Genomic DNA, 242,731 nt, shown 5'->3' with positions numbered 1-242,731 from the left:
AGTGCCTGACAGACTGATTGAAGTGGCATAGAAAACATGTTTTGTTTCAATTAATGTGCACAAGGGTGTAACCTAAAAAGGAACAGGAGCAAAAAGAAGAAAAAAGAAAAAGAGAGAGAGAAAGACTTCTGGTTCTCTGCCACCTAAATATAGTATTCACTCATTAACATCCAACTATTCTATTTTCTATAAGCCACTATTTTTTCAGTCTTCAAATCCAAGTTCAAAATCATTGACATTTATTAAGAATTGGAAATGTTTTTGCGTGAAAGAGAAAATATTTCCCTCTTCTGAAGAAGTGAGTGCCAATCCTTAAGTAGCCACAGTCCACACAGAAGATGGAGGTGTCTTTTGGCCTGGGGGGTGGGGGTGGCGGCGATGCCCAAGTTTTGCAAAAGTACAAAAAACCTAAGAAAAAAACCTACATGGAAGCCACCACAATACAACCCAAGCACTCTTTGGTGAGAGAACGGCAGCTGAGATTTAACACTGCAAAGCAGGCAGCAAAGAAAAGCATGGAAATATAGGCTGTAAAACCTTTAAAAAGTGCCCACCTGGCGAGTCCATGAAATGTCTCCTTTTAGAAGTTCTTTCCAAGCTATCTGAGAAGCGCGCTAGCCTTAGCCTTATGAAAACCCATGCCACAAAATAGTTTGGTCTCTTATAGTACCGCACAACTGCTTCTTGGAAAATCTGCATGTCCTTCACCATTGCAAGAAATAAGCACCTTGCAGCACATTTAGTGAAATGTTTGCTACATTTGGCATCACTGGGCAAATTCCATAGGTTCTACACACGTTGCGGTTGAACCTTGGATCAGAAAACAACAGTTTCAATGCCTGGAGAAAGGATACTGAAATCAATACCAGGGTATTAAGTAGTTTGTTGAGGATTTGATTTAGGTCCAGCTAAAGCAGGTCATTTTCTCCCACTTATCTCAGATCCCACTTCGAGTGTAGATTATTAACCAGAGTGTCCCCAGGCCTTCATTTGAGAAAATATAAATCGATCATTGTCATCTATCCAAGCAATCAGCTTAGCAAAGGGCACCTCTCCACACCCAGAGAGCAAAGGGCAAAGTGGAAGGTGAACGACTATAGACCCACCATCTTGCTGCTTCTTTTTACAAATCTTTTATCTCCATTGTGCATTGTTGGGGAGTACAATGTGCCTTGCCTCCAAATAAGTCTTGTCTCCAAATAAGTACTGTACAGTATTCAACTGAGCACCAGTGTTTGGGTTAAAGGAGCCATTTATTCTTTGTTGTTACCCCTAATGTGTTTTTATGTGGCACCAAACATTTTATCAGTTGGTAGAGCATGAGACTCTTAACTTCAGGGTCGTGGGTTCAATCCCCACATTGGGCAAGAGATTCCTTGCATTGCCAGGAGTTGACCCTCAGGGTCCCTTGCAACTCTACAATCCTATGGTTCTAGGATTACAGTTCTTTTAAATGTTATTTTGCTGTAAGTAATGGGCCCGCCTGCTAGCCTGCTCCCTAAAATATCACTGGTTTGCTCATTTCTATATATAGGTTGCCTACATTCTGCATGGACTGGTATATACTTCTTAATTGTATTTCACTATTAATATACTTCTTAATTGTATTTCAGTTCAACAATTACTTTGATAAAATATTTTGTTACGTGCAAATGGCTTTAGATACCTATTAGGTCCATAAATTACCATATAGCATATATTCAACACAAAAGACAGCCACAATTTGTTGACAAAGGACAGCTCAGCTGGACGTATAAAGGGTTCCATTACCTTCAGTAACTTAGGGCCTCATCAAACCTAAATCCGGCTCTGTATCAGACATAAAACACGGGCACATCTGAGTTCAAACACTGGCAAATCTGAATTAAAGCACGTGCATATAAAGGCGTGCACATCTGAATTAAAGCGTGTGCATATAAACGCGTGCATATCCGAGTTCAAACGCGTGCATATTATAGCACGTGCATATAAACGCGTACATATCTGAACTGAAACGCGTGCATATCTGAATTAAAGCGTGTGCATATAAACGCATACATCAGAATTCAAACGCGTGCACATCTGACTTTAAACACGGGCATATCTGAATCGAAACGCGCGTGCGCATCTGGAGTAAAGCGCGTGCACATAAACGCGTGCATGTCTGAACTGAAACGTGTGCAGCTCCGAGTTGAAGCGCGAGCGTATCTAACTTAAATCCCGCGCCTCTTTGCCACATTCTAAACCCGGAAATCCAGCGCCGCCTCCCACGCCTCCCCTCCCCCTTCCTCCGGGTTCTGACGCGACCTCGCCCCGCCCCTGCCCGCCCCTTCTGGGCTCCTGACCGGATGTTGGGATCCTCTTGTTGTTACTTTCCGAGCCGGCCGCGAAGGAGGTAAGGGAGTCCCGCCGTCGTCCCCCCAACCCCGAAAAAACGAGGCTTTCATGTTTAACGTGTGCATGCACGCGCGCGTGTAGTTATGCGGGTCCGGCGTTGGGATTCCGGGATCGAGTGCGGGCGACCCACGGAAAGCCAAAGGGCGCCTGGCTGGCTGTCACCCGAAGTGGTGAAACCAGACGTGACGTGTAGGAGGGACGCGTGTCCGGGGGATCCCGACGACCTTTATTTTCACTGCGGGAAAGCTGGGTGCTGGGGAGGCGGGTTGGATCGGGGCTGCGGATTGGAGGGAGGGAGGTGCGACCGTTTGCCCCCAGCGCCCCTTGGTGCAGCCTCGCCTGGGGTGGTTGTGGGGAAGGAAGGAGACGGATCCTGCGAACGGGGAGGGAAGGAGAACACGGGCAAAAAGTTGCCACACAATTGAAGAGCAATTGAGAGGAGGTGTTATTGCCCCAGGACAGTTCAGAGAACAATAGCACACAGGATCTAATCAAATGAATGAGATCCTATCAGAGCGGGGAGCAGGGTAGTCTACTGCTGACTGGCTATTATTATTATTATTACTCCACCTTTTCCACTGACAGGGACTCAATGCACTTTATGTATAACAATAAGAACAGCTAAAAACATAGTTTTGGAGAGCACCAATCATTTAATTAAAAACAAACCATTGATTGATTGACTGCATTTCTGCCCCACCTTTTCTCCCAAGGAGCCCAAAGTTGTGTACATAGTTCTCCCCCTCTTCATTTAATCCACACGACAACCCTTTGAGGTAGGTCAGTGACTGGCCAAGGTCACCTAGTGAGTTTCATGGCTCAAGCAGGGATTTGAACCCTGGTCTGCCAGGCCCTAATCGGTCACTCCAACCATGACATCACACTGGCTCTTAAAACTATGTACGTGGGTGTAAGATCTATTAAGAACCTACTGATAATTGCAATAAAAACAGCACGGCACCGACACTTTCATTAAAAGCAGTCGGTTCCCGTAAGCCTGTTGGAACAAGAAGGTCGTCTTCGTCTGGGAGCTGGTCTGACTTCTCTGGGGAGGGAGTTCCAAAGACTGGGAGCAGAAACCGACAGTAGCAGGATCAATAGTGTCAAGGATGAAATAGCTGAATAAAGAGGGACAGTTTCTGTGATGAGCTAGAAGGTCCCTGGATCTGCTGGGACCAAACTCGGCAGCATCACATTCCAATTATTTTCTGCTTCCCCTTTACTAATCGAAAGTGTGTCCAGTCTTACCAATTCCTCTCTTTTCTTCTCTCTCCTCTTTCCCCTGACTTTCTCTATATATAATTTTTCTTAGATTTTCTGTTTTAAAATACTTATTTTGCATCCTTAAGATATCAATGACTTCCCTTCTTCTCTTTCCACGGTTCATTTTACATATCCTAAATCCCTGCATATTTTACAAAAACTATACCATTCAGCATTCCATTATTGCAGCCATCAAAACTTATTTACACAGTTGAATTTATCTTGATGCTTCCAGCGTTTTCAGCTGTACACAATTATTTCCCATATATTCAATAAACGTTTTCCAATCTTCTCTAAATGTATGTTCTTCTTACTCTCTTATTCTGTATGTTAAGTCTGCAAGTTGTGCATATTCTGTCAATTTAAGTGGCCACTCTTCTTTGGTTGGGACATCGCTCGTTTTCCCTTTTTGGGGGGCTAACAAAACACGGACTGCAGTAGTAGCATACATAAATAACCATTTTTGACACCTGGGAATTTCAGTCTTAATTATTCCCAACAGGAAGGACTCTGGGTTTTTTTGGCAAAGTACTTTTAAACATTTTTTTTCCAATTCATTATGGATCATTTCCCAATACTCTTTTACCCTTTTACAAGTCCACCATGTATGAAAGAACGTTTCCTCCACCTCTTTGCATCTCCAGCACTTACTTGATTCAGTCTTATACCTCTTAGCAAGCCTACTCGGAGTTAAATACCATCCGTGAATCATTTTCCCCAGACTTTCTCATGCCGCTTTTTAATGTTTGGACCCAGATGGAGTTCCAAGTGTCCTTACCCAACCCTTCAGGTTTTCCGATTGCGTCTGGTGGAAACCTGAGGTTGCTCAACAGCCTTACAAACTGCTCTTGGAGAGAGCTTGCCTTGCCAGTTCTCTGTCTCTGCTCTGCAAGCGGGTGCTTGGGGAAAAAAACATGTTCCGTGGGGCTACAAGTCCTGTATCCCTTCATATGCGCTCCCTAGTCTCCACCATGTAAGCCTGGCACTGCCCAGCTAATCTTTAACAGATTAGGTGGGAAAGAGTTGAGCTTCTCCGAAGGCAGAAATAGAAGAATGGGGCAGAAATAGGTCCCAAAGTGCTTCTCATTCCTTAGCTGACAAATTCTAAATTATTATTATTATTATTATTATTATTATTATTATTATTATTATTACTATTATTTTATTTATATCCCGCCCTCCCCAGCCAGAGCCGGGCTCAAAGCGGCTAACAACAATAAGGCATTCTCTAAATATTTAACCTGGCTTGCCCTGTTAAACTTAAAAGTGTTCACAAGGACAGTAGCCTACTGTATGATTAGTTTTCAAACATGTACAACTTGCCGTTCTCGCCTTATGTGGCCCCAGTAAAACTGCTTTCAGTGGAAATCCACTATAGCAGATAACTACGTTCTTAGTTTCAAAACAATAATACGGGTATTGTCACGGCTGCCGATGCAGAAATGTGCAAAAATTCCTTCTTCAAGGAGTTGGTTGTCCTTTGTCATGATTGGTTGGGCGTGTGCTAAAATTGCATTTTGTTGTGTTCCTCCTAAATCCCGTGAGCTTGACTGAATGAAAAGTCGCGAGGGCAAATGAAGAAGTGAAAGACTACAAAATCTCAGCAGCCGAGCCTTTTGAGGAGACAGAGGTGGGGTTACCAGAGAGCAAGTGTGCAGCGGTTAGCGGTGCAGCAGTTAGCGAAATGAGCTAGGATAATAGAATCATAGAATGGTAAAGTTCGAAGGGACCCCAGTGGTCATTTGTCTGTCAGCTAAAGCATGGGCGAGAGCTGTCTTCAAATCCTCACTTGAGCCATCAAGCTAACTGGGTGACCTTGTTAGCAAACTTTTTTTGCACACTTTTTCAGCAGGGGGCCAGTTCACTGTCCCTCAGACCTTTTGGAGGACCGGACTATTTTTTTGGGGGGGGGGGTGAACGAATTCCTATGCCCCACAAATAACCCAGAGATGCATTTTAAATAAAAGCACACTTTCTACTCATGTAAAAACACACTGATTCCTGGACCGTCTGCGGGCTGGATTGAGAAGGCAATTGGGCCAGATCCGGCCCTCGGGCCTTAGTTTGCCCACCCGTGGGCTAGCTGCTCGATTTCATCCTAACCAACCTCACAGGATTGATTGAGGAAAAAATGGTGGCGGATGAACAGTGGGATATAAATGCAATATTTATATTTGGTTTAGGGAACTCTCCTGCCTTCAAAGGCTCTCAGGGGGCATGTATTGGATTTTAGGGTGTGTGTGTGTGTGCGCGCGCGCTGAAGCATACAACACTGTGGTTTCTTTTGTTCAGTGTGCTGAACTTTGTGTCTGTGCCAATCAGCAGTTTAGATCCCGTGTGGAATTTCCTCTTTGGACTAGTAACCAGAAACACAGGGTTGTCTCACTGAGAACGGTTCCTCCTTTTTGCAGTTCTGCCGGAGCGCTAGGTGCACCTCCCTCCTTACCTGCCTCAAAGGAGCTGGGAGCAGCTGTTTTGTGCTCGCTTTGCACAACAGCATCAAACACAACAAAACGAGCTGTTTTGTGGCAAGGCCTGTCTCGCCTGCTGACATTTCCTAGAGCTGCTGGGGCTGATGTTGCGCGTAGGCATAATTTGCCATGGCTGCGTCTTCAAAGACATGCGCTCGTGTTGTTCTTAGGTCCTCGCTGACAAGCAGAACGCCTCGAAGGGGATCGAAAAGCAGCAAAAAGTCACAAAGCCGGTCTTGTGAGAGACTCTTCTGATAACAGCTGACTCGGAAACTGCGGAATGGGTAAGGGCAGAGGAAATTTCTGTGAACGCTGCAAAGCTGTGAAGTTTATTTCCTGTTGATTGCTCAGATTCCTGGGTATCAGGGGACGTAAAATTGGGCTATGCTTTGATGGGGTTAATTGCTGTAACGCTGTATGTTGCAGCGCTTGAGTAGCCTAATCTGGCTAAACCACAGGAATCTCTGGATCACGCTGATGTGAACAGAAAAGATTTCAGTCCCCTTCCTTATGGCATGAAATCGGGACTGTAGAAACCTGCGCGCTTTTCCCCCTCTTTGCAGAGAGACAGAAGCTGCTCACCCCAGTGAATAGCTACGGGTCCCAGGATGGGGATACGAGGCCAAACCTGGGCTTTACTTCCATTCAACCAGAAGAAGAGGAGCTCCGCAGGCGTCTGAAGTATTTCTTCATGAGCCCCTGTGACAAGTTTCGTGCCAAAGGCCGCAAGCCATTCAAACTGGTGCTCCAGCTGATCAAGATCCTAATAGTCACCATTCAGGTATGTGAGATGCAGGTGGCGCTGTGGTCTAAACCACCGAGCCTCTTGGGCTTGCCGATCGGAATGTCGACAGTTCGAATCCCCGCGATGGGATGAGCTCCCATTGTTCAGTCCCAGCTCCTGCCAACCTAGCAGTTCGAAAGCACACCAGTGCAAGTAGATAAATAGGTACCACTGTGGAGGGGAGGTAAACGGCGTTTCCATGCGCTCTGGTTTCCGTCACGGTGTCCCATTGTGCCAGAAGCGGTTTAGTCATGCTGGCCACATGGACAAACTGGACAAGCTGTCTGTGGACAAACGCCTGCTCCTTCAGCCTGAAAGCAAGATGAGCGCCGCAACCCCATTGTGACCTTTGACTGGACTTAACCGCTACTGGAAGGAATTGTTTTGTTTTGTTTCGACTATGGCAGACCAACATGGCTACCTACCTGTAACCTGCTCTAGTCAGTTGCCACAGATAGAAAAGGCTTCACAGTTGTACTGGGACTACCATATATTTTTAGGCACCAGGCAATAAGGTTTCTTCTATAACCAGGCCTTTGGCCTTTAACTCTCTCTGCCCCCTGCCTGCCCCTCAACACACAGAGAGAGATTCAGAGCAGAAGACATTGCCTCTCTCCCTCTTTCTCGCAGTGCCCTGCCTGCATTTCCAAGAAAAGGGCTGAAGGAAGAGGTGCCATGTTTGTGGGTCCACCAGCAGGCACCAAGAACAGGAGGAAGTTTTATAAAAGGGGTTTTATTTTCTCAAGTGAGGCTCACCTGGTGCCTTCATTATACACCTTTAGGTGCCAAGCAAATGAGAGTAAGCTCTCCAGATGCAGGTGAGGGCCGCCTCCTCCTCCTTGCAGATGGTGCCCATCAGCCACACATTTTGAGGTGATTTTGGCATTTCTCAGTCGGAAAGCCTCTCTTACCTATGTGTCAGGTCACCACTTGACTTTTTTAAACAAAGGTCACAGCCGGTTACTTCTCTTTGCACACAGTGACACAATTTTTCATTCTGAGTGCAGAACTGATCCCAGGATCTACTCTCCTAAAACGTCCTTTGCTCCACTTTCCACACTAGACAGTGAGTGGCTAGTTCTGGCCATTCACAGTCAGGGTCAGGACAAACTCCTGACTAGTTACCCAGTGTTATGATGATAAATGACCTTGTTTTATGTGTCCAAACCCTCCAGATGTTGCTGCTAGATTCCAGCTGCCCTCCTCCCCCCACTCCATGACATCTGACACCCTGGATCTGCTGTCTAGGGCTGATAGGAGTTGGGAGTTGAGAAACTAATTCAATTTGCTGGAAATGCACCCGATGGAGGGAGAACTTAAGGGTGCGGGTGTGAGCCCTGCAGAGGTGGGGTGTGTACTTTAGGGTTGAGTGAAAAATGAGCTCCTAGAAATTTGTGGGTGGTAAAATTGAGGGAGGGGGAGGATTTTACTCGTTTTTTTGGGGGGGGAGGTGGCAATTATCCCGAAATTTGGATGGAGACAAATGAAAAACTCAGAAAATTAACCAGAACACTCCCTGGGAGCATGGGATTTATGAAGGTCAAATAACCAAGGAGCATCTTTAAAAACTGCCCATGGGGTGGGGGTGGGGAGAACAAAGCTTCAGAATGTCTCCCCTCTTTGCCTTTTACCTTACCTTCTGTGGCAGCAGGGGAGGCAGAAGACCATTCTCTGGGCTTTCAACTGAGCCAAAGAAGTTGTCCGAAAGAAGCAGATGTTTCCGATGCCAACTGATCCAAAAAAGACAGTTCTCTAAAGCAGCAAGACATCTCTGGTGTCAACTGATCTGAAGGAGACAGTTGAATGAGCTTTTAACTGATCTCCTTTCAAACAACTCACCTGGTTTCCTGGGAAACAAACCATTCTGCAGCCCATTGTGAAGTCAGATTTGGCCAAGGCCTCACCCAATGGACTGTGGGCTCTCTCTCTCTGTCTCCATCTCAGTCCCATGTCAACACTTGGTATCCTCATCCAACTTCCAAGCACCTGCCCTGCCCCTTAATTTACCCCTCACCAAGAGGGCCAGGGCAGCTGGATCTGGGCTTCCGTTATAGTTTCCCCCAAACACCCCCTGCCTCACATCCCTATGGGAATCGAAGGGAATAAAATGGGCCCTGATTGTGATCCAGTTTCCAACACCTCATGATAACTCGCCTGCCTGCCCAAGGTGTTGGCTGGCTGGCTGTTCCTCGTTTAGTCATTGTGCATTATTGGTTCCAGTGGTTTGAAAGTGGGGGCTTCTCTCTCCACCTGGCTACTCACCACATCTAGGTGCTTTCAAAAACACACTCCCAGGGGGTCTTCCTTGGTGCTTTACATTCACTTGAACACCCCACCTTTCCTCCAAGGAACTCAAGGCGGTATACATGGTGTGCTATCCCTGTCCAACTTATCCTGGCAATAACCCTCTGAGGTAAGCTAGGCTGCCTCCAATACTGGAAGGAGTATGAGGCTATGGTGGCTTTGAAGGATGCCCCCCACACCCTGGGGTTGGGGGTGAAAGCTGGAAGGTGGGGGATTCACCCTGAGGGAGCCCCAGCCCCATTATTCAAAAATGTTATCCCAGAGCTTTTAATGTGTAGTGCAGATACAGCCAAAGTTTAACAATATGAAAGTAAGACAAGCAGAAACAGAAGTTACCTCAGACCCAGATAAACTGCAACACAGACTTACGATGCTGAAACCCCCTTGAAAAGGACATATAGCCGCTCGTTTACCAAATATTAAACTGAAACGTTAAAAAAGAAATGAATCTGGAAAATTAAAATCTATATTATGTCCTATATCCATTGCGCAGTGTGTCATAGATTCTTAACTGCTCCTCTGCTTGGTCCCTGCTCTCTCCCTCCCCTCCGCACAGCTCGTCCTCTTTGGGCTCAGCAATCAGATGGTGGTCACCTTCAAAGAGGAGAACACGATGACGTTCAAGCACCTCTTCCTGAAGAACTATGTGGATGGGGCAGAGGAGACCTATGCAGTTTATACACAGGCAGATGTCTATGAGCACATGGTCTACGCGGTGGATAAGGTGAGAAGCGAGTAGAAAGCTGGTGGGGAAGGGGAAGGCAGCTGGACTTGACCAGGATGACCATTGCAACTTCCCCCTGTAGTACCTGGCCGTTGCGAACGAGACAGTCGGACGCTATGCCTACGTGCATGCGGGGAGCGCAAACCAGTCGGCGCTCATGCTTTGCCAGCATTACTATCGGAAAGGAAGGATTGACCCGGCCAATGACACCTTCAACATCGACCCCAAAGTCATCACAGGTGAGCAAGTGCCTTTCCTAGGGCCTCCAGCATCCTCTATGCTCTGCGGGGGATACGGGTGGCGCTGTGGTCTAAACCACTGAGCCTCTTGGGCTTGCCGAATGGAAGGTTGGCGGTTCGAATCCACACGACAGGGTGAGCTTCCATTGCTCTGTCCTAGCTCCTGCCAACCTAGCAGTTTGAAAGCACGCCAGTGCAAGTAGATAAAAAGGTACCGCTGTGGCGGGAAGGTAAACGGCGTTTCCATGTGCTCTGGTTTCCGTCACGGTGTTCCGTTGTGCCAGAAGCAGTTTAGTCATGCCGGCCACATGACCCGGAAAGCTGTCTGTGGACAAATGCAGGCTCCCTCGGCCTGAAAGCGAGATGAGCGCCGCAACCCCACAGTCGCCTTTGACTGGATTTAACCGTCCAGGGGTTCTTTACGTTACCTGTGGAGATGACCCATCTTGCTGTTTGAGTTCCACAGTGGGGTTTAGAGTAGGGTTGCCATATTTCAAAAAGTAAAATTCCTGACACCCACAAAGTTGTTGAGGGTTTTTTGGGGGTTTTTGAAACACACCAAAATTGTTGAGCTTTGTTTTCGGAACAAACCAGCTGCTTTTTCCATCACATTGCCCTACATCCAAATATTCCCTGACATTTTGCCAATTTGACAAATTTTCCCCCGATGCCATTTTTACACCTGAAAACCAGGACATGGTCAGGAATTTTCCTGATACAAGGCAAACCTAGTTTAGAGGAAAGGCGTGCGTTTAGAGTTAAGGCACAGTTCCTTGTACAGTGGTACCTCGGCTTAAAAACTTAATTCATTCTGGAGGTCCGTTCTTAACCTGAAACTGTTCTGAACCAGAGGTACCACTTTAGCTAATGGGGCCTCCTGCTGCCACCGCTCTGCATTTTACCTTTTACAAATAAAAAATGAGTAGCTGGTGTAACTTTAGTTTGAGAAGATACCACAAAACTGCTGGCGTTTTTACCTTTTCTCCCCAATGCTGCCCCTAAATATCTGAATGTGTCAAGGCCTGGAATCTGTTCCTCTTTTCTGTGTAGAGTGCCTTGGTGTGGATCCCCCACAGAATATACCTTCTGCTCAGGACTCTGAGGAGACGTCTGGAGCCCTCCTGGAGCCAGACCGCAGCTACAGGAACTTCACTCTCAAGTTTTACAAGTAAGTAGACACACTTTCTTAGTGTTTGCGACAGCCGGAAGGGTAAGACACACACTCCAAGTGGAGGAATTCACAGGGGGAATTGATGTTTTCCCTTGCAACTAGGTTTCTGCCTACTAATCTTACATTTATCAATTGACATGTTGCAGCTGTTGATTTTTGTACCCAACATGGTGTCAGGGACCGTGCTGAGGAGGGCTGCACTGAAGAGGAATGGCAGGAGCCTCCCCCTGCTCCTGATCAGGATCCTGAATCTTCCCAGGAGCAGGGAAGTAGTATAGATTTGGAACAGCGGTTTCAAGAGGGACATAGTTCAGAAGGCAGAAGCTGGGAAGTACTAGGTGCGGAACAGCTATAATAATAATAATTTATTATTTGTACCCTGCCCATCTGGCTGGGTTTCCCCAGCCACTCTGGGCGGCTTCCAACAAAGACCAAAAATGCACTAAAATATCACACATTAAAAACTTCCCTGAACAGGGCTGCCTTCAGATGTCTTCTGAATGACAGGTAGTTGTTTATCTCTTTGACATCTGACGGGAGGGCGTTCCACAGGGCAGGCGCCACTGCCGAGAAGGCCCTCTGCCTGGTTCCCTGTAACCTCACTTCTCGCAGGGAGGGAACCGCCAGAAGGCCCTCGGCGCTGGACCTCAGCGTCCAGGCAGAATGGTGGGGGTGGAGATGCTCCTTCAGGTATACTGGGCTGAGGCCGTTTAGGGCTTTAAAGGTCAGACCAACACTTTGAATTGTGCTTGGAAACGTACTGGGAGCCAATGTAGGTCTTTCAAGACTGGTGTTATATGGTGTTATGTGGTCTCGGTGGCCGCCCCCAGTCACCAGTCTTGCTGCCGCATTCTGGATTTATTGTAGTTTCCGGGTTACCTTCAAAGGTAGCCCCATGTAGAGTTCATTGCAGTAGTCCAGCTAGAAGGAGAAGAACTGAGAGAGAGAGTTAACAGACCCACTTTCTCTGGAAAGCGTCCATCCGCTCAGCCCAAGGTCAAGGAGAGCAGATAAAGTGGCAGCACAGAAAGCACAATGGTTGCGAGATCAGGTTGCAAGATGCGGGAGTGACGGGGGGGGGGACTAGGGAGGAAGTGGGTGGAACCCTTAATTGGGAGCACCTTCATTCCAAGGGATGGGTTCTTTCTTCTCTGTGATCATTAAAATTTGTAAGTGGTAAGAGACTCCTTTCGCTTTGTTCTGCTTATCTACGGCCAAAAGTCGGGGAGGAAGTCGAGTCCCTGAAGCACATGGTTTTCAAAATGTGCAGGTTTTGCCTCCTTTTTTCTGAGCTTATAAGGCTCAGCTTCCTTCAGTTTTTCCGACAAGAGAGGCTCTCCTTTCTGTTTGCAGTCATTCAGTGGGAAACTGTGACGTTCGGTGGTAGATTGTGACAGAGCTGACCCTCCACGTCTTGTCTCTGCCAGGCTCATCAATGTCACCATCCGGTTTAAGCTGAAAGCCATCAACATCCAAACCATCATCAACAACGAAATCCCGGACTGCTACACCTTTTCCATCACAGTGAGTCAGGATACTTGAGGAGCTGTTGCTTTTGCCTCCTTTCCGCCTGTGTTTGAGGAGCCCTCATTCACACGTTGGACTGAGAGGGCCGGAGATGCTGCTCTGGGGCTTCTTCTGCTGTGCTGCCCAGTGGAATTTCCCCCAGGATGTACATTGTCATTCTTTTCTTCTTCTACTCCTCCTCCACCCTCAGATCACATTTGACAATAAAGCACACAGTGGCCGAGTGAAGATTCACTTGGACAACAAAGTGGATATCCAGGAATGCAAAGACCCCAGTGTCTCTGGCAAAGGTATCGGGGTTTCAGGGGGAGCAATATAAACCTTTTCGAAGGCAGCACCTCACCTGTATAAGAGCAGCGCTTAAAGCACTGCTCAGGGACCGTTTGCAGATTGATTTTTTTAAGGGTTTGGTCTTTAGTTCCTGGCTAATGAGAATCAATATCCTAATTGACTTAAAGGATATTTGGCTTTTTCATGGCACTGTAAATCTGAATGTGTCCATAAGGCTAGCCTCATCCTACCAAAATACGGACTTCAGAAAAAGAGATTTGAGTGTTATGTGGAACTCTTTCTTAGCCTCCACGTTGCTGACTTATCCCATTCATGAACCCATTGAATTGCATCTTTGATTATGGAAACCTCTCAGTTCCTTCTTAGCCGTCTAGTTTAATGACTTGCCAAAGCCTGAGACGATCATTTCATAAGCTTATGCTGCAGAAAGGAACATATTTCTTTAGTATCCAGTTTCACAAACTGATGTCCACAACGATGATGATGTTTAAACTCTTTGTCATATTCGTCTCATTAGCTGGTGATTTTCGTTTTCTAAATTCAAAAGTCTCAACCTCTTTAAGATTTTCCTCATAGGGAAGGGTGTCTGCATCATTAAGGTTTATTTGTCCTTTTTCTGGACCTTCTCAAGCATATAAACTTTTCTTTGAAGGGCTGGGATGACCAGACTATACCTTATATTCCAGGCATGCTACAGATTAGTATAATGGCATTGTGACACCTGCTGTTTTACCGTATTTTTCGCTCCATAAGACGCACCCGACCATAAGACGCACCTAGCTTTTAGAGGAGGAAAACAAGAAAAAAAATATTCTGAATCAAATGTTGTTGAAGAGGCTTTGCGTGGCTATCCCTGAAGCCAGAACGGCAAGAGGGATTGCTGCGCAGCAATCCCTCTTGCTGTTCTGGCTTCAGCAATAACTGCGCAGCCTGCATTTGCTCTATAAGACACACACACATTTCCCCTTACTTTTTAGGAGGGAAAAAGTGTGGCTTATAGAGCGAAAAATATGGTACGTTCAGTTCCATTTTTAATGATTTCTAGCATTGAATTGGCCTTTTTTACAATGGTCGCAGCCAAATGGCTTATATTCTCAGTGATCCCAAGGTCCTTGTCCTGTGTGTTTTTTATCCCAATTAGGCTCGATCAGTCCTAAGTCCCTACAGTTCAGACTGTTCTCTCTTCCTCTCCCATATTTGCTTTTGGCAAACCCCCTTTGCCCCCTTTCCCCACAATTCTCTCTGTCCCTGCTCCAGCTGGCCTACTTTCCCCTCCAGAAACTCTAGGACTTCTTCCATGTGTCTCATAGCATCATTTTTGCTGCTTGCGCAAACATCCGTCCCCCAACAACCTCTGGGCTCTCCAACCAAGCCTATTTGGGCTGAAAATTCTGTGGGTGGGGAGTGTGACCATTTCCTTGTTCTCTAGCTCCCCGCATTTTCTAGAAACCCAACACTGCCTTCCTCCTTTCTTGCAGGAGACAACAGCTTCCGGATGTTCTTTGACGTGGTGGTGCTCCTCATCTGCGTACTATCTTTCATCCTGTGCGGCCGCTCCATCATCAGGGGGCTTCTCCTGCAGCATGTGAGCATTGCTGGGTCATCCTTATTTACAGACGTACCACCCAGGACTTTCTGCGTGAAAAGTCTATGCTCTTGTCACTGAGCCAGCCACACACAAATTTCAGGATGCTGCTGTCTGCAGGCGAAAGCTTTGTTGCGCTAATCCGCTCCAGTAAAGAGCAGTAGCCGAAAGCAATTGTAGCGTTGGTGGGGCAAGAAGACAAATATTCCAAAGTATGTTTGCATTCATAAACCTGGATCCCGTGCAACTCAAGGTCTGGCCAGGCCATGGCACGAGGACCTGCCACAGCAATAGTTGTGTGGAGTGCAGAAATAGGGAGGGGAAGGGCTTGAAAGGCACCAGGTGACTACAACCCCTCCAGAACACACACAGACACATAAAATTGCAGGGAGTTCTGGTGGTTGTAGCAGGGTGGGGTGGGGAATAATGTGCCAAAACAACTTTTAAAAGAAGAACATGAAAAATGTTGTTAGGATGGGGCAGAACGTAGATGAGACATTTGCCCAGGGATGTTAGCAAAGGACATTGGTGAAAACTTCATTGTCTGCTTAAGGCAATGCTTAATGTAGCAATCAAAAATTGCTTTCAAAATTAAAAATCCTGCGTTTATGTGATCCAGCAGCTTTTATTCTGCAGAGACTCCAGTGCCGTATTCTTCTAGCAGTGGGGACTATGTCGGCCAGGTTTTTTATCAGGCTGGGTGATATAGCAATATATCATCCGAACCCGATTTGAATTCCATATCTTGTATTGGTTTCATAGTTTTTGACCTGGTAATATATTGTGACTCCTGGTGTGTATGTGTGGGTGTGCGCGTGCGCTATGCAAAAATCACAATGTGGGGGGAAAACCGTGAAGCCAGTCAATGCCTCTACGTGGCTCCATCCTTATTTCAGACATTGTGATATATCAGTATATCGCAATGTTTAGCTGTTATCGCGATGTTGGAAACCAGATATCGCCCAGCCTTAGTTTTCCCCCTCCATTGCGGAATAGCTAGCGGTTGCCTCGTAAGAACTGTGTTGCTGTCTAGGCTTGTGCATCGTGGTTGGGGTCTTCCAAGCTTAATGGTAGAAGTCCTTATCTCCCCCTTCTGGAGCAAGGGAAGCAGGAAGGGAGAGCAATCGAGAGCGGCGGGGACTTTGACAGGAGGGAACAAGAGGCCGTGTGTTTTTCACGAGGTGGGAAGCTCACCAGCAGCTCCTTTTCCTTGCACAGGAGTTCAGCCATTTTTTCCAGCGCCGCTACAATCAAGACATCTGCTTGTCCGACCGCCTGGAATTTGTGAATGGTTGGTACATCCTGCTGGTGGTGAGCGACATCCTTACTGTGTCCGGAACTATCATGAAGATTGGGATTGAGTCCAAGGTAAGAAACAGTCCAGGTGTCAGGGGCTGGACTGAGGAGAAAGGGAGGGGGAGAAGAGGAGGGCAGTATAGATTTAGAACAGTGGTTTGCAGAAGGGCATGGTTCAGAGGCTGCAGAGGGGGAAAGCTGGGAAATATTGGGGGAGCAGCAGGAAGAAGAAATATCAGGGGAGAGACAGCTAACAAACTCAGTGTCTCTTGAAAGCATTCCTGATCCCCCCTCTTCCAGAAGCAGGTGTGCAATGAGAGTAGCAGAACAGAAATCTCAGAGGCAGAAAGATTAGCCAGCGCAAGGGTGGCGTAGAATAGGAGGGACTGAGGGGGTGGGACTTTCCCCAGAGCAACGCCATTATCCAAGAGAGACCGCTTCCTTTGTCTCTCTGTGAATACAGTGGTACCTCTAGTTGCGGACACGATCCGTTCCGGGGTGCCATTCGCACCCCGAAAAGTCCGCAACTGGAGCGGCGCAAGCGCAGAGCGCAATAGACTGCTTCTGCACGTGTGCGCCCGGCAAAACGTTTGCCGCATTCACAAGCTGAAAAGACACACCATGAACCTAGCGCAACACGAGGTATGACTGTATGACTACCAGTACGTTTCCTAGCACAATTCAAAGTGTTGGTGCTGACCTTTAAAGCCCTAAACGGCCTCGGTCCTGTATACCTGAAGAAGCGTCTCCACCCCCATCATTCAGCCCGGACACTGAGGTCCAGCTCCGAGGGCCTTCTGGCGGTTCCCTCGCTGCAAGAAGTGAGGTTACAGGGAACCAGGCAGAGGGCCTTCTCGGTAGTGGCACCCGCCCTGTGGAACGCCCTCCCATCAGATGTCAAAGAGATAAACAACTATTTTACTTTTAAAAGACAACTGTTTAGGGAAGTTTTTAATGTCTGATGCTGTATTGTTTTTAATATTCAGTTGGAAGCCGCCCAGAGTGGCTGGGGAAACCCAGCCAGATGGGTGGGGTATAAATAATAAATTATGATTATGATGATTATTATACTTGGTAAGAACTCTCTTTGTTTTTCTGCTTTTCGGCATCCCACCGGGGGAGGGATAGGATTTCCTGAAGCCTTGACACCAGGCAGCCTGAGGGCTAGAGCCCAGGGAAGAAGGTCTCAGATCCTGGGCTACAGTCTGAGCAGAAGAGACCCTGCTCCCAGCACACCTAAAGAGCAACCCTGCATGATGTGTTGTTTATTTGCAGAACTTTGCCAACTATGACGTATGTGGAATTCTCCTGGGCACCTCTACACTCCTGGTTTGGGTCGGCGTCATGCGTTATCTCAGCTTCTTCCAGAAGTACAATGTAAGCTGAGTCCCTTTGCTTGCTTTCTCATGCCCTATATATACAGGCAGGAGCAAGATCCCGAAATTAATCCTTCATTTTATCTTTTTAAAAATGAAACCTGACATTTCCTTTTAAAAAATAAAATAAAAAATTATTTGTTTTTGAGATTCAGGTGTTCTGAGTTTCTCTCCACCCAGTGGAAATTTCCTTACAAATCCACATTAGGGATCCATATTTTTTTCCATCATACAACTCCCGTGCCTTTAATAACTGCATGAAATGCAAAATTTTAGCAGATGGTGCTTCCTGGCATCTCCTTATCAGGAAGAGTTTCATCTGCTAAATGTTGACAAACAAAGCTGCCCTTGTTTTTGTTTTAAAAAATTATTTAATTTTTCAAATTTTGAAATTTACAAGCAATTATCAAACAACCAACATAGAAACAGAATTCCAAAAACTCCTGAACTTCCTTTCTTCCCTTTTGGGTCCTTATATCAACCTTTTCCTCCTGCATTAATCCTCCATTAATCCAAAACTTTTAAATCTCCATTATACCCAAAATTCATCATTAAACTACAAGTGTTACTCCAACCCTACTAATAATTGTTTACAATGGCTTTTAAGGTAAATTATATATTTCCCCCAATCCTTATTAAAATTTTGGTCTTCCTGGTTTCTAATTCTTCCGGTCATTTTTGCCAATTCAGCATAGTCCATCAACTTAATCTGCCATTCTTTTCTGATAGGGACTCTTTCTTCTTTCTGTCTCTGAGCTAATAACATCCAAACAGCAGTGGTCACATACACAAATAGTCTTTTTTGATCCATTGGGAGTTCGGCACCTGAAATTCCTAAAAGAAAAGCTTCGAGTTTTTAAGAATAGGTTGTTTTGAACATTTTTTTCAGTTCATTATATATCATCTCCCAGAATTCTTTTACTACCTTACATGTCCACCACATATGAGAAACCTGAGATTTCCAGGGTGATGGATTCTGTACCCCGAAACAAATGTTGTACTTGCGCTTTGCATCTCCTGCCTGTTGCCCGATGCTAGCTGGTCTCCCTGATCCGAATTGTGGACGGCATTTTCCCACTCAAGTTTTCTCGCTTGCTGTCTCCCTAGATCCTCATTGTCACCATGCGGGTTGCCCTCCCCAACGTCATCCGTTTCTGCTGCTGTGTGGCCGTCATCTACCTGGGCTACTGCTTCTGTGGTTGGATTGTGCTGGGACCCTACCATGTCAAGGTATGTGGAAGGGGAGCAGGGGACAGAAGTGTCATGGGGCCACCAGCTTCAGTGCAAACAAAGCAATGAACTTTTCAGATCATTGTCACTGTTAATATGGATCTTCCTTGGGGAAAGGGATGGTTGCCTAAATCTTGGAAGAGTTAACACTACAACAGAGCCAAGTGCTTGTAGCTACTACTACTACTACTACTACTACTACTACTATTATTATTATTATTATTATTATTATTATTACTTTCAATTACAATCCAATAATAGCCTCATCATAACAATACCAAATTATAATACAGTGGTACCTCAGGTTAAGTACTTAATTCGTTCTGGATGTCCGTTCTTAACCTGAAACTGTTCTTAACCTGAAGCACCACTTTAGCTAATGGGGCCTCCCGCTGCTGCCATGCCACCGGAGCACAATTTCTGTTCTCATCCTGAAGCAAAGTTCTTAACCCAAGGTACTATTTCTGGGTTAGAGGAGTCTGTAACCTGAAGTGTATGTAACCTGAAGCGTACGTAACCCGAGGTACCACTGTACAATTGATAATACCAATCATTCAAATACCGAATTACTGTATTTTTCGCTCCGTAAGACGCACCTGACCATAAGTTTTTAGAGGGGACTAAGATAAAAACAAAGAGGGAAAGGATTTGCTGAATTATCTATGTGAACTGGAATACAAAAAAGGGAGGTGTGAGGAGGTCAAGAAACGAGTAATTGAAATATAAGAAACGAAAAGAATGATTTATTTTTAATTGTGTTTTTTATTTTCCACATATTCTGTATCTTTTTCTCTTTTTTATTTGTATTTTTGTATCTTTTTTCTTTTTCTTTTTCTTTTCTTACATTGTAATTTTCTTTGTTTGTAAAATCTCAATAAATATCTTTTTTAAAAAAACACATAAGTTTTTAGAGGGGAAAAGCAAGACAAAAACCAATTCTGCGCAGAGCATGTAAGCGACTCTCGCTTTTCTTGCTTTAAAGCAAGCAAAGCGAGAGCCGCTTACATGGCTTCTCTCCCGCTTTGCGCAGCTCTCACTTTGCTTTCCCATCCCTCCTCCCGCCTCGCTGTAAAGCGCTGCGACGCCGGAGCAAGAAGAGAAGGAGGAGACACCGGGCAGGTTCTTTGCTTGCTTTACAGCAAGGTGGGAGGCCAGCAGGAGCAAGAGGTGCTGCGCAGCTCTCACTGAAGCCAGCAGAGTAAGAGTGATAGCTGTGCAGTGGCTCTTGCTCTTCTGGCTTCAGAGTGAAGCGGTAGGAGGGACGGAAGGGAGCCCTTACACAGAGCCCCTTCCATCCCTCATCCCGCTTTGCTGTGAAGCCAGCAGAGCTGTAAAATTATTGAAATGTATAAACCTGAAGGGTTTATACCATAAGGGACGCTGGTGTCGCTGTGGGTTAAACCACTGAGCCTAGGACTTGCCGATCAGAAGGTTCGGATCGCCGTGACAGGGTGAGCTCCCGTTGCTCGGTCCCTGCTCCTGCCAACCTAACAGTTCGAAAGCACGTCAAAGTGCAAGTAGATAAATAGGTACCGCTCCAGCGGGAAGGTAAACGGCGTTTCTGTGCGCTGCTCTGGTTCGCCAGAAGCGGCTTAGTCATGCTGGCCACATGACCTGGAAGCTGTACGCCAGCTCCCTCAGCCAATAAAGCGAGATGAGCGCCGCAACCCCAGAGTTGTCAGGGGTCAGGGGTCCCTTTACCTTTACCTATAAACCTGAAAACCATCATCATTGTCGTCATAAATGGCTGTTTCTCCCACCCACCTATTGTCTCCAGATTTGGGGCCTCTCTTGTCCTCAGCTCTTGTCTGCTGTTTTGGTTTCAGTTCCGCACCCTCTCAATGGTGTCAGAATGCCTTTTCTCACTCATCAACGGGGACGACATGTTTGTGACCTTTGCCGCGATGCAGCAGAACAGCTACTTGGTGTGGCTTTTTAGCCAGGTCTACCTGTACACTTTCATTAGCCTGTTTATCTACATGGTGCTCAGCCTCTTCATTGCTCTCATCACTGGCTCCTACGAGACCATCAAGGTTTGTTGTTGTTTAGTCATTTAGTCGTGTCCGACTCTTCGTGACCCCATGAGCACGCCAGGCCCTCCTGTCTTCCACTGCCTCCCACAGTTTGGTCAAACTCATGCTGGTAACTTCAAGAACACTGGCCAACCATCTCGTCCTCTGTCGTCTCCTTCTCCTTGTGCCCTCACAATTTAAATCACTAGTCAGTAGGACTTGATTTAAATCACTAGTCAGTAAGACTTGATTTAAATCATTTTTTTTACAGAAAGACTCATTCTTGCTGGTATAATCTTAATATTTACAAGCAGATGAAGGTTTCATTTTTTGAATAATAAATTTTCAGAGTAGTTTTTACAGTTATATCAAAAACGACTGATTTGCTTATACTATTAGAAATACATTGACAGATAATTATGAAATTATTGTGAGGTTTGATAAGCTAACTGTTTATATTTGGACAACTTTTCTGCTGTACTTCATTGGAAGGAGAAAAATAATCAATTCCTTAATAACCATTTAAACCATTTATTTAACTAAAACGATAACATTATAGGATATGTATCCATGTTTGTTAACTGATGTGGTTAAATGACTTTTTTAAAAAAAAACTTAGCTTGAGTTTTAGCACACATGAAAAACTTAAATCCTTATTTCCTGATGAATAGCCTTTGGACTATATGTAATGTAACTTAAATAGAAAGCTATCTTTAGAAAGATACTTTCCTCCAAAAGCATTTTATTTTAAAAATCCGATTTTAAAAATCTGATTTAAATAAAAAAAATCAATTTTTAATTTTTTTTAAAAAATAATAATTGATTTTTATCCACCCTGGCGAGACCTATTAAGAGCGTTGCTCAGTGTGTATTTGTTGCCTTGAATAAAGAAGGTAACTTCACTAACAGCTGGCTCTGCTTCTTCTGCTGAGCTGCATCTGACTCCAGCCCTGAGGCCTAGCGCCAGTCCAGAGACACCGTCTGAATTTTTGCGTCTGGTAGGAGTCCTCTCCTTCCTGCAGTCCCAGAACTGCTCTGACCCCTAGATAGTGCTATGCAAACCCTGTCTCTTGTCTCTTGCTCTTGCAGCATCAGTCTGAGGGGGAAGCGGCCATCACCCAGCTCCACGCTTACATAGCCGAGTGCAAAGACAGCCCCAAATCGGGCAAGTTCCGCCGGGACAGTGCTTCCTCGTGTTCGGTCTTCTGCTGCTGCGAGAGGTGAGTCTGCAGGGGATGGGTCTCGAGTGACTTCCACGCTATTCTGAACGCCTGTTCTTGGACTCCACCCATTTGAGAGAGCCAGTGTGGTGTAGTGGTTAAGAGCAGTAGACTCGTAATCTGGTGAACCGGGTTCGCTTCCCCGCTCCTCCACGTGCAGCTGCTGGGTGACCTTGGGCTTGTCACACTTCTCTGAAGTCTCTCAGTCTCACTCACCTCACAGAGTGTTTGTTGTGGGGGAGCAAGGGAAAGGAGATTGTTAGCCGCTTTGAGACTCCTTCGGGTAGTGATAAAGCAGGATATCAAATCCAAACTCCTCTTTGGGTGACCAGGCCCCGTTTGTACTCCAAGAACAGACCCTACCTTTAAAAAAAAAAAAAGGTAAAGGACCCCTGATGGTTAAGTCCAGTCGCGAACAACTCTGGGGTTGTGGCACTCATCTCGCTTTACTGGCCGAGGGAGCCGGTGTTTGTCCGCAGACAGTTTTTACGGGTCATGTGGCCAGCATGACTAAGCCACTTCTGGCGAACCAGAGCAGCGCACGGAAATGCCGTTTACCTTCCCGCCAGTGCGGTACCTATTTATTTGCTTGCACTGGTGTGCTTTCGAACTGCTAGGTTGTCAGGAGCTGGGACCGAGCAACGGGAGCTCACTCCGTAGTGGGGATTTGAACCGCCGGCCTTCCGATAGGCAAGCCCTAGGCTCAGTGGTTTAGACCACAGCGCCACCCGTGTCCCATGACCCCACCTTGCCCCTTCCCAAATCCCTCTTCTGTGCAGGGGGTCAGGGCTGTTCCTCCAGAACAGGTATTAAAGGACTCATTGGGGACAGAGAAGCCAGTGCTTGGAGCCCAGGATACATCTTTGGGGGAGGGGGCACTTGGGGCGCAAAGCTTGGTGGTTCTCGCTTCTCCCTCCTTTTTCTTTCCCACATAATATTTATTAGTTTTCCAAATTTTTAACGCATCAATACCAAATTACATCAAATTGGATACAATTTTTCCAAAAAGTTGTCTTCCCACTCTTCATCCTAAATGCGTCCCTACTTTCCCCCATTGCTTGCTATTACATATTTATTTCTAATTCACATTTCATTCCTTATATTCAATTTACAGTTATTATTTCTTTTAAATTCCCTTACCCCTTTTCCATCAGCTATCTATCAATTCCTGCTTGTATATGCAATATATTCCCTTAAAAAACTAAAGTTATACATCCCCCTGCCTGTCCACTTTAAATCATTACTATTTCTATATTAATTTTACTTTCTTTTGCGTTTGCCGCCATTTTTATCTTCTCCACCGTATTTAGCATCTTGATAATAATTTTTATTAGTTTTCAATTACAGTCCAATAATAACCTCATTAAAACAACGCCGAATAATAATACAATTACTGATACCAATCATTCAGATACCAAATTATATAATTTAGGTGGTCCCCCCACATGCTAGAACTGATGGTTGTTTTTTTTTATTTCTGCATTTCATATTTCACTTTCCAGTAGTTTGTCACCAGTCAGCGCCCATTTTGTGTCTGGACCTATATTGTTTTGCGATTCACGTTCTCTCCACAGCGTTTGCGATCCATTGTAAGATTATTTCTCAAGGACCTTCTTTTCTCCCTCCTTGAACCCTCCCCTCCCACAAGAACCCCACTGCAGGAGAACGTCCTGGTGGTGAACTGAGCGCTGTGACAGAGAGCGAGAAGGACTGCCTTGACTGATCATTGCTGGGCACGGACCTGCAGGTGGACCTCTGAGACTGACGATGCCTCCTGTCTCCTGTCTTCCGGCAGGAACTAGGATGGGAGGGAGCAGCCGATATCCTTGCCTCCTGCGGGCTGCGACTTTATGTGCCGGTTCCACAGAGAGCCGTTGAGACAGTCCTTGGTGTCTGAGCAACAGACACTTGGGGGACCAGGGGGAGGGGGCGGGGACTAGCGTTTTAACCAGTATCTCCCCCAGTCTTGAACTGGCGCTGCAATAGTCCCGGCTGATTTATTGCTGGCCTGTGTGTACCGGCTTTTCCCAGGCTCCCTGTGGGATTAGCAGGTTTGCCAGGCAGTTGCAGCGAGGGAATGCAGTTTTGCTTTAGTTTTTTTTTATAAAAAAAAGGTTTTATTTTGGAAGAAAAAAGACTTACAAAAGGTCACACCAGGAGTGAGTCAAGGTGAAGCCCTTTACATCGCTTTTGAGGACCTTGGAGGTTTCCACACTGCCTGCGCATCAACTTTTTCAAGTGCCACATTTGCCTCCGAAAGACTGGCGCAAAGGTTTTGCTTTGTTTCCCGCAAGCACCTGACATCTGGCTGGCACCTGGCAGGTTCAGGATGCTATAGGATGGATTTTAACAAAGCCTCTATGTCGTAAGGGGTGGGGAAGCCGTTTCAAAACACTGGGGTGGAGGGCAAGGCTTTTCCTGCCTCGTCCTGTGCAGGATTTGCTCTGGGGTTTGGCTAAAGTGTCCTTCCCATCCTCTTCTAGTCCGTGGCCTTCTAGCTGTTTTGGTTTGGAACAGATTCTGTTCTCGATCGGGCAGGTAGGCCTCTGTTAAGGATGCCACATCTAATCCCATTCTGCAGCCTCTGTAGAGACAACTGTGCTGGGCATGGCTTGTGTTTCAATCAGGTATCAGTAAATCAATTTATTTCCCCTGGATTGTTGCACAGGAAGATTGCAGCATGCTCACTGGTCAAGTTTAGGATTAAGAGAATATGGGATTTTAAATGAACTGTGAGTAGGCTAAGACTGGAATCTACTTTGGAGACCATGTTTTTCTGCTTCAGAAGAGGCACTTGCCTACAGCTAAGGCATGGGACTGCTTTCTGCGGGTAGTTTGATCTTCAAGGCAGTCTCTTGCACACAATTCCATGTTGTTTGGGATTTTGCATTGAGGCTAAGGAAGATATTGGTATTTATGCCAACGAGGGATCACCACATCCACTGATTCCCCAGAGTGCTCTGGCTCTACTCCGAAACAGTTGCTTTTATGAGTAAGGACACCATTTTCTCCTGCTTTCTCTGGGCCTTCTTTAGAAAAATGAGCTCTGTTCCAGGAGACGAGGGGGATTATTGCAACTCTTCACTTCAGGCACAGAAATGTCTACGACCAGGTTTAAAATTTGCCTCTCTCATGAGGAAGAGGAGCTAACTGTGTCTTCCCTTCCCTCCCACTGTCTATAAATGAACTGGTGAAAAAAAAGAGAGAGGGAGGTCAGTTGACCTCTTAAGTATTGTCAAATAATGGTCAATTGTTTTAAAGCATTAATTTTATAGAACTGCTACAACAAAGGAGATGTAACCAATTTTGAGTGTTAATATAATTTATGAAACAATGAAGTTCAGTTCTGAATGACTGAAGTAAATAATTTGCAGCTAAACAGAATACAGCTATGAGAAAAGTGTTGTTTCAGCGTTTGGGCTGTTTTTTGTTTGGCTTTTGTCTCCTGGAGGGTTTGTGAAAACAATTATGGATCTTGTATTTGTAATTTCAAATATCAACTGCAAAAGCTTTGTTGGTTCTTAAGAATGAATATTCCAGTCCCTAACATGGGAAAAGGCAGAGGGACCTCCTTCAACATTAATTCCACAGCTCAGAGGCTTCTGAGCTCCCTGATGAGCTCATTGGACCTTTCTGAACAGGATGTTATTCAGAGTCTTCTTCCAGCTTTATCATGGCTGTCCCTATCCTCATTGCAGGCCAGCTAGGGAGCTGGGGGTGAGGAGTGTCTTGAAGTTGAGGTTCCTTTTTTTCAATTTTTTTTATTGATTTTCACATTTATCACATAAAAAGGAAAAACATTACAAAACACACAACAAAAAACACACAAAAATAAACTATTACTTCAAATTACTAATTTCATTACATTAATAACTGACTTCCTCAAATCCCCTCTAACTGAATTTCATTATATCACCTATTTAACAGTTCTCCAAATTTATATTTCTAATACTATTAATTTCTTTCATTTACTAACTACTTCTCCTTTACCAATATTGAAATCCATAATAATTACTAAGACATATTCTTATTCTACCCCTAGGCCTATTTGTTACTTCCAAGAATTTTTCTATTTATCTTATATTACAATATTTAGCTAAATATTCTTTAAATTTCATCCAGTCCTCTTGTGTCTCCTCTTCTTTCTGGTCACGGATTCTTCCAGTCAGGTCGGCCAACTGGGGTTTCTGGAGGCTTAGCCTTGACCCCCTTTTCTCTCTTGAATAGGAAAAGTGAATGCAGAGCTGGCTTGAGTAGGAAGAGAGAGCCCAGATCTGCAAGAAGATGATGCTTAAGCCGGAATCTCCCTGGTTGGAAAGGTCCAGCAAAACGGGAGAGATTGCAGGGAGGAGAAGTTATCTGGGCTATCTGCATTTGTTGTGCCTGTAAGTGAGTGTTTAGGCCCAATTTGGGCACATCCATTTTTGCTTTGGCCATGCCTGGCACTGGCATGCAGCCCTCAGAGGATTGATGCTGCCCTCCAGCCGAGAAAGGTTAGCCGCCCCTGTTCTAAGTGGTGGGTGTGTAGTAAAGTTCCCTTCCTTCTGCATCCCTTTGCCCGGTCTGCAACAGCAACCTTATGAGGTCCTCTGAGGATCTTCTGCTGGTTCCCTCACTGAGAGAAGCGAAGTTAGAGTGAACCAGGAGGAGGGCCTTCTCGGTAGTGGCACCCTCCCTGTGGAAAGCCCTCCCTTCAGATGTCGAGGAGATAACCAATTGCACAACTTTTAGAAGACATTTGAAGAAAGCCCTGTATCGGCAGGTTCTTAATGCTTGATGTTTTTACAGTGGTACCTCAGGTTACATACGCTTCAGGTTACATACGCTTCAGGTTACAGACTCCGCTAACCCAGAAATAGTACCTCGGGTTAAGAACTTTGCTTCAGGATGAGAACAGAAATTGTGCAGTGGTGGCGCAGCGGCAGCAGGAGGCCCCATTAGCTAAAGTGGTGCTTCAGGTTAAGAACAGTTTCAGATTAAGAACAGACCTCCAGAACGAATTAAATACTTAACCCGAGGTACCACTGTTATATTTTTAGATATGCTATGAGCTGCCCAGAGTGGCTGGGGAAACCCAGCCAGATGGGTGGGTGATAATAATAATAATAATACTGCTTATTTTTCACCTGATGGCACAATCATCTACAATTAAAATAGTAGATTGCCATCTATGTAAAGAATTCCTCAGCTTTAAGAAATTGTTAGTGAACTAATTGACAAGTGTCCCTGCCCATGTGAACATGAGCTGATCAGCTTTCTTCTTTTTCAGCAGATCTTCTTCTTCTGGGACTGTCCAGTCTGTTGTGTCAAGGGCGAGGCTGTTAATTGATGCTACAATCGCATGATTTGGGAGCTTAGATTTTTCTTGCGTGATTTCTCGGGTAGCTGGCAGCGGTTTCTCCCATCTACTGGGTTCTTCCACGGGAGTAGGGCAGATATCGGCTTCTGTTGGGATGGCCTTGTTCAACTTGTTCTGTCTTTTAGATGCAATCAATGGTCTGAGCGATATATCTTCAAAGTGTCGACGTGGAATAATTCCTTTCTGGGCTAAATGAGCCTTTTCCCTTAAGATTTTGGTTGGGATTCTATGACTACCAAATCTTAGTAGTACTTTTTTGGAATATCCATCGTTAGTGAGCCTCTTGACTGCTTTTAAGTCAATCCTTCCCCCCTCAAGGCCTAGGAGCAGATTTAGATGATGTCTGGCCCAGGAGGATGACTCCCAGTAAGGTAGGGGCCCTCTGTATGGAAAAATGTGGAGAACAATCTCACATGGCCTCAGTATCAAGTTGACTGAGTGAGGGGGGCTTCCTCTGATTTTTGGTTGGTTTAGAGGTATAAATTTGTATTTGTTCTGTTTATCTCCAGGGCTTGTTAAGGATGGCAAAAAGGGAGTGAGTTGCCTCCTTTCATCTGGGTTATCCAGCTTCTTGAAGATGTTTTGTAATTGTTCAAAGATTTTTTGAACTGTTTGAGCAGTCAGTAGGCAGCATTCCTCCAGCAGCTCCACCTTTCTATCAATTAGTACTTGTGCCTCGGTTATGGGAGTAGTAGCCTTGTCCTCGTTTATTCCTAGGGATATCTCTTCAACTGTCTTTCCATGTAAAGAGTTGAGAGAGTTTTTGGGAGGAGATATGTGCTGTTTTTGAAGTAGCAGATACTTATCTAGATTACTCTGTTTGAAACCAGAGGGCTCTGCGTCAGTTTCTGTGTCAAGACACCTGAGTCTTTTGGCTCTTCTCATTGCAGATTCTTCTTAAATCAATGAGATCAGACTTCTAAATAGAGTGATAAAGTATTAAAGTTCTCAGGTCGCAATCTCGTTCAATTTTCATTCCCATGTAAATATCATAAATATCATAAATAACATAAGGGGAACATGGGAGGAAAGAGAGAGAGTGGGAGGAGAAAAGAAGCCAGAGGTTTATGAGCAGGACATAAATCCTCCGTAGTAAATTCCAGAGTTCAAGGGGTCCTAGTGTTCTTCAGATTAAAGTTCAAATAAACAGTCGTAAAATAAGTCCCAGAAACGTCAATAAGTTCCCAAAGTTAGGGAAAGTTAGAAAAAGTTCTTTTTCCGAATATTTCTTTAATTTCTTTGGGTCGTATTTCCAACTTGTATTCACTCAGTCAGGCAAAGAGATACATTCCTTCCTCCACCTTGCGACTTTGTAGCCTGCGCCATTTTTAGTCCTCTACCGAGGTGAACTCCTAAATTAAATCGTCTAACATCCGACGTTCTCTTAGTGTATTTTTAAATTTTGTAGCATTAAATGAGTCTACTCACACTAAGGGTTCCGTTCTTATAGTTTTGGAGGTCCGTCGCATTCTTCAGTGGGAGTCAGAGGCATCGTAATACAGGGTCTTTACTTTCCCTTTTGTGCTGCGGTTTCCAGCTGCTACTCCCCAGACTTAACTTCCAAAACAATAAAACAATAAAAGAATAAACTAATTAAAACGAGGCGACAAGGCAGACAGCCAATAGTCTTTAAGGTCCTTAAGGTGCAGTTTTGAGGTCTTGAGGAGGCTAAAACTAATAAAAAACTGGTAAAAAACGCTTAGTTGAAGTCGGAGGCTCTGATTAGGCTGCTACCTCCGTCGCCATCTTGGCCATCAAAATCCCAGCTTTCTTCTTATTGAAGGTCTTAAAAATTCATGCTATGTTTTTCCCTGGTCTGTTGCGGTGACGGGAACAGTGTGTTCATCAAACATGTGCTTCTGCATTTAGATGTTTTCCCTTCCCCTGCCGGTTCTCCCTTGGGGTGATTTGGCACCACATTAAAAAGCGAGGTAGGTTTTGCAGATTCTTTCTTGGCTTTTGTGAATTCTGGAGCCGCTGCAGCTTCTCAAGAACAGCAGAGGAAACCTCCTGATATGTTGGCCGGGGGGCTGAAATATAAAGCATGTCCTCATCTTGAAGAGGGAGGGATAGAAGCACAAACATGGGTGTACTGTGGTGTCAAGGTTGGAACACCCATGCTGCCGGAAACCTCATAGCCAAAACCTGAATGCTGGTGGAAAGGTTGCTTTGATTAAAGAAGTTCGTTGGCACCATAATAAGGTCATGTGCCGGCTCCTGCCATCAAATACTAGGCAAGGGAGATAGGAGGAGCACATGGTGCAAGAGAAAGCAGACAAGAAGTCTGCCGTGTGAAATTGTCTAATCCCAGTTAGCTTAGACTCTGGCTCCTATGAGGAGGAGATTGCCCTTTCTACTGCTGATAGCTTCAGGAGCAAAGAATCTCCACTCCTCTTTCTCTGAATTGCTTTCTGTGAGCTTGTCCCTGCGTGAATGTGCTCGAGACAAAAGCAATATATTATAATAATAATAATAATTAATAATAATTTATTTATACCCCGCCCACCTGGCTGAGTTTCCCCAGCCACTCTGGGCGGCTTCCAATCAAGTGTTAAAAACAATACAGCATTAAATATTAAAAACTTCCCTAAACAGGGCTGCCTTCAGATGTCTTTTAAAGAGAAGATAGCTGCTTATTTCCTTCACATCTGAAGGGAGGGCGTTCCACAGGGCGGGCGCCACTACCGAGAAGGCCCTCTGCCTGGTTCCCTGTAACCTCACTTCTCGCAATGAGGGAACCGCCAGAAGGCCCTCGGCGCTGGATCTCAGTGTCTCGGCTGAACGATGGGGGTGGAGGTTCCACCACAGTGTTTGGCACAATTTACTACTTGCTTTCTCTTCGCCAAAGGAGGTTTTGCAGCCTCTGGGAGAATTCAGGGTGAGAGCAGTATGCAGAAACTGGCATAAGAGCAAACAGGAATTATTAAATGTGTTCCTCTACCTGTCGCTGTTTGTGCTGAAGTTCAGTCAGTCTGTTCAAACACGTTGCATTGAACCATAGCCTATCACAGTCTAAACTAAAACAGGAATGAATGCAACCAAAGTCATTATAAAATAAAATGGGTGGGTTGATATGGTGAGAGAAATGTAATGAAATCAATAAAAAGCGACTTAGTAAAATCTGGGAGTTGACCCAAAATGACCAAACCCAGCTCAGCCAGTAATTTGCCTAGGCTTGAGTTTCCATCATACCAGTTCTTAATCTTAAGATTATTGGTAGCCATTAGCCATAATGAAACAAAAATAAAAATGAAACCATGTAAACACTCCGGCTTCTTCAGTGCTATCTTGTGTGTCTACCTTGTGAAATTTGACTAGTTCTTTTGAAATGTGACTGTTCTTCTTGGTATCTTAATATCCTTAAAAGGCAGAATGTTCTGCTTGCGACACATATTTGCGAGATTAACGTATCGGCAAGATGCATCTCTGTAACGACTTGTGTCAGTGATTAATTGAATAGATAATGGGGGAGATTCTTAGCCACATCTCAACCTCAGTGGCAAGGGGGCATCCTGGCTGCAGTGCTTTTGAGAGCTGTAAGAATGCATCAACTGGAACATAGCAAGAAAGTTCCTTTCTCCAACAGAACTTGCCAGTTCTCAGTAAGTAACCCTCTGGGCCTGTTCCATATTCTTAAAAATAATAATAAGGGGAATGTCCTTCATGGTTGTAATAGATGCATAGTCATTCTGCATAAACATTTGTACATCATTTGAACTTCTCAGCTAAGACAAGACCTCTCTGAGGGGAAAGTTCTCAGCAGCCAATTGTTTCAATGCCAGGAACAGCTGAGAAACTATTATTCTTGATGCCATAATTTAGCCAGACAATGCTGTCTCATCCCCCTACCTTTTGTCCAGTAATTACCAATTTGGCCAGTGTGGCGTTTGCCCATTCCTTGTGATTATGTTTGTACAGGGGGATGGGGATGTTTAATGTAGATTGACCAGTGAGAAAGCTCAGAGGCTGAACCTACCTGGCTTTAAGGCTCAGCCCAGCCCAGGGATTTTGCCATGGGGAGATAGGAGAGTCAGAGTTAGACAGAGTGAGGAAAAGATGAATACAGTGGTACCTTGGGTTACATACGCTTCAGGTTACATATGCTTCGGGTTACAGACTCCGCTAACCCAGAATTAGTACCTCGGGTTAAGAACTTTGCTTCAGGATGAGAACAGAAATCATGCTCCGGCAGCACAGCAGCAGCAGGAGGCCCCATTAGCTAAAGTGGTTAAGAACAGTTTCAGGTTAAGAACGGACCTCCAGAACGAATTAAGTACTTAACCCGAGGTACCACTGTGCAGTCATACCTCGGGTTACGGCTGCTTCAGGTTGCAATTTTTCCAGTTACGCACCGGCCGAAACCCAGAAGTACCAGAACGGGTTACTTCTGGGTTCCGGAGGTCGTGCATGCGCAGAAGTGCTAAATCGTGCTTTGCGCATGAATAGAAGCACCGAATCGCAACCCACGCGTGTGCAGACATTGCGAACGCTGCGGGTTGTGAACGTGCATCCCACACGGATCACGTTCGCAACCCGAGCATTCACTGTATAGCGGTTGTGACAAGAGTGAGAGACAGGGATGGAACTGAGAGAGAACAATGTGACAATGTGAGATAGTGCCACATCTAGTTAAGGGCGCACATTTGAGAAACCGTTCTAAACATATTTAAAACTTGTTTGTTCTTCAATAAACTTTAATCTTCGTTATTGACTTTACAACCTGACAGAGACTCAGTATTTCACCAGAAGAAACCTGGTTGGTGGCAGCGGAAGAATAAAGCAGTGGTGTATAGATCAATAGTCCGTGAAACGACCGGGGGCTCTGTATGAACGCCACAGCCAGTGGCGGCAGCTAGACTGGTGACTGGGAGCGGCCGCTGAGACCATATAACACCAGTCTTGAAAGACCTACACTGGTTCCCAGTACGTTTCCGAGCACAATTCAAAGTGTTGGTGCTGACGTTTAAAACCCTAAACAGCCTCAGTCCAGTATACCTCAAGAAGTGTCTCCACCCCTGTTGTTCTGCCCGGACACTGAGGTCCAGCTCCGAGGGCCTTCTGGCGGTTCCCTCACTGCGAGAGGCCAAGTTACAGTGAACCAGGCAGAGGGCCTTTTCGGTAGTGGCACCCACCCTGTGGAACGCCCTCCCACCAGATGTCTAAGAGAAAAAAAACTACCAGACTTTTAGAAGACATCTGAAGGCAGCCTTGTTTAGGGAAGCTTTTAATGTTTAATAGATGATTGTATTTTAATATTCTGTTGGAAGCCGCCCAGAGTGGCTGGGGAAACCCAGCCAGATGGGCGGGGTATAAATAATAGTAATAATAATTATTATTATTACCAGTGAGGCAAGGTGAGGCGACCGCGTCAGGCGGCAGGATCCACAGGGCCAGCAGATCTGTCCTGCAAGGAATGCATCGCCCGCTGCCACAGTGGCAACGGTTTGGACTTCTTCCTTGGAGGCCTCCTTGGCTTCAGCCCTCCAATGCCACCTCTACAGTGGTCCCTCAAGAGGAGGAAATTGCAGGAGCTGCTCTCCTGCACCCACCCAGCATGATTCAGAGTGAGCCCCTTGCTCCCTGCACCATGGCAGCTTCTGAACCCCACGTCAACTGTCGGGTGAGGTCGATTTGATTCCTCCTCTTGTTGCCGACGCAGATCTTCACCCTTCTTCCCTGGCAGGGGGGCGGGGAGTTATTTTGTGGTTTGCCTCAGGTGGTCAGATATCCTGGGTCAGCATGGATCAAAGGCATAGCAACATAAGAACATTTCGCACACTAACTTAACTGCAACCAGCTGCTGTCGTGCTCCTGTATGTCTCACATGGTGTGGTGTGGAGCCAGGGGTCAGCAAAGTTTTTCAGCAGGGGGCCGGTCCACTGTCCTTCAGACCTTGTGGGGGGCCGGACTATATTTTGAAAAATAATATGAACGAATTCCTATGCCCCACAAATAACCCAGAGATGCATTTTAAATAAAAGCACACATTCTACTCATGTAAAAATACGCTGATTCCCAGACCATCTATGGGCCGGACTGAGAAGGCGATTGGGCTGGATCCGGCCCCCGAGCCTTAGTTTGCCTACCCATGGTGTAGACCAGTGGTTCTCCACCTGTGGGTCCCCAGATGTTGTTGGACTACAACTTCCATCATCTCTGAGCTCTGGCCTTGCTAGCTAGGGGTGATGGGAGTTGTAGTTCAACAACATCTGGGGACCCACAGGTTGAGAAAGGCTGGTGTAGACAGAACGGACTAACTCAAAAAAATGTGATATCCAGTCATGACTGTAGGTGGGGGGGGACACCCCCATCAAGAAAATAAAAATATTTAACTAAATGACCAACTGCATTGCAGACAACAGTTTTGCCCCCTTCAACATAATGCTTGTTTCACCCCCCGCCCCCCAAAAATCCCATATGTCCAATATGGAGATGTTCCAGAAGTACCTTCCTTTTGGTGAATTGCACAGCAGCAGAAGGGGTCACTTCCCTGTCCCAGCTACAGAACGATTGTTTAATTGATATCATATAACAGTGATCCTCCCCTGAGAACCATTTGACACCCACCTCAGAAACTTCACAATGCTGGATCTAGACACATCGAAGAAGTGTTTCCGGAAAATGCGTTGTAAAATGGAAAGAAGCAGAAGTCCCAGCAAAGGAAGATTGGATACAAAAACTTATGGAATATGCAGAAATGGTGAAACTTGCCGGGGGGAAAAGGTCAAGACAACAAACTTTATAAAGGAAAGGAAATGGTTTATTGAATATTTCTGAATAAATTGCAAACAGATAAGAACATTGGCAGGATTATTGTAATAACCTGCAGTTTCATATGAGTGTATATTTAAAGTACAGTCATACCTTGGTTCTTGAACACAGCAAACCTGGAAGTGAGTGTTCTGGTTTGTGAACGTTCTTTGAAACCCGAACATCTGATGTGGCTTCTGTGGATTCCGATTGAGTGCAGGAAGCTCCTGCAGCCAATCAGAAGTCACGCTTATGTTTTCAAACGTTTTCGGAAGTCGAACAGGCTTCTGGAACGGATTCCGTTCAAGAACCAAGGTACGACTGTAGATGAACAAATGAGCAAATTTAAGTTAATCTGGATATGCAGAAGATGTTAACAATAAATTTAAGGAACCGCAGAAAGAGGAGGAAGTCAAGCTTTGAAATGTTAAAATGATTGTAAAATTAGTGACATATATAAATCTTAAAAGCATAAATAAAAAAGGGAATCACTTTGTAAACTTTGTATGAGAAAACGCGCTGGCAAAAATGGAACTCCGCAGCGCCATCTGGTGTCACAGTGTTGTAATGCACATATTGTTGTTTAGTCGTTTAGTCGGGTACAACTCTTCGTGACCCCATGGACCAGAGCATGCCAGGCACTCCTGTCTTCCACTGCCTCCCGCAGTTTGGTCAAACTCATGCTGGTAGCTTCGAGAACACTGTCCAACCATCTCGTCCTCTGTCGTCCCCTTCTCCTTGTGCCCTCCATCTTTCCCAACATCAGGGTCTTTTCCAGGGAGTCTTCTCTTCTCATGAGGTAGCCAAAGTATTGGAGCCTCAGCTTCAGGATCTGTCCTTCCAGTGAGCACTCAGGGCTGATTTCCTTAAGAATGGAGAGGTTTGATCTTCTTGCAGTCCATGGGACTCTCAAGAGTCTGCTCCAGCACCATATTTCAAAAGCATCAATTCTTCGACGATCAGCATTCTTTATGGTCCAGCTCTCGTGCCTTTTCTTTACCCATCTAGCTGACTCCTTTCTAGAGAGCTCAGCTGGTTAGAGCATGGGGCTGATAATGCCAAGGTTCCAGGTTTGTTCGACTGCATCTTCCTGCATTGCAGGTGAAATAAAAAATTGAAGGTCTTATATATATAATAAATGTTCATAAATGTACCAACCAAGCACGTACATAAATATATAAACAACATGTCTGAAGCAGCACAGGAAAAGAGTCCTGAAACCATTTTGACTCCCAAACTGACCAAATGTTTTCTCTGCAAGGAGGGGGGGGGGTGAGGGAACCTTCCCATTGTCTCAGGAATTGGGAAATCACCATCTCAAAGGAATGACCAGACTACCAGGAAAGGCAATCAGATAAGGCATTCTCAGATAACCTGACAGACAGGAAAAACAACAACATTCAAATTTCTGTTGTAGACCGCCTTTTCTGTGATGTAGGTATGATGTATGGAGGGGTAATCTTGAGCTCCAGGGAAGGGAATTTAAAATGTCTATATAAGGGTGGGCACACCTTGACTCTGGGTTTTCCTCTTTTCCTGCATGTGATGGGAGCACCCTGTTGCAACAGATCAATAAAGATCAGGCTTAGGAGCTGCTTTGCTTCTCAATATTCTCTGGTTTGCCTCTGTTCTTTTCTCCTAGTGATGGAAACCTACAAAGGACTCTATAAGGGTTCTTGTGTCCCCCATAAAGGAATAAGGGCAGACTTTTGTTTATTACACAGGGGGTTGGACTAGATGAGCCTTCCAACTTTACAATTATCTTATTCTCAACTTTAGGCCAGAGGAAAAAGTAGATGGGCGGGGTATAAATGAATTATTATTATTATTAATAATTGATAATGCCAATTTGATTCCCTCCCCCCTTTTCTTTTTCCTCTCTCCTCCTGTGATGAGGCTGCATCTTAACATTTTAATATTTTACTGTTTCAATATTTTAATGTTGTATTTTAATCTTGTTTTTAAGTTGTATTCATTCAACTTTTTATTATTGCTTGTTAGCCGCCCTGAGCCGGGTCTTGGCTGGGGAGGGCGGCCAAATAAAAATTATTATTATTATTATATAGACAACAAGCCCTAAGCACTGCAACCTTCCTTCCTAGGGGTGTGGCTCCACACACACCCTTTCTAGATCCTTTTCTGACCCTTTCCCACAACCCTACAAAACCCGCTTCCTAGCCACCCACGGCGTCTTTCCCGCAATGGCGCTGCCTCTCTGCCCCTCGCAACATGGCGGCCGACTGCCAGCTCGGCGGCGCGGCGCGATGATGTCATTGGCCAGGGCGCCGCTAGGAGCCGGAGGCAGAGAGAGAGAGAGAGCGGCATGGGCTTCAAAGGGCCGCCCTACAGATCGGAGCCGGCGGCGGCGGCGGCGGGTGAGTCTTGAGCGGATAACAGCAATGCGAGAGGGCGGGGGAAGGAAAAGAAAGGCTGGAGCCCAGCGCTGGGGTCCCGCTCGGTAACGTGCGAAGAAATGAAGAGGCGGCAATGGAGCCTCTGAGCATGCACAGAGTGCGCGCGCGTATTCCCCACCACCCGCTCTTCCTTCAGCCAGAAACACCACGTCAAATGTTTATTCGCGTGTTTATTGCACTTGTAGCCCAGCTTTTTCTCGGTGTACATACCCCCCCCCGCCCACAAACGTTCTTAGAAGTTGAAGGGACTACTAGGGTCATCTAGTCCAACCCCCTTTCGCCGCATCGCTCGAACCCATGACTCAGATCCATAGTCTCGTGCTCTACGCACTGAGATAGCCGTCCCCTCCAGATTGAACCCCCACTACAGCCCTGTGAGGTAGGTTAGGCCGAGAGACGAGGCAGTCAGTGGCTGGGCCAAGGTCACCTCAGGGAACTTCCTGGCCCAGTAGTGGGGATTTGAACCCGGGTCTCTCCCAGCCCGAAACTGTAACCCTGAGGCCACGCTGGCCCTTATATCTTGCGCCGAAAGGGGGAGAGGCTTTGAGCCTTGGTCCCTCTCCATTTGGGAATTTTTAAAACCCCAGCCAGGCAGCAGCAGGGGTTTGAGGGAAGGCATGGACGAGCCGTCGCTTGGGCAGAAATGGGTGAGTGGACGGGCGGGCAGGGGCATTGCCTGGCATGAAGCCGCAGAGAGAAAGGCTGGGAGCAGGAGTTGTGCTGCAGACATTCAGGCACTGGGATGGAGACTGCAGTGTACCTGGAATCCTGGTTCATTTTGCTGCCCTCGTTTGTGGTAATAGAGCATAGCCTCCCTAAGAGAAACTTTGGCTCTGGGGTCAAAACCTTCCCCAGGCCTGGGTCATGCCAATGGAGCGTTGCTAAGAGATTGAGATCTGGGTGAGGCTAAGGCCAGCCGGCCCCCTCCACGGCCTGGCTTGGCTGCTGCCCGGGTGGACCAGGTGCTGCCTGGAGCACAAAGGTGGCACATGCCCTTCTGGAGCTATCAGGTGGGCGCAGCTGAAGGCAAAGAAGGCGTGCCAGGAAAGACTGTGCCAAAGAGTCAATAAGACTCCTGCTGGGCTGGGGGGGTCTGATGGCAGAGAGCAGGGCTGGCTGACTGTCCAGATGAGGGCCAGGACAGCTGCTGCCTTCACCCCCCCCCATTAAGTGGCCCGGGGAGGGGTCCAGCTGACCAATCCCAGCCTGCTGGTGGTCCTGCCCAGTTGGGTTGGAGCCATCCAATGAGGGCAGGGGGTGTTCAGTGGGGCCCTGCACAGGAGCCAATATTTCAAGCAGGCCGCATTGCCTGGACCCCTTCCAGCCTAGGCTCAAGGTCATCTGTTTATCATCAGATGGGCACGAATGGGCTTTTGTTGGGGGCACAAAAGGGGCAGAGCGTGATGAAATCAGACTGTCCAAACAGGCCATGAGAGGGTGGTATGTGTGCAGTAAGTCAGTAATTTTTAAAACCCCAGCAAAACAGAAGCAGAGGAAGGAGGGAAGGTATGGAAGAGCCATTGCCTAGGCAGAAATGAGGGTGGGTGGGCAGGGGGATTGACTGGCATGAAGCCGCAGAGAGAAAGGCTGGACCCCCCAGCCAGGGAGTAGGAGTGATATAAATGCAGTAAGTAAATAAATACCCAGTGTCTTGTTTTCATTGGTAGGAAAATTAACGTGCACTTGCAGGGGAGGCTGGTTCAGATTGACAACTCAAGGTGCTGGCAATTAAACTTTACCCTGAGGACACTGTGGATCCTCCCAGGGCCATCCTGCTGTCAGTCTTGGAGGACTTGCCAATAAAAAAAAAGCTATCTCTTTAATCATGCCTTGGGCTCATTAACATTCTATGGCTTTTTAAATGTGTTTGCGGGATGGGGGAGGGGCTTACCGGTTGGTCTTTGTTTTGGTTCTTTTTTATCAGGTATTTTGTGTTCTTGCTTTGTATTTTCATGTTGTGAACTGCCCTGTGATCTTCAGATAAAAGGTGATATTATAATAATAATAATAATAATAATAATAATAATAATAATAATAATACAGTGGTACCTTGGGTTACATACGCTTCAAGTTACATACGCTTCAGGTTTACACACTCCGCTAACCCAGAAATAGTGCTTCAGGTTAAGAACTTTGCTTCAGGATGAGAACAGAAATCGTGCTCTGGCGGCGCGGCGGCAGCAGGAGGCCCCATTAGCTAAAGTGGTGCTTCAGGTTAAGAACAGTTTCAGGTTAAGAACGGACCTCCGGAACGAATTAAGTACTTAACCTGAGGTACCACTGTATTATAATTTGGTATTCTTATGATGAGGCTATTATTGGAATGTAATTGAAAATAATAATAATAATAATAATAATAATAATAATAATAATAATAGCTACAAGCACTTGGCTCTGTTGTAGCGTTAACTCTTCCAAGATTTAGGCAACCATCCCTTTCCCCAAGGAAGACGCATATCAACAGTGACAATGATCTGAAAAGTTCATTGCTTTGTTTGCACTGAAGCTGGTGGCTCCATGAGAGTTCTGTCCCCTGCTCCCCTTCCACATACCTTGACATGGTAGGGTCCCAGCACAATCCAACCACAGAAGCAGTAGCCCAAGTAGATGACGGCCACACAGCAGCAGAAAAGGATGACGTTGGGGAGGGCAACCTGCATGGTGACAATGAGGTACCACTGTAGTTATTTGTTGATGATCACGGGGTATATTATTTATTAATTAAATTTCTATAACACCTTTCACCCAAGGAACACGGGGCAGGGTGTGTGTGTGTGGGTATTTATATTTATATTTATTTATACAACTTTATTACAAGACAGAAAGGCAGTAACTGGGTACCTGTGCTGAATGAGGAGAACGTCCTTGCCCTAATAGTACCCAGGGGCTATGTGCACAAACTGTCCCCACACTTATCAAGGTTTCCTTCTGCGTGAATGAGATCTAGAAGGCTGCCTTGGGGAATCTTTTTCAGGGATTCCATGCCGCCTCCTGCATACTGTGGTGAAATTGTTGCGGCGCTAGTTTTTTGGTTACCTGTTTAAGATGTGTTAAACAGGTGCGTGATCATTATCTGACAGTTGTTTATTTCTAGGGTTGATCCGAAACATTTGTACAAATTGCGCTGGCATGCATTTGCTCGTTTGCCACAATTTGTTCCTCTTCCACAAGTCCCAGTGAGGGGCAGTGGCAATAAAGCCTTCTGGTGTTCAAGAGTTTACCAAGCATGGACTGTACACTTTGAAATGGGCTCTGCCATTATAAGGACAAAAGGGTGTTTTTTTCTTTTTTTAAAGAAAGCTGAGATTTCCAGAATCCTTATTTCCATGCCTGACACTACATTATATGATAGATGTTTATGCTCCTGATTATAGAATTGTAGAGCTGGAAGGGACCCTAAGGAAATATGATAGAAATAAGATAGATGTTTACACTCCTGATTATAGAATTGTAGAACTGGAACGGACCCTAAGGGTCATCTAATCCAAATTCAGGACAGGGACCTGGGCAACTTTCCAGTTTAATGCAGCCCACAGATTAAGGTCAAAAGCGCCTTGTGCACAATCAATTCCTGAGCATTATGTCTCTTCCCTTGCAGTCTTGCCAACTTTTGGACCTTTCCTCATTCACTGCCAGTTTGGGGTCCACCTACTAGTGCAGGCACCCCCAACCTGCGGCCCTCCAGATGTTTTGGCCTACAACTCCCATGATCCCTAGCTAACAGGAAGAGCGGTCAGGGATGATGGGAACTGTAGTCCAAAACATCTGGAGGGCCAAAGGTTGGGCATGCCTGTACTAGTGGTATGTACAGCCTCTGCAGGGAGTTGCCCAGTAGGGAATGCAGAAAATGTTGCCTGCACCTCAATGAGGGGCAAATGGGGTTCTTCTGCTTGAGAAGGGTAGCCCATCTAGGAGAAGGACAACTCTGACCCTAAACTTCTGCTGCTTTGTGGGGTGGGATATCTTCAGGAAAAGAAAAGGAGTAAATCCCTAAACGGCCTCGGTCCAGTATACCTGAAGAAGTGTCTCCACCTCCATCATTCTGCCCGGACACAGAGGTCCAGCACCGAGGGCCTTCTGGTGGTTCCCTCGCTGTGAGAAGCCAAGTTCAAGGGGACCAGGCAGAGGGCCTTCTCAGTAGTGACACCTGCCCTGTGGAACGCCCTCCCACCAGATGTTAAAGAGAAAAATAACTACCAAACTTTTAGAAGACATCTGAAGGCAGCCCTGTTTAGGGAAGCTTTTAATGTTCAATAGGTTATTGTATTTTAGTGCTTTGTTGGAAGCTGTCCAGAGTGGCTGGGGAAACCCAGCCAGTTGGGCAGAGTATAAATGATAAATAATAATAATTATTATTATTATTATTACTACTACTACAAAAAATCTGGAGTGGAGTCCCTAAGACGGTTGGGTGGCACCTTGTACGCCTCCTCCTGGCAACTCCTGCAGCCAGACTGGTGCCAAATGTATTGCTCTGCTTTCCTTTGGACCGGGGGCGGCAGTCTTGTCTGGGCAGCCCAAGACCTCCAGACACACTGCCCAGGCTTGCACCCCTTGGAGGTCACTTCAGTGCTTTTAACACAGCGGTTTGGCTTCACCCCCAGAGGCACACTCCATTGTCTCTCGAGACAGACGGCTGCCACCTTCTACAAAAGTGGCCTCCCTCCTCCCCCATGTGAACTTTTTGCACGAAGTAACCTGGGGTGGAGATGATGCTTGTTGACAGGGATCTCCTGGGGCCTTCCTATCCCAGGAGCTTTTAAGATGTGGTGGCAACCTCCTAGCTCAGGCTTCCTCAAGCTCGTCCCTCCAGCTGTTTTTGGCCTACAACTCCCATGATCCTTAGCTAGCAGGACCAGTGGTCAGGGATGATGGGAACTGTAGTCCCCAAACATCTAGAGGGCCGAGTTTGAGGAAGCCTGTCCTAGCTGACCTGCATTGTTGCCCAGCAGCTTTGACACTCAAAGGAGTGTGAGGGGGGGGGTCATTGCGGACTGTGCATCCTCTGGTACCAATTCTCCCCTTGCCAGTGGGCCCCTTTGCAGGCTCAGAATTTCCAGGCCCCTTCATACATTACAAGAGCCAAGAGACAGACCCGAAAGAATAAACCAAAATCCATAAAGCTGGGGCCCTGAATCCTCTCTGTGCTTTGGGATTTTAAAAGCTGGCAAGCTGGCGTTGATTCCAGCTCACTGGCTTTACCCGAAGGTTGGTGTTCTCAAGTTCCTCTGATCAGCAAGTGCCGTCTGATAAGCAGGAATTGGCGTCCACAGTGATTGGATTTCTTTGCCAGAGGGTATTTCGGATTCCTTCTGCTTTTGCACAAAAAGAAGAGAAAAAGAGCTTTATGACTTCATCCTGGTGTCATTGTACGGCTGTGCAAGGGAAATTCCTTTCTCTAGCCCAGGGGCCAAGACCCTCAGGCTTTGTGTCCAGTCCTGCGTTAGGGCTTTTCAGGCCAGTCATCACCAGCCTTGCTAGGATGCTTTTGCCTGGCTGGAGTGTGTTCTTGTAACTGTGATTGTGCTTTTAGTTTCCTGTATGGAGAAGGGCAGGGTAGAGGCCAGTGTGATGTGCAGAGAAACCTCTGACTTTCGTATGGCTGGAATGCAGCTCTTGCTTCACTGGTGAGCGTTCCATCCAGAGTATTGCCTCAGGAGGGAAGGCAGCCCTTGGGCCGGAAGAAGTTTCCCCAATCCTCCTCACATTCAAAGTGCTGGTTTTGGCCTATAAAACCCTAAATGGCTCAGGACTGGAATACCTCAAGGACCACCTCTTTCCATAGGAACCTACCCGGACCCTGAGATCATCTTCTGAGGCCCTCCTTTCTGTGCCTCCTCCACGAGAGGTCCGGAGGGTGGCAACATGAGAACAGGGCCTTCTCTGCAGTGGCTCCCTGCCTGTGGAATGCTCTCCCCAGGGAAGTTTCCCTGGCGCCTTCATTATACACCTTTAGGCGCCAGGCAAAAATGTTCCAGGTATAGGGCGTGGTGACCCACAGAAGCCGAGTGAAAGGCTCTGGCAGGTGCGCATGAGGATGTTAGGACATGAGAGCTGCTGTTCCGGGCAAGAACTTACAGAACAAGTAACCCCGAGCTAAGCACTTGTGAACTCATTTCGCCTCTGCTTTGTTTTGCATGTTCAGCAGGCTGTGTGGGAGAGTCAACAAACTAGGTTCTTTGTCTTCCAACCATCTTTCATCTTCCAACACACAACCCAGCAGGGTTTGCTTGTTCCTGCTGGAGAGAGAGAGGTGTGTGTGTTGGCTGCACTCCCAAACTTACTAGAGAGTAAGCGCCTGAACAGAGTAGGACTGACTTCTGAGTAAGCATGCACTGTTGGCGATGTCCCTGAAGAGGCCAGGTTGACGCAGCCAGGAGTTCTCTGGAAGGATAACTTCCTGAATTGTGTCAACAGCCCCTGAGGCTCCTATTTCCTCATCTTCCTTCTTGCTCCCTGCCCTGCTTCAGCCACTGGATGTTTGAGAAAACAAAGCCATGGTCATAGGGGTCCCTGTACATCTTTTGGCTTTTTGCTGTCTGGGTATGGGATTCCTGTATGTATGTGTGTGTGTGTGTGTGTGTCTCGCGGATGACTCTGGGGTTGCGGCGCTCATCTTGCTTTACTGGCCAAGGGAGCCGATATTTGTCCGCAGACAGTTTTTCCGGGTCATTTGGCCAGCATGACTAAGCCACTTCTTGCAAAACCAGATCAGCGCACGGAAACGCCGTTTACCTTCCCGCCAGAGCAGTACCTATTTATCTACTTGCACTTTGACATGCTTTTGAACTGCTAGTTTGGCAGAAACTGGGACCGAACAACGGGAGCTCACCCCGTCGTGGGGATTCGAACCGCCGACCTTCTGATTGGCAAGCCCTAGGCTCAGTGGTTTATTGAAACATCCTTAAAATAGCAATGACTTCTCTTTTTTGCTTTCCATTTTGCATACCATAAAACCCTGCGTATTGTACATAAACCAAACCGTTCAGTACTCCATTTTGACATCCATCCAAACTTGTTTACACTGTTGAGTTTATCTTTATGCTGCCAACATTTTCAAGTGTGCACAATTTCCCTCCATATATATATTCAATAAACATTTTCCAGTCTTGGGCTATGGGGTTCTAATCTGCAGCCAATCGCCGGGCAAAGAAAACAAAACAGCAGAGCTCGATTGTTCCTGGATCTCCCTCTCAGTGGACTTTTGCCTTTAGCAGAACTGATTGGACGAGCTCCTCCCTCGCCCATCCCAGATGAAAAGAGGATGACTGGATAAATGGTTGTGTTTGGCTTCCTCCCAGGACCTCTTAGCTGCCTCTCTGCCTGGCCCTCTGCCAAGTCAGACATTAACACGCTTGCTGCAATCCATCAGTCCTTGCCGGTTCCAGGCTTCCTATTGTTTGTGCCTACAGGGCAGCTGGTGTGTTTGCTCCATTGTTTTCCAAAATGGGTTTCCAGCGACTTGCCAGATGTGGGTCCTTCTGCCAGGGGTGTGTCCTGTGCCTGCCCCATTGAAGTGAGCAGGATTTGTAACGTTCTAAGCCACAGGCTCCGCAGCCTTTTAGTATCCCCCCCAACTATTCCTTGAAGCAGTTTGCCTGAGTCTTTGGTTTATTCTTTATCTCTTAGCATGACTGTCCCCTGAACTGGAAGGAGAGGTAAGCGCTGCCAGTGGAGCTGCCTGTTTCCCCCCCGCCGGCTTTGTTTAATTTAATCCTGGTTATTTCTCACCAGGTTCCCCCATGCCCCATTTGGGCTTATTTTGCCTCCTGGCTAACTGTCAGACATGGGTGCTGCTGGAGAAGCAAGTTGCTTCTCCCAGCCTTCTCCACATCTTCACTTTCCCCTAGGGAGATGGTGTAGGTGGGAATGGGTATATCTTTGTGTTGTCCCACCCAAATCTGAGTCTCTGATCGGGAGAAAAAGGAGGGAGGGGTGTACTCTGCTGCCTCCTGGCCAGAACAAATAGATTTCAAAGGACAGGGTGAATGCCTTCTTATTTCACTTCAAATTGAGTTCATTCACTTCATCTCTATACTAACCACAAGCCATGTGTGGAAGTCTGCCACGATCTTGAGGAGGCAACTTCTCTTTTATTAATATATTTTTAAAATTAAATTTAGAATATTAATTTAAGCAACCTTAAAATATCAATGATTGCCCTTCGTCTCTTTCCAGGGTTCATTTTGCATATCATAAATCCCTGCATATTTTACTTAAACTATACCGTTCAGTATTCCATTATTCACGTATTTTTCCATGTATAAGACGCCCCCTTTTGGGGGGGACTCCAAATAAAGAAATTGCACTATCCGTGTATAAGACGACCCCTAATTTTAAACTTCAAAAAATTTAGGAACAAATATAGTCTTATACATGGAAAAATATGGTACAGCCATCCAAACTTGTTTACACTGTTGAATTTATCTTAATGCTGCCAACGTTTTCAAGTGTACACAATTCGCCCCCCCCCCATATATTCAATAAACATTTTCCAGTCTTCTTTAAATGTATGTTCTTCTTGTTCTCTTATTCTATATGTTTAGGTCTGCAAGCTGCACATATTCCATCAGTTTAAGTTGCCATTTTTCTTTAGTTGGGACCTTGCTCGTTTTCCATTTTTGGGCTAACGAAACACAGGCCACAGTAATGGCATACATAAACAACCTTTTTTGACACATGGGAATAGGGAGACAACCTCTCTGCACTCATTAGCATAGGTGTGTGTCCGCTGTCCAAAAAGAACTTAGAATCATAGAATCATAGAGTTGGAAGAGACCACAAGGGCCATCGAGTCCAACCCCCTGCCAAGCAGGAAACACCATCAGAGCACTCCTGACATATGGTTGTCAAGCCTTTGCTTAAAGACCTCCAAAGAAGGAGACTCCACCACACTCCTTGGCAGCAAATTCCACTGTCGAACAGCTCTTACTGTCAGGAAGTTCTTCCTAATGTTTAGGTGGAATCTTCTTTCTTGTAGTTTGGATCCATTGCTCCGTGTCCGCTTCTCTGGAGCAGCAGAAAACAACCTTTCTCCCTCCTCTATGTGACATCCTTTTATATATTTGAACATGGCTATCATATCACCCCTTAACCTCCTCTTCTCCAGGCTAAACATGCCCAGCTCCCTTAGCCGTTCCTCATAAGGCATCGTTTCCAGGCCTTTGACCATTTTGGTTGCCCTCCTCTGGACACGTTCCAGTTTGTCAATGTCCTTCTTGAACTGTGGTGCCCAGAACTGGACACAGTACTCCAGGTGAGGTCTGACCAGAGCAGAATACAGTGGCACTATTACTTCCCTTGATCTAGATGCTATACTCCTATCGATGCAGCCCAGAATTGCATTGGCTTTCTTAGCTGCCGCGTCACACTGTTGGCTCATGTCTAGTTTGTGGTCAACCAAGACTCCTAGATCCTTTTCACATGTACTGCTCTCAAGCCAAGTGTCACCCATCTTGTATTTGTGCCTCTCATTTTTTTTTGCATCCTGTTTTACACCACTTGTGTTTTTTGCCCATTGTCTGCTTAATCCTGCAATATTACTTTATACTACCAGTCAGCAGTAGCTGGGTGGTGCCTCAGTCCTCTGCATTGTATGAGCCCCCACTGTTTTCAGTATGGCTTCCCCCTAGCCAAGCGTTCATAGGTTTGCAGTCTAAATAGCAGTGGCCACATCCATGCTGAGTTAGATTTGTGTTGCTTTTACTATGTGGGTGGGGCGTCATCGAGAATTCTGAAAAAATGAGCCGCTGCTTCTTGTCTGGCCCTCTGTGCCTGCGCTGAGCAAGTCCCAACAAACACGTGAAGGGAAGTTTGAGGAGTCCGTATTCCTTAATGGTTCTGCTTCCTAGAATATGAATGTGGGTGGTTCCTGCACTACAGTAGTAATTGTCTTCCACTTGGTGACGTGGTCTATGGAAGCTGCATATTCATGCTTTGACCTTCCGGCAGAAGCTGGGCTCTGTATGAAACCCCTGTTTAGCACTGCCAGCTGTTGTTTTCCTGTTGCCTCATCTGAGCAATGTGGTTTAACCCTTGGCTATTCCCGTGTCGTTCTACTGCCTGAGGCTAGCACAGCAACACTCCTTAGAGCTTCTGTCCACCTCCTCTGTCTCTTTCTGAGGCTGGCTCCAGAGGAGAAAAGAGGTTTCTGTGTGTCTTGGAGCAGGACCAGTCTGCCGATGCTGCAATCCCTGGGCATGAAGCAACTGTGCCTCAGGCTCTCGCTATTGTGAAACATGCCAGAAGGAGAACATGACCCTGCTCTTGCACCGGGAAGCCGGCTAAAGACACAGTGCGCGACTTCTGTTGGCTGGCCTGTTGATCAGGGAAGAGGAGCAAGAATGGACCATTCCTGAAAGTTCAGCTTTAATGCAAAATCTGCTGGGGGGTGGGCAAGTTCCCCACAAGTTGTGGTCAGGGGAGCTGCCTGAGGAGGTTCTCTTGTAGGCTGGCTGCCTTGTCGAATACCAGCATTTGTTGTTTGTTTGCCTCCACGTCACAGGACAGGTAAGTGCTTTGTGTGTGTGTGCGCGCATGTGCACATCATGTTCCCCCAGAGTGGGAGGGCAGGGTTCTTGTGTGACTGCTGAGGAAGGCACACTCGGTGACTATTGATCTCCAGATTCTTGTGGGTCAGTAGGCACATGGTGTTGGCTCCCACTGTGCAGCCCTCGCCACCTTGTCTTTGTGGCTCTGTGCATTGTCTGTGCAGAATCTTCTTCTTTGGCGATCGCTTGTAGCCTAGTAAGAGTGTCTTCCATAAACACGGTTTTAACAGTGAGTCTATAAGTGACTGTGGAGGCCAGTTCTGGATCCACACGTCCTTCCACAGGGGGGACATAGGTTCCCGGGCAGGAGTTGATCACAGTGAGGGTTTGCCAAGCATGCCTTCATCTTAGCACGTTTCTCCCTTGCGTCCTGAGTTCGAGCGTCTTCAAAGGCCATGACACCTTTGGTAAAGGCTGTTCTCCAATTGGAGCGCTCACAGGCCAGTGTTTCCCAGTTGTCGGGGTTTATACTACACTTTTTTAGATTTGCCTCGAGAGAGTCTTTAAACCTCTTTTGTTGACCACCAGCATTACGATTTCCATTTTTAAGTTCGGAATAGAGTAGTTGCTTTGGAAGACGATATACGTATATAGGTGGCCGCTGGTGTTACCTGAGCATTCAGGTGCAAATGGCAAATCCGACCTTCATTGAGAAGGGCTTTAATACATTTGGAAAGGGATTGGGTTTCATCTTGTTCATCTTCGTCTGGTCCAAACCTACCGCCAACTAGTTCAAAATTTCTCCTGCCTCTTGGAGGTCAGAAGTTGGAAGCAAGAGAGTGGGTGCCCAGTGTCAATCGTACGCATCATTTTTGGGGGGATGGGAGTTGCCTTTCCAGCCACATCTGGAGGTCTGTAGGGTCCCAGAATTGAAAGTAGACCAGGGCGGGAACACTGGCATTCCTGATGCCGTGAGTTGCCACCCGACATCAGCCCCAGCCAGCATGGCCAATGGCTAAGGATGATGGAGGTTCAAGCCCGCAGCTCCTTCATCCCAACGTAGGGATTGAAAAGCACAGGAGCCGAGATGAAATCTTGTCACTCCCTCTAGCCCAGCAGCTATGGAGCAGAGCAGCAGCCTTTCGGCATCAACTTCTGGAATCTACACTCTGGGTACCTTCGGAGCCACTTCAAAATGGTAGACCCCAGCACCATATCTGAGGTCATTGGGATCAAAAGCCACCAAGAGGTCCAGGAGTATCCTGCTTTTCACGTATTATCGGCCTGTTTTGTCATTGCATGTACCGGTTGTTGTTGTTAGACCTAATACAGGCATTTACATTAAGCATTTTGAGTGGCAAGTTTTTATTTATACTTTTCAATTTTATACAATTTCATTAGTTTTACAATCAGTTTAACATTTCAGAGTTTGACTTCCTTCCCCCTTTTTCTGCAGTTCCTTAAATTGGTTTTTTAAAATATCTTCTGCATATCCAAATTCATTTAATTTGCTCATGTATTCATCCACTTTAAAAATATACTCTTATAAAACTGCAGGTTGTTACAATAATCCTGCCAGTGTTCTTATCTGTTTCAATTTATCTGTAAATATTCAACAAACCATTTCCATTCTTTAATAAAAAGCTTGTTACCTTGATTTCTTATTGTTCCAGTAAGTTTCATCATTTCCAGGTACAGTGGTACCTCGCAAGACGAATGCCTCGCAAGACGGAAAACTCGCAAGAAGAAAGAGTTTTCCGTTTTTCGAGGTGCTTCGCCAGACGAATTTCCCTATGGGCTTCCTTCGCAAGACGAAAGCCCATAGGGAAATCTCCGGGGACAGCGGGGAAGCGCAGCGTGTCTTCCCCACTGTCCTCGGACCTCCTCCGAAGGCTGGCGGTGGGGCGGAGAGACCTTCTCCCCCCGCCAGCCTTCGGAAGGCTGCTCCGAAGGCTGGCGGTGGGGCGGAGAGACCTCCTCCCCCCGCCAGGCTTCGGAAGGCTCCTCCGAAGGCTGGCGGTGGGGCGGAGAGACCTCCTCCCGCCGCCAGCCTTTGGAAGGCTCCCCCGAAGGCTGGCGGTGGGGTGGAGAGACCTCCTCCCCCCGCCAGGCTTCGGACGGCTGTTCTGAAGGCTGGCGGTGGACCGCCAGCCTTCAGAACAGGTCCAGGGACAGAGGAGAAGCGCAACGCCCCTTCCCCTCTGTTCCCGGACCTGTCCTGAAGACTTGCGGTGGGAGGAGGGTTTTCCTTCCCACCACCAACATTCAGAATGCTGTTCTGAATGTTGGCGGTGGGGAGGAAAGCCCTTCTCACCGCAAGCCCCGCAAGCTCCGGGAACAGAGGAGAAGCGCAGCGCGCCTTCCCCTCTGTTCCCGGACCTGTCCTGAAGGCTTGCGGTGGGGAGAAAAGCCCTTCTCCGCACCGCCAGCCCGGCAAGCGGTTTCCATAGGAACGCATTAATTGATTTTCAATGCATTCCTATGGGAAACCGTGCTTCGCAAGACAAAAAACTCGCAAGAAGAAAAAACTCGCAGAACGAATTAATTTCGTCTTGCGAGGCACCACTGTATTGCCTAAGTTTCTGTATCCATTCTTCCTTTACTGGGACTTCTGCTTCTTTCCACTTTGGGGCAAGTAGCATTCTTGCTGCTGTAGTAGCATATGTAAATAAATTTCTGTACAATTTAGGTAGTTTTGTCCACAAAAATACCAAAAGAAAGACTTCTGGGTGGTTGTTTTTTTAAATAAAACTTATCCTTTTCAATTCATTGTATATCATTTCCCAGGAAATGGGAAATTGAGTGGCAAGGACTCTGTTTGGTCATGTTGCTAGTGTGAAAGGAATGAGATGCTGGTGACAATAGAAATTTTAAAAATGTGAAATGGAGTTTCAGTTTTGAGAGGCCTCTCTTCCCAGTTCTTCCTCCTCAGTAGCCTCAGAATGGGAAGGAAGGGATCTGTCTTTCATAATAACATAATAATAATTTATTATTTATACCCCGCCCATCTGGCTGGGCTTCCCCAGCCACTCTGGGCAGCTTCCAACAAAATATTAAAGTACAGTAATGCATCAAACATTAAAAGCTTCCCTAAACAGGACTGCCTTCAGATGTCTTTTTAAAGTCTGGTAGTTGTTGTTCTCTTTGACATCTGGTGGGAGGGCATTCCACAGGGCAGGTGCCACTACTGAGAAGGCCCTCTGTCTGGTTCCCTGTAACTTTTCTTCTTGCAGTGAGGGAACCGCCAGGAGGCCCTCGCCAGAAGGCGTTTACGGCTTTAAAGGTCAGCACCAACACTTTGAATTGTGCTCGGAAATGTACTGGGAACCAGTGTAGGTCTTTCAAGACTGGTGTTATATGGTCTCAGCGGCCGCTCCCAGTCACCAGTCAAGCTGCCGCATTCTGGATTAGTTGTAGTTTCTGGGTCACCTTCAAAGGTAGCCCCACGTAGAGTGCATTGCAGTAGTCCAAGCGAGAGATAACTAGAGCATGCACAACTCTGGCGAGACAGTCTGCGGGCAGGTAGGGTCTCAGCCTGCGTACCAGGTGGAGCTGATAAACAGCTGCCCTGGACAAAGAATTGACCTGCGCCTCCATGGACAGCTGTGAGTCCAAAATGACTCCCAGGCTGCGCACCTGATCCTTCAATGGCACACTTACCCCATTCAGGACCAGGGAGTCCTCCACACCCGCCCACCTCCAGTCTCCCAAAAACAGTACTTCTGTCTTGTCAGGATTCAACCTCAATCTGTTAGCAGCCATTCATCCTCCAACCGCCTCCAGACACTCTGATTCCTTCACCTGCTACCCACACTCCTCTCCTCTCCTGAGCGATGGACCTGATTCTCCTCAGGCCGGACCTTCCCTGCCTAAATATTGCCTGACAGGCAGTTCTCCCTCCTCCTCTCCTGCTTTGTTATTAATTTTGAGGCATCTGGAGCTCCCCTTTCCAGCTGCTGCATACTTGTCATTTGGAGAGCTCTTCCTGCTCCCTCTAGCACTGGTCCAGATAGCACTGCAAATGGTCCTGTGGCAAAGTTTGTCTGTTCTTTACTCACACACCTGCTGGCTGGTTTGAGGGCGGAGGATCCCAGGCAGTGGGTGATAATTAAATAAATGTGCCCAAACGTATTTGGGAATTGTGGAGACAGAACTACCTAAATTGTACAGTAATACCTCTGCGAACATCTGGCTTGTCTAGCGTCCATTCCGGCGAATGTGCGCAGCAAACCCAGAAGTACTAGAATGGGTTACTTCCAGGTTTGCCGCTTGCACATGCACAGAAGTGCTAAACTGTGCTCCATGCGCAGACGCTGCGCTTTGCCCTGCGTCCTTTTCGGCTAGCGGCCGGGGCTCCAGAATGGATCCCAGTCGCAAAACAAGGTACGACTGTATAGAAATTTATTTATGTATGCTACTGCAGTGACAGGAATGCTACTTGCCCAAAAGTGGAAAGAAGCAGAAGTCCCAGGAAAGGAAGAATGGATATGAAAACTTGTGGAATATGCAGAAATGGCGAAACTTACCGGAAGAATAAGAAATCAATATAACAAACTTTTTGTAAAAGAATGGAAATGGTTTATTGAATATCTACAGATCAATTGTAAACAGATAAGAACATTGGCAGGATTAATGTAATAACCTGCAGTTTTATATGAGTACAGAGGTACCTCGGGTTAAGAACTTAATTTGTTCTGGAGGTCTGTTCTTAACCTGAAACTGTTCTTAACCTGAAGCACCACTTTAGCTAATGGGGCCGCCTGCTGCTGCTGCTGCTGCTGTTGCGCCGCCGGAGCACGATTTCTGTTCTCATCCTGAAGCAAAGTTCTTAACCTGAAGCACTATTTCTGGGTTAGTGGAGTCTGTAACCTGAAGCACCACTGTATATATTTGCAATAGATAAATAAGCAGAAGATATTTTAAAAATAATTTTAAGGAACTGCAGAAAAGAGGGGGAAGGAAGTCAAATTTTGAAATGTTAAATTGATTGTAAAACATAAAACATAAAAAAAGAAATAAATGTGTGCCACAGGACTCTCACTCCAAACCCTGCCCCTCTGTTACGTGCTGAACCCAAATCTTCTCCAGAGAGATTTGGGGGAGCACAGGGGAGGGGAGAATCAGGGGAAAGTCACGTAGTACAAGCAGAAGTTTTTCCACTTGTGCAAATGCTTCTTGGTGCTATGCTGAACACAGCCCAATGTTCCATAAAGAACAAATATTTTTGTAAATGATATTTCAATACTTCTTTGGCAAGGTGTGCTAGCAGATCACTCAGAGGTTCATCATGCTCCCTATGAAATCATTCTTCTCTTAAGGTAGAAAAACGACTCATCTTTCTCTGGTCTAATGTTGGAGGTTGTGAAACCAATTTGCTTACATATGTGTCGCCCATCATGGCCCGCAGGCTAGACAGAATATTGGCAACCTAAAATCAAGCCTCATCCTTCTCTTGAAAGATCCCAGCCTACAAGTTTGTAAAATAATGTCTTGGATGAATGAGGGTGTCACCTGTCCCTTTGGGGCCCTGAGTTCAAGTGAAGCCAGCAGTAGCAATGTGTTGACCACCTGTGCTGATCATCAGGACCCTGATCCGACCTGCTCTGGCAGGCTCTTACTCCCTGGAAAACCATAGCGGTGTCTGCTGTGGAACCACCACTATTGACCGGCCCACCTTGATTCCTCTCCCACTAAATGTACAAGACTTCAAGCCCAGTTACATGAAAAACACACGTTTTATATTGTCCTGGGTGCTATATAAAATGTTTCTCTTGTATGCAGGGTCCTTAATGCACTGGGCCTGGAAGCGACATCGATAGCTGTCATGGGGCAGAGTGAATCAGAGCCACAGGAGGAACAAGAGGTAACATCAAAAAACAAGAGAGAGACATTGCACACACTTTTGTAAATCAAGAAAATCTTTAATAATAATAATAATAATAATAATAATAATAATAATAATAATAATAAAAGAATGGGCTAGAGCTGTTCTGCTTTCCCACCTGCAATTTGCCCATCCATTCTTTTTGCAGCTTTCCTTTATCCCTGTTAAGTTTCTGTTGCCATACAGAGAAACAGCTTTGCTTCTAGACGGAGATGTTCTTTTTGCTTGTTGGTTGGCTCTGTTCTTTTGAAGACCTTGGGAATTAATGGTACCCTAGTTAATGACTGAATGAATGAATGGGACGCGGGTGGCGCTGTGGGTTAAACCACAGAGCCTAGGACTTGCCGATCAGAAGGTAGGCGGTTCGAATCCCCGCGATGGAGTGAGCTCCCATTGCTCGGTCCCTGCTCCTGCCAACCTAGCAGTTCGAAAGCATGAAGTGCAAGTAGATAAATAGGTACCACTCTGGCAGGAAGGTAAACAGCGTTTCTGTGTGCTGCTCTGGTTCGCCAGAAACAGCTTAGTCATGCTGGCCACATGACCCAGAAGCTGTACACCGGCTCCCTCGGCCAATAAAGCGAGATGAGCGCCGCAACCCCAGAGTCGTCTGCAACTGGACCTAACGGTCAGGGGTCCCTTTACCTTTTAGTTGCTGTCAAAGGAACGTTTCTTGTGTGAGCTGAATGGAAACTTAGGCGTGACTGCTTGAAACATAATCATTTTTATATAATAATTTTTATTAGTTTTCAATTGCAGTCCAATAATAGCCTCCTTATAACAATGTCAAATTATAATACAATTACTAATACCAATCATTCAAATACCAAATTATATAATTTAGATGGCCCCCCCACCTGCTAGAACTGATGGTGTGATGATTTTCTTTATTTCTGCGTTCCAAAATCTTATTAATTTCGGTTACATTCCAGTCAAAATAATATTTCCATATACAGCAGCTGCAATATTAATAACATATTTGTGTTCACACATTAAATGATTTATGAAGCTACAAGTGAGGCACTCTAACTATATCCTTGAAACACCCGCCACAACCTGGCCTATACCCGCTGCCCCAGGAAGCCCTCTAATCTCTTTCCCCCTCCTCTGCGTTGGAGCCCTCCATCCTTGATCCTGCCCTTCGGTGTCTGCTGTGTTCTCTCCCACTGCAGGATGCAACCCTGACCGCTGTACTTTCCAACGTCAAGCTCTTTGTGGCAGATCAGCTGCAGGCCAGCATGGTGAGTAGAAAGGGGACAGAGAACACTTTTGGGGGTCTGCCTCGGGGAGGTATGCGATGGGTGCTGCCACCTGTGGCACACCTGTACAAAACCGCCTCCTAGCACAGACACCAGGAAAGCTTGGTCTGTGCTTTCCTGCTGCCAAGGACAGACACCTCTTTGCATGGGTGTCAAACTAAGTGGGGAGGGACACACACTGCTAGAGGATGGGTTGTGTAATTCTGAGGAAAGGGATCTGTTTCTTCAGTCCTTCGGAAAGGCTTCACCTCCTCACCTTATAAGGTAGATGTGGGAACTGTCACCATATTTGCTCTTGCATGATAAAAGCAAAGTGCCACTCCTTTGTTTGCTTGTTTTATCTTGCTTCTCTGAGCAAGTTGGTGACCCAACCATTAACGCCTAATCGAAGTCCAATATAAAAGCAACCAATAAAAATAATCTCAGAGTAAGCCACTTGAAGCACCTCAGAAAACAGCCCTGGAATAAGCCAGATTTATTTATTTATTGAAATATTTTTTTATTTGATTTTACATATATAAAATTATAGCAATACAACCATACACATCAACGGTTGAGAGATTTCTCTGAATGTCTGGACTTCCCACCTTCCCCCTCCATGGGTCCCATTATCAAACCTTCTCTACTGCATCTTTTTCAATAGTTCATCTTTGCTAAAACGCCATTGTCTCCATAGTTCTTACTACATTACAAGTGTTATTGCAACCCTGCTAGTGTTTTCATCTGCTTACAATGGTCTCCAAGATAAGGAATAAGCCAGATTTAAACACACTTCAATCAGCAACATCTGTTGCTGAGAATTCAAAGCCTGTCAAAGCAGTATAATCTCAGATACCTTCCTATAAGCAGGAAGAGAAGAAGATCTCTGAATTGGGGGGGGGGGCGTCCCACAGTGTTGGCTTGCTAAACACACAGCAGCTAGATTCTGGGTGCCGAGACGGGCGCCAGAGGCTTGTTTCGTTGCATTTAGCAGCAGCGTCAAAAAAACAGACTCGCCTCGTTGGAGGCTAAAATTATGCCCGTTTAGTCACAAAATTATTATCCTGCTATTGCATTTTAAAGGCAGTGAAGAGGTTTGGACTGGTGAGCTTCGCGGTCCATGTGGCTTCCTAAGTCCAATCGCATTCTGGCTCTCCAGGGCAGGTGGATGTTAAAAGCAATTATCTCACACACCCAAACCCACTTTACCTGTAAATTCCAGTGATGGGCAAACCCCTGGGGCCACACCCACGACAGATAATTGACAGCTGCCTGTTCAAGGTTGGAATCTTCTATGCATCGGCCCAGAACAGTAGAGCCTCTTGGGCTGTGTCTCTGCACAAAGGAACGGGGCTGCCCTGAGTGACTCCCACAGTAAAGTGATTCAATGGCCGGGCACAGAGTGCCAGCCTGCCACCTTTCCAAGCAGACCATAACCCACACGCCAATTTGGTGCTAACCCTTCCCCACAGGTGCTGGGTGTCATGATAGGAGTCGGGCTCTCCGTGCTGCTTGTTGCCGCCTTGATCCTGGTGCTGATCCGCCGGTTCCGCCTTCAGAGTAAGTTCCTATGGGGCTGTGGGAAGTGGGCGCGCCATGCCAGTGGGCAGCTTTTTTGCCAAGGTGGGGCTGGGCCGGGCCTGCTGACCTGACCTGATCTTTGGTCTCCTCCTTCCTCCCTTCCCTGCAGAGGTCCAGGCCCAGGAACAACCCAAATATCGCTTTCGCAAGCGGGACAAAGTGTTGTTCTACGGGAGGAAGATAATGCGCAAGGTAATTGGAGGAAAGGGACAGGACCCACAGAGTGTGTGTGTGTGTGTGTGTGTGTGTGTGTGTTTGGCATGGAATTGTTGTGCTGGAGTGGTAGAATGACTTCTTTGAGATGAATTGGTTGACTTGGGAATGGAGAATTATGTGGCGTCTCAGCGAATGGCTTCTATGCATCCCGAAGCTCACTTGGGGTCGGTCTGTCTGGGCCGGTCACTGACTCTGGCCCTTCTGCTATTGCTTATAATTTTTATTAAATTTTCTGTTTTCCAATTTAAAGTATAGTCCCACCTTGGATCCTGAACGCCTTGCGAGTCAAACGTTTTGGCTCTCAAACGCCGCAAACCTGGAAGAGAGTGTTCCGGTTTGCAAACATTCTTTGGAACCCAAACGTCCGACAGGGCTTCCGATTGGCTGCAGGAGCTTCCTGTGGCCAATCGAAAGCCGTGCTTTGGTTTCTGAATGTTTTGGAAGTCGAATGGACTTCAGGAACGGATTCCGTTTGACTTCCGAGCTACGACTGTACTCATTTTTACATCCTTAAAATATCAGTGACTTCCCTTCTTCTCCTTCCATGGTTCATATTACATATCATAAATTCCTGCATATTTTACAAAAACGATACAATTCATTATTCCATTATTACATCCATCATAACTTATTTACACTGCTGAATTTATCTTAACGCTGTCAGTTTTTTTCAACTGTACACAGTTATTTCCCATCTATTTAATAAACGTTTCCCAATCTTCTCTAAACGTCTGTTCTTCTTGTTCTCTTATTCTATATGTTAAGTCTGCAAGCTGCGCGTACTCTGTCATCTTAAGCTGCCACTCTTCTTTGGTTGGGACCTTGTTCATTTTCCATTTTGGGGCTAACAAAACTCATGCCGTAGTAGTGGCTTATATAAATAACCCTTTTTGACACCTGGGAATTTCAGTCTGCTTATTCAGGAAAATATCTTGGACAGTGAAGGCTTTGGCAGGTGTGGGAGCAGGGACTGTTGAGGGTGTTTGTGTGGCTGGGCCAGGATCAGTCCCTTCCTGTTGATATTCATCCTGTGGTTCCCAAGATACCTGCCCAAGGGGAGAAGCTGATATGCAAAGTATGGCTCTTGGGAGGGTAACCTGCAGCCTTTGTTGAGGTGCCTTGATCCTGGCTAGTAAATGTGTGTAACAAAAGACCGACAGCAGGTATATAGGCCTGGGTGGCTGCAGGGTTCCTTCTTCCACTTACCACATTTCCTTTCTTGCTAGGTTTCTCAATCCACTTCCTCTCTGGTCGACACCACCATGTCTGCTTCCCGTCCGCGCATGAAGAAGAAGCTCAAGATGTTGAACATTGCCAAAAAGTGAGTCGGTCAGCTAGAGCAGAAAGCATGCACATGTCAGGGAAACAAAGGGCCATATTTGGGCAAAGTCTAGCTCAAGCATAGGAAAACACGGCCCTCCAGATGTTTTGGGACTACAATTCCCATCATCCCTGACCACTGCTCCTGCTTGCTAGGGATCATGGGAGTTGTAGGCCTAAAACATCTGGAGGGCCGAGTTTGCCTATTCCTGGTTAGCTGCTGCATTCTGGATTGCTTGTAGTTTCCGGGATACCTTCAAAGGTAGCCCCACGTAGAGCGCATTGCAGTAGTCCAAGTGGGAGATAACTAGAGCATGCACCATTCTGGTGAGGCAGTCTGCAGGCAAGTAGTTAACCTGCACAAACACACAAATTGGGTCCTTCTTCGGACATGCCTCTGTATCCCTTCAAGTTCTGCCTCTTTGCTTCCTTCACCTGTGAGGACTAGAAACTTGAAGAGAGAGGGAGAGAGAGCATGCATCATGAGCCTTGAAACTTGCAATGTTGTTTATTCCTAAGTGGGCACAGTGAACTCGGGGCAGGATAGCAATATAGAAATGAAACAGAGGACCTGGTGTGAGGGAGGGAGTGAATCCAGTGCCTCTTTTAGGCCTTTAAAACTGTGGAACGCCCCCCCCCATCAGATGTCAAGCAAATAAGCAGCTCTCCTGTTTTTAAAAGACATCTGAAGGCAGCCCTGTTTAGGGAAGTTTTTAATATTTAATTCTGTATTGTTTTTAACACTCAATTGGGAGCCGCCCAGAGTGTCTGGGGAAACAGCCAGATGGGCGGGGTATAAATAAATTATTATTTATTATTATTATTATTAACTGGCACATTCCCCCGAAAGCCAAAATGAGCATGGAAGGAAGAGGGGTGTATTAGTTGCTTATTTGCTTGGGGAATACAGTCATACCTCGGGTTACAGATGCTTCAGGTTGCACGTTTTCGGGTTGCGCACCGCGTCGAACCCAGAAGTACCAGAATGGGTTACTTCCGGGTTTCGGCGCATGCACAGAAGCACTAAATTGTGCTTTGCGCGTGCGCAGAAGCGCCGAATCGCAACCCACCTGTGCACAGACGTGGCACTGCGGGTTTCAAACACTGCGGGTTGCAAACGTGCCTCCTGCATGGATCACGTTCGCAACCCGAGCGCCCACTGTAGAGGGAAGGAGGGAGTCTCTGTCTTTATTTGCAAGAACAAGAAGCTGGTTGGTTGGTTGGTTGGTTGGTTGGTTGGCTTCCTTCCATCCCTCTGAGGAACCTCTGCCTTTTCCTCCCTCCGCTCAGGATCCTGCGTATCAAGAAGGAGCTGCCCACCCTTCAGCTGAAGGAGCCGCCCCCCTCCGTCCTGGAGGCCGATCTCACAGAGTTTGACGTGGCCAACTCTCACCTGCCCTCCGAAGTGCTCTACATGCTGAAGAATGTGCGGTACGTGGCGGGGGGTTCAGGTTGTGACCTGGATAGGAGGTCAAGGGGGAAGCCACAGGAAGTTCAGTGGTACCTCGGGTTACAGACGCTTCAGGTTACAGACTCCGCTAACCCAGAAATAGTACCTTGAGTTAAGAACTTTGCTTCAGGATGAGAACAGAAATCGCGCAGCAGCGTGGCAGCAGTGGCAGGCACAGCCATTGAACAGAGCGTGCCTCTGCTTTGCCACAGAGTCAGGATCCTGTTGCCAGGCCACAACCCTTCACCAGAATGTGGGAAGCCAGATGATGATACAGTTAACAAAATTAATAAGAATATGATGGCGGTGGGGAAGGTGATGCTTTTGCATGCATGCTTCAAGCTGGAGAGAGGCCGTTTTTCAGCTTTTGCCAAAACGCTTCCCAATTTGAGGTTGCTGAACAGGCAACTTGGTGCCCTCCTCATATTGTGGACAACTCCCATCAGCCGCAGCCAGCAAGGGATTATGGGAGTTGTAGTCCAAAACATCTGGAGGCCACCATCTTGGCTACCCCTGAAGTAACAGCTACATCTCCAGCTTTCAAGTTTCCCTGCATTGTTTTCCTTGGCGTAGATCTGAGCAGTGTCGGTTCCACGCAACATTTGGGGCGGCCATTTACTAGCTTCTGCCATTCTTCTTCTTGCTGCTTCTGCTACTCTCAAGAGACTCCAATGACCTGGTTTTTAGAACAGTACACAGAAATGCCTGTCAGGGAAGGGAGGGAATTCAAGCAAATTGGATTGCTGTGCGTGGGGAATAACAAGAATTAATGTTCCTAACAAGTGGCCTTTGTGCACATTCACCACACCTCATAGAGGATGTGCATATAGCCTCACCGTGAAGAGGAAATTGTGCCTGGGGAACAGGTTGCTAAATCCTCTCCCCAGCTCCTTGGCTTTGCTGCTGCTGCTGCTGCTACTGCTATCCTTTTTTTAAAAAAAAATTAATTATTATTTTTTCAATGCAAAATGACAACAAAAATTACAAACATCGAATCCAAAATAAAGCAGTACAAGCAAGCAAAACAAAAAAACAAAACAAAAAATCCCCACATCTACAAATAAAACCATATCATCATTCTAATCGTTACGTACGTATACACATATTGACTTATTTCCTTTGTTCTAAGACCTCAAAATTTTTACTCTTTCTAAATTGTGTCTAATGTAGATTACCTCTATCTTTATACTTTTTGCACCATTTATCTCTTTCTTTAACCCTGCAAAGCTTCATTCGTTACATACCGATATACTTACTCCAGAACAATGTTTTTTCATATACTCTTTAGCACATCCCCATTCTTTTAATAATTTTTGGTCCAATTGTCCGCTTATGAATGCTGTGAGTCTTGCCAGATGTATATATTCACAAAATTTAATTTGCTGTTCTTTCATTGATGGAATTTTTCTCCCTTTCCAATTTTTTGCTATGAGCATCCTGGCAGCTGTTGTCACATAGAGGAATACTTTCCTTTGATTGTCAGGAATATCGTTTGTGATTATACCTAAAAGGAATGCCTTGCTGCTGCTATCCTTATGGGTTTTGCAGCCAGCCCAGAGCAAATAGCCAACATCGTTATTATTATTATTAGTAGTAGTATATTACCCTATATCTGCAGATCTCAAGGTGGTTCTTAACGCAAAATCACAGTATAAAAACACAGACCATGTAATAAAAACAAAAACAACCCAATAATTCCCCATGTCCACAATAAATTTTAAAAGGGCATTGGGTGTGAATCAGCCAGAAGCCTAGTTGGAGAGTAATGTTTTCGCCTGGTGTCTAAAGGTGTATAATGAAGGCGCCAGGTGAACTTGCCTGGGGAGAGCATTCCACAGACAGGGAGCCACTATAGAAAAGGCCCGTTCTCGTGTTGCCACCCTCTGGACCTCTCAAGGAGGAGGCACACGATGAAGGGCCTCAGAAGTTGATCTCAGGGTCCTAGTAGGTTCATATGGAAAGAGGTGGTCCTTGAGGTATTGTGACCCTGGGCCATTTAAGGCTTTATAGGTCAAAACCAGCACTTTGAACTGGGCCCGGAAACTAATCGGTGGCCAGGGCAGTCAGACCGGGATCGATATAATATGCTCAAACTGTCTTGCTCCAATGAGCAACTGAATTCTGATGTTTCTGAACTAGCTGATGTTTCTGAACCCTCTTCAGGGGCATGGCGTGGTGCAAGGAGAGTGTTGTGGTGATGGTGCCCTCTTCCTTCCTCGCAGGGTGCTAGGCCACTTTGAGAAGCCTTTGTTCCTGGAGCTGTGCAAGCACATGACCTTCCAGCAGTGCCAGCAAGGCGAGTATGTTTTTCGCCCGGGTCAGCCTGACACCAGCATCTACGTGGTCCAAGACGGAAAGCTGGAGCTCTTCCTGTCTGAGCAGGTAAGGGCAGTGGGGAGCTCAGTCGGGCAACATCAGGAAACTCCATGGGGACGATTCCATAGCTGTGCATGGCTATGCGGCTCAGAGTGCAAGAGTTGGGCATGGCCTGGCGATCGTCACGGCAAGGAACGAACAGAGCTGCACAAGACCCATTGGCACAGTTGCATGCAGCTCTTGTTCGTTCCAGTGGGGCTTATGCGGGAGACCTTGATTGCGGTTCCTGCAAAGGATGACGTGGGGAGGGGTGCTCTGTTTGGGTCTGGGCGCGGCTAGCCAATTGCAAATGTCTTTGTTTGGTTGAAGAAGACAGAGTCGCTACCAGAAAAGAATGGCAGATTAAGTTGATGGAAAATGCCGAATGGGCAAAATGCCGAATGACTGGAAGAATCAGAAATCGGGAAGACCAACATTTCAATAAGGAATGGGGAACATTTATAATTTATCTTAAAAACCATTGTAAACAGTTAAAATTGTTAGCATGACTGGAATAACACTTGTACAGCCGTACCTCGGAAGTCGAACGGAATCCATTCTGGAAGTCCATTCGACTTCTGAAATATTCAGAAAGCAAGGTGTGGCTTCAGTTTGGTTTCCAATTGCGCAGGCGCACTAGAAACAATAGCGGAAGCCGCACTGGGCATTCAGCTTCCGAAAAAACATCCAAAAACCAGAACACTCACTTTTGGTTTTTGATCATTTGGGAGCCGGCATGTTCGACTCCCAAGGCTTTCGGGAGCCGAGGTACGACTGTAGTTTAATGTTGAATTTTGGACAGAATGGAGATGTAAAAGATTTGGATTATTATAAAAGATGCAGGAGGAAATGATTAACAATAGGACCCACAGAGGGGAGGAGGGAAGTCCAGGAGATTCCTTGGAGTCTTGTTATAAATTGGATATGTGATTGTAAAACTTGGATTTGAAAACCAAATAAAGAATTGTTTTTTAAAAAATTAAATCTCTTTGTTTGATTCAGGATGGGAAAGAGACCCTTGTGAAGGAGGTCTTTCCGGGTGACAGCGTACACAGCCTCCTCAGCATCCTGGATGTCATCACGGTAGGATCCTTGTCCTCCTCAGCCTGTTAGAATCCTAGATAGGGAAGGGGCCTGCAAAGCCATCTAGTCTGGCCCCTTCCTCCACGCAGGGTCTGCAATGCAGGATGCAACCACAGCATCCCAAGCAAGAGACCCCATCCCTTGCTGAGGCAAGTCTGTTCCCCTGTCAGACAACTCTTGCGGTTACGAAGTTCCGCCTCGTCGTCAGCCTAAATCTGCTTCCTTGCCATTTCCACCATGTGGCTCCAGGCTCCACATTCTTCTAGTTGTGGGCTCCAGCCTCATTGCTCCTTCTCCCACCTGTGCCACTCCCTCCCCTGGCTTGCCCCACGGGATGAGCTAAAGGTAGGGACCGATTCCTAGGCTAGCAGCAGCCGAGGCACCATGATCTCTTCTGTGTCATGGAACTGGTGGAGCAGAAGGATCCAGGTCTGTTTAAGCCCAGGGGTGCTGAGCCATGGTGCTGCAGCTGTTGCTAGGCTCCACTTCCCATCATCCATGACCATTGGCCGTGCTGGCTAGGGTTGGAGTTGGAGTCCAACGACACTTGGTGGGGCCCCACAGGTTCCTCTCTCCCCCACCACTTCCCCGTTTTAAGCATCTGGCTATTGATATTTTCACCCCCTCCCATTGCAAGAATCTCCTGATCTGATGTTTTGAGAAAGGAGGGGGTGGAAACTACTCTTCTCTTCTTCCTCTCCTGCCTGACTGCGTGTGTGGAGAGAGTCTTATCTATGTAGTGACTAGATGGCTGAGTGGGAGCTGTAACACTCATGCAAGCCAGTAGTTCTTTAATTTGTAGTAGCTATTAGAAATAAAAGCAGTTGTTCTTCACAGCTAGCTTCCATGTTATTTATACTCTGCTGAGTCTGGTGCTCGCAATTCACAGTTGTGAGTCCAGTGCACTGAGACCTGCTTTCCAGGATTGGAGGGTCTCTGAAAGTGCTCCAGTTGCCTAGCCCAGTCACTGACATCGGTTGAAAGGCGTACTGACACTGCCTTCTGACAAAAAATGCATGGTTGTCTAGGAAGATGGGCTCTTTGGAGCGGCGGGTGTGGGTCGAATCAGGGGCCAGCCCCCTTTTGTTCTAAGATTGGTTTCCCAACAGGGTCACCAACGCCCGTACCGGACAGTTTCTGCACGGGTAGCTGAGGACTCCACAGTCCTGCGTCTGCCAGTGGAGGCCTTCTCGGCTGTCTTTGAGAAGTACCCTGAGAGCCTGGTCCGGGTGGTGCAGGTGAGTGCCCTGCCCATTGCTTCACTGTCTCCAGAGTGGTCTCTCCTTCTCTGCCCCCCGTCCTTCTCTCTGTGTGTGTCTCCTCCCCTTACTTCTGCACCTCCACCATCTCTGTTCTCTAGTCTGTGGTTGTCAGGGACTGGGCAGAGGAGGAATGGTGGAGACCACCTCCCCAGCTTGAGCAGGGAGGAGGAAAAGGAAGACTGTTTAGATATACAACTGGGGTTTGCGGGAGGTCGCAGCTCAGAGGCAGATGAGGGGGAAAGCTGGGGAATAATGGAGGAGGAAGAGGAAGATGCACCAAGAAGGTTACAGCCAACGGACACAGTGTCTTTAGAAAGCATTCCAGGCCCTCCATCTCCCAGAACCCGGCGAGCCTTGAAAGTAGGAGAGCAAAGAGCTCAAAGACAGAGGGCACGTAGCAGCACCCGTAGAGGAGATGATGAGAATGATGAATGAGGAAGTGGGAGAGACGGGGTGGAGATTCACTCGGGACAACGCCATTATCCCAGAGGTTCTATAGCCTCTCTCTGTAAATACTGAATAAAAAGCGGACGGTAAGAAACATTTCCTTGTCTTTATACGTTCCTGGGCAACCAGCCGGGAGTTGCTGGCAGCAGACTGACACTGGTTCATGCATTTGGCCTGGCCTATATGTACAACAGTTGACCTCCAGATCGTGTTGTTGAGTATATTCCACATACTTGCCATGGGTGGGGGTTGAATAGGGGTTTCTGGGATGTTTGTGTGTCTTTGTGTAAGTCATTGACTCTTCCCATGATTGGCAGAAGCAGGCCACGAGATGATGATGATGGTGATGATGATGATGATAAAAATGGATGGGAAAAGAGGGTTCATCCCCCACTTGTCACAATCTTCAGAACACCGCATCTCTGAAAGTGTTCAGCCAAGGCATGCCCAGGAACTTAACAGCTGCTGGAGGCTTTTATCCTTTGGGGGGGGGGGTTGTCTTCTAGGCATACAAATGCCATTTGGATTTATCCAATCCAAGGCAGAATTGTGGGGCTCAGTCTTTTTGATAACCCGAGCAGCTTCCAATTCCTCGAAAGATGCGGTGGTGGAGAAGAGAGGTTTCTGAAACCTCCTCGCCAGTCCCTGCTACAGAGAACGCCACAAGCTATGATCGGACTGAAGCGACCCTCGGACAGAGAGAATTGAAAAGGGAATTGAAAAGCTCCCCTTGCAAGGAAATTGTGCAACTGACCTGCCCTTCTGCCTCTTTCCCTTTCAGATCATCATGGTGCGCCTTCAGAGAGTCACCTTCTTGGCTTTGCACAACTACCTTGGCCTGACCAATGAGCTTTTCAGCCACGTGAGTTCCTGTCCTAACCCATTCCACCTTCTCTCCCCAACCCTTGTCCGGCTGGAATCTGCTTTCAGAGTGGGAAGCAACCGTACCTGTTCCCTGAGCATGTGCAGAACGCATCCCACTTTCCCTCTGCTGTGTTAGGGGTTAGGGCCTCTAAGCTAAGCAAAAGGCTTTGGCGGGCAGCATCTCTCCTCCACTACCACCCCCTTCAGCCTTGCTTATGTGACGACGACAACAACAACAACAACAACAATAATAATAATAATAATTTATTATTTGTACCCCACCCATCTGGCTGGGTTTCCCCAGCCACTCTGGGCGGCTTCCAACAAAGATTAAAAATACATTAAAATGTCACACATTTAAAAATTCCTAGAACAGGGCTGCCTTCAGATGTCTTCTAAATGTCAGGTAGTTGTTTATCTCTTTGAAATCTGATGGGAGGGCGTTCCACAGGGCGGGCGCCACTACCGAGAAGGCCCTCTGCCTGGTTCCCTGTAGCTTTGCTTCTCGCAGTGAGGGAACCGCCAGAAGGCCCTCGGCACTGGACCTCAGCGTCCGGGCAGAACGATGGGGGTGGAGACGCTCCTTCAGATATACTGGACCGAGGTCGTTTAGGGCTTCAAAGGTCAACACCAACACTTTGAATTGTGCTCAGAAATGTATTCAGACAAACATGACTGTGTTCTCCATCCCCAGGAGATGCAACCGCTGCGGCTATTCCCCCAGTCGGGCCACACCTCTCGTACCAGCCCCGTCCGACACAGCAAGCGTGTCATTAGCGCCTCCTCCATTGAGGATGCCAAGGATAGCTCTGGAAGGCAGGGGGAAGCTTCCTCAAGGGACCAAGGTAAGGGAATTTGACGCGTGTGCATCTGACTTGTCCATGGGGAGGCTGTGGGTGGGTCCTCTGTTTCCAGAGAGCCTGGTGCTCTGCAGGCCCCAACCGCTAAACATTTAGCTCATCCCCAGCTTGACTTTCAACTTCCCCAACGCAGATGAGGCGAGGGAGGTAAAAACAAAGGATGCCGCCTCCGACGTGGATTTAGCTGTCCATTCCAGGGGAAGGAAATAAGGGCTGTTCTTGGAATCAAAAGTGGAGCTCAGGGGAGACAAGTTTGGGTTGTCAATTTTCTGAGCAGCGTGAGCCTGCCCTCTTGTCTACTGTGCCCCAGACAGCTGTATTTTACTCCTTCCGAGCAGGCAGAAATTTAAGCAGTTTCTCTTTGGTGCACCAATGTTTGGGGCAGCAAAGAAGCTTGGCTTCTGCCTCCAGTGGTTTCCCCTCACTATGGCACCACAGGAGCTGGCAGGGAGGCTGTGATGCCACTGACGGCCTCTGCAGGTCTCTGTCCAAGTTACATAGCAGCTGGGAGAGCAGCACCCCACATTGTCTCTGCTGATTCTCCCCTCTTCGCTGTCCTTCCTCCTTTCCCTGCATACTCTTGGCCTTGGCAGGTGGATGTATCTGTCAAGGCTGGAGCCAGATACAGGTCAGCGCTAAAAGAAGCAGATCTCCGTTTTCCGTGAACTCTTTTCTCAAGGAACGAACATACACTTGGCCTAGTGGTCTCAGCAACACTTCCCAGTAGGTCTTGCCCCTATGGAGCAGTTGCCAGGACTGAAGGTCCCCATATTCTGCCAGCATTAAGGCTCCTCCTCTTCTGAGTGCTTCCCAAGCAGTCTCAAAATGCTTCTGCGCACCTCTGGCCTCTGCTCCATTGCCATCCTTATCCTGCGCATTCTTGGAGACCAGTGGGGAAGGGAACGTGTCGCAGCAGGAGAGGGGAGACTCCCTGGAGTCTTCAGCAGTCTCTTGACTGCCCTCCTCTGCTTCAGCCTCAAAGTCTGAACTGCTCTCTGTCACAGGTTCTTCCTGCTCACTAAAGCCTATTGCCCCTTTGGCTTCTAACACCACCTCCCACAATCTTCTCCCTCTGACTGCTTCTCAGTGTCCTGACACCAATCCCCCGGCTCTGAGCCTTCCTCCTCTGGGTGTTCCCTTCATCCAGCCAGTCACTGACAGTATCTGAGATGGTTATCCCTGGGCAGAAATGTCCCCGGGAATGATTTTGTGGCACATGTGAGTTTGGGGGGTCTGGGTGTCCCTCTCATGGATGTGAACATCCCGCTTGGACTACTGCCGTGCGCTCTATCTGGGGCTACCTTTGAAGGTGACCCGGAAACTGCAATTAATCCAGAATGCGGTAGCTAGACTGGAGACTGGGAGTGGCCGCCAAGACCATACAAAACCGGTCCTGAAAGACCTACATTGGCTTCCAGTATGTTTCCGAACACAAATCAAAGTATTGGTGCTGACCTTTCAAGCCCTAAATGGCCTCGGCCCAATATACCTGAAGGATATCCCCATCATTCAGCCTGGATACTGACGTCCAGCTCCAAGGGCCTTCTGGCGGTTCCCCCACTGCGAGAAATGTACAGTGAACCAGGCAGAGGGCCATCTCAGTAGTGGTGCTCACCCTCCTATCAGATGTCAAGGAAATAAACAACTATCTGACTTTTAGAAGACATCTGAAGGCAGCCCTGTTTAGGGGAGTTTTTAATGTTTGAAGTTTTATTCTGTTTTTAATGTTCTGTTGGGAGCCGCCCAGAGTGGCTGGGGAAACGCAGCCAGATGGGCGGGGTATAAATAAAGAAATTATTATTATTATTATTATTATTATTATTATTATTATTATTAACATGAGGTGCCCACGTGTCTCCTGGGCCTGGTGAGTGACAGCCTTTTATACTGCCAGGTGACCCGTTGAAAGCAGGTCTGCTGGAACCTCCCGCAGCCCCGCTGCTGAGTCGTTGCATCTCCATGCCAGTTGATATCTCAGGTATGTCTCTCTCTCTGCCTTGACCACCTTCTGCCTTCCTGTGGAGATGCAGCATCCACGGGCCTTGGGCTCAGTCTGCTCCATTTCTCTGGTGTTCTTTCCTCACCCAGGGATCCAGAGGGGGCCCCGCTCAGATTTTGACATGGCCTACGAACGAGGCCGCATCTCAGTGTCCCTTCAGGAAGACAGCTCCGTCTCGCTGGCCGGCTTCGCCCGGGTGAGTCTCTGGCGATTGGAATGCTCTGCTGGTGCCTTTGGGATCCTGCCTCTGCCCTAGATAGATACACAGCAAGGGAGGGAGTTGTTATTATTATTATTATTATTATTATTATTATTATTATTATTATTATTTATTTATACCCCACCTTTCTGGCTGGGTTTCCCCAAGATGGAGCCTGTCAGGTGGTGATGTGTGGTTGTAGTCTCTCAGTCAGATAACTTCAGGTGAGAGGGAATTAGAGCTACCCTGCTTTTGTAGAAACTCTTGCATTGTTTTGTTTTTCTTATTGAGTCAATAGCAACAACCAAAGTGCAAGCATATGACAAAAAGAAGCAGAAATTTCAACCAGAAAGTATCAGAGCCTAGAAGGGCAAAAGGAGAAATTGGGAAGACCAATTTTTTAACTAGGAATGGGGGAAAATTATCTTAAAAGCCATTGTAAACAGCTAAAATCATTAGTAGGATTGGAATAACATTGTAGTTTATTTCTGGATATAATGGAGATGTAAAAGATTTGGATTATTCTAAAAGATGCAGGCGGAAATGGTTAATGAAAGGACCCACAGAGGGGAGGAGGGAAGTTCAGGAGGTTCTTTGTAATCTTGTTTTTATGTTGGTTGTTGGATAATTGATTGTAAAACTTTAAATTGGAAAAGTAAAAAACAAACAAACCCAAGGTTCCAGTGTATTTATACAGTATATAAAAAGACGGGTTGTGCCTGGTGGAGATGGTGGGTTTCTTTCCTTTCCCTCTCGCGGGAGCCTTCCTCTCCGGTAGCTTCTTTCCCCCTCTGTCCCCTACCTGACCTTACCTTGTCACCATCCTTGGCAGTCGACATCCCATGAGCCCCGGGAGCGGAAGTCTGTGACGGTGGAGGAACAGCCGTCTGGGATCTACCACTACAACTACTGCGAGGACGACTCTGCAACGGGCGACTGCCCATTCGGCCCCTACCAAGGATGCCAGACAAGCGCCATCTTTGAGGCTGCCAAGCGGGAGCTGGTCAAGCTCATGAAGATTGAGGTAGATGCTGTCTGGGGTCCCTTACGTCTCATTCTGCATGGGAATTGGTTATTTTCCAAGTTCACATAATTTTTTATTAGTTTACAATTACAGTACAATACATACCTCTGGTTATGAACTTAATTCGTTCCGGAGGTCCATTCTTAACCTGAAACCGTTCTTAACCTGAGGTACAACTTTAGCTAATGGGGCCTGTCGCGCCGCCGTCACACAATTTCTGTTCTCATCCTGAGGTAAAGTTCTTAACCTGAGGTACTACTTCTGGGTTAGCAGAGTCTGTAACCCTAAGTGTAACCCGAGGTGTTTGTAACCCGAGGTACCTCTGTAAACCAATAATAGCCTCATTTTAACAATGCCAAATTATAATACAGTTCCTAATAACAATCATTCAGATGCCAAATTATATCATTCAGCCCCACCCCACCCTGGCATGCTAGAATTGATGGTTGGATGATTTACTTTATTTCTGCGTTCCAAAATCTTATTAATTTCAATTACACTCTGGTCAAAATGACAATCCCTTATACGACAACTGCAATATTAACGACTTCCATTCGTACTGACACATTAAAACAGGGGTCAGCAAATTTTTCAGCAGGGGGCCGGTCCACTGTCCCTCAGACCTTGTGGGGGGCTGGACTATATTTTGGGGGGGAAATAATGAATGAATTCCTATGCCCCACAAATAACCCAGAGATGCATTTTAAATAAAAGCACACATTCTACTCATGTAAAAACATCAGGCAGGCCCCACAAATAACCCAGAGATGCGTTTTAAATAAAAGCACACATTCTACTCATGTAAAAACACTCTGATTCCTGGACCGTCCAGGGGCCGGACCTGGCTCCCGGGCCTTAGTTTGCCTACCCATGCATTAAATGATTTATAAAACTACAGGTGAGGCACTCAAACTGTATCCTTGTTCTTCCTGTGTGTGGCAATTATTCTGTCCTTGATGTTTCTTCCTGTCCTTGTAAAATACAGTGGTACCTCGCAAGACGAACGCCTCGCAAGACGGAAAACTCGCAAGAAGAAAGAGTTTTCCGTTTTTCGAGGTGCTTCGCCAGACGAATTTCCCTATGGGCTTGCTTCGCAAGAAGAAAGCCCATAGGGAAATCTCCGGGGGCCCCCTTTTAAAGGCGGGCGGCAGTGAGGGAATCCCTTGGACCCCCGCCGGACTTCCCGAAGCTCTTTTGAAGTCCGGTGGGGGGAGAAGGGCTTTTCTTCCCACCGCCAGCCTTCAGAACAGCCTTCTGAAGGCTGGCGGTGGGAAGAAAAGCCCTTCTCCCCCCGCCTGCCTACAGAAGAGGTTCGAGGAAAGAGGCGAAGGAGCGCTGCCCCTTCACCTCTGTCCCCGGAGCTTGCCGTTCTCCCCCGGCCTGCCTTCAGAAGAGGTCCGGGGACAGACTGTCCCCGGACCTGGTCAGAAGGCGGTCTCCATAGGAACGCATTAATTGATTTTCAATGCATTCCTATGGGAAACCGTGCTTCGCAAGACAAAAAACTCGCAAGAAGAAAAAACTTGCGGAACGAATTAATTTCGTCTTGCGGGGCACCACTGTACTATGTCTATCTTTTCCCGGTTGTTGCTGTTCTCCATCACGCCTTGGGCAGAGCTATATCCCACTGTTGTTTCAGAAATTCTTGATTGCTCTGTTTTCAAGGCCACATAAGAGGCTTCTCATCATCAGTGGCTAGTTTTGTCCCGTTACGTCCCTGATTTCCAGTTGCTGGGGATCACAAGTAGTGAGCTCTCTCTACTTGTTTGTGCAGAGGCTTTTAAATATATATTTCATATATATTTTAATGTTCATAGACTGAGCTTTTTGGGGGGGATGCAGCAAGGCGTTATACAACGTACAAAATTACAGTACAGTGGTGCCTCGCAAGACAAAATTAATTCGTTCCGCAAGTTTTTTCTTCTTGCGAGTTTTTCGTCTTGCGAAGCACGGTTTCCCATAGGAATGCATTGAAAATCAATTAATGCGTTCCTATGGAGACCGTCTTCAGACCAGGTCGGGGGACAGTCTGTCCCCGGACCTCTTCTGAAGGCTGGCGGGGGGAGAAGGACTTTTCTCCCCACCGCCAGCCTTCAGAACAGCCTTCTGAAGGCTGGCGGGGGGGAAGAAAAGCCCTTCTCCTGCAGCCAGCCTTCAGAAGAGTTCCCCAGGGCTGCCTAGGCTGAGGATAGCAGCCTGCTGCCCGGCGTGAGGGGCGCTCTGCTTCAGAGCGCCCCTCGCGCGGGGCAGACATTCGCAGCTTGGGGAGCCCTGCAGGACTTCCCCGCAGGGCTCTCCAAGCTGCGGATAACAGCCTGCTGCCCCGCGCGAGGGGCGCTCTTAAGCAGAGCGCCCCTCGCGCGGGGCGGACACTCGCAGCTTGGGGAGCCCTGCAGGACTTCCCCGCGGGGCTCTCCAAGCTGCGGGTAGCAGCCTGCTGCCCCGCGCGAGGGGCGCTCTTAAGCAGAGCGCCCCTCGCGCGGGGCAGACATTCGCAGCTTGGGGAGCCCTGCAGGACATCCCCGCAGGGCTCTCCAAGCTGCGGATAGCAGCCTGCTGCCCCGCGCGAGGGGCGCTCTTAAGCAGAGCGCCCCTCGCGCGGGGCAGACATTCGCAGCTTGGGGAGCCTGCAGGACTTCCCCGCGGGGCTCTCCAAGCTGCGGATAGCAGCCTGCTGCCCCGCGCGAGGGGCGCTCTGCTTCAGAGCGCCCCTCGCGCGGGGCAGACATTCGCAGCTTGGGGAGCCCTGCAGGACATCCCCGCAGGGCTCTCCAAGCTGCGGATAGCAGCCTGCTGCCCCGCACGAGGGGCGCTCTTAAGCAGAGCGCCCCTTGCGCGGGGCAGACATTCGCAGCTTGTCCCCGGAGATTTCCCTATGGGCTTTCGTCTTGTGAAGCAAGCCCATAGGGAAATTCGTCTTGCGAAGCCGCTAAAAATCGGAAAACCCTTTCGTCTTGCGGGTTTTTCGTTTAGCGAGGCATTCGTCTTGCGGGGCACCACTGTAAAAGGAATTTTAAAATCAATTTTAAAAACTGGTTAGGAAAAGGAACTTAAGGTTTCAAAGGCTATGCATCTTTCCATCAGTCAGTTGTTAATCCCACACTGTCTTCCTCCTACCTGTAAGAAGTTGGTTGTGGATTTGTTGGCGGCAGGGCCCATTATTTAATCCTCCTTAATGCAGAAACCTAAATTTCTGACATGCGGTTGAATCACTCCCACAAAATACCGACAGTCTGGAGTCACTCAAGAACCGCAGTTGCAAAACTCGTAAAAGCTTGATTGTGAAACTCGTAAAAGAATAATTACGTTCTGATCTACACATTAGTCTGGGAGGTGCCGATCAGGTCAATTTGCATTGAAATTAACAGAAATTACATGCGCTGTAAATTACATGAACAATTGGGGTCAGGGCTTACATCCAACTGCTTTAAGGTTCAGAGCCTCTTGAGGCCTGGAAAGGAGCCTTGAAACAACTGCAGTCCCCAGGGTCTCAGAGGTGAGCCATGATAGCTAGACCGGTTCCGTATTAGTTTCATTTCTTTTCTTTTTTTAAAAAAAATGTTTATTACTTTTAAAAGAAAATAAAGGGCAGAAAAAAAGAAAACAAAAAAGAACGAATGAAACAATACAATATATAAACAATACAATACATAAAAACAATACAATAAAAACAATACAATACAAAAACAATACAATATATATAACGAACCTTCCCCTAACTTATCTTTCATTTACTTGTTTCCTTGACCTCCTCGCACCTCCCCTTTTTGTATACTAGTTCAATTATCTATCTCAGCAAATCCTTTCCATCTTTCCCAATTTTTTATCCTCTAATTTATCTTAATATAATATGACTTTACCTTTCCTCTTTTCCTCCATTAACAATCTTTTTTTCTTACCTATTCCTTTATGACATTTCTGCTAAAGCCACATAACTTCATTCCATCCTCCTTCTAACATTCCTTAATTTTACAATATTTCTGTAAGTAGTCCTTGAATTTCTTCCAATCTTCTTCCACCGACTCTTCTCCCTGGTCTCGGATTCTGCCGGTCATTTCCGCCAGTATTAGTTTCATTTCTTGGGTTGATGTTTCTTCTCCTGTGCTTGGGTTGAGAGCCAGTGCAATGTTCACCTGTCACGATCAGGCCTGGGAATTTTCAAGAGTGCTGATTTCCTCACCTGGCCCAGCAAGTTGTTTCCCTTCTGGGAGCTCAGCTACCCCACATCTGCCACCGCAGGAGCTGGGCTCTCCATGGGCCTGGACACGCTGAGGACCTGGCTTCTTTGCTGGCCTTGTTCCTTTTGCTCCACCGGGTGTTGGAGACCCTGGCTCCTCTTCTTGGACTTCCTCCATATTTGCCACTGGGTCCCCGGAGCACAGATTCACACAAAGTGGCAATCAACCTTGCAGGATTCAAAAGGATTTATTTGAAATGCATATGCAGGACTAAGGCACAGCGCGATAAGCTCGCAATCTGCACACCCAATTCTGAGCTTGTCAGCTTTTTATACCCCTTAGAATGCATAGACAGGTGTTCACATGTAAAACATGTGATTTACAGTGGTGCCCCGCAAGACGAATGCCTCGCAAGACGGAAAGCCCGCTAGACGAAAGGGTTTTCCGTTTCTGAGTTGCTTCGCAAAATGAATTTCCCTATGGGCTTGCTTCGCAAGACGGAAACGTCTTGCGAGTCTTGCCATTTCCCCCCCCCCCGCTTTCCCCCCCTTTTTCTAAGCCGCTAAGCCGCTAATAGCCTTTTAGCAGCTCAGCCGCTAAGCCTTTAATAGCCGCTAAACCGCTAATAGCACTAATCCGCTTAGCCGCTAATAGGGTTGCTTCGCAAGACGAAAAAACCGCTAGACGAAGTGAATCGCGGAACGGATTAATTTCGTCTTGCGAGGCACCACTGTACACTAATAGCAATAAGATATAGCTTTGTTTCTTGTGTTACCCTCCTCCTTTTCAGCCTCCCCCTGTCTGGGGTTCCAGTAACACCCATTCAACCTTGCTCTTATCTCTACCCGCCTAAGCCTGACATTCCAGAGAGAGAGACCCATTTTCCCTGTAACATCTAAGCAAGAAGAAAAAGCCTTGTTCTTCTGGCTCGTGTAAAAACCTCCCTCCCCCCTTTAAGGGAGGGGTTTTTGGGATAACATATGAGAGAGGAGAAAATGCCTCAAACAGTTTTTGGGATTATATAATATTCTAATATTCTAATAATAATATTCTAATGCCTGCCAACCTAGCAGTTCGAAAGCACCCCCAGGTGCAAGTAGATAAATAGGGACCTCTTACTGGCGGGAAGGTAAACGACATTTCCGTGTGCTGCGCTGGCTCGCCAGATGCAGCTTTGTCACGCTGGCCACGTAACCCGGAAGTGTCTCTGGACAGCGCTGGCCCTCGGCCTCTTGAGTGAGATGGGCGCACAACCCCAGAGTCTGTCAAGACTGGCCCGTACGGGCAGGGGTACCTTTACCTTTACCTTTAATATTCTAATGGCCCTTCACTCCTGCAGGGCTTGGACTACAGCCCTGATAGCACACCCTTGTCCCAGATTGCCCTCACCCTTCTTCTCTTTCCACAGGATTCCTCCTTGCTCAATAACCGGGTGTTGCTGCACCATGCCAAGGCTGGGACCGTCATTGCCCGCCAAGGAGATCAAGTAAGTTTTATGGGTGGCACTAGCAAAGTCGTCTGGCCCAGAGGAGGGAGGGTGGGGTGCAGTGTTAAACACACACACACACTGTGATGGCCTGGGATTCGGACTCAGATGCTGAACCTGAGGGATCCCAGCCTGCACAGGATTCCCTTCCTCCAGAACCAGCTGAGCCGGGGCTGGGGCATGAGCCTGAAGGGTCCTCACCTGTGCTGGATCCTCAGGTGCAGGCACCAGCTGAGTCTGCTCTGGCTCCGGAGGTGATGGAGGACCCATTGTCTGCAGGTGCTCCACTCTCTCTTTTTTTTTTTTTTTAATATATATAAATTTTTATTAATTTTTCAACACATATTAAAAGACAATACAAAACAATACATAAACAAACAAACATATAAACACGTATAATTTCTTAACCTTCCTTTCCTTAAACCTTCTTTCAGCGACTTCCCCATACCTCCTTTTTCTGCATCCCTGTTTTAAATCTTTCCAGCAACCCCTAATTTCAATTACTTATAACACTTCCTTTAAATCCTTTTTCTCATATCCAGTTGTTTATCGCTGCAATTCTATTTTGCATTACCCAAGACATTTTAACACTCATTAATTTTACAACAGTTCTTAAGATAAACTTTAAATTTCTTCCAATCTTCTTCCATCGTCTCTTTCCCTTGGTCGCGGATTCTGCCGGTCATCTCAGCCAGTCCCATGTAGTCAATCACCTTCGTCTGCCATTCTTCCAGTGTGGGTAGTTCTTGTGTCTTCCAATACTTTGCTAAAAGTACTCTTGCTGCTGTTGTCGCATACATAAAAAACGTCCTGTCTTTCTTTGACACCAATTGGCCTACCATGCCCAGGAGGAAGGCCTCTGGTTTCTTCACGAAAGTGCATTTAAGCACCTTTTTCATTTCATTATAAATCATTTCCCAGAAAGCCTTAATCTTTGGGCACGTCCACCAAAGGTGATAGAAAGTACCTTCAGTTTCATTACATTTCCAGCATTTATTATTGGGCAAATGATAGATTTTTGCAAGCTTGACTGGGGTCATGTACCACCTATAAATCATTTTCATAATATTCTCTCTTTAAGGCATTACATGCCGTGAACTTTATACTGGTGGTCCATAACTGTTCCCAGTCAGCAAACATAATGTCATGTCCAATGTCTTGTGCCCATTTAATCATAACTGATTTAACCATCTCATCCTGTGTGTTCCATTTCAACAGCAAGTTATACATTCTTGACAAATTCTTAGTACTGGGTTCCAAAAGCTCTGTTTCTAATTTCGACCTCTCCATCTGAAAGCCAATTTTCCTGTCCTGTTTAAAAACTTCATTTATCTGGTAGTAATGAAGCCAGACTCTTACTTTAGACTTCAATTTCTCATAACTCTGCAGTTTAACTTTTCCCTCCTCATACTCTATAATTTCCCAATATTTCGGCCATTTGGATTCCATATTTAATTTTTTCACTTCCTTAGCTTCCATCGGTGACAACCACCTGGGGGTTTTATTTTCCAACAAATCTTTGTACCGAATCCAGACATTGTATAGGGCTTTTCTAACAATATGGTTTTTGAAACCTTGGTGGATTTTAACCTTGTCATACCATATATATGCATGCCAGCCAAATCTGTTATTAAACCCTTCCAAATCCAAAATATCTGTATTTTCAAGAAGCAGCCAATTTTTCAGCCAGCACAGGTGCTCCACTCTCAGCCCCGTCAGAGGAAGCTGAGGTTGCCTCTGGGTCCGGTAACCCTCCAGCCTCTCCTGAGCTGCAGAGGCTTGGGGCAGAGAGGTGGAGGGAACTAAGTTCCCGCAGGAGGAGTGCTCACCTCCAGGCCAGGTGAGGCGAGTCACCAGAGGATCAGGGCCACCCTATGCCTAGGGGCAGATAAAAGCCAGCCAGCCCCAGTCCCAAGTTGCGGGAGCAACCTTGTTAGAATCATAGAGTTGGAAGAGACCACAAGGGCCATCGAGTCCAACCCCCTGCCAAGCAGGAAACACCATCAGAGCACTCCTGACATATGGTTGTCAAGCCTCTGCTTAAAGACCTCCAAAGAAGGAGACTCCACCACACTCCTTGGCAGCAAATTCCACTGTCGAACAGCTCTTACTGTCAGGAAGTTCTTCCTAATGTTTAGGTGGAATCTTCTTTCTTGTAGTTTGGATCCATTGCTCCGTGTCCGCTTCTCTGGAGCAGCAGAAAACAACCTTTCTCCCTCCTCTATGTGACATCCTTTTATATATTTGAACATGGCTATCATATCACCCCTTAACCTCCTCTTCTCCAGGCTAAACATGCCCAGCTCCCTTAGCCGTTCCTCATAAGGCATCGTTTCCAGGCCTTTGACCATTTTGGTTGCCCTCCTCTGGACACGTTCCAGTTTGTCAGTGTCCTTCTTGAACTGTGGTGCCCAGAACTGGACACAGTACTCCAGGTGAGGTCTGACCAGAGCAGAATACAGTGGCACTATTACTTCCCTTGATCTAGATGCTATACTCCTATTGATGCAGCCCAGAATTGCATTGGCTTTTTTAGCTGCCGCGTCACACTGTTGGCTCATGTCAAGTTTGTGGTCGACCAAGACTCCTAGATCCTTTTCACATGTAGTGCTCTCAAGCCAAGTGTCACCCATCTTGTATTTGTGCCTCTCATTTTTTTTGCCCAAGTGCAATACTTTACAATTCTCCCTGTTAAAATTCATCTTGTTTGTTTTGGCCCAGTTCTTGTTGGTTGCTAGTTCCTGCCTGAACCCTGTCCTGCTTTCCTGGCTGAGCTCCTGACCCGCCCTGGCTCCCTGCTTGCAAGCCTGTTCCTGTCTTCACCCGACTCCCTGCCCTGCACCCAGATTACAGCTCCTACGGTCTGCCTCCACGTTGCACCTTTGACCACAGACCACCTTGGACCTTGCCTCTCGGGTAACCCACGGGACCAGCACACACACACACACACACACACACACACACACACACACACTATAGTGAGAGGATGCAATGATGCAGCACAGGAAAGAATTGGAAAGTGCACATTCCCCTCTCTTTGTCACCCTCTCTCTCATAAAATAGTTGCCTTTACCAGTAGACTGCATCTAGTGCTGCCCCCCCCACCCATGTTTGATGGACATGTTTCTTAGCAAATCCTGCCTCCCCAAGCCTTTCTCCACACCCTCTGCTTCCTTTTATTATTGTTTAATTTTTTATTTATACTTTTCAAGTTTATACGTTTCACTTAATTTACAATCATTTTGACATTTCAAAACTTGACTTCCTTCCCCCTCTTTCTGGAGTTCCTTAAATTTATTTTTAATATCTTCTGCATAGCCAAATTAACCTAATTTGCTCATTTATTCATCTTCTTTAAATATATACTCTTACAAAACTGCAGGTTATTACAGTAATCCTGCCATTGTTCTTATCTGTTTACAATTTATCTGTAAATATTCAATAGACCATTTCCATTCTTTTATTTAAAAAATTGTTATCTTGATTTCTTATTTTTCCGGTAAGTTTCACCATTTATGCACATTCCATAAGTTTTTGTATCCATTCTTCCTTTGCTGGGACTTCTGCTCTCTGCTTCCTTCAGCCTCATTTTATATTATTGTAGGCCCTTGATTGTCTCTTGGATCTTTTTCAAGTTTTGGGCACCCATGGACAGGACAAGAAGCGATGCTATGAAACTGTAGGCAGGCAAATTTAAGTTCAGCGTAGGGAAGGGTTTCCAAGCTAAGCAGGGGCAGGTTGCGTTGGAGCTGGTCAGGTTACCAAGAGGAGGCTGGAAAGGCATTGGAAGATGTGGTTCTTAAGCACTCCTAGGACTTGTGGTTGGATGACCTTAAAAGACCTTTCTTCCCCATGGGGAGCCAGAAGGACCAAATCTTGGATTGGGGAAACTAGCTAACATGTTTTAAAAGGTTTTAAATGGTTTTAATTTTGGTTCCTCTGTTTTGTTTTTGTTGGGTTGAGGCTGGTTAAATGTTTAGTTGGGTTGGCGGTTATTTTAATTTGGGTATAACTGTAAACATTATTATCATTAATAGTATTTATAGTCTGTATAAGATATTCTGTTTTTTAACGTTTAATGTTTTATTATGTTTTTATGTATGCTGTAAGCCACCCAGATGGGTGGGATATAAATATTATTATCATTATCATCATTATTTTTCTAATGCTGGGATGGACTCGTTTGCAACCCATTGAACTAAATTGACTCACAGTTAGCAATTAACACGATGAGATGGGCATTTGTGTACAAATTAACAGATCCTTGCACATCATAGTGGTCTAAGTTTGTTGGGAGGTGAAAGGATTGAACCCAAAGCCTCAGGGTCCATGATTAGCACTTAGCAAGCAAACCAGCTATGGGGGATATTAGGGAGATGTAATATCATAATTCCCTGTAACTGACAGACAGACTACTAATGCTTAGTTACCAGGAACTTGGCTTTCTAACTTTGCCACCTGCCTGATGGCCTCCGAGTTTCAGCTCCAGTTATATTTCTTGCTTCAGCTCGTGCAGAGACCAGGAACTGAAGACCCAAATGCACTCTAGATCTGGTTCCTGGTATACCTCCCCATGGCCTCTTCAGGCTCTTATCACCAGCAAACCCAAACACAGCAACTAGCAAATAGAACAAATGTTTACAGATAGTCAGTTGCATGAGTTCCTTGTTTTTCATTTTGCTGGAGGTTCCTCTCTGCCGTCCATTTCTAATTCTGTGTTTTGCTGTTGCTCTGTGGAATTTAAAGCACAGCTGCTTTTTTTTTTTTTACATTTTTTGTCATGGACTAGAAAAGGAGGGGAATAAATCTATCAGGAGAGGGCATGAGAACTGGAGTAAGAGAAAAGGAGCGGAGTGCCGGCTGGCTCCATTTGTTGCCACTGTCAGAATGCCCGTTCTTGAATTTTGAAATGTTTAGCAGAAACTGCAAACGTGAATTTGGATTGTATGGGGCAGAATGCGGCTTTAAAAAATGTATACAGTGGTGCCTCGCAAGACGAAAAGAATCCGTTCCGCGATTCTCTTCGTCTAGCGGTTTTTTCGTCTTGCGAGGCATTCGTCTTGCGGGGCACCACTGTAATATATTGTGCTTTTAACCACACCCTAGGCCAGCCACAATTTCTCTCACCACCAAAGGAACACAAGCGAATAGCAAAGAGAACGTACACAAACGACGCTGACACAAAAACCCACACATACATTAAGCAAAATAGAAATATCGCCTCCTGAACCCGCCCCCCCCATCATGGGCCCCTCCACCTCTTCTCCCCTTTTTTCTTCCTAATGTAACCCTAATGTCTCAACAAATGAAACTGACCTATGGAAAATGTAACTTGAAAAAAAGAGACATTGCGCATACCTTTGTAAACCAAGAAAACTTTAATAAAATATTTTTTTAAAAAAAATAACACTGTGCTTTTTCTAGAGTTCTGCTGTTGGGTTTCATGCTCTAAAGTGAGCCTGTTCCCTGGGGAGACACTGCTCACGCTTCTCTCTCTTGCCAGGATGTCAGTCTGCACTTTGTGCTTTGGGGCTGCCTGCACGTTTACCAGAGGATGATTGACAAGGCCGAAGACGTGTGCCTCTTCCTGACGCAGCCCGGAGAGATGGTGGGCCAGCTGGCCGTGCTTACTGGGGAGCCGCTCATCTTCACCATCAAGGCCAACCGCGACTGCACTTTCCTCAAGATCTCCAAGTCCGACTTTTACGAGTGAGTGGCACGGGAATGTGGTCATGGAATTCCAGCGCACACCATATTTTTTGCTCTATAAGACGCACCAGACCGTAAGACGCACCTAGTTTTTGGAGGAGGAAAACAAGAAAAAAAATATTCTGAATCCCAGAAGCCTAGACAGCAAGGCTTATGGGATTCAGAATATTTTTTTTTCTTGTTTTCCTGAAGGCTCCTGTTGCCCGGGAGAGTTTCCCCCAAAAGCCACGCTCCCTTTAAAGAGCATGCAGAGTGTGTGTGCGGCTCTTGGGGGCTTTTCCCCGAGGAGGGAGAAAGGCAGCCCCTCTCCCTCCTCGGGGAAAAGCCCCCAAGAGCCGCACACACTCTCCACGCGTCTCTTTAAAGGGAGCACTTACAGAGCCTCCCACCTGCATTCGCTCCATAAGACGCACACGCATTTCGCCTTCCTTTTTAGGAGGGGAAAGGTGCATCTTACAGAGCAAAAAATACAGTAGTTAGCAGAGTACATACATAAACACATTGCAAGATTCCCCCCAAAATAGACCAGAGGCAATTGCATGTCATCCAGCAGAGCTTTACTGCTACTGAAGGCAAGTGAGCATAATGGTCACAAATCCAATACATCCAGGATTGGTGCTGTCCATAAGAAGTCCAGTTGCAGCAGACTTAACTTAAGCTTACAGTAACTTATAATAAGACTAAACCTTAACACTATGTGCAGAACACCACACCAGAAGGAAAAGAGATAGAAAGAGAAAGTGAAACCTAGACTCCTTCTGGCCTCTTATTATAGTTTGAACAACCACAAGCAACACACAGCTAATAATGTATTAACAATAAATATATAACATTATATTGTTTCTCAATTCATAAACAACAAACATGTAAACGTGCATAAAGTCACAAATGATAGGAGTCCAATAAATGTTCCATGAACAGAAATATTAGGCGTAGTCAGTGACTATCAAAGAATACTGAGATGGAGGCAAAAAGCCTTTCAACAGTCAATATCCTGCAAATATGCGGTGGTAAGTGCTCCAAATGTAGAAATACGGTATACCGAGCGCAGCAAAAGACAGCAGCAAACAGAACAGTTTTTCCTGGATACAGGAACTGTTTCAAAGATGATTCTTCATCAGCAAATAGATTGTCCATACAGTTACATCTAATAGCAATGGATCAGCAATCACTTAAAAGTGTAGTAAGCTGATGGAACATTTATTGGACTCCTATCGTTTGTGACCTTATGCACGTTTACATGTTTGTTGTTTATAAATTGAGAAACAATATAATGTTATAAATTTATTGTTAATACATTATTAGCCGCGTGTTGCTTGTGGTTGTTCAGAGTTTTCTGCTTTGCAACACAGGGGATTTTCTTTGTTGTATACTCTTATTACAGTCAGCATGACCTTGACAGAAACAGATAACAGGACAAGTTTAAGCCAGCTGTACTCAGCTTCTCTGATAGAATAACCCAAACATCAGGAACCTTCTGCTTGTTTCTTTCACACAGAGAAGCTTCCAGAACCCTCTTGAATTAAGTAGAATAGGAAATCACACACATCAGATCAATACTTTCTGTACTAAGAAATGCAAACTGACAAACACACCTCCACCCACGCCTTGCCGTGCGGTACCTGTTTTTTCCTACCTGCCCACCTGTCATTGCTCACTCCTGGACTCTTGATATTGTTCCTCAAGTCTTACCTAGTTACTTCCACTCTCTTCGCCTTTGCCATTCTTTCTCCTCTGCTATGTGATCCAGGGAGGGTCAGGTGGGCAGAATGAAAAGCCTAGATTCCATTCATTTCTTCATTCTGGTAATGTGGCTACAGTCCGGGGACAGGGGGAGGAGTGGGGCTTTCCTATCCTCCACCGCTAAGGACTATTCATTCTTTTCTTGAGTAGCAAAGCAGCCGCTGAAATCACTTTTTCAGCATGCTGGCTAATTTATTTGAAAACAAAAGGATTGGCTGGGATGGTTGAAACTGGTACTATGACAGTCCCCATCTTTTTATTTTGATATTTATTATTCATTTACTTTATTTAGGGCAATGAATTAAATTGGTTACTATTTTAAAAAAATAATAATATCCAAATGGTGAACTGCAAAACTCCAGTAAAACTCCGGTAAAACCATCCGCATAAGCCAGTAAAAGCCACACCAGTTAATTAAAAATAAATAAATAGCCCAGATGATAATGAAGTACGAAAGGTAAAGATGAGCACAATGTCATGAAGTTCAAAAGGGAAAATTTATAACTTACCTTAGAGACCACTGCAAAGAGTTTAAATTGTTAGCGGGATTGGAATAACACTTGTAATGTAACGAGAATTATGGAAACAATGGAGATATAAAAATTTGGATTATTGTAAAGGATTAATCATGAGACCTGCAGAGGGGGAAGAGGGAATTCCAGAGATTCGTGGGAATCTTCTATTTTTGGAAAGTGTGGTATGACTGGAATTTTGCACGTGTAAAATCAAATTAAAAAAATGAGGAAAAAAATAAAGTTCAAAAGGGCAGATCAAAGTGTGCGATCATAAAATCATGATCTTTAAGGTGATAAAAATTCAAAAGGACAGATCTTAAAGCATGATCATAAAATTATTATCCTTACAATCGTAATTAAGATCTTTGCGTTCAAAAGGGCAGGGCCCTCAGTAGAAGCCTGAGAAAAGAGTCCACATCTTCAGAAGAGTCCTGCTCCCTGTGTTTGGGGAGGGCTGTTCTGCCGTTAGTAGTGACTCGGTGCTGGTGTGTGAATTGGCCCGTGCACTGAGCCCAGGCACTTTTCCAGCTAGCCTTGTGCAGTGAGTCCTGGTTGGCCTTTCCTGGGTCTCAGTCAGAGGTGCTTCCTGGGGTTGGCCCTGGAAATGCTGGGCTGGGCTGCGGGGGGAACCACACTGGGGCAACTGCCTCTACCACTAACCTGCGATTCTTCCCCCCCTTCCAGGATTATGCGGGAACAGCCCAGTGTGGTCCTGAGTGTTGCTCACACAGTAGCAGCTCGAATGTCTCCCTTTGTCCGCCAGATGGACTTTGCTATTGACTGGATGGCTGTGGAGGCTGGCCGGGCGCTTTACAGGTAAGGGGCAAGCACTGTTACCACCCATGCCCACCTTGTGCCCAGAACCCTCCATTTCTCCTTGGCGTGGGGCTATGAACTTAACCTCCCCACGGGGCAGTTTCTGGTCCTTTCCTGCTTCTTCAGTGCGGGGAGTGGATCAGGAGCTTCCAGGACGTCGCTGAAGGAGGACCCTCTTGCTAGGAAGCCCCAGTGGGCCCTTCTTCCCCCCCACCAATGTGCCCCATGTCACCATGCTCCCATCCAAACCTCTCTCCAAACTACTCTCCAAACGGCCTTGGCCCAGTATACCTGAAGGAGTGCCTTCACCCCCATTGCTCAGCCCAGACACTGAGGTCCAACTCCAAGGGCCTTCAGGAGTTCTCTCCCTGCAAGAAATGAAGCTACGGGGAACCAGGCAGAGGGCCTTCTCGGTAGTGGCAACCGCCCTGTGGAACGCCCTCCCATCAGATGTCAAGGAAGTAAACAACTTTCTGACTTTTAGAAGACATCTGAAGGCAGCCCTGTTTAGGGAATTATGTTTGATGTTTTATCGCATTAAAGGTAAAGGGACCCCTAACCATTAGGTCCAATCGTGACCGACTCTGGGGTTAGAGCGCTCATCTCGCTTTATTGGCTGAGGGAGCTGGCGTACAGCTTCTGGGTCATGTGGCCAGCATGACTAAGCCGCTTCTGGCAAACCAGAGCAGCACATGGGAACACCGTTTACCTTCCTGCCAGAGCGGTCCCTATTTATCTACTTGCACTTTGACCTGCTTTCGAACTGCTAGGTTGGCAGGAGCAGGGACCGAGCAACGGGAGCTCACCCAGTCGCGGGGATTCGAACCGCCAACCTTCTGATCGGCAAGTGCTAGGCTCTGTGGTTTATCCCATAGCGCCACCTGCATCCCTTTTTATCGCATTATTATTATTATTCTGTTGGGAGCTGCCCAGAGTGGCTGAGGAAAACAAGTCAGATGGGCAGGGTACAAATAATAAATTATTATTATTATATCTCTCTTTGGTAATGGCCTCTGCTGTCCCCTAAAGCCAGCTGTCGAAAGAGATGCCCTGCAGAGAGGGGGAGGGCAATTTGACCATGGTTTCCTCCTCTTTCCATTTTTCCTAGGCAAGGCGACAGGTCCGACTGCACCTACATTGTGCTGAATGGCCGGCTGCGCTCCGTCATCCAGAAGGGCAACGGCAAGAAGGAGCTGGTTGGGGAATATGGCCGTGGAGACCTCATTGGAGTGGTGAGTTGCTATTAAGAGGAGGGTTGCAGAAGGGGGTCTTGGAGAGGAATGCTGGGCAGCTTGCCTGCTCTGTGTGTCTGGCTAAGTCCCCTCCAACTCTGCAATTCTAAGTCATTGAATAGATGCTCCCAGGTACAGTCTCTTTCTCCCTCTCCTCCAACTTCCTTCACCAAAGACACTGGTAACTTCTAGGGTTTTCAAGCCATAACTGAGACCAAACTGTGCCCACTTGCTCCTCCCTCCTTGCAAAGTGTTGTGGTTTGGTTGGGCAGATAGTGAGCAGAAAATACAAGTTCAAGGTGGGAGGTTGTCCCAGGGTGAAAGGCTCAGGGAGACAGACTGGAAAACAGAGTGATTTGACAAGTGATTCTACAAGTAGGGTTGGAGAGACCCCATTAATTGCCGACGGAGAATTTCACAGCACCACCAAACTCCGCTCTCTTCCAGCGTGATCAGTGTGACCTCTGTTGCAGCAGAACATTGGGACTTGCAGCAAATGTTAGATTCCTTGCAGATACATATCCTCCTTTGAGCAGACCCCTGTAGTTGGTGAACTATCTGCAGCAACCTTGGGACCTGCTCAGGGGAGGTCTTGCTGGAACAGAGGCCTATTTCCTGGTAATCGTGACAAAGAGACCTACCCACACAATTTGGTCCCAAGGGTTGTTCTTGGGAGAGAGGGTACAGTGGCCCCTTTCTTCCCTTAACCTGGACTTAGAAGCCACAGTATCAGACTCTCGCTCTAGCCTAGTCTTGGACACACACAGTGAGCATCTCTGCTTTTGCCCAATCATGGCTCTTCCTAGATAATCTGTCCTTCTGTGCCTGGAACGTAAATCATTAATGCCAACATATTATTTGTCAGGCACAGCTCTGACATCTGAGGAGCTCATCCATTTCATGCTAGGAATCCTGCTTAGTGTAACCCCGATGTTAGAATTCCTGCTCCATGATTGCAGTCATGGGATTTTTGTCTTTCACATGACGGTATATGTTTTGACTCCACAGAGTGGGAAGTGATGGAGACAGGATGTTTGTGTTACTGTGTTCTGTGAAGTGGGACTATTGTCCTTTGTTCTTTTTCTCTTTGCTGTCTGATGCTAGAGAGGGAGCCATGTTGCAGTGCTCCACGTGTATTTATATGTAAATAAAGTAGATTAGCCAAAATGCTGAGTTGCTGAGGTTTGTCACGCATGATGCGCAAACTCTGCGGATCCCTAAGTGTGCCAGTGTCGGTTGGCAGCGGTCACTGTGATGTTCAGGCTGAAGAAAGCTTATGAAGCTCCCAAATGATCGACCAGGAGGGAGGGAACATGTCAGTCGGGCATGTGTCTCAGCTAGGGTCCTACTCGAGTGTAGGCTGAACTCCTGACACCCCTCCCCCTCTTGCCCCTTCAGGTGGAAGCCCTGACTCGCCAAGTCCGAGCCACCACTGTCCACGCTGTAAGAGACACAGAGCTGGCCAAGCTCCCAGAAGGGACCCTCAACAACATCAAGCGACGGTACCCTCAGGTGAGTGGCGAGGAATTCTGTGCTTAAGAAGTACCAGATTCTGCCTTCAAAGTAAGTTCTGCAAGCCAGTTCACAAACAGGTCCTGAACTCGCATACTTTAATTTGTGCAACTGGTTTGAGGGTTTATTTCAGCATCATTTTTAATATGAAACTCCTGGCATAATAAACATATGGGATAAGTGTTTGGGACAGATGTACCCAGGCAGAGTGGCTTTATAAACACTCGAAGTAAAGAGAGCAGTGGTAAAAGCACAAGAGAGCAAAGCTTGGAGCCATAACAAAGCACTTTTCTAACATCTGCCACACCACTGTAAGCAGTTACTGCACAAATTATGTATTGAAATTCCATGAGAATAAATTCACAATGCACAGAAGAAAGAGAGTCTTGGCTTTCCTGGTGATTATAAAACAAATTAGCAATTTCTTTTTCTGCCTGCAAACTCTCTGGACAGTTTTTAATTGGGTGCTGGGCCCTCTGCTTGATTCAAAATGAACTTAATCCCAAGTTTGTTGAATATGCCCAGAGATGTTGCTGAGACCCAGACATCTGAATGATGAAGGCAGGCAAACCCTCATATTGCAGTTTATCCTGGACTGCCGTGAGCTTGCTGTGCCGTGTAGCAGAAAGACCCTCTGAAACACACACATATTGCATCGCCTTGGTGAGTGAGAGCAGCAACAAGAAGTTGCTACTTCACACTTAACATGATGCCTCCTACAAATACTATTCTGTTATCAAGCTACAGTCCATTGCCTCATAAATGGTAGCTGGAGAGAATCCTACCAAGGGGTACACTTTAGAATTGCTCTTTGGTGCCTGAGTGAAGCTGTAGCCAGGAATGATGCCATTCAGGGAGCAATTTTTCAAAACGTGTGCAGGAAGATGTTGTTTTGTTTAGGACCGGGATGTGGGTGGCGCTGTGGTCTAAACCACTGAGCCTCTTGGGCTTGCCAATCAGAAGGTTGGCAGTTCAAATCCCTGCGACGGGGTGACCTCACATTGCTCTATCCTAGTTCCTGCCAACCTAGCAGTTTGAAAGCGTACCAGTGCAAGTAGATAAATAGGTGGTGCTGCCGCAGCAGGAAGGTAAATGGCGTTTCCATGCGCTCTGGCTTCTGTCACAGTATTCCGTTGCACCAGAAGCGGTTTTGTCATGCTGGCCACATGACCCAGAAAGCTTTCTGTGGACAAACACTGGCTCCCTTGGCCTGAAGGTGAAATGAGCACCGCAACCGCATAGTCGCCCTTGACTGGACTTAACCATTCAGGGGTCATTTACCTTTACCTTTTTTGTTTAGGGAAGACTAGAGTAAGGGCTGCCCTGTGCACTTCAAGCAAGGAAGTGGCTCAGCCAGCCCCTTGCTCATAGTAAATCCAATACCTGGCTCAGAGCCCCACATGAGATGAATGTGTGTGTTGCTCAGGAGCTGGCAACAACAGCTCATCCGGCGTTCTGCTTAACCAGGCTAAGCATGCCAGAGATACTCGTTGGTTTCTGTGTTTGCTTGACTTCCTCTGCCTTAAACAGGTTGTCACTCGCCTTATACACCTACTGAGCCAGAAGATCTTGGGGAACTTGCAGCAGCTGCGTGGCCCTTTCCCAGGTAGGAGTGTGTAGAGAGTCCCGTTTCCATTCATAGAATGCCTGTGCCAGCCATGTGCTCACTGGGTCTCGCCCTCTAGGTTCTGGACTGGGCATGACCTCCAGCTCAGAGTTGACCAATCCAGCCAGCAACCTCTCCACGGTGGCAGTCCTCCCGGTGTGTGACGACGTTCCCATGGCAGCTTTCACCCTGGAACTCAAGCATGCCCTGAACGCCATTGGTGAGCCCAACTACAGCACTCTCTCACTCTCACTCTCACTCTCTCTGTCTCCCGCTCCTTGGCCCTGGCTCCACCAGTCATGACCACTTTTCTTCTGGCTTTTTCAGGCCCAACCTTGCTTCTCACCAGTGACATCATCCGGGCTCGTCTTGGGGCCTCCGCCCTGGACAGGTAAGTTCTTTGTGTGTTCATGTGTGCCCCTGCACAGGGTCTGAAGGCAGAAATGTTGTGACTGCCAGATTCTTCCAGGGGTTTAGAGGTTTTATTAAATTTCCTGTTTTACAATTTCAAATACTTATTTTACTTCCTTAAGATATCAATGACTTCCCTTCTTCTCTTTCCACGGTTCATTTTGCATATCACAAATCCCTGCGTATTTTACAAAAACTATGCCATTCAGTATTCCATTATTGCATCCATCAAAACTTGTTTACACTGTTGAATTTATCTTAATGCTGCCAGCGTTTTCAGCTGTACACAGTTATTTCCCATATATTAGGTTTTCTAGAGGCTCAGCAGTGGCGGTGTAGTGGTTAAGAGCCATAGTCTCGTAATCTGGTGAACCGGGTTCGCTTCCCCACTCCTCCACATGCAGCTGCTGGGTGACCTTGGGCTAGTCACACTCACCTCACAGAGTGTTTGTTGTGGGGAAGGAAGGGAAAGGAGATTGTTAGCCGCTTTGAGACTCCTTAGGGTAGTGATAAAGTGGAATATCAAATCCAAACTCTTCTTCAGCAGGGTGGGCACTTTGCGGGGTCAAGAGGGGATAGGAAGGAGAGAGGCGAAAGGTTGACTTCCCTAAATTTACTCTCCCACCTCCGTTCCCAACCTTGAGTACCACCTAGTGAGGAGGATACAGCAAGAACATGAACGGCTGTCCTTTTCTCCCCAATTATAATTAAACATTTTTCTTTTGGTTGAAATAGAATTCAAGCTTTTGAGGTTAGAGAAGTCTTGTTTGTACAAGTCTGAAAGTTTGCCTTTTATTTTTAATAGTGTTGTTGTAGCTTTTAAAACACATAGTTGAATACTGCTTGTAAACCACCTTGGTAGGATTCACATCTTGAAAGGTGGGCTATAAAAATGGCAGTAAATAAAAATAAATTTCTCATGTCCCCAAACACCCTCCAGCATCCATGAATACCGCCTGTCTGGCTGGCTGGCCCAGCAAGAGGACATCCATCGCATTGTGCTGTACCAGACCGACTGCACCCTGACCCCCTGGACTGTGCGCTGCATCCGACAAGCCGACTGCATCCTCATTGTGGGCCTGGGGGACCAGGAGCCCACCCTGGGCGAGGTGAGGAGGGTCTGGGAAGTGAGGCGTGCTCTGCTGGGATCGGAGGCCCAGAGGGAGGGATCAGGGAGCCCTTGGCAGAGGCAAGAGGACCTGGCCTGGGGAACATATGGGAGAAATGTACGTTGAAAATGTCTATAAGAATCAAAGAAAATTACTATAAATTAGTTTGGGGATGGTATTTAACACCAGTCAGATTAAATCAAATAAACAAGGAATATTCAGTGTTATGTTGGAGGGGAGGCCAGGAAACAGGGAATTACGTTCACATGTGGTGGGGGTGTAAATCTCTACAAATTTTTTGGCAAAGGCTGTTCAAGGAGATAACAGAAATCACTGGGTTAAAGCTGAGCGAAAGTTCAGAGGTAGCATTATTATCAATTTATGATGGGGTGGAAGGTTCGTGGCTATGAAGGACTTGCTCACAAATTTATTGACAGATGCACGAATTATGATAGCTAGGAAGTGGAAGGGGCAAGCAGAATATAAAATGGAAGAATTGTATAAAAAGGTGTGGGACATAGCTGTTAATGATAAAGGTGAGGAATATGCAGGAGAAATGATTTTGAGGAGATATGGAGGGAGTTTGTAGAATTTGTACCGTTAAAACAGACGGTGGTCAAACCATCGCAAGAGGTGTTGAAATATTGGGAGATTGGATAGTTACAATGGAATGGCCTCGGGGGTGGGGTGCACGTTTTTATTCTTATTTATTCATAATTATCCTGCCAACCTAGCAGTTCAAAAGCACGTCAAAGTGCAAGTAGATAAATAGGTACCGCTCTGGCGGGAAAGTAAACGGCGTTTCCATGCTCTGCTCTGGTTCGTCAGAAGCGGCTTAGTCATGCTGGCCACATGACCCAGAAGCTGTACACCGGCTCCCTCAGCCAATAAAGCGAGATGAGCGCTGCAACCCCAGAGTCGGCCACGACTGGACCTAATGGTCAGGGGTCCCCTTTACCTTTATTCATGATTATTACTTGATGATAAAAAGAGGACCTGCCCGCCATGTCCTTCCTCTCTCTGCTTTTCCCCAGCTGGAGCAGATGTTGGAGAGCACGGCTGTCCGAGCCTTGAAGCAGCTCATCCTGTTGCACCGGGAGGACGGCCCCAGCCCTGCCCGCACCGTGGAGTGGCTCAACATGCGCAGCTGGTGCTCGGGGCACCTGCACATCAAATGCCCACGCCGGGTATTCTCCAGACGCAGCCCGAACAAGCTGGTACCAGCCAATTCCACTTTCCCATGTGTGTTCCCCACCCAAAAGCCTGTCCCTTCATCCCACTGCTCTCCCTGGCAAGGCTGAGTTGCCCATTCCTAGGAAGATGTTACTGCCCGCCCCAAACCCATTTTGTTTGAGATTAGCACCCTAGATCTCCACGTTTCCTTCCTCGCTAGAACCCCACTCGCCTTTGCACAGTGTTTCCCTTCGCTCCAAGCCTCCTCCCCTCCCACACCTACCCCCTCCCCTGCTTATTTACCGTATTTCTCGCTCTATAAGACACACTTTTCCCCTCCTAAAAAGTAAGGGGAAGTGTGTGTGCGTCTTATGGAGCGAATGCAGGTGGGAGGCTCTGCTCAGCACTCCCTTTAAAGAGCCGCGTGGAGCCCATCAGTCCCTTCTCCCTCCTTGGGGAAAAGCCCCCAAGAGCCGCACACACACTCTGCATGCTCTTTAAAGGGAGCACGGCTCTTGGGGGAGCCTTAGCCGCGCACAGCCTCTCCTGGGCAAGGGGAACCTTCATCCCCTGCCTGGGAGAGGCTGCATGCGGCTATCCCATAAGATTCAGGATTCAGAATCCACCCCCACCCCCCGTTTTCCTCTTCCAAAAACTAAGTGCATCTTATGGTCTGGTGCGTCTTATAGAGCGAAAAATACGGTATTTGTTTGTTGTCACATTTGTACCCTCTCTTCTTCCCTCTGAGGAGCTCAAGGTGGCCTATGTGGTTCTCCCATTTAATCCCCGCGACAACCCTGTTGTTGGGTTGCGAAAGGAGGTGACCGTCCCAAGGCTGCCCGGTGCCGACATCGGATTTAGGATGCTGCGGGAGGTTCCACTGCACTAAAAAAGAGCTAAAGGGGCACAAAACTGAGAGGAGCCGTAATTGAAATTTATTTTATTTTATTTATTTATTTGTTGAATTTATATACTGCCCTATATCCAAAGGTCTCAGGGCAGTTCACAGAAAAGATCACACTATATAAAATAACAACAATAACTCAATAACACCCCCCTAAAAAAGAGCCGCATTTTAAAAGAGTGTAGAATGTCGATCAGGTCAACCAAAGGCCAGGTTAAAAAGGAACATTCTTGCCCGACGCCCAAAGGTGTATAATGAAGGCGCCAGGCAAACTTCCCTGGGGAGAGCATTCCACAGACAGGGAGCCACTGCAGAGAAGGCCCGTTCTCGTGTTGCCACCCTCCACACCTTTCAAGGAGGAGGCACAGAAAGGAGGGCCTCAGAAGATGATCTCAGGGTCTGGGTAGGTTCATATGGAAAGAGGCGGTCCTTGAGGTATTGCCGTCCTGAGCTGTTTTTTTTATATATATATATATTACAGTGTTTATTTCCTTCTTCCATCTTTCTTTTTTTTATGATTAATTTTTTTATTGAAGGATTTTTTTTTAAAACAACAAAAACATAACAATACAATACATTAAACACAACAAACAAACAAAAAAAAAACAGGTACAATTTCCGATCTTATTTTCTTATACCTTACTTCTCCGACTTCCTCATGCCTCCCTTTTCTGTATTCCAATTTCTAATCATTTATTCAGCAAATCTTCCCTTGTTTTAATTTAGTTTGATCTTCCTTATTCTCCTTATCTTATCCGCCGTCCTGAGCTGTTTAAGGCTTTATAGGTCAAAACCGGCACTTTGAATTGGGCCCAGATACTAATCGGTGGCCAGGGCAGTCAGACCAGGATCGGTGTAATATGCTCAAACTGTCTTGCTCCGATGAGCAACTGAATTCTGCACTAGCTGAAGTTTCTGAACTGTCTTCAGAGGCAGCCCTACATACAACGCATTTGGGAGGGGGGTGCCATATTTTGGGCTTGCTCGAAGCTTACCAGAGTCCACCCCTGCCATCGAGCTTCATGGCCAACTGCGGATTTGAACCCTAGTCTCCTAGGCTGACGCTCTAACCATTGCACTACCCTGCCTCTCAGCTCCTTAAATGGGAAAGTGTGCTTTGTTGTTTGGGCTCTGCTGATAGGTGAGTGGACCTCCCTCCCCACCGGGTGCCTATTTTGAGTGCGTTTCCCTGGATGGGAAAAGTTGATGCCTTGAAGCAGGCAAACTCTTGAGGACCCCCCTTCACGGTCTCCTGCTTCTTGGGGGGCTGGTGGAAGTAGCCCCCTTCCCCTCTTTTTCTGCTTCCCCCGCTGCAGAGGGAGATGTACGAGAAGGTCTTTGAGAAGAACGCCGATCGCCACAGCGACTTCTCCCGCCTGGCGAGAGTCCTCACGGGCAACACCATCGCTTTAGTGCTGGGGGGCGGCGGAGCCAGGTAATTTCCCCTCAAGCACTTGGGGAAGGTCCTGGGGTAAAAGGCGAAAGATTTATATGATTATATGATCTGAGGAGTAGCAAGGGTATTTTGGGAAATGATACGTGATGGGATTTTTTTTAATTGTTTAAAATGAGTGTGTGTGTGTGTGTGTGTGTGTGTGTGTGTGTATGTGTGTGTGTATATATATATATATATATATATATATATATATATAAAGCCTGAAGCGTTTTTGTTAGGTATTATAGGGGCAGAAATCCCCCCAAAAATGTTGAAGTTGTTTATGTATGTAACAGCAGCAGCTAGGATTCTTTATGCACAGAAAAGAAAGGAAGGAAGGAAGTTCCTTTGTACAATCTTTTTTATTCAGTTTTACATTAAACGTTTAAATTCAAACACTAGACACCATCAGCAGCATTTAGGATTCCCTAATCCTTTGACTCCCCTCCACCCTTCTTCCATGGTTTCCATTTTCAATCTTTTTCAACTGCCTCACATATTTTCTCTATTTTTCTTAAATAATCCATTTTTACCTTAGTTTTTAGTACGTTACAAGCGTTACTCAAATCCTGCCCAAGTTTTTAGATGTTTACAATGTTCTCTTAAGTACATTGTAAAATTTTCCCATTCCTTATTAAAGTTCCTCTCTTTCTAGTTTCTGATTTTCCCGGTCATTTTTGCCGTTTCGGCATAGTCCATCATCTTCATCAGCCATTTGTCTCTGGTTAGCAGAAAAATTTCCCACCAAAGAAGAATGGATAAGTAAGATAGTGGGCTGTGCAGAACTGGCAAAATTAACAGCAAAATTAAGAGAACCTAATTTTGAATGTTTTATGGAAGAATGGATATCTTTTTTTGGACTACAGTGGTACCTCAGGTTAAGTACTTAAGTCGTTCCGGAGGTCTGTTCTTAACCTGAAACTGTTCTTAACCTGAGGTACCACTTTAGCTAATGGGGCCTCCCACTGCTGCCGTACAATTTCTGTTCTCATCCTGAAGCAACGTTCTCAACCCAAGGTACTATTTCTGGGTTAGTGGAGTCTGTAACCTGAAGCGTCTGTAACCTGAGGTACCACTGTACTTGAAGAAATATTATCACAGGATTTGAACTATGAGCAACTGAAGCAATTAGATTATAATTGCATGGTTATGATTAATAGCAGATAGGGTACAGCAGAAGGGGAGAAACAACAACTCCACGGAAAATGGGGGTGGGAAGTCGACAAATATAAGAGAAAAGGGGAAATTGTGTTTTGATTGAATAAGTTTAAAATATTGAAACTTAATAAAATATAATTGGGGCGGGGCGAAAGGGGCGGTCCGGAGGGTGCCCGAATGCAGCTTGCCTGGGTCCTGGGAAGGCAGCTATTCGCCCAGCACCCCTGCCCTGAAGCGGAGCCTAGCTCTTTCCCCCCAAGCCTCTGGAGCCCACCCTTCTTCCACTCATGAAATGGGAGGTGGGATGCCTTTGAGCAGCATGGTGGACGTTCCTTTGGCTGTTCCCCGCCTCTGGAAGAAGAGGAGAGCCGTCCCGGTTCCCTTGGCCTAGGGAGGAGCGAAGGAGGGGCCCAGACACTCTTGGAGCAGCCCAGGACGGTAGGGCTGGGACATCGCGGCTGCCCTCGGTCTTTGCACTCTGGCCTGCTTCAGGTGTGGCTCTTCCCTTCACCGCAGGGGCTGTTCTCACATCGGTGTGATCAAGGCTATGGAGGAAGCCGGTCTCCCCATCGACCTGATTGGCGGCACCTCGATTGGCTCCTTCATCGGCGCCTTGTATGCGGAGGAGAGGAGCGCTGTGCGCACGAAGCAGCGAGCCAGGGAGTGGGCCAAAGTGAGCAAGTATTGGAAGCGGCAGGGTTTGGAATGGGAGGGGAAACTCCAGCTGATTTGAGCCTGCCGAATTTCAGGAAACATAAGGACCTAGGAGGCTGCCCCAACCAGTATTGCCTACACTGCCTGGCCGTGGCTCGCCAAGGTTTCAGGCGGGTGCCATTCCCAGTCCAAACCAAAGATCCCAAAGATTGGACCTGGGGCCTTTTGCATGCAGTAAGTATCCAAACAAACCCCTGTGTTGCAAAGAGAATGTCAGCAGTGTCTAGGCAACACGATGACCATATACATACATAATAGACAATCTCTATAGAATTCCTTCAAACCATAAAAAGTTCAAAATGAAATCTTTAGTCTCAAAGAATGAATGTATGTCAATGAAAATATCAAATGCTGTGGAACAGTGCTCATGTAATAATGTATTCACTGCATTCATTCGAAATAAAATGGGTTTGTGAAGCATTCTATATCCACCCACCACGCTGACGAAGAATTCTACAAAACAGTAGTCAATATCCGGAATCACTGTTCAGTGTTGGACATCATATTTGTTGAATACACAAAGCTTCACAGCTTGTCTTTCATCGAACAAAGTTTGGTACCTCGCTTCATTTAAAGATTTTCAGAGGCTTTGAGACTAAAGATTTCATTTTGAACTTTTTATGGTTTGAAGGAATTCTATAAAGATTGTCTATTACCTATGTATATGGTCATCGTGTTGCCTAGACATTGTTGATGCTGGCCTTCTGCATGCAAGCAGGTGCCCTTCCGCGGCGCTACGGCGCTCCCCCAAGCCAAGAGAGGCGTTCCAGTGTGCCTTGCGGGAGTTTCCACTTGGAGTCCTGCACACCAGGTCCATCCGTTTCACTCTTGCATCCCTGGTTCTTGACTGAGGGCTCCTAGGTGGAGCTGGGACCGAGCAACTGGAGCTCACCCCGTTGCAGGGATTCGAACAGCTGACCTTTTGATCAGCAAGCCCAAGAGCCTCAGTGGTTTAGACCCCACGCCACTGACATCTCCCAGTTCAAAAGCACACCAGTGCAAGTAGATAAATAGGTACCACTGCAGCAGGAAGGTGAATGACATTTCTGTGCACGCTGGCACTCATCAGAGTGTCCCATTATACCAGAAGTGGTTTAGTCATGCTGGCCACATGACCTGGAAAGTTGTCTGTGGATAAATGTCGGCTCCCTCGGCCAGAAAGCGAGATGAGCGTCGCAACCCCATAGTTGCCTTGGACTGGACTGAACTGTCCAGGGATCCTTTAACCTTTTCTGGCCCTAGGTGGGTAGAAGGCAGTAGAGCCGGGCAATATTGCAATGCATTGTCTGAAACAGGTTCGAAGTTCAGATCGCAATGCCTGCTTCAGACTTCTTGAGTTGGCAATACATCCTGGCTCCCCGGCACAGACTGGCAGGAGTGAAAGGCACTGTGCTGGTGGCAGCTGGGGAGCTGCAATGTATTGGCAGCTTAAATTGCCTGATCGCACATCTGCCTGCGCGTTTGATTCCCCCAAGCAAGTGGGCTACATCTTTTCTCCTGGTTGTTCACTCCTCCTGCAACCCACCAGGAGGAAAGAGGCAGCCCTGCTTGCTTTGGCAAAGGCAGACCAACAGACCAGCAGACAAGCAGATGGTACAGCCTCTCAGGCTCCCTCTGCCAAGGCCAGGACCGAGCTGCAGAGGGAGGGAGCAAGCAGGACCTCCTTCGCCCGAGCAAGCAGGCAATCTCCTTCCCTTCCTCCTGGTTGTTCCCTCATTCCCCAGCCCAGCCACTTTTCCAGCCTTTTCCAGTGTTATTTCAGACATCGTGATCTGTCGCTATGTCACAATGGTTAGCTGGGAAAACCTCACGATGTTGAAAACCACATATTGCCCAGCCTTAGAAGGTAGTAAATAAAGGGGCAGGGCCAACTGCATTCTTGAATGTTTACTGGGAGGACAGATTCAGAGTTTTAGACGAGGTGGATTCTCTCTCCCTCTTGCTTTTTAATCTGTGTACGCAACAACACTTTCCCCCCGAAAAGTTAGCATGAATGCAGAAGATGAAATAAGACGAGAAATGAGAACACGTAAATGAAATTTGATAAAGCTATAAGAGGCAGTATGAGTGAGGAAGGAAGCCCATTGTTCTAGATTCGGTGAGGCTGAATCCTTTTTAAATTTTTCACCCGTTTCTGTCTAACATCAAGACACTTTTCTGTCGCTTCTGCAGATCATGAATTCGGTGTTTGCCACAGTGCTGGACCTCACCTATCCCATAACTTCCATGTTCTCGGGCTCTGCCTTCAACACCAGCATTCACAAGGTGTTCCAGGACAAGCAGATTGAGGTATGCTCCCAGGGCCACCGTGAGGGATGCCTGTGCATGTCTCTTCCACTGCCATTTTGATCTGTATCATGGCAGCTTTGTGTCTGGTCAGGGCCAGCTTGTGCGTGAGGCCAGGTGAGGCGGCTGCCTCGGGCGGCAGCATCCACAGAAGCAGCAGATCTGGCCTCCAAAGAACAAAATGCCCGCTGGAGTCTTGGCCTATCCTTTCCTGATGGTGAGGTTCTGCAAGCGCTTTTCCTTGAGAACACATCGGCAGGGTTCGGATCTGCAGTGTGGTGTGTTTTGCCCCCAGCACCGAAACATCCTGCGCTGACCCTGTCCTGGGTTCTACTGCCAACGTGCAGAATGTTGAGATCTGGGAATTGCAGAATCCATAATTTGGTGGTGCCTGCTTTGTGGCTCGTTCTCTTAATTACCACAGGTGGAAGCTGCTGTGTTAAATGTCTGGAGCCACGTGCGGTAGGGATTCATTGGTTTACATCAGTGAGCATAAACCTGTGGGCCAGATGTGGCCTGCCAGACCACAGGAAGTAGCTCACCAACCCTGGCAGATCTCTAACCCCCCCAGCCCCCCGGCTGATCTGAACAGGAGATAAAGCTTTTCTGTTCTTTAAAGAGCAACTTCTAAAGGGCAATCAGCCCTCTTTATTGTGAGTTTAAAAAATCCCTCTGGCTGCCCTTTTTGAGAGAATCTATAAATAGCAGTCAGAAGGATCTGTTATCCCTGGTTTTAGCACTAAGCACCGCCACACTCTGTCTGGAGATTAACCTCAAAGAGCAGGCAGGAGACTTTAAGGTAGCATTTCCTCCTGCCAACACCGAGAATGGACTTGAGCATGTGTGGAAATGCTGCTGTTTGCTTTTCACAAATCCTTCTATGCAAAGTAAAAGGCGAGGTTTTCCTGCAATTCCGCCCCAGTCCTGGAGGGAGGAGCACTGGGAATGCTCAGTACATGTGTGTGTGTGTGTGTGTGTGTGTGTGTGTGTGTGTGTGAAAATGTATGTATGAGTGTGTCTTCTTTAGCGATCGCTTGTAGCCGGGTAAGATTGTCTTTCATGAACACGGTCTTAACAGTGAGTCCATAAGTGACTGTGGAGGCCAATTCTGGATCCACATGTCCTTCCACAGTGGGGACATAGATTTCCAGGCAGAAGTTGATCACAGTGAGGGTTTGCCAAGCGTGCCTTCCTCTTAGCACGTTTCTCCCTTGCGTCCTGAGTTCGAGCATCTTCAAAGGCCATGACACCTTTGGTAAAGGCTGTTCTCCAATTGAAGTGTTCGCAGGCCAGTGTTTCCCAGTTGTCGGGGTTTATACTACACTTTTTTAGATTTGCCCTGAGGGAGTCTTTAAACCTCTTTTGTTGACCACCAGCATTACACTTCCCATTTTTAAGATCGGAAATAAAGTAGTTGCTTTGGAAGACGATAATCAGGCATCCGCACAACATGACCAGTCCAATAAAGTTGATGTTGAAAAATCATTGCTTTGACACTGGTAATCTTTGTCCTTGTGAATCTCTTCAGTCAATACTTTTTTCAGTCTCTTAGCCAAAATATCAGCAAAAATTTTGTAATCCACATTTAGTAGGGATATGGGACGGTAGTTCCTAAGTTGAGTCTTTTCAGTCTCTGTCTTTGGTATTAGTGTAATATAGGCCTCTTTCCACGATTCTGGTGCCCTTTTCCCTTCCAAAATTTCATTGCAGACTTCCTTCAAAGGTTGTAATAACCACTCTTTCAAAGATCTGTAGTAACTGGAAGTCAACCCATCCGGTCCTGGAGACTTGCCTAATTGCATATTTTGAATGGCACCTTCTATCTCCTGGTCATATTCAACATTAGTTTACAATTCAACATTAGTTTACTTTCTTGTGAAATTTTTTGTAATCCATTTATCTTCAAAAATCGGTCAATGTCCATTTCATTCTGTGGCCCTTGTGCATATAATTGTTTGAAGAACTTCTGGAAGCAATTTCTAATCTCAATTGGATTATGTATGTCTTTTCCTTCTACTTCTAAGTTTGTAATGGTATTTAATTTTTGTCTTTTTTTCAATTGCCAAGCCAATAATTTCCCACATTTGTTCGCAGATTCAAATGTCTTTTGTCTCATTTGTTTAATTTTCCATTCTATTTCCTGATTCATCAATTCCATATATTGTACTTGATATAGCTTTATTTCTTTCAAGATCTCCTGTGACTTTGGCTTTACTCTCAGTTTTTTCTCACCTTCTTTTATTTTTTCCAAAATTTTATCCTTTTTCTCATTTCGGCTTCTCTTTTTTATTGCATTCTGTTGAATCAGGAACCCTCTCATCACAGCTTTACTTGCGTCCCAAATTACTCTTTTTTCAACATTAGTAGTCATATTTATTTCAAAATAGTCTCTCAAAGTTTTTGGGCCTTTTTATATACTTCTTCATCTCTAAATAAAGTGTCATTCATCCTCCATCTAAAGGAACCGGGTGTTATTTGCTTCATCTCCATCTTTACAGCGTTATGGTCTGAGCAAGTTTTAGGGCAGATTTCCACTTTCTTTATCTTTGGTGCCATTCCTCTAGTAATCCAGATTTGGTCAATTCTAGTCCATGTCATCTTAGCTTCAGAGAAGAAAGTTCCCTCTCTCCCCAGGGGGTTCTTAGTTCTCCAGATGTCGATCAAGTCCATATTGTCAGTCAATTCAAAGAAAGTTTTTGGTAATCTACCATCTTTGGTGACTACCTGTTTTTGTGCCTTATCCATATTTGTAGATACGACTCCATTCATGTCCCCCATCAAAATTATATTGTAGTCCATATAGTCCAAAAGAACCTCATGCAACTTCTTAAAAAATTCAGATTTCCCCTCGTTCGGCGCATACACCCCTACAATCAAAAATTTCTCTCCTTGAAATTGAATTTCAATAGCCAAATATCTTCCTTGTTTATCTTTAAAAATTTGTTTTGGTGAAAGTTTCTCCTTTACATATATCACCACTCCTCTCTTTTTGACCTTATCAGACGAAATAAATTCTTGTCCCAGTCTCTTATTGATAAGTATTTTCCTGTGTAACCTCATTACATGTGTTTCCTGTAAACAAATCAAGTCCAGTTGTTCTTTTCTTAATATATGAAAAACACCTTTTCTCTTTCGAGGGGAATTAAGTCCATTACAATTCCAACTTAGAGGTTGCAGAGCCAGGATGAGTTACTTATTCTTCCCTCCGACTGCCCCGAGTTGTTGTTCTTCTTCTGTCGGTGGTATGTCTTTCCCTGGTTCAACAAGTGCAAATGATAAATTTGCTATGTCCGCAATTCCTTTTCCTGATGCAGTTGATTCCTCTCCAACTTCCACTTCCTTCTGTAAGTCCTCCTCGTGATCATTCAAAAATTTGTCTTTATCGTTCACTGTCCTTATTCTTATTTTTCTTCCTTTATATTTGAAAGATAGACCTTGGGGAAATTCCCATCTAAAAAGTATTTTATTTCTTCTCAATAAACCCACAAGATCTCTGTAGTGGGCCCTTACATCCAAAATATATTTGGGTATATCCTTAAAGATCTCCACAAATGAATCTTCAATTTCCAGAGTTCTTTGATAGTGCAAATTTAAAATTTTGTCTCTTTCTTCCTTTGTTCTTAAGGTAATCAAACAGTCTCTTGCTCTGTTCTTTCTTTGTCTTCTACCAATCCTAAATGCACTCACTATCTTGAATTCTTCCTTCCCCAAGTCCTGTTGCCAAAAGTCTGTAAATTCCTTTGTAAGGAAGTCTACCAGATTGTCCTCACTTTCCGGTACTGCTCTGAGTCTTAAATTCCTCTCTTTCCCTTGTAATTCGATCATAGACAGTGTCAAATCATGATCCTCAAGTTTCTTATATACCGGTGGTATCTTCTCTTGGACAGCGGTTGCAATCTCCTTAGCTTCCTCAGCTAACTTCCGAGTCGAGGCCGATTCCTCCAATAATTTTTCAATAGACTGTGTATTAGAATTCACCTTCTTTCCCAGTTCATTTATACTTGTAGTGTTCAAATCAATTTTTGCTGAGGCCTCAGCTACTTGTTTATTTGTCTCTGCAACCTGTTTAGCTAGGTTTTCCAGAGATGCATTAATTTTACCAAGTGCCTGAGCCAATAGGTCTTCTGATGTCATAGCTTTTGACTTAACTTGCGAAGCAGCAGCTCCCACTGTGCCTGCTGCTCCGGATGTTGAAGCCCTTCTCTGCTGTGTAATGTCAGTTTTGTATTGTCTACCAGACCTGGTAGTCTTTTCCTGTGTCAGCTCTATCTTCCCTTTCTCATTTGCCATAGCACTCCCATACAAAATCCAAGGTCAGTCTCACGCCTGGTAACTTTGTTTTGAAAAGGAATTTTCCAGGCTAAGTTGCTTAGTGGCTTAATAATTGTTACAACATAATCTCCTCTAGGGGGACACACTTCCAACTTCACTTGCAACTTTTAAAACAAATATAGTCCTTATAAGTCCCCCTTATCCCCTAAAGAGCCACAGTTTCAATTAAAAGTTACTTTTTGGTCCAAATCAGTTCAAAAAGCAATTGTATCCTTTCACAGAGTATCAGTATTCTTTACCCTTAACGTGTTGACAGCTGTCAAAGGCAGGCAGTCCGTTCCCAGGTTTTGGAGGCAGCAGATATAGCTTTACTTCCCTCTTTCCTTGCAGGTAAATAATGCTCAAAATTCTCCCCTCCACCCCTGCAAACAGGAGGGGGATCGCTTTTTTGGTGTTGGATTTGGAATATTTAAAAGACGTCTTTCAAAGTTACAGCTTTACAATCTCTTTGCTTTGCTCTATTTACAAGTCGGGAAGGCAGACTTCCTGTTTATACCTTTCCCGTTTCGGTACCAAATTTACTCAATTTTTCTTCAATTTTTATTTCTTGCTCCTACTCACGGGTAGTTGCTTTGAGTCCCAATTGTCCAGAAAGAAATCGGCGCTCTCCGACCATGGCTTGCGGCTTCGCTCCGCGAAGAGGGTAGACAACTCTCAGCTCCGCGCCGCTCACCCCCGTTCCGTTCGGAAGCCTTTAAAAAGGCTCCTTCGCAGTGGGGGGGGGTGCAAATGGAGCCCGCCGAGTCTCCGTGCTCACAGGCTTCACCGCCTGTGATTTCTTCGGGTCTCCGCTTCGCTGCAGCGGCCAGACCCAGACCTCGCAGAGCCGGTTCCCTCCGGAGCTCAGAGGGAACCCGCCATTAGTCGCTGGCGCTGACCAGAAGTCGAGAAAAACTTAACACCGATTGAAAGAGAGAAGTTTCAGAATGAAACAGGACTGACTGTGGTTAACAAAGTGAAATACCTGGGGATTAATATGACAGCTAAAAATGGGAATTTGTTTAAAGATAATTATGAAAAATGTTGGGCTGAAGTGAAAAAAGACTTAGAAATTTGGTCAAATTTGAAGCTTTCCTTGTTGGGTCGAATTGCAGCTATAAAGATGAATGTATTGCCTAGAATGTTGTTTTTGTTTCAAACATTGCAAATTGTGGACAGGATGGACTGTTTCAAGAAGTGGCAGAAAGATATTTCTAGATTTGTCTGGCAGGGCAAGAAGCCTAGAATAAAATTTAAGATATTAACTGATGTAAAGGAAAGGGGTGGATTTGCCCTGCCAGACTTCAAACTCTATTATGAATCAGCAGCATTCTGCTGGTTGAAAGACTGGCTGCTTCTTGAGAATACAGACATTTTGGATTTAGAAGGTTTTAACAACGTTTTTGGGTGGCATGCATATTTGTGGTACGACAAGGTTAAAGCACATAAAGCATTTAAAAACCATATTGTCAGGAAAGCATTGTTTAATGTTTGGATTAGATATAAGGATTTATTGGAAAATAAAACCCCAAGGTGGTTGTCACCAATGGAGGCTAAGGCTCAGAAAAAACTTAACATGGAGGCCAAATGGCCAAAATATTGGGAAATTTTGGAGCAAGAAGGGGACAGACTGAAATTGCAGAGTTTTGAGAAATTAAAAGATAAAGTGCAAGACTGGCTTCATTATTATCAGATAATGGAGGCTTACAATTTGGATAAGAAAGTTGCCTTCCAGGTGGAAAAATCCAAATTGGAAACAGAACTGTTAGAACCCAAAACTAAGACTTTGTCAAAAATGTATAATTTGCTGTTGAAATGGAATACTCAGGATGAGACGGTTAAATCTGCAATGATTAAATGGGCACAAGACGTTGGACATAATATTATGTTTGCTGACTGGGAACAGTTATGGACCACAGGTATGAAGTTTACGGCATGTAATGCCTTAAGAGAGAATATTATGAAAATGATATACAGGTGGTACATGACCCCAGTCAAGCTTGCAAAAGTCTATCATTTGCCCGATAATAAATGTTGGAAATGTAAGGAAAACGAAGGTACATTCTTTCACCTTTGGTGGACGTGCCCTAGGATTAAGGCTTTCTGGGAAATGATATATAATGAATTGAAAAAGGTATTTAAATATACCTTCTTGAAGAAACCAGAGGCCTTTCTCTTGGGCATGGTCGGCCAATTGGTGTCAAAGAAGGACAGAACGTTTTTTATGTATGCTACAACAGCAGCAAGAATACTTATTGCAAAGTATTGGAAGACGCAGGATTTACCCACTCTGGAAGAATGGCAGATGAAGATGATTGTATGGGATTGGCAGAAATGACTGGCAGAATCCGTGACCAGGGAGAAGAGTCGGCGGAAGAAGACTGGAAGAAATTTAAGGATTATTTACAGAAATATTGTAAAATTAAAGAATGTTGAATGATGTTGGATTGAAATTAAGGGGTTTCCAGCTGTAATGTTTTGAGATAAGGATTTGCTGAGTAAATAATTTGAATTGGAATACAAGAAGGGGAGGTATGAGGAGGTCAGGGAAATATGTCATTGAAAATTAAGGATTGAGAACTGTATGTGTGTTTTTTTGTTTTTTCTTTTTGTTTGTATAAAATTGGAAACTTAATAAATATCTTTATTAAAAATAAAAAAAGACACTGGTAATCTTTGCTTCTTCCAGTACACTGGCATTAGTTCGCCTGTCTTCCCCAGTGAGCGTGAGTATGAGTGTGTATGCATATGTGTGTGGGTAAAAGAGCAAGATATTCTATGTCTGATGGGTGTGAACTGCAAGTGTGTGTGTTAAATGCCCAGTGCATGTGTGGCATGTGAGTGTATCAGTATACTGACCACATCCCTTGCTGCACCCCTCATAGGGCTGGCTGACCATCAAAGCAGCTGTCTGGCTAAAGAAAGGTTAGCCATCCCTTCTCTGCAAGGCTCTGCATGTTTCCCTTAAGGCTACCAGGAACAGAGCAAATCAAGTAGAGACAACAATATGCCTAAATTGTACCAGCTGCAGAATTTGACTGGTATAGAACTCGGGCGAGGGCAAATGAGTTCACATGTGCAGGTCAGATGTGTCCTCTTGGCGGCTTTCCTCGTCACCCCCTCCTCACAGCCCTTGAAGACGGGATTCCTGTGTATGTGATCACTGTCCCACTCTGCTGTGTCCAATGCAGGATCTGTGGCTCCCATATTTTAACGTGACGACAGACATCACAGCTTCCGCCATGCGAGTCCACAAAGATGGTAAGTGTGTATTTCCTCTTCTGGCACAGGGGGCTTGGGTTCGAAACACACACACTCACTCACCAGGCCCCTGAAGTTCAGCGACGGCCCATGATGTCCAAACACTTCTGGCCTCGAACCCCCCAATTGGAAGGAAATGTGGTTTCGGGAATGCCCTAGAGAGAGGCCCCTGGGGTGTTGGAGATAATGAGGCTGAAGGGGAAACGGGTGTCTCCAGAGAACCCTGGTTTCCTGCTCAAAATAGGTCTGTTGCACTGCTGTTGTTCTTCCAGGCCTCAGTTTTGGTTCTTGCCCGCATCCCCATTTGAGGATCATAACACTCAATTCCTGGCACAGGAAGAGGTGTGGTGGTCCTACTGATGTACCCTTAGAGTCTCCTGCAGAATCCCAGGCCCCTCAGGTTGGGGGGTACAGATGTGAGGGCCTGTTGCTTGCCCAAGCAAGAGCAGGCTGCCTCACCCTGCCCCTGAATATGCACAATTTTCTGTGGCAGATGCTTCCCTTCAGTTCTCAGTGCCACCCAACGCCCCTTTCGCAGCCAAGACAATACGCCCTTCAGAGCAAAGCCTCGTTTAATGGACAACATTTTGCGGAGGAGGGAAGCCTTGAGAAGCCACAATAAAACATATTTACATCATGACACCACAGCAGGAAGGACCCAGGGGGTGATTGAGATAGAGAGAAATAGATATATAAAAGATTGATAATGGGGGGGGTGTCCTTGCGAGGGCCACACAAAAAATTGGGGGAAGCAGATGCGGCCTACAGGCCACCAGTTAACTATCCTGCTTTAGAGAGAAGTTTCTTCTTTCCAAAGATCCTGGCCAGGCCTTTAAGGCCTCACACTTGTCTCTGGTCAAAGAGCCCCCACATGAGAGCAAGGCCCGAGTTTCTTTCTCTCCTACCAACACAATCTGGTGAAGTTAGGTCTTCAGCTTGCTGAAAGGCAGGCCAGGAGAAGCTGAGAAGACCTAGGTCACCGCCCAAATCTAGGGTGGCCCCTCAGGGTGGCTAGCCTTTCCTTAATATAGAAGACTTGGCTGGACATGTGTCCTTCTCATCCTGCCTTTCTCTAGAGCAGCCTTTCTCCACCTGTGGGTCCCCAGATGTTGTTGAACTACAACTCCCATCACCCCTAGTTGGCAAGGCCAGAGCTCGGGGATGATGGGAGTTGTAGTCCAACAACATCTGGGGACCCACAGGTTGCTGCTCTAGAGGCAACTAGAGAAGGTCAGAAAGAACTAAGGTTGCACCTACTTCCCTTGGATTGCAAAAAGGGGCGTTTTGGGGGGCAGGGAGACAGGGGTTTGTTGAGTCCTGGCATTCATTGGGTCCCATTCCTCCATCTCCAATGGCAGTGCTGGCAGAGCGAAGAGAGCACTCTGTGATCTGTTTTACCACTGCCTCCTCGCTCTCCAGCCCAACCTTGGGGGCCTGCTTTCCTTGTAACCCTTCTGCTCTGCACTAAACTCACTAACTGTTGCCATATTTGCGCCGGGTTCCCATGTCATGGGGGAGCCAGGCGGCAAGAGGGGGCTACAGCCCTCCCCTCCCTGCCTTCCCAAGGGGGGAGAGGCAGTGGGTGCTTGCCAGCTGCGTCCTGCCGGGGCAGAGAAAGGTGGGCAAGCGGTCTTAACGCAGTGAACTGCAATGAATGAATGAGCTTTGTAACCTGCTTCAGAAGGGGGATGGATCGTGTCTGGGGCAGAGAAGGGAGGCGGGGGGTGTTGCCGTGTCCCCTCCGGGCCCTACTGTTGCAAACATCAGATCTCACCTGGGACATTGTCACAGCAGCCGTGCCCGTCTGCAGGGCAGGGGTACCGGGAGGCTATAACTGCCTGGCTTTCTTCATTCTCTGCCCACTTTTCTGTCCTTCCTAACACAGCTAACACCTTCTTCCCCATCCCCAGGTAGTCAGGCTGTGTGTGTGTGTGCACGTTTGTGTGTGCGTACAGTGGTACCTCAGGTTACAGACGCTTCAGGTTACAGACTCCCCTAACCCAGAAATAGTACCTCGGGTTAAGAACTTTGCTTCAGGATGAGAACAGAAATCGCACGGCGGCAGCGGGAGGCCCCATTAGCTAAAGTGGTGCTTCAGGTTAAGAACAGTTTCAGGTTAAGAACGGACCTCCAGAACGAATTAAGTTCTTAACCCGAGATACCACTGTATATATCTTTTCATACCTAGGGAGCCGGATCTTTCAAACTAACGTGGAGGAGGGGGCTTTATTGCAGATCATGCCATCTGCAAGAGGTTGGCTATAGAGCAGCGTTTCCCAGACTCCAGCTGTTTTTAGACCACAACTCCCATCATCCCTAGCTAGCAGGGTCAGTGGTCAAGGATAATGGGAATTGTAGTCAAAAAAATAGCTGAAGAGGAGACCCAAGTTTGGGAAACCCTGCAGAGGAAAGCTGGAGTGTGCTATGTTCTCTTCTTTGGGGGGCTGAAAATCCCAGTGTTTCCTATGAAGTGCTGCTCCTGGTAGCACCCTGCTCTCTAGTCTGGGAGTGGGGAGCCAACCAAGGCAGGGCTGGTTATCTGCTGCTGCCTTAGACTTGCCAGCAATGGTGGTGGCAGTCTGTCTTCATCATGTCGGCTGCTAAAGGACTCCAACACTCCTCTGTGCAAAGTCCCCTGGGAGAGTCTCCTTCTGACCCCCCTACTGAAGGGGATGTCTCACCTCTCTCTGGTTGTTGTGTTGTTGGTTTAGTGGCCTTGTGTTTCCTTGAACTGTTTAGGTGGTTCGTCACCCAGAGAACCCTGGTTAGGGCTGACTGCTAACCTCAAGAAACAAATCAATCTCATTGCAACCCCCATTCCATGAAACATAAGTACCTCGTCGTTTTTGCCCTAATCCTGCTCATTATGATCCAGGTAACTATGGTTGCTGCTCCATAGGCAGGGGCTCTCTGGTTTCCCAGTGATTTGGGATCCAGAACCAGCCTCCCTGTTTTGGAACTCTGCCATCTCTTGGCCATGATGGCTGCCCTGAAGACTCTGCCATGTCCTTTACTCGAGCGATGGAGAGCTTCAGGTCCTCAGGCCTAATTTGGCATGCTGTACCGTAGAGGTTGGGACGTGGGTGGTGCTGTGGGTTAAACCACAGAGCCTAGGACTTGCCGATCAGAAGGTTGGTGGTTCGAATCCCCCCATTGCTCGGTCCCTGCTCCTGCCAACCTAGCAGTTCGAAAGCACATCAAAGTGCAAGTAGATAAATAGGTACCGCTCCGGCGGGAAGGTAAACGGCGTTTCCGTGCGCTGCTCTGGCGTACAGCTTCCGGGTCATGTGGCTAGCATGACTAAGCCACTTCTGGCAAACCAGAGCAGCCCACAGAAACACCGTTTACCTTCCCACTGGAGCAGTACCTATTTATCTACTTGCACTTTGACATGCTTTGAAACTGCTAGGTTGGCAGGAGCAGGGACCAAGCAACAGGAGCCCTCCCCGTCGCAGGGATTCAGACCACCGACCTTTCGATCGGCAAGCCCTAGGCTCTGTGGTTTAGACCACAGCGCCACCCGCGTCCCCTCAGATGCTACTTAGAGCTTAAACAGGAGGAGAGGCCAGGAAACAAATTCAGTGACACGGCACAGCAGTGGGTAGGTGGCAGAGTTCTGCAAGAGATAGGAAGCACAGCCACATTCCCAGAGGGCAGGATTTTAGCAAGAAGCCTGTTGTTTCATGGCCTCTCACATCGAATGGATTGATGGATGCACACCCTGGTCCTCCTCCAGTGAAGAAAGCCTTCCCAGAATCCTTTTCTCCACCCTCACTCCCCCACCACGTGCACGTTGTATTTCTGAAGCTTCTGTCATGATGTCATTTCCTGTCCTGTGCTCCTTCCCCTCCCCCTTCCCCTCCCCTCTCTCCCTTTGATTGAATCTCCCATCTTCCATCCGGCAGGGAGCGTGTGGCGCTACGTCCGAGCCAGTGCATCTTACACCCCTTATTTGCCTCCTCTCTGCGACCCCAAGGACAGTCACTTGCTTGTGGATGGCTGCTATGTTAACAATGTCCCAGGTCAGCATCGCGTTCGCCTCGCTACCTTGGCTGCTGGGCGCAGTGGGGATGGAGACAGTCAGTTGACTTGGGACACGCTTTCCACCCTTCCGAACCGCTGCCGCCGCCCTTTGTCTGCTACAGCAAGCCTGTCTCCTGCCCACGGGCACCCTTTCCCCAGGCTGGCGGTTCTGCATGGCAAGGGAAGCTGGCTCACCGTGGAGGACCATTCCCAATATGGGAAGGCGGGCCGAGATGGAACAGTTCTTCCCTACTGCTGCTGCTGGGCTTAGAAGGGGAGGCAAATTGGTACCGTGTTTTTCGCTCTATAGGACGCACTTTTTCCCATCCAAAAATGAAGGGGAAATGTGTGTGCGTCCTATGGAGCGAATGCAGGCTCCTTGGCTCCCCCCGCGCTCTGGAGGCTTCGCGTTGCTTTCGCTGAAGCCGCCTGAACTCCCACTGCGCTCCGGGGGCTTCAGGCAGCTATCTGCAAGCCTTTGGAGCGCAGCGGGAGTTCCCGCTGCGCTCTGAAGGCTTGCGGATAGCCGCCTGAAGCCTGGAGAGCGAGGGGGGTCGGTGCACACCGATCCCTCTTGCTCTCCAGGCTTCGCTTCTCTGGAGAGGCGCTGCACAGTTTTCCCTCTCTGCGCAGCGCCCCTTCAGCCAAGCGGGAAGAGAAATGGAAGGGGCTCTGAGCAGAGAGGGGGAGAATTATTTTTTTCCTGTTCTCCCCCTCCTATGGTCCGGTGCGTCCTATAGAGTGAAAAATACGGTAGGTTTGGGGCCGGAAGTGTTTGCCCTAAGAGAGCCATGCAGAATTCTCCCGCCAGGGGAAAGGTGGCCTTGGGAGCCGTGCTGTGGGCCTCTCTCTCCATCCCTCTTCCGAAGGGCTCGTTGCTGCTCTGGGTTTCTCTCTGTTCTACTGATTGCATTTGTTCCCACATTGGTTAGGCTCGCTGTGGCGGTACGTGCGAGCTAGCATGACCCTTTCCGGGTACCTACCGCCACTCTGCGACCCCAAGGACGGCAATTTGCTGATGGATGGCGGCTACATCAACAACCTCCCAGGCAAGTATCGGCCGGTCACAGAGGAAAAGGAGCAGGGTTGTGGAAACCCCGCCTTGCCTCCCGACCCCCTGAAACGTCTCATTTTCATCAGCAGCTGGCATCCACCTTTAGCAGCCCGCGCGAGGAGGACACGGGCTGGGATTGGGGAATCGACTAAAGCCTTGCCTTGCCCAAAGTTATGGAAGTGAGCAAGCAGTAATGGCCTGGGAACTCTGTGTGTGCCTTATGATGGCTGCCGCTCACACAAAGGGATTCTCCCTAATAAACTAACATGTGCTGTTGGGAAGAGTATGCAGAAAATGTCAGTGCTGAATTCCACATCCCCTGAGCTGAGGGAGGGCAGGATGAGGCTGCCCAGGACTGCTAGCCGTTATATATTTACTTATTGAAATTATAGGGACGCGGGTGGCGCTGTGGGTAAAACCTCAGTGCCTAGGACTTGCCGATCGCATGGTCGGCGGTTCGAATCCCCGCGGCAGGGTGCGCTCCAGTCGTTCGGTCCCAGCGCCTGCCAACCTAGCAGTTCGAAAGCACCTCCGGGTGCAAGTAGATAAATAGGGACCGCTTACCAGCGGGAAGGTAAACAGCGTTCTGTGTGCTGCGCTGGCTCGCCAGATGCAGCTTGTCACGCTGGCCACGTGACCCGGAAGTGTCTGCGGACAGCGCTGGCTCCCGGCCTATAGAGTGAGATGAGCGCACAACCCTAGAGTCTGGCAAGACTGGCCTGTACGGGCAGGGGTACCTTTACCTTTTTATTGAAATTATATACCGCCCTATACCAAGGGGCACCCCAGGGCGATTTACAGAATAAATGGCGGTTCACAGAATAGCGGGTATGCTGTGCCTCTGGGGCCGGAGGCAGCCGTACATCTGAATTCCATTTGCTTGGAATCACGAGCAGAGTGCTCTCACGCTCGAATCCTGCTTGCAGGTTTCTAACAGGCCCCTGTGGCCATTTTGAGAGCAGGAAGCTGGACTGAGCTGGTCATCCAGGAGTCCCTTTTTATAGTGCAGTCATAAGAGGAAGGCATCGTATGGTCACAGTTCATACCTGCTTGTGACTTCATCTCCCGCAGGTCTCCTGCCTGCCCCGTCGCTCCTCAGTGTCAGTGAGGGGAAAACCTGTGTGGGAGTTCCACATGCTCATTTCTATTTATTCAGAGAAGGAGAGAGAGGAGAAGAATTGTTGAGTTAGAAGGGACCCCAAGCGTCATCCAGTCCAAGCCCCTGTAATGCAGGAATCTCAGCTAAAGCATCCTTGACAGATGGCCATCCAAATTCTGCTTAAAAACCTATCTCTGGATGGAGAGTGTTCTGCTGTCAAGCAGCTCTTACCCTCACAAACTTCTTCCTGATGTTTAGTCAGAATCTCCTTTCTTGCGATAATAATAATAATAATAATAATAATACAGTGGTACCTCGGGTTACAGATGCTTCAGGTTACATACGCTTCAGGTTACAGACTCTGCTAACCCAGAAATAGTACCTTGGGTTAAGAACGTTGCTTCAAGATGAGAACAGAAATCGTGCAGCGGCAGCGGGAGGCCCCATTAGCTAAAGTGGCACCTCAGGTTGAGAACAGTTTCAGGTTAAGAACGGACCTCCAGAACAAATTAAGTTCTTAACCCGAGGTACCACTGTAATAATAATAATAATAATAATAATAATAATAATAATAATAATAATTTTTTATTTATACTCTGCCCTTCCCGGTTTAAAAACCGGGCTCGGGGCGGCTAACAGCAAATATAAAACATTGATTAAAATGCGACTTAGAAACAGCATAAAATACAACATAAAATGCAGCATCAATATCAATAAAATTCTAAAATTCAGGTGTCTTTTTTTTGAGGGGGGACCCAGTCAGTAGACATCAAATGATCATCAGGGCTAACTGGCCAAGTTGGTCCTACTAGGGCCAGCAAGGAGACATGGGAAGAATTTAAATGTGGGGTCCCAGAAAGGGTTTCTTCAAAGGGAATAGAAGATTAGGCTAATTCAAATTGAAGGCCAGGCGGAATAGCTCTGTCTTACAGGCCCTGCGGAAGATCAAGTCCTATTTGAAGATAGCTATCAGATCTCCTCTCAGTTTCCTCTTTTCTCTTCTTGTCCCTCTGCTTCAGGTGGTTTGCTTCTCTGAATGAACAACAACAGTTTGTTTTTGTTTAAAAAATCATGTCAGATCAGTGACAGGAGAAACTTCCAGCCAGCATACAACCAAAAGGTCTGAAAGGGCTGAGAAAATACAAGGGGATTTCACTCACACACAAAAAACCCCCCAAGCAGAACAGCGTTGGCACCAGCCGAGTCTCCCAGAGGAGCGCATTCTAAATCTGGGGCACCACAACCAGGAAAGCCTTGTGCCAGATTGTTCATTTTACATTTCCAAATATAACGTTTTCATTTTATCTCTGCAGCTAATTAGGACTAACATTTTTGTACACCATCCACCTATGAGCATTTCCTGTGCAAGTCCCATTCAGTGTTCCAGGAAAATTATGCCCCTACGCCAATCATGATTTCTTTAAAGGAAAAAGAAAAAACTAATAGTCATGCCACAGAAAAATCACTTTGGAGCCTTTGCACATCTCAGATTTGGGACACCTCAACCAGAAGGGCCCTATCCTGGATTGCTAGGCATTGCCCATTGCTTTTTTTAAAAAAGAAAAAATCGCAATCCTTGCCTGTAATAGTGGAGGAATAAAACCCAGAACCAGACATGGGTCTTCCTCAAAAGCTGTCACACAGTTCAGAACAAAGAGGCTGCCTGATTATGGTCCCTCATTCCCCTGTGTCAATTTTCTGGTGCAAATTCTCCCCAACCACTCTGGAACTGTTGTTGTTCACAGAGCAAAAGATATAGGGACGACACACACACACACACACACACTATGTGTATGTATATGTATATGTATATGTATATGTATATGTATATGTATATGTATATGTATATATATGCCTGTTTGTTTTCCCCTCTGTCACTGATGGGAGCCCAGGTGGGCAGGATTTTCAGTTGGGAAAGGGTTAAAAGAACCTTTCTGCCTCAGTCTCAGTTCATATCAGCCCTGTCCCAAAGCATGACTACTTTTAGCAAAAGAAAGACGACGCTAGAAGATTGGATGGTGACTCTTCCGCACTGCACTTAGTTTGGCTCTGAGTATTCACCAGACTATAATTCCCAGGTTTCCTCCCAAGTTTGCACTGCAGATGGACTTATGATGGGTTACTTCCTATTTTGCCCAGTGCCTGCACTGCAAGAGGCAGGTATGTAACACAGCAGAAGGAAAATGTGGGCGTCCTCTTGTTCTCAAGATCTTGTGCAGCAATGCCCACTCCGGAGCAACGGCTGGGCCACAAGGCAGCCCTTTCAAAAGTCATTTCACGTAGGCTACTGCATGTTGCTGGACATATGTGTTTCTGCTTCTGGTCTATTGCTGAACTCTCTCTTAATGCTTATCCTTACCTTGCCTTTGTAAAATTCAGACTCGTGGTTTTTCTTCCTCTGTTTGGTGGAGCTGACGCACACTCATAGTTTCTTTTCTTCCTTTCGTATCTCAGGAAAGGCTGTTGATGTGTTCCGGGTCTTCTTTTATCTCTGTAGCCTTTGTCTGATCTCCCCCCTGCCCTGTTCCCTCCATTCTCAGCTTCCCTCCAGATTTGTGATAACGAAATTGCAACCTCCTGGACAAGGTCATCTCAGTGCGGATGCTTCCCCCAAGTGGCCTTGGTTTTGTCCAATACTTCTGTCCCTGCAGCCTTGGTTTTCTGTGCTTGCAGCACCCGATTGGCCTGATTGACTGGTGCTCAGCTGCAACCAGAGCTCTTGTGATGGCTGAGCAATAAAAAGCCATGCTCTGATACCAGAACAGATGACGCATTCTTTCAATATGAATCTCCCCCTCCAAAACATCTCCCTCTCCTTAGCCACTCAGCACCTTCAGAGATGTCACCATTCACTGCCCATGTGGTTGTTTTTCTAAATCTATTCAACACTGTAAGGGCTAGAAAAATATTTTAAAGAAAGTTCACAATGCTGAATCCAATTGTATGCTAGACATTAAACGCAGTGGATGCCAGTTTAGACTTTTCTTCAAACCACATGTGAGCAAGATGTTGAATCCGAATGGGGACTTGTTAAAAGAAATGGTTGAAAACCATTTTGCGAACCTGATCAACTAATGATTTAGCATCCCTGGATGTTAAATTTCAGGTTCTTTCATTTCCTAGAGCTTATAGGAAGGGAGTCTGGGTGAGGGGCTTGGCTCGGCTACCTTAACTGCCCCTCTGCAAGCTATGCTGCCGTTCCTCCAATTCAGGCAGGCCGGTAAGCTCAAGCTGCCTTGCTGAGCGAAGCCAAAGGACAAGTTGGCCTGGTTTACTGGCTCGCATTTCCCTTCTCCAAAAACCAATAGAGAAAAGAGATGGTGCTGTCTCGTGAGGCTGCTTAGCTACTGGCCCAAAGTTTCGGCATCTTTAATAGCTGTGCAGCTAAAAAGAGATTTGGCAGGTGACTCCAGCGACTCTTCCATCCACTCACAAACCCTAAAGAGGTTTGAAACGAGAGAGATTCCCCTTCTGCAACTCAGGGTACCGGCAACGCTCTGCCCTCTCCCACCACAGCTCTCTGATATTGTTGTGATGCTCTTAGGCATCTCCTGTGGCCGATCCCTTCGGAAATCCAGGTTGCTTCCATCTCCCTGAGGCACCTCTCTCTTTTTCTCCCCTTGATGCAGCTGACATTGCCCGCAACATGGGTGCCAAGACGGTGATTGCCATCGATGTGGGTAGTCAGGATGAAACAGACCTGTGCAACTACGGAGACTGCCTGTCCGGTTGGTGGCTGCTTTGGAAGCGCCTCAACCCCTGGGCTGAAAAGGTCAAGGTAAGCCCACTCCACAACTTCCTGGTGAAGATTCCTGTCTAGGTGGGGCTCATTAGTTACCAATCTGTCACATCATTCTTCTTTCTAGGCTTTCAAAAGTTGTTGAATCTCTTGTTTGTTGTCTAGAAAGCACGAATTGGGAAGAAGTCTTCCACCGTAGCATCACTTCAAAGATAATAACTCTAGTAATGCATTTTAGGACCTTTTCAAATATTGTTGGAGGGGTGGTCCTCTAAATGCGTAGATCTTTTCTTTGTGAGGGATCCAGTGACTTTTTTGCACCAGAATGCCAGTGTAAATAGCGAAACATTAATTACTCACATTACTGCTTTTATATGTTGCGATATAGAACTAGATGATTAGGGACGCGGGTGGCGCTGTGATCTAAACCACTGAGCCTCTTGGGCCTGCAGATCATGAGGTTGGCGGTTCAAATCCCCTGCCACGGGTGAGCTCCCATTGCTCTGTCCCAGCTCCTGCCAACCTAGCAGTTCAAAAGCACACCAGTGCAAGTAGATAAATAGGTACAGCTGTGACAGGAAAGTAAACAGCGTTTCCGTGCGCTCTGGTTTCCGTCACAGTGCAGCAGAATGTGGCAGCTAGACTGGTGACTGGGAGTGGCCACCGAGACCACATAACACCAGTCCTAAAAACCCTTCATTGGCTCCCAGTACATTTCCAAGCACAAATCAAAGTGTTAGTGCTGACCTTTAAAGCCCTAAACGGCCTCAGCTCAGTATACCTGAAGGATATCCCCATCGTTCAGCCCAGACACTAAGGTCTAGCATTGATGGCCTTCTGGCGGTTCCCTCACTTTGAGAAGTGAAGTTACAGGAAACCAGGCAGAGGGCCTTCTTGGTAGTGGCACCCGCCCTGTGGAACGCCCTCCTATCAGATGTCAAAGAAATAAACAGCTACCTGACTTAGGAAACATCTGAAGGCAGCCCTGTTTAGGGAAGTTTTTAAAGTTTGGTGTTTTATTGTGTTTTTAATATTCTGTGCCCAGAGTGGCTGGGGAAACCCAGCCAGACGGGTGGAGTATAAATAAATTATTATTATTATTATTATTATTATTATTATTATTCCTTGCACTACGCAAGGTTTGGGGGAAAACAGGGAATTGGGGAAATGGCCAGAGGGAAAACACACACACAGGCACCTCGTCTCTTTGTGGCCACAGAGTGCCTTTGCCCTTTCCTTCCAGGTGCCGGACATGGCCGAAATCCAGTCCCGCCTGGCCTATGTTTCTTGCGTGCGGCAGCTGGAGGTGGTGAAGAGCAGTTCGTACTGTGAGTACATCCGCCCTCCCATCGATCGCTTCAAAACCATGGACTTCGGCAAGTTTGACGAAATCTACGTGAGTCCTGGGACCCCAGCTGGGCCTGTTCACATCCTCAGATATTAGAAGGGTCATCCAATCATAATGTCTGCGAAGGGCAGGAGGACAGCTTCATCCTGCTGACCCACGGAGCTGGAAGGGGCCAACTCTCTGATCAGGAGAGAGGGATAGATACAGTGTTCCTGGCGAGAAATCTGTTCTTCCTTTTCAGAAGGCTAAACCTCTCCAGACCACGCATACCTCCTTAGGAGAGTTGAGCCTTGGAAGGGATTCCCAGTGTTCAGTCTAAACCTGGTGCTTGTAGCTGGCAAGGTCAGACACAGGGGAGTCTAAGCTGTGTCTTCACAGTGCTCAAATTCTTGAAAGAAAGAGATGTCAGGCCTCCTGGCCGCCGACAAAAGATTGGCGTCATCTCCAGTTGCCGGGTGGGACGCGGGTGGCGCTGTGGTCTAAACCACTGAGCCCAGAGCTTGCCGATCAGAAGGTCGGCAGTTTGAATCCCCGCGACGGGGTGAGCTCCCGTCGCTCTCTCCCTGCTCCTGCCAACCTAGCAGTTTGAAAGCACATCAAAGTGCAAGTAGATAAATAGGTACCGCTCCAGCGGGAAGGTAAACGGTGTTTTCGTGCGCTGCTCTGGTTTGCCAGAAGCGGCTTAGTCATGCTGGCCACATGACCCGGAAGCTGTACGCCGGCTCCCTCGGCCAATAAAGCGAGATGAGCGCCGCAACCCCAGAGTCGTTCGCGACTGGACCTAATGGTCAGGGGTACCTTTACCTTTACCAGTTGCCAGGTGGGGTGCAAATTAATTGCCAGCCCCGGAAATTGTGCTCATCTCCTTGAAACTCTTTTGGAGTCCTTTCATTTATTTATTTGGTTTTTCGAATTACAGTCTTACAATCACATCTCCAACGTACAACAAACAAGATTCCTCGGAATCTCCTGCACTTCCCTCCTCCCCTTTGTGGGTCCTATTGCTAGTCATTTCCTCCTGCATCTTTTTTAATACTCCAAATATTTTACATCTCCGTTATATCCAAAATTCACCATTAAACTACAAGTGTTGCTCCAATCCTGCTAACAAATTTAACTGTTTACAATGGTTTTTAAGATAAATTATACATTTTCCCCATTCTTTATTTAAAAATGTAAGATAAGTTATAAAGTTTCCCCATTCTATATTAAAAATTTTGGTCTTCCTGGTTTCTGATTCTTCCTGTCATTTTAGCCATTTCGGCATAATCCATCAATTTAATCTGTCATTCTTCTCTGGCCGGGACTTTATCTTCTTTCCACCTCTGGGTCAATAACCTCTGAGTCCTTGGATGTTCTTTAAAGTTTCTTCACTGTTTTGTATGACAAGGGACCCCCACCCCACCCACACGTTTGTTTCAAATTCTGTGTGACGTGTCGTTTCTATGGCAACTGTAGTCTCCAGTCAAAATGTCTTGGGGTCTACTGCAAAACCCCCAGAAGAACCTTCTTGAAACTTCCCTATAAACCCAGGAAACTCTGAATTGACTTTCCTCTGCCCTTCTCCCATAGGACGTAGGGTACCAGCATGGGAAGGTGGTGTTTGACGGCTGGTGCCGTGGCGACATCATCGAAAAAATGGTCAAGGATCGGCATTCGGCAGACTTCTATGAGAGTAAACGCATGGATGTAAGTGTGGGGATGGGGGATTGGGAAGGAGCCAAAACAGCCCTCACCTGGGGCCCTTTCTGCTGGGCCCAGTTCTGGTTGTCTCGACTCAAAAAAGGTACGGAGGAGCTGGAAAATCCAGGAGAGGGCATCCGAGAAGTTTTTAATGTTTGGTGTTTTATCGTGTTTTTAATATTCTGTTGGGAGCCGCCCAGAGCAGCTGGAACAAAACCCCCGTGAAGGAAGATTGCAGGGTTTGGGACTTTTCAGTTTATGGAGAAGGCGAGTCAGCGATTACACGATAGAAGTTTGTAAAATGATACACAGTACAGTCATACCTTGGGTTGAAGTAGCTTCGGGATAAGTATTTTCGGGTTGTGTGCTGCGTCGACCCGGAAGTAACGGAGCGCGCTACTTCCGGGTTTCGCTGCTCGCGCATGCGCAGTCAAAATGCCGTTGCGCGCATGCGCATAAGCAGTGAATCGCAATCCACGCAGACGTGGGTTGCGTTCGCTTCTGGATTCGAACAGGGCTCCGGAACGGATCCTGTTCGCATCCAGAGGTACCACTGTACAGTGAAGGCAGATAGAGAAAAGTTTCTCTCTCTCGTAATTAATGCTCAAACTCTTGGACGTCGAACGAAGCCGAATGTTGGAAGATCCAGGACGGATGAAAGAAAGGACTTCTTCATGCAGCACTTAGTTAAATTATGGAAATCATTCCCACAGGAGTCACTAATGGCCCCCAACATAGATGGCTTTAAAAGAGGATTAGGCCAGTTCATGGAGGAGAGGGCTATCAGTAGCTACTTGCCAGGGTGGCTATGGTCTTCTCTCCACAGTTGGAGCCAATAAATGCTTCTGAATACCAGTGTATTCAGTGTATTCTTGTGCTCCAGCCCTGCCTGTGGGTTTGCCACAAGCCACTGTGAGTATAGGATGCTGGACTCGATAGGCTGTCGGCCTGATCCGGCAAGCTCTTCCTATAGACTTCAGTTCTTAGCTCCAGGCCCCACTTTATGCAAAATAAGAAAGTGTCGCTCAGAATATTGGACGTACATAGGACCTTTTGTGACAGGGCAGAAAATAAATCCAAATACAGTGGTACATCGGGTTACATATGTTTCAGGTTACATACGCTTCAGGTTACAGACTCCGCTAACCCAGAAATAGTACCTCAGGTTAAGAACTTTGCTTCAGGGTGAGAACAGAAATCGTGCTCTGGCTGCGCGGCAGCAGCAGGAGGCCCCATTAGCTAAAGTTGGTGCTTCAGGTTAAGAACAGTTTCAGGTTAAGAACGAACCTCTGGAACGAATTAAGTACTTAACTCGAGGTACCACTGTATGTAAATAAATCTTCCCTACTGGAATGATTTGCTTCAAAACTAGGGAACGTTTTGCAGGCAGAACACCAACCACCCTGATTTTGCACCTCCTAATTACAGTTGTACCTTGGAAATCAAACAGCTTAGTTCTCGAACATTTTTGCCCCCGAACCCCGCACCCCCAGAAGTGACTATTGCGGTTTGCGAACTAATTTTGGAAGCCGAACATCTGACAGGGCTTCCGTGGCTTCCAATTGGCTGCAGGAGCTTCCTGCAACCAATCGGAAGCCGCACTTTGGTTTCCAAATGTTTTGGAAGTCAAACAGACTTCCGGAACGGATTCCGTTCCACTTCCAAGGTACGGCTGTACTGGCACGCACAAATTCCCTTCCACCTCTGTGTTGTGCGAAGACGGTCTCAGCTGCTCTGGCAACTTCCTTTCCTTTCCTCAGGTACTGATGTGCCCCAGCGCAGGATTCACAGACCTGGCTGAGATTGTGTCTCGCATCGAGCCAGCCAAGAGCTACCTGTCAGACAGCTATGCCGATGGTGAGTACTTATCGCTTAGCAGGTTCAACTTAGTTCAGGTCCTGCTTTTAGCAATGGACTCGGGATGCTTCCAGCTGGAGGCATTTGTGAGCAGAATGTGGCATGCCTGACACCACAGTTCCCACGTACATCAAATTAGCAAGTATATCTCTATGTACATCAAGAAACCAGTGGCAAGACCTTAGCAAGGTTTGCTGGTGTTTGTTTTACCTCGCTCTTTCGTGCACGCAAGCACACACACACACACACACACACACACACACACACAAATAGGATGTGGGAGCACATCTGGAAATTTACAGCAGCAGTGGGAGGTTGGGCTGAGGGAAGGGTGCTGCTTTTTGTACAGCAACCAAAACCACAGCAATGAAGCTTCTTCTGTGTGCCTGCAAACCAGGGGAAGAGTCAGACTACTTGACTGAGTACGAGGACGAAGGAATGGACACTGTGCGAGAGGAAGAAGGGCAGGAGCTGCTCTTTGCCCCAGCAGAGCCGAATGCTGTCTTTGAAACAGTGAGTCGCCAAAGTACTCTGATTACAGGGCAGCCTGTGAAAATGTTCGTCTGTAGCTATAAATAAGCAAAATAAGTTTCCTCTGAGTGTAAGAGCCAGCCTGTGCAAGGGAGCCAAAGTCTAGCCTTGAACTCTAGAGGGGGACATGGCTTCCCTTTTCCTGGGTCAGGGGCATCCAAGGCTGCCCAACTGCTCATCCCTTGCTTGGGGCATCTTCACCAGCAAAACTGTCCCGCTGGTGCAGAGCATCTTTCAGGGACTGGATGGAGGAGGAGTGGTGGGAACTGAACCCTCCTCTTCCTGAACCTCCCCGAGAAGAGGAGGACAGCATAGAGTTAGAACAGCGGTTTGCAGAAGGGCATAGTTCAGAGGCTGCAGTGGGGAGAAGCTGGGAAATATTGGGAAAGGAGCTGGAAGAAGCAGACCAGGGGAGAGACAGCTGACAGGCTCAGTGTCTTTAGAAAGCATGCCAGACCCCCCCCCCAGGACCCGGCATGCATTGAGAGTAGTGGAACAGAAAGCTCAGAGGCAGAGAGCACAGATTAGCGGGCGCAGGGATGATGTAGAATAGGAGAGACAGAGGGGTGGGGATTTACTCGGAACAACACCATTACTGCAATATAGAGGCACTTTCCAAAGCCTCTCTCTGTGTTTATTGAATAAAGGACTTGGTAAGAACTCTTCTAGAGGGATGCGAGTGGCACTGTGGGTCAAACCACAGAGTCTAGGAGTTGCCGATCAGAAGGTCGGTGGTTCGAATCCCTGTGACGGGGTGAGCTCCTGTTGCTCGGTCCCTGCTCCTGCCAACCTAGCAGTTTGAAAGCACATCAAATAGGTACCACTCCGGCAGGAAGGTAAACGGCGTTTCTGTGCGCTGCTCTGGTTTGCCAGAAGCGGCTCAGTCATGCTGGCCACATGACTGGGAAGCTGTACGCCGGCTCTCTCGACCAATAAAGTGAGATGAGCGCCGCAACCCCAGAGTCAGCCACGACTGGACCTAATGGTCAGGGGTCCCTTTACCTTTTAAGAACTCTTGTTGTCTACTCCTTGGCTGCCCACCATGGGAAGGATCAGATTCCCTAGAAGCCTGACAGCATCCCACTGGTGCGCCTGCCATGATGGCAAGGTTTCTGTTCTCCTGCCAGATTGCCCTACGGTCGCCACGCCTTCGATACTGGATCCCACCCTGAATGTCACATCAAGTCAATGCCTCTCTGCGGTTCTCTTCCGTAAACGCTGGTTTCACAGCAGCATTTCCCCCTTCTTTCAGGATGAGGAAAAGAGCCTACGATATCGCCGTGGGACTCATCAGGAAGCCGCTGCCCTTCCGACTACCCCCACTCCCTGAGAGGGGTGCTGCTACTTGAGCTAGAAAAACTGAGACCAAACCTTGCACTTGCCCTCCTGGGAGCTGCAGCAAGGAGCCCTCCAGATCACACCATTTGTAACTTTCTGCCGCCTGGCTGGCAGGCACGCTGGCATCCCTGCAGGGCCCTGGTGTGCTCCTTGATCCTCTTGCGCCACGTCAGAAGGTGACCCGCTGGATGGAACTGTAGACCTCCCAGCACAAACTGAAGGATGCTGCCAAGCAGATGCTGCTCAGAGTTACCTGCCCAGGTGTGGGGATGGAGCCGGCCACTCTGGCGCCTGAGTGCGTTCAGGGCTCCTTGGCTGGACCGCTGCCTTTCTCCTCCAGCTTTCCCCTACTTGAAACAGCCCTGAAGTGGGCCAGAGAGTGGGGAAGGGGAGGAGAGGGCAGCATTTTACTTACACTACACTCCATTTTTAGGAAGGGGCCAGGGAAAAGACATTGCAGATTCCTCCTGCGTTGGCCTAGTACCACGAGGGACCGGTTTCGAATCCTGCCCATCCCCAGGCAGTGCCCTTTTAGCCCAACCAGCTTAGGGAGGGATCTTGCACAGTGACAAAAGGGAGGCTCTCTCTGATGCTGAGCATTCCTAGTCAAAGCATTAACAGTTATGGAAGAACCACCGCCGTGAATAGGGTACAGAAACATACCTTGTTCCTATGTTGACTTAACTTAATCCTGCTTTGAGCTGAGCCCTGACACTCCTTGGCATTTATGTTCCTAGCCTGCCTGAGGTTTTGGGCTGTGGCCACATAGACTGTTCTTTATTTTATATTTAAAAAGGGGAAAAAGAAACTTATGAAAAACTCACTTTTTCTTTGCTTCAGATTTACAGGAAAGAAATGCAGGGCTTATGTTTGGCGGGGAGGGGGGTATTTATCATGTACTGTATTTATTTATTCCCTTTCCCCCTGGAATGCAAAAGTGCTGCCCGCGTGGTTGTCTGGCAGCCCCCCATCCAGGCCTTGACCAGACCCAGGTCTGCTCATCTGCACTCAAACCATACATATCCTGGGACCATAAGGTATCTACATTACAAGAAAACAGAGGCAGCAAGTTGCCCCCAAGATTGAGGGGACCTAGCGTGCATGGCTCCCCTAGATTTGGCATGCCTGCAAGGAAAACTTCGGGGGGGGCATAGCAGTTATCGCCTTCAAAGCCACCCTTCTTTCAAGAAGATCATTCAAAAGCATTCTGCAAAAAAGGAGCTTTCAAGGTAGGCAGCTGACAGGTAGGGTAAGAGAAAGGGCAATTGAATCTTAGGCCTCTGACATTATTATTATTATTATTATTTAGAATTTATATACCACCCTATACCTGGGGGTCTCAGGGCGGTTCACAGAATAAAATCAAGATACAAAACCACAAAATACCTAATAAAAATAAAAACTACCCACCAAAAAACATATTTTTAAAGGGCATAGGATGTAAATTGGATCAACCAAAGGCCTGATTAAAAAGGAGCGTTTTTGCCTGGTGCCTAAAGGTGTCCAATGAAGGCGCCCCGCGAACTTCCCTGGGGAGAGCATTCCACAGACGGGGAGCCACTGCAGAGAAGACCTCTCAAGGAGGAGGCACACGAAGGAGGGCCTCAGAAGATGATCTCAGAGTCCGGGTAGGCTCATATGGAAAGAGGTGGTCCTTGAGATATTGCGGTCCTGAGCTGTTTAGAAATGCAATAAATAGAAATGCATGCTAGAAATGCAATACTAGTGGGCAGTGGAGATAAAGATCAGGCTGCCAGGTGGCAGGAATAGAGCCTGAAAAGGTTAGATGTCGAAGCTTGGCTTCAGCCTCTGGGATTCTGTGCTTGGGTGGCACTTGGTGTATGTGTGCCTGTGTGTGAGTGATTGTCAGCAGTGCAGCCAGCTGGGTGGAAAGGGGGACAGGACACAGGGCTGGAGAAGTGATAAGAGGCACACGGCCACCGGGGCAGCTGGCTGTTTCCGCCACCTCTTCTGATTCTGGGCTTGACTTCTTGGCATCGGGCAAGAACCAGGCTGCTGATTAGACAGAGGCAGCTTCCTGTGCAGACCCAAGACAGGGTGTGCAATGTGCTTTTCCTGCCCATCTTGTGCACCCAGGATCTTCCCTTCCTTCCGGCCTGGCACTCAAATAAACACTTAGCAGCCTCTCCCCCTATTGCTGACCCCCAACCTCTAGTGCAGGGGGTGGGGATCTAACCTGTGTCTTTCCAGATGTTCCTGAACTACTATTTCCATTGTCTCTGACCATTGACCATGCAGGCCAGGGCTCCTGGGGTGGAAACGAGGGGGCTCACATGAGCCACCCCCACCCAGGAAGCAACATGGACTGATTTTTAAAAAATCTATTCATGTTGAATGTGTGCTGTCTTGACACAGATGGGTGACCCAGGTGAGTCTGTGGTTTCTCGGGGCAGCAGGTAAGATCTTGCCGCACCTTGCCTCTTCTCCTTGGCACATCTTTTTTGTCGATAGCCTATGGGGCTCCTCTGGGTGTTTCACAGGGCAGGGGCCACTACTGAGAAGGCCCTCTGCCTGGTTCCCTGTAACCTCACTTCTCGCAGTGAGAGAACTGCCAGAAGGCCCTCGGCGATGGACCTCAGTGCCCGGGCTGAACGATGGGGGTGGAGACGCTCCTTCAGGCATACTGGGCCGAGGCCGTTTAGGGCTTTAAAGGTCAGCACCAACACTTTGGCCAATGTGATCAGCATAGCAGCAACTTGATAGGCAAACATTTAATCCAAAGAAAATTGTTTTGCTGCCTGAGTGTTTGATTGTGTTCCTCTTTGCCAGAAGGTTAAAAACGTAGCAAGGCTTGACCGCTGAACTAATCCTCTGCCCAGACCTCTACAGCTGCTGTCACCACATGACTTCCTACTGGAAAAGGATGGTTGTCAAAGAGGTTGCCTAGTATGCACCTGTGCATTTAATTGTTTACATTTCTAAGCTGCCCTTAAAAATGGCTATGAATATCGTAAAATGGCAATGCATTCAGCTGCCATATATATCTCACAAAGGCAGAAATCTGTGCAGATTGCTGCTGTTATGCAGGTAGGATTCATCCACACACCAGCAAATTCAGGTTTGTGCAATGAACCTGGGTGCTGCTGCTGGAAAAGAACAACAACAGACTTCTGCCCATAAGAAAAGTGACTGGAAAATGCAGTGGCCTAACAGTTGCTTGACACAATGTCTTTGAACCAAACCAGAAATAATTTCAATAAGCATCTGACATTGTGAACCCTCCCTGCACACTTTGTGCAAGCAATTTGGGATGAACGCTCAAGAAACGCATTGTCCGGAAGACGCCTAACAGTTCCAGTCCCAGCTTAAAAGCAAGCCCGTGTTCAAGATGGTTTAACACTTTCAGAGAAAGCCTTTGGCTTTAAATTTCACGGGAAACATCCACCCTCATCCAGAGAGCCTTGTTTGCAGCAGTGAACTGCAAGGCTGCTGCATGCAAATATATCCCTTGCAAACCGAGATAGTGCCATAGGATGGAGTCATTTGGGAGGAAGGAAGCAGATTCACTCAGGGTTGAATGCAGATTAGGCAGGCCCATGAGTAAACTGGGCTGATGTGAAGAAATGGACTTTACTGTGTGAGCTAAAACCATTCTGTGAAATGCTGATATGTGGTTATTGGCTGGTTGATAATACATTACCAAAAGTGTTCGTTTTGGGTTTTTTTGTTCTTTGCGTACATGCACACACAACACCAAAAAAATAGGAAATTTTAAATTAAATTTGAAGCTCTGTCTGGATTTCCTCTCTCAAGATCTCAGCTTTCGCCCATCAGGTGGTGGCAACCAGCATTTGCCCACCAAACAGCCGCTGTCTAGTTTAGGGCACCATGGGAGAGGTCTCATTGGTTGCACTTTGCAGCGAGGACCTGAGAGCCACCCTTTGAATGCATCATTTCCTTCCTGGAAGCCAGCCATGGTCTTTGTGGCATCCTCCTGCTCCTTGCCTTTTGGCCCCGCAGTTCTCTGTTTATCAGCCAGCAAGCATCCTCTGTTGGGGTTTCTGCTGTGATGGCATCGTGGAAGGGACTCTACAGAAATGTTGACCTTGAGCTAGAAGACCCAAAGGCCCCTGAGCAGAGGAGTCAATCAGGTATGTGGCACAGAGTGAGGCGCATTAGGTTAGCCATATTGATTTGTATGCTGTTGGTGGATTTTTGTCATTGTCTTGTTGGGCTGTGTATGTGATAAAGGGGAGCCATACCGGGGTGAAGGCGTCTTCTATTTGTCCCCGTGTCAGTTTCAGTTTATTGGTTAATTTTTCTAGTAGGGCTGTTTCCCATACTATTTGGTACCATTGGCCCATGCTTACTCCTGACAGGTCTCTCCAATGTCTGGCTATGATGCTTCTGGCTGCTGAAAGTAGGTGGGTTATGAGTTCTTTGTGGTGTAAGTGGGCATTGTTGTCTTGGAAGATGTTTAGTAAGGCCAATTCTGGGGTAATTTCCACCCTACTCACACATGAAAACAAAGATCACCACAGCCAACCACAAATGAATAACCACACCCTAGGCTAACCCTGACCTCTCTCACCACCAAAGGAACACAAGTGAACAGCAAAGAACCTGCACAAGCAACGCTGACACCAAAACCTACATATAATAAGTAAAATAGAAACATCCCCACCCGACCCCCACCCATCTTTCCCCCCTCCACCTCTTTCCCCCTTTTCTTTCTAATGTCTCAACAAATGAAACTGATTTGTAAAAATGTTACATGGGGGGGGGGAATACGAGAGAGAGAGGCATTGCACACACTTTTGTAAATCAAGAAAATCTTTAATAAATAAACAGAGTGAGGCGCATAGGAAAAGGGTCCACTGCTGGGGATTATTAGGAGATGGCAAGGGTCCTGGTGGAGCAATCCCAGAGTTCGTGATCTTACTCCTGCCTCCATTCCTAGCTCCGTACAGGATGCAGCTTCAACCAAGGCTGTTGTGTTTTTATCTCTCTCCCCACCCACCCACCCATCCCTAATTGTGCCCACTTATTTTCTCCCAATGGCACACAACTTCTGTAGGGGCGGCAGACCCCTGATAATGGTCTAGCCCTAAAGTGGAGCTTTCCAAACTTTTTCATGTCGGTGGCACACTTTCTGGACATGCACCGTTTCATGACATGGTACCGTATTTTTCTGACTATAAGACGAGGTTATTTTATTTTAAAATGCTAAAAATTGGGGGGTCATCTTATACACGGATAGTGGAGAGGTGAGACTGGCGTTTGGTGGCTGCCGGTAACAGGAGATTGTAAGCGGCGGTTTTGTGGGTGATTGGTGGGTGTGGCAAAGTCCACTGGCTATTGACTGCTGCAGCAAATGGACGGGGTGATTGGCACTTGCTTTTGTTAGGCGGGGTGCTGATGATTGGTGGTTTCGTTGATGTGGTTGTGGCGGTCCTGTGGGTGAGTGATATTCCGCAAACCCTCCCCCCAAAAAAGCTCTCACTCTCCCCCCATTTTCTCAGTTTGGAGTCCCACAAAAGAGGGGGCGTCTTATACATGGGGGTGTGTTATACACAGGAAAATATGGCAATTCAGTTTTGTTGGCAAACAAGAGGTTAATCTAACCCCTTTCCAGCCCTGGGAGGATCGCAGGGAGCATTCGCACGACACACCTACACGAGCGACACACAGTTTGGAAAGCTTTGCCTCAAAAGGTTTATGGCTCCAGTTGGATTCAAAAATGTTTCTTTGTCCATGAAAGCCAACAACCGCTCTTGCCCAATGGGTTAGGTTTTGGGATTCGGGTATCAATAGGCATCGTCTGCTACCACACCAAAAGCAAAATGCTCCCAAGTTTCCAGAGAAGCCCAAAGCCTTGAAGGAGTTGGACATGCAGCTGAAGCACAGCTGGCAAAACACGGAACCCACACTCCACTTTCCATGGCAGAGAAGTCTCTTGACTGCTCTACATTTGAATGACACTATTTGGCTGAAATAGCTGCAAAGCAGACATAGGAGGGGGTTAGGGAGTGAGAGGCGTTTTAACTTAACGTGTAGCAAAAGCACAATAAATTAAACAAATTAAATTACACACAGTTTTTGCTTGGTTTGCATAATTTGTGCCCCCCCCCAACAGAATTTCAGCTTCTCTCTTCACACAAATGTTAGGTTAACTTGATGCAGAGTGCTTTTTTCAGTTAGTTGGTTTTTTGTACAGACCACAACAAGTTCACTGTCAGACACTCCAAGTGTCCCTATTTTCCAGGGACAGTTCCAGATTTATAGAATCTGTCCTGGTTTCTCATTTGATCCTGGAATGTCCCACTTTTCCTTAGGACATCCGTATTTTCATTGGTGAACTGAGTTATCTGACCCCAGAGCCATCTGAAGGCAGCCCTGTACAGGGAAGGGTTTTTAAATGTTTTATTATTATTTTTTATATGTTGGAAGCCGCCCAGAGTGGCTGGGGCAACCCAGTCAGATGGCTGGGGTATAAATAGTAAAATTATTATTATTATTAAGGAATAGGGTGTCCCATTTTTCACTGGAGAAATGTTGGAGGGTATGTTATTGAGTTCATAGGGACCACACTTACAGATGCATTTCCTTGTCCTTTTCCTTATCACGAAAAGACTGGTTCTGGCAGGGAGGTGAGTTTGTCAAGCGCACCACCAATGATACGTGCACAACCTGGCTTGGCCTGTATGTGGCCGGATGACACCCCAAAATAGTGACAGTCTGGAAATGCCCTAACTTGGCTCCTCCTTTCCTCCATGTAGGCACCAAGGAGTACCCTGAGGAAGAGAGTGTCTATGAGCCCTTTGATGCTGTGGCCAGTTTGGAGGGCAAGCAAGCAGGACAGGTGGCTGCACCATGGAGCCCAGGTATGTCTGGTTTGAGCTTCAGGGGGATCCTCAAGGGGTCTGGAGTTCACCCACAAGTCACCATGTATTGCCCTGGGGCTGTTCTTTAGGCAATGGGCGTGGGGGGGGGGGAGTCCCATTGGCAGTGGAGAATATTGGAGCCTCGTCACTAAGAAGGCCGCGCAAAGGACCTACATCTTTATTTCAGCCTGGGGAAGAAAAGATCAGAAAATGGAGAGTAGGAAATGGGAAGCCGCCTATATTGTGCAAGGCAGTGACGGCCAAACTTGGCCCTCCAGCTGTTTTGGGACAACAATTCCCATCATCCCTGACCACTGGTCCTGTTAGCTAGGGATGATGGGAGTTGTAGTCCCAAAACAGCTGGAGGGCCAAGTTTGGCCATCACTGGTGTAGGGAGATGATTTATTGAACCTGGTGTTCATTTCCCTCCATTCGTCCCCCAACCCTGCTTTGCAGGGGCTCAAGGGTCTTGTGGTTTGTATTTTACAATGACCCCCAATATTCTAGACTCCCCCCATTGTTAAATTGTATTTTGGGGGTTGCTTCCTTTTTAGTTTGCTTACTATTGCCTTTTTTGTGTCGTAAAATATGATGATGATGGTGATGAAACAAATAAATGGCAAATGGTTCCAAAGCATTAAACTGGTAGAGTTAAGACTGCATTGCAGAGGGTTGGGCTAGAGGACCCTTTGAGCTTTCTCCCGATTGAAGTGCAGAGTGTTTGAGGACCGGGACATTCGCAGGGAAACCAAAATGCTTGTTTACAAAGCTATTGTACTACTAACCTTACTGTATGCTTGTGAAACATGGACCACTTGTAAAAGCCAGTTCCAGCTCCTCAAAAGATTCCATCAACAGTGTCTCTGAAATATTTTACACGTACTTGGGAAGAGAGGCAAACTAATGCCAGTGTACTGGAAGAAGCACAGATCACCAGTGTCGAAGCAATGATTCTTCAACATCAACTTGGTTGGACTGGTCATGTTTTGCAGATGCCTGATTATCGTCTTCTAAAGCAACTACTCTATTCTGAACTTAAAAATGGAAAGAGTAATGCTGGTGGTCAACAAAAGAGGTTGAAAGACTCTCTTGAGGCAAACCTTAAAAAATGTAGTATAAAACCTGACAACTGGGAAACACTGGCCTGCGAGCGCTCCAGTTGGAGAACAGCCTTTACCAAAGGTGTCATGGGCTTTGAAGACACTCGAACACAGGACGAAAGGGAGAAACGTGCTAAGAGGAAGGCACGCTTGGCAAACCCTCACCGTGATCAACTCCTGCCCGGGAACCTATGCCCCCACAGTGGAAGGTCGTGTGGATCCAGAATTGGCCTCCACGGTCACTTATGGACTCACTGTTAAAACCTTGTTAATGGAAGACAATCTTACTCAGCTATGAGTGATTGCGAGGAGGAGGAGGAGGAGGAGGAGGAGGAGGAGGAGGAGGAGGAGGAGGAGAAGAAGAAGAAGAAGAAGAAGAAGAAGAAGAAGAAGAAGAAGAAGAAGAAGAAGAAGAAGAAGAAGAAAGAAAGAAAGAAAGAAAGAAAGAAAGAAAGAAAGAATTCTGTGATACCACAGGGATTGGTGTGGCAGGTGAGAGGAAGCTGGTGGCAGAGTGGAGGTGGAGAACAGGCAGAATGACACTCTCTCTCTCTCTCTCTCTCTCTCTCTCTCTCTCCACTCTCCCCCCCTTTTCTCAGCCGGGAAGCCATCTTGGACACGCAAAGTGGTTTTAGTAGCTGTTGCTGCTCTGCTGGCTACCTCGGTGTTCCTGAACGTGCTGCTGCTTGCGGTGGGAATTATGCGCTGTAAGTGGTCTGCTGGGTCTCTAAAGGCTGCTGGGGTGCCAGGTAGGGGTTTGCCAGACTGATATACTTTCTTCCTGTATCATTCAGAAGACATGCATGGGACCCTGGATGTCTGCCTGGATTCTCAGCTGGGGAAAAGGCCTAGTTTGGTGGTCGGGCGCATGCTTTGCATGCCATAGGTTCCTCCCAGGTTTCGCCCCTCACACCACCTCCATGTGGGGCTGACAAAGACCCCTGCCTGAAACCCCAAAAGCTGCTGCCAGCCAGTGTAGACAATACTGAGGTATTCTGTCAGTGGTCTAAGCCAGTGGTTCCCAACCTTTTTTTGGCCATGCCCCACCTAAGCATCTCTAAAATCCTGATTTCCCCACCACCATCACATATAATTCTTATTATTCAAAAAGTGAATCCTGTTCACGTGGAGGAGGCCGAAAAGGCCAGTAACTTGGTCTAAACAAGCTCCCAAATTCCCCCCCTTAAAAATCAAATTGCCCCCCTGTGGGGCGTGTGCCCCATGTTGGGAACTATGGGTCTAAGCTCAATATACAGCAGCTTCCTCTGCTCCCCAAGGTGGAGCTTCATTCAAAGTGCATTATAGTCAATTGTACAACATTAAAGTGCATTGAAGCAGTGTGTGAGAGAGAGTGAGTGAGGAAGAGTTTAGGTAGAGTTACCTTAACTCTATGCAACAATTTTCCTGGCATACACTGATTTAAAAAAACCAGCCACCAAGAAAGGGGGCACTAAAATGGTACAAAAAGTGATGGTTGACATTTTCAGAGGTAAGTTCCACATGGTCAATTGGTCAATGAGGCTTGGTGAGTACCACGCGCCCTTTTCAAGCGCCAGTGGTAGGATATCACTTTTAGGTAACGCCAGTAAGACTGTGACACACGCACCCCGGGGCCTTCTAAGTTTCTTTTTCACCAGTTGCTACTGTGAAGGTAGCCTCTGGCACTGATCCTTCAGCCAGCCTGTAATGCTAATAAATAATAATAATAATAATAATAATAATAATAATAATAATAAATACCCTGCCCATCTGGCTGTGTTTCATAAGCCACTCTGGGCGGCTCCCAACAGAATATAGTGGTATCTCTGGTTACGTACTTAATTCATTATGGAGGTCCATTCTTAACCTGAAACCATTCTTAACCTGAAGTACCACTTTAGCTTATGGGGCCTCCCGCTGCTGCCACTACGCCGCCGCCACACGATTTCTCTTCTCATCCTGAGATAAAATTCTTAACCCGAGGTACTACTTCCAGGTTAGTGGAGGTGTAACCCGAAGTGTTTGTAACCCGAGGTACCACTGTATTAAAAACACAATAAAACACCAAACATTAAAAACTTCCCTAAACAGGGCTGCCTTCAGATGCCTTCTAAAAGTCAGAGAGTTGTTTATTTCCTTGACATCTGGTGGGAGGGTGTTCCACAGGGCGGGCACCACTACCGAGAAGGCCCTCTGTCTGGTTCCCTGTAACCTCACTTCTCGCAGTGAGGGAACCGCCAGAAGACCCTTGGAGCTGGATCTCAGGGGGTGGAGATGCTTCTTCAGGTATACTGGGGCCGAGGCCGTTTAGGGCTTTAAAGGTCAGCACCAACTTCTTCTTGTTGGCTCCCTGCACAGATTCTAAGATGTCTGCTGCTTTGGAGCAAGTGCGTGCCGAGAACAGGAAGCTCCAAGAGGCAGGTGAGTGTCTGTGGGAGTTGTGGCAGACCTTGTGGAGGAGCTCAAGACCCCCTGGCTCTGCCCTCGCTGCCCCAAGGCTGAAAGGTGGTGCTCAGCTCCACATTGCAGGCTCGGCGCATGAGTGCTGGTTTTCTGGAGAGCAGAATAAAAGTTCTGTCTTGGAACTTCCCGAAAGCTCTGCAGAACAGTGATGCGCTTGGCTGTGAAATATCTTTTACTTCTCGTTCGAAAACGATATACCTGCTGATATCCAGCCTAGGTGGCTGACTGGAACCAGAGCCAGCCCACCCATGAGGCAGGGTGAAGCAGCTGCCTCAGGCGGCAGAAGTGGTGATGCAGGCAGGGCGGCAGAAGGCGCCTCGGGTGGCGAAATGGGCTGGGCTGCCCCTGACTGGAACCAACAGGGGACCACTAATAAGCAAGAGGGAGGAAGATGGGCTTGCTGAGGAGAATCCAGAAGTATGCAGATGTTTAAAGTGTCAAAATGGGTGGGAAATAAAAGAATCCAGGGAGGAACAAATAATTCTGTAAAGAATTATCTCTGCAATTCTCAGGTGCAGCACGGAAGTCTATCCCATCATGAGTGCTGAAGTAAGAGTCATCCGTCAGCCCAGTCAGCTTCTGGAAAGGGAAGGGTGCCATTTTGTCATTTGCCTCAGTCGGCAAAATGTTTTGGGCCAGCCCTCTTTACAAAACATTGTGTTTCTCAATTAATTGACCAATTGTCTCAGTTAATATTAAACGGAAATTAGTCTCTTCAATCCGACAGAGCTGCTTTTTACTGTCTCTGTCAGAAGCTCCATGTTCCAAAAACGCCCCTCAGGGTTCTTCCATGTTTCTAGATATTAGAATTAGCGGGACTTTTCCTTCCACCTGCTGGTGAGAGCTTCTTCAAACCAAACTATGATGACCTCCAGCTCAGTTTTGGAGCAGTTCAAACACCCCGACAGCTTGACCAGATTATCCATAGATGTATCTGGGACTGCTTTATTCAAATTCTAGACTAGATGCTCAAATCAGACATGGACAAGAGTCTAAGCTCTATTATGAAAGTAGGTTTCTATTCCACATAGTTGCAGTGAAGATAATAAAGGTAAAGGTACCCCTGCCCGTACGGGCCAGTCTTGCCAGACTCTAGGGTTGTGCGCTCATCTCACTCTATAGGCCGGGAGCCAGCGCTGTCTGCAGACACTTCCGGGTCACGTGGCCAGCGTGACAAGCTGCATCTGGCGAGCCAGCGCAGCACACAGAAATGCCGTTTTCCTTCCCGCTGGTAAGCGGTCCCTATTTATCTACTTGCACTTAGGGGTGCTTTCGAACTGCTAGGTTGGCAGGCGCTGGGACCGAGCGACGGGAGCGCACCCCGCCGCGGGGATTCGAACTGCCGACCATGCGATCGGCAAGTCCTAGGCACTGAGGTTTTACCCACAGCGCCACCCGCGTCAGTGAAGATAATAGTACTCACTAAATATTGTTTTAGTGGCAAGCACGTGGCTATTTTGCCAGAACCAAACGCCTCTAGAGTAGTTGACAAGGAATTGTACGTTTCCTTACAGCCTCCCCATCTATCTCATCCTTCTCACTCTGCAGATCTATTGTTCTTTTGAAGGACTCTGCGCTTACATTAATTTTCCCCAGCTGGGAGTGGGGGGAAGAAGCAGCTCCCTTTGCAAAGCCATCTTGGACATTCCCTAGTCACTGGGGACCATTTGCCTGCAAAAGAGAAAATATCCCAACAGGGCATGTCATTTTAGGGGGTGAAACTTAATTTTTGCAAATTTTGTCAGTGAGGGAGTGTTAAAAACATGTTTTTGGGTGTGAGGAAATCAAATCTGCTATTATTTTTGTGACTGGACAACATTTAGCTTACCAAGTCTACACCTGAATAAGAATCAAATAAACTGCTTTGAGAAAACCAAATAATTTAAATTTTTACCTTTTGAAAGTGTCAGGTAATATAAAATATGTATAACATATAAATCAAACTAATATAAATATATAACGTAACTGCAAGTACTCGGCAATCATTTTTAATGATTTCTATGCAATTTTACACACATTTTATTTACCAAGCAGAACTAAGTTATATCAATTTAACCAAAATATCTTAGATTCCTGAGTCATTTTACAACTTTTTATCACCCCTCATTTTTTGGGATTGGAAAGTTGACAAATTTGAAATGCCCTGCTTCCCTGGGCTAGGATAGGATAATTTCCAGCAGTCCTATAAAAAATGGAGCGACCAGCTCAGCAAAACCCACTCCTACAATCATAGAATCACAGGTATGGTAAGGACCCCAAGACATCATCCAGCCCCAAGCCCTAACTCAGAATATTGCTAAGGAATATAACAACATCTGAGCTGGCAATTAGTCCCAAACGTATTAGTTAGATGCAAGATTAATAGCACCAATAACATCTCACTGGAAATCCACAAAATCTCCAAGAATCATAGACTGGGTTAGAATGTTCTGGAAGATAGCTTCCCACAAATTAACACATTTTGTCATGCCCTCCTCAAACCAATACACATACGGGAAAAGGGGCTCCCTTCATTTTGGTTTTTGGAACACATTTCGAAGATAAAATTAAGCCCCGTATTTGTTTCTCATTGTTACTCTCTGCCTACTAAAAATATTATAATATATTGTCAGGGCCAGTCATTATTTTTGTCAAAATGTCTATATTGTGTATTGGCCTTGCCGTACTTAAAAAGCACATGTTTAATGCTAATTTAAAATGGCTATATTGAAATTGAAATGTTGAGTGAATTCTGAACATTGGCAGATGCTGTTCTAAATAGTCTTCACTGGCTACAGGGACGTCGATGGTGCTGTGGTCTAAACCTGCCGATCAGAAGGTTGGCAGTTCGAATCCCCACAAACGGCGTGAGCTCCCGTTGCTGTCCCAGCTTCTGCCAACCTACCAGTTTGAAAGCACGCCAGTGCAAGTAGATAAATAGGTACTGCTGTGGCGGGAAAGTAAATGGCTTTTCCGTGCGCTCTGGCTTCCGTCAATGTGTCCTGTTGCGCCAGAAGCGGTTTAGTCCTGCTGGCCACGTGCCCCAGAAAGCTGTTTGTGGACAAACACTGGCTCCCTTGGCCTGAAAGAGAGATGACCGCCGCAATCCCATAGTCGCCTTGGACTGGACTCAACCACCCGGGGGTCCTTTTTACCTTTACCTTTTTATTGGCTATCGATGCCTAGCCTGTTGCTTTGTCTTGCTCTTGATATACAGTGGACGCTTGGGTTGTGAACGTGATCCGTGCGGGATGCATGTTCACAACCCGCGTCTGCACATGCACGGGTTGTGATTCGGTGCTTCTGCGCATGTGCAAAGATCGATTTAGCGCTTCTGCGCATGCACGACCGCTGAAACCTGGAAGGAACCTGTTCCGGTACTTCCAGGTTTCGGCGGTCTGCAACCCGAAAAAATGCAACCTGAAGCGGCTGTAACCTGAGGTATGACTGTACTTTACTGTCTCAGTCCTGTTCTCTGGTAAGAAGCTGCAGAGACCTGACTCCATTTGTTCTCTCACTCTCAGTCCCTTTCCTCCTCTTGTCCATTTATTCCCTGGCTGCTGTCATTCCTCCATGCTAACTCTGTTCCCCTTGCCAGTCGCCAGCTCCTTCTTGCTGTACAATGAGAACCGCAGTCACTGTGTGACGAGGAAGGAGCCCAGCTCTCTCACACAAGCGCCCTGTGACCCTAGGAATTGGCTGCAGCATTTTCAGTGGTTCTCCAGAGGCCTCCTCCTTCACGTGGATTCACTGCTCTGCGTGGCAGCACCCAAGGCCAAAAGAAAGGAGACCGTCCGTCTGGAACCCTGCAATGGGACAAACCCACTCCTGCGGTGGGAATGCCGCGATCACGATCTGCTGGCCCTGGAGGGCAAGGATCTATATTTCAACTACGGCAACAATCTTGACCGGGTGGTGATGCTGTTTGACGGCAACGGGCCCTGGAGTCGCTGGGTCACCTATGGCACCCGCCAAAACATCTGCAGCAGTGAGTCCTGGCAGGGTACTTCCCCCTTTCAGCGCCCAAGGAGGAGGGCATGCCCTCTAGCATTTCTCCAATGAAAATAGGTGGTGGTTAAACCACAGAGCCTAGGACTTGCCGATCAGAAGGTCGGCGGTTCGAATCCCCGCGACGGGGCGAGCTCCCGTTGCTCAGTCCCTGCTCCTGCCAACCTAGCAGTTTGAAAGCACGTCAAGGTGCAAGTAGATAAATAGGTACCACTCGGGCAGGAAGGTAAACGGCGTTTCCGTCCGCTGCTCTGGTTCGCCAGAAGCAGCTTAGTCATGCTGGCCACATGACCCGGAAGTTGTACGCCGGCTCCCTCGGCCAGTAAAGCAAGATGAGCGCCGCAACCCCAGAGTCGGTCATGACTGGACCTAATGGTCAGGGGGTCCCTTTACCTTTTTATTCCATAATAATAATAATAATGATAATGATTTTATATCGCACTGTTCTAACTGGGTTGCCGCAGCCACTCTGGGTGGCTTCCAACATACCGTATATAAAAGCACAATAAAACATGAAACATGGAAAAACAACTTGCCAATACAGGGCTGCCTTCAGATGTCTTCTGAAGGCTGTATAGTTACGTACTTATCTCCTTGGCTCAGCAATCGCATAACTCCATACCCTCCAATATTTCTCCGATGAAAATTGGGACATCTGAAGGGAAAGCGGGACATCAGAAACTGGGACAAATCAGAAACTGGGACAGCTTCTGTAAATCTGGGACCGTCCCTGGAAAACAGGGACACTGGGAGGGTCTGGGGTGTGTGTGTTGGGGGGTGAAAGCCTGTGCCAAAGGGCACATTGTCAAAGGCAAAGAGAACAACTTGGCTATGGAATGCTAAGAACCGACAGCTAAATGTGCTGTTTGTGTCCTTCCCGTCCAGAGACATGTACCCCGGCTTGTGTACTGCAACCATTTCTGTCTGCAAGCACTCTGGCTCTCAAAAAGCTCGGCAAAGAAGGATGCTAAAACCCAACAGCATCTGTTTTGGGGTTGGCACGGCTCAGTTGTCTTTTCTGCTATGTGGCATTACGTCAGCATGAACTCTGAGTGCCGTCCAGCACCAGGGGTGTACCTAGGGGTTGGCCAGGTTGCCCCCAGCCACGGACACAGTTTGGGGGGGGGGTAATAATAATAATAATAATAATAATAATAATAATAATAATAATAATTTATTTGTACCCCTCCCATCTGGCTGGGCTTCTCCAGCCACTCTGGGCGGCTTCCAACAAAGATTAAAAATACATTAAAATGTCACACATTAAAAACTTCCCTGAACAGGGCTGCCTTCAGATGTCTTCTGAATGTCAGGTAGTTGTTTATCTCTTTGACATCTGACGGGAGGGCGTTCCACAGGGCGGGTGCCACTACAAGAAGGCCCTCTGCATGGTTGCCTGTAGCTTTGCTTCTCACAATGAGGGAACCGCCAGAAGGCCCTCGGCGCTGGACCTCAGTGTCCAGGCTGAACGATGGGGGTGGAGATGCTCCTTCAGGTATACTGGGTACAAAAAGCTTGCCTCTCTAGTTTAGCTCAGAGTGGCTATGAGCCCGTCTGCACAACCACACACTCCCTGGGTTGCTCCTCCTCTGTTCTGAGCAGGCGGGCGAGACGCACAAGATCCTCTGAGTGCTCCTTGCCAAGGGTGCAAGGGACGAGGGGAGCCACCAATACAGCTTCTTGCCAAGGTGGCAAAGGCGTCTAGGCACTCCTCTGTCTGGTACATGGACAGCTCTTCCTTGCCCAGAGGTACTTAAAGGTAAAGGTACCCCTGCCCGTACGGGCCAGTCGTGTCCGACTCTAGGGTTGTGCACCCATCTCACTTAAGAGGCCGGGGGCCAGTGATGTCCGGAGAAACTTCCGGGTCACGTGGCCAGCGTGACGAAGCTGCTCTGGCAAGCCGGCACCAGCGCAGCACACGGAAACGCTGTTTACCTTCCCGCTATAAAGTGATACCTATTTATCTACTTGCACTTAGGGGTGCTTTCGAACTGCTAGGTGGGCAGGAGCTGGGACCGAAAGACGGGAGCTCACCCCGCCGCGGGGATTTGAACCGCCGACCATATGATCGGCAAGCCCTAGGCACTGAGGTTTTACCCACAGCACCACCCGCGTCCCTGGCAGATTACTGTTAGACAAAAAAAACCCTTGTATTTTTGAAGCATGTAGATGGATCCTGTTGATTCAACATTACACATGTGTCATTTTGACAATAAAGATGAGTAACATGCAGTCCCCAACTCAGAATCTCACCTTTGGTGCTGCAGCGCTTGTAGCAATGTGGTTTCTGTGTCTATCTGGTATATCTCTCCTTTTTCTTCATCCTCAAAATACAGCATCAGTTCACTTAAGAGCCTACAATAAGCAGGCATGATAGGTAAAGATCAGGAGAGAATCAGGTGGCTTGGTGGGGTCTGCAGTTGTGGCCAAGCGGATTGATGCATGCCCTTAGCCAGCCCCTGCTTACTGCTTTTTCCCTTACAAGTAGTCCAGAGGGTGAGACTGGCTGCCACTTCCTCCTCCTCAGCCCTCGTACAAGTTACTGGGGAGGTGGGTGGAGACAAGAAACCCAGAATTAGTTGGCAATGCTTATCATTAGCTCCGGCTGCATCAATTCTTGGGACTCAGCTACATTAGTCCGAAAGCAGTAAATAATAATAATTTTATTATTTATACCCTGCCCATCTGACTGGGTTTCCCCAGCCACTTTTACAGCACATCAAAAACTGTAAAACATAAGAATTTCCTGATACAGGGTTGCCTTCAGATGTCTTCTAAAAGTCAGATAGTTGTTTATTTCCTTGACATCTGATGGGAGGGCGTTCCACAGGGAGGGTGCCACCACCGAGAAGGCCCTCTGCCTGGTTCCCTGTAACCTCGTAGTGAGGGCCCTCGGAGCTGGACCTCAGCGTCTGGGCTGAACGATGTGGGTGGAGACGCTCCTTCAGGTATTTTGGGACGAGGTCGTTTAGGGCTTTAAAGGTCAGGACCAACACTTTGAATTGTGCTCAGAAACATACTGGGACACAATGTAGGTCTTTCAAGACCGGTGTTATATGGTCTCAGCGGCCACTCCCAGTCCCCAGTCTAGCTGCCACATTCTGGATTACTTGTAGTTTCCAGGTCACCTTCAAAGGTAGCCCCACATAGAGCACATTGCAGTAGTCCAAGCAAGAGATAACTAGAGCATGCACCACTCTGGCGAGACAGTCCGTGGGCAGGGAGGGTCTCAGCCTGCGTACCAGATGGAGCTGATAAACAGCTGCCCTGGACACAGAATTGACCTGCACCTCCATGGACAGCTAGGAGTCCAAAATGACTCCCAGGCTGCACACCTGGTCCTTCAGGGGCACAGTTACCCCATTCAATACCAGAGAGTCCCCCACACCTACCTGCCCCCGTCCCCCCAAAACAGTACTTCTATCTTTTCAGGATTCAATCTGTTAGCCGCCATCCATCCTCCAACTGCCTCCAGACACTCACACAGGACATTCACCGCCTTCACTGGTTCTGATTTAAAAGAGAGGTACAGCTGGGTCTCAGTGTTATGAATGTGTTATAAACATGCAACACCAGATGGCACTGTAGAGCACAAAACTTTTCTATGTGATTTTACATAGTATTTCCCCCCCTTTGTTATAATGATTTAATTTATGACTTGTTTTTTCCCCTGTGTGTAGATCCACCCTTGGTTTCCCTGCCTTCTGCCCCACCAGTCCAAAGGGCCCTAAGCAGCACAGGGCATGAAGGGCACCCTGTAGCGTGAGAGGAAAGAAAGGTAGGCAACCTAGTCAAATCGAGTCTTTCTTCTTCCCAGTTTCCCAGTGCCGGATTTACATATAAGCTAAACAAGCTATAGCTTAGGGCCCCACTCTATTGGGGGCCCCAAAAAAATTTAAGGAAAAAACCCTGGGTGTACATTTCCAAAATATGATAAAAAAAAACAAATAAAATAAAACCTACATACAGCAACAGTGTTTTGTGTTGTGTAGGCTCCTATGTTGTAAGTAATGGGCCCCGCCTGCTAGTCTGCTCCTTGAAATATCACCGGTTTGCTCATTTCTATATACAGTATAGGGTGCCTACATTCTGCTATTTATAATATAGTAGTGTGATGGGATGGTGAGCTGCTTGTGCGTAAAATCCTAGTCCCTCAGAGTTTGGCTAAGTCCACAAACCTCTGTCTGTGACGGAGCTCCTTAAGCATGGCTCCATCAGTCGCTCGTTGAATCGGACAGTGGGCGTTTACGGAACTTCTTCCAGCATAAAAGCTCCTTAACGGAAACGCGTCTTCTGGACTCTTGGCGTGACAGTTTCCGGCGAGGAGTGGGTGTCCCTACAGGAGGTCCTGAAACCTCCCCACTATTTTCGCTCGAAGTGTCTCTGAGCCCTCCCTCCGACTCACTTTCCCTTGGAACTCCACTTCTCCCCCTGCTGGTCCCCTCCTCAGCTGAATGGTCTCTCTCACCCTCCGGGAGCCCTTTCACCTCCTGCGTCTCAGATGGCAGTTCCCTGACATCCACCTCCCCTCCAGGGCCCCCTTCACCCCCTTCCCTCCCCTCCTCTGCGGGAGGCGAGGGAGCAAAACCCCTGAAGGAACCTCCCTCATCTTCCGAAGTTTCGAACACTTCCCTCCACCTCTTGCTGTTTCCGGTTTCCAAGTACTCCTCCTCATCGGAGTCTGTTCCTCCTTCCAACTCCGATTCCCTGAATCCTTCCAGTTCCTCCTCATCGTCGGTGGTGCCAAAGTACTCCCTCCGGAACCTCGCTACTGGCTGAGGTTTCCTGGGGAACCTTTGGTGGAACGTTTCGATCAAGATCTCGTCACGGACCTCCTCTGCCGTCACCCAGGTGTTTTCCGACTCCGGTTCCCCTTCCCATGCGACCAAATACTCCACCTGATTACCCTTCCACCTGGAGTCGATGATTTCCACCACATGGTTGCTGCTTTCCCTTTCTTCTATGGCTGGCCCCCGTGTGGATACCCCTTCACCTTCCCCCCTATATGGTGACAGTAATGACCTGTGGAATACTGGGTGCAGTTTCATGTGGTTCGGTAACCGGAGTCTGAAAGCCACTGGGTTGACCTGTTGGATGACCTCAAATGGTCCCAATCTTTTGGGTCTCAATTTCTTGCAACCCCCCTTGAACGGCAACCCTTGGGTTGATAGCCAGACCTGACTCCCCACCCTAATGGTTTCACCTTCCCTTCTGCTCTTGTCTGCCTGCCTCTTATATTCTTCTTTGGCCCTTTCTAAGTTGAGTTGGAGTTGACGATGGATCGCTTCCATTTCTTCTACAAAATGTTCAGCGGCCGGGACACTCCATCTCTCCCCTCCTCCCCCTGGAAACGCCCTGGGGTGGCACCCATAATTAGCCAAAAAGGGGCTCATCCCGGTGGACACATTCTCTGCATTATTGTAAGCAAATTCCGCTAGCGCCAACTTTTCGACCCAATCGTTCTCTCTGTCATTGACATAACACCTCAGGTATTGTTGGAGGATACCGTTTGCCCTCTCCGCCTGCCCATTGGTCTCAGGGTGCCTGGCAGTCGAAAAGTTGACCTCTACGTGCAACAAGCTCATAAGTTTCCTCCAGAATCTGGACGTGAACTGTTTCCCTCTGTCGGAGACCACCCTCAAGGGGGCGCCATGCAGCCTAAAAATATGTTCTACAAACAATTTCGCTGTCTCTTCCGCCGTGACTGCATGTGAGCAAGCTACAAAGTGACCCATCTTAGTTAACAGGTCTACTACGACTAGTATAGCGGTTTTCCCCTGGGATTTAGGCAGATCAGTCATAAAATCTATCGATACCGCCTCCCACGGTCGTTCTGGTGTGGGTAACGGTTCTAATAACCCCGCTGGTGCCCGCCTTTCTCCTTTGGCTCTCTGGCATTGGTCACACCTTCTCACATACTCCCGTACATCCTCCCTCACCTTGGGCCACCAAAACTCCCTGGTCACCAACCACATGGTCTTGTGTTGCCCAAAATGCCCCGCTGTGGGATTGTCGTGCAGCTGTTTGAGTACTCTCCCCCTCAATTCCCCTTCAGGTATATATAGTGCCCCTTTGTAATACAATGCCCCGTTTCTTTCTTCAAAACCTCCGGGGTCTTCTCCCTCTCTCCTTAAACCTCTGAGCTTATCCTGGGCGTATTCATCATTTACCGTTCCCTCTACCAGTTCTCTTTGCCCCACCCAGGCCGCCCCACACACCCAGTGGTCCTCTGGGATAATATGTCTCTCTTCAGGCGCTCCCTCCCCCTCCAAATATTCAGGTTTGCGAGAGAGAGCGTCCGCTCTGATGTTTTCTGGACCTGGCACATAGCAGATTTCAAAATGGAATTTGGAGAACTCCTGGGCCCATCTCACTTGTCGTTGGTTGAGCACTCGTGCCGTTCTCCAATACTCCAAATTCTTGTGGTCCGTACACACTTGCACCTTATGCTGTGCGCCAATTAGTAAGTGTCTCCATCTCCGGAACGCTTCGTGAATGGCGAGTAGTTCTCGGTCATATACGGTGTAGTTCCTCTCGGATTTGTTCAGCTTACGCGAAAAGAAAGCACACGGTCTCCATTCCGACTTATTGCTCCCTGGCTGAAGCAGCACCGCCCCCACCGCCCGGTCTGAGGCATCAGTTTCCACTCTCATGGGTTTTTGTAAATCCACATGCAGGAGCTGTTCTTCCGAAGCAAATGCCCTTTTCAATTCCTCAAATGCTTGCTCCGCCTCCGCCGTCCAAACGAATTTCTTCTTGCTGCTTAGACAGTCCGTGATGGGAGCCGTTAAGTGGGCAAAGTTCTTGATGAATTTACGGTAAAAGTTCCCAAACCCTAAGAACCTTTGCACATCCTTTTTCGTTTTCGGTGTCTTCCATTCCAGCACCGCCTGGACCTTGCCTGGATCCATGGCTAATCCCTTGTCTGATAAGCGGTACCCCAGGAATTCCACCTCCTTGGTGTGAAACTGACACTTCTCCAATTTCACCCACAGCTGGTTTGCTTGCAGCTGGCTCAGCACTTCCCTGACATCCTTTACATGCTGCTCCTCATTCTCTGAATATATCAGCACGTCATCGAGGAAGGCCACGCAATTCTTGTAGAGCAAAGGTCCCAGGACATGGTTCATGAGCGATTGAAAACAGGCGGAGCCTGATTGCAATCCGAATGGCATAACGAGATATTCAAAAGCCCCCAAAGGGGTGAACATGGTGGTTTTCCATTCATCCCCTTTCTTTATTCGTATCAGGTTGTATGCCCCTCTCAGGTCCAGTTTCGTGAATATCTTTCCCTTCCTCACCCTGGTCAAAATGTCATCAATCCTGGGCATGGGGAAAGTCACTGGTTCTGACACGGCATTTAGCCGCCGGTAGTCCACTACAAGCCTGGGTTTATCCGTGTTTTTTTTGTCCACAAAAAACACTGGGCTCCCCCCCACCGCTCTGGACTCTCTGATGAAGCCCCTCTTCAGGTTTTTATCAATAAACTCCCTTAACTCCTGCATTTCCCTGTCTGACATGGCGTACAGCTTGCCCACGGGGAGCTGGGCCCCAGGGACCAGGTTAATTTGGCAGTCAAAGTCTCTATGCGGTGGTAGTTTATCTGCTTCCCTTTCGCTGAAGACCTTGCTCAGGTCAGCGTATTGTTTGGGCACCTTCCCTTTGTCCGCCACTTCCGTCCCTGCTAGAAAGGCTTTTGCCCCTTCTGGCACCTTTCCCTCTCTGCAGTGTTCCAGGCAATGTGCTGACCCAAAGGAGACCACTCTCTGATGCCAGCCCACTAGCAGGTCATGCAACGCTAGCCAGCTCATTCCCAAAATGACGGGAGCCCCTCCCAGGGTGGCCACATTGAACGCTATCCTTTCGGTGTGCCTGGCCACCCTCATAACCATTGGGACGGTCTGTAGGCTAACTTCTCCTCCCAACAGCTCCCTCCCATCGATCGTGGTCACCTGCAGGGGGTTGCTTAAAGGGAGTGTCTGTATCTGGTGTTCAGCTGCAAACTCCTTACTCATAAAATTACAGGAGCTGCCTGAGTCCAACAGCGCCTTTGTCTTTAGTGGGTATCCGTTTGCCAGCTCTAGCAACACCTCTATTACTAGGGCTGGTCTTGGAGGTTCCGGAGTGGGCACTTTTACTGCTCCTTGGCCTGGCTGCAGTGCCCTGACGGTGGCAGCCAGGCGTTGGCTTTTACTGGCTCCTGGACTCCCTCCTCCTTCCCCCCAACAGCTCCCGCCATCCCTTGCCATTCCTTTCTTTGCGGGCAGACTCTGGCAAAGTGACCTGGCTGCTGGCAGAGATAACATTTCTTGGCGCTCTTTCCCTCCTTCTTCCTCCCTTCACTGGGATTTGAAACTGCGCGCGCGCGCGCTGTTCCAACTTCCATCGGCTCTCCTGGCGGGAAACTCGGCTCTGGAATCTCTGGAATGCGGAAATCCCTCCAACGCTCTCCTTTCCCCTCCCGCTTCTCCAAGGCTCTTGCCTCCTGGCGCGCTCCAATGGTCAGCGCTGATTTGGTCAGCTGGTCCATAGACTCCGCCCTGGGCGCCCGGGAAAGTTCGTCTTTCACCGCCGAAGAAAGCCCCTCTTCAAAGAGCATTTGAATGGGTTCCGCCGATAGGTCCTATCCCAATTTATGTATCAACATTGTAAACTCAGTCCAGTACTCACGAACCGATCGGCTCCCCTGTTTGCAAGCCATCAATTGTCTGCGCACCAGTCCCTGTTCAATCTCGCTGGAAAACATCAAATCCATGGCGCGAAAAAACTTCCTCGTGTCCTTCAGCATTTCACTATTCCCTGCCATCAGGGGTCTAACCCAGTCTCTCGCCCCCCCTTCGAGATGGCCAATCACAAACGCCACTCGCGATGCCTCGTCGGGAAAGTCGTTAAACTGCAGTTCGAGAGCATACTGCATCTCTGTCCTAAAGGCTTGGTAGTTCCTGGGGTCCCCCCCAAACTTCTGCACCAATCCTGGCATCTTTCTTGCTAGTGTAGCGCCTTTTGCCTTTTCTGCATCCTGCGCCCTCCTTTCTTCTAGCCTCGCCGTTTGCAGTGCTAGCTGGACTTCCAACACCCTGTACCTTTCTTCCAGGCTTGGACCCTCTCCAGCTCCTCCTGCTCCCCCGGCTCCGGCTGGGTTGCTCATGATGCCTCTCTGCACAAGCTGCTTTCAGGGACTGTCCGATTGCTGTGATGGGATGGTGAGCTGCTTGTGCGTAAAATCCTAGTCCCTCAGAGTTTGGCTAAGTCCACAAACCTCTGTCTGTGACGGAGCTCCTTAAGCATGGCTCCATCAGTCGCTCGTTGAATCGGACAGTGGGCATTTACGGAACTTCTTCCAGCATAAAAGCTCCTTAACGGAAACGCGTCTTCTGGACTCTCGGCGTGACAGTTTCCGGCGAGGAGTGGGTGTCCCTACAGGAGGTCCTGAAACCTCCCCACTATTTTCGCTCGAAGTGTCTCTGAGCCCTCCCTCCGACTCACTTTCCCTTGGAACTCCACTTCTCCCCCTGCTGGTCCCCTCCTCAGCTGAATGGTCTCTCTCACCCTCCGGGAGCCCTTTCACCTCCTGCGTCTCAGATGGCAGTTCCCTGACAAGTAGACTAGATTAATATAGAGACTAGATTATGAGTAGATTATGAGTAAATTGTGTTTCTAAAGGAACTTTTGTTATTGCCAAAATCATTTTAAGTTAGAGCTTAATCATTATTTCACTATTAATGTACTTCTTCTTAATTGTATTTCACTATTAATATACTTACGGGACACGGGTGGCGCTGTGGGTTAAACCACAGAGCCTAGGGCTTGCTGATCAGAAGGTCAGCCGGGTGAGCTCCCGTTGCCCGGTCCCTGTTCCTGCCCACCTAGCAGTTCAAAAGCACATCAAAGTGCAAGTAGATAAATAGGTACCGCTCCGGCAGGAAGGTAAACGGCCTTTCCGTGCGCCGCTCTGGTTCGCCAGAAGCGGCTTAGTCATGCTGGCCACATGACCCGTAAGCTGTACGCCGGCTCCCTTGGCCAATAAAGCGAGATGAGCGCCGCAACCCCAGAGTCGGTCACGACTGGACCTAATGGTCAGGGGTCCCTTTACCTTTACCTATTAATATACTTCTTAATTGTATTTCAGTTCAACAATTACTTTGATAAAATACATACTTTAAGTTGTTATGTGCAAATGGCTTTAGATACCTATTAGCTGCCTAAATTACCATATAGCATATATTCAACACAAAAAACAGTGACAATTTGTTGTTGACAAAGGACAGCTGGACATATAAAGGGGCCCCATTACCTTCAGTAGCTTAGGGCCTCATCAAACCTAAACCCAGCACTGGTCCTGATATTTCTGGCTCCTCAAGCAAACAGTCCTCTAACGTTTGGGACTTTAAGTGGCCTGATGTACTCCCTACACGGGCAGAGTGATATGGCACTTGGTCATGGGCAGAAAAAAGAGTTTTCAGGCTATCCCGCCCCTCCAAAAAAACCCACACACAATGATTTCACTTGATTAAACTATTTGACTTGTTGCTTTACTGAAACCTTAATAGTTTTGAAGAATCGTTGTGGTATCTAATGTGTGATGCTGTTGTGCTTGGGTTTTTGTAGCTCTTGGCAACAAAACGAGTCCAGTCGTGGAGATATGAAGAATTGTGGCCTGATGGGAAACATCTGGATCTGTGAGGGACGGCTTCTGTTCAGTGAGGTGCAGTCGCCAACTTTGCCAATCTGCCCCCAGCTTTTTCGGCACCAGCAAAATCACTTCCCGGCTCACTTCCATCTCCTGAATGAGGGGTGCTAAAAAGTTGTAACATGACTTGGGCATTCAAAATATATTTGGGTAAAATTAGTATCTTTTATTGTGCGTAAAATTGCATGGAAATCTTTAAAAACGATTGCCCAGTACTTGCAATTAAATTAATATCATTTCTATATATTATATATTGTTTTTATTGTTTCTTCTTATTTAGCATTACAGGACATTTTCAGAAGGTAAATTATTTGGTTTTCCAAAACAGTTTATGTGCTTCTTCGCCAGCTGTAGACTTTACCAAGCTAAATGTTGTCCAGTCACAAAAATAAGATGATTGGAATTCCTCACACCCAAGAACATATTTTTAGGATTCCTCAGTGAAGAAATCTGCTAAAATTAAATCCCCCCCCCTAAAATGACACACCCTATTCTCTCAGTCAAAACGGAATGCAAAGAAAACGAACGTTTTCAGCCAAAACAAGTTCTGAAGCAGTCTGGGAAATGAATGTGAACTTGCTTATTTCACTGAAACATGCTCAGTGTGCTGTTGTTGTCCTGTTTGTTCTTCTTCTATAATCTGCACATAGTACAGCTTTATTTTATTGGTATGAAGCTTCAGAAATTTCTGAATCTAGTGATTTGTAAAATGTTTCATTTTGCTTATTTGCACATCACCATCATCTGTGGAAATTGTGCTTTAGGACAGATCCTGTCCCCCGACTCAGCTACACAGCTGCAAATAAATCGTTTTAAATGTGCTGTAAAGTGCAATATACAAATGTGACACTAGATGGCGATGGTGAGCTATACCAAATTCAATGTATTTTTCAAAATGTTTTTTGTAAAAGCATTTTCACAGCATTTTTTATATGTGTGTAGATTCCACTTGACATCTAATATAAAGGATCAAAGTCATTATTTTGTGAATGCAAGTCCAGTTTTATTCCACATTTTGACTATCCGCACAATGAAGTGGTAGCGATGTGTATTCTACCACATCACGGTGTGTTTTTGTGTGTGTGTGTTTACTTTTTAATTGGGTTAAGAAAGGAACACTGGACTTCCCTATCAGAGAATTAAGGGTTTTGTGGTATGGAGGTTGGGTGATTTTATATTTAGTTAAGCCAAGTGCTGGAATCGCGGAAAACGACTGTTGTGCAAAACAGGATCAAGGCCCCAAGATACGTCATACGAACATAAATACCATATGCCTTCTCCCACACTGACGTAAACAAAAACAGCCAGACTTGTACATTCACAGATATTTAATTGTCCATAAGGACATACACATTTTTTTTTTTAAACGCCCACATCTTCCGTACCGCATTTCTTCATTAGGCTGGCTATGGCTTTGCACTCCCGAGTTGTAGAACGTGGTCTCTTATCAGCTGAAAACTGCATCGCAAAGGCAGCATTAAGGGGAAATGATGTAAACCGAAAAGGATGTGGAAGTAACCAACACATGCACACAGCATTCTGGGGATTGTGAAATGGAGTTCAGATTTCTCAGCTCGATTATGGCCTGGCACATAAGGTCTAAAAATCTATTGCAGGGGACACATATCTTCTGGCGTTATTTGGTCAAAGGAGCACATGATCTGCTCTCACACCCCTCTGCAGTTCTGTGGCAGCTGCTGGCAAGGGAGGTGCCAACCGTATTGGCATCTCAGCAAGTGGGGAGGCGGGCACAGGCTGGGGCTGCCTCAGTCACATGTAGTTAGGCCCTCTGAGACACACCTTGCCCCATGGCATGCTTGCCCCACTTGAATGATAAAAGGTTTAACCAGGCCTATGGGGAGAGCGTCTTGGCCTAGCCCAATATGGCGGACTAAGATGAAGCGAGTGGCTGCCATTCTCCACTGCAGAACTTCCTCCTGCTATGAAAGGGAGGAACTAGCCAACCAGCCGGTGCCACAAAGGACCGCCGGAAGCTGAGATGCTTCCGAAAAAGGTGTGCTCAGGTAGAGTCAGACTCACACTACCTGTCACACAGGGGCACATCCCATGTTGTGGGGGCGGAATCATTGGAAAAGGGCTTGAATATAATACTGCCAATATTACCGTGCCATCACAGAAGGCCTAAGGTGCAGCCACACGTGAAACACTGTGTTAAAAGTCCTGGTTGCCGTGCTTCAGAAAATATATTGTAGAGCTGGGGGAAAGTTCAGGAAAAGGGCAACCAGAATGAGCAAAGCCTCCACGAGGCTGCAACTTGGGAGGGGGGTTGTATAAGATTGTGTATGGAGAAAATGGACAGGGGAGGGGTTTTTCTCCCTCTCTTGTAATACAGTCGTACCTTGGAAGTCAAACGGAATCCGTTCCAGAAGTCTGTTCGACTTCCAAAACGTTCAAAAACCGAAGCACAGTTTCTGATTGGCTGCAGGAAGTACTTGCAGCCAATGGGAAGCCGTGCTGGACGTTCGGGTTCCAAAGAATGTTCGCCAACTGGAACAATTACTTCTGGGTTTGTGGCGTTTGAGAGCCAAAATGTTCGACTTGCAAGGCGTCTGGGATCCAATGTACGACCGCACTAGGAGCTGGGGCTACCCAACGAAGCTGACAATTAAAAAATTCGGGACAGACCAAAGAAAGTCTAGTGAACAGCTAATCGTGTGGAGCTTGTTGCCATAGGAGGTAGCGATGCCCACCCACCTTGGTGGCTTTCAAAGGATATTAGACAAATTAATGCAACATGAGGCTATCAATGGCTTCTATCCATGATGGCTACATTCTGGATCCACCACCAGAGGCAACAGGCCAGTTGCTGGGAATCACAGCCAGGGAGAGAGATGTTGTAACTCAGGTCCTCGTTGGCCACTGTGAGGGCAGGATGCTGCCCTAAATGGGATAGTGGGCTGATCCTGCAAGGGCATGTTCTGATGCAAATGGGGGCAGGGTTATTTGTTTTTCTGGCAAGGTGGCACCATTCTCCTTTTCTCACATCCCACTTGGCAGCAGGCTATTTCTGCATTTTAGCAGAAATTTAGCAGTCAGGGGGCGCTAATAATGCCATAGAAAGGTCTTGGCACCGGAGGGGAAATCTCAGCTGCACAGCAATGCAGAACAAGAGGGAGGATCACATTGAAGCCCCTGTCACAGGCGGCGCTGCGAGAATTTTCAGAGAAGGAACTGGAATCCCAGCCTTTGCACTTTTAGTGTCTCCCAGGGCAGAGGAACCGACTGGGTTTGGGGTTTCCTGCCTTGCGCCCCCCCCCCCAAGACTTGGGCATTTCATAGATTTTAGCCTTTCATTTTCAGGTAGGGTTGCCATACATCCAGAATTTCCTGGATTACTGTAGCCACAAAGCAATGGCCGGGTGGAAATCGGTTAAATGCCTTGGAAAATCTGGATGAACGGCAGTTGGTGTCAGAAGTCGTTTTTGCTCAGAAATAGCTCAAAAGCATCCTATTTTGCAAAGAAAAAAGCTCAATAACTTTTCTGCCTGGAAATTCACTTTTTGAAATATGGCAACCCTACTTTCAGGCAGGAAGAAAGTGAAAATGAACTGCTCACCCAGTTCCACAGTCAAAACAAAAGCTGAGCCATTTTAAAAACCATAAATTAGAATTAGGGGAACACAGTTCGGTCTGGCCTCAGCATGCAGACCCCTTGAACCAACTGGTCAGCCTCCTCACCTAGCAGCATAGCGTGGTTTGCTGGTGCCTGGAGCAGGCTGGGGTGCACCAGGGGGTGGGGCATGGAGGGTGAATGGAGCCTGCTGCGCCAGCCTAGCCCTTGCCACCAATGCTGCCAGAGTGCCCCCCCACCCCATCGGAGCCAAGCAGGGCTGCACTGGCTGCCCTCCTGCACAGTGGGGAGCCTGGCCAGCCAACATGGCCCTTGGGCCATCTTGGGACTGCCAGGGGGCTATAAGAAGCCAAATGTGCATCCCCCTCTTAAAAAATGCACCAAGGGACATCGCCCTGGCAGCCCACCCTTCCAAACTATGCCCCTGCTCTCCCCTGCATTGATGCCTGTCTTTGCCCCCCACCCCAAACATATTTTCAGTGCTCCAATCAGCACCCGGTGGCTTGGAGTTCTTGTTTTAATTTCCCAGAAAGCTCCAGTTTGATGCTCCTTCAGGGGGATTGTGGGAAATTGAAATGGAAGTTCTTGGCTGCCCAGACCACTGCCTCTGACAGATAAGCCCACCCAGAAGAGGGCCTGGAGGACACTTTGCCAAGGGCATCCCTCAAACCTATGTTCAGGCACAAACTCGCAGAGGAGCCTAGCCTTTGGCAAGCGACAGCTTCACAAACTTGGCTCCCATCTATAATAAAGGGAGGGTAATAATACTGACCCACCTTTGAGGGTTTGTTGGAAGTGCTCTAGATGATGAGGAGAAACGTGCTACTTAAATACTACCGGTTCAACGTTATCAAGCAAAGAAAACAACATCTTGGTCAGCTCCTCTCTTCCTCGAAACCGCCGACACGCAGGAACAAGAAACGCTTCCTTCCTGTCCCCACACTAAATTTCACGGTGGAAATTTAAGAGGTTGAAAGGGCTCTACAAACTGCACTCTGGGAGCCAGAGTCACAGCGAAAGCACCTCCCTTTGGGAAAAGACATACGAAAACAACGAAATACGGACCACTTGGTTCGAAGTACCGTGATCCGAAAGAATACTGATAAGGAGGCAGGATCAACCGCCTGAGCTTGGCTTGTACATAGCCTGGCTGTCCGAAGGGCCCGGCAGAGGAGCATTCGTCCCTCCCTTAGGCCTCGCAATGTTCTGCCCCGAGTGAACGGCTCACAGGCAGACATTGATTTGCTTGGAAAGCTCTCGCTCGAGGTCCAAGATAAGGGCGTCAAAGTCCTTCAGGTTGAGCTTCGCGCTGAAGGGAGCCTCGGGGTCTTCCACCAAGGCGAAGTCCCCTACGAAGACGGCTCGGTTGTGGTGCGTCAGAGTCACATCTCCGTTGTCCTCTTCGTTGTCGCTCTCGCTGCCAGCCACCTCGTCGTAGTCGGTGTCGCCGCCCGGCCTGGGCCCTGCCGAAAACTGCTGCTCACACACACTCCAGTCCCCAGCGTAGCGGTTGCTAGGAGGGCTTTCCAGGCCTCGAGGGCGGCTCCGGGCCACGACGGTGGTCTGCAGCAGTGGCAGGTCCAAGGGAGGGCGGCAGTGGCGCTGGGGTGGCTTGATGGGCAGCGGGCACTCGCCCTCCTCTTCGGTTACCCTGCGTGGGGCTGAAGGGAAAGGGAAAGCAAGTTATGAAAACCAAATGCATCTGGTTCACTAAGGCCTGAGGCACAGACCTTCCAAGTGTCCCTATTTTCCAGGGACAGTCTTGGATTTATAGAAGCCATTCCAGTTTATTTTATTTTCGGAGAGCCAGTGTGGTGTAGTGGTTAAGAGCGGTGGACTCGTAATCTGGTGAACCGGGTTCGCTTCCCTGCTCCTCCGCATGCAGCTGCTGGGTGACGTTGGGCTAGTCACACTTCTTTGAAGTCTCTCAGCCCCACTCACCTCACAGAGTGTTTGTTGTGGGGGAGGAAGGGAAAGGAGATTGTTAGCCGCTTTGAGACTCCTTCGGGTAGTGATAAAGTGGGATATCAAATCCAAACTATTATTATGATTATGATTATTATTAATTATTTCTCTTTGATTTCACAAATATAAATTTATAACCATACTAAATACATATCCATATAAAGAGATTACTCTGAATCTCAAAATCCCCCCCATGGGTCCTATTGTCAACATTTTCAACTGCATATTATTTCATAATCTATATTTTGTATCTATCCATATTGTCCATAGCATTTGTTACATTACAAGTGAGGTTAAAATCCTGCTAATGTTTCAGAGTGGCTGGGGCAGCCCAGTCAGATGGGTGACATATAAATTATAACACTACAGTCGTACCTTGGAAGTCAAATGGAACCCGTTTGGGAAGTCTGTTCAACTTCCAAAACGTGCAGAAGCTCCTGCAGCCAATCGGAAGCCACAGAAGCCGTGCTGGACGTTCGGCTTCCGAAATTTGTTCGAAAACCGGAACACTCACTTCTGGGTTTCGATTGTTCGGGAGCCGATTTGTTTGGGAGCCGATTTGTTTGGGAGTCAAGGCATTTGAAATCCAAGGTATGACTGTACTATTATTATTAAATTATTATTACTGCAGTGTGAATTCTGGCAGGTGCCGGGCCCTCCATGTCACTGAAACCCAGAGCATTGCATGCCTCCAGCCAGCTCCTTCCTGGGCACCTGCCCTCTCTTGCCCACTGGCCTCCCCACTTGGCACTCACCTGGCCAGGCCTGCAGCAGGTAATGCAACACTTCGATGTGGTGCTTGAAGTCCATGGTGCTGGCAATGGTGCGGTGGTGGTGGCTGGGGCCACAGGGGCCCGGCCCCGCTGCTCCCTGGCTCAGCAACACAGGACCAAAACACACAGCCAGGTTCTGGGCGTTCATGCGGTTGAAGGCATGGAAAGCAGCAACCTGGCTGAGGTGATCCAACAGCATTGTCAGGGTGGCCTAGAAAATGGAAGAAGAGGCAGCTTGCTTCAGATCAACCTCATAGACGCTGGTCTGAGGCCAATACCCAAACAGGGAATGATCTTAAATTGGGAGGGGGTTGGGGAAAGGGGAAGGGATGCCCTGAAGTGCAGAGAAACAGTGTGGAGAAGCTCCCTCACCTGACATATATGGTTATCCCTCTCCTTGGTACTGTTCAGGTGAGCCCTGAAGTCAAGATGGCTTTTTGTGAACGGTTCTGCAAGGGGTAGTTGCCTGTCTCTTTTTCAGCTGGGATGGTTTTAGTGAAGCAAGGTAGAGTGGTTCCCAAACTTGGTTTTTGAACATTTTTCGGAAGCCGAATGTCCAATGCAGTTGTCGGCTATTGTTTCTGGGGTGCCTGCACCAATCAGAAGCTGCGCCTTGGTTTTTGAAACTCAAACAGGCTTCTGGAACAGATTAAGTTTGGCGCTTTTGTTTTTGCTATTTATTTTGCATTTTTGTTTTTGAGGCTTTTTTGGTTAATTTGATTTTGTGACTGTGCGGCACCCAGTTCAGCTACTGATGTATTGACTGACTGTGTGACTGCGGAAATGGATAAAAGCCCCACATCCAAACAATAACTATCATCAGTGCAGGTAAGAAAAAAATGTAATTTTAAATTTTATCATCTACAATACTGTCTTACCTCTTTTATAGTACAGTACATTGATTATGTCTTTCATTTTATGGATCCATGGTGTCGTTAGATAGTAGAATTCATGTGAAATTGTTGTTTTAAGGGTTGTTTTTAAAAGTCTGGAACAGATTAATCCGTTTTGCATGACTTTCTATGGGAAAGCACGCCTTGGTTTTGGAACGCTTTGGTTTTGGAACGGACTTCCGGAATGGATTAAGTTTGTGAACCAAGGTACCACTATATATAGAAAGATCTCCAGTATTTGATGTTCTTCAAAATGGCACTAGCTGCTGCAGGAAGATAACTGTTTTGAATGGAATGGTTCATGTATTTACTAAACGAACAACAAGGACACAGTCCTGGCGCTCCGGTCCTTGGAGCCTGGTACCCATTTGCCCATCATGCACAAATCTTTTGAGTTTATGCTACTTGCTTAGCCAGAATGCCAGTGGCTTCCCATTGGAAATTCCAACACCTCCTTCCCAAAAGTAGGGGACGTTGCACTGTCAGGACACTTGACACATAAACAGAGAGTCCTTAACAGACCACTTTTATTCGACCAGGTATACGTTTTTCTACAGTGTTAACTCATCTGCATAACCCACTAAACCCCCTGCTCCACAATAAATATGTGGCAAGGCTTTAGCGAGAACTAATTTGGCTCACCTTTTCCTTCTTTTATGTGATAAATGTACGTGACACTGCACTCTCAGTGGTCTCTGTGTTTTCCCCTTCCCTCTGTATTCTCATTTTATTTTTCTATTTGCATTTTTTTACATTACTCTTACTACATTTTGCATGTGCTTATGTCAATAACCATTCTGTATAAAAATGACGACAAGAATAAAAATGATGATGCTTCTTTTCAAAACAACAACAGTGGCAACAACCTGGGTGGGATTTGATGGGCCTGGTTCTGATGGGAAGGAAATCACGTTTCCTCCGATGGGGAGTCCAAAACTCCTTCAAGGGCCACATTGTGGTCAGCCTGTAGGCTACTACACTACTGGGTATACTGGGATGCAGGTGGCGCTGTGGTCTAAACCACTGAGCCTCTTGGGCTTGCCGATCGGAAGGTCGGCAGTTCAAATCCCCGCGACAGAGTGAGCTCCCGTTGCTCAGCCCCTGCTCCTGCCAACCTAGCAGTTTGAAAGCATGCCAGTGCAAGTAGATAAATAGGTACCGCTGTGGTGGGAAGGTAAACAGCATTTCTATGCACTCTGGTTTCTGTCACAGTGTCCTGTTGTGCCAGAAGCGGTTTAGCTGTCTGTGGACGAACGCTGGCTCCCTCGGCCTGAAAGTGAGATGAGCGCCACAACCCCATAGTCGCTTTTGACTGGGCTTAACCATCCAGGGGTCCTTTACCTTCACTTTTTTTTTTTACTACTGGGTGTGTCATCCTTGGCACAAGCAGAGAGGCCTGGGGTCAGATGAGCTGCCATCCTGGGGGGTTCTCACCTTCTCGGCCTCTGGCAGGCAGTCCAGGAGAGCTGTCGTTGTCGCCTCTTTCGCCTCCTGCCCAGCCGCCCGATTGGACATGGCTTCCAGGACCACTTGGTACAGTGGGTCAGTGATAAGAGGTGCGGGGAGCTCACGCAAATAATCCTTCAGGATTCCTGGCGGGGGGGACAACAAGTGGGGAGGAGGAAAGGAGAAAATACCTCAGTCCTTTTAACCATCACCGCGGGTCCCCTCCCATACTCAGTCCTCAGTCCTTACTAGAGAGGGCTCCTGTCATCATGGTGCTGAGAGAGTAGTTCTTGCCACACCCTAAACTGCCCTATCCCATCATAAGGGACATTTTCAGGCAATAGCTTCCTTCACAGAGGGAGGACTGTGAGGGTGACGGATGCGAAGACTGAGGCACAGGGCCAGGTGGGGGGAGGCAGGAGGGCTGGAAAGGGGCCAGGCCAGACCCCTTTATTGCTACAGACCTACACAGCTGCTCTTCCAGACGGAAACAGAAGGACGATATGGTTTTGATTTATTTTTATTAAAACTATTTTTATATATGCATTTCACTGAGAGTTTCTTTTTTAAAAAAGTTTTTTATTCAAAATTAAAACAAGACACATTATCCAAAAACATATCATCCTTGTTTTTTCCCCATTTTCCCTCCCTCCCCCCACCCTCCCACACAAACACCACCCGCCCACCCCCCGACTTCCCTCAGTTCCAGTCTTTGGTTTCTCTGAGACTGCTGTTTTCTGCATGTTACAAAGTTGTATAGATCCTCAAACTATTTAGCTGATTATTATCAATAAAAAGTTTGTGAATGTTTATTCAAAACCTGCCAAGGAGTCCAGTTCACTTTGTTGCGTCTTCAAATACTCTGTAAAGGGTTCCCATTCATCTTTAAAGTTCCTGGCCCTCTGCTCATAATCTCTCAATCTCTCCCTCTCTCCCTGTGCTGGGGATATTTTTGCCCCATCTCTCACCTCACCATCTCTGGAGCTCAAGAGAGCGGAAGGAGAACCAAGGGGTGGAAATGGAAGGGTAGCGAAACCGTCGGAGAAACAGAAAAACTGTTGGAGAAACTGTCCAGAACTGTCAGGGTTGCTTGACACAGAGGGGCAGACGGCCGCAGGAGGTGGATGGGCTCCCCTTTGCTCGAGGCATTTAAGCAAAGCCTGGATGGCCACCAATCAGGGATGACGTAGTTGCATCCTGCACTTCGGGGCTGGGCTGGATGACCTCTGAGTTCCTTTCCAATACCTATGATTTGTAGCTTGCCTCCCCCTGCCCCTTGCCATGATCCTAACAATTGGCAGATTCTGCCTTCTCAGAAAAGCCCCGCCAGCAGGCCACTTCTCCAACATCACATGCACGCAGCCCTGAGCACTTGGGAGCACTTGAGGTTCGGTCAGAAGTATTAAGGGCTGCAGAGGGCTGCAATGCCCTGGATGACTCCCTCATTGTCCCTTCAAAAACACCTGCCCCTCAGAAGTCAAAATGAATGCAAATAGGGAGCAAGGCAATTTTGTGGCTAAAGGACCATTATTGACTTTGGAAGCAGTATAAAACCAGAAGTGCCTGTCAGTATCTCCAGCCAGGAGCAGACAGGAAGCAGAACTGCATAGATGTGTCTCTACCTGTCCCCAAAGACTCCGCAAAGCAGCCAGAGTTTAGTTTCTGCAGGGCCCACAGGGAAGAATACGAAGGACACTGACCTGTAACGACATTGATGTCTGGATAAAGGTCCTCTGAGAGAACCACGGCAGTGCTGTCCCGCTCAAAAGCATCACGCAACTCCTTTTTCACCGCCGCCGAGCCACACAAGCGATACAGGCCCACAACCTACAAGCAGGACACAGCCGGTCACTTGGGCAAAGGGGCCCCCTCTCCAGAGGGCTGTTCCATAGGCCGGGTGACCTGGCTGCAGGAAAACCTGGGAGAGAGGGAGGAGGTCTGGCCCGAAACCTGAGGCCCATCGACTTAAGGCATTTCCCCGGCAGGTTCAGTAGTGCATTAGGGCATGCTGAGTTTTTCATCTTTCAAATTCCAAATGTGAGCGGTGCTAAAAAATTGTAACGCGACTTGGGAATCCAAAAGATATTTTGGTTAAATCAATTTAGTTTCATTTGGTCAACAAAATGTGTATCGAAGTACAGTCGTACCTTGGATTTTGAACAGCTTAGTTCCCGAGCGTTTTGGCTCCTGAACGCCGCAAACCCAGAAGTGACTGTTCTGGTTTGTGAATTATTTTTGGAAGCCGAACATCAGACAGGGCTTCCACAGCTTCCGAATGGCTGCAGGAGCTTCCTGCAGCCAATCAAAAGCCATGCTTTGGTTTCCGAACGTTTTGGAAGTCGAACGGACTTCCGGAACAGATTCCGTTCGACTTCCAAGGTACGACTGTACCAGAAATCATTAAAATCGCCCAATACGTGGAGTTATATTTTATATTCATCATCAATCTTTATTACGGTCCAGAGACCCAACAAATTGTTACAAAGCAATACACAATTCAGACAGCCTATCTTATATTAGCATTAGTATTAGTATTATTTATAAATCATACTGTATTTTACATTACCTGGCACTTTCAGAAGGTAAAATTAAAATCCTTCGGTTTTCCAAGAGCAGTTTATCTGCTTCTTAAGCAAATGTAGACCTACCAAGCTAAACGTTGTCCAATCACAAAAATAATAGCAGATTTGATTTCCTTACACCCAAAAACGTGTTTTTAAGACTCCTCACTGACAAAAATTTGCAAAGATTAGGTTTCACCTCCTTAATAGCCCATGCTATGCCTTTTGGGAAGAACCTAGGTCAAGTGGAGATGGGTGGATGGAGAGAAAGAGAGATAGAGAGAGTGCATTTACCTTTAATCCCCGCTTCTCAATCTGGGCAACACACTTCTGGATCAGCAATGGCACTTTGATGGCAGCCCCTTCCCTCTCCACCAGCTGGCTCAGCTTCACTCCAAAGACCTGGGGCTCCTGTTGGTTGCTGGCTGGATCCCACTGGTCTACCAAGGTGAGTTTGATGTAGAGGAGACCCTGTGGCTCCAGCTGCATGGCAAGCTGTTGACTCCTGCAACCTGGAAGGAGGGGCAGCCGAGAGAGATGCTGTGAGGATGGCCTGGTCCCTCAACTCCACCCTACACCCTTCACCTTGGCAAAGCCACACTATCAGGTCAGCTCCAGTGACATCCATCTTTGTCAAGCGACAACCATGGAAGAGGCCTGTCCAGGCACTTCAGCACTTTGGACAGAAAACAGGGTCTGTGATCACATCTAGATCTGTCCTCACCCCCCCCTCCTGCCACAGAATCAGCCACCACTCCCCACCTGGTCATGTTTGGCCCAAACATGGAGCTTCTGTGATCCAGGCTATTCATTCCCTCTGGCCAGCAAGGGGATCTCAGCTCACATACAGGGGCAACACACTGGCTTCACCAGTTCAAATCCACTCTTCCCCAAGCCCCAGAGCCAAGATGTCAGGCTTTGGGGAATCCTATTCCTCCCACAGTGGCAGCCAAGAAACAGGTAAACAAGAAGAGTTCTTACCAAGTACATTATTTAATATTCACAGAGAGAGGCGAAGGAATGCAGTCTCTCTTAGAAGTCCCACCCCCTCCGTCTCTCCTATTCTACGTCATTCCTGCTCTGACTGACCTGTGCTTTCTGCCTCTGAGCTTTCTGTTCTACTACTCTCAATGCACGCCTGGTCCTGGGAGAAGGGGGGTCAGGAATGCTTTCCAAAGACACTGAGTCTGTCAGCTGTCTCTCCCTGTTGCTGCTTCTTCTTCTTCCTGCTGTTCCTCTCCCAATATTTCCCAGCTTCTCCCCTCTGCAGCCTTTGAACTTTGCCCTTCTGCAAACCACGGTTGCCAATCTATACTATCCTCCTGTTCTCAGGAAGGTTCGGGAGAAAGGGACACAGTCCCCACCATTTCTCTTCAATCTAGCCCTGAATTTTCTTTTTCTGTTTTGTTATTTTCTTATTGTCCTGTTTTTTTAGGGGGGTGGGTATGCTGTCACTGTTGGAAATACAATGGAGAGTTATGTGCAGGAATTATTTTGATGTCCTTTGTTAAGGGTCCTGCTCTGCAGTATATCAATGCCAAGGGAGGTGCAAGTACCTTTACTCCCCTCAAACCTCTCTGCTTGCCCCCCAAGGAACAGACTTATCCGCCTGCCGCTGAATAATAATAATAATACAGTCATACCTCATGTTACGTTTGCTTCATGTTATGTTCTTTCAGATTACGTCCCGCAGCGACCCGGAAGTTCCGGAAAGGGTTACTTCCGGGTTTCGCTGCTCGTGCATGCAAAGAAGCAAAAAATGACATCACGTGCATGCACAGACGTGGCGAATCGCAACCCGAGCGTGCACAGACGCACTGCTGCGGGTTGGGCTCTTTTCATGTTGCGAACGGGCCTCCAGAACGGATCCCGTTTACAACCAGAGGTACCACTGTAATAAGAATAATAATAATTTATTTATTTATACCCCGCCCATCTGGCCGGGTTTCCTCAGCCACTCTGGACAGCTGCCAACAGAATATTAAAAACATGAAAGAACATCTAACATTAAAAACTTCCCTAAACAGAAAGAACCATTGTGATATAGTGGGTAGAATGCCAGACATGGGAGACCAGGGTTTGGACCCCCCCCCCTCAGCCGTGAAACTCACTGGGTGAACCTGGACCAGTCAATGCCTCTCTGCCTGACCTACCTCACAGGGTTGTTGTGGGAGTTAAATAAGGAGAGGGAAGAACCACACAGGCCACTTTGAGCTCCTTGGAGAAAAAAGTCTGGGTTATAAACTCAGTGGTGAGGGGTGGGAGAAGATAATAAATCACCTTGGAAAACATGGGGCAGAAGGATGGAGCCATGGCAGCAGACTCGATTCTTGCCCACCGCAGGGTCACACGAGAAGACCACGACTTTGAGGAGCTGGGCATCCTCAAGCTCCAGCTGGAAGGAATGGTTGAGACTGAGGAAGGCTGCTTGGCAAGGCAGCAGGGCCGTGCGGGCCTTGTTGACCGAGTCCACCTGTAGGACACAGAAGACCTCCTTCGCTTCAGCCTTGGGGGGCCTGAAGTCCTGCACCCCCAGAAGGTGGATGCTGACCAGGCCGGACAGGTGCTGTAGGCAGCCGGGCTGCTCGGCGTAGCTGTACGGTCGGAAGGACCCCCCTTCGAGACCCAGGCAGGCCTCAGGCTTCGCCAGGAGGTCTGGGGAGTCGCCGTCGCTCAGGTAGCCCCCTTTGCTGGGGGCCTTGGCCCGCGCCAGGGTCTGCCGGGAAGCCACGCTGCTGTCGAGGTGGTAGCGGCTGATGACGTTGCCCGACTCCTTGGGAGAGGGGCCTCCATCTGGCTCTCTGGTCCGGGAGCTGCGCAGGCTCAGCTTCCGCCTCAGCTCCGGAAGCTTCTTCATCTTCATAGAGAGGCTGCGCACGGGGCCCGGGGACTTGGCCTTGGAGAGAGAGTGGCCCTTCTTGGGGGCACTGGGGCTCTGGGCTGCTGACACGGCGCCCGCGGCCCTCTCCTCAGGCTCCACACTAGCAACTGCCGCTTTCCCTGCGGAGAGAAACTGTATAAGATAGGTCAAACCAAGTGCCACTCACCCAGTGGTTATCACCCCCAAGGTGGGGAAATGAGTGGCAGCTGGGCTCTGGGGTTCTGTTCTGACTGGGGCTGGTGGAAGCCGTAGTCCAAGACCCCTGGAGGGCACAACGCGGGCAAAGTCTCCGTTACAACGGCCCTGCAAAGAAGAATATGCCAAAGCCAAACAAAACGCGCACTAGAGAACTCACAATTCAGCATCGCAGGACCATTTTCACGGGCAATGGTTATTATTGACAGGTGTATCAGCTGCTTCTCAATAAAGATTCATTCAAAGAAATGCACAAATACAGTGGTGCCTTGGTACTCAAACGCATTGGTTCCCAAACACTGAAAACCCAGAAGTAAGTGTTCCAGTTTTCGAACGTTTTTCGGAAGCTGAACGTCCAATGCAGCTGTTGGCTATTGTTTCCGGGGCACCTGCACCAACCAGAAGCTGCGCCTTGGTTTTCAAACATTTCAGAAGTCAAACGGACTTCCGAAATGGATTAAGTTTGGCGCTTTTGCTATTTTTTCCGCGTTTTTGTTTTTGAGGCTTTTTCAGTTAATTTGTTTTTGCGACTGTGTGGAACCCAGTTCAGCTACAGATGATAGATAGATAGATAGATGATAGATGATAGATAGATAGATAGATGATAGATAGATAGATAGATAGATAGATAGATAGATAGATAGATAGATGATAGATAGATAGAACCCCCCCCATCCAAACAATGACTATCATCAGTGCAGGTAAGGGAAAAAATTAATTTAAAATTTTATCATCTACAATACTGTCTTATTTCTTTTATAGTACAGTACATTGGTTATTGCTTTCATTTTATGGATCAATGGTCTCGTTAAATAGTAATATTCATGTTAAATTGCTCTTTTAGGGGTTGTTTTTAGAAGTCTGGAACGGATTAATCCATTTTGCATGACTTTCTATGGAAAAGTGCGCCTTGGTTTTGGAACGCTTTGGTTTTGGAAAGGACTTCCGGAATGGATTAAGTTTGAGAACCAAGGTACCACTGTAATCCAAACCAGAGACTCCCAAACTTTTTTGAGCCACCGCCCCTCCGATCCATAGACTCGTCCCCAGGGCCCCATCTGCTACCCCGCAAGAAGCATTATTCAGAAGAGAGGTCTGCATGCACAATCCACTATGCAAGAAAGCAACACAATACAACAGCCATAACAAATTGCACATTTGTTCAAAATAGAATCAAAACGAATTAATTCAGCAGAACTGAAGGAACCGGGCCCAGTGATACCAGCTTGTCAAAGTCTGATAGTCATTTACACCTCCAGTGCCACCCCACCCCCCGCAATCCCCTTGCTTCTTAGTGCCCCCCAATTAACGCCCCCCCTCCTCGCAGGAGGCAGTACCAGCCACTCAGTGAGCCACTGATCTAAACGGACAATAAAGCAGCCTATTAAAATCTGCTTTAGACAGAATTGGCCTGTAGTGCAATGGGTGCTGTAAGATGTGAACTGGCAGCTGCCAGGCTGGGACTGTGGGGAAGACGAGGGCAGAAGGACAGCTCCCTGGCAATGAGACATCAAGCCGAAAGGAAGGCTGGGAAAGGGCCAGAGGGGCTGAGCAGCAAAGCCTTCCTGTTAAATCAGGGCAAGTGGTTCATCCAAGAGCAGTTCCACGTCAAAACCCTGATGTGGGATACACGCAGCGTCAGAAGAATGAAACTCACATGACGCTCCAAGGTGACCTGGCTTGCTGCCCTGGGACAGCTGTGCCAGGGGGGCAATTAATTTGGCTCTGATATGATTATTTTTTAATGTATTTTTATTAAAGATTTTCTTAGTTTACAAAAGTACGTGCAATCTCTCTCTCTCTCTCTCACTCTTTTTCTCCAAGTAACATTTTTTTACAGATCAGTTTCATTTGTTGAGACATTAGGAAGAAGAAGGGGAAAGGGGGTGGAGATGGGGGGGTGGCGATGTTTCTATTATACTTAAGATATGTGGGGTTTTGTGTCATTAATTTGGTCCTGATGATGAGAAAGGAGAAATGCCAAAAGAATGGGGCTGGGAGGCCATGGGGCCAGGATGGGGGGGGGCGATGGGTGAAGCACAGGGTGGATAAAAATCAATGCTTTTTTTAAAAAATGATTTTTTTATTTAAATAGGATTTTTAAAATGAAATGCTTTTGGAGGAAAAAATATTTCTAAAGATAGTCTTTTATTTAAGTTACATTATAGTCCAAAGGCTATTCATCAGGAAATAAGGATTTAAGTTTTTCATGTGTGCTAAAACTCAGACTGAGTTTCTTTTTTAAATAATTGTTTAACCACATCAGTTAACAAAAAAGGTACAGTGGTGCCCCGCAAGACGAACGCTTCGCAAGACGGAAAACCCGCTAGATGAAAGGGTTTTCCGTTTTGGAGGCGCTTCGCAAAACGAATTTCCCTATGGGGTTGCTTCGCAAGACGAAAAAATCTTGCGTCCCCCCACGGCTTTTTTCGCTTTTTTCGCCCTTTTCCTAAGCCGCTAAGCCGCTTATCAGCTGTTCCGCTGATAAACCGCTTAACAGCTGATCGCGAAAAGCCGCTTGACAGCTGTAGCGCTAATCCGCTAAGCTGTCAATGGGCTTGCTTCGCAAGACGAAAAAACCGCTAGATGAAGAGAATCGCGAAACAGATTCTTTTCGTCTAGCGAGGCACCACTGTAAAAGGTAAAGGACCCCTGGATGGTTAAGTCCAGTCAAAGGCGACTATGGGGTTGCAGCTTGCAGGCTGAGGGAGCCAGCGTTTGTCCACAGACAGCTTTCCAGATCATGTGGCCAGCATGACTAAACCGCTTCTGGTGCAATGCAACACTGTGACAGAAATCAGAGCACATGGAAACACCGTTTACCTTCCCGCCACAGCGGTACCTATTTATCTACCTGCACTGGCGTGCTTTCAAACTGCTAGGTTGGCAGGAGCTGGGACAGAGCAATGGGAGTTCACCCCGTTGTGGGGATTCGAACTGCCAACCTTCTGATCGGCAAGAGGCTCAGTGGTTTAAACCATAGCGCCAAATTATTGTTTTCCTCCTTCCAAAAAAGTGCAGCAGAAAAGTTGTCTAAATATAAACAGTTAGCTTATTAAACCTCACAATAATTTCATAATGATCTCTCTATGTATTTCTAATAGTATAACCAAATCAGTAGTTTTTGATATAACTGTAAAAACTACTCTGAAAATTTATTATTCCAAAAATGAAACCTTCATCTGGTTGTAAATATTAAGATACCAGCAAGAATGAGTCTTTCTGTAAAAAAAAATAAAAAATTAATCAAGTCTTACTGACTTGTGATTTAAATCGATTTGATTTAAATAAAATCCACCCTGGTGGAGCACTTGTAAGGCAGCAGGGGAAAGGGGGAAATATGGAGAAGTGATGCTGTAAACCAGGGAGGGGAAACCTGTAGTCTTCCACAGGTTAAAGGTAAAAGTAAAGGGACCCCTGACCATTAGGTCCAGTCATGACCGACTCTGGGGTTGCGGCGCTCATCTCGCTTTATTGGCCGAGGGAGCCGGCGTACAGCTTCTGGGTCATGTGGCCATCACGACTAAGCCGCTTCTGGCGAACCAGAGCAACGCACGGAAATGCTGTTTACCTTCCCGCCGGAGCAGTACCTGTTTATCTACTTGCACTTTGACGTGCTTTCGAACTGCTAGGTTGGCAGGAGCAGGGACCCAGCAACGGGAGCTCACCCCGTCACAGGGATTCAAACCACTGACCTTCTGATTGGCAAGTCCTAGGCTCAGTGGTTTAACCCACAGCGCCACCCACGTCCCCTTCCACAAGTTGCTAGACTACAACTCCCATCATCCCTGACCATCAGCCAATGCTTGCAGGCTCCAACGGGGGCTGGAATCTGACAGCATCTGGCCACAGCTCTCCCACCCCATGGTAAAAACGTGGGGATTGTCTTAGAAAAAAGATCTCTCACCAAAGGCCCGGGACTGGTGGCTGCTGCTCGGCTCCTCCGCTTGCTTCGCTGGCCTTGCATGTCTCGGCGAAGTCCGCAAACCATCGCCACCTGCCTGCTGCAAGTCACCTTCGCCTGCAGCCTTGGCCTCCCTTGGCTTCCCCTTCCTGCTCCTGTTCTCAGCGCCATTGCCCCACCTCTTGTCGCGGTCGGGGAGCTGCAGGTCCTCATCCTCCGGGATGGGATTGTACCAGATATCCCCTTCGCTGCTGCAGAGCGTGCTGGGCTCCTGCTCTGTACTGGACCCGGCCGCCGGCTCTTCTGCCCCCTGGGTCTTCCCCGAGGAGAGCACCCAGTGTCGGCTGCTTCTCTCAAGGCTCTGCAGGTAGGCCCCCTGGCTACTGCACTTGGCGCCGATGTTGGAGGTGCGGGCCTCTGCTGGGCCGACCAATGGTTCAGCGGCGTCCTTGGGCCCAGTTGCCGCTGAGCCAATGTGGGGGTGGCTCTCTGGGGACAGTGTTTCGCCGAGGTCAGCAGGTGTCTGTGCAGCATTTGGAGAGCTCAGCTTCCTGCTGCGAGGGTCTTCCTGGCTGCTCCAAGCAAACTTGGCCCAGGTTTGCTTCCTCGACACGGTGACGGCGGCCCCTTTGGCGCGTCCATCACCCGGCGGGAGAAGCCCACACTCCGTGGGGGACTCCAAAGCTGATGGAGCCTCGGAAGGAGAATCTGCGGAGAACAGAAACCAGCATGTTGTGTTTGTGCCTGGTTGTAATGCTCGAGTTCAGAACACACTGAAGTTGTTGCATTAAACATTAGGCAAGGCCTTGTTGAACAATAAGGCGGTTCGCAACTGGAAGGGAACGGAGACTTGGCACAGGAAACTATTAGGGAAGCTTTAGGTGCCAGCTATCCTGTTTGGGATGGAGCAGAACAGCTGGCCCGTGGACCAGGTGCAACAGACGGGGTCTCCTCATCTCCCCTTTTCAGGCTACCCCCCATGCAGACATAGAGCAGACTGTTTTGAAGCCTATCTGCCACATGGGGGCATTTTCAGGAGGCTGAAGCAGATGTGGGGAGGGTTAGCCTCTCCCCATGAACTGCGACACCCTCCGCATAGGAATTAGGCTTGAAAACAGCCTCACATTGGAGCTACCCAACAAGAAACGGTTGTGCCAACTGAACTCTGGGTCTCTCTTCAAAGTCCACTACAGTGGTACCTTGGTTCTCAAGCGTCTTGGTACTCAAACGCCTTGGTTCCCAAACTTGGTTTTTGAACATTTTTCGGAAGTCGAACATCCAATGCGGCTGTCAACTATGGTTTCCAGGGTACCTGCACCAATCAGAAGCTGTGCATTGGTTTTCAAACATTTCGGAAGTCAAACAGATTTCCAGAACGGATTAAGTTTGGCGTTTTGGCTTTTGCTATTTATTCTGCATTTTTGTTTTTGAGGCTTTTTCGGTTAATTTGTTTTTGTGACTGTGTGGAACCCAGTTCAGCTACTGATGGATTGAGTGACTGCAGAAATGGATAAAAGCCCCCATCTAAACAATGACTATCATCAGTGCAGGTAAGAATTTTTTAATTAAACATTTACAATACTGCCTTATTTATTTTATAGTACAGTACATTGATTATTGCTTTCATTTTATGGATCCATGGTCTCGTTAGATAGTAAAATTCATGTTAAATTGCTGTTTTGGGGGTAGTTTTTAAAAGTCTGGAACGGATTAATCTGTTTTGCATGACTTTCTATGGAAAAGAGCACCTTGGTTTTGGAACACTTTGGTTTTGGAACAGCCTTCCAGAACGGATTAAGTTTGAGAACCAAGGTACCACCGTACTCTGTTCCCTTCCAGCACTCAGCTTTTCTCCACAGACTGATACTATTAAGGGATTCAGGGCTGCTGAGGCGACCTGGCTAATATGCACGAATGTTCCTAGGGATGAGCTCACTGAGCCTTGAGTGCTTCTGTTTAAACTCTGGAGAAAACTTCTGAAACCATCCAGACAGCAAAGGAGCCCCCGGCAGGAGAAAGCAGCAGGCACAAGCAGATTTCGGAGTACTGCATCCATGCTCTGGATTGAAGCAACCCACAGAAGCCTTGAGGGAGGACCAATTTGGGGGGGACCAGAGGAACGGTGATGGGGAAAGGGGTCCTGGAGGGGTTCAAGCCCATTCCTACCCGGGCTTGGCCTGAAGACATGCAGCCAAGGCCTGCAATGCAGCTGAGGCCAGGAGGTCCCTCCCATCTCCCAGCTGCTCAGACCCAGTGCCAACTTGGATTTCCTGTTGTTTACTGCGCAGTCCCCTCCCCGGCCAAGACACAGAGCTCCCTTTGTAGGTCCACGAGTAACTCGGCACACGAAGAGCCCCATTGATCAGGGAGCAGCCCAAGAACGAACATACAAGCCACAGAGAAGGCAGCTGGGGAGCAAAGGGGGACGTGGAAGGAGCAGCAAACGATCACAGAACACAAGACTCATAGAATTAGAAGGCACCCTGAGGCTCACCTCACCCAACCCCTGCAATCCAGGAATATGAAGCTGTCCCATACAGGGATCGAACCTGCAACCTTGGTGTTATTAGCATCATTCTCTGACCAAATGAGCTACCCAGGTGCTGCTTTGGGACGCGTTGTTCCCAGGAGACGCATTAGAGAACCTTATTTCATTTCATATAACCTTATATCTGAATACTTCTTTCCCCCCAGAGTTTTTACCTGCCACTGAAAGACAAACTCAGATGCACAACCAGGAGTAAGAAGGAGGCACTATACTATGCCACATAATCAACAGCCTGAGGGAAAGATTCCAGGAAACCTACCTTTTTAAAAAAAATTAAAAAATGGTTATTATAGGGTGTGTGATTTTTTAAAAAAACAGTTATTATCCAGCCCCTCAGTTCCATTAGAATTTTCAGGGAGGTTTACAGTCATAAAATAAAACAATAAAAACATAAAACTACAGTACAAAGTTAGAAATAGCAATTAACTTAAAGGGGAAGGGATAAATCGGCAACTATTACAAGAACTTCAGAAAGAGATTCCCAGTGCCTGGGTAAGATCTTTGCCTGGCACTGAAAGGCTAGCAGACCCAGGACCAAGCAAGCTCTGCAAGCAGAGTGCCACCACTGAAAATGCCTTTGCATCTCAGCCCTGTAAGTTTGATTGTTGTTCTCATTTTACAGGAGGAGAACTGAGGCTGAGAAAGTGCGGCTTCCCCCACAGGCTTTTCCAGAAAGAACCGAGGTGAACTCAGATCTCCCAGAATTTTGAGCCCGTGGGACTGAATGTTGTAGGGATACCGAATGAAGGTTGTATGGTTTGCCTAGAAAGCCAATTAAAGGAAACAGCAGCTGACATCTCCAGGGCTTGAATGGTACATTTCACACAGCCATGGGCACATCGACTGCCATGTGCTTCTGCCAGGCAGCCACAAAAACAGTGTGTGAAAAAAGGCATTTGTGGTGACAAAACTACACCATGGCCCAGCTAGATTGGCATCAAGTGGTGCTCTTGTGTCCATCAGGTGACCAGCAGTTGCATGCACCATCCGCTCCCTGTCTGCCAGATGCTCACATGGATTGGGGCTGCACAACTCTGTCCTTGGGCTAAAGACACGATACTTCAGGGACAAAGCACTTCTTGTATCCCCCTTGCCTGACTCGCCCGCCTGCCCGTTTTCTGCCTCCCCAGCCCCTGCCCTCTAAGCTGCCACCTTGGGCCAGCCCCTCCACTTTGCTCATGGAATGTGCTACTCAAGGCCAGCAGGACCACTGGGTAGAGGGAGCCAAGCACCTCAGGCAGCAGTTGCTGAGGGACACACAAGCCGGGCACCCACTAAACCAGCCAGCAGCCGTCAGGGGCGTGCTGGGGTGCTACCGCCGTCCTGTGGCCTGTGCTGAAGATGGAATCATCTCTCAGCCCAGTCACCTTCAGAACATGGAAGCAAGGAGGGGACCATCTTCTTTTCCATATAATTTTATTTTTATTTTGACAAAGTAATAATCATAAATAAATAAGAATATGAATGTGCACCCCACCCCCGAGACCATTCCATGGTAACTATCCAACCTCCCAAAATTTCAACTCCTCTTGGGGTGGTTTGGCCCCTTTCCGTTTTAACAGTACAAATTCTACAAACACCTTCCTCAAAACATTTCTCCGGCATATTCCCCGTCTTACCTTAATAGCACAGCTTAATTTATCATTAATAGCTACATCCCACACCTCTTTATACCATTCTTCCATTTTATATTCACCTTGCCCCTTCCACTTCCTAGCTAGAAGAACTCCTGTAGCTGTCAATAAATTTGCTAGCAAGTCCTTCATAACCTTCCTAAATTGATAATAATGCTACCTCGGGACTTTCAGTCAGATTTAACCCAGCAATTTCTGATACCTCCTTAAACACCCTTTGCAAAAAAAGAAGTGCATTTTACACCCCCACCACATGTGAACGTAATTCCTGGTTTCCTGGCACCCCTCCTGGGGACCATCTTGCCCTGAGACTCAGGCGGCAAAATGCCTTGGGCTGGCTCTGGCACTGCTGAGGCGACTGAGAAGTTGGCGGGCAAGTTTGTGACATGGGGGGGGGGGCAAACTCTGATCAGGGCCTGTCAAGGTGGGATCTGGAGGGATCTGTGACCTGTTCTTTGGGTAGGTGGGGGAGATTCCGGCAGAAGTGCCCCTCCACCTGGAGAGGAAAGAGCCCCCTCCGAGGAAAGACGGGATCCGCCGCCCATCCATCCTTGGCAGCTCCTTCCGCTCGCTTCCTTTTGCCTATTTTAGCAGCAACGGCAGAGGAAATGCCGGAGATGCCTTCTGGCCCCAGCCCTCCCGCGGACCCCCCGCCTCTCGCCCGCGCAGGGTGGGGTGGGCTCCCTGGCGGGGGGCGCACCCACCCCGTCTCCCCGGGACGCCGTTACCTGGCTCTTTGCGCTGCGCCGCCTTTTTGCGCCCCAGGCGCTCCTTGCCCCGCAGGCGGGAGAAAGTTTTCCGCAGCAGAGGCTGGGCCATCACTTGACGGGGCGGCGGCGGCGTCCTCCCCCTTCTTCCTCCGGCCCCGTCGCCCCGCCTCGCCCGGACCCCGCGCCGCGCTCGGCGGGAGCGAATTCCTCGGATGCCTGCCGAGCTGCTCCGGCGGCCGCGACTCGGGGGAGGCGGAGAGGAGAGAGGAGGGCCGCCCGCCCGCCCGCCCCGTCGGACTCAGCCCGGAGCCCGCCCAGCCTGGAGGGTCGGCCAGGCCTCTTTTTCGGGCTTCTAGCCGCCCCGAGGAGCGGGCGAGGGGAAGCCACTTCCGCTGGCGTCCCGAGGGGCGCCCGGTTCCTTCCCAGGCTCCCTGCGAGGCGGGAGGGTGGCCCGCCGTCCTGGGCCGGGGAGGAGGAGGAGAGGAGGGCGGTCGCAGGACTCAGGACCATCCCTCCGCCGCCCGCCAGCCCCGCTGCAGCCCACCCACAGTTGCAGAGGCAGCAGTGCCCAGTGGGCGGATCCAAGCGGCCCTCGGAGAACGGCGGCGATCGCCGTCGCACCGCATGGCCGAAGCCCAAGCGGGACGGACGGGGCCGCCCGGGGCAAAGCGTGCCCAGCTGGCATCACCTCCGACCGTGCAGCTCGAAGGGGCTGCCGCGCCGGCGACCCACCCGTGGCCTCACCCCCGGGCTCCCCGTCCGCTTGCTGCTTGGGCCGGCGCTTGTGGGTTTCTTCCCGAGGGGCTGGTGCGATGCGGCCGCCCGCAAGGGTAGATCTGCAGGCTAGATCCGGGTGGGGCAGGGAATCCGCAGAGAAAAGTGTGGGGAGGGGGAAATGCTGGGGGGGGGCAGACGGGGAAGGGGAGAAAACCCACCGTGGAGACTGAAGGAGACACACAGAAGCAACTGGGCGGAGAAGTAATTTGTATGGTTTTAACAGATCAACAGATAGAAATAAAACTATCAGTGTTTACTTATTTTAAGTCCCCCCCCCTATATTTTTAGTTCATATTTTAATCTGTAACTGGCTCTGAGTCCTGCCACCTAAAAAGGTGGCATATAATTAATTAATAATAATAATAATAATAATAATAATAATAATAGGACTTGTTCAAACAGGCACAACACTTTTTCCTTTAATTTTGGAAGCAACCCCAGGTATCTCCAAGTGCGACTGTATAATTTCAACTCGGCCACAGAAAATCTGCAGGGCAAATCCACACTTGTCTCAGTTCATATATACTTAGTGGATCGTTTTTCATGCCAGCAACACCCCTCACAGAACACCTGGGTGGTGTGGGGAGAGACTTGCCTACCACAAACATTACCCAAAGTGCAATGGATGAACACACCAGCATTGAAGGAGCCCACAGTGTGGTGCCTTTCTCTGCCGGTTGTTCAGAGGTGCAATTCTGGTGTAGAAAATTCATGTTATGGACTCCGTCTATGTGCCCAAGGTTTCCTGACTCCAGAGGGGCACACAAATGGGCAATTTGTGGCAGCATTTGCACAAGCTTCATTCATACCACTGGTGTGGCAGAGTTAACACTTTTCCATGGCAAAACCCTACAGCACACAAACTTCTTTCCTGGGATGGACATTATGGAAAGTCCATGCTTTCCACTGATGCTCCCCCAAAAAAGCTCGGCTGATATGAAAGGTGTACCCATTTCACATAATTCAGATGGCATTGATACCAACTGGGATCCAGTCATAGCAAAGCGACCACCACCACTGTTCTGGTAAACGTGAACTGGGCCACATGGTTCCCTCTGTAATAAAAAGCAAATAAACCAACCTACACAAAGACCCAGTGATATGCACTCTGGCCCACTTAGCTGCTCTGGGATGTGGCCAAACATTGCACACACCACAGCCATATTATCAGCACTCCACTTAGCAGTCATGAGAATTTTTGCAGGAATGATGCCCAGATTTGGCATGCAGCAACTGATGAGGCTGTGTTTGGGGGACATAATGAAAGTTTATAAAAAATATTATGCACAGTGTGGAGAAAGGAGATACTGTAGAAAGTTGTTCTCCCTCTCAATTTTCAAGCACAGCGTCCTCCAAGGACTGCTGGCAGGCAGGAGAGTCAAAATGATAGGCTTCTGGTTGGCATCTGTCTCAGGAGACAACGGAAGAGTGTGCCTTCAGGACTGAAGTCAGACCTTTGCAGAGTTACAGCGCCTGCTGTGGCTGTAGAGACCGATATGGGAGGGACATGTTTTGTTGCAGAAGGGGCAGTTGAAGGTATCTGGTTGTGCCAATGCAGATGCATTCTCTCTGAACTCCTCCCACTGGTCATTCTTCCGCTGCTCACTGCTGCACAACCAGGTGCTGTGTTCGTCTGCAAGGGATCCCCAGCTGGCAGGGTTAATGTTGCCAGCTTTCGTGTCACATCTGCAGACATCTTTGTAACGCAGAGTTGGTCTGCCAAGAGGTCTGGTCCCCATATAGCACATCCTTGGGGGTCCTGACATCTTCCATACTGTGGACATGACCCAAGCCAACGTTGACACCACTGAGTGAGGAGTGCAAACAAGGTGGGAATGTGGGCTTGGGCAAGCACATCTTTGTTTGAGACTCTGGCTTGCCATGTGATGCCCAAAATCTTCCTGACTCAGTGAGTGTGGCATCACTCTTGGTGGATGTAAGTTATAATAAATAAATAAAATAATAATAATAATAATAATAATAATAATAATAATAATAATAATAATAAATTTATACCCTGCCCATCTGGCTTCCAACAGAATATTAAAATACAATAATCTATTAAACAGTAAGGCTTCCCTAAACAGGGCTGCCTTCAGAGGTCTTCTAAAAGTCTGGTAGTTGTTTTTCTCTTTGACATCTTGTGGGAGGATGTTCCACAGGGCGGGTGCCACTACTGAGAAGGCCCTCTGCCTGGTTCCCTGTAACTTGGCTTCTCGCAGTGAGGGAACCACCAGAAGGCTCTCGGCACTGGACCTCAGTGTCCGAGCAGAATGACGAGGGTGGAGACGCTCCTTCAGGTATACTGGACGGAGGCAATTTAGGGCTTTTAAGGTCAGCACCAACATTTTGAATTGTGCTCAGAAACGTACTGGGAGCCAGTGTAGGTCTTTCAAGACCGGTGTTATGTGGTCTCGGCGGCCGCTCCTAGTCACCAGTCTAGCTGCCGCATTCTGGATTAGTTGTAGTTTCTGGGTCACCTTCAAAGGTAGCCCCACATAGATTGCATTGCAGTAGTCCATGCTAGAGATACGTTGCCCATGTCTCACTACAGGAAAGCAACATGTTCAACATGCAAGCCTGCTAGACCTTCATTTTGGTACGTCTGTAATGAAATTCACAGCTACGAGATGGTGACTATCACTAGTTTAAATTAAAGGGGAACTGGATAAATACATGTAGGAGAGATCTGATAAATGGCTACTAGTCATGATGCTTATATATTACCTCCAGTATCAAAGGCAACAAGCTACTCCCAAGTTACAGGACAAGTTGTGTTCCTACAGGCTCTCTTGGAAGCATCGGCTTAACTAAAGGAAACAGAATGCAGGGCTAGACAGGCTGTTTGGGACCGATGGTAGGAATTGGATAAAGCCCACTGAGCCTCTTGTCAGCCTTTCTGCACCCACTCCACAAGGTGAAGCTGACAGACTGCAAGAATTAAGCAGAAGAATTCCTTTCCGCGATTTGTAAACTATGTCCTATTAATACACATTAGCATATTTGCAGCTGCATCACACTGCTGGCTTCTGTTCGACTTTTCATCAACTACAATCTAGAGTTCCTCTTCACACGTATGACTGCCAAGCTATGTCTCCCACATCCTATAGCTATGCAGCTGTACATGCATACACAGAGAGCCAAATGCTAACAAGGCTAGGATTGTGCTACAATAAATATATTTGAACCTGTATAGACTAGCCACCAGATGAACCTTAGCTCATGCCGCTTGTGGGCTAAGTTGCCTTCCGCTGAAAAAATGTTTTGCTCTTTGCTGGGAATACACTTGCTACTGACACATTTTACTTTTCACATGGGATAGATGTTTTTCGGAAAACACTAGCACCTGAACTCTCAGTGTGTTTTTTAATCACATAAACACCCCTGTGGCAAGTTTCCCTGCCCATTCGTAGGGCATGATCTTTCATTCATTTCCCTGAATTCGAGCCTCTGAGACAGTTTACATTTGCTTTTCACATTTCAACAGAATCTCCCTCTCTGGACATTAAAAGGTAAGTAGCTGTTCGTGCATGCTGCAATCTCACAATTATGAGAAACCAGTCAGAGGCCAGAAGGAAACAGAAGTGCTTTCTACATTTCAACCAAATGCTCTCCACGGAGAACTAGCTGGTATAGCAGCAGCTGAGAATTGCCTCTTCATCCTCCTCAAAGACTGTATTTGCATGGAAACCAACCTCATAGCATTCAGAGGATTATAGACTCTCCTGGCACATTTCCATTACATTCTCTTGGCTTCAGTGTGTCTGGTTTGTGGCTGCCTCAGAGAGGTATTTTAATAGTACGTTTTGGCCTCTACCCAGCTGCTGCATGTGCATTAGCACTGTAAAAAAATTCAACAATTGTACCAAACAGCTGTTCAGGGGAAGGAAGCAGGGGATGGGGCGAAAGAGGAGACAAATACACTAAGTCCCAGCACTCTGCCTCAGTAAATACTAGATCAGAAACCCCAGCATCATATTTTCATATTGATTCCATTGATTTGGAAGAACACTGAGCAACTTAACAGGACTCAATTCCCCTGCAACTAATTCACTGGTGGGAAGAATCTCACGATTGTTATAGGTTGTTCTTGCTCTCTCCTTATCCCAGTAAGAGGACCTATTTGGAATTAAATTCTACGGAGTTTGACACGGTTTGCTTCTGAGTAAGCATACACAAGATCATTGCTGTAAGACAAATCCTTAATAATAATAATAATAATAATAATAATAATAATAATAATTTATTATTTATACCCCGCCCATCTGGCTGGGTTTCCCCCGCCACTCTGGCAGCTTCCAACAGAACACTAAAATACAATAACCTATTAAACATTAAAAGCTTCCCTAAAACAGGGCTGCCTTCAGGTGTCTTCTAAAAATCTGGAAGTTGTTTTGCTCTTTGACATCTGTTGGGAGGGAGTTCCACAGGGCGGATGCCACTACTGAGAAGGCCCTCTGCCTGGTTCCCTGTAACTTTGCTTCTCGCAGCGAGAGAACCGCCAGAAGGCCCTCGGCACTGGACCTCAGTGTTCGGGCAAAACAATGGGGGTGGAGACACTCCTTCAGGTATACTGGACCAAGGCCGTTTAGGGCTTTAAAGGTCAGCACCAACACTTTGAATTGTGCTTGGAAACGTACCAGGAGCCAATGTAGGTCTTTCAAGACCAGTGTTATGTGGTCTCGGCGGCCGCTCCCAGTCCCCAGTCTAGCTGCCGCATTCTGTATTAGTTGTAGTTTCCAGGTCACCTTCAAAGGTGACCACATAGAGCGCATTGCAGTAGTCCAAGCGAGAGATAACTAGAGCATGAATCACTCTGGCGAGACAGTCTGCGGGCAGGTAGGGTCTCAGCCTGCGTTCCAGATGGAGCTGATAAACAGCTGCCCTGGACACAGAATTGACCTGCACCTCCATGGGCAGCTGTGAGTCCAAAATGACTCTCAGGCTGCGCACCTGGTCCTTCAGGGGCACAGTTACTCCATTCAGGACCAGGGAGTCCTCCACACCTGCCTGCCTCCTGTCCCCCGAAAACAGTTCTTTTGTCTTATCAGGATTCCTCCTCAATCTGTTAGCCGCCATCCATCCTCCAACCACCTCCAGACACTCACACAGGACCTTCACCGCCTTCACTGGTTCTGATTTGAAAGAGAGGTAGAGCTGGGTATCATCTGCATACTGATGAACACCCAGCCCAAACCGCCTGATGATCTCTCCCAGCGGCTTCATATAGATATTAAAAAGCATGGGGGAGAGGACGGAACCCTGAGGCACCCCACAAGTGAGAGCCCAGGGGTCTGAACACTCATCCCCCCCCCACTTTCTGAACACGGCCCAGGAGGAAGGAGCGGAACCACTGTATGACAGTGCCCCCAGCTCCCAGCCCCTCTAGACGGTCCAGAAGGATGTTATGGTCGATGGTATCAAACATCGCTGAGAGATCCAGCAGAACTAGGAAACAGCTCTCACCTTTGTCCCTAGCCCGCCAGAGATCATTGACCAGTGCGACCAAGGCAATTTCAGTCCTTTCCCAAGGACATGCAGGCATCAGGCCTGCCACATGTTCCAGAGAGGTGGTGAGCACTTGTGAATTCACTGATGGAAGAACAGCTCCCTTAGCGTTGATGCAAAGCTGGAACAGACAACACTTCAAAGGTAGCAAGAATTATATCCCTTTATTGTATGCACTGCAAAACGCTGCATTGTAGCTTCTGCAGGGACAGAGGCAAATATAGCAGTCCACAAAGTAATACTGGACACTCACTCATGTGTTGCCTGCTGCCCCCTCCCCTGAGAATGTTTGCCAAAGTGGCAGGGAAAATTAGACTTAAATAGATTTGGGGGTACAGTCTAAGAGAAAATTGACCACAGGACTAACTCTGCCCTGTAACAGAACATGAGCAACTGCTGAGGCATTAAAGTAGTTGTGAGGATGGGACCAGGATTACAGGCCTATACGGCCCTAGGGAATGTAAGGTTGGGACTTAGAAACCTGTATTATCAGCTGAATTAGCATGGCTAGATGGTCACATGCACCAAAGATGCATGAGCAAAAGGACCCTTCTGAGGTCCAAGGTAGAAATTGAGGTGGGGCAGGGGGACGACAGAAAGGTATAGTTTCTGTTTCAAACCAAATAGTATAGATTCACTTTTGCACTTCCTTTGGGAATGCTAAGTATCTACCGGTGTTGAAAAAGGGTGCACCGATTAATTAATGTGATATGATTGGATTGTTAAATGCAAAACTTAATAAAAATTATTTTAAAAAGAAAAGAAAAAGGGTGCACCTAAATCCTCAGATGAAGGAATGGCAAACTAGAGAGGCGTGTGTTCTTTCGTCCCAACTATGGTTATTAATGTATTAGCTGCGTCAATTAGTGAAGCCAACCTGTTAGACATAAGAACCAAAAGGAACAAGTCAAAGTGATTCACGAAGAACTGCTTTGCTGCTCCCACTTCAGACAACAGCCATGGTGTGATGGGTGGAGGTGGAACACGAGCTAGTGCTTCAGCAGAGTTGAAAAGTGGAGGAAAACAGCTATCTGAAGAACTACCCCAAGGAAGCCCAATGAGGGACTGCCAAGGCCCCATCCCTTTGCTTGAGATCAATTCAGATGAACCATATCTTCCATGCAAAGCAGTCACTTTGCTGTGCAACCAAATCCCACATACTTGTATCTCCAAGCTAAGCCCTACACAGCAATGGAGCCTTCACGGAAGTCAGTTTTCCCAATGAGGACATTGAGAAGGACAGGGTGCCCTTGTCTGCATTCAGACTGTGCTGTCCTGATAAGTTCCTCCGTTTGATCCTCATTCTCGCGGTTGAGCAGGAAGCCTTTCCCTCCTAAGCCTTTTGCCACCACATGGTAATCTGCAAAGAAAAGCAGCACATGAGCAAGGAGGAAAAACATACAGAAGGGAAGATGGACTTTCTTCCTAAAATGAAAGGGGCTGGAGTTCAAGGCTGCTGCTGCTGCCCCTAGAAGCCCTTCTGGATTTACCCTTCAGCAAGGAGTATGCAAAAGCTCTCTTCTACTTTTTATATTCCAGAGCATGTGACAGAACACTTCCAAGGTCAGGCAATGGTTCACTCAAATTAATAAGCTAAGTTACCTACCCTCCTTGCCTGCTCCTTCAGTTGGACTCAAAATTCCTGAATGCTAACAAAATGTGTGTCTCCTTTTCTTATCTCTTATCCTTACAGAAAATATAAATTAGGCCTGTGATATTTTCCACTGGTTTTCTAAAGGATTTCGCTTTTCATACATTCCCCTTTTTATTGTAGTAACTGTGTTATGCAGGCTAGCAAATGCGTATTACAGGTGTAGTTTGCAAATCATGTGGGTAAAAAAAGTAAAGGTAAAGGACCCCTGGATGGTTAAGTCCAGTCAAATTTGACTATGGGATGCAGTGCTCATCTTTGCTTTCAGGCCAAAGGAGCCGGCGTTTGACCACAGACAGCTTTTCCAGGTCATGCGGCCAGCATGACTAAACCACAATGGGACACCATGATGGAAGCCAGTGTGCATGGAAACGCCATTTACCTTCCCGCTGCAGCATAGCTATTTATCAACTTGCACTGGTATGCTTTTGAACTGCTAGGTTGGCAGGAGCTGGAACAAAGCAACAGGAGCTCACCCCATCGCGGGCATTCGAACCACCGACCTTACGATCGGCGAACCCAAGAGACTCGGTGGTTTAGACTACAGCGCCACCCGCATCCCAATAAATCATTAAAATCATGCTGGACACAGATGAAGCAGCTAAGCCAGAAATCAGTAAAATTACTTGTGAGTAAATTTAAGGAATTTTATATTAAAAGGCTAAGTGTTGATGTGGATGTCTCCAAATTCAGCTTCTGGGAAAGGGATATACCAAGTTAAAACTAATACATGTGTCAATACTTTCTACTGGTCCAAATACGCAATGGTTCAAATATGCATATATTTGGAGCAATGCATGCATTCTGACTTTCAGTACAGTATAGGAATAAAGTTCGTCTAGAGGTTAACTATTTATTTATGGCATTTTATATAAAATGTTCTCTGGGCAGCTCACACACAGAAATGGAAAATACAGTATTAAAAAAATAATATGTCATTATATCTGTATTTCAAGTCCAATTTGGTAAATCTCCCCTGGAAAGGCTAATGTTTGAGGCAACCGGCCTGGGAAAATTAATGAGCAAACGCCTTGATTTGATTTCATCGGAACTGAGAGAAGATGGTGTCTGCCAGCAGCGAAATGACTTTTGGATTGATTCAGCATAAACACCAGAGTGTGAGGAGACACTGCAACAACATTGGAGAGTCATACACATAAAATTCACACAGAAACACATCATTGCTTATTTCAACTTGCTTGTGGAAACAACTTGGAGGCCATGAAAGAAGGAAGGTTAACAACAGGAAGATTTAAAGGAACTATTGGAAAGACTGTTCAAGACAGCAGAGATATGAGATGATCAAAGCCCCACCCCCACCCCCGAACTTGAAGCATGGGAAGTCCCAACAAAAAATTTATAAGTTAGGCAGAATATTTGGACTATTTGATATGTATTTGTATAATTTGGAACATTTAATATGATTTGATTGGATTGTTAAAATGGGAAACTTAATAAAAACTCTCTCTATATATAGGAAAATACAGTATTAAAAAAATAATCGATTTGCAGCATAAGAATTGTTGACAGGTGAAACCAGTTATGCTGACATTTGAAGGTGATGTCTTCATAGACATCTCATATGCCATTGTAAACAATCGATGATGGGTTCTGCCTAGCTTGCACAGCAAAGAGGTTTAGGAACAGATATGTTTGATTAATATTCCCCCTGTATGATTGATCTTTTACCATAAGGATGCAACTGTGCAAATTTACTCACAAATAACCGTAATGGCAACCCTAATGTAGGCTATGAGAAAGTGTATCACATGGATGATTTGCAAACTAATTTACACTTGCAATACGCAGCTGTTCGGCAGAAAAGCACATACATGCACTTTAAGTACCATGAACCACATTATACTGTGTTCTGTTCAAATGAGCCATGTTTGCCACTTGTCTGGCAGAGCTTAAACCCAGTTTTGTACCTGCAGCAAAAACCCAGTGTGCCCGGCAGTGAGCAGACAGTCCCTATAATGTCACAAATACCAACCCTCCCTGCTGATGCAATTTTGCAATTCTTTTCATGGCGCTTAAAAACAACAACAACCCAATGACATGATGAACACAGTGCTTTAATAATAAATTTTGAAAAGGGAGATAGTGGGGGCAGCCTGTAGATCTGAGGTGCAAGTGTGAAAGTCTAATCGGATTATGATCCATTTAAATTCCAATTGGATGTGCTCACAAGAGCAGAACAATTGCATCTCTCTGACACAGAGCATGAAGGGGAATTGCCCTACAAGCAGAATTTGCTCTGTCCCAGAGGCCAGGCAAGACACTATCTTCCTGACTCTGCTTAAAAGAACAGCCAAGCCAAGTTTCTTTGCTTCAACTTTGCCAAGATCCACTTATGAATTTGTGTATAGGATGCCATATCCTGCACTAATAGGGCTGTTAACTCACCTATATAATCCAGGCCACAGGCTACGTTGCTGCCAAACATGGGAACTTGCTCCCGGGAAATCTGGCTCCAGCAAGCATCGTTCCCCACCAGGGCGATGACAGGTGTCTGACAGAGCAGAACAAAATGTTATAGAACTAAACAGGGATTAAGAAAGGGTACTCACAGTCTTCTACCCTACCTTTTTATATATTAGGATGCACAGTGACAAAAGGACAGTAATAAATTATGGATGAGGCCATTATCCAGAGCTCCTACTATGAGAGAGAAGGAAGAGAGACTCTACTGCAATCTTGGATGTCTGAACTAAGCCCTCTCCACCTGTTGCCCAAATATGTAAAAAGGGGGAATTCTCTGTCATGTGGCTCATGGGCCCAATTCAGCCTCCACACTACCTAAAACAGGAGAGCTGAGAAGGATGAAGAAACAGAAGCAAGAGGAAAGGAAGCCCTGTCTATCTATCCCATTCCTGAGACATATTGGGGGTGGGGTGGGGGGACAGAAGAGGAAAAATATCTCTGCCGGCAAGCAAGGAGGCAATCACTTATCACTCAGTCTTGCTCCAGCAGCCCCCCAGACGGGTTTCAGGAAATGCACAGGTTAACCTCTCCTGTGACTTGGGAGGGGGAAGTTGGATAGAAAATGTGCCTGGTTGGATTTGCTGGCAGGCTACGATAGGTAACGGAAGAAGACGCTTTGACTCTATTATTTCCCCTCAAAGCAGCCCACCCCCAAAACTGACTGCCAGACAAAATCTAGTTAAACAAGGTGATTCTTTTCTTTTCTTTTTTTTTTAGGAAGAGAGAGAAGGCATGTTTGTGCAGGGCAATACCAGTGAATTGGCTTTTTAAAAAGTAAGTCCCAAGATATCTTAAAAACAGATAACATAAAAATTACATACATCAAATATATTTAACATGAGATCCTTCTGAAAATCTTTTGCAGTTCAATATTACAGTTATTTACTCAGTTCATATCTCTTTCTATACTAAGAGATTTTTAAAATATACACAGATATAATACATAATATAAATAAATTCTCCTTGCAGTGCTGTAGTGAAATACCATCATCCTCAGGAAGAACATTAGCCACATTTCTTTTTTCTTTTCCTTCTCCTCCTGCAATGAGGCTACGTTTTAATATTTTAATGTTCCATTATTTTAATGTTGTATTTTATTTTTGTTTTTAAGTTGTAATCATTCATCTTGTTTTTATTATTGCTTGTAAGCCGCTCTGAGCCCGGCCTTGGCTGGGGAGGGTGGGGTATAAATAAAAAAATATTATTAATTATTATTATTATTATTATTATTATTTTATAAATACGTTTTCTAGGATAAGCAAGGTGATTCTGACCAGTGAAGTGATCTCTTGGCAAAGCTGCCAGCAGCCACAGCTTTCCAACCCTGACCATCTCCAGCTGCTTTCAATAACCCCACTCACAGATGCAGAGAGAACACAAATTGGGCAGAGCTAGGGTTACCTTGTGTCGCACGAAGGTGTCAAATTCCATGATGCTGAACCCAAGGGAGCCATCTCCATATATGATCCAAACCTGCCAAGGATTTTTTTATTAAAGAGTGAGTGAGGGTAGATGCAGCAGCCAGTGAGGTAAAATACAACATCAAATGTTCTTATCACCCTACTGATTTTCCTACAAGTAAGCAACCATTACTGAGAAGGAGGGCTTATCGATCAGAACCCTCTGAACTTGAAGCATGGGAAGTCCTATTAAAAAACTTATAATTTGGCAGAATATTCAGATTATTTGATATGTATATGTATAATTTGGAATATTTAATGTGATTTGATTGGATTGTTAAAGTGGAAATTTAATAAAAATGAATTTAAAAAAAAGAGAAGGAGGGCTTATCAATCTGAAGGAGGGTCATATAAGCAAAAATTATTAATTGTTGGTATTTATTACATTTGCATATCAACCCTTCAACTGAAGACCTTAGGGCAGCTCACAACATAAAAATACAAAATGAGAACACAAAATACATAATAAAACAAAAGCAAACCAAAAACCCCTTCCACAAACACATTTAAAAGGCTTGGTTACAGAGAAATGTTTTCACCTGGCGTCTAAATATATGCAATGAAGGTGCCAGCCGAGTCCCCCTGGGGAGAGCATTCCACAAATGGGGTGCCACAGCAGAAAGGCCCATTCTTGTGTTGCCACCCTCTGGACCTCTCGTGGAGGAGGCACACAATGAAGGGCCTCAGATGATGATCACAGGATCCGTATCGGTTTATATGAGAGGCGGTCCTTGAGGGCTGGCTGATAGGACAACCGCAATTCTCCCAAGTTGGAGGAGGGGCTGGCACACAGCACAGTCACTAACTGCCTGTGTTATGTGACCCTTACCTGGCCTGCCCCCCCTCCCCTGAACCACTGTGATTGGGGCTCCCCTTGTTCTCCCCAGTTCCTCTCTTCCCAGGCACACCTTTCAATTAAAAACAACAACCACCCGAATTTAAAAACACACAAATAAAAAAGCAGTTAAAACAATTTACAGTGGTGCCTCGCAAGACGAAATTAATTCGTTCCGCGAGTTTTGTCGTCTTGCGATTTTTTTCTTCTTGCGAAGCACGATGTCGCGAAAGTTTTGGAAAAGCTTCAAAAATCACCAAAGTCTTTAAAAACCTCAAAAAAGGCTACCACACCACGTTCTATGGGTTGCTCCTCAAAGTCAAGTCGCAACTGTATTAACGGTGTTAAGAAAAAGGAAAACTTGCAAGACGTTTCCGTCTTGCGAAGCAAGCCCATAGGGAAAATCGTCTTGCGAAGCAGCTCAAAAAACCCTTTCGTCTAGCGAGTTTTTTGTCTTGCGAGGCATTCGTTTTGCGAGGTACCACTGTAAATCGATTGGGGCAGTAATAAAAGGAACAAAACCCACTATGCAATAACCCAATGGGGACTCAGGCAATCAGCCCAATGACCTCTTTGGGGTAACAGGAGTTGTTTAACCACAGCTTCTATCCTTGGCTTCCCAATACTGCGCACTAACCTCTGAGTCTGGCCGGCAGAGCTTGGCTCCCAGCGCGAAGCCTCCACCAACCCCTAAGGTCCCGAAGGCTCCTGAAATGAGCAGAAGTAGAAGAACAGTGATTGAAGGAAGCCAGCTATTCCAGCAGCTTACAGTCTGACCAGTACCTGCATTGATATCCTCTAGCTTTTTCAAAAGCAGACTTTGTTGCTTTGTTTTTTATTATATGGTTGTTAAACTTTGCTGGGATTAGTCACCTTGGGCATCTCAGACATGAGACAGAAAAGCTGAATGTTAATATTTTCATAAAACAAAGACAAGGAGCTATGTGCCAAGAAAAGAAACACAAAATTCAAGCAGTCCTAATGATAAGAACCTGTTCCAGCTTTTTTTTTTATTTAAAAAAAGGGGGGAAGCCTCCTAAAGGAGGCAAGCAGAACTCTTAAAGGCATCTTAGGTCAATGCAAAACAATTCTTGAAGTTAGGAAACTCCTTCTGGTATTTTCCTCAATTTTAATTTCTGGAGGAAAATGCTCTTTCCAAAACCTTTTTAAAATTATGGTGCCTTCCACCAGAGTTAATACAGGAAAGCAAAACAGCAGAGCCTTCCTTAGACGTCTCCATCCCACAGCCTCTATGAAGATGGGCTGGAGTGTATTCCACAAGGCTCATTTCTATGGAATTGTGAAATTGGATGTGTGTTTAGCAAAACGACAGGTATCTGCTCAAAGGAAGGAGACATTTTTGCTGCTTCATATTGCAGCAGAACAGCAGTTCAGAAGCTGTATAAGACAAGTAGATACCAGAATCAGCAGAATCAACCCCCCGCGCCCCCAGAATACATTACACTTCCCAACATCTCGCTAATGTCGTATTACCTGGATCCAACCAGGTCAGTGGCCCCCTGGGCTTTACAATGTAGGCGGCACTTGCAACAAAGTCACCCCCGTCAGCAATCAACAGGCTGTCTTCAGGAAGCAAATTATCCAAATGGTGCAGCAGCTTCAGCGGGTTGAGGTGCTGCTCTGTTGGTTTTTCTGCCTTCTCCCTGGGGAGGAACATGGCTCACAGACTAATTCAAGACACGCCCAAGGCCAGCATTACTCTCCGAATATCAGTTATACAAGGATGAGAAAAAGGAATAGGGTACATATGTGCTTCTCACCTGTTTGCCTTCTCCTTTATGCGATCAACCTCCTTCAGGCCTGTTACCCAGTCCTGGGGACATGAATAGCCCTTCAACGCTTGGCACAAGGACACCAGGAAGCAGGCAGCATCCCCTGTAGGAAAGGAGTTGCAGGAGGCCTGAAAAGAGCAAGGCGCTGACCAGGAAGGGATGCACATGCAGCCAATGTATCCTCTTCCTCAGGGTCACTGACTTCACCAAGCCACGCCACGAAGCACATCCTCTCTCCCTCCAGCAACAGAGCCACCCCCTCACAACCCCTATAGTGCAGACCCTGGCAGGCCCCTCACCCTGAATAGCCACGGTGGGTTTCCACAACACATGTGCATTCTTCAGCAGCTGCTCCCGGTTCCTGTTGACAGCAATGATTTTGCTGCGTTTACTTAGGATCCCCCCGAATGACAGGCGAAAATCACAGACTGTGCCTAGAGAGCAGAACAGAAATTATGGGAATGGGACAAACTGCTTGATATCTATCTATCTATCTATCTATCTATCTATCTATCTATCTATCTATTACCGCCCTTCATCACAAGATCTCAGGGCTGTTCACATAATAACACCCATCACACACCCAAATAGGCCAACTAATTCCAGGCAGCCCCCTTTAGCAACAGGTTAGCACTGGCAACTACAAACACCATCTCTACCTGCTAGAATGACCACATCTGCCTTCTTGAGTGCGTCACGCCGGTTTTGACGGATGTGCAGTGGGCTATTTTTACCCAGCATGCCGCGAGCCATGCCTCCAAGAAAACACGGGATCCCCAGTTCTTCTAAGGTATCTCTGAAAGGATAGGAGAATCTCACTGCAGAGACTTCAGCAACAATGTTCCATTATCGGCCAGCAACAGCACAGCTTTATCCGGCTGTGGCCCATAGCCTCAGTCCCCTCCAGAGCCCCAGCTTTACCCATTACACCAGACTCCTGCCCAACCCCAATCCCAGTTCTCACGTCCTTACTGGTTTGGCTACCCCATCCCAGACTACTTCACCTAAGAAACGATGGCACTCTCCAGCTTTAGGGATAGCCTCGCTAATGGCCGATACTGATTAGTGTGCCACAGACAAATGTAAATGGGATCTGAGGGGAGCCAAAATTGCAAGGTACCACCCCTCACCTGAGTATCTTTACTGGTGTTGGTGGTAGGGTCACCTGACTACCAAGGATGATGACTGGCTTCTTAGCTCGGCTGATGAGCTCCACACACTGTTGCACCTGCACAGAGGCATGCCCAGGTGAGAGTCAGTCTGAGAAAAATGACCAAGTTTTCAAAGCAACAACACAGCTATTACTGGGGGCGGGGGGAGGAGAGAGAATAGCTTCAAAAGAGGAAAACAGCAGCTCCTCATGGGGGGGGGGGACGGTGACTGTGAAAAGGCAGTAAATCTAGGACTTTACAGGTAAGAGGATGAAAGCTACGTCATTCAGTCTCAATTTGCCCCCCTTTCCAGAGGAATAGTGAGTTGCCCTCTTTACAGAAGACAGTAAAGGCCAGAGGAAGTCAGAAGGTATAGGAAGTCATGAAACACAATAGGGATACAGCTAAATTTGCAGTTCAGTATAACAGGGACAGTACAGATATAGCAGCAATTAAAATATATAAATTAGATCTTACTCACTAAAATATAACCTGAAGTTGTCATTTAAAACCTTAATCATGATGATATCAAAGCTTGTTCCCTATGTTTTATGGCAATCGCACAGAATTTGGCCATAAAAGGAAGGTAATATTTTTCTGAAATGTAGGACTTAATTATAATTGAGAAGTAAGATGCTCCCAGCTCCACACATTAACTTTGCTAGCTACGTTCAGTTGGAGCTGGGACTCTGCTGTGCTCTGCTGCCCAGGAGGACTCTCCTGTGTGAGCGTCTGGGGGCCCTGCTCCTTCCTGCCACTTACCACCTGGCCCAGGACAGTTGCTGTTACTGCTGGAGGGGTGCAGAGTGCTTTTAAAATGTTTTAAAATTTTTCTTTTGAATTTTTTGTATGTGGGGTGGGGGTGGGATGGATGTTTATTGGGCCTGGGAATTTGTTTGATTTTATGTTTTTGTAATTTTTATTGTTTTTTGTTTGTATTGGTGTTTTTTTTAAGGTGTTACCGTATTTTTCCCTCTATTACACGCAGATTTTTTCTCCTAAAAAGTAAGGGAAAATGTCTGTGCGTGTTATTGAGCGAATGTGTGGTCCCTGGAGCTGACAAGCGGGAGTGAAGGCAAAAATCAGGCAAATATCAAATCGTCCGGAGAAGGGAGGAAGGGAGGAAGTTGCTGCTTTCCTGCATTCTGCCTCAGGGTCTTACTGCCCACCCGCTTCTGTTTCCTTACTGTGTTTGCTCAAACGGAACAAAGAGCAGAGAAAACCCCTCCCCTCCAGGCAATTCCTTTCCGTGCGTCTGGGACTCGAAGGCAACATGCAGGTTGGGGGGGGGGGGAGAGAGAGAGCTGGCTGGCTTGTGGGGGGGGGGGGACTTTTGCCTTCCTTTCCTCCCTCTGGTAAAACCCCTCTCCTGCATTCTTAGCCAGCTGCTTCTCTGCACACCCCTCTCCTTGTCGCTTCTATGTTTTTCCTTCCCTCCCTACTTAAAATGTGGTTCCAATCACGGATCCACATGGATCCTCAGGATCTTTGCATTGGGTCACCCCAAATTCACCATCAGATCACATAGCATGTCCATGGCTACAGCCTGCACCAAAAAAATCACGCACCCACTGTTGCCTGGGGCTGCAATGGTACAAAAACGTGGTTACAAAGCATGGATCCACATGGATCCTCAGGATCTTTGCATTGGGTCACCCCAAATTCACCATCAGATCACATAGCATGTCCATGGCTACAGCCTGCACCAAAAAAATCACGCACCCACTGTTGCCTGGGGCTGCAATGGTGCAAAAACGTGGTTACAAAGCATGGATCCACATGGATCCTCAGGATCTTTGCATTGGGCTACCCCAAACTCACCGTCAAATCACATGTCTGTGGCCGCAGCATGAAGCACAAAAATGATACATCCACTGTTTCATTCAGAATTTTTTTTTCTTGTTTTCCTCCTCTAAAAACTATGTGCGTGTTATGGTCAGGTGCGTGTTATCGAGCGAAAAATACGGTATTTTGTTCTTAAGGGGAGGGGTCAGGGCTGCTGGGGAGTGGGTCCCAGCCCACAAAATGGCTGGGGCATGTTCCACAGGGGGGGATGCACTGGGACAACCGATCTCAGTGATCACGGGTAGGAGGAGGAGTTACACTAAGACCAGACCATGCCATTACAGAGGAGGCAGGTTTAGTCGTTGTCTGAGGACTATCCCTGCCTCCGGGTCTGGTCCTGACCGGATGGATACTAGAATCAGCAAGGGATACCCACATGACCTGAAAGTGTTGCTGTGCAATGCCAGGTCAATTATTCATAAGACCACTGCCATCCATGACTTGATCATGGATGGAGGACTTGACCTGGCATGTGTAACAGAGACTTGGTTGGATGAAGCAGATGGGCCTGTCCTTGCCGCTGCTTGTCCACCAGGTTTCTCTTATGCACAGCAACCCAGGTCATGTGGGCGGGGAGGGGGGGGTTGCAGTGATTTTTAGGAAGTCATTAGTTTGCACCAGGCTTCCTATTGGGAAGACCCAGTTTTCCGAGTGCATGTTCTGGAAGTTGGGCAATAGGGGCAGTACAGGATTCCTTTTGGTGTACCGACCTCCCCGCTGCACCAAGGATTCCCTGCCCGAGCTGCTTCACGTTGTGGCGGATGTTCTCCTGGAGACACCTAGCTTGGTTGTCCTAGGGGATTTTAACATCCATGCCGACACGACCTTACAAGGGGCCGCTCGGGACTTCGTGGAAAGCATGGCCTCCATGGGGCTGTCCCTGAATAAGTCTGGCCCAACCCATAGCCACGGACATGCCTTGGACCTGGTGTTTACCTCTATGGATGTTGGTGATCTGACACTAAGTAAAAGCGAAACGAAAGAAGTGCCATGGTCAGATCACTTCCTGGTGCAACTGGACTTCTCTGCGACCCATCCCCTCTGCAGGGAGGTGGGACCAATTCGGATGGTCCGCCCCCGCCACTTAATGGATCCAAATGGTTTCCAGAGAGTGGTAGGGGATGCTTTATCCCATGTTGATGGCCTTTCAGCTGATTCCCTGGTGGCACGCTGGAATGTGGAGTTAACCAGGGCTATTGACTGTTTGGCTCCGAAGCGCCCTCTCCGATTGCATGGAGCCCGGAGAGCCCCGTGGTTTTCCACGGATCTGAGGGCAATGAAACAATCGTTGAGACGGCTAGAGCGCCGGTGGCGGATAACTCATTCCGAATCTGACCGGACACAGGTTAGAGCTCAACGTCGAGCCTACAGCAGAAAACAGCAGCAGGAGACTTTTTCAGGTGGTTCACAATTTAGCGGAACCACCTGCGACATCGGGGCCCAGTACGGGCCACATGATCTCCTGCAATGATTTTGCAAAGTTTTTTGCAGATAAAATCGCTCAGATTCGGGAAGAAGTAGACTCCACCGTGGGAGCAGGGCCAGGGCGGGAGAGTACTAGAGTCCTGTCTAGTCAAGTTGTGTGGGATCAATTCCAATCTGTTACCTCCGAGGATGTGGACAGGCTGCTTGGACGAGTGAAGCCAACCACCTGTCTCCTGGATCCTTGCCCATCCTGGCTTATAAAAGCTAGCCGGGAAGGACTGGGCGATGGGCTTCGTGGGGTGGTGAATGCTTCCCTCCGTGAGGGATCCTTCCCAGACCCACTGAACGATGCGGTTATTAAACCGCTTCTTAAAAAACCATCTTTAGATGCGGCCACGATGGCCAATTATCGCCCAGTCTCAAATCTTCCATTCTTGGGCAAGGTGATTGAGCGAGTGGTTGCTGAACAACTCCAGGCACGCCTGGAAGAAGCGGACCATTTGGATCCCTTCCAGTCGGGATTCAGGCCTCATCATGGGACTGAAACTGCCTTGGTCGCACTGGTTGATGATCTCCGGCGGGCTAGGGACAAAGGTAAGAGATGTTTCCTAGTTCTGCTGGATCTCTCAGCGGCGTTTGATACCATCGACCAGAACATCCTTCTGGACCGTCTTGAGGGGCTGGGAGCTGGGACCACTGTCATACAGTGGTTCCGCTCCTTCCTCCTGGGCCGTGTTCAGAAAGTGGTGGTGGGGGATGAGTGTTCAGACCCCTGGGCTCTCACTTGTGGGGTGCCTCAGGGTTCTGTCCTCTCCCCCATGCTTTTCAACATTTACATGCAGCCACTGGGAGAGATCATCAGTATGCGGATGATACCCAGCTCTACCTCTCTTTTAAATCAGAACCAGTGAAGGCGGTGAAGGTCCTGTGTGAGTGCCTGGAAGCGGTTGGAGGATGGATGGCGGCTAACAGATTGAGGTTGAATCCTGACAAGACAGAAGTACTGTTTTTGGGGGACAGGAGGCGGGCAGGTGTGGAGGATTCCCTGGTCCTGAATGGGGTAACTGTGCCCCTGAAGGACCAGGTGCACAGCCTGGGAGTCATTTTGGACTCACAGCTGTCCATGGAGGCACAGGTCAAATCTGTATCCAGGGCAGCTGTTTACCAGCTCCATCTGGTACGTAGGCTGAGACCCTATCTGCCTGCAGACTGTCTCGCCAGAGTGGTACATGCTCTGGTTATCTCCCGCTTGGACTACTGCAATGCGCTCTACGTGGGGCTACCTTTGAAGGTGACCCGGAAACTACAACTAATCCAGAATGTGGCAGCTAGACTGGTGACTGGGAGCGGCCGCCGAGACCATATAACACCGGTCTTGAAAGACCTACATTGGCTCCCAGTACGTTTCTGAGCACAATTCAAAGTGTTGGTGCTGACCTTTAAAGCCCTAAACGGCCTCGGTCCAGTATATCTGAAGGAGCGTCTCCTCCCCCATCGTTCTGCCCGGACACTGAGGACCAGCTCCGAGGGTCTTCTGGCGGTTCCCTCACTGCGAGAGGCCAAGTTACAGGGAACCAGGCAGAGGGCCTTCTCAGTAGTGGCGCCCGCCCTGTGGAACGCCCTCCCATCAGATGTCAAAGCGATAAACATCTACCTGACATTCAGAAGACATCTGAAGGCAGCCCTGTTCAGGGAAGTTTTTAATATGTGACATTTGAGTGTATCTTTCATCTTTGTTGGAAGCCGCTCAGAGTGGCTGGGGAAACCCAGCCAGATGGGCGGGGTACAAATAATAAATTATTATTATTATTATTATTATTATTATTATTATTATTATTATTATTATCTATGGATTCTCACCTGTCCCCTTGAAGCCTTTGGCAAGTTCACTGGCAGAGGTGAAAGGTCCTGTGTCTCCCATGCCCCGGCAAAGAGGTTCCCTATGTAACTGCGCAGATACCTGGGTGACAACAAAAAGAATGTGGTCTTGAAGGCCAAGATCTTGCCATGGTAGTGATGAGGAGGAGGCTGTAGCCTATACCACAGAAGGCAAGGTGTCAGTTTGCTACCCAAAATATGAGCACCAACCAGCTACCAAGAAGCTCAAGGTCTTCATGGTGGCAACCAGCAGAAGAGCAAGAGAAATCTTCCTCCCCGATATAGAGGACCAGATCAAAGAATTTGGGCATCTTGTAATTAAGTAGCAGGTGAATCAGTTTAAAAAGAGGGGGGAGGGTAAGAGAGAGACCTATAAAATTCTCCATGGCTCCATCACTAGGCCCTCCACAGAACCGCTCACCAGTTAATACCTTTGCTGATATGGGAGGGTGAAAGGCAGCTCACTCACCAGTTAACAATCTTTCCCAAAAGGCTTTTAGAAGTGAAGTTCTTGAAAATCTCTCTCTCTACTAGATGATAGGGATACAGGATATCCAAGGGGAACTCTACAAACACAGGTCCTACAAGACAAACAGGAAGTTCCATAACCACCTCACTCTGTAAAGAAAATCCCTGTTCCAAGGAACTGTCCAAAGAAAAATCTAGTTAGAAGCATGCACCGAGACCAACCCACTTGCTCACCCATGGACCTTGCAACCTTTTTTGGCACAAAACCGCGAACATCTTGAGCTCTACCTCCCACCTGGCAGCACCCAATTAGAAGGATCTCCCATATCAGAAGTGTTGGCCCTGGATTCCTGTATCCACCATTCCTCATCCATCAAAAAATAAGTGTCCTAGCATGCTCAGAAGAGAGCCACAGTGATTCTCTAAAGTCAGCCTCAGAAACCTTTGAAACTCAGACATAAGGCTGCCGAAGCTGATAGTGGCCCATCAGTGAGCACCAAAGGGTCAAAATTGGCTTCATGTGAGGAGACAGGCTAACAAGTTCTACAAGTCCAGCATCAGAGCCAGGTGGGCAGGTAAGAGCCAATAAGATACTCAAAGAATAAGCTGTTATTCCCACACTCCCAGCCCTGAGATCTTGCACATGGGCATTAGGACGCTGGGCAGATGCCTTCAGGGGGTGAGGCTGGAAGAGATGTCTCCCTGACAAAATACTGTTCTACTGTGGTGAAAGCATTTTGTTCCAAAGTGTAGGCAAATAGCCTACTGGGTGCTGAGAAAATTCAGAGAGAACTTTTTGCTCTTCCATTCACAGTAAAAAATACTGTAAATAGTAAAAAAAGAAAGAAAAGCCTGACATTTTTTACTCAAACCTAACCAACCTTTCAAGGCTTATTGGACAATAAAAGAAAGACATCTATAGCCCACACTGAGCCCTTGAACTTTTATTACTTCCTTGGCTTAAGTACAAAAACAGCCACAACCTAACAGCCACAATCCTCTGTGGGTGGAAGATACTTGTTGCAAGCCAACGGCACGGCAGCATACCTGGAGTGTCACACTGGGCAATGGCAATGGCCTTTCGCAACACAGGGGCAATCTCTCGGACAGACTTCACGGAAGCACAGAATTTGCAGAGTGGTTTAAAGAGGGACAGCTGATCAATGTCTTGGAGAGCTCCTCTGCCCTGGGGATGGAGAAAGGAGAAAGCTCGTTCACAATTCCACACAGCTGCAGCTCAATTGCCCTCAAAAATGCACATGCAGAAAAATTGCCTGCTAAGCTGCTGCTGGGGAGAGTCAGTGTCAGTGAACACAGAAAGGCCAAAGCCCTACTTAAATCAAACAGGAGCAGCATGAAGTTCTAGTTACTCTGTCATTGTCCTTTGATTCTAGGGCCACCAGCCCGAGCAGCCTACCTTCTGCAACCTGGCTGCTGACCCTCCAATCAACAACACGGGAGACTCTGCCATCTGGGCATTTTTCATAGCTGTCACAGTGTTAGTCACTCCTGGTCCTGCTGTCGTTACAGCAACTCCCATTGTTCCTGCAACAGAAAAATGCAGAGGCAAGTGTCACTTTGTGCCCCTCCCTCTTCAGCAAGCAACAAACGGGGAGAAATGTGGTACCTGATAGCCTGGCCACTGCATCTGCTGCAAATACAGCCGTTGCCTCATGCCTCGTGTCCACAACACGAATGCCCAGCTTCTCGCAAGCCACCAAAATGGGAGAGATATGTCCACCCGGCAGCGTGAACACAAAGCGCACACCATGAGCTTTCAGCACTTCTGCCACAGTTTCTCCGCCATGCCGAGTGCTCTTCGTGTCCACCTGGAACAGACAAGTCTGTCTTTTGGTCCTGGCTTCCCATGAACAATGCAATAAAAGGTCAGGGGCTTAGAAACAAGGAAGATGCTAGGCCCTCAGCTCCTGGTACCCAGTCCTACTGAAACTGCTTCTGATGCATAAATATTTAGCATTCGGTGTCCACAACCAATGAATTATTCTCCCAGAAACAATACTCTTTTCAAGATGAGAAGCTGAGGTGCTCAAATGCAAAATCCACTCTCGTCCTAAGTTTTGTGCACAGGAAACTGTTTGATGCAGAGTCAGACCGCTACTCCAAGATTTTTGATAGGGTTTTTGCCTCAACCCTCCCTGAAAATGCCAGGGTTTGAACCTGTGACTTTTTTCCATGCAAAGCTCTACTGGTTAACTACAGTCCTTCCTCGACTACTTCTTACTGTGCCTTTGATACAGAGCCAATGGGACTGAGGCGCAGGAAAGCAAAGGGCATCGACAGGACTAACTGTTGTTTAACATCCAGATGTCTGGTGAAAGACACCTGCTACAAACGTTTCACCACCAAGATCGTCTGAACAGAAATCGATTAATACTGGGCCCCAAAAGCAATACAGTATTGCAAGGGGAGGGTGGGAGACATAATTCCATTTTGGGCCTAAGCTGTTCATAACCTGCCTACTCTCTCTTAAAGCCTTTGGCTCCCCTATAAGAGAGATGGAGAACCTGTAGCCCTTCAAATGTTGTTGGACTCCAACCCCCACCAGCACGGTGAATATTGAAGGATGGAATTTGTAATCCAGCAGCATCCAGAGGGTTGTGGGTTTCCCATCACTGCCCTACGGATAAAGAAGCCGCATCTAAAGGCAGCCACTGATTTATGCTTTACCTGATGCCACAGCTGATAGATGAGCCCCAGTTTGTGAGCTACCCCAAGAAGAGTCACTGTAAGGCTTCCCAGCAGCACCAACAGCCATGTCAAGGAGCCTTCTAGAGCAGAGGCGGCAGCAGGCACGTCAGGATTCATTTGTGTCAGCTACAGATGCACTCCTGTCCCAAAAGGAAGACAAAACACAGAAGTACCATTCTGTAATTTGTTTGCCTCAGCTGCACGCCAGCAATGCTATAACAGTTCTATTCTGTAACACAAATACTTAGTTTATTTCTAGTTTTCTTGAGGTGACAGACAAGGGATTTTTTAAATCTAAAAAATGCAGGGCAAATTCTCTCAAACTGTGATTCAGTTTTATCTAACATCCATTGTTATGCACCAAGAATTCGTAGCAGTTCAGTCTCTGGCAAGGCAGCAGATAGGGATGAAGGAAATGGCCTAGGCCAGGAGGCAGCGGCTTAGTGTCCACAGGTAGGAAAGAAAGAGAAAGCCAGGTGGAGTTGTTTTTAATAAAAATGAAAATTGGAAGAGAAAATATAGAAAGCCAGGAGCTTCAGAGATAAGAGAAACACGTTCACATGTTGCTTTGAATAACCTACCCAATCTTTGACCGCAGCCATCAGTTCTGTAACTTTGCAGCATGATTAGTGTGCAGGGAGCTTCCTTGCTATCTAGCCAAAGCCCAGAAACGAGATGTGTACTTCTATTTACTGATGTCTTACTGGGCACTAGACCTGGACAATTTTTCAATACAGTGGTGCCTCGCAAGACAAAATTAATTCGTTCCGCAAGTTTTTTCTTCTTGCGAGTTTTTCGTCTTGCGAAGCACGGTTTCCCATAGGAATGCATTGAAAATCAATCAATGCGTTCCTAGGGAAACCGCCTTCAGACCAGGTCCGGGGACAGTCTGTCCCCCGACCTCTTCTGAAGGCTGGGGGGGGGGCAAGGACTTCTCCGCTGTCCCGGGAGCTTTTAAAATGCTGGCGGGCGGCAGCGCAGCCTTCGCTGCCGCCCGCCAGCATTTTCAGATCGCCTCGGGACAGCGGAGAAGTCTCCGCTGTCCCGGGAGCTTTTAAAATGCTGGCGGGCGGCAGCGCAGCCTTCGCTGCCGCCCGCCAGCATTTTCAGATCGCCCCGGGACAGCGGAGAAGTCTCCGCTGTCCGGGGGCTTTTAAAATGCTGGCGGGCGGCAGCGCAGCCTTCGCTGCCGCCCGCCAGCATTTTCAGATCGCCCGGGACAGCGGAGAAGTCTCCGCTGTCCCGGGAAGGCAGGCGGGGGGAGCAAAGACTTTTGCCCCCCGCCGGCCTTCAGAAGAGGGGGCCAAAGTCTTTGCTCCCCCCCCCGCCTGCCTTCAAAAGCCATCGGGATAGCGGAGAAACGCGCTGCGCTTCTCCGCTATCCCAGGAAGGCAGGCGGGGGGAGCAAAGACTTTTGCCCCCCGCCGGCCTTCAGAAGAGGTCCAGGACCTCTTCTGAAGGCCGGCTGAGATTTCCCTATGGGCTTTCTTCTTGCGAAGCAAGCCCATAGGGAAATTCGTTTTGCGAAGCACCTCCAAAACGGAAAACTCTTTCGTCTTGCGAGTTTTTCGTTTTGCGAGGCGTTCGTCTTGCGGGGCACCACTGTATATGGTTATGAAGTCCACAGCACAATATGAGTTTCATAAAATGTTGTCTGTCAAGCATCACGATTTTGAGAAAACTGTGTAGCCGGCTAGTATGTACTTCTTAGGGCTTCCGCTGCCTCCTGCAGGAGCAGTGAGAGACTGACACACAAGAGCAGGCATAGCCGAAGTCACTACGTTTCTTTTGATTGTGCAACTGCCTCTACAAACACAAGTGACGATTATGAAAAAAGCTGGGAAAGCAGCAGCCAGCCAGCTTATCAGCCCTTATACTTCTTTTGATTTTGCAGCAAGCCCCGGTTCAGCAGTCTAGTAGCTGGTGGAACAAGTTGGTAGGTGCTGGTCTGGTCTGGCTCAGGGCTTCTTGCTGGGAGCCCTATTTCCCCTTCCTTACCCCCATGAGAAAAGAAACAAGTTGTTTTCTTCAGAGTAAGAACAAAAAACGTTGCCCTGTTTTTTAACTCTCTTTCTTTACTCCCATCTCCTCTTCTGCCTGTGTTTGTGTGCACATGCAAGAAGCCTTTCTTTAACCTCTCTGATGCCTTTACTGCCCATCTGAGGGTGGAACAGGGAGCACTATTCCCCTTTTAAAATAAGAACAAAAAAACCAAGTTGCCCTGTTGGCTCCGTTTATTCCAGTCTCCCCTTCCTCCTTCCCTTTGATAAAAAGGGAGAGATTGGTGGGATAGGGGCTCTTGGGGGCCCTTCGATGTCACAATATGAGGAAATGAAGGGGAGAAGATTTAAGTGTTGCTGCTTTATGCTTAAATGGGAGATTAGGTGGTTGTTGTAAGGTGAGAATGATGGGGAGGGTGGGTGCTTGTCGTTAAGTAGCAAGCAAATGCGTGTCAGGTCAGAAATAAGCCCTGCTGAATTCAACGGGGCTAGCTCCCAAGAAGGCAGAAGTTTAGGGTTTTTTCCTGTTTGCATCTCAAAACATTTATTTAGAAGCTAACATTGCAGTTGACACCTGCATTTTCCCTCCACCTTGTAGTACTGTGAAAAGGTGAGAAGTAGCAGTAGCTAAAGAGGAGTTTGGATTTGATATCCCGCTTTATCACTACCCAAAGGAGTCTCAAAGCGGCTAACATTCTCCTTTCCCTTCCTCCCCCACAACAAACACTCTGTGAGGTGAGTGGGCTGAGAGACTTTAAAGAAGTGTGACTAGCCCAAGGTCACCCAGCAGCTGCATGTGGAGGAGCGGAGACGCGAACCTGGTTCCCCAGATTACGAGTCTATCGCTCTTAACCACTACACCACACTGGCTCTCTAAACACACTGTTGAGATTGAATGAAGGAATTTGCTTTGAGGTACTGACTACGAGTAGGGGAACTTGGCCTTAGTCAAAAGGCAAAAAAATATAAATATATCCACTCTAAATATCACAAAAACCATTTAACACTACAGTAGCTCAGGTGGGGCAACAGGGGACCAGTCAACATCAGGTAAACTGCAGACTCTACAAGACAAGAGCCATTTTAACACTGCTGTAAATCTTCCAGGTTACTTTATCTGACCCTGCTGCCAGTACAAATATAGAAGTGGTTACTTTAAGGGCTTGGCCCTGCCCACAGCTTCCACCAACAGCTTAATGCTTTTAGGACCACAATCCAAACCCATCCATCCATCAGGGATCCCAGAGTCCACAGTGGCTTCTCCAGGGTTAGTATTCTCATCAAATTTACCTGCAGTGATGAGGTCAACAGGCAAAGTGATGTTTACACAATTCTTCTCTGCTTTTGCCATCAGGTCCTTGACTATTTTGATCCTTCCTCATCATACAAAGAGTTGCCAATTTTCATGTTTCTGAGCACTTAAAGGAAGGTAAAAGCCGTCCCACAACTGATAACCATCTCATTGACTTGATCCAGCATGTTTTTGAACAGCTGAATCTTATCCTGAACTTTAGCGCCTCCCAGGATTGTTGGGAAGGGCTGCTCTGGGTTCTCTAGAGCTTTTGCAAAATACTCCAGTTTTTTCTTCATCAGGAAACCAGCAGCTTTGTGAGGCAGATTGACACAGTGAGCTCTATGTGCAGTTTCAAATGCATCATAGATATAAACATCTCCAAGTTTAGAAAGCAACACTCTGAAAGCATCCACCTTTGCAGAATTGGCCTTGATCTTGTTCTTGAAGCGTCCTTTCCCTTTCCCTTGCCTTCCTCTTCCATGTGGAATCGGAAGTTTTCCAGAAGAAAGACTGAGCCAGTTGCGCAAGCAGCTTCCACATCTATACCCACACACTCATTCAGGAATGTGACATCCCTGCTTAGCAAAGCTCTGAGCTCTGCTGCTACTGGTTTCAGGGAGTATTTGTCAGGCATAGGAACCCCACCAGGCCGACCCAGGTGGCTCATCAGCACCACAGACTTGGCTCCATCGTCCAAGCAATGCTTAATGCTTAGGACAACTGCCTTGATTCTTTGGTTGTTGGTTATTTTGTTGTCCTTCATTGGAACGCTGAAGTCAACCCGCATGACCACGCGCTTGCCCTTCACATCCACTTCACATCTGGACAGAGTAAGCTTGGTGGAGACAGACATTTCACAGCAGGAGCAAATGGACTGCAACCTCTTCCTTGTTCACCGGCAGCAAGAGCAGAAGTAAGTTTAGTTGAACTGAGTGGGGCTTACTCATGCATAGAATTGGAGCTGGCCCTCTGAGTGGGGAAGGAGATGCGCTTGACACTAGCAAATTACATAAACTACTCGTAAATTAGTAGAAAACAGATTAAATTCTTAATCATATGCAAGTTTAATTAATATTTTTACTAAATCTACTACTTTTGTAAATTTGCCCCCAAAACTGCACAGAATATTAATATATTCTCCAGAAATATTTAATGGTTTAGTTGAAGCATGCTATCATTGAGTTAATTTTCATGTAATTATATGCATCAAGCTTAGAATCCGCCCCCCGCCCCAGTATTTTCCCAGATTATTTGTGTTCACTATGACTCATTACTGTATTTTGGATTGTCCTGGACCTGAATACCACTATTTGGTAGCCAAGCCCCAAACCAAAGTCCTGTTTGGATGCATTTTGCCTTGCCTGCTGATGAAAGTGATGATTTCATCAGTGTGTGGTGATTCAGACCCGCGACTTGGTAACAGTTGCTGTTACGGAAAGGGGGGGGGGCATGTCTTCTTCACCTTCTTCTTCGCTACAATATATCAATTTATTTCCAATTGTCAATGTCAAAAGGGACTAAAATTTATAAAATTCATAGAAAATCAACGTGCCAATTTGCTCAATTTCTCTAGGACTCCATCACACCTCCCCTGCCCTCCATAATCCCTCAAGCAAAGTGTCAAGACCCTAATCCTGTCAAATCACTCTGCCAAGCCTTTCCTCCGGGCAATGCCAGGTGGCAGACTATGCATACATGGACCATTGTCCTCCCATCACCGGCACTCAGGAAGCGCTTATCTGCGCATATCTCCAGCTCTGCATATTCCCCCCTCCCTCCTCCATATGTTAATCCGGTGTAACCCAACCTCTCCTTAATGTATTCATGATGTAATCTGTGTAACCCAACCTTTCCTTAATGTATTCATGATGTAACTGGGATGTGTTTTGCACTGTATTCTGGGACATGGGGGGAGTTTCAAAAGTTCATGTCACCCCTTTCTCGCTGTTCAATCTTGCCTTGAACCTGTTGCGCAATAAACTTGGATCTTCTGCATTTTGCTCCTGTCCGGCTGAGCTCATTTTCTTCCGCAGGGACCCACGGACTTAGTCCGATGAGCTGGGTGGCAGAGTAGCCCCGCACCCAGATTTTAGCCGTAACAGTTGCCAAGACATTACCATGTTTGCCTCTACGTAGCTCCATCTTATTTCAGATATCGTGATATATCAGTATATCTCAATGTTTAGCTGATGATATATTGTGATATTGAAAACCAGATATCGCCCACCCCTACTGGGCATGCCTACACCTTTGCTATAAATGAAAATTGTAAGTCATTGCTGATAGACAGCATCCACTCCACTCCCTTCCTTGATCCTTGAGCATCCACTCCCTTCCTTGATCCTTCCTCCCCACCTGTTGAGCAGCAGGTTTATCCCATTCTTACTCCGTCACCACATATGCACACTGCTGCTCAACTGTGGAACTGTGTTGGAAGAAACCAGAAATAATGAAATCCCAGCACCAGATATATTAAATATTGTAGATTTGTTAAAAACATGGAGGCTGAATCATATACTAAATGGAGAGTAAGTCCTGTTGAACTAAAATGTGCTTAAGTAGACTTGCATAGAATTGTACTGCTGTGGAAGAGAGAGTCCTTCTGTTACTTCAGCAGTGCCATTTGCTCAAGTGCCATTTGCTCAATATGTCTACCACACAAGTGGTAAGAGCCCCCATTTTTCCACCCTATTTTTGTCTTAATTGAGTTTTGCACTTTTATTCCTGAAATTCTGTATTACGTACTAGGTAGCTGGTTTTATACAGATTTACCTTTCTACCACATTAGAACCCTACAGCATCCTCATACTTGTCCAAAATGTTGGTGCCAAATATTCGTGATTCAGTTTCTAAAGAATAAGGCAAAGAAAAGAACTAGGAGGATCTTACCAGAAGGTAAAGCAACATAACCAAATCAGTTGTATCTGTAATCATAATGGTGAGTCCAGAGTACACTCAGGGAACTTTCTCCCTGATAGGACCTGGAACAAATCCTAGTGGCAATACTCAATCATTGCTTAATGTGGTTTAACCTTGGAACTAATTTAAACTAGTATCATTCCAAACAGATTCTTACTTCAGTCTCAATATACGCCCACAGCCCTGTTTTCCATGTACACCTTTGCACCCTATAAAAAGCTTTGGGCAACCCAAATTCTGCACTCCACTTACCACGAGAAAGTCCCCTATGAGCTGTCTCAGCATCAGCTACAGCCCATAGCTTCATTTTAGCACAACTCACTAAATGGATGAATGAAACCCCTGTCTAATACATATGACTAAGGAAATGGCATTTCCTGTCCTTCTAGTCCCCATTTATAGATTTTTATTAATATACAAATATTAACGTTTTATCTCACTTTCTTTCCCTGGAGAGGAAGATCATCCTTCCCCTCCCTACCCCAAACCCCCCACCTCCACCATCTTTGTCTCCAATCCACCTTTACTCTTCCTCTTAACGTGCAAAGAGGAAGGCACGTTTGGCAAACCCTCATCGTGATCAACTTCCACCCGGATACCTATGTCCCCACTATGGAAGGACGTGTGGCTCCAGAATTGGCCTCCACAGTCATTTACGGACTCACTATTCAGACCGTGTTCACGGAAGACAATCTTCCCCGGCTAAGAGTGATCGCCAAAGAAGAAGGTGGTGGGTAGGCGGGACTGAGAGGGGCGACGACTGCTCGATCCCCTGCTCCCACCCCCCGTTGCACGAGCTCACCCGCCCAGCAAGCTTCCCTGCGGCTCCTGAGCGGTGAGGATTCGAACCCTGGTCCTAGTCCAGCTCTCTAACTACTGCGCGGCACCACCGCTTCCCATCCCTGGCCGCCGCCAAAGTTTGCCAAAGCGGACCCCCCCCCCCAAACTTACAAAACCAGAGCGAAACGTCACCGCCACCGTCGGGGAGCCAGGAGAGAGCAGGACTAGGATGGAAGAGGGAGAGGCAAGGCAGGCAGGCAGGCAGGCTGGAAGCGGCCCCGCCTCCGCCGTCGGGCCCTCCTCCCGCCAGGGAAGGGCTGCTCTCTGCAGGCGACGGGACGGGGTGGCTCCGGCAAATTTTGCCTCAGGGCCAGGGCGGGGCACTGGGGCAGAGGCCGCATTCACACGAACACGTAACACGCAACCCGGTTCAGGCGCCCCTCGGGCCGGTGAAGGCCGCCAGAGAGGGAGGGGGAAGAAGAGGGCTCTGCGCGCCCGCATCCCCCCACCCCTCCTCACGGGCTCGAGGCCTTGCTTCTAGGAGGCAGAAAACGGGCTGACTCCTCCCCACAGACACGGGACTGCGCGTGCAGACGAGCGCCCCCCCAAAAAAACCTCCCCCACTCCCTACCCCCCCCCCCATATACACATACAGGCCCCGCCGGCTGTTACCTAGCAACCCGCGCCGTGTCACTGGGGGGCGCGACGGCGTGACGTCACGCAGCGAGCGAACGATTCCTCGAGAGGGCGGCGGGCAGCGGGTGGGGAAAGCCGCCAGGTTGCTTGTCCCAAATCGCGACTCGTAGCAAAACGCCGTCTGGTAATCCACGGAGGTTGAAAGGGAGGGAAAGAGAGTAATGTTTGGGTAGAGATCTTCCGGGTTCGCATTTTTGTTATTCCCTCTGAAGAAGTGAGATATATTTGTATTATATCTATCTATATGAACTTCTTTATTGCTTAACTGGTTGCACAAGCATTTACTGTTATATACAAGCTATTGTATATTTCTTCTTTATCTCCTTTTTTTCATTAAGAACATCCAATTAATATCAAATCATAATTCAAGGGGGAAAAACCAAATTACAATCCAAATTATTAATTATTAAATTTCAAATGGACTTTCCATATTCTGGACCTCTGAAGAATCATCTCACATAATTATATTTCTGCCTCTGATCTCATAATTTCCACATTCCGATCTTAAACTCTCAAAGTCCCCAGTCCCTGGCTAATCAATTCTCAATCATGTATCCTTTCGTCTGACAAGCACAGCTTAGTTTGTGTGTGTGTGTGTATTCCCTTGTCTGTTTGCTAGCGCAGCTTTTCGGGGCTTACTGTTATCTTCCAGTCTGGGCTGTTGTCCAAGTCTGCCGTTTGAAGTTTTATGATGCATTATTCCAGAGTTGTTAAGTTATTATGCATACTGTTTGCAAATATATGTAGCAACTGAAATGGAGTATATTCCACAAATATAAATCATTTGGCGATTGATCAGCTTTTCCAGGGATCACGCACTCTCCCTCTGGGCCCTAGAGGGGAGCTGCTAGACACTCGTTTCACCTCTCTCGCCCATAAAACCTGCAGATGCACTGTATGTTGTGGGGTATTTCCCAAATTATTGTCTCAGATCTTTGTAGAATCAGCCGAAGGATGTTTCCCACTCCCACAAAAAAGGAATTCCCTTTTTCACAACTAGCAAGCGCCATCTTTGTTCCGCTCCTTTCTCTTTGTCAAGTCCAATTAAAACTGCACAGCTGAATAATCAATTGCAAATAGAAGTACATCTGTACTCCATTTAAAAAAATTAGGTCTTTCTTAATGAGGCTCAGCATATAAAAGCAAATGTAGACATAAAAGAGAGGACGTACCGATCACCTCCCTAAATCCAAGCACGATGATGAGAATCTCTTTAAAGTCCAAACTTAGACACCAGCGCCTGTGCAATTCCGCAGATATTTTCCCTTATCTCCATCAGTTCAGAATACGCCTGTTTTTTTGCCAAATCTTACTAATTTTTAAGAAACAGGTGTCCCTGCTCGAGACAATGGCTCCGGAGGGTGCCCAGTTTCTGTGCCAGGCTTGCCACCCAAAGTCCTCTGCCCCCATATCTTGTTGCGGGGGCCAGATAATGGACTCCACGGGTGAGACAGCCCTCTCCTACATTGGAGAGGTTGGCAGGACTAATTACTCTCATATCAGTCCTGAATTTCTGACATGACTGGGGGTCCAATCTCATGGGAGGCAGCCATTTCCCTCTTTATCTCTCCAGCACGGTATAATCTCAGTCCAGTAATTAACAATCCTGACACAGCAAAATTCAGTATCAGCAGCACACACCTTGTTATCAGGATGGAATTCATTGTATGGAAATTGAAGGCTGCAACTTGCTTTATTTGCTCCTTCAGCGGACACCAATCAAGCCTAAAGTGCCACTCCTACACTAAAGAAAATTCTGGAACCCTCTTTAAAGCTTCCAGGAACTTTTATCTGTTTCTTAAAGAATGTTTTCCTAACAGCTGCTAGTCTAGCCCACTGACCACTAAAGGTAAAGGTGGCGCTGTGGTCTAAACCTCTGAGTCTCTTGGGCTTGCCGATGAAAAGATCAGCAGTTCGAATCCCCACAACGGGGTGAGCTCCCGTTGCTCAGTCCCAGCTCCTGCCAACCTAGCAGTTTGAAAGCACGCCAGTGCAAGTAGATAAATAGGTACCACTGCAGCGGGGAAGGTAAACAGCGTTTCAATGTGCTCTGGCTTCCATCAGTGTGTCCCGTTGCGCCAGAAGCGGTTTAGTCATGCTGGCCACATGACCTGGAAAGCTGTCTGTGGACAAACGTCGGCTCCCTTGGCCTGAAAGCGAAATGAGTGCCACAACCCAATAGTCATCTTTGACTGGTGACATACCTGTAGTCCTTTACCTTCCCCGCCGCCCCCAGCAAGGCAACACCAGAAAACCTGGAGGCAAGTGCCATTTTGCAAGCAGTAACAGAGTCATTTCTGGGTCATTTCTGTCACAAACAAACAAACTAACTTGCCCATCCAGGCAGAGTACCTTACCATCACTCAGGATTTAGGCAAAAGAGAAGTGCTGCTTTTTTTTGCATATTTCAGAGAGTCCAGCGAATGCTTTTTGACGTTTATCTCTTTAATAGTGGGTTGTAGTTTTATATACAAGGTTAGGATATCAGACTTGGAGGTTTCCTTCCTTCCTTTTTGCTGCATTCTGTGTGACCCTTAAGCAAATGGAGGTGGAAGAAGAACGGGATATTTCTTCCTTAGTTCTTTGGGGTAGGAGATAGAACAGCCAAGACAACAACAGGGCAACTTACAACCATTCCATAGCCACTTAACGTGGCCTAAACCAGCAGGACAACTTTTTTTATGAAACAACTTTATTTTGAAGGGGGGGGATCAGTTTTTGGCCCAAAGAGACATAATTTAACAGCATCATCAACATAAACTCACATACAAGGATATACAGTGCACTTGTATGTCTGTCTAAAGACACTGAACTTTATACATGTAGGCCGCCATTTCATGGGGGCTGGATTCCAGGCTAGGTTAGTCTCTGCCCTCAATAGCACTATAATGAATTAGATCTGTCTTTCCACCACTTTTTATCAGCATCATGAAGGTCTAAGTGGTCAGTATGAAGGTATTAGGAGGACCAGCCCCTGGGGGTGGAGGCTGGGACAGAAACGGGCAGGTTGGAGAGAGAAAACAGCACAAAGGTGGTGTTTTCCTTCAAAAAGAAGCCACTGACGTTCTCCAAAAGAGCTCTTGCCTATCTCTATCTTCATATCTCTCCAGGGCACTCAGTCTAGTTCTAGCAAGACCTTGGTGGAGGGAAGGGTTGTTTCTATGGGTTTGGGGGCCTTGATTTTGCACAGGAGCAACAAGGACTAGAAGGGTGGGCCTCCTGATCTTGTGATGAACTACTTTAGACTACAGGGTGGAAGTAACTGGACTTTGTTATCATTCTAGGTGTTCAAGAAGATCCAGCCACTCAGGCAGCTTGGCCTAGCCAACAGGTTTCCAAATCAGTCTTTGCCTGGGCAAGAACCAGATTCGGTTCGGGTGCCAAGTACTAGGACACCCCTGGTTCCTTGTCTGCTCCTCAAGTCTCCTGGTTTACCTGCTAGCCCTGCCTAGGTTTCCTCCCAAGATCTGCCACAGCATTTTCCTTCAGAGCCTAGTCCCACTCTGCTGGGACTTGACCCCTCAGCCCCCTTCTTGACCCCTGGCTGCTCACACCGCACTACTGGCCGCTGGGGAAGATAACCAAAGGACTTCAGTAGACGGCCTTCAGCACCATTGCCTTGATGGCTTTGGGGGTGCTGTTCCCAAGTGACATGCTAACATTGGGCCCCTCATGCTGGTGCGACGAGCGCTCCGATTTGCTGGTGCTGCCCTCCAGTATGGGGAGACCAAAGCGCTTGGCACGACTCTCCTCCGTGCCGGGAGTGACCACCAGCAGGCAGCAGAGCAACTTGAGAATGGCCCTTCTCATGTCCTTACTGGTCAGGGTGTAAATGATGGGATTCAGGAGGGAGTTAATCATCGCCAGGCCCAGGAAATAGTCTGCTTTGTAGAGCACGCTGCAGGCCTGGGCCTGGCAGGCAACGTCCAACAACAGAAGGAGGAAGAGGGGTAGCCAGCAGGCGATGAAAGTGCCCACCACGATGGTCACCGTCTTCAGCAAGGCCATATACTTCTGGGACTTCTTGAGCATGCCTTTGCGGAGGCTGCCCAGCCGCTGCCCGTTGAACTTGACCATGCGGTAGATGCGGGCATAGAGCACCACAATGGAGACCAGGATGGCCAGGAAAACGGTGATGCAGAAGAGGACATAATGCTTAGAATAGAGGGGCAACACTGTGGAACACTCGGGGAGGTTTTCGATGCAGTTCCAGCCCAGGATGGGCAGCACCCCGAGCAAGATGGAGGCCAGCCAGCTGGCCCCCACCAGCAGGAACATCCGCCCTTTCTTGTCGCCGTGGTAGAGTCTCATGCGGACCATCGTGACATGGCGCTCAATGGCAATTGCAAGGAGGCTGAGGACAGAGGCAGCCAGCGTGACAAAGACCCCGCCTTCCCGCAGAAACCACTGCACAGGGGTGAGCTTAAGGGTGTTGGGCCCGGACATGACGATATTGGCAGTGTAGGCCACGCCAGCAAGCAGGTCCGACAGGGTCAAGTTCCCAATCAGGTAGTACATGGGCAAGTGAAACTTCTTGTTCCTCCAGATAGCCAGCAGGACCACGAGGTTCTCCACCACAATGAAGGCGCACACCACCAGGAACACAATGGCATCCGCCTTGAGACTGCCCTTGTATTTGCTGCCATGGAGCTTGCCTGTGTAGTTGTAGTGCAAAGAAATCACATTGTTGTTGTGGTACTCTCGGTAGATCTGGCCCAGAGAGCGTGGGGTCTCCATGCTGGCAAATTCCATCCCATGGACACCTCTCCACCTTCAGTTTCATTGGTTCGCATAGCACGGCATAGTCCTTTCCATCATGCTGTGCCAGTCTCGCGCATGCCCCACGCCGGAGAAGTTGGCATTTCACAAATGAGATTAATTTTCGTCAGTAGTTAACACGTCCACCGGTGGCCATCTTGGAGAAGCCATCACAGCACTAGCAGACTCTTTCCATTCTGACCAACCAAGAGGGAGCCTAGAAATTCAACAGAAAGACTTGTGAGTGGAATGCTTGAAAAGCATGAAACCAACCCAGCTTTCCAGGCAGAAGCGTAGTGTGGGGAGGACCAGGCAGGTCCTGGGGGCGTGATTTTGAGGGGGTGCAAGCCAGGCGCCACTTGGCAGGGATCCCCATCCTACCTGCCACTAGGGGCCTTGTGGCCATGCCCCTGGCCCCCTTGCTGAATGTCACAGTTGGGGGATGCACCCGCCATGGGCCACATCTAGCCAGGCTCCTCCCTGTGTAGCCCCATGAATCCTCTGTGCCCCCACACCTACCCAGAGGCATCGGTGGCAAGGGTTGGGCTGACATGGCAGGTTTCGTTTACCCTCCATGCCCAGCTCCTGGTCCTGCCTGCTGCACGTGTGTATGCACATGCGCAGCCTGAGCACCAGCGCATGATGCAGCGCCACCATTTCCAGGTGATGCCCAGTGAATTGAAAAGGGTCTATCATAACAGAAGCTGGGCAATAGGAGTTTTTTTAATCAAAGTCCATCTTGCCCCCCTACTGATCACAGATCTCCAGGATTTTCTGCCGGTGCCTTTTGTATACACAGCACGAGGTTTATGAGCTAAATCAGGGGTTGCAGCAGTGGAGGAAACCGCTCAGGCGCATGGGGCAGGGCGAGCCGGGGAAGGACACTCCGCAGGGTCTCTGAGGAGTCTGCCTGCCTCCTCCCACTCAGCCGCCCTACAGCTGGGGGGGAGGAGGCAGCGGGTGGACCGTTTGGGCAGCGTGGAGCCTGCGCGCGCTCAAGCCACCACGTCACTCCCAGGAGAGACGCGTGGCTCGGGTGTGCTGCAGGCCCCATGGTGAGTGCCGCACGGCATTTTGTAACCCCCCCCTTAGTGGTGACACCCGGGGCGGCCTGCATCCACCGCACCCCCCTTCCTCCGCCCCTGGGGGGTTCCAGAACTGTAGCCTATGGGCCACCACTGATCCGCAAACTTCATTTAGGTGGCCCATGACATTTCTGTAAAAGCACCATAAAAAAACCCATTCTAGCACAACACATGACAGTTGCTACAGCAGGCAGAAAAATCATTATGTGGCCTGCCAAGATCCTCAGCAATTTTCAAGTAGGGGAAAATGTTTGAGGACCACTGAAGACGTGACTCATTCTCGTAGTCCTTTGCCTGATGCAGAAAGGAAGCACAAGCCATGAGAAGCCTATGGCCCGGTCAAGGAGGCTCTTCCTGCATTAAGAAGTTCCTGCTCATGCCCAGCTGAAGCAAATGCCTCCAAGCAATTCCTGCCCCCAAAAGCTAGCAAAGCAAAGTATATTTCAGTCTATTTTTGCCTTCTCCTTCATATGGAAACTCTTCCGCAAGCTAACCATTTCTTTCCTTCTTGGCTTATATTACTGCTCCAGCTAAGGCTTGTTGGTTCTCTCTCTACAAGGTTTCTTAAGTTCAGCTTTAAAATCTATTAAACCTAGTAAAAATCCTTATCTCAGCTCTCACTCTGTCTCACATTAGCTACTGCTTGCCAGTCTTCCTATCTCCCGGTACATTTCTGAGCACAATTCAAAGTGTTGGTGCTGGCCTTGAAAGCCCTATACGGCCTCGACCCAGTATTCCATCGTTCAGCCCGGACACTGAAATCCAGTGCCAAGGGCCTTCTGGCAGTTCCCTCACTGCAAGAAGTGAAGTTATAAGGAACCAGTCGGAGGGCCTTCTTGCTAGTGGCACCCATCCTGTGGAATGCCCTCCCATCAGATGTCAAGGAGATAAGTAACTAAACAACCTTTAGCAGACATCTGAAGGCAGCCCTGTATAGGGGCAGAGGAAGGTGTGTGTGGTGGGGGTGATACGCCTCAGGTGTTCCTACTGGGGTGTGTGTGACAAAATGGCAGGCGGCACTCGCTGCGGGGCCTGCAGTGTGCCCGAGCCATGCGTCTCTCCTGGGAGTGACGCGGTGGCTTGGGTGCCCACAGGCTCCGCGCTGCCCCAAACATTCCACCCGCCGCCTCCCCTTCAGTTGTAGGGCGGCTGAGTGGGAGGAAGCAGTCAGACGCCTCGGAGGCCCCCCACAGCATCCTGCCCCAGTTCGCCCCACCCCACGGGCGGCTGGTTCCACCCCACCCCCCACGGGCGGCTGGCCCTGGGCGCCGCCCCAGGCACCCAAACGGCTTGCTCCACCACTGGCCCCGTATAAAGGAGGTTTCAATATTATGCTTTTATACTTGTTGGAAGGCACCCAGTGTGGCTGAGGCAATCCAGTCAGATGGGCGGGGTACAAATAATGTCCCAGCTCCAATTATCTGTGTCCAAACACCTTTGGCTTATTCCACTGCCCCCGCCAATTCCTTTCTTCACACTTTAATCCTATTAAAACTCTAACTTGCCCTCTTCTAACCATTGCATCTCCCTAACCACAGGCTTTTCAGCTCTCTTTTTACGAATGTGCCCTTTGACATTCACTTTGGTTGTCAGTATCTTTTCATTTTAGGAATGACTGAGTCACTCGCTCCTCCTGCCTCGAAGGTAGCGAAGGCTGTCTTTGCTACTGCTGTTTCCCTGATGGCTATCCGAACGTTGGTGTTTTGCAAGAATCCTGCTTGCTGCTTTCCCCATAGGCAACCGGTTGCCCACACTGAGAACAGGATGTCAGACTAAATGGGCCACTGCTCTGATCCAGCAAGCTTTTCTTACATTCTCACATTCTTATGCGCAGTCCGAGGAGAGCAGTACATCTTTGCAAATGCAACAGAGCTCCAAATGTCTCCAGCAAGGCTGCCATTATTGACCCACGAGTTACTAGCCCACCTGCTCACACCTAAAGAAATTAGTCATTTGTAGCACATCAATGGTCTAAAAACACTGGTACTGTATTCCAGTGTTCCCCTGCATAGAGGATATCCTTATTCACCACAGGCAATCGGCAGGTGGCTGTTTACAAGACCAGGGTCATTTTGGGAGCCAAGATTGTAAAACTAGGTTGTAGGAGAGAAAAAGAGAGCAAGAGAAGGGAAGCAGCTCTGGTGAAAGGCCAGCTGCCTTTGTATTATGTTCTTTATATTGTAAGCCTGAGAGCAGGAATTGTCTTCCTTTTAATTGATCCAGGAGCCTTTTCAACCTGGAGAGCGAGGTTGAAATGGTTTAAATTAATACATTAATTTGACACAAACGTGAGCATCCGTCTTGTATGCAAGTTACAGACGTCCCTTTTAAAGGCTGAATGAGGGTCTCACCAATTTAGCAGAGGGGTGAGACATGACCAGGGAACCACTTAGCACAGTATCAGTCATATCGTCAAGATATCCTGCCATTTATGGGACTTGCCATTTTATACCGATGCAGTGCAGGATACTCAGAACCCGAGCATCCGGTTCCAAGGTGTTCCCAGTTTAATCCCTGCAGAACAGAGGTGGGAAAGAATCTTGAAAATGTTACGTGGACGCAATTCACACTCCACCCTCCCAATACAGCTACAGACATCACCAGTCCATAAAGCGAAAAGAACTGGGAGAGCACTCTGATGAAAGGGTCATATAGAGCCAAGCCACAAGGAAGTTTGGAAAGGTTTGTTGCTGCTGCTTTTGCAACTCCGAAAGACCTCCGAAAGTCAAGAGTACAGCAATGAGATAAAACAATTGCAATCAAGAAACTTTTTGTAATAAAGTCCTGTCCATCTGCCCAATGTCCTCCCCCTTCCCCTGCATTCCTAAGAATTCTGCTCTGCTCTGTTCAATATCTTGCCCCCCACCCCCCGCCTCTCTCTCACACATACAACAATAGTCTTCTGCTGAGCACACAAAACATTCCAGACAGGCCCCCAAATGACCTCTCACACTCCGGAGAATGTATTGCATGCACACATGCGCACACAGACACTTCATTGCCTTTAACGTAGTGTTATAAGAATTTTAAGGTCTCAAATATAGAATAAATATTCATAAATGCACACATATGTAAATATATAAGCCATGTGTCTGAAATAGTACAGAAGAGCAATCCTGAAGTCATTTTGACTCTCCCGATGGCCTCAAATATTCCTCTGTGGTAAGGGAGGCAAATGGCAAAAGCCTTCCCATGTCTTTCCGCTTATAAATCCTCTCTTAAGGGCATGTTTGTGCAAGAATAGGGTGAACCTGTGACCTGGATTCAGGAACAACCATCACAAAAGAATGACCAGGCTGCCTAAGTAATGTAATCAGCGACCATTATCAGGTGTCCCGGGAGACCACCTCCTATGATGTATTTATGATGGTTTTGGGGTGGTCTTTGGCTAAGGGGGTTGGGCAATGTCAAAAATCTTTAAAGGTTCCTGCACGCTTTTGTTCAGGGTCTCTTCCTCCTTAGAAGGAGGGAAAGAAACTCTGTTGCAACAGAAAAATAAATAACTGCCTAGCTTTCCACTGGATCCTGCCTCCATCCACCCTTCTCTGAGTGATCATGGACTTAGGGGACTTTGTTGCCTATCAGGCAGTATCTAAAATAAACTCTGCCCTGCTGGTAAGACCGGGGTGTTTAAAAGCGAGCTGGTGGAGAAAAGCAGGGAAAGCAGGGCTGTCTGGGACCATGAAGGACAACAGCCCTGGAAGAAACTTTGTAGAGAAGAGATGTATCATCTCCAAAGCATTCACACAGACTCTCTGTCACACCCAAACCTCTATCATCTGAACCTGAGCCAAGACTTCATTAGAGAGACAGCCCACCATTATCCAGCCTCAGAACATCTTATCAGTTGTCAGGACTTGACCCTGAAGCATATGGCTAGAGCACCTTTGCGCATGTGTAGAGTTCCTTTTACAAGTAGCTCTAGCATACCTCTGGTGAGAGCCTGTCAGCTAAAAAACAAGCCCCAGGGTTTCTCATTTTGGAAATTAGGCACCGAGCCATGGAGCAGTCTCAATAACAAAAATAAAAATCTGTCCGCCTTGTCTGAACCAACAATCCCACACAAATGCCCGGCCATTAGGAGCATCAGTTAGGACAAGGTTGATAGGTGCCCTTTTGTTTCGAACTGCTGTTGTCTCCGTAGTTAGTTTCTGAAATCCGGAGCCCTTCATGCTCGCACACATTGTTCTGTATCGGGGAAACTTCCCCCTCCCTTTTGACAAGTTCTTGCAAGCCTCACATGCACACTATCTCGGCTAGTTTCTCACAGTGCTCGCTCTGATGCCATCAGTGGAACATCTACCCGTGGTGTCCTGGGGATTCCTACACCCACACAGCCAGAAATCGTCTCACTTTGAATTTCAGCTGGAAGAAACTTAATTGGCACAACAGCTTCCACAACTGTTACACTAATGAGCAAAAAAGTCCCCTGGCAGAGGCTTCTTTTGCCCCTCCCTGCCACATAAAAGGCAGATAAGTTCCCAGGCTGTGTGCAGCAACCCTCCCCCCTCAAAAAAAAAAAACCCCAGCAGCATGCAAGCTTTTGTTTCCACTCTGCCTCGGCAGAGCTCTCTACAGCATGACTCTCAAAAGTAAGCAACTGATGCAAAGCAATTCAGAAAAGCAATACTCAACCCCTTTCCCTGCCTTCCAAATTTGAACAGTGAATCTACTCCGTAGGCTCAGTTGTCTTGTGCAGGGACAGCCAATGTTTTCATAGAATCATAGAATCATAGAGTTGGAAGAGACCACAAGGGCCATCGAGTCCAACCCCCTGCCAAGCAGGAAACACCATCAGAGCACTCCTGACATATGGTTGTCAAGCCTCTGCTTAAAGACCTCCAAAGAAGGAGACTCCACCACACTCCTTGGCAGCAAATTCCACTGTCGAACAGCTCTTACTGTCAGGAAGTTCTTCCTAATGTTTAGGTGGAATCTTCTTTCTTGTAGTTTGGAACCATTGCTCCGTGTCCACTTCTCTGGAGCAGCAGAAAACAACCTTTCTCCCTAACACTGAGGGTCTGGATTTCCTCCCTCTGCAAGCTGCTATGGGGGCAGAACCTCAGATAATGGCATCATCGCCCCCCACCAGACTGAAGGAGCTTGCGAGCTGCTTCTCACCCTATCAAAACATGAACTGGTGATAGATCTGCCCATTGCAATGACTTCTGGATTCCTTCATTTCTCTGTTGAAAAAGGTTCGCTGCAGGTCAGGTGCGAAGCAGCAAGGCACGGTGATTTTCAGCCGGCGAGAGCTGCTCCCCACATCACTCTGGGAGGAGGTGGGCCGCTTCAAAAGCCACATGTGAGGAAGAGGTGCAAAATCTGCTCAGAAGGGGTCCGTGCAATCTTTCGTGATAATAATGCCCACTCACTTCATAAAGAGCTCATAACCCACCTACTTTCAGCAGCCAGGAACATCTTAGCCAGACACTGGAGAGACGTGTCAGGAATGAGCATGGACTAATGGTATCAAATATCGTGGGAAAACATCCTTATTAGAAAAACTAACCAATAAACTGAAACTGATACGGGGACAAATAGAAGAAGACACCTTCACCCTGGTATGGTTCCCCTTTATCACATACACAGGCCAAGAAAACAATAATAAGAATCCACTGACAGCATACGAATCAGTCTGGCTAACGTAATCCAAACACACACACACACACACACACACACACACACACACACACCCTACTCAGACACAAAAACAAAATCTCACTACAGATAACCAAAGACAGACAACCACACCCTAGGCCACCCCCAACCTCTTTCACCACCAAGGAATTACAACAAGTGAATAGTAAGAGAACCCACATGAGTGACACTGACACAAAACCCCACACATATACTAAGTATAAGAATAGACGCATTGCCACCCCACCCCACTCACCATTCCCCCCTTCTTCCCCCTCTTTTCTTCCTAACACTGCATGCAACACTAATGTCTCACAACAAACGAAACTGATCAGTAGAAAACACAACTTGAAAAAAGAGACAATGCACATATTTCTCTAAACTAAAAAATCTGTAATAAAAATATATTAGAAGAGGAAGAGGAAGAAGAAGAAGGGGTTTGTGCATGCATATGGTGCTTCCCAATAGCTTATTCTTGGCTGCTTCTACAAAGCAACGATCAAGATAATACTGGTTGGACAGGGAAAGGAGTTGGATTAACCGGACAAAGTCTTTGATCCTCGATAGATTATGAATTGCAGGCTGTTTCTCAACACCACTTCTCCAGCAAAACTTTCTCAAGGAATGGTGCTGGCGAAGCCAAAAGCAGCACAGAATGTGCTGTTTCAGAGAGAATATTATGAAAATGATGAATAGGTGGTACATGACCCCAGTCAAGCTCGCAAAAATCTATCATTTGCCCGATAATAAATGTTGGAAATGTAAAGAAAATGAAGGTACATTTTTTCACCTTTGGTGGACGTGCCCTAGGATTAAGGCTTTCTGGGAAATGATATATAATGAGTTGAAAAAGGTATTTAAATATACCTTCTTGAAGAAACCAGAGGCCTTTCTTCTGGGCATGGTTGGTCAATTGGTGTCAAAGAAGGATAGAACATTTTTTATGTATGCCACAACAGCAGCAAGAATACTCATCGCAAAGTATTGGAAGACGCAAGATTTACCCACTCTGGAAGAATGGCAGATGAAACTGATTGACTGTATGGGATTGGCAGAAATGACTGGCAGAATCCGTGACCAGGGAGAAGAGTTGGCAGAAGAAGACTGGAAAAAATTTAAGGACTACTTACAGAAATATTGTAAAATTAAGGAATGTTGAATGATGCTGGATTGAAATTGAGTGGTTTCTAGCTGTAATGGTACAAAGGAATATGAAAAAATGGTTCTTTATAAGTAAAAATTTAAGGTTATAATAACTTAAGATGTTGGATAGAAAATAAGGTGTTTTTATAAGCTGTAATGCTTTGAGTTAAGGATTTGCTGAACAAATAATTTGAATTGGAATACAAGAAGGGGAGGTATGAGGAGGTCAGAGAAATATGTTATTGAAAATTAAGTATTATGAAACATATGTCTTTTAATTTTTGTTTGTTTGTTTTGTGTGTGCATAAAAAATTGAAAATTTTAATAAATATCTTTTTTTAAAAAAACAGAATGTGCTGTTTCTCACCTAGAAGGCAATTCTCTTCTGCCAGAGCAACACAAGATCTTGCCATTCATTTTTGCAGTGGTACCTATTTATCTACTTGCACTGGTGTGCTTTCGAACTGCTAGGTTGGCAGGAGCTGGAACAGAGCAATGGGAGCTCACCCGTTGTGGGGATTTGAACCACCGACCTTCTGATTGGCAAGCCCAAGAGGCTCAGTGGTTTAGACCACAGTGCCACCCACGTCCCCAAGAACTGTGGCACCTCCAAGGCTCTGCACCCATTACAACCAAAGTGGTTGCTCTCCCCTAAATCGACCTCTGCTCTCTGCCTTCCCTCCCCAAGGGCCCCCTGCCACTGCAGGTCTAGGACAGCAGGCTTTTCCTAGTGCAGTCCACAAGTTCCATGCAGCATCAGCAATGTGCTTTTTTTGACCTCCAATCTATCAACCAGCAGCCACTTGTTTTCAGAATGATTAGAGACATCTTGGAAGCTGGTCATGGAGATGAAGCATTCTTTCTTTCATTTTATCTGGTTATCCAAACACACACACACACACACACACTGCGGCTTGCCAGTCACAGCTTCCCAATGCTGGGCAAAGCAGACATGGGTGTGTGATCATTGGGCATTGTGAGGGTCTGGGGTTTTCTTCCTCCACCCGTGTGTTCCCATGTAGAGGAAGCAGAGTTTGTGAAATAACTCTCCCCACATTGGCCTCATGGAAGGGAGGGGTGAGGCAGCAATGTAATCAATCTGAGGGTGATCCTCCTGTTCATAAGCCCAGAAACTGGGTTCAGGATGGGGTCATTTCTGAGGGATGAGAGACAAAGAAGTTTCAGAGAGGGGTGTGAGAGAGGAGCGATGAAAAGAGATTCCCAGGCTGGGAACTGTAACCTGCAAAGCCTGATGGCTTCAAACAGATCAACAGGCGCTCTCTGCTCAAAAGTACGGGGAAGATGCCCCACAGAGCATCAACATTTGCAGTGATTTATGGGGGGAAAGCTGCGAACGCCAGGCTGTGATGAATTGCCCTTGACTTTGCACAATTTGATATACAACGGCTGAATGGGGGAGGGAGGGAGGTGGAGGGAATGCAATCGGTACACAAAACTACCACCCAGCAGTTAAATGCATGGAACTATGGCAGACTCTCACCAAGTGTCGTTAGTGATCACAAACTGAAAGTTGAAATGGGGAGGCACAGACCTACCATTGATCCCCCCCCAAAAAATCAATTGTACAGTGTGTGCAACTTAATTCGGCAGCATAGTACCCCTTTTGCATGTCTAGGATCCTAGGTTCATCTCCCACTGGGCTCTCAGGAAACAGCCAGGAATGGCTTTTGTGCAAAACCTTGGAGAGTCATAGATAGCATTGGGCTAGTAGAAGGGGATATCTCTATGTCCTGACATCCTTAGACACTGGACATGGAAATTCAACCTATGGCTGCTACTCTTCTGCACTCATAATGTAATCCCAAGTGGGACTGACTTCCAGGAAACATGCTCAAAACTGGGATCCAGGCTCGCTGAGCCTTTTCATATCATCAGAGGGAGGTGCAACAGCTTCTCCACCCAAAGGTCAGTGAGGAACAACTGACCCAGGTCCTGGCAGGACAGAAGCAGGGCATCACACTATATCATGGGTAGGCAAACTAAGGCCCAGGGTCCGGATCCGGCCCAATCGCCTTCTCAGTCCATGGACAGTCCAGGAATCAGCATGTTTTTACATGAGTAGAATGTGCCCTTTTATTTCAAATGCATCTCTGGGTTATTTGTGGGGCATAGGAATTTGTTCATTATTATTTTTCAAAATATAGTCCAGCCCCCCACAAGGTCTGATGGACAGTAGACCGGCCCCCTGCTGAAAAGGTTTGCTGACCCCTGCACTATATGATATGCACAAACACACACAGGATTGTCAATCATGGACAAAGAAGGCCAAGATACTCAAGAGAAGCCGATGCCAGCCTCGCAATCAGGGACATAATCCAGGGGAAAGAGTGATTCACCTGGCTTGGCAAACCTCTCCGTTTTGTCCCTACATACATTGAGCTTTGGTTGCCTATCTTGCCATGCCCAAAATGGAGCCTGAACTGGATGGGACATGCAAAGGCAGACCAAAGAGAAGTCTGGATTTCCTGAGCTGCAGGCATTGGGAAGGGTTAAAGGCCCTTGCTCCTCACCCTCTTCTCTCTGCTCTCCATTGTCCCCCTCCTGAAGCTGCTTTTCTCTTAGAGAATGGGGAAAAAAAGAGCCTCTGCAGGAAAGCAGGTATGCCAGGAGGAGAGAAAGCAGAAGGGGACTGACTTCTTTTGCTTTCCCTTCTGCTGGCTGCAACTCCCTCTCAATCTCAATTCCTGCAAATCTCTCTTCAAAGCTCTCCTCTCCCACAAAGTCCATTTGCTGAATTTCCCAGTCCCTTCCCAATGGCATCTGTTTCCATTCTTCCCATGCTACACATTCTTTCTTTCCCCAGCTAACCGCTTATTCCTGACACTGTCCAACTTTATAGCCTGTAAGCTCATCGCAGCAGAGACCAATATCCTCCCCTTTCTCCCTCCTCTTCCTTTCTTTTTCTTTTACTTGTGCTGCGTAAAGCATAGCTGCAGGGTGTTGTGATAAGTTACCAGCAAACATTAAACCTACAAGAGGGGGAAATGGTGTGTGTGTGTGGAGAGAACACCCCGCTATCATTTTTTCCAAACAGTTAAAAGGGCTGTGCCTCAATGTTGACCCCCACCCCACTGCCCCACACTCCCAACCAGGAGATTTACTGCTCAGACTTATGTATATCCATATGGAAACAAAGCCACATTGAGTTCCTTTTGGCTTTAACTTCCAGATAAGCATTTATAGGACTGCAGCCTTACTGCCAGATTGCAGAGGACCCTTTCCCAGATAACCTGGGAAGTTTAAAGAAACACTTTTCCTGTGATGTGTTTAAGATGAGGCTACTCTAAAAGAAGACATCCTGGAGCACTTCCGTTCAGAACTCATGATTCCAGATTCTGCTTTGCTACCTTGGAGGTAGCTAATATTATTACACCGATGACCACCTTTTAAAGTGCCCAACCTGTGGAGAAGATGCCTCCCTTGCTCTCTGTTGGTTTTCCAGAAAATAGGGGATATTATTATTATTATTATTATTAAATACTACCCTTCATCTGAGGATCACAGGGCAGTTTACAAGATAAAAGCAGAAAAATACATAACCTAGGGTTACCAGACGTTCCTGGGGACAGTCCCCGGATTTGCAAATCTGTCCCCGGACAAATTCCGTCCCCGGAATGTCCCCAGATTTGCAAATCTGTCCCCAGGAAACGTGGCAGCGGCAGCCTGGTAGCACAGTTGGCTCTGGCTGGCTTCAGGAGCTGCTTGCTGCCATGGTGCCCACCATTTTTCCTCACCAGAAGTCCCCATACGATGTGTCTTGTGGGATCTCCTGCCCCCTGCCCCCTTTGTTTTGACTGATCGGGGGAGGCTCAGGAGTGGCGGGTGGACGGCCATTGCCCAGTTTTTAAAAAACTCTGTGCATTTATATTTCACAGGGTGTGAAAGAAGACCTTTGCACCTTATACAATATGCATGTACAGTGGTACCTCGGGTTACAGACGCTTCAGGTTACAGACTCTGCTAACCCAGAAATAGTACCTCGGGTTAAGAACTTTGCTTCAGGATGAGAACAGAAATTGTGTGGCGGCGGCATGACGGCAGCAGGAGACCCCACTAGCTAAAGTGGTGCTTCAGGTTAAGAACAGTTTCAGGTTAAGAACGGACCTCCAGAATGAACTAAGTTCTTAACCCGAGGTACCACTATATGCTTGGATCCAGGGTCTTTTGCCTCACCATCCCCACTACTGACTCTCGTTGCTACTCAGCTTAATAAAAAATAAAATTAAAAAAGGTGTCCCCGGATTCATTGAAAAAAATCTGGTAACCATAACATAACCTAGTAAGAAAGAAAAATACGGTAATAAGTCCCCCCCACCCTGAAGCAGAATGTTGGGAAGTTCAGGACAGAGAAAAGAAAATACTTTTCAATTAAACTGTGGAACTCACTCCCACAAGAGGCGGCAAGCTTGGGTGGCTTGAAAAGGTTTAGGCAAATGCATGAAGGCGGATAAGGCTTTTGATGTTCTTGCTATCGCTGCTATTTATTATATTTGGTTACAGCCTTTAATCTGAAGAACACAGGGTACCTAACGAAGAAAGAGCAAATCAAAACCAATATCCTTCCCTCCCACATACGGATTTAGAAGAACACGGAATGCTAAGCAGCCCAAGTCCTGGATGGTGAAAGGTTTTCCGTGACCTACCTGGCGGGGTTGTGGGAAGCGCAAGAAGGAGGCGTGCGAATCCTGGGTTGCGCGCCTTAGAACCGCCGTGCAAGTTCTAGTTGGGGATCCTGCCCACGGGGAGCGCAACGCGTCCGCCCCGTCTAAGTCCTGCTTGAGTTGCTCTTCTTGCTGGTCTGTGACCGTCAGAAATGGCCGGCTACTATCCGAGTTGCTCTTGAGGCGGGACGGGGAGCCTGGGGAGCAGCAGCAGCAGCTTGCTCTCGTCCGTCGGCGCGCCCCCTGGGTCTTGGCTCCTGACCGCGCCCCGGAGAGGCGGCCCCGGCTGGGCTCCCTTGCGTTTTCTCCCCCAACCCAGAAGAGCTGCGGAGAATTTCGGGTCGCAGCAAGAGCTCCCCGTCCCCGCTGAGATTCGAGGGGGCGGCGGCCGCTGGCAGCACCTCCCGCTCCCACGAAGTCTAGGCGTGTAGCCGAGCGCCGACAGCTCGGGGCAGCCAGCAAGCTGCGGGTGGGGCCGGGACCCTCCGCGATCCGGGGTGGGGAAGAGAGAGCTGGCTGTGAGCCGCCGAGCGCTCCCACTCCGTCGGGTCGTCTATCCCGGGCTTAGCGCGCGAGAGAGGCGCTCCCTCGCAGCTGCTCAAGGAGGGACGCCTCTGCCAGCCCAGCGGGCCGGGGCCAGCCGGGACACGTCTGGTGCCGCGCAGGAATGGGCAGGCCGGGGACACGGATCTGGTTCGAGGGCTTGGTCTGACCGGGCTGGGAGGGGGGGATGTTCAAGGCCGCCCGGAAATCCCGGCCCCTGGTGCCACGGGCTGCAGCGAGGGACAGGCACTCTGCGCGCTCTCGGGGGCGCTCTTTCTATACCCCAGCTCGCGGTCTGGTTTCTGAACGGCTGAGCCTCTGACCTGAGCCAGCTTCAGGGTTTGTCTGTTCTGGGACAGGGGTGCCAACTTGAATAAAATATTGGGGGAGTTGCAGATAACCCCCGCCCTGCATAATCGATCACAAGACGCGGTGCATGCACACAATTTGAATGGCAATGCCCATCAACTGGGGGCGGGGGGAGGAGCTGGCCCCTTCAAATATTTTATGGGGGGAACCTTGGCCCCTAGGAGTTACCTCTTATGTTTTGGGATTAAATCCCTGCACTGCAAAGTTTAAGTGTTTGAGGCAGGGCAGGAAGGTGAGTTCTGCCGCACGTTTTCTGGGTCTCCGGGCCTCCACTCCCCCTCAAATCCCCTCTACCCTGCCAGACGCCAAGCTCAGTCCCTCTCCTTCCCAGAAGTAGCTGTGCTGGCCCGGGACACTTCACCCTGCACCTCCTTCTCAGGGATACAGGATGAGTCAAGAGATCATTTGCACTGTTGCAGGGGGTGGTTTCCTGCATTGGCCTGCAAGAGATCTCTTGGGGTGCAATGCTTTCTGGGCAGGCACATGGTAGCTTCCCTGGTGGCCGTTGGAAACATGACTTCTCCAGGTGGTTTTCTGTAATTCAGGGCAGCTTAGCAATTGAATTCGGAATTCCTGGTGGGCAGCTGCCTGTGGTTGAATCACTAAAGCCCACTCCTTTCCCAGAACTGGCAATGGGAGAATGCAGAAGTCCCCTCCCTTCCCCCTAAAGAGCTGGGAATAATTATTAATAGGCTAGCAAGGAGGGTCATCAGTCCCAAGAGGCTGATGAAACGTCTGGAGGAATCCACTCAGTGGCTAAGGGAAGAAAAGGCCATCACTAGAGAAGGAAAAACATGGAAAGTTGGGAAGAAAGGCAAAAACCCTTGCAGCACAGGAGGCTGATGAAATGTTAATTCCTTCACTTGTGAGTATTTATGGCAGATATCCAAAGATCTCTTCAGCTTCAGGGTGCGGTGCCTGGCTAGAGGCACTCTCTGAATTACTAGTCAAAAGCCTCCTGGATGATGCTATTTCCAAAATGTTGTTCAGCGTAGGAAAGAACCAGCTATAAAAGCAGAGCTGAGTTGCTGCAGGATCTGCAATATTATTTGGAACAGGAGATTGACTTTGTGATATCATGTTAATGCAACAGAACAGATCTGGGCAGGAGACTTTTTGGACTTCATCCTCAAATCCTTTTTTAAAAAAACATGTGGTGCAAACCTATGCATATGTACTCAGAAGTCAGCCCTGCTGCCTTCAAGGGGATTTACTCCCTCTGGTTAAATGTGAAACCTTTAATGAGAACCTGGGCTTAGAATTATTTGATCCAGGTAACAAAAGCAGGTTTGCCATCCAAGCTGATGGCCTTCACACTAACAGGCACGGGGAATATTATACCATCCGAGGAAGCAATTGCTTTGTGCAAGAAGCTTATTATGCCTGTTGCCATTTATCACCCTCACCATGAAGTTGTAAGTTCTCTCCCGGGCCCGTTTTGACTTATGTGAGAACACGGGGAAGCAGGGACACCCCTGACTTGGATCTGTTTATTTGTTTAGTTTCAGGTTGCATCCAACCAAGTTCTCCTCAAAGCACATCTGCTTAATTTCCATTAATTTCAGTGGGTCTGCTTTGAGTAGAACGAACACTGGGAAGGACTATATATATATATATATATATATATATATATATATATAATTATATGCCACCTTTTGGTAGTATAGCCCACCCAAGGTTGTGGCGCTCATCTCACTTTATTGGCCAAGGGAGCCGACATACAGCTTCCAGGTCATGTGGCCAGCATGACTAAGCCGCTTCTGGTGAACCAGAGCAGCGCACGGAAACGCCGTTTACCTTCCCGCCGGAGTGGTACTGCCCCGCCTACTTGCACTTTGACGTGCTTTTGAACTGCTAGGTTGGCAGGAGCAGGGACCGAACAATGGGAGCTCACCCCGTCGCGGGGATTTGAACCGCCAACCTTCTGATCGGCAAATCCTAGGCTCTGTGGTTTAACCCACAGCACCACATGCAACATATTTACATTGGGATATTCATAATGATTCGACATAACCCTCATCATTTTCTGGGTCAAACTGAAAAAGGCTATTGGACAAGCCTCTCTAGGAAGGAAGTATCAAAAGTGACTGGATATCTGGTATTTGCTCTGCATGGCAGGTGGACCTCAGGTGCTGTCCCAATGTTTCCAAGCACATATCAGCTCTGCCCCACCTGGCAACCCCCTTCTGCTTAAACCCAGTTTCAGCCAGGGTTGGATGGGCTTTTGGTTCGTTCCCTGCAGTTGTGCCAGTCCTCAGTGTTGTCGGTGACTTTCAGTCCTCATTCCCAGCTCAGCGCTTAGGGATGGTCTGCTGCTTCCACACAGGCATTCCCTTGGCTTCCCTTGGGCACGGCGAACAATGCCCCATTGAGGCAGGCAGAGGGACCAGCAGCCATGCCTAATGCGGAGACAATAAAAGGCCAACTCCAGTGCTGGGACCCACAAGCAACATGGGCTGGAGAACACGGCAGGACGTGGCTGAGAGCCACCCTGGGATCCTCCTGTGGCCCAGCTCCTTAGCAGCTTTGAGAAGGCAGAAGACTTGAGCCAAAGGCCTAACAATGTGCTGTGTACTTGCTGGAAGGGAGGCACCCCTAAGACATATACAGATTTGCCCCGTATTGGTTGCCTCGGTCCACATTCTGCATCTGCCAGAGGGGAGATACTGGGGGCAGGGCAGAGAAATTCAGTTTGACCTAATTCACACTTCTCAAAGCAATACGCAAACAAAAAAAGCAGTTATCCTTTGAAATTCACACCTGCCCAAACTTTGCAATGCAGCTCTCCAATCACAACATGTGCACAAAAATACAGTGGTACCTTGGGTTACAGACGCTTCAGATTACAGACGCTTCAGGTTACAGACTCCGCTAACCCAGGAATAGAAGCTCGGGTTAAGAACTTTGCTTCAGGATGAGAACAGAAATTGTGCGGCGGCAGTGGGAGGCCCCATTAGCTGTAGTGGTACCATAAGTTAAGAACAGTTTCAGGTTAAGAACAGACCTCCAGAATGAATTAAGTTCTTAACCCGAGTTACCACTGTATGTACATTAGGAGAACGTGTGAAAATGCATATCTTGGTGAAAACACCTTAAAAGTGCATTGTATTAGGGGGAATGGCTTGCAAAGAATGTGTATATTGGGGAAACAGCATATAAAAATGTGTCACAGGAGAAATGGGCACCACTATTCTGATGACTGTTTATAGCAAAATTTGCAGATGGCTGCAGAAATGTGACAAAGTGTGCTTAAGAGTGGTAAAATGAGAAACCGAAATCGACATATTCATTGATTCCAAGCAGCCATGTTAACCCGTTGTGGCAAAAACAAAATAGTGTTTTGTAGCGCAGGATGCCTTTGAAGCTCATTTGAAGAACATTCTTTCCCTTCAAGAATTCTGGACACTGGAGTCTGTTAAAAGTTGTTGGGAATTGTGAATCTGTGAGGGGTAGACAGCAGTGCCCAGAGTCCTTTGAAGGAAGGAACATACTTCAAATGTGCTACAGTGTGTGCACAGTCTACAACACATATTATGACATCAACTTTCATGGACTTCATTCCGTACCCTATAAGTCAAATAGTTTGGCTCCCCACAAAAACCACACCACAAATTGTGCCAACCAATGTAGTTATGCAAGGAGGTGTTGCAAAAGCTCACTCGATATTCATGGTTTATTTTGAACCATACTTTGGGGTTTTGCAGAATTTGGGGCGTCTTGGTAGGAAGAGAGGTCTGGCTATGTTTGGGGTGATATGTGACTAAAGTCATGAAGGAGGTTTGACTAAACCCTGGCAGCACCATGAATCTCTGACTCCTTTTGCAGGTACCAATTATACGAAGTGTATAGGGCCCTCTGGGATTCCAGATACAGCCTATTACCATCTGCCAAATTGTTCACACTTCAAATATTTCAGAGCCAGAAAGCCAGTGCCCTTAAAGCAGAGATGATCTGCCAGTGGCTAATGTGCGGTAGGTTCCGGCTCTCTTTCACAATCCCTTTTACATTTGCAAGACTTCAGTGCTTGCAAGTGCTTCAGTAAGCATAAAGGTAAAGGGACCCCTGACCATTAGGTCCAGTGCTTAAAATGCCATGAGTGTTGGAAAAACAACCCCCCACCCCTCTTCTTCCAGCATCAACAGTGTTGCCTTGTGGGAAAAGGAAAGGTTTTCTAGATCCCAGCAATAATGGCACAGTAATTGTCCATTTATGATGCAGTTATAATTATTCCCTGGAATGGCTCTTAGAAATGAATCCCTTGACTGACTGCAGACAGATTACCGTAATAGGAGCAACAAGGGAACTGCAAGACGCCCAGAGCAGAGGTGGTACAGCCAAGATGTATGGCTTGGGTAGTCAGGAGAGGCCCAAGCCATTTTGCTGCCTGAGGCAAAGCACAGGATGGGGTGTTCCCCATTCTGTGCACACAAAATCTGACCAGACAGGTAGGTGGATCTTACTTCAGCGCTGGTGATGGAGCAGAGGCCTCCACATCACCCTATGGCAGCAAGCCAGCTTAGGAGGTACCCTGGTACACATTTCCAGCCACCTTCTGCCCCATAGAATTTGCCACCTGTGGCTGCTGCCTCACTCTGCCTCATGGACTACCCTGTTGGTCGTCCTCACAACTGGGACACTAGAAGAGGAGGAAGCACAGATTTGGGGGTGTGGCGAAGAAAAGCAGTCTCTTCAGTAAACCTGAAGGAGCGTCCCCACCCCCATCATTCAGCTTGGACACTGAGGTCCAGCTCCGAGGGCCTTCTGGCGCTTCCCTCACTGCGAGAAGTGAGGTTACAGGGAACCAGGCAGAGGGCCTTCTTGGTAGTGGCGCCCACCCTGTGGAATGCCCTCCCATCAGATGTCAGGGAAATACCGTATTTTTTGCACCATAACACTCACTTTTTTCCTCCTAGAAAGTAAGGGGAAATGTCTGTGCGTGTTATGGAGCGAATGCCTGCGGGTGGCGGGGGGGGGGGATCTGCTGCAGTCGTGAGCAGAGGATCCATGGTTCCCCTTCCTTCCCTCCTCCATGGTTACAAAGCATGGATCCTCAGGATTTTTGCATTGGGCTACTCCAAACTCACTGTCAGATCACATGTCTGTGGCCACAGCATGAACCACAAAAATCATATATCCACTATTTCGTTTAGAATATTTTTTTTTCTTGTTTTCCTCCTCTAAAAACTACGTGCGTGTTATGGTCTGGTACGTGTTATAGAGCGAAAAATACGGTAAACAACTATCTGACTTTTAGAAGACATCTGAAGGCACCTCTATTTAGGGAAGTTTTTAATGTTTGATGTTTTATCAGTTTACTACTACTACTACTATTATTATTCTATTGGGAGCTGCCCAGAGTGGCTGGCCAGATGGGTGGGGTATAAATTATCATCATCATCATCATCATCCCCCAAACAACCCCAGTGCTCTCTGTGGAAGCTGATGGTTTCTGCTGCACAGCTTAATGTCTGCAACGCAGAGTAGCCATAACACTGAATGGGATTTCCATCTCTTCACCAGTCTACTACTCACTGCTCCGGAGCGAATGTTCCCGACATTTGCATACATGCTTCCGTTTTCAGCTTCCGGGTTGCAGCTGCCTTCCTTGACATTTGATTTGCCCCTGACGGAATTCTGTAAGGCTAAGCGGTACTGCTGATTCAAAATGGTCTTTCTGTCAGGAGCGATGCTCCCGCTTTCTGCATCCTACAGGCGCTGCCAAGGACCCTGCTCCTTATCCACAGTCTCCAAGCGCTGCAATTGGCCTGTTGCTGAACTGGTTCTGCTTGTCCCAATCCCCAGGGCAGCTTCTTCAGCTCGGTCCTCACCCGCTTTCTCATGCAAGCCTAACCTGCAAGTTCAGACCAGCTCTTTGGTCCAGCCACACCCTTGCCTTGGCATTGCCCCTGAGCTTACCTCTGCTCTCCCTCTTTGCAGCACCCACACCAAGGGTGGCTCCTAACTCCATGGGAGGTCACGTTAGCTTCAGCAAATTTGGGCTTCCTGGGCCTGCCAACCTAGAAGGCTGCTGGCAGCCTGCAAGACAATTAACCAAGCTTAAGGAAAGGATGTGCGTTAGCTTTACCTTTGTCTGCGATGGAGCTTGCTTCCAACCTTCTCCTGTTCTGATGGTGTATCACTCAGTGCATCAGTGCTTCTGCAGCCCACTGGAGGCATGTAGGGATGCTTTGGGGATTTCTTGCTGGGTAGACACGTTACAGACCTCAGATGGAGATGCCAGGAAGAGCAGGACCGAGGGACCACCCGATGGGCTGTTGAGAGGAGGAGAAGACAGAGGGGGAACGGATCTTTGGATGCTGCTGCTGCTGCTGCTGTTGCTCTCTGGAGAGGGAAAGTTTCTCAGCCTCCATTTAAAAAGGACATCACATGTGGCTGTCCAACCAAACTAGTTTCCTCTTAATGAAACGGCCACAAAATGAACTTAAATTGCTCCGTTAATTAGCTGGGCCCTCCCTAAACAATTGAAGACTTCAAGAGGAGATGGTGAAGGTTCCCACACTATTCACAGAAGAGGTGAGCTGTCCAGGCCCGTAGCAATTCCCCGCCCCCTTCCCTTTGCATGCTAGAAGACACAATACCTGGAGCAGGTGATGCTCAAACTGCTGCCTAGCACTGGGATGAGGAGAAGGGAGTCCGGTGGGTCGCTGGATGGTCTCAGGGAACTGCTGGCTATTGGGACCCATGGCAAGAATGTGAGACAAGGTGACACTTGGACCAGGCAAAACATATCGCTGTGTTTTTGAGCAAGAGTGTGCCCTCAGGAACACCAAGCACAGATCAGTTATACCTCTTCTTTTAAAAAATTTATTTATGGTTTTCAACTTTATACATTTCATTAATTTTGCAATCCTTTTAACATTTAGAAACTCGACTTCCTTCCCCCTCTTTCTACAGTTCCTTAAATTTATTTTTTATATTTTCTGCATATTCCAAATTAACTTAATCATATATTCATCTCCTTTAAATGTAACTCTTACAATGTAACTCTTACAATGTAACTCTTATAAAACCGCAGGTTATTACAATAATCCTGCCCATGTTCTTATCTGATTACAGTTTGTTTGTAAATATTCAATAAACCATTTCCATTCTTTTTTATATATAACGTTTGTTATCTTGATTTCTTACTTTTTCTGGTAAGTTTCGCCATTTCTGCATATTCCGTAAGTTTTTGTATCCATTCTTCTTTTGTCGGGACTCCTTCTTCTTTCCACTTTTGGGCAAATAGCATTCTTGCCGCTGTAGTTGCATACATGAATAAAATTCTGTACAGTTCTGCCCCAACAATTCCCAAAAGAAAAGCTTCTGGTGATTAGTTCTACCTCTTAACTGTTACAGGATTCCTGTGTGCGCTTCTTTTGTCAGTGTGAAATTACTCAGGGAACCTTGGGAGTTGTAGTGAAAAGAGAAGAAAAGACTGAATGAAGAACCTTCTGAGCAAAAATATAACAATATACTTTTGGCAGATTACCCAAATTACTAAAAAAAAAAAAAAAGTAATAGAAAAAGGCCTCCTGTTTTTTATATACTAGATTCCGCTTTATCCAAGAAAGAGGATTTAAAAAAACAAAAACTTTTCTGTTTTCATGCATTCCACACCATAGTGAATGCTTTAGGAACCTTCCCACCATCAGTCTCCACATTCACATTTGAAATGAAATTGCCCCACATTGCAATAAATGTATCATCCTTACTATATCCCCCTTAAGTTTATGGGAAATCTTCTCAAGCAAGGCTGTCTGCCAAACTTTCAAATACCTATAATGTAAATTATTCAGATCAAAGGTTTACAAAAATTTTGCCACAGACGCTCTTGACGCTGTCCAAAAAAAAAAAAAAGGCAAAGTGAGCTCCTTACTTTTGTAATTCTCTATTTCAAAGGCGGATTTATGGGGGCGCAACTGGTTCAGTTGCACTGGGCACAGAGCCTCGGGGGTGCCTCAGGGAGTGCGGCAACTATGAGAGAGAAGGGGAGCCAAAAGGTGGAAGGCATTGATTTTGGTGCCACACAGGGCACTGCTGAAATTTGAGACCCCCAAAGTCCGCCACTGTCCATGTGACTCCAAAAATAGACGTAGAAGAGCTAAATAGGGAGAAGCCGTGTCTGTCTATGTAATTATTAAGGTGATTTCCTTAAACAGTTTCATCCCAAAGTCTGCAACTTGAGGACAGCTCCACCACATGTGTTTGTAGATGCCAACAGATTGGCAACCCCTTCAACAAAGGGCTGAGCTGCTTGGCTGTATAAATAAAAGTTGCCTCAGTGTTAAGTAGAAGAGCTTCGTTGTTGCTGACACAGTGGCAAGAGGAAGAGAAGGAAGGAGGAAGGAGGAGAGAAGGAGACGATGAGGGTGACCCCCATAGGTCATGTGGCTCTCAAAGAGGACTTTTCCAACCAGAGAGCATATTACAGTGGTACCTCGGGTTAAGTACTTAATTCGTTCCAGAGATCCATTCTTAACCTGAAACTATTCTTAACCTGAAGCACCACTTTAGCTAGTGGGGCCTCCTGCTGCCGTCGCGCCGCCGGAGCAAGATTTCTGTTCTCATCCTGGAGCAAAGTTCTTAACCCGAGGTACTATTTCTGGGTCAACGTAGTCTGTAACCTGAAGCGTATGTAACCTGAAGCGTATGTAACCCGAGGTTCCACTGTATATCATTTCAAAGGATGATGAATCCAGTTGGCTGGTTGCTTGGCTGAGAGCTTTCTATCAGTGCACCAACTGAGTGTGTTTGGCTGCTTCAGATTCCTCTAGACATGTTTCCTTCTTCCCACCTGCTTTGGAAGCTGGGATAATTATACTTGCAAATTCAAGCTCTGTTCCTAAAATTACAACTGTCTCTCTACGGAGAGAGCATGGGTAGGCAAACTAAGGCCCGGGGGCCAGATATGGCCCAATTTCCTTCTTAATCCGGCCTGCCGATGGTCCAGGAATCAGCGTGTTTTTACATGAGTAGAATGTGTCCTTTTATTTAAATTGCATCTCTGGGTTATTTGTGGGGCATAGGAATTCGTTCATTTTTTTCCCTTCAAAATATAGTCCGACCCCCGCACAAGGTCTGAGGGACAGTGGACCGGCCCCCTGCTGAAAAAGTTTGCTGACCCCTGGGAGAGAGGCATGACTTACCATAATTTTTCACTCTATAAGACGCACCAGACCACAAGACGCACCTAGTTTTTGGAGGAGGAAAACAAGAAAAAAAATATTCTGAATCTCAGAAGCCAGAACAGCAAGAGGGATCGCTGCGCAGTGAAAGCAGCAATCCCTCTTGCTGTTCTGGCTTCTGGGATAGCTGCGCAGCCTGCATTCGCTCCATAAGACGCACACACATTTCCCCTTACTTTTTAGGAGGGAAACAGTGAGTCTTATAGAGCAAAAAATACAGTACTTTCCTGTTCCTATTTTGAACGTGTGTGTGTGTGTGTGTGTGTGTGTGTGAGAGAGAGAGAGAGAGAGAGAGAGAGATTCAACCCCTGAAAAAGGCAACAACAAAAAAGCACAGGGAGACAACTTCAAAGAACAAGGACGAATCCGTACTTCCCAGTGCCCTGATGAAGTCATCTGGTAATTTTATTAATGCTTATTCACAGCTACCTTGAATGCTGATGATTTTATCACAGTAGAAGGAGAATGGCTAGGAGCTTTGTTCTCTCCTGGGAATGCAGCCTGGCACTGATTATGTCCTGGGAATGGGGTGTTCCCACCCTCAAGCGGCCTTGGCTTCTGCGGTGCATCCCATTGGAGAAGGCTTGGTGGTGTGTTTGGGAGCAGGTCCAGAGCCCCAGGATACAGCAGGCAGGTTTCTCCACCGTCTTATTAGTCAAAATGTTTTTCTTTGTATGAAAAGACTCTCAGAAGGCTTAAGGCAGCTTTCCCCAACATGGTGACCTCCCATAATCCCATGGTGCAACTCCTATAATCCCTCACCATGCTGCCTGGGGCTGATGGGAGTTATAGTCAAAAAAATCTGGAGGGCACCAGCTTGGTGAAGGCTGGTCTAAGGCCAGGTTGCCATATGTCCTCTTTTTCCAGGACACAGCCTCTTTTCCAGGTCTAGTTGCTATATGTCCTCTTTTTCCAGGACACATCCTCTTTTTCAGGTCTGGTTGCCATATGTCCTCTTTCCCCCCAGCTACGTCCTCTTTTTCAGGATTAAAATTTCTGCCCAGGTAGATTTTTTAAATTTGGCAAATTGTCCAGGTTTTCTGTTTGTTTACAGTAACCCAATATTTTTTTTCTGGTGCATTAGACTCAGATCTAAGGCACCTGACTAAGCTAGTCTGCAGCAGAGAATCACAACAAAGCAGCATCTTAAACCAGCTACATATTGTATAAATCCCTTCTCTTGTGGCTGAAGTAAAAGGATGCTGGCTCAGCTACAATACCTTGGAGAAGGAGTCTGGGAGGGCAAGAGTTAACATGCCCCTGCCCTTAAGGAGAGTCCATATGTACATGTTAAACAGTTTAATAAATTGTTCTGTGCACAACTATGCTGACAAAGATGTGAACATGAGCCCAAATACTTTCAAGTGGCAAGTGAGGGAGCAATATTTCTTATTATTTTGTTGTTGAAAGTTAAGAACATTACTACTAGCAATATAACACAGCTTTTCTAGCCTACATATAGTAGGGGCATTTAAAATGAGAGTCGTCATAGCGATCAGTAGTTAAAAGTAAAAGGTTAAGAACCCCTGACAGTTAAGTCCAGTTGCGAACGACTCTGGAGTTGCGGCGCTCATCTCGCTTTACTGGCTGAGGGAGCCGACGTTTGTCCGCAGAGAGTTTTTCCAGGATATGTGGCCAGCATGACTAAGCCGCTTCTGGCGAAACCAGAGCAGCACACGGAAACGCCATTTACCTTCCCGCTGGAGCAGTACCTACTTGCACTTTAACGTGCTTTTGAACTGCTAGGTTGGCAGGAGCTGGGACTGAGCAACAGGAGCTCACGCCATTGCGGGGATTCAAACCGCTGACCTTCCGATTGGCAAGCCCTAGTCTCTGTGGTTTAGACTACAGCATCACCTGCGTCCCTAGTTAAAAGTAGAAGTTGGCAAATGTGTCCTCTTTTTTGCTCTTCAAAATATGGCAATCCTAGATTTCACAGAAGACTGTAAAAGCAGGATCCGACACACAAACACACCTCTGTGGTACATAACTATGCCTTTCACAAAGTTTGGAAGGCACGATAATGCACGATTTTAAATCGCACTGGAAGGAAGATGGGCTGATATTTGTATCATCAGCTGGTATTACTCAGCATGTTTGCCGGGGAGTAAGCCCCTTTTAAATTTAGTGCCAATTGCTTCTGAGTAAAGCTTTCTAAGACTGTACTGCTTGAAGTTCCTGATTCAAATCATTGCTTTCGCAGGAAATCATTGGGGGCTAGGTTGGCCACCCGTCCCTAGGAAAACAGGATCGCCCCGTTTTTGAACATAAGTGTCCCCTATCCCATTTGGACTTCAGACAGGATGCCTTTTTTTCCATATTCAAGCTCAACCAGCCCCAAATGGTCACTTTTGGTGCGGCTAAGATGGAGCCTGGCCCGGCCTGAGCGACAATAGAGAGAAGGGGGCAAGAACGATCTTCTCCTCTCTCTCCCTTATCCCTTCCTTCCTTCCCTCGCGCTAGTGCTCCTCCTCAGGTAACCAGGAAGAGGGCCTTCTCGGTAGTGGCACCCGCCCTGTGGAACGCCCTCCCACCAGATGTCAAAGAGAGCAACTACTACCAGACTTTTAGAAGACATCTGTAGGCAGCCCTGTTTAGGGAAGCTTTTAATGTTTGATGCATTACTGTAGTTTAATATTTTGTTGAAAGTCACCCAGAGTGGCTGGGGAATAAATAAATTATTATTATTATTATTATTATTATTATTATTATTATTATTATTAGCCACTGCCTGCCCCCTCTGCCACCCTGACCTGACCTCTCCTCCTCCCTCCTCTTTCCTCCTCCTCTGCGCTCAAGGCCGAGTTTGCCTATGCCTGCTCTACAACAAAACTGTAAGCGAAGCCAGTATTATAATACATCAAATGACTTTCTTTGGCGGTCACTCGTAACCGAGTAAGATTGTCTTCCATAAAGACGGTTTTAACAATGAGTCTGTAAGTGACTGTGGAGGCCAATTCTGGATCCACACATCCTTCCACAGTGGGGACATAGGTTTCCGGGCAGGAGTTGATCACAGGGTGGAATTGCCAAGTGTGCCTTCCTCTTAGCACATTGCTCCCTTTCGTCCTGAGTTTGAGTGTCTTCAAAGCCCATGACACCTTTGGTAAAGGCTGTTCTTCAACTGGAGCACTCGCAGGCAAGTGTTTCCCAGTTGTGGGGGTTTATACTACATTTTTAAAAATTTGCCTTGAGACGGTCTTTAAACCTCTTTTGTTGACCACTAGCATTATGCTTTCCATTTTTAAGTTCGGAATAGAGTAGTTGCTTTGGAAGACGATAATCAGGCACCCGCAGAACATGACCAGTCCCACAAGGTTGATGTTGAAGAATCATTGCTTCGACACTGGTCATCTTTGCTTCTTCCAGTACACTGGTATTAGTTCACCATATTTTGCCCAACCAAAGGTGGCAACCCTATTGGGTGCCCTTTGGCAATGTCAGGATCCTTGGACAATTGTGTCATGCACACATTGGCCAGGTCATGTGCAATACGGGGATTATAATACTGGCCTACTTTACAGATTCCTTGTAAAGATTACTGAGATAAATATTTCTGTAATCTCTACAACAAATCTGTAAAGTAAGCCAGTATTATAATATATCAAATGTATGTATGTAGGAGTTGTAATCTTGTTTTTCTCTTCCCCACGCACTGCTCCTGGGTCAGCCTACTGGTTCAAACTCTCTTGATTCTCTTTATACAGAGAACTAACGCTTCAATAAGGGACGCGGGTGGCGCTGTGGGTTAAACCACAGAGCCTAGGACTTGCCGATCAGAAGGTCGGCAGTTCGAATCCCCGTGACGTGGTGAGCTCCCATTGTTCGGTCCCTGCTCCTGCCAACCTAGCAGTTCGAAAGCATGTCAAAGTGCAAGTAGATAAATAGGTACCGCTCTGGCGGGAAGGTAAACGACATTTCCGTGCGCCGCTCTGGTTCGCCAGAAGCAGCTTAGTCATGCTGGCCACATGACCCAAAAGCTATATGCTGGCTCCCTCGGCCAATAAAGCGAGATGAGCACCGCAACCCCAGAGTCGGTCACGACTGGACCTAATGGTCAGGGGTCCCTTTACCTTTACCTAACACTTCAATAGTTCACCCCCCCCGCCTTCAAATATTGACCATTCATGAACCTCACTAGGGTCAGCGGTTCACTTGTTTTTTTGGCTTTTGTGTATCTTCTGAACAATGCTGGGAGTCTTGCAACGGAATCATGCCACAATGCCATTCCCTCTATGGTTGATGCTGTCGTAGCAAATTGCAAAGTGTTTGAGGTTAGCACGTGTAAAGTCCCAGCCTCCGTTTATAGATTGCTGCAGCGTGAGAAATTATTTCCCACCTTTGTTACATCTCCAATATATTCTGCTTTCGAGATGCTTGCAAATTAGCCCACATCCGGTTATAGATAGAGCGATCAATGCTGTGGGCCTTCTGGGTGTGACAGTGCATGTTAGGTGGCAATTTCCTAACCACGTGTGAATTTGCACTAAGCTTGGGGTTTTTTTTTTTAGAAACACAAACACAGGCAGTGCCACTTAGCATTTCGCAAAATATGTATAGTTCTCTCTTTCTCTCTCTCTCTCCCTTTCCTACGCCTCAAGCATTTGCCTCTGGGTCAGGCTAATGAGTCTCTCTTGCTATCTTTCCAAGAAACTTTGCATGATTTCTTGGCTTAGCATAGCAATTCCCTGAGCTCTGTTTGCATTGCATGCAATTCTCCTAAAATTTGGTCCATGGCTGGTGCATCTGCATGTCAGCAAGAATTGAGAAAGGAGTAAGGTTGAAAATCGGATGTAATAACCAGAAACACAGACTAAAATAAGTGCTAGATGCAAAGTTGGCAAGGGATAGTTATGTACTGCTCCAGATTCTTCTGAATGCACTCCATCTGCCCATCTGCCTGTGGGTGATGAGTGGAGGAGACATGCAGTCCTATCCTGAGTAAATGGATCCATGCTTTCTACAACTTTGCCATGAATTGGAGCACCCAGCTAAGTGTCTCTGAAGAGTTGCTGTGTCCTCAACAATGTGGGATGAGTTGCCAGGGACTTTGGGGAAAGAGAGCATCTGGAGAAGATTTTCAGGGGGGTACAGAGGGAGGAGGAATGGGAAACATCCAATCATTAACTTCCTCCAGTGTTTACTCAGAAGTAAAGTGCCACAATGTTTAGTGGGCATGGAGCAGGTTACTCCTGTTATGTTACAACTACAGCCTAAATGAGTGAAGAACCTAAATCTCCCTTTCCCACAAGATGTGCAGTACGGACCAAGTTTGGCATAATATCCCCTCTGAAAGTATTCACAACCCCAAAGGGGAATGTATATAATTTCAGTGTATTCAAAACCAGTAAATGTGCAATTTGCACCTTGTAAATTTTTGGAGATGAAAAAAGAATCCATCCGATTTCATGCATATACAGTGGTACCTCGGGTTAAGTACTTAATTCGTTCCGGAGGTCTGTTCTTAACCTGAAACTGTTCTTAACCTGAAGTACCACTTTAGCTAATGGGGCCTCCTGCTGCTGCCGCGCCGCTGGAGCACGATTTCTGTTCTCATCCTGAAGCAAAGTTCTTAACCTGAGGTAATATTTCTGGGTTAGCGGAGTCTGTAACCTGAAGCGTATGTAACCTGAAGCGTACGTAACCTGAGGTACCACTGTATAGTGATTCTGCAAGATTGTTGCATATTCCCAAGATACCCAATAGTGATGAATTTAAAATATTTGTAGTGTTGGCTTCATTTGTGGGATATGAAACATGTTAAAAACATTTTAAGTGCCAGGAGAATGTGTACAGTAGCAATTCTGAACCATCATCTTTGAACTGGTGCCTGGGAAAGATCTGTCAGATTGCAGAAATAGGTAAAGAATAAGGAAAGGGGGAAATAAAATTATTGAAAGTATTGAAAAGCAAACAGGCTGATTCATTTGTTTTCTTTATTGTAAGAGTTCTGATTGTCCTACATCTGCATTGTAGTCTAGCAGTGTTTAAGCAAATTCTTCTTTTTCTTGTGTAGGACAATGACAAAACCACAACTCTTTGTTTAAAACGGGAGCAGTTTGAAACATGCAGCAAAACCAGCTAAAAGTTTCGAGACATTTTAGGTCTGAAAGAACAGCAACTCAAATCCATCACTGACATTTTTAGAAAGGTGTCCCCACAAAATAAGTAGGGACAGTGATTAACAACTCTGAGACCCCTTATTCTTTGGAATGACCCCAAGGGGATGACTCCTTGTTGTTGGGGGTCATTGGAATAAAAAGTACATCACTCAGAATGACCTTCATGAGGTCTAAACCTCCACAACACCAGGCTGCATAAATGGTAGGAAGAGAGAATAGTGAAACTGTCTAGTGCTAAATTTTCCCCAAACACAACATCAGCTTATGGAACTCACTGCCACAAGATTTTGTGATATCAACCTATTTAAAAAAGAAAACAAAAGCTTTAGACTTTTTCTTTTTTGACACATTTAGGTGCATTTCAGCACCATAATAGCTGGAATAGTTTTCTTTTCTTTTTTAAGAAGGAAACAGGGAAAGGATTGAGAGTCGCCATTTGGTGCCAGTAATGAATTTTCGGTGCTGAATTTCAGAAACTGAATGCAGGTTATGAATGAAGATTTTCTTGTCCGTCCAGATTTCGACAAGTTTGGCAGCTACAGCACAGCAGATAGAAGGTACGCTTCAGTGTCTCTTTTTGTTTCTAATTTCCTCTAATTTCCTCTCTCTTTTTTTTTAAAAGTTGAAAGTTCTCAGGTCCCTAAATGACACCACACATTTTGTGGCCTGCATTCTGAGTGTCAGCATTTCCCCATTCCAGCATTGCCTCACCTTGTGGTTACACCATCTTAGTCCAGTTTTGTTAATCTCAGCAAGCAGCTTCAGGAGTAACCTCCACATCTTATCACTTTCTTTGCTTAGACGCTACCTCATCTTAAGAGTCCCAGAGTGAGAAACTATATTTTCTTAGCTCGTTTCATCTTTGCAACAACTCTGAGGTATTTCCTATTTGAGCTCTGAGGTCTGAACTCAGGATTATCAGGTTTAAAGTCAGCACTGTCTGACTCTCTGAAACTTCACAGAGGCAGTGAGTTTCCTGAAGGACAGGCTTGCCAGTTTTTTTGTCAACCACCTTTAGCAGTATGTGCGGACAGGGCTGGCCCACCCTCTGAGGGTCTTCTGCTGGTGAGAAGCAAAGTTACAGGGAACCAGGCAGAGGGCCTTCTTGGTAGTGGCACCCGACCTGTAGAACGCCCTCCCAGCAGTTGTCAAGGAGATAAAGAATTACACAACTTTTAGAAGACATCTGAAGGCAGCCCTGTATCAGGAGGTTTTTAATGCTTGATGTTTTTATTATGTTTCTAGATATGCCGTAAGCCGCCCAGAGTGGCTGGGTAAACCCAGCAAGACGGATGGGGTATAAATATTATTATTATTATTATTAGACAGTGAGGTGAGGTGACCACCTCGGGTTGTAACAGGATCCATAGGGGTAGCAGATCCCGATGGAGATCTTTATTCCATCCTTGCTCCTGGTGTGGATCTTCGCTCACCCCTTCTCCCCTAGTGGGGAGGGGGCGCCATTTTGTGGTTCACCTCAGGTGCCAAAATGTGTGCAGGCATTAGTAGGTGATCACGTTTATTTTCAAAAGTTTCACAGTCTGTAGTTGGCTAATGTTAAAAGGCACAAGAAAAGGTTGGGATTCTTTTGACCAGTTACCCAAACCACTGAAGGACTTTCCTGTGAGGAATTATTCTTTGCGGGGGGTTTTTCTAGAAAAGACACAGCTACCTTCCTGGAACCTGAGACAACAGCTCCATATAACTGCTGAGGACCTAATATTTTCTAGGGACCATTGTACAGCTGGGTTCAGCAGAGACATTCAGCAGCAGACAGAAAACAGCCTGCATTTTCATTACGGAGCTGCCTTTGTGTACATTAAGGGCAGGGGTTTGTGTGGTGGGTTGCCAGCTCCTAGGTGTGTTTGCATTTGAGAAAGAGATTTATTGCATACTTGTATCAGAGGGGAGTGAGAGGGTCTGCTTTGTGTTCTATTTTTTATTTGAGTGGTTTTGGAGAAGGGAGAGCATGCCATAGCGCATAGTTTGCAGCACTCAGGATGACGACAGCAGGACTTTGCGTGCCTTTTTATCACTGCTGCCGACAGGGCTAAAAATGAGTGCCTGAGCAACTGACCCGCTAAACCCCCATCAGTTCACATCAAATCCAGAGAAACAGGATTTATTGGGACAGGGGAGAGAAATCTTCCCAGGCTGCATCTGTGCTACATTGAAGGCCATCATGTGGGTCTTGGGTCAGGAAACAGAGAGTCTCCTACTGTGGATGTAATAGACCATATTTTTGGCTGCCCACTCAGTTGTTGTCCTTTTAGGGGCATCTTAGAAGATCTCTGGCCCCATGTGGAAGAAATTAAATAATGGTGAGAGATGAAATCCCAGATTGCCTCACAGATGCAGTCCCAGAATGCTTCACAGGCAGAAGCAGCAAAAGGTAAAGGGACCCCTGACCATTAGGTCCAGTCATGACCGACTCTGGGGTTGTGGCGCTCATCTCACTTTATTGGCCGAGGGAGCTGGCATACTGCTTCCGGGTCATGTGGCCAGCATGACAAAGCCGCTTCTGGCGAACAAGAGCAGCGCACAGAAACGCCGTTTACCTTCCCGCCGGAGCGGTACCTATTTATCTACTTGCACTTTGACGTGCTTTCGAACTGCTGGGTTGGCAGGAGCTGGGACCGAGCAACGGGAGCTCACCCTGTCATGGGGATTCGAACCTCTGACCTTCTGATCGGCAAATCCTAGGCTCTGTGGTTTAACCCACAGCGCCACGCAAATAGACGTCAAACCCAGGAGCCCTGTCCCATTTCTCAAAGCACTGCTCCTTTACAGAAAAGGAGAGAAGATGTGCTTCCCATGGTTTCAGTCTGGGATTCCAGATAGAGATAATGGTTAGGGTTGCCGTATTTCAATAAGTAAAAACCAGGACACCCTCAAAGAAGTTGTGCTCCCCCCTTTTTTTTAACAAAAATGCCCCCCCAAAAGAAGAAGAAGCGATTTTTCGATTGACTTGCCTAAGATCCAGGACAAAGCGCCGCCTTTCAGAAATTCCACCCGGACGTCAATTCTGCCTTTGAAATCCTGGTAATGTCCGGGAAAATCTGGACATATGGCAACCCTAAAAATGGGAAGAACACTTCCTCTCATATTCTGGCATTCCAGACCTCTCTCAGGACTGCCCAGGTTTGCTTCTTGCCCTGTCGCATCACTACATCAGAGACACTGTGCACCCCTTGAATGATCAGGAAACAGCACAATTCGGACCCTATTTTGCCCCCGGTGACATCATCAGTGGTGTTTCAGGGTCTGAATTCCTGTCCCAAAGTAAGGCCCCAATCCCCTTTCCCTGGCTGCTTTTGTGGCATTGGCTCCTCCTCCATTGCAAGTACAGTGGTACCTCGAGTTACAACCGCCTCAGGTTACAAACGCTTCAGGTTACAAACTCCGCTAACCTGGAAGAGTTACCTCGAGTTGAGAACTTTGCCCCAGGACGAGAACGGAAATCGTGTGCTGGCGGTGCAACGGCAGCAAGAGGCCCCATTAGCGAAAGCACGCCTCTAGTTAAGAACAGTTTCAGGTTAAGAACGGACCTCCGGAACGAATTAAGTTCGTAACTAGAGGTACCACTGTAATGGGAATGGCAGGCAGGGAGGGAGGGAAGGAAGAAATGGAGGTTCTTTCCCTAACCCTTTGCTACTTCCTCTTTTCATCATCTGCCTTCGCCTTTCACCTACTTTCTTGTCACAAAGCACACACACTCTCTTGCCAACCCCCATTCTTGGAAGATTGCTATTGTGAGCTGTGCCAGAGCACTTCCATTGAGGGCGAAGGCCCAGTTCATAACACTGGGGCAGTTTGCAAATGTGTCATATTTGTATTTTGGATTAAGCAATTACAGGGTTCAGCGGGATCACTAGTGTGAACCAGCAAAGCCCTACCCAGGCTTCTCTCTGCTTTTAAGCCCTTTGATGCAGCATTCCATCCTTGCCCTTTCTAAAATCAGCATCTGTTTCTCAGCTGCTTCGTGCTATGGTTTGTTAAGGGTTGTTGGGAATTGCAACTCTGTGAGAGGTAAACTGCAGTGCCCAAAATTCTTTGAGGGAAGGGCTATGCTAGTTTAAAAGTCTACACATCTTAATTCTCAGATTAGTTGCTTCCATTCAGTCTTCGGCCTGGGGATTCCTGGTTTGGCTTGTCATTGCTGGTGGGCTTTTTAATTACAGTGGTACCTCGGGTTAAGAACTTAATTCGTTCCGGAGGTCTGTTCTTAACCTGAAACGGTTCTTAACCTGAAGCACCACTTTAGCTAATGGGGCCTCCTGCTGCCGCCGCACTGCTGGAGCACGATTTCTGTTCTCATCCTGAAGCAAAGTTCTTAACCCGAGGTACTATTTCTGGGGTAGCGGAGTCTGTAACCTGAAGTGAATGTAACCTGAAGCGTATGTAACCCGAGGTACCACTGTATGTACTTTTCTCTTTGTAGCCGGAGCTACATTATCATCATCGCAATTGTATTATCACAATAAAACAAATGAACAAAGACCGAGCAACTAATTAAAGGGCTGAAAGCTAAGTGAACTGAGACTTTTGCTGAACATGACTTCTGAGTAAATGCGTGTTTGGATCTTGCCCTTAGGCTTTGCGGGATTGTTATGGGGAATATAATGCCCAGTGGAACTGTTGTTTGAATTCTGCTTCTGTCAAGCAGTAAAATGCCCTGAGATGGAAGCAAACTATTTCAAATTCTGAACGTGACAACTGAATTTTGACTGATGCTGATTGGGAACCTGTGCCTTTTTCAGACCCTGTGCCGTTTTCAGTAACTGGGTGGTTCGGTTTTGGATGCCAAGTGATGGCCTGCCAGTCTCCCATTTAAGGATGGATTGCCAATCATTGAATGGCTAGATTTGTATCGTCAACTGATGTGATAGTGATGGGAACCAGCAGCTCTCATAATTTCCTTTGTTTTTCTGTGATCTCTTCTTGAGGTACCTAATCTTAATTGCTTATAGTAGTCTGTCCTTTTGAGAAACCTGAAGGCAATTATTAAACTATGGTTCCAAAATATCTCATTAAAGACATATTTTAAACCCCCCCCCCAAATAATAACATACTAATCCCTAGCTTTCCTGATTCAGCTTTAAAATAAGTTGTTGCAACACTTCCAAACAAGGCTCAGAGACATGTTTGGCAAGTAAGAGGTGCTACAAAGAACATCTCTCTATCAACTGTTGGAAGTGGAGTGCAACTCAGTTTGCTGAGATACAGTATAGGGTTTGCAAGAGGTAAAGACAGACTGCGTAGGACAGGCTTCCTCAACCTTGGCCCTCCAGATGTTTTGAGGCTACAATTCCCATCATCCCTGACCACTGGTCCTGCTAGCTAGGGATCATGGGAGTTGTAGGCCAAAAACATCTGGAGGGCCGAGGCTGAGGAAGCCTGGAGTAGGAGACCTCCAGCTTCCTAGACTGTCTCAGTATATTTGATCTTGTGCTGTGCAGAATGGAAATCTCAGGTTGCATCATCCCCCACTTCCACTCTCCTCCTCTCTTTGGACCTCAACACAAGGTCATCTGGGATCTAGCTCTCCTGAAAACCAAGGGGGAAGTGTGGGTGCCTTTGTTTCTCCAACTACGTTAGTTAGCTAGGCTAGGGATCTTCTCTATCCAAAATATCTATGTCCAGTAACGAAACCATCTTTCTTATTTTCCCATTAAAAGTCTTGGTGTGATTGTTTGTTCCTCCAAGGTATTTCTCTGCAGAAACTCAACCTTCTGTTGATGCATATAAAGTGGATATGCTGTCATGCACCTCCCTCTCCAAATGCATCATATAGCTTGAATAGGTAAGAAGATGCTGTTGATAGCAAGGGGAAATAACAGAACAGGCAGGGACAGTCGGAGAACCTCCCATAGCTGATCCAGATGGGGAATAGACCTAACTCAGTGGCAGAACATCTGGTTTGGCTGCAGAAGGTCCTGGTTTGATCCCTGGTATCTCCAGATACCCCTGGAAAAGACTCCCTGTCTGAAACGCTGGACAGTCAGTGTAGAGTCTATTGAGGGAGAGGAACCCAGCGGTCTCCTTTGGCAGAAGACTGCTTCCTTTGTAACTATCTCAGATGACTGCCCTCTCCCTTCCTTAAATTACAGTATTCAATGATTGATTTGGAAGCCAAAGTATTTCTCAGGGTTTGGGTTTGTTTTTGTTTTTGCTTAATTTCTTTCCCCGAGTTTTACTTATTTGGCAGAACAGTTAAGAGAGGCCAATGCAACAAGACCTTTCCAAGACTGCATGATGTGCCAAAATAAACAGGGCTGTGAGCCAGCAGGATGAAGCTTATGGAACAGAACCAAAAGCTCTGGACTGGGCAAGGGGAACAAAGGCTTTTCCTCGGTGCAAGAGAACCAGCCTCAGCCGACAATCCCGCTTCACTCCGCCCGGAAGTCTGAAGGGAATGGGAGGCAGCAATGTTATACAGGCACCTGGTGGCTTGCGACACAACTTGGAGGGCAGTAGCCCGACAGCTGCTGCCACCAGAAAGTTGGGGACAGAGAAACCACTTTCTATTCCAATTAGAAAAGCAAAAAATAGCAAGCCAAAAAAGGGATTATGGAAGCCAAAGGGGAACTGGAAGGGCCGACCATTCAATTGCCTTATAGTTTTCTTCCTTTACAGTGGTTGAAAGGATTCCCTCTCTCCTCTTTCTTGTATCTGCCTTCCCAAAAGCCTAGAGGTGGATAACACTACTTATGCAGGACTGCTGCAATGGCCTCAAACAACAAGGAACAAGACTCCAAAGACACAGCTGCCAAATGTGGAAATCTCGACAAAGTTGTTGAGCTTCTCCTCGGACATTTTGCCAATTCAGCAAAAATCTGCCCGGAAGCCATTTCGCACCCTGATTCCCAGACGTATGGCAGCCCTACCAAAGGCACCCCCGAAATGTTTTGCTTCATGAACCCACATTTCAAGACATGCAAATCCTTCCCTAGATCTAGCCCTAGGCACATTAAAAAATAAATTACAGGAAAACGCGTTCCAAAGCTCATAATGTAAAATCCCAGAGGCAATTTGGGCTGCTCTACGGTGCCACCTGTTGCCACATGTTTATAACACAGTTATAAAAATATAATTTCAGGTAGGTAGCCAGTTGTTTATATTTCTTTCGGAATTAAGATTGCCGGAAGAAATATCAACAACCTCAGATATGGAGATGACACAACCTTGATGGCAGAAAGTGAGGAGGAATTAAAGAACCTTTTAATGAGGGTGAAAGAGGAGAGCGCAAAATATGGTCTGAAGCTCAACATCAAAAAAACGAAGATCATGGCCACTGGTCCCATCACCTCCTGGCAAATAGAAAGGGAAGAAATGGAGGCAGTGAGAGATTTTACTTTGTTGGGATCCATGATCACTGCAGATGGTGACAGCAGTCATGAAATTAAAAGACACCTGCTTCTTGGGAGAAAAGCAATGACAAACCTAGACAGCATCTTAAAAAGCAGAGACATCACCTTGCCAACAAAGATCCGTATAGTTAAAGCTATGGTTTTCCTAGTAGTGATGTATGGAAGTGAGAGCTGGACCATAAAGAAGGCTGATCGCCAAAGAATTGATGCTTTTGAATTATGGTGCGGGCGGAGACTCTTGAGAGTCCCATGGACTGCAAAAAGATCAAACCTATCCATTCTTAAGGGAATCAGCCCTGAGTGCTCACTGGAAGGACAGATCCTGAAGCTGAGGCTCCAAGACTTTGGCCACCTCGTGAGAAGAGAAGACTCCCTGGAAAAGACCCTGATGTTGGGAAAGATGGAGGGCACAAGGAGAAGGGGACGACAGTGGACGAGATGGTTGGACAGTGTTCTCGAAGCTACCAGCATGAGTTTGACCAAACTGCGGGAGGCAGTGGAAGACAGAAGTGCCTGGCATGCTCTGGTCCATGGGGTCACGAAGAGTCGGACACGACTAAATGAGTAAACAACAACAACAGCTGTGTTGGTCTGCCATATCTGAAGAAGTGTGCATGCACACGAAAGCTCAAACCAATAACTAACTTTGTTGGTCTCTAAGGTGCTACTGGAAGGATTTTTATTTTATTTTGTTAAAAATATAATTGACAGCCTCGCTGAGTCCTGGGGACTCAAAACCGGAGAGTGTACAAACTGTGTAAGTGGATGTCAATCATCCCAGCCTGCTCCCTCTTGAGATCCCTTCATATTTCCTTTAACTAGGAATGGATCTTGACTTTCCTGTACTTTTAAGGGGCAGAAATTGTACACACATGATACACATTCACAAATGCAGATTCCCCCAGACTTCCATGAAACAGAGTCTCTCTCTCGTTCGTTCGCTCTGAAAAACTCTCAGATAGTTTCCTGGGGCTTTTGCTGTTTCTAGAACTCTGGGCTTAATTAGAGTCTCCTACTTTCTGGCAGATGTCATCCTGTTTGTTTTGCTGAGCTCAATATTTGGCTGTAGCCATGATGCTATGAAAGCATTTCAGCCCTCT

The 242,731-nt window shown here is 47.3% G+C and overlaps 6 protein-coding genes and 1 pseudogene across 20 annotated transcripts; 3 read left to right on the top strand and 4 right to left on the bottom strand.

Annotated features, from left to right (window-relative positions):
• Positions 1 to 2,320: 2,320 nt before the first annotated feature.
• MCOLN1 (mucolipin TRP cation channel 1) lies at positions 2,321 to 24,991 on the top strand. Of its 2 annotated transcripts, XM_053371357.1 has the most exons (15): positions 2,321 to 2,374; positions 6,281 to 6,394; positions 6,674 to 6,891; positions 9,755 to 9,922; positions 10,005 to 10,161; positions 11,212 to 11,329; positions 12,760 to 12,856; positions 13,050 to 13,149; positions 14,629 to 14,735; positions 15,954 to 16,103; positions 17,307 to 17,408; positions 18,515 to 18,637; positions 20,464 to 20,670; positions 21,739 to 21,869; positions 23,518 to 24,991. In XM_053371357.1, exons 2-15 carry the CDS (start codon positions 6,391 to 6,393, stop codon positions 23,552 to 23,554), a joined length of 1,719 nt encoding a protein of 572 aa, XP_053227332.1. In that variant the 5' UTR covers positions 2,321 to 2,374; positions 6,281 to 6,390; the 3' UTR covers positions 23,555 to 24,991. The 2 variants fall into 2 exon arrangements, with proteins under 2 accessions (XP_053227332.1, XP_053227334.1); XM_053371359.1 differs by lacking the exon at positions 6,674 to 6,891.
• An 11,273-nt stretch (positions 24,992 to 36,264) lies between these two features.
• Positions 36,265 to 121,696, top strand: PNPLA6 (patatin like phospholipase domain containing 6). 5 transcript variants are annotated; one of them, XM_053371348.1, is made up of 37 exons: positions 36,265 to 36,350; positions 52,664 to 52,745; positions 53,936 to 54,004; positions 55,474 to 55,561; positions 55,692 to 55,774; positions 57,025 to 57,119; positions 58,409 to 58,549; positions 60,791 to 60,950; positions 61,926 to 62,006; positions 63,116 to 63,244; positions 64,497 to 64,577; positions 65,274 to 65,424; positions 67,334 to 67,417; positions 67,528 to 67,634; positions 68,470 to 68,661; positions 74,248 to 74,325; positions 79,829 to 80,034; positions 82,977 to 83,108; positions 84,217 to 84,340; positions 85,739 to 85,852; positions 87,383 to 87,458; positions 87,538 to 87,678; positions 87,786 to 87,849; positions 88,810 to 88,978; positions 90,013 to 90,195; positions 92,372 to 92,490; positions 94,165 to 94,321; positions 96,535 to 96,651; positions 104,151 to 104,220; positions 108,126 to 108,242; positions 109,176 to 109,292; positions 114,026 to 114,174; positions 115,379 to 115,531; positions 117,056 to 117,172; positions 118,927 to 119,023; positions 119,421 to 119,536; positions 120,807 to 121,696. In XM_053371348.1, exons 2-37 carry the CDS (start codon positions 52,707 to 52,709, stop codon positions 120,882 to 120,884), a joined length of 4,194 nt encoding a protein of 1,397 aa, XP_053227323.1. In that variant the 5' UTR covers positions 36,265 to 36,350; positions 52,664 to 52,706; the 3' UTR covers positions 120,885 to 121,696. The 5 variants fall into 5 exon arrangements, with proteins under 5 accessions (XP_053227323.1, XP_053227324.1, XP_053227325.1 ...); XM_053371352.1 differs by having other exon boundaries at positions 36,335 to 36,353; XM_053371349.1 differs by lacking the exon at positions 108,126 to 108,242.
• Positions 121,697 to 124,793: 3,097 nt separating this feature from the next.
• On the top strand, positions 124,794 to 146,946 carry LOC128405129 (uncharacterized). 4 transcript variants are annotated; one of them, XM_053371370.1, is made up of 7 exons: positions 124,794 to 125,004; positions 127,633 to 127,737; positions 129,437 to 129,586; positions 131,175 to 131,237; positions 134,857 to 135,246; positions 138,947 to 139,044; positions 145,875 to 146,946. In XM_053371370.1, exons 1-6 carry the CDS (start codon positions 124,923 to 124,925, stop codon positions 139,030 to 139,032), a joined length of 876 nt encoding a protein of 291 aa, XP_053227345.1. In that variant the 5' UTR covers positions 124,794 to 124,922; the 3' UTR covers positions 139,033 to 139,044; positions 145,875 to 146,946. The 4 variants fall into 4 exon arrangements, with proteins under 4 accessions (XP_053227345.1, XP_053227342.1, XP_053227344.1 ...); XM_053371367.1 differs by having other exon boundaries at positions 124,908 to 125,004; positions 129,437 to 129,544; XM_053371369.1 differs by lacking the exon at positions 131,175 to 131,237 and having other exon boundaries at positions 124,908 to 125,004.
• A 320-nt stretch (positions 146,947 to 147,266) lies between these two features.
• Positions 147,267 to 169,758, bottom strand: SYDE1 (synapse defective Rho GTPase homolog 1). 2 transcript variants are annotated; one of them, XM_053371355.1, is made up of 8 exons: positions 169,077 to 169,758; positions 164,170 to 164,874; positions 159,467 to 160,186; positions 157,481 to 157,698; positions 156,326 to 156,452; positions 154,614 to 154,771; positions 152,269 to 152,497; positions 147,267 to 151,209 (listed from the first exon to the last, which is right to left on the bottom strand). In XM_053371355.1, the coding sequence occupies exons 1-8, from the start codon at positions 169,165 to 169,167 to the stop codon at positions 150,773 to 150,775; spliced, it is 2,685 nt and encodes an 894-aa protein (XP_053227330.1). In that variant the 5' UTR covers positions 169,168 to 169,758; the 3' UTR covers positions 147,267 to 150,772. The 2 variants fall into 2 exon arrangements, with proteins under 2 accessions (XP_053227330.1, XP_053227331.1); XM_053371356.1 differs by lacking the exon at positions 169,077 to 169,758 and having other exon boundaries at positions 159,467 to 160,199; positions 164,170 to 164,320.
• A 6,653-nt stretch (positions 169,759 to 176,411) lies between these two features.
• On the bottom strand, positions 176,412 to 218,110 carry ILVBL (ilvB acetolactate synthase like). 6 transcript variants are annotated; one of them, XM_053370318.1, is made up of 17 exons: positions 200,207 to 200,608; positions 199,109 to 199,185; positions 193,022 to 193,182; positions 191,961 to 192,162; positions 191,751 to 191,878; positions 191,381 to 191,519; positions 190,335 to 190,446; positions 189,848 to 189,947; positions 184,697 to 184,794; positions 184,226 to 184,362; positions 183,866 to 184,000; positions 183,555 to 183,669; positions 183,268 to 183,437; positions 182,411 to 182,481; positions 180,880 to 180,951; positions 179,401 to 179,506; positions 176,412 to 176,703 (listed from the first exon to the last, which is right to left on the bottom strand). In XM_053370318.1, the coding sequence occupies exons 3-17, from the start codon at positions 193,157 to 193,159 to the stop codon at positions 176,525 to 176,527; spliced, it is 1,902 nt and encodes a 633-aa protein (XP_053226293.1). In that variant the 5' UTR covers positions 193,160 to 193,182; positions 199,109 to 199,185; positions 200,207 to 200,608; the 3' UTR covers positions 176,412 to 176,524. The 6 variants fall into 6 exon arrangements, with proteins under 6 accessions (XP_053226293.1, XP_053226295.1, XP_053226292.1 ...); XM_053370320.1 differs by lacking the exons at positions 199,109 to 199,185; positions 200,207 to 200,608 and adding an exon at positions 218,022 to 218,110; XM_053370317.1 differs by lacking the exons at positions 199,109 to 199,185; positions 200,207 to 200,608 and adding an exon at positions 200,708 to 200,829.
• On the bottom strand, positions 196,209 to 197,757 carry LOC128404618 (phosphoglycerate kinase-like; annotated as a pseudogene).
• Positions 203,393 to 218,129, bottom strand: S1PR5 (sphingosine-1-phosphate receptor 5). Its single transcript, XM_053370323.1, has 2 exons — positions 218,022 to 218,129; positions 203,393 to 205,706 (listed from the first exon to the last, which is right to left on the bottom strand). Exon 2 carries the CDS (start codon positions 205,481 to 205,483, stop codon positions 204,323 to 204,325), a length of 1,161 nt encoding a protein of 386 aa, XP_053226298.1. The 5' UTR covers positions 205,484 to 205,706; positions 218,022 to 218,129; the 3' UTR covers positions 203,393 to 204,322.
• Between the last annotated feature and the right edge of the window lie 24,602 nt (positions 218,130 to 242,731).

Source organism: Podarcis raffonei, chromosome 17, assembly GCF_027172205.1.
Source record: "Podarcis raffonei isolate rPodRaf1 chromosome 17, rPodRaf1.pri, whole genome shotgun sequence".
Classification (NCBI taxonomy): Eukaryota; Metazoa; Chordata; class Lepidosauria; order Squamata; family Lacertidae; genus Podarcis; species Podarcis raffonei.
This window is presented reverse-complemented; position numbering and strand designations above follow the sequence as displayed.

Coding starts and splice junctions, on each gene's coding strand:
- MCOLN1 (XM_053371357.1), top strand. Junction 12,857..13,049: donor GCTACACCTTTTCCATCACA/GTGAGTCAGGAT, acceptor CTCCACCCTCAG/ATCACATTTGACAATAAAGC. Junction 17,409..18,514: donor GCTTCTTCCAGAAGTACAAT/GTAAGCTGAGTC, acceptor CTGTCTCCCTAG/ATCCTCATTGTCACCATGCG.
- PNPLA6 (XM_053371348.1), top strand. CDS start 52,707: ATGGGGCAGAGTGAATCAGAGCCACAGGAGGAACAAGAG. Junction 74,326..79,828: donor TTGCCCGCCAAGGAGATCAA/GTAAGTTTTATG, acceptor CTCTCTTGCCAG/GATGTCAGTCTGCACTTTGT. Junction 80,035..82,976: donor TCCAAGTCCGACTTTTACGA/GTGAGTGGCACG, acceptor CCCCCCTTCCAG/GATTATGCGGGAACAGCCCA.
- LOC128405129 (XM_053371370.1), top strand. CDS start 124,923: ATGGCATCGTGGAAGGGACTCTACAGAAATGTTGACCTTGAGCTAGAA. Junction 125,005..127,632: donor TGAGCAGAGGAGTCAATCAG/GTATGTGGCACA, acceptor TCCTCCATGTAG/GCACCAAGGAGTACCCTGAG. Junction 129,587..131,174: donor AAAGGCTGCTGGGGTGCCAG/GTAGGGGTTTGC, acceptor CTCCCTGCACAG/ATTCTAAGATGTCTGCTGCT.
- SYDE1 (XM_053371355.1), bottom strand. CDS start 169,167: ATGGCCCAGCCTCTGCTGCGGAAAACTTTCTCCCGCCTGCGGGGCAAG. Junction 164,875..169,076: donor GGCGCAGCGCAAAGAGCCAG/GTAACGGCGTCC, acceptor TGTTCTCCGCAG/ATTCTCCTTCCGAGGCTCCA. Junction 151,210..152,268: donor CCTGCTGCAGGCCTGGCCAG/GTGAGTGCCAAG, acceptor CTTTCCCTTCAG/CCCCACGCAGGGTAACCGAA.
- ILVBL (XM_053370320.1), bottom strand. CDS start 193,159: ATGAATCCTGACGTGCCTGCTGCCGCCTCTGCTCTAGAAGGCTCCTTG. Junction 191,520..191,750: donor CAGCAGCCAGGTTGCAGAAG/GTAGGCTGCTCG, acceptor CTCCATCCCCAG/GGCAGAGGAGCTCTCCAAGA. Junction 189,948..190,334: donor TTGGGAAAGATTGTTAACTG/GTGAGTGAGCTG, acceptor GTTGTCACCCAG/GTATCTGCGCAGTTACATAG.
- S1PR5 (XM_053370323.1), bottom strand. CDS start 205,483: ATGGAATTTGCCAGCATGGAGACCCCACGCTCTCTGGGCCAGATCTAC.